At 48.7% G+C, this 263,933-nt stretch overlaps 15 protein-coding genes, 1 non-coding gene and 1 pseudogene across 34 annotated transcripts; 7 read left to right on the top strand and 10 right to left on the bottom strand.

Moving 5' to 3' along the window:
* The first annotated feature begins 10,887 nt into the window (after window positions 1–10,887).
* On the top strand, window positions 10,888–11,518 carry LOC130838087 (centrosomal protein of 78 kDa-like; annotated as a pseudogene).
* Window positions 11,519–52,751: 41,233 nt separating this feature from the next.
* On the top strand, window positions 52,752–54,742 carry EID2 (EP300 interacting inhibitor of differentiation 2). Its single transcript, XM_057712699.1, has one exon. It carries the CDS (start codon window positions 52,752–52,754, stop codon window positions 53,358–53,360), a length of 609 nt encoding a protein of 202 aa, XP_057568682.1. The 3' UTR covers window positions 53,361–54,742.
* Window positions 54,743–66,506: 11,764 nt separating this feature from the next.
* On the bottom strand, window positions 66,507–73,348 carry SELENOV (selenoprotein V). Its single transcript, XM_057713673.1, has 6 exons — window positions 72,438–73,348; window positions 70,962–70,986; window positions 70,813–70,866; window positions 70,626–70,700; window positions 70,425–70,523; window positions 66,507–68,604 (listed from the first exon to the last, which is right to left on the bottom strand). The coding sequence occupies exons 1-5, from the start codon at window positions 73,304–73,306 to the stop codon at window positions 70,446–70,448; spliced, it is 1,101 nt and encodes a 366-aa protein (XP_057569656.1). The 5' UTR covers window positions 73,307–73,348; the 3' UTR covers window positions 66,507–68,604; window positions 70,425–70,445.
* Window positions 73,349–77,212: 3,864 nt separating this feature from the next.
* Window positions 77,213–85,123, bottom strand: DLL3 (delta like canonical Notch ligand 3). The gene is given in 9 exon segments (XM_057713672.1): window positions 77,213–77,512; window positions 77,514–77,619; window positions 77,868–78,447; window positions 80,003–80,225; window positions 81,279–81,496; window positions 82,400–82,642; window positions 83,354–83,411; window positions 84,267–84,548; window positions 84,676–85,123. Coding segments are annotated over 9 exon segments (1,830 nt in total). The 5' UTR covers window positions 84,745–85,123; the 3' UTR covers window positions 77,213–77,461.
* A 4,463-nt stretch (window positions 85,124–89,586) lies between these two features.
* TIMM50 (translocase of inner mitochondrial membrane 50) lies at window positions 89,587–96,640 on the bottom strand. The gene is made up of 11 exons (XM_057713119.1): window positions 96,487–96,640; window positions 95,434–95,590; window positions 94,880–94,911; window positions 94,647–94,668; window positions 93,130–93,188; window positions 92,917–93,036; window positions 92,371–92,475; window positions 92,163–92,261; window positions 91,036–91,192; window positions 90,567–90,673; window positions 89,587–89,796 (listed from the first exon to the last, which is right to left on the bottom strand). Exons 1-11 carry the CDS (start codon window positions 96,592–96,594, stop codon window positions 89,695–89,697), a joined length of 1,068 nt encoding a protein of 355 aa, XP_057569102.1. The 5' UTR covers window positions 96,595–96,640; the 3' UTR covers window positions 89,587–89,694.
* Window positions 96,641–97,817: 1,177 nt separating this feature from the next.
* Window positions 97,818–124,283, bottom strand: SUPT5H (SPT5 homolog, DSIF elongation factor subunit). Of its 9 annotated transcripts, XR_009049699.1 has the most exons (31): window positions 124,214–124,276; window positions 123,877–123,957; window positions 117,578–117,743; window positions 114,286–114,351; window positions 113,717–113,731; window positions 113,134–113,203; window positions 112,950–113,018; window positions 112,775–112,840; window positions 112,456–112,486; window positions 111,661–111,729; window positions 109,291–109,542; window positions 108,021–108,110; window positions 107,807–107,877; window positions 105,994–106,099; window positions 105,667–105,760; window positions 105,442–105,578; window positions 104,855–105,010; window positions 104,609–104,755; window positions 103,600–103,746; window positions 103,388–103,513; window positions 102,388–102,472; window positions 101,949–102,068; window positions 101,762–101,864; window positions 101,551–101,678; window positions 101,354–101,459; window positions 100,723–100,881; window positions 100,470–100,638; window positions 100,151–100,354; window positions 99,099–99,219; window positions 98,330–98,425; window positions 98,220–98,238 (listed from the first exon to the last, which is right to left on the bottom strand). XR_009049699.1 is itself a non-coding variant. In XM_057712099.1 (30 exons), exons 2-30 carry the CDS (start codon window positions 123,949–123,951, stop codon window positions 98,095–98,097), a joined length of 3,267 nt encoding a protein of 1,088 aa, XP_057568082.1. In that variant the 5' UTR covers window positions 123,952–123,954; window positions 124,214–124,283; the 3' UTR covers window positions 97,818–98,094. The 9 variants fall into 9 exon arrangements, 8 of the variants coding, with proteins under 8 accessions (XP_057568082.1, XP_057568081.1, XP_057568087.1 ...); XM_057712099.1 differs by lacking the exon at window positions 99,099–99,219 and having other exon boundaries at window positions 97,818–98,238; window positions 123,877–123,954; window positions 124,214–124,283; XM_057712098.1 differs by lacking the exon at window positions 99,099–99,219 and having other exon boundaries at window positions 97,818–98,238.
* Window positions 124,284–126,212: 1,929 nt separating this feature from the next.
* Window positions 126,213–127,446, bottom strand: LOC130839401 (uncharacterized). Its single transcript, XM_057713680.1, has 3 exons — window positions 127,318–127,446; window positions 127,144–127,188; window positions 126,213–126,467 (listed from the first exon to the last, which is right to left on the bottom strand). The coding sequence occupies exons 1-3, from the start codon at window positions 127,426–127,428 to the stop codon at window positions 126,213–126,215; spliced, it is 411 nt and encodes a 136-aa protein (XP_057569663.1). The 5' UTR covers window positions 127,429–127,446.
* Window positions 127,447–129,711: 2,265 nt separating this feature from the next.
* Window positions 129,712–132,339, top strand: RPS16 (ribosomal protein S16). 2 transcript variants are annotated; one of them, XM_057713596.1, is made up of 5 exons: window positions 129,740–129,850; window positions 129,987–130,088; window positions 131,746–131,842; window positions 131,956–132,003; window positions 132,139–132,339. In XM_057713596.1, the coding sequence occupies exons 1-5, from the start codon at window positions 129,803–129,805 to the stop codon at window positions 132,282–132,284; spliced, it is 441 nt and encodes a 146-aa protein (XP_057569579.1). In that variant the 5' UTR covers window positions 129,740–129,802; the 3' UTR covers window positions 132,285–132,339. The 2 variants fall into 2 exon arrangements, with proteins under 2 accessions (XP_057569578.1, XP_057569579.1); XM_057713595.1 differs by having other exon boundaries at window positions 129,712–129,850; window positions 131,746–132,003.
* A 2,005-nt stretch (window positions 132,340–134,344) lies between these two features.
* Window positions 134,345–146,648, bottom strand: PLEKHG2 (pleckstrin homology and RhoGEF domain containing G2). 3 transcript variants are annotated; one of them, XM_057712947.1, is made up of 19 exons: window positions 145,854–146,648; window positions 145,063–145,201; window positions 143,964–144,235; window positions 143,785–143,885; window positions 142,773–142,839; window positions 142,609–142,655; window positions 142,205–142,355; window positions 141,753–141,890; window positions 141,342–141,542; window positions 140,801–140,893; window positions 140,623–140,709; window positions 140,219–140,252; window positions 140,028–140,129; window positions 139,883–139,930; window positions 139,768–139,806; window positions 139,585–139,601; window positions 139,226–139,402; window positions 138,194–139,118; window positions 134,345–138,111 (listed from the first exon to the last, which is right to left on the bottom strand). In XM_057712947.1, exons 2-19 carry the CDS (start codon window positions 145,163–145,165, stop codon window positions 136,541–136,543), a joined length of 4,173 nt encoding a protein of 1,390 aa, XP_057568930.1. In that variant the 5' UTR covers window positions 145,166–145,201; window positions 145,854–146,648; the 3' UTR covers window positions 134,345–136,540. The 3 variants fall into 3 exon arrangements, with proteins under 3 accessions (XP_057568930.1, XP_057568928.1, XP_057568931.1); XM_057712945.1 differs by having other exon boundaries at window positions 145,063–145,186; XM_057712948.1 differs by having other exon boundaries at window positions 143,964–144,232; window positions 145,063–145,186.
* A 411-nt stretch (window positions 146,649–147,059) lies between these two features.
* On the top strand, window positions 147,060–147,152 carry TRNAI-UAU (transfer RNA isoleucine (anticodon UAU)). Its single transcript is given in 2 exon segments — window positions 147,060–147,097; window positions 147,117–147,152. It is a non-coding gene; the product is annotated as a tRNA-Ile (tRNA).
* A 2,990-nt stretch (window positions 147,153–150,142) lies between these two features.
* On the bottom strand, window positions 150,143–156,157 carry ZFP36 (ZFP36 ring finger protein). Its single transcript, XM_057713236.1, has 2 exons — window positions 152,624–156,157; window positions 150,143–151,787 (listed from the first exon to the last, which is right to left on the bottom strand). The coding sequence occupies exons 1-2, from the start codon at window positions 152,645–152,647 to the stop codon at window positions 150,834–150,836; spliced, it is 978 nt and encodes a 325-aa protein (XP_057569219.1). The 5' UTR covers window positions 152,648–156,157; the 3' UTR covers window positions 150,143–150,833.
* Window positions 156,158–159,190: 3,033 nt separating this feature from the next.
* On the bottom strand, window positions 159,191–162,621 carry MED29 (mediator complex subunit 29). The gene is made up of 4 exons (XM_057713237.1): window positions 162,263–162,621; window positions 161,661–161,719; window positions 161,302–161,386; window positions 159,191–159,504 (listed from the first exon to the last, which is right to left on the bottom strand). The coding sequence occupies exons 1-4, from the start codon at window positions 162,476–162,478 to the stop codon at window positions 159,262–159,264; spliced, it is 603 nt and encodes a 200-aa protein (XP_057569220.1). The 5' UTR covers window positions 162,479–162,621; the 3' UTR covers window positions 159,191–159,261.
* Window positions 162,622–162,950: 329 nt separating this feature from the next.
* PAF1 (PAF1 homolog, Paf1/RNA polymerase II complex component) lies at window positions 162,951–167,551 on the top strand. Of its 2 annotated transcripts, XM_057713235.1 has the most exons (14): window positions 162,951–163,089; window positions 163,645–163,674; window positions 163,773–163,865; window positions 164,187–164,308; window positions 164,402–164,468; window positions 164,556–164,657; window positions 164,740–164,845; window positions 164,939–165,007; window positions 165,092–165,195; window positions 165,286–165,402; window positions 165,502–165,630; window positions 166,640–166,745; window positions 166,841–166,931; window positions 167,007–167,551. In XM_057713235.1, the coding sequence occupies exons 1-14, from the start codon at window positions 163,043–163,045 to the stop codon at window positions 167,402–167,404; spliced, it is 1,581 nt and encodes a 526-aa protein (XP_057569218.1). In that variant the 5' UTR covers window positions 162,951–163,042; the 3' UTR covers window positions 167,405–167,551. The 2 variants fall into 2 exon arrangements, with proteins under 2 accessions (XP_057569218.1, XP_057569217.1); XM_057713234.1 differs by having other exon boundaries at window positions 164,740–165,007.
* A 79-nt stretch (window positions 167,552–167,630) lies between these two features.
* On the bottom strand, window positions 167,631–205,373 carry SAMD4B (sterile alpha motif domain containing 4B). 5 transcript variants are annotated; one of them, XM_057713228.1, is made up of 15 exons: window positions 205,293–205,373; window positions 200,351–200,536; window positions 194,390–194,450; window positions 191,587–191,986; window positions 181,762–182,232; window positions 176,570–176,809; window positions 175,881–175,990; window positions 175,650–175,736; window positions 174,539–174,881; window positions 173,735–173,820; window positions 173,096–173,214; window positions 172,335–172,533; window positions 172,021–172,144; window positions 170,173–170,256; window positions 167,631–169,965 (listed from the first exon to the last, which is right to left on the bottom strand). In XM_057713228.1, exons 4-15 carry the CDS (start codon window positions 191,780–191,782, stop codon window positions 169,937–169,939), a joined length of 2,088 nt encoding a protein of 695 aa, XP_057569211.1. In that variant the 5' UTR covers window positions 191,783–191,986; window positions 194,390–194,450; window positions 200,351–200,536; window positions 205,293–205,373; the 3' UTR covers window positions 167,631–169,936. The 5 variants fall into 5 exon arrangements, with proteins under 5 accessions (XP_057569211.1, XP_057569216.1, XP_057569214.1 ...); XM_057713233.1 differs by having other exon boundaries at window positions 167,631–169,756; XM_057713231.1 differs by lacking the exon at window positions 205,293–205,373 and adding an exon at window positions 201,580–204,921.
* A 6,030-nt stretch (window positions 205,374–211,403) lies between these two features.
* GMFG (glia maturation factor gamma) lies at window positions 211,404–215,886 on the top strand. The gene is made up of 7 exons (XM_057712648.1): window positions 211,404–211,471; window positions 211,852–211,948; window positions 212,065–212,114; window positions 212,572–212,621; window positions 214,941–215,023; window positions 215,503–215,576; window positions 215,759–215,886. Exons 1-7 carry the CDS (start codon window positions 211,469–211,471, stop codon window positions 215,828–215,830), a joined length of 429 nt encoding a protein of 142 aa, XP_057568631.1. The 5' UTR covers window positions 211,404–211,468; the 3' UTR covers window positions 215,831–215,886.
* Window positions 215,887–221,404: 5,518 nt separating this feature from the next.
* On the top strand, window positions 221,405–233,710 carry LRFN1 (leucine rich repeat and fibronectin type III domain containing 1). 3 transcript variants are annotated; one of them, XM_057713591.1, is made up of 6 exons: window positions 221,405–221,522; window positions 223,978–224,010; window positions 224,596–224,723; window positions 226,248–226,302; window positions 226,702–228,144; window positions 231,978–233,710. In XM_057713591.1, the coding sequence occupies exons 5-6, from the start codon at window positions 226,739–226,741 to the stop codon at window positions 232,882–232,884; spliced, it is 2,313 nt and encodes a 770-aa protein (XP_057569574.1). In that variant the 5' UTR covers window positions 221,405–221,522; window positions 223,978–224,010; window positions 224,596–224,723; window positions 226,248–226,302; window positions 226,702–226,738; the 3' UTR covers window positions 232,885–233,710. The 3 variants fall into 3 exon arrangements, with proteins under 3 accessions (XP_057569574.1, XP_057569572.1, XP_057569573.1); XM_057713589.1 differs by lacking the exon at window positions 224,596–224,723; XM_057713590.1 differs by lacking the exon at window positions 224,596–224,723 and having other exon boundaries at window positions 223,978–224,110.
* Window positions 233,711–239,202: 5,492 nt separating this feature from the next.
* Window positions 239,203–242,973, bottom strand: LOC130838086 (interferon lambda-3-like). Its single transcript, XM_057710859.1, has 4 exons — window positions 242,946–242,973; window positions 239,584–239,720; window positions 239,395–239,478; window positions 239,203–239,304 (listed from the first exon to the last, which is right to left on the bottom strand). Exons 1-4 carry the CDS (start codon window positions 242,971–242,973, stop codon window positions 239,203–239,205), a joined length of 351 nt encoding a protein of 116 aa, XP_057566842.1.
* Window positions 242,974–263,933: the final 20,960 nt, after the last annotated feature.

Here is a 263,933-nt window from a genome sequence, read left to right as displayed (position 1 = left end):
CCACAGTAGGTTACTATTTTGTATCAGAATCACTATCTTTCTGATAACAGAATTAGCAAGGGAGCTGGAGCCTGTAGTTTTCAGAAGTGATCTTCATGGTTCTCAGGTGACCTATTGAAGCACAGAGGAGACCTCCACGTTACAAAGAATTTTCTATGCCTGTTGATGATTATTTCATTTTACATGTTTTCAGAAGCTTTATTGTAGCGATTTCAGTGTTACTTGAGGGTTATCACAGGCCCAGACTGTGAGTAGGGTGGCTGCATTTCATAGCAGTCGCAAGGACCACTAACAAGGGGAGTGTTTGGGGGGGGGATGAATTGGGAGACTGGGATTGATACATATACACTACTGTGTATCGTATAAAGAGGATAACTGTTGAGAACCTGCTGTGTGGTGCGGGCAGCTCTGTGCTGGCCTAGATGGGAGGGAAGTCTGAAGAGTGGACATACGTATACGTGTGACTGATTCACTTTGCTCTACACCAAGAGACTAACACAACACTGTAAAGCATCTGTACTCCAATAAAAAAAATTAAAATATATATATATATATAATACATAAGCAAAATATATGATGTATTAGAAGGGGTAAGTGTCTTGAAAAAGATTTTGGTAATGGAACAGAGCAGTCCACAGAGGACTTAATATCAAACGAGCTGGTTAAGGTAGTCCTCATTAAGGAGATGGGATTTGAGCAAAGTCTTGGAGAAGGTCAAGAAAAGAGCCATGGGGGAAGTTCCTTGAGGAAGAACTTCCAGTCAGAGAGATCAGCTACCAATATGGACTACAATGTGAGAGGAGAACCTGAAGTTCTGAAGAACAGCAAGGTTGACAGCGTGACTGGAGTAAAGGGGGAGAGAGGTAGGACTTGAACTCAGGGTAAGCAAAAGTAGATCACAGGCTATTGTAGGATTCTTGCTGAAGTGAGATGGGAGCCTGAGGCAGAGAACGGATCTTTTCTCATTTATGTTTTAAAAGAATCTCCTCTGCTGCTGTGTGGAAAATAGATTGTAGGTGGACCTGGACAAAATAAGAAAGACTATTCCTAAGGCTATTAGAGTAATCCTGGAGAGCAATGATGGGGACTTGAATGAGGCTTGTGGAAGTGGAATTGGTAGAATTGTGGAGTTCAGTAGAGGCCCCCACCCACAGCAGTGAAACCTGCAAGCCTTACAACACTGGGCGTGGCACAGGCACCCAGGCATCCAGGCTCCCCATTCATCCTCCTTCCTCCCCTCACAGTGATAGAGGCTGTGAGTTCACCACCCCGGAAGAGCTCACCATTCCAGTGTCCCAGGCTGTGAAACCAATGACACTGGCATCTGCAAGGCACCATGGACCCTGGAGGTCCAAGAAGTGATAATCAGGGCATGGAGCCTCACATCTGACACGGGCAGTGGAAGGTGGAAAGTGCTGACTCTCCAGTATAACCAGAGGTATCGCAGGCAAGCGAAAACAAAAACTTATGCTATAGCACCACCTACTGGAAAAGCCTCTAATTTCTAACTTGCTGAATTGATAGAATCTAGAGGAAGAGTGTTTGCTACTTCAAAGGCACAGGCAGAAGAACAATTCATCAAGTACCATGAAGAACCATGATAACACTGTACCACAAAAAGAAAATGACAATTCTCCAAAAACCAAAGTCAGAGAATACTGAAATCTAATTGATAGAGAATTTAATACCTATCCTTCTCAAACTCTTCTAAATTATAAAGAGGAGGGAATGCTTCCCTAACTCACTTTTTTTTTCCTTTGGCCAATATTACCCTGATACCAAAACCAAACAAAGACAACACACACCAAAAAAATTCAGGCACTTGTTTCTTATGAACATAGATGTAAAGATCCTCAACAAGGGAATTCCCTGGTGGTCCGGTGGTTAGGGCTCGGTGCTTTCACTGCCAGGGCCTGGGTTTGATCCCTGGTCAGGGAACTAAGATCCCACAAGCCATGTGGTATGGCCAAAAAAAAAAATCCTCAACAAAATATTAGCAAGCCGAATAGAACATGTTACAGGATTATACACCATGGTCAACCAGGCTGTACTCCAAGGATGCAAGGATGGTTCAACATCCAGATATCAATAAATGTGATACATCACATTTAAAAAAAAGGATAAAAACCATGTGATCATCTCAATAGATGCAGAAAAGTATTTACCAAGACTCAACATCCATTAATAAAAACTCTCAATAAACTGGGTATAGAAGAAATGTACCTCAAAATAGGAACAGCCATATATAACAAACCCACAGCAAACATCACACTCAAGGGTAGAAAACTGAATGCTATCCCCATAAACTCAGGAACAAGACAAAGATGTCCACTCTGCCACTCCTATTCAACATAATATTGGAAGTCTTAGCCAGAGCAATTAGGCAAGAAAAAGAAAAAAAGATCTCCAAATTGGAAAGGAAAAAGAAAACTGACACTATTTTTGGATGTCATGATTTTACATATAGAAAACCCTAACAACCCCACCAAAAATTATTATAAATTATAAATGAAAACAATAAAGTTGCAGGGTATAAAATCAACAGACAAAAATATGTTGCATTTTTATATGCTAAAAATGAGCTAGCAGAAAGAGAAATTAAAAAAGCAATTGCAATTGCAATAAAATAAAAAAAAAAAAGCAATTGCATTTGCAATCACAACAAAAAGAATAAAATACACAGGAAAAAATTTAACCAAGGAGGTGAAAGACCTATACACTGAAAATGATGCAATGTTGAAAGAAACTGAACAAGACACAAATAAATGGAAACAAAGCCCACCTGTGTTCGTGGATTGGAAGAAATAACATTGTTAAAATGTCCATATTACCTATACAATCTACATACTCAATGCAATCCTTATCAAAACCTCAAAGACATTTTTCACAAATAGAACAAAAAATTCTAAAATTTATATGGATCCACAGAAGATCTCAATAGCCAAAGCAATCCTGAGAAAAAGGAAAAAAGCGAAGGTCATACTCTCTGGTCTCAAACTATATAAAAACTATGGTATTGGCAGAAAAACATGGTAATCAAAACTGCATGGTATTGGCAAAAAAACAGATATATAATCAATGGAACAGAATTGACAGCCCAGAAAAAAATCCACACACATATGGATAATTAATTTATGACAAAGGAGCACAGAACATACAATGGAGAAAGGACAGTCTCTTCGATAAATGTTGGAAAAACTAGACATGCACAAAGAAACCGTTATCCCACACCATACACAAAAATCAACTCAAAATTGATTAAAGACTTGAATCTAAGCCCGGAAACCATAAAACTAGAAGAAAACATAGGCAGTACGCTCAGTGACATCAGTGTTAGCAATATCTTTCTAAACATGTCACATGATGTGAGGGAAGCAAAAGCCAAAGGGAAAAATAAACAAATGGAACTACATCAAACTAAAAAGCTTCTGCACAGTTAAGGAAGCCATCAACAAAATGAAAAGATAACCTACCAAATGGGAGAACATATTTGCAAATGATATATCTGATAAGGGGTTAATACCCAAAGTATATAAAGAACTCATACAACTCAACAACAACAAGAAAACAAACAACCCAATTAAAAAGCAAACAGAAACTGAATAGACATTTTTCCAAAGCAGACATCCAGATGGCCAATGGGCACACAAAAAGATGTTTAACATCACAAATTATTAGGGAAATGTAAATCAAAACCACGATGAGATATCACCTCATGCCTGTCAGAATGGGAATTAACAAAAAGGCAAGAAATAACAAGTGTTGGCAAGGATATGTAGAAAAGGGAACCCTCATAAAACCATTGCTGGGAGTGTAAAATGGTACAGTCACTATGGAAAAAATTGAGAATAGAACATATGATCCAGCTATCCCACTTTAGGGGAGAATATTCTTTGTCTTACAAAGAATACAAAAACACTAATTCAAAAAGACATGTAGCCCTATGTTCGTCAAAGCATTATGTACAATAGTAAGAATAAGTGCCCATCACTGGATGAATGGATAAAGATGTGGTAGATATATACAATGAAATACTACTCTGCCATAAAAAAGATGAAATTTTGCCGTTTGCAACAACATGGATGGACCTTGAGGGTATTATGCTAAGTGAAATAAGTCAGATCAAGAAAGACAAATACCATATGATTTCACTCATATGTGGAATACAGAAAGCAAACAACAACAAAATACATAAACAAACCTAACAAAAACAAACACACAGATACAGAAAACAGAACAGTGGTTTCCAGAAGGGAAGGGATGAAGGGGAGGGCACAATGGGTAAAGCGGACCAATTGTGTGGCGGACAGAAATAAAATTTTGGGTAGTGAACATGAAGTAGGGTATACAGAAGTAGAAACATACTGCTGCATACATGAAACCGATACAATGTTATAAACCAATGTTACCTCAATAAAGTATTTTAAAATGAGAAGTCAAGACTGACTACTACTAGGATTTTGGTCTTATTACAGGACTACTGAAGAAGTCATACACTGAGATGGGCAAAACTGTGTGTGGCACGATCTGGGAGGAAGAAGAGCAGGAATTCTGCTTTGGGCATTTTGAGGTTGAGATGCCTATTGCACATCCAAGTGTAGCGAGTTTAATGCTTGAATTTGGAAGAGCGGTCTGGCTGGAGATATAAAATTTGAAATTCTAACACACAGATGGCATTTAAAACTGTGAGAGGTTGAGATCACCAAGGAAGTGAGTGCAGCTTAAAAAACAAAACAAAACAGAAAAGAATCAGCACTGGGTTGTTCAGATCAAGAACCCAAAAGAAAAAGAGGGGGAAAAAAAAGAAAAGAAAAAGAGGGAGCAGTCAAGGACACTGAGAAGCAACAACCCAAGAGATAAGAAAAAAACCAAGAGATTTCAATAGCATTATGCTGAGTGAAAAAAACTTAAAAGGTCACATGATGCATAATTGCATTTATATAACATCCTCAAAAATTTAAAGTTATAGAGAGAGAAAACACATTGGTCATGGGTTATAGATGGTAGTCGGGTAGAAGTGCTAGATATTGCTATAAAGGAATAGCATGAGGTCTATCTTCTTGGTGTTGGAATAATTTTGTATCTTGAATGTGGTGCTGGTTACATATACCTACATTTCTCATAAAGTGACATAGAACTGGGCTTCCCTGATAGCACAGTGGTTAAGAATCCACCTGAGAATGCATGGGACAACTAAGCCCCTGGGCCACAACTACTGAGCCTGTGCTCTAGAGCCCATGAGCCACAACTAATGAGCCCATGTGCTGCAACTACTAAAGCCCGTGCACCTAGAGCCCGTGCTCTGCAATAAGAGAAGCTACTGCAATGAGAAGTCCTGGCACCCCAATGAAGAGTACCCCCTGCTCTCCACAACTAGAGAAAGCCCATGCACAGCAACGAAGACCCAACGCAGCCAACAAATTAAATATATAAATAAATAGTAAATAAATATTTTTAAAAATAATTTTAAAAATAAATAAAATAAATAAATAAAAAGCAAAATGTTTAAATAAAAATGACATAGAACTACATACATACATTTTACCAATGTAAAATCCCTGGCTTTGACATTGGACTGCAATTATGTAAGATGTAACCAATTGGGAGAAACTACGTGATGGATACAAGGGACCTCACTATACAACCTCTGCAACTTTTTGAGAATTCATAATTCTTTCCAATAAAAGTTATTCTTTGGAAAGAAAAAAAAACTCTTGGGACTTCCCTGGTGGCACAGTGGTTAAGAATCCGCCTGCCAACAAGCATTCCATTTTCCCGCCACAAGGGAATGGATTTGTGCCTCAGTAGAAGAAAATACAGGGTGCTAATGGGCATGTAGAAGCAAGCACCTGATCCAGACAGGCTGAGGCAGGGTGGACTTCTTGAGGAAGGGAAACTGTTTATTACCTCTGTTCCACTTCTCTAAATGGAATGCCAATTGGTACTGCATTTTATTCTTCTGTTATTTCTGGGACTGGTATAGCTTCCTCATATAAATCTCAGTTATAATGGATCTCCCATTTGTCTGAAGAATGATTGACATAACACATCAGTGTAATGTCATCAGATAAGCCCTTACATTTACAACAGCCCAGCGAGCTTCTGTTTACCTTTTTCTCACCCTATTACTCTAAGCGAAATTATGACTTCCATGAGAGCTTAAAAGCAAATCTGTCTTGGGGCTTCCCTGGTGGCGCAGTAGTTAAGAGTCCACCTGCCACTGCAGGGGACATGGGTTCAATCCCTGCTCCAGGAAGATCCCACATGCTGCAGAGTAACTAGGCCCATGCACCACAACTATTGAGCCTGCACTTTAGAGCCCGTGAGCCACAACTATTGAGCCCATGTGCCGCAACTACTGAAGCCCACGTGCCTAGAGCCTGTGCTCTGCAACAAGAGAAGCCACTGCAATGAGAAGCCTGTGCACCACAGCAAAGTGTAGCCCCCACTCGCCATAACTAGAGAAAGCCCGTGTGCAGCAACAAAGACCCAACACAGCCAATCAATCAATCAATCAATCAAAACCGCCTGCCAATGCAAGGGACATGGTTCAATCCCTGGTCCAGAAAGATCCCACATGCCACAGAGCAACTAAGCCTGGGTGCCACAACTACTGAGGCTGCACTCTAGAGCCCACGAGCCACAAGTACTGAAGCCCGTACACCTAGAGTCCGTGCTCCGCAACAAGAGAAACCACCACAATGAGAAGCCCGCACACCGCCAGGAAGAGTAGCTCCCGCTCCCCACAACTAGAGAAAGCCCACACACCAACAAAGACCCATTGCAGCCAAAACTAAATAAATAAATAAATAATTTTTTAAAAAGAAAGAAAAAGAAATACAACTGTCCTTATTTGCAGATGACATGATGGTCTATGTAGAAAATTCCAAGGAATATACTCCCCACAAAATGGTAGAACTAATAAGTAGGTTCAACAATGTCACAGAATACAAGATTAACACACAGATCAAAAATCATATCTCCCCTGCCTGCTCCCAAACCTGAAGGGGAAGCTGAGACAAAGCGAGAGAGTAGCACAGACATATATATACTACCAACTGTAAAACAGATAGTCAGTGGGAAGTTGTTGTATAACAAAGGGAGTCCAACTCGAGGATGGAAGATGCCTTAGAGGACTGGGGCGGGGAGGGTGGGGGGGACTCGAGGTGGGGGGAGTCAAGGAAGGGAGGGAATACAGGGATATGTGTATAAAAACAGTTGATTGGGGCTTCCTAGGTGGCGCAGTGGTTAAGAATCCGCCTGCCAATGCAGAGGTCACGGGTTCGATCCCAGCTCCAGGAAGATCCCACATGCCACGGAGCAACTAAGCCCGTGTGCCAAAAAAAAAAAAAAAAAAAAAAAAAACAGTTGATTGAACTTGGTGTACCCCCAATAAATAAATAAATAAATAAATAAATAAATAAATAAATAAAAATCATATCTCCCAAAACAAGCAATTAACAATTGGAAAATGAAATTTAAAAGATGATATACCATTTACAATCACATCAGAAAATGAAACAGATGTAAATCTAACAAAACATATACAGATTACATATGCTAAAAATTACAAAATGCTGATGAAATAAATCAAAGACCTTAACAAAGTTTGAGACATATCCATGTTAACTGATTGAAAACCACAATGTAACAAATTCTAATTCTCCCCAAAGTAATCTATCAGTTAATATAATTTCTTTCAACATACCAAGTATCAAAATATTGCTACTTTGTAGAGATAGACAAACATTATTATGTATATATAATATCTTAATATAATTAACATATCCTAATATAATGGTAGGATATTATATATGTATATATATCAAATAGCTAAAATTTTTTTTGAAAATAAAAGAAGAAAATTTAAGAAATCACACTACCTGATTTTAAGACTTACAAAGCTACAGTAATCAATACAGTGTGGTACTGGAGGAAGGCCACAATTAACAATGGAACAGAACAGAGATTTGATAAATAAACCTACATAAGTCCACCCAATTGATTTTGACAAGTGTGCAAAAGCAATTTATGGAGGAACAATTCTCCATTTCCTCTCAATAAATGATATTGGAATAGTTTAACTTCCACAAGATAAAAAAGAATGAGTGTCAAACCTCATTCGGTAAATGAAAATTTACTCAAGATGATTCAGTGATCTCAAAATAAGTTTACATTTTTAGTAGAAAATATTTTAAAAATTCTTTATGACCTAGGGTTAGGTGAAGAGTTCTTAGACATGACAACAAAAGCCCAATCCAACAAAGAAAAAAAATTGATAAACTGAACTTTATCAAAATTTAAACTTGTATGCAAATATCTGTCTTCCATTAAGAGGATGAAAAGACAAGACATAGAATGGGAAAAAATATTTCCAATTCATATACTGACAAAGGACTAGAACCCGGAATACATGAAAAACTTTCTAAACTCAACAGTACAAAAACAAATAATTCCATTAAAAAATGGGCAACAATTTGTCAAATGTTTATAGCAGCTTCACTTGCCATATTCCCAACTGCAAACAACTTTAATGTCTTTCAGTGGGCAAATGAAGAACGGGGGTGCATCTATACAGTGGAATACTACTAAGCCATGAAAAGGAATGAACTCATGACACTTGAAAAACTGCAATGAATCTCAAGGGTATTGTAATGAGTGAGAAATATCAATCTCAACAGGTTACTTACTGTATGATTCAACTCTTGACAGCACAAAAATCTAGTGATGGAGATCAGTCAGTGCTTATCAAGGTTCTGGGTTGGGGTGAGAGTCCAACTATAAAGGGGTAGCACAAGGGAGTTTCTTGTGTTAATGAAACAGTTGTGTCTCCTGATTGTGGTGGTGGTTACATGAATCTACACGTGACAAAATGTCATGGTATCACACACACACACAGTGAATACATGCAAAAACTACTTAAATTCTAATAAAGCCTGTGTTTAACAGTATTATACCAGTGTCATTTCCTGCTTTTGATCATGTACTATGGTTATGCAAGCTGTTATCACTGGAAAAATGCTTAATCAGGTGTACATGGGAACTCTTCATGCTATGTTTCATAACTTCACGTGCATTTAATTTTTTTTTAAATAAAGAGCGTAAACATAAGGTACTTAGTCTCATAGCCATGCCCCCACCCTCTTTTCCTTAAGCCAACTAGAGATGTTCTTCTCCATGTGGAACAACTGACTAGAGACACAGAGCGGGCAATCAAGAGCTGTTTACTTCCTCTTTCTCTAAGATGAGGCACTAGATCAGCTCTTGATTAGCAGCTTTTCTGTCTGCAAGACTCTGTCACACAGGGACTTCCCTGGTGGCACAGTGGTTATGACTCTGAGCTCCCAATGTAGTAGGGCCCGGTTCAATCCCCGGTCAGGGAACTAGATCCCACACATGTGCCACAACTAAGAGAGTGCATGTCACAACTAAGGAGCCAGCAACCTGCAACTAAGGAGCCCATGTGCCTCAACTAAGGAGCCTGCCTGCCGCAACTAAGCAGCCTGCCTGCCACTACTAAGACCCAGCACAACCAAATAAATAAGTAAAATAAATATTAAAATCTGTTATCATCAAGACTTCAAAAAACACAAAAAAGATTCTGTCACATGCTTAGAAATCTGCCTTCTAAGCAGGAAGCCAAAATACACAAAACAGTGGCACCAGGGGCAGACAGAGCTGGAAGACATTGCTGGCATTTTTTTAAAGATGCCCTTGTACCCTGTAAATTAACATTTTAAACTAACATATGAAGCATAATCCGTGATCTCGTCACCAAATGCTCCCCCCTTTCATGGTTAATTACCTCCATGTTCTTAGCCAATAAGTCTGCCATTTGTCTTACTTTCTGCATTTACTCACCCCCAATTCAAATTCAGCAAATAACCCTTTAATCTTAAGTACAAATTTGCCCTACTTCTACAATTCTCTCCTAACTTCCCACAGACTTTTTTTGCCTCACATGAGGTAAACCACGATTTACATTTTGATTCTTCAAAACTATGCAATAAGAAGCCTGTGCTAAACATCACTCCTGCCAACCTTAAATGAAGATGCCCAGTAAACATAGGATGGTAGTCACCTCTTATTCTAGAAGATGAGGCAGTTGCCAGCACTGTGGATACTACCAGGTTGGCCAAAATGTTCGCTCGGGTTTTTCTGTAACATCATATGGAGTGTTTGCAGTTTCCTCATCATGAGTGAGGTTAAGCGTAGATGCAGAGTCAATACAATTATTAATTCTGCAAAGTGGCCAATTTTTCTCTTGCACTATCTTTTTATGACCTCAAAGTATATATTTGTGTATTAGACATATTAATTACTTTTTATAATATTGTTTAAGCTTTCCTCCTGGCTTGGCATTACAATAAAGTTGGCACAGCTACTAAACCCTGTTTGCAGTAAGTCCTAACATACCTCAGCATGTGTTCGCCAGAATTTTCACTTCCTCATGCTGATTAAATTTTAAACATGAGATATCTTTCTATTTACTTTTCCTTACATTGTATAATGATAAAGAGATTCTGAAGAAATAGTTGAGACTTACTTAACTGATAGAAATCACTGCTGATTTCTGAGAAATGCTACATGCCTTTTATTTCAGAATGAAGAGAAAATCATTTAAACAAAGAGTTACAGAGTCCTTCCTCCTCAGAAGTCAAAGAGGTTTATGATTCCTTGGAAAGGGTTCAGGAAGAGCCAAAAATCAGTTTGAAACAAGCACCACGGCAGGAAAAGCTGGAGGAGTGCCTAAAGCAGTGAAAGGAGGAAAGAGTAATAAGGCTTAAGGCTGATAAACGAGTCCGTGACCTGCAACATGAAAATGCCCAGTTAAGAAATATAAATTTCTCTTTGTCTGAAGCCCTTCATGCACAGCCATTGACAAGCATGACCCTGGATGATGAAGGTGTTTTGGTCAGCACTGCGAATTCTTTTCAGAAGTTGCATGCTTTCTTGGATCTCCTTAAAGATGCTGGGCTTGGTCAGCTGGCCACAATGGCTGGTTTAGATCAGTCAGATTTTCACTTACTAGGTCGTCCCAGATGAATTCTACTCTTAGTAGTCCACCTAAAGAAGAAAAGAAGGCACTAGAAGAAGAAAAACCTGAATCAAAGAGAGTGTCCTAGCACAAATGTAAAATATCCAAGTTTCTATTTGTATGCGGTCAGCTTACAATGAAGGAACATTAATGAAGTTTCCGAAAATTACAGGTGATGCTAGAATTCCTTTGCCTCTTGACTCCTTCCATGTCCCAGTCTCTACTCAGGAGGCCTTAGAAACTTCCAAAGACAACCTGGGGGTCCCAGTCACAGGGCAATGGCAGGAGTCTTTTGAAGATTTCATTACTAGAACAGGTTCTCCTTCAGCAGATGTAACTTCTGGAACTGGAAGTCAAAGAAGAGAGAGGAATTCTCAAGAAATAGCAGGGGAAATGACCAAAACAGATGAATATACCAAAAAACACTCTGCTAAGAAACAACTGGGAAGGACCTGCACTCCCGTTCTGACGCACCCTTAAAGCGGAAAAGCAAAGGAATCGGGCAAAATAGTTCTTGGTTTAATGAACCAATTAAAAGTGAGTCTTCAAAAAAACATTTCTGTGAAGAGACCAGAAAAGTGACTGTTTCATCAAAGACAAGTAAAAGTAAACTCGATCTACTAGAACCCTCTGAAAGTGATACTCTTGGATCTGATTTTGAATTTCAAGAAAGCATGCATACTCTATCACAGCTGACATAGGTCTAAATCTTTTAAAATTATGTTTTTGCCTTCAAACTTTAATAAATCACTTACATTTTAAAAATTAAAATAAATAAAAATAAAATAACTATGAAGCATCTACTATGAGCAAGGCCATTTCGAGGACATGGGAATGCAACACTAATGTATCACATACAATCTCTACCTTCATTGAGCTGTCAGGTGATGCGTGGTGGTCAACTAATGTAGAATTTTGAGGTAAAGCCAAGAGGACTTGTGGACAAAGCACATATTTGGCGTGACAGAGAGATGAGCAGGTATAACTCAGGTCTGGTCTGAGCTGCTGCGACAGGGACAGAGATGGAACCGTGGACGGGTTCTAAGATGTAGGTATGAGGGAAAGTGTAATAATGTCTACATTGTTTACACTGACAAACATCTTTAATGTTTGGTCCTTGATAGGCTCCCCTGTCCCCTCCCTGCTTAATCCCTGCTACCTTGGGGACCATATAACAAAGCCTGCGTGTACACCAGCGGAATTTCAAGCAGAGGCACTCCTGGGCCTTGATGGAACCCACACCCTGGATCCACCTCCTAATCAATAAAGCCAAAGCCTCCTGCCCCACTCTGCTCTGACTTCATTTCCCACCATCCAAGCCTTATCCTGGGGGAATCCCTTTACTATTTACTGTACAGGTAAGAAACTGTATTTCATGTTTATTGGTGCCTGTATGTAAATCATCTCAGCATCCATAGATGTGTGTGTGTGTGTGTGTGTGTGTGTGTGTGTGTGTGTGTGTGTCTGTACTGGGAGTAACTTTGAGGGGTGACCAGCATCCAGCAGGGGACACTAGGCCCCCAAATTAAACAGGAAGGATTATTTTAGAAGGCGTATAATCCTCTCTCCTCATTCATTTGGGCGTTTAATGGTTAAGTTATGCCAAGAAATAATGCCAATCTGCTCCTATGACCCATAGCTTTCTACGGACCCCAAGTTCACTCAGATGACCTCCAAAGGCAAGGTCTTTATGATGGAACTCCAGCCTTCCTTGATGACATCCAATGCCACCTTCCAAGCTCTTTTTTCCCCTGGTGGGGATCCCGGCACCTCATTATATCCCTGCACATGTACAACTCCATGGCCTTTTCTTATGGAAGAGGGAAGCGGGGAACTTAGCACGTGTGTGTGTATATATGTATGTGTATATATGTGTGTGTGTGTTTCGGTGAAGTACAGTGGTTACCATCCAAAAGTTTTCTCTTACTAGGCTGCCTTTCCTTGTCTTTGGATAGAAAGAGAAGATTTTTCTTGAGGCTTTTTTTTTTCCTATGTGCATCTGTTGAAGTTTCTAGATTGCCAGCTACTCTAGTACCCAGTCTGGGACAAATGAAGACAAAAAGAAAACTGAGGGATCATGAGGGAACACCATGATGTTTTGGGGGTCTCGGGGTCCCTAGCTGCTCTGCCTTTTTCTCTCCACTGTCCTGACTTTTCTTACATTTATTTTACATATAGCCTCCAGGATTCTTAGCCGTACTTACTTAGTGGATGCAGTAGGAACAAGTATGTCTACTCCAACTTCCTGAGCCTAAGTGCTACAATTTTAGGTCAAACCCACGTTGACCTAATTTTCGATAGTACCTTGCTCCATGAGTGGTTCTACGGATCTATTAAGAGACAGATTTGAGCTTCCCTGGAAAGTGTCATTGATCTGCTCTTAACATGACTCCTAGAATCTGTGATGGCCAGTTTTCCATTGCTGTATTGCACGGAGGGGCAGACCTGGGCTTAAACAATATGAAACTTTCCTTACTTCTCATACCGACATTCAGTTTTGACTCTGACACACTTAGCTTAACCCTTGGAAGGCAATATAACTGAGAGATTTTCAGGAAAGTGAGATATTGACTATAGGTTCATTAAATCTGTGAGGGAGGCAGCATACCATAAGCATTAGTACCACAGGCTGTGGAGGCCGGCGATGAGGTCCTTGACTCCACTCCCCAGTGGCTGTGTGACCTTGATCATGTTACTAACACCTCTGCTGTCTTCTCAACTATGTAAAAGTCTCTGTGATGTTTCTTCGGTATGAGATAAAAAAAACTCACACAATAAAGCATTTGAAACAATCCCTGTCACAAAGTATTATACAAGTATGTTCTATGTCAGTGCTAAATACGTGTATATATGAGGGTGAGTCAAAAATTATTCAACTCGAGGATGGAAGATGCCTTAGAGGACTGGGACGGGGAGGGTGGGGGGGACTCGAGGGAGGGTGGGGGGGGAGTCAAGGGAGGGAGGGAATACGGGGATATGTGTATAAAAACAGATGACTGAACTTGGTGTACCCCCAAAAAATAATAAATAAATAAAATTAATAAAACCAAAAAAAAAATTATCCGCACTCTGGCTGTAGAATTTATAGAAGTTTTTGTAACAGGGAAGGGCTAAATCGGACTCCATGTTGGATCTGTTTCTTTGACTTTAACCTTTGCTTTTCGCTGCTTCTGTTATTATAATCATACATGGTGGCCTGTCTCAAGGAACACCGCTCCTCTGCATGAATGCTAAACTAAAGTGTCTCTGTTCATCTCACAGGCAGACAATCTGCCCTGCCCACCTGTGTGAATGGCTGCAGAAAAGAAGAAATTAACATATCCCCTCACCGAGGCTGGGCATCCCCAGAGATGTTTTCCAAGCCTGACGGCCCTTTCATTTTACTTCCTCACAGCCTCTCCCTCTCTGTTTCTATAAAAGAAACTTGCATCCAGATCCCAGATAAGATGGATTTTTTGGAGACACTAGTCTGCCATCTTCTCGACCTGCTGGCATTCTGAATAAAGTTGTATTCCTTGCCTCAACACCTCGTCTCCAATTCATTGACCTGTCGTGTGCCTAGCAGAGTGACCTTGGCCTCGGTAACATTTTAATATAACTGTCGAGCTCCAAGCGTGCGTTGGAAAAGAAGTTCCAGACACAAAGTAGTGTAGGAAAGAGCAAATTTATTGAGAACAGAGAACAGAGATAGTTGGAAAAGTGCTGGGAAAGCAGTGGGCCGACTTCCTGGCAGACCAGGGAGACCAGACACTCTGGTGGGCTCCCAGCCACCTTTTATAACCCCAAAACAAGGAAAATTCCTGCTAAGAAAATGGCACTAATCGATTGGTCAAACATGAAAGGTGTCGTTAGATGACAGGCTAGGGTCCTATATGGTGAATACCTTCCTTAATATGGGGTCGGCTGACCCAAGTCATGAGTCAAAGCTTGCTACAGGGGTCGAGGTAATTCCTAAATTTGGTTGCGATGGGGGTCGGGTTAACTCTGGAATCTTGTCTTGTGACTTTGGTATAGGGCTGCACAATAACCAGAGCGTGGACAATTTTTGACCCACCGTCATACATTATTATTGCCTTAGTTCAGATCCCAAGGAGAACAAAGTTTCTAAGTTTTCTTCCTCATGATGCTCATTTAAATCCCTAAGGTACTTATGCAACAACACTGGTAAAAATACAGAGTGAAATGGAAACCATTTCTATGATACAGTTCCTTTTTGGAATTAAGTCATTTTGATCTTAAACTACCATTTTTTTTTCTTTTTCTTTTTCTTTTTTTTAATTTTTGGCTGTGTTGGGTGTTAGTTGCTGTGAATGGGCTTTCTCTAGTTGTGGCAAGCAGGGGCTACTCTTCCTTGCTGTGTGCGGGCTTCTCACCGTGGTGGCTTAGCTTGTGGCAGAGCACAGGCACTAGAGCGCTCCGGCTTCAGCAGTTGCAACGCAGGGGCTCTAGAGCACAGGCTCAGTAGTTGTGGCACACGGGCTTAGCTGCTCTGCAGCATGTGGGATCTTCCTGCACCAGGGATTGAACCCGTGTCCCCTGCACTGGCAGGCAGATCCTTAACCACTGCTCCACCAGGGAAGTCCCTGCCCATTATACTTAGATGTATTGGCCCAGGCAAAGCTATGTGGTAGTTCTGATAGATGGCGCAGCTCTTCCTGAAGCTCACCTGGGAAGAACGGTCCCAGGGAGTCACAGCCACTGCCTCCTCATCCCTCTCAAGTGAGTCATGAGCATTCCGTGTAGGATTCAATTTCACGCATCCAGCTTCTGGAGCTGACTTACCAGCAGGTACCCTCGATTAAATTCAGCAGTAGCTTGCGAGCTAATGAAAAAGAACACGATGCTCTCCATACATTTTTAGGTGAACAGGAAATTCAGGCTTCCCCTTCCGTAGCCCTTCAAATACTGAAAATCAGTTTGCAGGGGGTTTTTCTTTTTCTCATGCCAGTGATTATGCCAGTGTCTGAAAGAGTGATATTTCAAGTGGAAACTGAGAAATACAGACCTGCTTCCCCTCATCTCAATTACCCCTCTACTCTTTTCCTACTTCCCTATTTGTCTTCTTCCTCCCAACTTCTGGGAGTCTGTTCAAACTGTACTGAAGAAGGAAAACACCAAAATGCTTAACACTATCTCTGTAGTTTAAAAGTTGGCATTCTCTGTCTCTTCAAGTGGTTCTGTAACAGGAAAGAGCCAGTTCTGAGTCCATGTTGGATCTGTTTCTTTAACCTTTGCTTTTCGTGGCTTTTGTTATTATAATCACTGTCTGAGGCTGTACGCGTACATGATGGTCTGCCACAGGGAAGCCTGCCCCTCTGCCTGACTGTTAAACTACACTGCCTTTGTTCAACTCACAGAGAGGCATTCCGACCCTGCCCACCTGCGAAGGGATGCTGAAAAGAAGAAATTAACACACCCCCTCCTAGTTTGCCTCTCTGTTCTATAAAAGAAGCTGGCATCCAGACCCCATATGGTGGTTTTTGAGGACCCTAGTCCACATCTTCTCAGTCTGCAGGCTTTCCAAATAAAGTCGCTATTTCTTGCCTCAACACCTCACCTCCTGATTTACTGGCCTGTCCTGTGGCAAGCAGAGCGAGCTTGGACTCGCTAACAGTTCTCAAACATTATTTGTCTGTATAGGTTAGGAAGAAAGATATGTTTTCACTATTTCAAATCTCTTCCGTCTCTCAAACTGGCGATGCCTTTGGATTTAGCAATGAAATCATCTACTGTACTGCGTCCCAGCTTCAGCGGATGACTGTAAGAAGGGAAAGTGAGGATTCTCCCTGCCCGACGTACTAAACAGACTTTAGTAGTTCAGAGCATTTGGATATCTTAGAATCTCCCCAAATATTTCTATTGTAACTATAATGTTCCCATTCTTTCTGATTCAACATTCTAACATTTACACAAGTGGCTGCACAAGTTGTGAGTTCAATTTGCTCTGTAATCCAGCCACGCACAAGACAAAACATTGTGTTTTCATTTCTGTTCTCATGGCCCGTCATGTACAAGAAATGAAGGGTTCATTCAGGGACACCAAAGAAATTTTCTTGCCACTTTCATTTTCTCTAGTGGGAGGATGGCTCTGTGTCCCACCAACACTCAAGAAGTGAGACATTTACCACATATGTAGAGAGAATTCTGAAGTTTGCAGCCAGAAAAACAAATGAACATGAAGATTCATGCTCACAGACTTCAGTGATTGTTTGAATAGCAAAAAAAAAAAAGTGCCAAACTCATCTATTTAGTTTACCCTCACTTCCAATTAAGAGGTCTCCTTCAGAGTGCTCTGGAAAACAATCTTATAGTCTCTGCTTGAATTTTCAAATGATGGGGAACTTTCCATACCACCAGGTAATATGTTCTAATCCTCTGTAATTCTCACTCAAAAAATGTTATGATTTCAAAAAAAAATACTTGTTCTTTTTGATATTGCTTTGAGCTGATAATTAAAATTCCTGAGATTATCATTTCCTGTCTTCAAATTCATTAATTTTTTGTCTTTCAATCTCCATCACTACACTAAAGAAAAGGCCAGGCTCAAGGTAAATACTTAGCAAAATCAAGAGGATGATAGAAAGAGTAAAACAAGCTCACTTAAATATTCCAGGCTGCCCGTGATCCATAATCCACTACGTAAACCCTGTGGCCATGTGCAAACTACACTATAGCTCCATTAATCATCTGAAAGTGGGAAATGAGTTGTTGCCATGAAAGAGTACATTATACAATAGGCACTAAAACAGAGCATTTGCAGCAACATGAATGGATCTGGAGATTATCATACTAAGTGAAGCAAATCAGACAGAGAAAGACAAATACCATATGATCTCACTTACATGTGGAATCTAAAATATGACACAAATGAACTTATTTATGAAACAGAAACAGGCTCACAGACACAGAAAATAAACTTTTGGTTACCAAAGGGGAAAGAAGGGGGCTGGGGGGGGAGCATAAATAACGAGTTTGGGATTTAGCAGATGCACACTACTATATACAAAATAAACAGGGACGTCTCTGGTGGTCCAGTGGGTAAGACTCCATGCTTCCAATGCAGGAGGCCCAGCTTCAATCTCTGGTCAGGGAACTAGATCCTGCAACTAAGAGTGTGCATGCTGAAACTAATAAATCCACAAGCCACAACTAAGAAGCCCACATGCTGCAACTATGAGCCCTCATGCAGCAACTAAAGACTTTCACATCACAACAAAAGGATCCCGCATGCTGTAACTAAGACCTGGCACAGCCAAATTTTAAAAAAACAAAAAAAACCCAACTAAACTAAACGCAACAAAGGGTGAAAATACTTACAACATAAATGATATATGAAAGTTTAGCTCCTTAATCTATAAAGAGCTCTTTAAAATCAGTAAGACATATACCAAAAACCCAACGGAAAAATTAACAAAGAGCATGGGAAAAACAAAAAGACATTTCATAGAAAAGGAAACATAAATGGCTTTTAAACATTCAGAAACATATTCAACAACACTAAGAATGGAAGCAATGCAAGTTCAAACCATATTGAAATGGGTAGTAAACTTGAGTCAGGCCCTTCTGAGCCCTCTTCTTGACTAGGTCCTGAACTTGGGCTCTGTCCTTGGCCCACTTGGTCAACCTTCAGCAAGAATTCTGCTGGGTCAAGTTAGCCAAAATCTCCCACCTTCAATATCAGAATAAATTTCTCATTCCCCACCCTTAATATCTAACCACACTTGATAACTGACCAAATACTTCATCCCCCACCCTTGTTATCTTATCACCCTGGCCTGCCTCCAGCAACAATCCTGTCAAGTTTGTTTAGCTAGAATTCCCTTACCCCTGATGTTTCCTGTTCCTTGGCTATTAATCGCCACTTCTCCCTCTGTTATTCAGAGATAAGGCTCAATCTCTCCCCTACTGCAATACCCCACTGCAAAGTCCCTCTTGAATGAAGCCTTCCTTGCTATCCTTCACAAGCGTCATGAAAAAGTATTCCTTAGCAGTGAGATGAACAGGACAGACACTTACTGATGATGCTCACACACTCTCAGCTTAGAGATTAACCACAATGCATCCAGTTCCAGAGAGTCAATAAGAGAAGGAGACTCCCAGGGGCAGTTAGGCCTTACGATCCTATGCCTCAGACAATCTGCAGCAAAATGGAGGCTCAGAGATACCCAGAGACAGGGCATGAATGACACAGAAGGGCAGTGGGATTCAAGGATGCTGCATGTGACAAAGAGGATCAGAGCAAAGGTGGAGCATGCATCCCACTGCAGTAGGGGCACACTCTTCTAATTACTCCACACAGAAAGGAATCATTTAGAAATTCATCCGTCCTGAAGAGGGCACCTTGCTAAAATTCACACAGAGGCACCATATGTAGCAGTACCTTACTGACCCTGCTGTTGGCCTCAGCCCAGGGTCTGGAATGTCTAAGCAGGTGGCAGAGATTTTACAGACAAGGAGGAAAGGGAGCCTAGTTGGGGGCTCATCTTATTATATAGCTCAGTGTGAAAAGAAAAGAAGGAAACACTGCTGGATTCTCGACAATAGTCTTATGAATTGCCTTGTGTGGGAGACCATATTCCAAACAATTCTGTGAGGAAAGACGGTGGTTTTGACAACAAACAAGAGGGCACTGACTGACTGCAGTCCCTCCTGCTACACTCCACTGACTGAGCACATATTCAGTGCAGGACCAGCACTAGGAATTAACATGCATCATCTCTAGGTTTTACAGAGTTGGTTTTCCCCTATTTTCATTTTACCCTTTCCTTCCTCAACACACGTGCATGCACACACACACACACACAAGCTGCCTCTGTAGGAGCTCTGCGAGCATTGTAAGTGTTGCCTGATTCCTCAAAATGCCTTCCAAAACATGCTGTACAATGCACAATGAAGAATGATATCCAATTTGCAGGTCATCACTGACATGGCAAATGATTTACCTTTTTATTTTTTGCCTATATGGTAAGTGAAATCATCATCAACCTTGATAGTGTTTGCACTTATCCTTCCTAGTGAGTTAGTATGTGATTCCAGTTACTGGACATTTTTATTCCTTCTGTGACTTGGCCAATTCATACATTATTCACAATCTTCTCCTAAGTGGTCCGTTTATTTTGTGGTGCTCTTTGTATGTCACAGATATGATAACTGATGTTTGAATTATGCGTTGAAATTTTCCCCCTAATTTATCATTAGAAAAAATGGATAGCGCGGCTACTAAACTCTATTACATTCATAATGACAGCCTGCCTACACCCAGCATGTGCTCTCCAGAACTTCAGTTCCTCATTGTACTGACTGAACTGAACTTCAGAACAAAACTGAAAAATCTGGGTTTGCTTCATTTCTCTTCTAGTCATAAAAAATCATGAAAATATTCTGAAGAAACACATAGTCCAGACATATAGCTACTCAAAACACTGCTGATTTCTGAGAAATGTTTGCTTGCATTCCAGAGAGAACTCATAGAAAAAGACATTTATGCTTTAAATAAAGAGTTGTTGAGCATCTACTAAAAGCAAGGCACTCAGTAGTAAACAAAATAGAGGAAATGTCTGCCTTCAATAAACTGGCAGGTGATTAGAAGTGGTCAAGTCACCGGTTGTTTTACAAACACAGAATGGAAGGCAGGCGGGAAGGGAAGGGAGAGAGAAAAGAAAGACAGAGAGAGAGAGAGAGACAGAGACAGAGAGAAAAGAAAAGAAAAAAAGAAAAGGAAGGAAAAGGAAGGAGGGAGTGAGGGAAGGAGGGAAGGGAGGGAAGGAGGGAGGGGGAGGGGAGGAAGGAAGGAAGAGAGGCTCTGTCTCAAATGATTCGTTTCTCCATGCTATAACAAAACACTTTCAGAAGGAAACTGAAAAATGCTTATGTTTAAACTTTGGATAGCTCAGAAAATTTTAATTCTAAAGCTTCTTTTCCTCAAAGGAACTATGTGGATATTTTTTCATGTATCTTTACAGAGCCAAAATCAGGTTACTAAAAGACAAGAAGTTATGATAAAGACTATACTCTACGTATTTTTACAACTTACTTTTATTTTGTAAACTCCTTATACTAATTTTTTTTAATTTATTTATTATTTTTGGGGGGGTACACCAAGTTCAATCATCTGTTTTTATACACATATCCCCATATTCCCTCCCTCCCTCGACTCCCCCCCCACCCTCCCTCGAGTCCCCCCCATCCTCCCCCTCCCAGTCCTCTAAGGCATCTTCCATCCTCGAGTTGAAAACCCTTTGTTATATAACAACTTTCCACTGGCTATCTATTTTACAGTTGGTAGTATACATATGTCTGTGCTACTCTCTCGCTTCGTCTCAGCTTCCCCTTCACCCCCTGCCCCCTCCCAAACCTCGAGTTCTCCAGTCCATTCTCTGCATCTGTGTCCTTATTCTTGTCACTGAGTTCATCAGTACAATTTTTAGATTCCGTATATGTGAGTTAGTGTACAATATTTGTCTTTCTCTTTCTGACTTACTTCACTCTGTATGACAGACTCTAGGTCTATCCACCTCATAACATATAGCTCCATCTCATCCCTTTTTATAGCTGAGTAATATTCCATTGTATATATATGCCACATCTTCTTTATCCATTCATTTGATCCAGTAATCCCACTACTGGGCATATACCCAAAGAAAACCATAATCCCAAAAGAAACATGTACCATAATGTTTATTGCAGCACTATTTACAATAGCCAGGACATGGAAGCAACCTAAATGCCCTTATACTAATTTGAAATCTTAATATTTGAAAACTTTCTGATCTAACTCGTTTTAGTGACGCTAAAAGTGTGTAATTCCCTATTCAGGAAAAGCATCCTAGGAACATGTTTGGAAATTAGTCATTTTTGGAAGACGGCTATTCTAAATCTACAGATCCTGGACTTCAGCTGCAACGTCTCCAGCCTCCAACCAACCTAGCTCACTTCAGACTGGACCCCACAATCTGAACTGCCTCTGGCCAATCTATCCAGTTAACTGTCCTGAATTCAGTGGTTTTTGTATACTGATGAACTCCCTCAGTTTGTCTCAAGTCTGAAATCAAGGGGAGATTTTGTCAGCAACCAAGGGCTTCTGTTCAGTCCTGAATGGTGGGTTTTTCCTCCAATTCCAGGCCTTGTCCCTATACTTGTGCTCCTACGTGTTCCTAAGTGTATAGTTATACCACCCCCTAGATTGTCTAGTTGTTGGATATATTGTGCAGTGTTAAATATATCGCCCTTAAAACTGTCTGTCCTTTTATCTTTATTTCAAAAATCTGAACATATGCCTAGTATATACTTGAGCTCATTGTTGGTAAAATTTAAATGTCAGTAAAATAGTATATCCTCCCCCCAAAAAAAGTTTCATTAATTGGGTGTGCTCTAATTTATTGACTAGTCCCCTATTATGAAACAGTAACTTAAGTTTTACTACTACCATAATTGTTCACTTCAACTGTCCCATCTTGATGTATATTGGAAACTGACCAAGAAGGTGAAACAAAAGATCTGTAACTATTTTTCCAGAGGGTATTTTAACTTATATTTGGTTGCATTTTCTTAGTCATTCTGAAGGCAAGAATCTTTACATCTTGCTAAACCCCCCACCCCCAATTTTTCTTCACTTTGCTCTGGCAAGAAGAGCGAGTCAAAAGAAAAATCTTATGGCTTTTCAAGACACAGTGTGATTTGCTGTGGGAGAAGCCTGAAGTGATTGCACCTGTGAAGCTGTCCCTGCTATGACTACAGAGTGGAAAAGCAGGAAGAAACCTTCTCCACCCCTGCCACTCATGACTTCTTCATGGGAGTCTGAAAGGAGAATGCCACATTTCACACAGTACAAACAAAACATTAATTGCCCAAACCAAGAAAAAACTTTCTTATACTCACCTGAAGACCACATTTAAAGCTATTGTCTCTCTCAGTTCTCAGAATTTGCACAGACACCAGATGGGGCAACAATTTGCAGAGTAAGACGGAAGAATAGCCCCTTTACAATGTCGTCTTTACATCATAGTCTTATGTTGCTTCCATAAACGTATTACCCCATCTAAACAAATAATTGAATACAACACAGAAAAGCAAATGCCTTATATTTATCACATAATCACCAACACTTCTTGAGGATTTTCAGGGGGTGAGAGTCATTGAAAATAACCTCACAGAGGATGCCCAGGGACTGCTACTATGCAGAGACTCTGAGTGGCAGGAAGCAACCCCATTTGCTGCCCCCAACTGGCTGAGAGACCTCTGCTCTCAATCTCTGCAGAGCCACAGAGAGAATCCTCATTTGATTAATGACAGTTTAATATGCAGGTGATGGAAACACTACTTCATGTCAATAATGACCAATATCCCGTCTTTAAATTTCTAATTTAGGTTTTGAAGATGATTCCTCTCACCCTTAAAGGAGAACTTGAAGAAGGGATCCTACATTATGGCTGAAGTCCAATTACCTGAACTTGTCTCTGTCCTCAGACAGGCCTGGAATCAGGAAGCACACAAATCAAGGAGTAGAACTCAAGGATCTCATATTTCTCCTGGAACTGAAAGAAGAATCAGGGTCTCTGGGGTTTAGATGCACATGGACTGAGAAAAAAAAGAAGTGTGGCTATAGTCCAGGTGTGTGAGAGAACGGAGTTTGAGCAGCTCTCACCTGGCAAAGTTGGTCCCAGGGGACCTAGTATGGCGTGGCGATGACACAAAGACTTTCTCTACCTCTGTCTCAGGTCTGCTGAGGATCAACGTCTATGCTTTCACAGACCCTTCAGAAGAGAGGACTTACCCTCAGTGAAACCAAGCCACCCTAAAACCAAGTTCCCCTGCTAAGTTTACAATTAACCTCTCTATTCAAAACTTGAATAGAGTTCCTGTTCAACCCCTCAGGATTGAGGAGTATCAAAGAAAAGGAGGGGGTTGAAACCAAGCAGGACCCCACAGGGCCCTCCCAGGTACAAAAGCCCCTCCGTGTCCACTGTTGCTTGTTGGTAGAAAAGGGCTTTAGTCTCCTAGGCCTTCCCTGAGTTCCACAGAGCAGACAAAGCAGTTACTAATTAGGGAAGTGAGGGACTGCAGAGACAAAGGAGGAGCAGTTGAGCAAGAAAAGTAATGATGCCTAAAACAACAGGTCAGTGATAAAACAGAGTCCTAGTTCCTCCTCGTGATACACATAACAACCTGTTGCATATCTTTGAGTTGTTCTGCAGAAACTAAGACCCTGACTCAGGTGGAGGGTGGTGACTACATGCTGACCACAAGCATGTAGACCCCAGACTGCTTGGAACAGAAGGTTGATGATTAAGAGTCCTGAAACATCACCCTGTTACCTCACCACCAACCAATCAGAACAAAATCATGCTTCCTGCAGCCTTCACCCCAAATGTTGCCTTTAAAAACCCTTCCTTGAAAGTCCTAGAGCGGTGGGGGTTCGAGTCTTTTGAGCATGAGCTGCCCACTCTCCTTGCTGGGCACCTGCAGTAAATGCTATACTTTCCTCCACCACAACCTGGTGTCAATAAGTTGGCTTTGCTTCCCGGCAGGTGGACCGATCCCAGTTCACTTCAGTAACAATTTTGCTGATGATCATGCATGGAGAGCCCTCCCGAGGGGGCATCTTGGTCACGGCACATTGGCCCCTGGCCAGTGGCTGCCTGGGCACTTTTGTCTCAGGAACAGCCCTGAGTGGTTGCCACCAAACAGGTACCACTGGCCCACAGTGTTATTTTACTTTTTTTGAGAGAAAGAAGGCTCTGGCCTTGGTCTGTAACATGTCTCTGGTAAGTGGCGGAACCTCATGTGTGACAACACCAAGGCATTCTTCCCTACTGGATGGCCTTAATTGGAATTTTCCCTTTGAGGGGGGATGCATAAGACTTGGTCATGCAAGACTCCAATTCAGGACCTGGAATTCAGGAATATCTCCAACTCATTGTCCATTCCCCAAACTGAGATAGGACTATGTCCTGTTTTAGCACTGAGGAACCAGAGCAGTCACTGCCCTGTCCCCCCAAAGATTTGGAGATGGTTAAGACAGGAGGAGGGGGGACTTCCTTGGTTGCAGAGTGGTTAAGAATCCACTTGCCAATGCAGGGGACACGGATTCGATCCCTGATCCAGGAAGATCCCACATGCTGTACAGCAACTAAGCCCGTGTGCCACAACTACTGAACCTGCACTCTAGAGCCCACGAGCCACAACAAGTGAGTGCACATGCTACAACTGCTGAAGCCTGTGCACCTAGAGCCCGTGTTCTGCAACAAGAGAAGCCACCGCTCGCCACAAATAGAGAAAAGCCTGAGTGCAACAACGAAGATCCAATGCGGCCACAAAAAAAAAAAAAAAAAAAGAGTAGGGATTAAACCTGTGTTCTCATAAAACTGAATTCTCCTGCTGAGTTTATGATTAGCCTCTCTACCTAAAATTTTATTCCATTTCTTGTCCCACCCCTCTTCTCCTCAGGATTGAAGAATATCAAAGAAAAGGGGGAAATGAAACCAAGCAGAACCCTGCAGGGCCATCCTGGGGAGAGAAGTCCCTCCGTGTCCCTCATTTCTTATTTGTAGAAAAAGGCTTAAGTATCCTAGGCCTTCAAGAAGTTCCAAAGAGCAGACTCAAGCTGTTGCTAATTAGGGAAGGGAGAGAATGCAGAAACAAAGGAGGAGCAGCTGAGCAAGAAAAGTACTGATGGCTAAAACAACAGGTCAGCGATAAAACAAGAGTCCTAGGTCCTCTTCAAGTGGTATACTTAACAATCTGACGCATATTTTTGAGTTGTTTTGCAGAAACTAAGGTCCCCACCCACCCAGGTGGAGGATGGTGACTACTTGCTGACCACAAGCAAGTAGACCCCAAACTGGTTGGAACCAGAAGTTTGATGATTCCCCTTTCCTTCACCACCACCAATAAGAAAAAAATCATGCACCCTGCACCCCAAATGTTGTCTTTTAAAACCCTTCCCTAGAAGCCATCAGGGAGTTCATGTCTGTTGAGCACGAGCTGCCCATTCTTTGTGCTTGCTATCTGCAGTAAACTCTATACTTCAGCACAACCCAGTATCAGAAAGTTGGCTTTGCTGCAAGGCAGGCAAGTGGACCCAAATTCTGTTGTGTAACACTAGGATCACCAGTTCTTAGAAAAATGCACAACTTTAGCATGGATTCTGCCTGTGGGGTAAAGACTTGGTAAGAGGCATGCAGGCTGGATTGTAGACCCACTCACCTCCTCACTGCATCACCTCAATTCCTACATCTCCCCTGCTACGCCTTTCTCCCTGGGCATTTCTCTCACTGAATTTCCTGTTGTATCACAAACACACCCTGCTTGAGGACAGATCCACAGGCATAGCTGCGATTTAGTCTATTTCTGACACCCCACCCCCTCTCACGCTGTTGGGAAACTTTGAGGCTTAGAAACAAGAACAAAGGCAGAGGGCGGGGCTGCCAGGAATCATTTATATTCTGCTACTCCAAGAGATTCACACACACAACTGCACACAGTTTGCAAGAGCTGCCCTGAGGAAGACACAACGATGTTAGAGCAACAGGTGAGTTGAAAAGACAGTCTTCAATGATCCCAGGTCACATAAAGGGAGAAGGAAAATGTAGGAGATTGTGTAAGATGAAAATATGTGCGTTTCTACTTGGAATGTTTTATTGGGAGCCTTGAGTGTGTGGAAGAGAGAGACCCTGGGGATATACGATATGGAATCCCTGTGGGGAATCATGTGTTGAGCCTGGACCAGTGTGATCCTATATCAGCATTTGATAGTATCTGACTGACAGTGAACTTTATTGAGACACTGTGACTGTGTGTGGGAGGTGGACCACTGACTGGGATGAGGGAGTGTGTGTATGAGTGCAAGGAGGTAAGGCTGTGCATTTGTCTTCACGGTTCTGTGTGTGTGTGTGTGTACAGCACACCCGTGCATGTTACAGTGAGTAAGAATGTAGGGAGGTTTATGGGACATGGTGATTTGCATATCTTTGTGTGACTATATGTGTGAATGTGTGTGTGTGAGAATTTGTGACTGCGTGTTGACCTGTGAATGTGTGTGTGGATTTGTCTGCATGTGAGCGTTCTCCCCTACACAGCAGTGACTGTTTAAATGACGGTGGGTCTTTCCACGTGTATCAGTGTGGATCCTGGTTGGCAGAACTGGTGACCTTGTGGACTGTGAGTTACCCAGAACTCATCTCTGAGCATTCATGAGAGAAGAATGAGTGATTCCTTAGATGCCTCTTCTCAAGAAGAGTGGGAGAAGGTGACTCAGCCTGTAGGATGCTGCATCTCCAGTCTGGGTGCACACACACTCCACCTCAGGTCTCTTCTCCAAGTCAGCCTTTCCCACTGCCTCACAGAAGGAGAATGAGCAGATCCTGGCCCCCAGGGGAAAGCTGTTGGGGCACTTGGTTTCAGAGAATCAAATCACCTGAAGCTGCAAGGAACAAATTCAGCCTCATTACAGACAGTTTACAGGAGATAGCAGTCAACAACTTGTAGATTCTCCCAATTACTTTCCTGTCCCACACACTTTGTACAAGTACGGACTGTGTCCTCAATAGTGTTGTACACATTCTTGAAAGGACACACGTTCCCCTTGCTAATCTTCATGCATATACATTCCACTCACAGGGGTTTCCTTTTCCATTATTATGTCCCTCTCTCTTTAAACAAATGTTTTTCACTGGAGTGGATTTTTAATATTTTTATATTTTTTACATCCTCAAGTCTTGTTTTCAAAGTTTCAGGTGGTAGAAAATAATCCAAGTGTGGAATTCCTGAAAGAGTCCTCCCCCTTCTGACAGGTCACCCCTCTATGGACACTGTATATGCCAGTAATGAGGCTAAAGGTGTTACATATATTAGCTCATGTATTCCTGAGAACACCCTAGGAAGTAGGAATTTCTGATACTCCTCCTTGTACTGAGGAAACTGAGGCAGGCAGAGTTCAAGTAATGGGTCTAAGATCTCACTGCTAGTAAGGGGCAGATTCAGGATTTGAATGCAGGCAGCCTGGCTCTGGAGCTCTTCCTCTTAACTGTGACCCTCACACGTCTTCAAGGACACATGGACCTGCCTGTGGTGAGGTGGGGAGATGGGGGTCCTCAGAGTTTATCCTTTGATGTGTAACCTGATGCACCCCTGGGAACCACTGTAGGAGGGGAGTCCACACCTGGCCTTGCCCCTCATCCACTCTCATCTCCCCATGGCAGGTCCTGTACATACAGCATGTGTCCTTGTCTGTCAGTTCTTCAGTGACAATCAGAGGGAAACCTGCCATCTCTTTCAGGTGGGTACTCTATAGCCCATGGGTGGGGAGGTGAAGAAGTGAGAATATTAGAGTATGTGGGGGAGGGGGGGTCACTTCATGTATGAGTGTTAAAACATGTAAATAGCATAATAGTAGCACAATGCAGGTGCATGTCCTGGAGACCCCTGTAGTACCAGGCATTAAGCCTGCAGTTGCAGAGCTGCTGGCAGGTCTTGGGGTCTGGGAGAAGGAGGTCAGGGCTCAGGCTCCTTATCAAGGGGCATACAACTTCCAGGGGATAAACAACCAGTAGGCCCAGGCCAGTTACTGCTGCTCAATTTGAGTCTTGGGACAAGAAACACGGCATCCTGCCACCCTGGGCAGGATGAGCTGAAGCAGCCCCACAGGAACAAGGGTTACAGTACCCTCCAGGAAGGTCTTCGTTCTACCAGGGAGGAATTGGGAAAGGATGTGTATGTGTGTGTCAAATATGGGTTCCCCCACAAGGGGGAGGCCTGTTCAACATGCTATGTGCTTGCCCATCAGCAAGAACCCAGAAATGCAGGTGGATTTCCACACTGGGACTGATGAGAACTCAGATACTGCCTTCCATTTCTGAGTGTACTTTGGCATATCTGTGAAGATAAACAGCCGTCAGAAAGAGAGCTCGGACTATGAGATGGCATCCTGTGAAATGCCCTTTGCGGATGGCCAACCATTTGAAATGCACATCTTGGTGCTGCAAAATGAGTACCAAGTGCGCCCAGGAACCATCCATTCCATGGCCTCTACAGGCTCTCAGAGGAGGACACAGCTCTCCCTGGCCTTGCCCCAAGTGTCCTTCAGGGTCCATCTCCCATAACTCTCCTGCGCCTTTCATCACAAAGCACCCTGTGCTTGTGCTGCCATCCTCCGGTCTTTCCCCAAATCTAACCAGGGTCGAGATCAGTTTACATGCCATTTCCCTCAAGGTGGAGAACTTGCTCTGACTTCACCCATAGTTATCATTTCTATCTACGCTGAAATTATTTGAATTTTTATGTCACTAAAGAGTTAAAATATGCATATGAGTAATTATAATCCATCCAATATAAGTCTTTCCCTCTTAAACCAGGACAATTGTTACTTGTTTCTTTACACTCCTTCCAGAGGTAATATATTGCTTATACAAGTACATCTATCTACCTATCCATTTTACATATCTATATATATACCTTTATACTTTCGTTTCTTTTTAAAGAAATGGTGCTATAAGTTTTTCTATGTATCATACCATGAGGACGACAGTTTATTTGTGATCTAAGAATATCTCTTAGAGAAACAGTTCAATCCATGGCGCTCATCATTTAATGTTTGAATAACATTCCAATAGAAGAATTGCCAAAAGTGATTTAACTTGACCCTTATGAATGCACATTTAGGTTGTTTCCAATGTTTTGCTCTCATGAGTGGTGCTGCGTTAAGGTTTCTCTTCCACACTTGTGTCATTATCGACCTTCCAGTACTCACACTGGAGGAAGAACTGGTTCGAAAAGCATGTGGATTTTAAACATGACAAACTAACCCCCCAAAAATGACTGTTTCTGGAGAGCCTCACCAATAAAGAATATGTTCAAATATTCTGACCTATTTAAAAAAATATATTTTTAAAACTGAGGTAGAGCATCTTTTCTTATGTCTATAAGTTGTTAAATTACCACCCTTTTTTTAGCCATCTGTAGTATTCTACCTCTCTAAGACCTCCTGAGTTTCATTCTTCACCATCACTCCAAATCTAAGCTACTCACAGAAAACACTGGTGATTAAATAGCAGCAAAGTTGTGCAGAACTGAAATGTACGCATTCAATGAACACTTATTTACCACTTAGCCTGTGATACTCTGTGCAAGAGACAGGGACTCGAGATTGACGAGACACAGTTCTTGGCCATGAGAAGTTTCTAAGCTAGAGGAAAGGCCAAGTAAATATAAACCATGCAACAGAGAGTGGCAGAACCTCCCTGGAGGAATAGAGAAATACAGAAAATAGATTGAACAAGTCTCCAAAACAGTCCCGAAAGTTAGTCTATAAAAAGAAGTATATCTACTGGGTTTTGATGTTTTAATCGGGGTTTTCTGAGTGGATGGTGTGTGTACTAGGACAGAAGTAGAAAGGAAGACTGAAAGTTTGTTGGGTGGCATACCATGTTCCTGACACATTTTCCCTTCCAGGTAATGGTAAATGGCCAACAATATTACAGCCTTGCCCATTGAGTGCCACCACAATCTGTGAAGTTCCTGCAGGTGTGGAGAGATGTCTCCCTGTCCTCAGTGTGTGTCTGCTAGAGAGGGATGTAACCAGACTCCTCATTGTCAAGGAGATTCCTCCATCTAAGTGACCATATGACTCCCAGAGTTCACTAACAGAATGGTGCCTCCTCACCCTTCCCCAAAACTTGGTCATTAAAACGTCTGAAAACTTAATAGGGTTTGGTTCTTGCTTTGGGGAAAAAAGAGTAAGTGGTCATCACCAAGAGGGGTGTGAGGGTACTATGGAAAAGATCAATCAATCTAAGAGGATAGCTATTTCTCTGACACAAGGAGTAGGGGACAGGGTCACTAAAATGTCTGCAAAGACATTACTAACGATATCCCTATATAGTACCTACTATATGCCAAACACTGTGAACCAAATCCTTCCCTCATTTCAGAAACTAAACCAAGATGTGAGGCATCTGTCTATACTCACAAAGCTATAATTGGTGATTTGGGGAAGTAACTTTGTAACCTGAGGCAAACCAGGTGAAATTCACAGAAACTACTAGAACTGATACACAAATTCAGCAAGGTAGCAGGATACAAGATTAACATACAGAAATCAGGTGCATTTCTTTACACTAACAATGAAATATCTGAAAGGGAATGTAAAAAAATGATCCCTTTTAAAATCACACACATACACAAAATACTTAGGAATAAACCTGACCAAGGAGCTGAAAGACTCATATGCTGATAACTGTAAAACTTAATAAAGGAAATCATCCTTTCCTTAGGGAGTTTTCTACTTGCCACTTTCATAGTTTTTCTGAGAGTCACAGTTATGAATAATTCTGATTCACTTTTTCTTCTTATGTGGTTCTGTTTATTTAAAGGAAGAGACATATACTTTGATAGAAAATTTACAAAGGAGAAAGTTGAAAAAAAAAAAAAGAAAATCGAAGATGAGTCAAAGAAATGGAAAGATATCCCATGCTCTCATATTGGAATAATTAATATTGTTAAAATGGCCATACTACCCAGAGCAATCCACAGATTTAATGTGATCCCTATCAAATTACCAATGATACTTTTCATAGAACTAGAGCAAGTACTCCTAAAATTTAAATGGAACCATAGAAGATCCAGAATTGCCACAGCAATCTTGAGGAAAAAGAACAAAGCAGGGGCTTCCCTGGTGGTGCAGTGGTTAAGAATCCACCTGCCAGAGAGAAACGATGGCGGCGAAGTAGAGGGACATGGAATGCATCCCTCTCCACAGATGCATTGGGAAGGCACCAAAAGACGCAATAATTCCCACAGAGAACCAACTGAACACCAGCAGACGACCTCAGACACCAAAAAGGACCACAAGGATCCCAACATAACTGGTAAGGAGGCATCTATGACGGCTCAAAGAAGGTGAAGCAGCTGAGCTGTGGCAGACGGGAGGGAGTGAGAAACACACAGAGGGTCCGCACCACAGCTCAGCATTCCCAGACTGAGAGATCGATTCATAGCTGAACAGAGGGTCCAGGAGCATGGGAACCTGAGAGCTGGTTCAGCGTGAGAAAAATTGTTGCCAGTAAGGAGACGGACCGAGAGGACAGGAGGGAAGAGGTCTGCAGCAAGGAGTGCCTACCCTTGAGAGCTGCCCAGCCATGATGGCAGCTGGATGCTGCTGGCTCACGGGCAGGGGGGAGGAGCCACAGGAATAGCCTCTTTCTCTCTTTGCATGCCTGCAACGGGCAGTGGAGGGACCCCTGTGGGCCACCTAAGGCACTCAGGGATGACAAGGACCCTCAGGCCCTCGGGCGGGGCTAGCTTAAGAGCCCCGGCAGGCGGCCAAGAGCAGACTTGGAGCACTGGCAGCAGGGAGGTTGCCAAGAACAAAAGAGCCCGGAGAGAGGCCCAACTCTGAGACATTCTGTTTACATCTGAGCCACCGGCATCCCTCTGCAACAGGCATCTCCAAGCCCAAATGAAATGACAGAGCGCCACTGCTCACTCACTCCCAGGGGAAGGAGCCACTATTGTACCCTCTCCCTCCCCACACACGAACGCTTACAGCTTCCTTTATTTTATCTTAACATACTTATAAGAAACACTATCAATCTGCTCAGACTCCTTGCTCTGTTCTCCAGATGACACACCGCCTTGGTATTTAATATTAGGTTTCTGTCTTTATCTAAGTTCTCAGCACAACTGTCTAATTTCATTCTGAGAATCTCCATTCTGTCTGGTGGTACTCTAGCTCTTTTTTATATTTGATCCTAGCTTTCAATATCTCCCTGGATTTGTGTTTGTATGTGTAAGGTGTTAACTGTTTGTTTGTTTGTTTGTTTTTGCTTTTGTTTCTGTTTTGCTCTGTTTTGGTTTTCAATTTCTGTTGGTTTTCTCTTTGAATATCTGATAGCATACTAGGGTTCTTCTGTCAGGTCTTTCTAGTGCCTTATGTCCTAATGGATTCAGTAATTGTGTGTCTTATACATGTATGTGGTTCCTAGACTTAGTATTTGTTTGACCCAACACTCAGCCATTAGTCTGGGGCTTGGACAGTCTTCTATAAACACCTCTGTCACCCGGACAAGCAACCCCAGAAGTTTGGACTACTATGAGGAAACAAAGAAACACCATGCAGGCAAAGGAGGTGGAAAAAAACCAAAAGACCAAATAAATGAAGAGGAAACAGGAAAAATGCCGGAAAAAGAATTCAGAGTAATGATAGTAAAAATGATACAAAATCTCGATAAAAAAATACAGAAAGTACAAGAAACAGTTCATAAGAACTCAGAAGAACTAAAGAACAAACAAACAGCAATGGACAACAAAATAACTGAAATTAAAAATACTCTAGATGGTATAAACAGCAGAATAACTGAGGCAGAAGAACGAATAAGTGAGTTGGAAGATAGAATGGGGGAAATAACTGCCACAGAGCAGGAAAAAGAATAAAACGACTGGAAGACAGTCTCAGACACCTCAGTGATAACACTAAGTGTACCAATATTTGAATCATAGGCATCCCAGAAGAAGAAGAAAACAAGAAAGGGTCTGAAGAAAATATTTAAAGAGGTTATAGTGGAAAACTTCCCCAACATGGGAAAGGAAATAATTAATCAACTCCAAGAAGCAGAGAGTCCCATATAGAATAAATCCAAGGAGAAATACACCAAGGCACATATTAATCAAACTAACGACAAACAAACACAAAGAAAAAATATTAAAAGCAGCAAGAGAAAAGCAAAAAATAACATATAAGGGAAAACCCATAAGGATAACAGCTGACCTTTCTACAGAAACTCTGCAGGCCAGAAGGGAATGGCGGGATATACTGAAAGTCCTGAAAGAGAAAAACCTACAGCCAAGAATACTCTACGCAGCAAGAATTTCATTCAGATTCGATGAAGAAATCAAAAGCTTTACAGACAAGCAAAAGTTAAGAGAATTCAGCACCACCAAACCAGCCTTACAACAATTGCTAAAGGAATTTCTCTAAGTAGGAAACTCAAGAAAAGGAAAACATCTACAAATACAAACCCCAAACAGTTAACAAAATGGTAAAGGGAAAACAAATGTCAATAATCACCTTAAATGTAAATGGATTAAATGCTCCAACCAAAAGACACAGAATGGCTGAATGGATAAGAAAACAAGACCCTTCTATATGCTGCCACAAGAAACCCACTTCAGACCAAGAGATACATATAGACTGAAAGCAAAGGAATGGAAAAAGATATTCCATGCAAATGGAAGTCAAAAGAAAGCTGGAGTAGCAATACTCATATCAGAAAAATTAGACTTTAAAGTAAAGAATATTACAAGACACAAGGAAGGACACTACATAATGATCAAGGGATCCATCCAAGAAGAACATATCACAATGGTAAATATCTATGCCCCCAACATAGGAGCACCTCAATACATAAGGCAAATGCTAACAGCCGTAAAAGGGGAAATCGACAGTAACACAATAATAGTGGGAGACTTGAACACCCCACTTACACCAATGGACAGATCATCCAAACAGAAAACAAATAACGACACATAAGCTGTAAATGACACATTAGACCATCTAGACTTACTTGATATTTATAGGACATTCCATACAAAAATGACAGAATACACTTTCTTCTCAAGTGCACACGGAACATTCTCCAGGATAGATCACATCTTGGGTCACAAATCAAACCTCAGTAAATTCAAGAAAACTGAAATCGTATCAAGCATATTCTCTGACCACAAAACCATGAGACTAGATATCAATTACAGGAAAAAAACTGCAAAAAATACAAACACATGGAGGCTAAACAATTCACTCTTAAACAACCAAGAAATCATTAAAGAGGAAATCAAACAGGAAATCAAAAAATATCTAGAAACAAACGACAATGAAAATACAACAACCCAAAACCTATGGGACACAGCTAAAGCAGTTCTAAGAGGGAAGATTATAGCAATATAGTCCTACCTTAAGAAACAAGAAAAATATCGAATAAACAACCTAACCTTACACCTAAAACAATTAGAAAAAGAAGAAAAAAGAAACCCCAAAGTGAGCAGAAGGAAAGGAATCATAAAGATCAGAGCAGAAATAAATGAAAAAGAAAGGAAGGAAGCAATAGCAAAAATTAATAAAACTAAAAGCTGGTTCTTTAAGAAGATAAACAAAATTGATAAACCATTAGCCAGACTCATCAAGAAAAAAAGGGAGAAGATGCAAATCAACAGAATTAGAAATGAAAAAGGGGAAGTAACAACGGACACCACAGAAATACAAAAGATCCTGAGAGACTACTACAAGCAACTATATGCCAATAAATTGGATAACCTGGAAGAAATGGATACATTCTTAGAAAAATACAATCTTCCAAGAATAAACCAGGAAGAAACAGAAACCATGAACAGACCAATCACAAGGGCGGAAATTGAGGCAGTGATTAAAAATCTCCCAAGAAACAAAAGCCCAGGGCCAGATGGCTTCACAGGCAAATTCTATCAAACATTTAGAGAAGAGCTAACACCTATCCTTCTCAAACTCTTCCAAAATATAGCAGAAGGAGGAACACTCCCATACTCATTCTATGAGGCCACCATCACCCTGATACCAAAACCAGGCAAAGATGTCACAAGAAAAGAAAATTACAGACCAATATCACTGATGAATATAGATGCAAAAATCCTCAACAAAATACTAGCTAACAGAATCCAACGGCACATTAAAAAAATCATACACCATGATCAAGTGGGGTTTACCCCTGGGATGCAAGGTTTCTTCAACATACACAAATCAATCAACATGATACATCATATCAACAACTTGAAGGATAAAAACCATATGATCATCTCAGTAGATGCAGAAAAAGCTTTTGACAAAATTCAACATCCATTTATGATAAAAGCTCTCCAGAAAATGGGCACAGAAGGAAATTACCTCAACATAATAAAAGCCATATATGAGAAACCAAAAGCGAACATCATGCTAAATGGTGAAAAACTGAAAGAATTCCCTCTAAGAACAGGAACAAGACAAGGGTGTCCACTCTCCCCACTACTATTCAACATAGTTTTGGAAGTTTTAGCCATAGCAATCAGAAAAGAAAATGAAATAAAATGAATCCAAACTGGATGACAAGATATTATACATAGAAAACCCTAAAGACTCTGCCAGAAAACTGCTAGCACTAATTGATGAGTTTAGTAAAGTAGCAGGATACAAAATTAATGCACAGAAATCTCTTGCGTTCCTATACACTAACAACAGAAGAGCAGAAAGAGAAATTAAGGAAACTCTCCCATTTACCATTGCAACAAAAAGAATAAAATACCTAGGAATAAACCTGCCTAAGGAGGCAAAAGATCTGTATGCAGAAAACTTTAAGACACTGATGAAAGAAATCAAAGATGACACAAACAGATGGAGGGACATACCATGTTCCTGGGTTGGAAGAATCAACATCGTGAAAATGACTGTAGTACCCAAAGCAATTTACAGATTCAATGCAATCCCTATCAAATTATCAATGGCATTTTTCACAGAACTAGAGCAAGAAATCTTATGACTTGTATGGAAACGCAAAAGACCCCGAATAGCCAAAGCAATCTTGAGAAGGAAAAATGGAGTTGGTGGAATCAGGCTTCCTGACTTCAAACTATACTACAAGGCCATAGTGATCAAGACAGTATGGTACTGGCACAAAAATAGAAAGGAAGATCAATGGAACAGAACAGAGAACTCAGAGGTAAGCCCAAATGCATATGGGCACCTTATCTTTGACAAAGGAGGCACGAGTATACAATGGAAAAAAGACAGCCTCTTCAATAAGTGGTGCTGGGAAAACTGGATTGCAACATGTAAAAGAATGAAATTAGAACACTTCCTAACACTATACACAAAAATAAACTCCAAATGGATTAAAGACCTACATGTAAGGCCAGACACTATAAAACTCCTAGAGGAAAAGATAGGAAGAACACTCTATGACACCCATCAAAGCAAGATCCTTTTTGACCCACCTCCTAGAATCATGGAAATAAAATCAAGAATAAACAAATGGGATCTCATGAAACTTAAAAGGTTGTGCACAGCAAAAGAAACCATAAACAAGACAAGAAGGCAACCCTCAGAATGGGAAAAAACAGTTGCCAATGAAACAACGGACAAAGGATTAACCTCCAAAATATACAAGCAGCTCATGCAGCTTAATACCAAAAAAGCAAATAACCCAATCCACAAATGGGCGGAAGACCTAAATAGACATTTCTCCAAAGAAGACATACAGATGGCCAACAAACACATGAAAAGATGCTCAACATCACTAATCATCAGAGAAATGCAAGTCAAAGCCACAATGAGGTATCACCTCACACCAATCAGAATGGCCATCATCACAAAGTCTGGAAACAACAAATGTTGGAGAGGGTGTGGAGAAAAGGGAACTCTCCTGCACTGTTGGTGGGACTGTAAGTTGGTACAGCCACTATGGAAAACAATTTGGAGGTTCCTTAAAAAACTACAAATAGAACTACCATATGATCCAGTAATCCCACTCCTGGGCATATACCCAAAGAAAACCATAATCCCAAAAGAAACTTGTACCATAATGTTTATTGCAGCACTCTTTACAATAGCCAGGACATGGAAGCAACCTAAATGCCCATCAACAAATGAATGGATACAGAAGATGTGGCATATATATACAATGGAATATTACTCAGCTATAAAAAGGGATGAGATGGAGCTATATGTAATGAGGTGGATAGAACTACAATCTGTCATACATAGTGAAGTAAGTCAGAAAGAGAAGGACAAATATTGTATGCTAACTCACATATACGGAATCTAAAAATGGTACTGATGAACTCAGTGACAAGAACAAGGAAGCAGATACAGAGAATGGACTGGAGAACTCGAGGTATGGGAGGGGGCGGGGGGTGAAGGGGAAACTGAGAAGAAGCGAGAGAGTAGCACAGACATATATATACTACCAACTGTAAAATAGTCAGTGGGAAGTTGTTGTATAACAAAGGGAGTCCAACTCGAGGATGGAAGATGCCTTAGAGGACTGGGGCAGGGAGGGTGGGGGGACTCGAGGGGGGGGCGTCAAGGAAGGGAGGGAATATGGGGATATGTGTATAAAAACAGTTGATTGAACCTGGTGTACCCCCCCAAAAAAAATAATAATAATAATAAAAAAAAAACCCACAGTACCACCAAGGGGGTGGGCAGACCACCGAAGCCACCCCTCCCGCCCAACCCCTCAAACCACCCTTACCCTCATCCCCATGTAAGGAACCAGCTCACCAGCCCCTCTGAGAGCAAGCAAGGGAGACTGTTACTTGTTTTCGCTCCCTCCTGCTGCAGCAGGAGCTCCAGTAAAAGCCTTGCCTGAATTTACCGGGCTTCTTACCAATTTCCATTGATTAAGGAGGCCAAGAACCCTGGTCGGAAACACCTGTGAATCTCCCTACCTGTTCCTCTCCACTGCCTCTACTGCTCACTTCCCCAAGTAACCTCCAGTTTGAATTTTCCCCATTCATTGTTTTTAGTTACAGTTTTACATCTAAAAACAATTAGAAAAAAAAACTAGAAAACTTACATAATGTAACAGAAAACCTGAATAAATGGATACACACGTACTTCACATTAACGCAGAAGAATCCATTTTAAAGACGCCAGTTCTTCCCTGAATTAATCTACTAAATCATGAATTTCTAAGCAAAATCCCAATAGGATTTTAAGAAAATTCTCAAACTCATTCAAACATTCACATACAGTGTAAAAGTACAAGGAGGGAGGAGTCAACCTCATCCGATGTCAATAAATCACATATTAAAGTGATATAATTATTGTAAGACAATTTGTATTCGTGAAAATAAGCAAATAAATTAATAGGAAAGAATAGCCATGGGACTTCCCGGGGTGGTCCAGTGGTTAAGACTCCCCACTTCCACTGCAGGGGGCGCAGGGGGCCCCGGTTCCATTCCCGGTCAGAGAATTAGGAGCCCTCAAGGCACACAGGGTAGCCCGCCCACCCCCCCAAAAAAAACAGAAAGGAAAGAACAGACGTTCCAGAAACAGACGCAAGCAGACAGGGTGCATTACAAGGGAGTCTGGAAGAACGTTGTCCTAGGAGTTAGAAGCAGTCTGGGCTGAAAGTTGAGGGAGTTACAGCAGTCGGGTAGGCAGAGGAGCCTTCCAGAGACTCAGACTTAAGACTAAGGGGAAGGAGTGCGGGGTGGGCAGAAAGAAATGGAAGGGAGGGAGGCTGGGAGAAGGAGGAAGATGAAAGAGCGGGACAAGGAGAGAGGTAAAGCGAGAGAGAAAGTGGGGAATGGAAGAAGGAGGCAGCAGGGGAAGAAAGGGACGAGGGAAAGGGAAAGGGGGAAGGGGAGGAAGGGAGTGGAAAGAGAGAAGCGGGAAAGAGAAAAGCGGGTGGGGAACGCAAAGAGGGGAAGAGTTTATGACGTAACTGCAGCCGTGGGAGGGCACGTTCACGTTTCCGGGAACAAAACTTGCACAGCTTTGTAAAATAAAATAGGGAACCCGATGCCGATGGTGTGGGCTTGTCTTCCCAAGAATTCCTTGACTAAAACTTAAGTATGAAGCAGCCCTTGTCATTCGTTTGGGACTAAAAGCAGCTGCAACCTGACGGAAACTCAGCATCAACAATCTTCTCACAGGCAAAGTCTCCACGCAAGCAGGCGAGTTAAACACGCCCGCGCCCGCGCACACGCTTACGTGCACGCACGCGCACAGGATACGCACGCACTGTTGCGTCCGTGCACTGTTGCGTCCGTCCACTGTTTCTGAGACGCGGGCCTCCGGAACCCTGCGGGCCGAGAAGCGCAAACTACCTTCAGGCGAAACGGGTCCCGCCGACGGGCGTGGCTAATGGTGACGGCGACGTCCCGCAGGCGGAGGTCGGCGGCGGGAGGCGGGAGCCTGTGCGGTGGGGCTTACGGAGCCCGGGGAAGGCCGGATGACAGACGAGGACGGAGGAGGCCCGGTGGCTGGGTCACAGGGGGACGGGGGTCCCCGAGAGCCGCCCCGTCAGAGGAACGGTCCTGGCCCGGCTGAATTCCCACGACCCGAACGCGAGCCCGAGGGCTTCGGGCCTGACTTGGGGCCGGCGTAGCCTCTGTTTGGGGAAGAGGGGCCCAGCGCCCAGGGCAGCCGCGTAAGTGGGTTTGACGAACCCAACTGGGTGTTTACGGATGTGTGTAGAGCAAGGGTAATAGCCTACGATGCCAGATGGCAAACGCGTTATCCCAGCGTCTGTCTGGATTATTCTACATTTATCGAAGATCTCTTTGCATCTATGGCTCTCGGGCGCCTAGCTGCAGGACTCGGCTGCCATAGGCTGAAAGATGGAATCACACGCGATGAGCTGTACATCAGAAGAGGAGGAAGCTACCTTCGGAGAACCCTGCCATTCTCTTTTGGATTCATTTAATACAGTCGTTTGCAAGTCCTACAACTAAAACATTTGTATTGGGGCGGGTGTTGTGGGGTGAAGTGGAGTATAAATAAGGGAAAAGAAACCAATTCTTACACAGTTAAAAAAAAAAGGGAAGAGTATCATCAGGAAACAACAGAAAACGAGTAAATCTTGGATCTTTTGAAGTCTGTTTTTGGAAGAATCCTGCTTGATGCACATTCTTTAACCCGAGGTGTGGAAAGTATCTTTTATGTTTGCCTCACTACAAAGGTTGGTTTCACAAGAATAAAGCTTGATCAACAACTTGCCAATAGCAAAGCCCATGGATCTTAAGCAAGTTGGGAAAAGAAATAACTACAAGACCCAAGTTTCTAAACGTAACACTTGGAAAATTAGGAAGGCAAGACTATTGAGGAACTTTTGAAATTTCAGAATTTGTAATTCCTTTGTGTCATAATCAACAAAGACTGGAAGATTAACTTTGTCTTAAAGACAGGTAAAATCAAAATAGATCAAAGCCTATACTGGATATCTTATGTGTTAAAGTGTTTCCAAGAACATCAGAAATATGAAAAGGACATATTTAACTTTTAAATTTTTATTTTAATTTTGGAATAAGTAATACCTTCACAAGGCTCACAAGAGAAAAGGTATAAAAGATGCACTGAAAAATCTTCCTTACCTATTCCCATCCACCCAGTTCCCCCTACAACCCCACAGGTAATCACAGTTATTAGTTATTTCTGTGTTCTTCCAAAGTGTCTTCATAGACCAAAAGACACATAGAAATATAGGTTTTTTCCCCCTCTTTTCCACAAAAGATGTATATCCTAGTTCATGGCTGAGTTTTTAACTTACCATTGTAACTTAGAACCCTTTCTGAGTCCACATATAGAAATCTTCCTAATTATTTTCTACACAGGTGCACTGGTGCATTCTAAGGGTATGTCACAGTATGTATAACCACTTACTTATTGATAAACATTTGGGTTTTCCATTTCTTTCCTGTTAAACAGTATTACAGCAAATGACTTTGTATATATGAGACGTGTGCAAGAAAACCCACAGGATGAATTCTAGTGGATGAAAGGATATATGTATTTGGAATTTAAATAGATAAGGCCAAATTTTTACCATCATTGTTTTACTGATTTGTATTTTCATCCACAGAGGATGTGTGTGCCTATTGCCCCTCATCTTAGCCAGTACAGTGTATTCTCAAATTTCTGGAATGGTGATAATCTGACAGGTAAAATATCTCAGTTCAATCTTGGTCACATATCCTTTAAAATGTCTAATAGCCATGGCAGAAGTTAGCCAACTGCAAAGTTAGAGGGAACAGGCTACACAAAACCACCCTCACTTCTGATACCAGTTACAAGTTCAGGGGTCCCCAAGACCACTCTTCTGTTCAGCAATTTACTAGAAAGACTCTCAGAATTCACTGAAAGCGCTTATACTCACAGTTACAATTTAGTACAGGGAAAGGATACAAATCAAAATCAGCCAGGGGAAGAAGGATATAAGGCAGGGCCCTAGAGGGTACCAAATGTGGAACTTCCAGTTGTCTTCTCCCCAATGAGGCAGGATGGTGTTACTCTCCCAGCATCACTATATGATACTATACACAGAGTTCACCAAACCTTGGTGTCCAGAGCCTTAATTAGGGTTCCATGGCTCACTGCCCACATGGCTTTTATTAGATCCATTCCTCTGATGAATCCCCAGAATTTCATAGTGTTGCATGATCTCGAAAGTGAATCAATCTGATCAGGATGTATTATTCTTTTATTGCTGTATTGATACCATTCATGAATATTCTATGTAGGTTTTTCCATCAATATGCATAAGCGAGATTGCTATATACTGCTATTGTGTCGTCTTTCTCAGCTTTAAAATTGTTATACTCACTTTATACAAAGAATTTAGAAGTTCCATTAAGTATTTTGTGTGTATGCTCTAAAACAGGTAAAATGGGTTGTGGAGTTAAATTATGTGATTGGTCCCGACAGAGGAATAGACCTCCCACCCTGTAACATCAGGCTTGGCCACCTGACTTAATTTGGGCAGTGACATGCGAGCAGCAGTGATCAGTATCACTTCTGATCAGAAGCTTGGAGAGCACTGTGCAGTTAGTTCCATCATTTATCTTTTCCATCTGGCCACAGAATGGGATGTCCCAAGTAGGCAAGGCTTCTTCAGGCTGTATCTTGAATTGAGGAAGATACGTGGAATGGAGCCACAGCCAACCCAGAGCAGATGTGTAATGGAAGTAAAAACTAAAGTCTTGTCACAAACCATTGAGATTTTGGTGATGTTTATTACCACAGCAAAAGCTTGATGGAGACCAAGGCATCTCTTGGGAACTTAGATTTCCCTTTGGATCCATTTGGAAAAAGAGCTCTGCTTCAGAAGAAAATATCCTCTTGCTGATTTAGAATGTAGGGGTTCTGAATTGTTTATCCTGATTTACTCATTACATGCCTGGCTCACAGCCTTAGAGTAGCAGCAGGCTTTGCTAAACTAGGAGAATTATCAGGTAGTGTGTGCATCTCCTTAATATTAAACATATTCTAACCATTTCTCATGCACGTTCCATTTGAGCTTCACCATTTCCTGCTCTGACTGCACAGATGGACCTCTAAAGGTTATAGAGGTGCCCTGAATTTCCTTGGATTTCAGAAGCCAGCCTGGAGTCTTTCTTCACCTGGTTATTGAGGGAGGGACCCCAGGGAGGCCACATATAATGGGGAAGAGTTTCTACCACCTGATGAGAGGGTCAGGCCAAAAAAGAAGAGGTGCTTGCTGCCAAACAAACAATAAAAAATTTTGAGACCTTTCATTCCTCTGACTTGTCAACAGCTTAGTCACCCAGTCAGTCACTAGGATTTGTTTGCTCAGGTGTGAATACTAAGACTCAGAGTGGAGGTGGGGCTGTGTTCCCAAGGTCCACCTGACTACAGATCCTGAACTTTTCCCACTACATCACGCTGTCCTCTCAGGGTAGAGTTGGCCTCTCAAGAGGGCAGAGGGAGCAGCCCTAAGGGTCAAGTCAGGGGGACAAAGTAGAGCAGAGTGACTAAGAGCATGGCCCTGGGGGCAGACTGCCTGGGCTCAAATCCTGATGTTGACATTAGCAAAAGTGTGACTCCAGCCATGTTTATTTTCTTTTCTTTTTCTTTTTTTTTTTTTTTTGCTGCACCACACTGCTCATGGTATCTTAGTTCCCCACCAGGGATTGAACCTCGGCCCTTGACAGCAAGAGCACGGAGTCCTAACCACTGGACTGCCAGGGAATTCTCACTGGCCATTTTTCTGGACCCTTCTGTGCCTAACAAGTTTGTCCTAAAGGGGCTCTCTTTTTTTTTTTTCCTTCTCCTGTCCTTATCAATGATGCCGTGTTCGATGGGGCGGAACATGCAAGCTATTGAGTTTTGTGAGGGAAGAACAAAAGAATCTGGAGTTCCTATACTCACACGAGTTAGCTGGACGCATGCCAACAGGTAAATGAGTAAAGTTCTCGTGATGATGACAATTTGACTGTATCAGCTCACCTCTGAGTTGTAGGCTCAGTTGATTTTGGAGAAATGTCCATCCCTAGCCCTGCACACTTGCCTGTGCATGGGAAGAGCTTCCATGAAGAAGGCAGTGGACAGCCAGCTCTAGATGGGAACGACTTGCCATAGCACATCTAACAAAACAGAGAGAAAGGTGTTCCTTCATCCCCTTGGCTAATACAGAACGGTTAAGTGGTTCTCATTTCCTCCCACCACGTCCTGCAAGAAAGAACGACACATGCTCTCGTTTCTCCTGGAATGAGTAGGTCTCAGGGCACTGATTCGATGGAAAAGGGAAACATCTCCAAGGGGAAAAAAAACAGTTTTGAAATGAGATTGCCCTGAGTTTTTAAAATACATTTAATATGTTTATAGTACTAGTAAGCCTCAGTAAAAATATTTGACAAAGCACAGTAAGGAAAAAAGTTCAATCAGAATCACACCACTCAGAGGCCATCACTGTTACTATTTTGCTTTGTTCATTTTATTTTTGAGAACAAATTTATTTCAATAAAATTGGTATCATCTGCTGTATTATCTTGAAGTTTTAATGTTTCACAAAACTTTACAGCACTATATCATGTTCTTAGGTATTTTCTACAACGTGAATGGTAATTGCTGCACAGAGCCCATCATTTAGATGAAATATAACTGATTTATCTAAGGTCCTCTTTTGGGTGTTTTTGTTGAACAGCTCCAAAGAGGGGATGTAGAGCTGGGCCATGCCCACCCCTCTGACTCCACCTCTTCCACACTCTCTCTGACTCCTTCTGCTCCGGTCACCCTGACCTTGATCTTCCTCAGACCTGCCAACTCAGTCTCACTTCATGGCCTTTGCACTCCGTGTGCCCTCTCTGTGAAATGCTCATATCCACATTCTGTCATGGAGGATGAAGGAAAAGCTGGGTGTTAAGATGACCCTCAAGTTTCTGGTTCACAGGAGCAAGTGTGGCCTTGGTCCACACGTGGTCCTTAGCCTGATCAGCCTCACTCCCAGCAGCAGTAGCTTCAGATCATTTAGAGCCAAAGAAATCTTTCTTAGACTAAGGATGGAAAAAATGAAATACTTGTGTCACAATCCAGCACTGCAGCATGGTTCCTAAGAAAACCTTCAGTGATGGAGAGGAGAGGCTCTGAGGACAGGGCGCGGGGAGGGGGGGTGGCTTGAAGAATTCCCATCATGTGCTCCCTTAAAAAGGCCTCTCCTCAGCACTCCAAGACACAGAGAAGGGATCTTATTCAGACAATGCCTGCCCACCTGGTGAGGGGGGAGCTAGGGCTGGGACCCTCTTCCTACCCCTCCCCTTTCTCTGGGACCATTAACCACAACTCCAAGGAGAAGAGAGAAGATGAGTGTGTGTCCCATTGTGTGCCTCATATTGTCTTGGGACTGACCTGGGTGTAAGCTGATAGTCATTACCTCTGCCTCAGTCAGAGGGAGGTGGGTTGCCTTCCCCATCCTCTCAGCCTGTGCCAAAGCAGTTGCCCTTCTCCCTGTGTTCCCGGTGGCAGCACTCCAGCCTTCAGGAGAAAAGCAGGCAGCCTTACTCCCAGCACCAACTTCAGCTGCACCTACACACCTGCGGGGGGACTGAAGGTGGAGAGCTGGCACCCCATTGACGGGCCAGATTAATAGTAATTACTACCCAGTATTTACATAGAGCTTAATATATTCCACCCAGTGTTACAAACACGTGACATAAATTAACTGACCCCTCACAACAACGCTATGAGGTGGGCACTATCATGTCAATCTCATACCTGAGGAAACTGAGTCACAGAGCTCTTAAGTCACTTGTAGATGGTTACACAAATGAGCCACACCACCTCCCCAGAATATTCCCCGTGGAAAGGAGGAGTTGTGCCGCAGCAGAAAGACTGCATTTTCCAGTTAAGAGAGAAGCGTGGGCAAGAGAAAAGATCTTGAGGGCCGATGAAGTGGCACATTCAGAGTTCTCTTTCCGCTCCCTCCACACCCTGGTGAATCACTCCCGTGACTCTCCAGGTGCCCCGTCATCACTTTGTGTCCCCACTCTGAGCTGAGTTCCATGAGTCCTCGAACAGGGAGGGGCAAGAGAGGAGGGAACGTCAACAGCCTGACCTTGAGTGATGGGCAGTCATTTGAGCAGGTCTCCCTGAGCCTGGAGTCATCACATAGCCTAGGAGACGTGGGGGATAGGGAGGCAGTTAGAAGAGAAGTGGGTGAGCTGTATCAGTCCACAGGGCTGCCATAGCCACCAGAGACTGGGTGGCTTACACAACAGAAGTTTATTTTCTCTCAGCTCTGTAGTCTGGAGTCCAAGATCAAACAGCCACCAGCGGGGCGCAGTCATTAAGAATCCACCTGCCAATTCAGGGGACATGTGTTCGAGCCCTGATCCAGGAAGATCCCACATGCTGTACAGCAACTAAGCCTGTATGCCACAACTACTGAGCCTGCGGTCTAGAGCCCTCCAGGCACAACCAATGAAGTCCGTGCACCTAGCACCTGTGCTGCGCAATGAGAAGCCACGGTAATAAGAAGCCTGTGCACTGCAATGAAGAGTAGGCCCTGCTCTCCACAACTACAGAAACCCTGTGCACAGCAACGAAGACCCAAAGCAGGCAGTAAATAAAAAGTTTTTTAAATGAAATAAAATAATAAAATTTTAAAAAGGTGCCAGCATTGTTGGTTTCTGGTGAGACCTCTCTCTTTGGCTTGCAGATGGCCACCTTCCCTCTGTGTCCTCCCGTAGTCTTTGTGTGCCCGCATCCCTGGTATCTGTTCCTCTAAGAAGGACAATGGTCTTTTTGGATTAGGGCCCCACCTTCATGATCTCATTTAACCTTAATTACCTCCTTAAAGGCCCTATCTCCAAATATGGTAGCATTTGAGAATTAGGACTTCAACATATCAACTTGTGGGCAAAACACTTCAGTCCATGACATGAGCTAAACATGGGTAGTACAGGACCTGGCACTTAGTAAGTGCTCAAAATCTGGGACCAATGGCAATGATAGCTGATGAGATTCTCGTGAAGGGAATCAGCACCAGGAACCATAGTAATGGGGTTACTGGACCTCCTCATCGGCCGAGCAGTTGTGCGTGGTCCATGAACCATATAGTTAACCACTGGGTTGAGGAGTGTGGAGGCCGCATCTCAGCAAGTGTGCAGCCTGCACCTGGAGAAAGCATCACCCCCAGGCCCACCCCGCCCCAGCCAAAGTGGATGAAGCTCTTGATGACTTGGGGTTTAGAAAAGGAGAAAAAGATAGGTCCATTTGCTTGGACTCAAATCTGAATGACCCCAAAGGTCAAGTTTCTGACCATTTCAGCTGTGGTTTCTGAGTGTTTCTATAAGTACATAGTATATCCTTAGGACAGAGAAGGGACTAAGTAACACACACGCACACACACCCTTTGTCATTACATGTAGCAACAGTAGCCATCCACAGGGAGGTGGGATGTCAGCAAAAGCATTCAGAAGAGAGTCTCAGTCTCTGCTATGGGAGCTGTCTCCATGGCTTTAGCACGGAGACTCCCAGGAAAAATCTGTACTTTCTGTGAAGGGAGTGTTCAAAGGTTTGCTATATGCAGGAAGCTCCAGCACAGAAGCTAGACATAGGGCTTGTTTAAGAAGGAAAATGCTGGGCATTCCCTGGTGGTCTAGTGGTTAGGACTCTGCCTTTCCATTGCAGGGGGCACAGGTTCAATCCCTGGTCAGTGAACTAAGGTCCTGCAAATTGCAGGTGGCCAAAAACAAAAAAACAAGGAGGAAAATGCTTCTTCTTTGGTTTCTTATTACCAGGGCTAGGGGCTAGAGGTTCCAGGGGCTCAACCTGAGTTATTTATGATGTGGTTACTGTAGTGAATATTGTATCTCATTATAGGCAGTATTCATGAATGTTTGTAAAGGAAAGGGTTTGTGTAGTGACCTTTCCAAAGCATCAGTTGTAGGCTGGGGCTGTCTGAGCCGCTGGTGCTGCACCGAGGTGCTTCAAAGCCTTATTAAGGATGTTTGGGGGCTTGGAACACGGGTTCGATCCCTGGTCCAAGAAGATCCCACATGCCACAAAGCAACTAAGCCCGTGCACCACAACTACTGAGCCTGCGCTGTAGAGCTCGTGAGTCACACCTACTGAAGCTCGCCTAGAGCCCGTGCTCTGCAACAAGAGAAGCCTCTGCAATATGAAGCCCACATACTGAAATGAAGAGTAGCCTCCTCTGGCTACAACTAGAGAAAGTCCGTGAGCAGCAACAAAGACCTAATGCAGCTAATAATAATAATAATAATACCTTAAAATAAAACAAGAAAATGCTGTATTATATGCTAAAAGTTGCTAAGAGAAAAGAACTCAAATTTTTTCACTACTAAAAACAAAAAGTTAATTATGTTAGATGATGAAAGTGTTAACTAACCCTACTGCAATTATTTCAAAATCTATACAGGTATCAAACCATTGCATTGTACAAGTTAAACTTACACAATGTTACATGTCAATCTTATCTCAATAAAGCCGGGATGGGGGGACATAACTTTCCTCTAGACTTCTTGCTATTTTCAGATCAGGCTGCTGCAGGACCATGCCCACAAGCTCCCTAGAAACCCTTTTGTCTAGCTGGGAAGCTCATCTACACATTGCCTCACATGTTTGAACTTTTAACAAAAGGTCATAAAGCCACACCTTTAATCTGATTTATACTCACAGGCTGTTTTTCACATTGACAATCTTTTGTGACTGGAGAGACTGGATGTGAGAAGACCCTTTCTTTCCCAACCTAGCAAGTCACAGTCCCTCTATGTTTCCTCCACGTTCTTCTGGAAAATCAGCCAATTTCTCCTATAGGTCAACCTTTTTTGTTACACCTTATCATACTCATTGGTGAGTAATCAGCATTATCCCTGGGTATCTCCTTAGGCAAATACTTTCTGTTTCTGTTTCTAGTTCTATTTCTGAGTAATCACAGGGGACAGTTTGCCAATTATGTCACTACGTCATAACATGAGTCATCATTTTTTCTGTTCCAATAACAATTTCCTCACTGTTTTCCCTACGTATTTTAGCTTTTCTTAGGGCACTACCCAACTCCTGATACCAATTTCTGGAGCAGTTATCTATTGCTACAATAATGTTGCATGACAAATCACATCAAGTATTTATTTAGTCTATGAGCCTAAAAGTCAACTGCTAGCTCAGCTGGGGACTGACTGACTTTTTCCCCCCCGAGCCAACCAGGGGTTGAACCCTCACCCCAGCAATGAAAGCACCGGGTCCTACCCACAAGACAGCCAGGGAATTCCCAGGGCTGACTGATCTTGAATGCCTTGTCTGAAGACCACTTTCTTCAGTCGCAAATTGTCTTCCACCAATCAGCAAGCTGCTCCAGCGTTGTTCTCATGGTGGAGACAAGAGTCCAAGAGAGAACGGAAGCATGAAATGCCTCTTGAGGCCCAGTCTCAAAACTGATACATTATCATTTCTGCTACATCCTATTGGTCAAAGCAAGACATAAGGCCAGCTCAGATTCAAGGGATGGAGGAAAAGAAGCTACCTCTTGATGGGAAGAGCTGCAAACTCATATTACAAAGGGTGTAGAAACAGAGAGGATGGAGAATTGGAATGAATCTAGCACAGTAACAATCTTGGGAAAAGAGACAAGGCTTGTAACATCATGTTTAGCCCTCACCGCAGCATTAAATATTTCAGGAGAGAGAAGCAAAGCTGGAAAATCCCCTTAGAGAAAGAAACATCTGTATCTACCATTAAGCCAGCTCAAGCCCATCGAGAGAGCAGATGTAAAGCCTAGGATACTCAGGAATAATAAAGAGGCAAGAATGACATCACGATTCCCCCAATTCTCTTAAGCCAGGTGCAGATTCTGAGTTGTGGTTTCATCCCATAGCCATAAAAGTACTGATTTAGGTCAATATGGGTAGCATCCTTTAAAGGACATCTTCGTTCACAGTAAGGACAAATTTCCCACCAGTGCTATTTATTACAGGCTTTGGCAGCCTTTGGGAGAAGCAGATCCTGTCCCTTTCCTTACAAAACTCTTCACCTCCTCTTATTTTTTTAATCTTTATTGTAATTGCTTTACAATGTTGTGTTAGTTTCTGCTGTACAACAAAGTGAATCAGCTATATGTATACATATATCCCCATATCCCCTCCCTCTGGAGCCTCCCTCCCACCATCCCCATCCCACCCTTCTAGGTTGTCACAAAGCATTGAGCTGATCTCCCTGTGCTATGCAGCAGCTTCCCACTAGCTATCTGTTTTACCTTTGGTAGTGCATATATGTCAGTGCTACTCTCTCACTACATCCCAGCCTCCCCTTCCCCACACTCCATGTCCTCAAGTCTGTTCTCTACATCTGTCTCTCTGTTCCTGCCCTGCCACTAGATTCATCAATACCATTTTTCTAGATTCCATATTCATCTCCTCTTTTAAAATGTTAAGTGTATGACCATGGGTTTAAATTCTCTATGTTTTCCCGTAAAAATATACCAGCGTGGAGCCCCTGATATCAGCTCCCTTAATTGTTGAGTCTGCAGCATGACTGAAACTGTCCTCCGATGATTCTGAAATGCTGGCAGTGAGTCAGAGACAAAGATGCTGCAGCCGCTACACAGGAACAGTCTTGGGAGCAATAGCTAACCTGGAAGCTGTCTCAAATTTTTCCTTTCGTCTCCCCACATGAGCACTTCTGTTTAATACACCATAATTTTGTTTGGAGTTATACCTGTTCCCGGATAATGGGAGGGTCAAAAGGCAGGATGATATCTGCCTCCAGAGGATTACACCAAATTACTACAACTTCTAGTTCCCCCTCTCTTAATGTATGTTATTATATAAGCCTAGGAATTCTATTAAATATTTGTGATTTTCCAGGCAGCCTCAGGGTGGCAGCAATGGACCTTTGGTCTCCAAACTAGCCTGGGTGCTGCCTTAAAGGAGCCACACAGTGATTGCAAAGATGCTGGGGGGAAGCTGTGTTTGAAGCAGCAGGAAGGCTGGATGTTGTGTTTTATACATGTGGTACTTGGACCAGGAAAACAAAAATGCAACCTCACGATCCGTACATGACCTACTGCCTAGCTCCTCCTGACAGGGCAGAGAACAATGAGTCACTGGAGTTATTTGCTGATGCCCATGAATCATGGCATCACGATGGGGGTCATCACCAGCAAAATCAAGGGTGGAATTTCCTTATATGATATTTCTCACGTTAATTAGAATAAGTAAAAAGTGACTAGAGAGTCAGTATTTAAGATGAATGTTGTAATATTATGGGACACATACAAATAATGGTAATGAATATGTAGCTATCAAGAAAATGAACTATAACCACAATGAAAAACATAGGTGAATTTCATAAAAATAATGTGCAAAAGAAACCAGACAAGAGTATGTAAAATTCAAAAAAGCAAGCAAAATTAAACTATAGTATCAGGAATGTACCCCTAGGTAGTAAAACAGAAAGAAAAGCAAAGAGGACTTCCTCTGTGGTGCCGTGGTTAAGAATCCGCCTGCCAATGCAGGGGACACCGGTTGGATCCCTGGTCGTGGAGGAGCCCACATGCAGCAGAGCAACTAAGGCCACACACCACAACTACTGAGCCCATAAGCAGCAACTACTGAAGCCCAAGCGCCTAGAGCCTGTGCTCCACAACAAGAGAAGTCACCACAATGAGAAGCCAGTGCATAGCAATGAAGAGTATCCCCCGCGCTCGCTGCAACTAGGGAAAAAAAAAAAAAGTCTACGCAGAGCGGGGAACACACAAGGCAGCAAAAAATAAATAAATAAATGGCAAGGAAATTTTTAGCATACATATCAGTATAGTAGTTACCTCTGGGTAGAAAGGAGACTATAGTGATAAGAAGGGGGGAAGGAGTCTGGGATGATAGAAATATGCAATTCCTTGACCGGAGTCGTGGTTACATGGACGTTCACTTTGTGATAAATCAGTCAGCTGTATATTTATATTTTGTGTATATTTCCTGCATGTTACAGTGTACAAAAACGATTTAGAGAAAAATAAATGCCCAGGGGAATTCCTTCACGGTCCAGTGGCTGGGACTCCCCGCTTGCACTGCAGGGGGCACGGTGCCATCCCTAGTCCGGGAACTAGGATCCCGCATGCTGGGGGGGGAGCCACCAAATAAACAGATAAATAAATGTCCAAGAATAGCCAAAGCCATTTTTTAAATAACAAAGGAATGTTATTATAAAGCTTTAGTAGTTAAGAAAATTTTAAGAAAATAGACAAAGGAATAAATGGAAAAGAATAAAGGACCACATCCTACCCCCAAAATAACCCATGAATCTAGATTATCTTAGTATATAATAGAGGTGGCATTATAATCACTGGAGAACAAGAAACTTAGGGAGAGGCGTCCTAGGATGTCATCTTGGGAAAGCCAACCGGAAGCGACCTTGTGAGACTTTGCTTGTACACTTTCAGCTGGTGGAAATGCAACACACGGCTCGGCTCCGCCCTCAGACAATCTGGGGAAAGTTTCAGGTGTGCCGGCACTTCCCGCCGCTAGGTGGCACCTGGAAGCTCGCAGGCGCGCGGGGAGGACGCATGCGCCGTGCTCTTACGTTGAGCTGCGGCCTCTGCTCCTGCACGTGGGTTTCCACACGCAGCGTGGACCCGCGTGCACAGCGCTGACGCACGCGCATTTCCGTGCACACCGCTAATCGCGCGGTACCGGTTTTCCAGGTTTTGTGAGGGCGGCCGAGCTGACCCCGCGGTCCGAGATGTCCGAGCTGCCCGCAGACAGCAGTGTCCCGCCGGCGGGCGCGGCGAATGACCACGGCGACGTCCCGCAGGCGGAGGTAGGCGGCGGGCGGCGGGCGGCGGCCCCGGCGCAGCCTGTGGAGGCCAGCGACCGTGCGACGGCGGCGGCCAGGGAAGGTCCGATGGCGGCACCTCGGGAAGGTCCAGTGGCGGCGGCCAGGGAAGCCCGCATGGCAGCGGTCGCCAGAGTGTTGGCGGAGCCCGCGGAGGGAGAGGGTGCTGAGGCCAGACCCCGGCCCAGGCCCGGGAACGGCCCAGGCCTGGCTGCGGCACCATATCTCCGCCTCCGTCACCAGCTTGGCGTCGTAGGAGTTCACCAGCAGGTCCTGCGCCACCACCTGGAGCACTTCGCGCTTGCTCCTGGCGGAATTCCGGAGCTGGAAGGACGCCACAGGCGGTTTGTGGAAGCCTGCAGAGCTAGGGAGGCGGCGTTTGATGCGGAATATCGGCGGGATCCTCAGAGGATGGATGTTGATGTTTTAACGTTTAGTATAACTCTGACTGCGTCTGCAGTTATCAACCCTCTGATACGAGAACTTGGTTGTGATAAGTGTATCAGTAGAGAATAGTTTCGTGATGAAAGTACTTCAAGAAGAACCTCTGCGTTGGAGACAGCCTTGTCGCAATCCTGTAACTTTATTTTAAAAAGTCAGAGTGTGTGAGAATAGGGAAGGCACAGTTGAGGGGAAAAAAAGAAGCAGCAGCAGCTTATCAAGAAAATGTATCAGAAAAGAAATGGGAAAACAAAAAGATCAAAACCGTTATGACTCCTCTAACGTCCTTCGAGTTAGTGATTGATTCAGATTCTTTTTCCCGCATTGTGGAAATGTCTTTTAAAATTGCTTCACTAAAGTGAAGAATGATTTTATAAAATTGAGACTTGAAGAAAAACTGCCAGTAGAGCCCATGGTGATGAAAGAAATGATCAAATAGCAATAAAATGATAGGAATATGAGTCCCAGTGGAGTTATTGGGACTGGAAGGCCATGGAGAGAACGTGAAATTGTCTTCTTGTGCTTTCTTCATGTCACATTCAACAGCAGTTTTTAGTGTAAGGTTGATTTTGTGTTTTCTGAGGCATTTCAAATGACAGGCAAAGTAAATACTGTATATATTACATGATAAATTATGTATTTAAGAATATCTGAAATTTCTGGATTTTTTCCTTTCAACTTTTGATACTTTTTTGGTAAATAATCTATTTATAAGCCCCCAAAATGTAAAATGTACAATGAAGAGTCTTCCATCCCTGTCCCTCTCCACCCGGTACCTACCACAGTTCCCAGCTGTAACCACCCTACCTCTTTCATAGTATACCCCTTTGTATACACAAGCAAATACAAATCTGGGATGGGCTTTGTTTTTTCATTTCTTCACAAAAGTTGGCAAATTATTGATTTAGCATTGAATTTTCAGTAAGAACTTATCTTAAAGATCCTTCCAAACCACTACATTTCCTCATTCTTTTTTAGAGCTGCATTTTATTCCATTCCGTGGTTATGTTGTAATTTACTTAACCGGGAACGTACTGATGGGCATGAAGGTTTTTCCCCATCATTTTTATTGGCTAAAAAATTGCTTTAATAGTTCATCTTGCCTGCATATCCCATGGCATGGGCACAAATACAGTATTGCTCTGATTCTAAATACACTTTCATATGCTGACAATTCTGAAGTTGGGGTATGTCTTACATTTGGTGTAATACAGCATTTTCATAAAAATAATGGTGCATCTTATAATCAGCTTCTTAGGTTATTTGTTATGTATAATATCTGTAGCACAAATTTCCAGAAGTGGGAATTCTGAGCCCAGTGCACTCATTTGAAAGTTTATAGGTAGTGCTAAGTTGCCTTCCATACATGTTGTACCACTTTACACTCCCACCAGCAACTGCTGAACATGGACGTTTCCCCTGCAGCCTCACCAACAGAATAAGACATCAAATGTCTGGATTTTGCCAGTCTATATAGTTGGAAAATGCTATATGTTTTAATTTGCTTTTCTCTCATTAAGGAGTGAAGTTAAATACCTTTTCTTTTGAGTCATACATATTCTCTTTTCCATGAACTATCTGTTCAAATCTTTTCTCCATTTCTCTCCTGAATAATTTTGTCCTTTATTGATTCTGGTAACTATTAATGAAATAGATGATATATGATAATAGCTTGTAATGTGAGTTATGAATGTTTTTTCCTAGGTTGTCATTTGTCTTTGGTTTTCCTGAAAGCCTTTTGGCACAGAGATTTTTGCTGGTGTTTCCTTTTATCCTTTAAACCTGCAAGATTTGGGGAATTCCCTGGCATTCCAGTGGTTAGGAATCAGTGCTTTCACTGCCAGGGCACGGGTTTGATCCTTGTTGGGAAACTAAGATTTTGAAACTCAAGGTTTTCTCGGTGTGTGTGCATGTGTATGTATGTGTGTGGTTTCACTGTTTATATTTGAATCTTTGATGGCTACCTAGCTGTCCCAACACCAGTTACTAACTGGCCCATCTTTTCCCCGCTAACTTCATTTAAAGATGCCTCTACATCGTATACTAAACTTTTTTTTTAAATTTTCTAATTAGTTTTACATGTAGTAATGCTAAAACCTCTCATTATATTTCATTTTCAGAGTTTTCTGGCTATTGTTGTGTATTTATATTATTACATCAACTTCAAAGTCAGCTTACCTTATTTCAAACGAAGTTCTTTATTAGGATCACATTATATTTAATAAATTGGGGATAACTGCTATCTCTAAGATATCCAAATGATTTTTCCATTTTTTAAAGACTTCCTTTGTATCCTTCAGAAGAGTATTAATGTTTGTCCTTAAATCAATGTTCCTAAAGTGGGTTTTTCACAGGTCTAATAATTTATTCTTAGACATTTTATCTTTTATGTATTTTCTATAGTAAATGAGGATTATCTCTGTTATATTTTCTAAAAGCTTGCCTATGCACTTGAAAATAATTCATTTCCGCATATTTATTTGATAGCCTGTTAACATACTGAATTCTCTTACTGTTTTACAGTAGTTTTTTATTTGAATCTCCTAGATTGGGGAACAAATCATATGCAAATAGTGACAGTATTGCCTCTTTTATAATTTTTATATCTTTGACTTCTTTCTCTTTATTAATTCCTTGACTAGTACCTTCTGTCTAATGTAGAATAACATGAATGATAGTGAAGCATCGTTATCTTGTCCTGATTTTGTAGAAATTCTTCACATATCCATCTCTTACTATTTGTACCTCTGTGTGTTTTATCAAGCATGGTTATAGAATTTTGTCAAAGGCCTTTTTATGATCTGTGAAGGTGTTATTTTTATATCCACCACTGTGATTGCATTCTTGCAATTCTTTTTTTTTCATTAATTTTTTGGCTGCATTGAGTCTTCATTGCTGCGAATGGGCTTTCTCTAGTTGCGGTGAACAGGGGCTACCCTTCATGGCGGTGCACGGGCTTCTCAGTGGGGTGGCTTTTCTTGTTGCAGAGCACGGGCTCTAGGTGCACGGGCTTCAGCAGTTGTGGCGCACAGGCTCAGTAATTGTTGCACATGGGCTTAGTTGCTCTGCGGCATGTAGGATCATCCAGACCAGGGATCGACTGCGGCATGTGGGATCTTCCCAGACCATGTCCCCTGCGTTGGCAGGCAGATTCTTAACCACTAGACCACCAGGGAAGTCCCATTCTTGCAATTCTTGCATTCTTCAAATGATCCTTATTTACAAATGAGGTATAATCCTCTTTTTTTTTTTTGGCCTCACCAAGCAGCTTGCGGGATCTTAGTTCCCTGACCAGGGATTGAAACAGGGCCTGGCAGTGAAAGCACCAAGTCTTAACCACTGGACCTCCAGGGAATTCCCTTGGCCACTTCTTAGATCCCATTTCCATGAGACCTGCATATGCATGAACTAATTTTGTTTCTTTTTCTCCTATTAATCTGTCCTCTGTCAACTTTATGATTAGTCCAGCCATAAGACCTCAGGATGGGTCCAGGGGGAAATTTCCTTCAGTTCCTTCATATGTTTCCAATCACATCCACTCACGCGACAGACTCCTTCACTTTGGTAGACTTAAGTGAAGATCTGGGGGGTCACAGAGATGGAGTTACCCCTTGGAGGACAATCCTCCCCACCTGGCTGGTTCCTTTCAACTTCTCTGTACCTCAACCCTTTCTCCCCCTCTCTCCTCTTCCCCTTTCATCTCAGGAGTAAAATCAAGTCCTCTTCTTGTCTCTCAAAGCATTTTAAGGAGCCTCTTCTCTTGCTCGAACAATTTAAACTGCAGTGACAGCACATCGAGTGGCTTCTTCCTCAGAGTTTGGCCAAACTCCCCAGTCCTCTGTTAGACACCAGAGCTATAAGTTCAGGGGTCCAGAGGCCACTCCCACTTCTGACCAGCTGGCTACAAGTTTGAGGATTCCCATTCTCCATTCAGGTTCAAGAATTTGCTTAAAAAAAGAACTCGGGAAAGCACTATAGTTATGATTACAATCTCATGATAGCAAAGGATACAAATGATAACCTGCTAAAGGGACGAGTAGGGCCAGGTCTAGGCGGGTCCCCAGCATGATGTTTGTGCAGTCCTCAGGGATGCATCATCCTCCGCACCTCGATGTATGAAAACATGCAGAGCATTTACCAACCTGGGACGCTCACGGAGCCCTGAAGTCAGACCGAAATGGCGACGTTCAAACCCTCTAAAACTCACATGAGTGGCCCAAGGGGCCTCGCCATTAACAACAAAGACAGTTCTATTGTAATAAGGACCAGGCAGAGGCGCAGCCATTGGCAGGCAGCCGTTTCTCCCGCCGCCGTTACTGGGCAACCGCTACCCTGCAGTATCAATAGAAGCGGTGCTGCCCACAGCGCACGCTACCGTTACCAGGCAACCATTTCCCGGAAACCACTAACGCCGGCAACCCTTAGAGCAAGGTAGCTAGCAAAGCAGTTAGAGGACCGCTTACACCAATGGGCAGGAGGTTGGTGGTTCTCCCCCCCAGAGAAAATAAGGTAAGAGGCGGGTCATGGTCTTCTCCCTGGTTCCCTCCAGCCTCAGGTCGGTGGGTGAGCAGATCCCCCTCCTCCTCCCCTGCAACAGGCTGGGGGGCTATGTCCTGCAGGGCTCCAGAGCCCTTGCCAAGTCTGCCCACTGGTGGGGCCCAGGCCTTGAGGTCACAGTGAACCTCTCCCCATCCCTGCCTCTGTGACCTAATGGCACTAGCAATCTGCATAGCTCACAGTCCACGGGACCTGTCCCTTGCCATTTGGGCAGCCTGAGGAGCCTGAGGGCCAGTTGGGTCCTAGGAGCCTTACTCCCTCAGCAATGATGGCTGGGCAGGGTCTGAGGACCGGGTCCTGAGGGCCCCGCCAACCAAGATCTGCCTCTTCAGCCAGGCCTGGGAGGACTCAGACTGGATGCTGGACCAATGCCCCCAGGCAGGGTAACCAGCCCCCGCAGGGACCCTCACCTCTTAGCCAGGCCTGGACTTCGGAGGGCGAAAGTTGTGCCTTGGGAGCTTGCCCTTCCTTGTCAGAACAGAGAATAACATTTGTCTGGTGGAGATTTATAGGAACATCCTTACCTAACCATGACCTGACCTCAAGAACAAAGGATCTGGACTTCCTAGGTGGCACAGTGGTTAAGAACACGCCTGCCAATGTAGGGGACACAGGTTTGAACCCTGCTCCAGGAGGATCCCACATGCCACGAAGCAACTAAGCCCGTGTGCCGTAACTATTGAGCCTGTGCTCTAGAGCCCATCAGCCAAAACTGTTGAGCCTGTGTGCTGCAACTACTGAAGCCCTCGAGTCCAGAGCCCGTGCTCTGCAACAAGAGAAGCCACCACAATGAGGAGCCCGTGCACCACAATGAAGAGTAGCCCCCACTCACCGCAACTAGAGAAAGCCCGTGTGCAGCAACGAAGACCCAACGCAGCCAATAAATAAATAATTTATTAAAAAAAAAACAAAGAATCTGACACTGAGAAGTTTGCAACAACTAACCATGCCTCTCCCTCATCTTTCCTATAAAAGGGCTTTCCTGAAAGCTTTCAGGGAGTTTAAGAGTTTTAAGGTATGAAGCCACCCCTCTCCTTGCAGGCCCTGCAATACATCTTTCTCTGCTCCAAACTCCAGTGTTTTGGTATTGTTTGCCCTCACTGTGCATTGGGCACATGGACTTGTGTTCGGCAGCACTATCGCCAGAAATTCCAGAGATTTACGTGTTAACTTCTGGGAATCAGGGACAAAGTCCAGTCAAATTAACATGATGGTTCTTCCAAACTAATGCTGGCCTCTTTTTATGAATTCTGGGGGAAATGAGTCTCTGCCCCTTAATATTGATGTTCCAGTTATCTCTTGCTGTGCAACAAACTACCCTAAAACTTAATGGCTTCAAGCAACAACCATTTTATCACTGCTCACTCTTCTGTAGGCTGACGGGGCTCAGCTCAGCAGTTCAGCTCCATGTGATGTTGACCGGAAGCTCAGTTGGGCTGTACTGTCCAGGACGGGTCACTTACACATCTGTCACCTTGGTGGGGAAAGGCTGGAAGCCTGGGCCTCTCCCTTTATGCAGTTCCAAACCCTCTTCCTCTCCACATTGCTCTCCAACAGTATAGCCAGATTCCTTATGTGGCCACCTTAGGGCTTCCAAAAGTGCAAAGGTGGGAAGCTGCCAGGCCTTCTGAAGGCTCAGGCCCAGAGTTAGCACACTTCTGCCTCATTCTATGGGTTACATAGGCCCAGCCCACTTTGGGGGCGGGGTGGGGCGGGGCAGGGGTGGGGTGGGGGTACTACCCAAGGACCTGAATCCTGAGTGCTGTTGTTCTTCAGGAGCCGTCTTTGGAAACTGGTCACCACAGATGGTAAAACCACCATTGCCGTTGGTTGATCCAGGCACAGATCTTGGTATTTTATATATGGCATCTCATGGAATTCTCACAATGGTGTGAGGTAAAGAATATTAGCATATCCATTTTACAGATGAGAAAACCGAGGCGTGTTACCTGTATCAATCAGGGATCTCCTGAGAAATAGAACCAATAGGAAAGACATGTCTTTCTGTGTGTGTGTGTGTGTGATGTATACTGTATATGTACACATATATATTGTACATGCAGAGAGGGAAAGAGATCTTAAGGAATTGGCTCACAGGATTGTGGAGGCTTGCAAGTCCAAAATTCATAGGGCAAGCCAGCAGCCTGGATGTTTAGGTAAAGTTGATGTTGTGGTCCTCAGTGTGAAGGCTGGAAACTCAGGCAGAATATCTATGTTGCAATCTGAAGAATTCCACTTTTTCAGGAAACTTTAGTTTTTGTTCTTTAGGCCTTCATGTGGGGAATTCCCTGGCGAGCCAGTGGTTAGGACTCAGCGCTTTCACTGTGGAGGGGAACTCTGCCTCTTCTCTTCAATCCACAACCACTAAAACATCCACAGCACAGCAAAGGTACCTGTGTCCAACACACCAGGTGGCCAGAGAATTCCATACATCTGTACACCTAGAGGGTGGTGTACACGGAGGAGGTGGGACAAAGGGAACAGGGAGGTGGTTCCTGCAGTCTCAGCCCTCTTGCCCTGGCAGCTGAGCCCGCAGCCCCAGAGAACCAGTAACAGCAGGGGAGACGGCACACACGACTCCGACCTCCTAGCAGCCGGCTGACCACAGTCACAGGTCACTGGGGGGCGGCAGCAGCAGCAGTGGAGCCTGAGATCCCATCCCTCTAGCTGTTGGGCATCCACAGCTCTAGCCCCTGGCCACCCACCGGCAGCGTTGGAGCCAGCAAACCTTACAACACTGGACATGGCGGAGGTGCCAGGTGCAACACCGCTCCCCCCACAAGCCTCGCCTTACCCTCTGGGGCGGAGTCTGCAAGGGCTGGGGATCTCAAATGTAAGGGAAGGGCCCACCATCTCCGAGCCCCAGGCGGCAACACCAGCAACTGGCAGAAACAAGGCATCCATCATCGCAGAGACACAAGAAGCAATCAGGGGGGCTTGGAGCAACGATACAGGCAGCGGAGTGTGGAAAATGCAGACTCAATACAACCGGAGGCAGCGCAGGTGAGAGAAACCCAAACCTTGTGCTATAGCACCACCTACTGGAGAACAGGAGAAACGCCTCTTGGTGTGTGTGGGTTTTGGGGGGGTTTTGGGGGGTTTTTTGTTTTTTGTTTTGTTTTCTCCCCTTCTCTCTCTCTTCTTTTTGGCCATTTGAGATCTTAGTTCCCCAAACCAGGGACTGAACCGGGGCCTCAGCAGTGAAAGCCCGGAATCCTAACTACTGGACTGCCCTGGAACTCCCTGAAATGCCTCAGTTTCTAACCTGTTAAATCATTAGCGTCACTCAGAAAGGTGTCCCCTACTTCAGATCCGTCGGCAGAGGAGCAACTCAGCGAGCATCATGAAGAACCACAGTAACACTGTGACACAGAAGAAGATGACAATTCTCCAGAAACCAAAGTCGCAGCTATTGAGACCTCACTGATAGAGAATTCAAAATAGCTCTATGAAGAAACTCAAGGAACTACAAGAAAACTCAGAAAGGTGGTTCAGTGAGCTCAAGAATAAAATTAGTGAGCAGAAGAAATACTTTCCCAAAGAGATTGGTAAAGAAGAATCATATTCTGGAGGGAAAAAACTCAATAAACCGGACGAAGACTGCATTAGAAAGCACTGGAAATAGAGCACACTCTATGGAAAAGAGAATTAGCAAGCTTGAAGATAGAAATCTGTGATACAAGTAGAAGAAGAAAGAGAAGTAAGATTTTTTAAATGAAGAAGTTCTACGAGGGCTAGCTGACTGTTTTAGGAAGGGCAACATTAGGGCAGTGGTTATCCCAGAAGGAGACGGGAGGAGAGGGTAGACAATTTATTTAAAGAAATAACAGGAGGGGGGACTTCCCTGGTGGTCCAGCAGTTAATATGCCATGCTTACAATGCAGGGGGCACAGGTTCGATCCCTGGACAGGGAACTAAGATCCCATGTGCCACGCAGTGCTGAAAAAAAAAAAAGAGAGAGAGAGAGAGAGAGAAATAATAGGAGGGAATTCCCTGACAGTCCAGTGATTAGGACTCTACTCTCACCACGGAGGGCCGGGTTCATCCCTGGTCGGGGAACTAAGACCCCACAAGCCCTGCATGGCTTGGCTAGGAAAAGAAAGGACAGGCTTCCAGAGGCCTGAGCACCACACCTTCCTGGAGGCCAGGCCGCAGACTTGATGCCCAGCTGCCGCAGGTCTACACACAGCCTCTTTAGCCTCATAACTCTGATGGGCCTTGACCCCATCGTGTAGATTTGGAAATTAAGGTCTGTCAAGTATGGCAGTGTCAAAATCAAAATATCACAATTGGGCTTTGGAGGGGAAAGCATTGTAACCCTGGGTCTGCTCTGACTCAAAAAAAGAAAGAAAAGAAAAAAAAAAAAAAAACAGGAGAGCGGCCAAAGTCGCAGAGTGGAGGGACCCTGGGCTCCCCTCCTCTTACGAGTGCACCAGGTCATAGCTATTTACCAAATAGCCATGGATGAAAAGGAGCTGGAGCCTACCAGAGATCTTCCTTAACTAAAGACATAGGGAGGGAACCATGGTGAGACGGGTGGGGGGGCAGGCAGACTCATGATACAATCAAATCCCATACCCAGGGTGAGTAACCCACAAACTGGAGGATAGTTGTATCATGGATGTTCTCTCACAGGAGTAAGAGTTCTGGGCCCCACATCGGGCTCCCCAGCCTCAGGGACTGCCACCAGGAAGATGAGCCCCTAGAGCATTTGGCTTTAAAGGCCAGTGGTGCTTTTAAAAGGGAACTTCTAAAGAGTGCACCAGGACCCAGGGCAAAAGCAGTGATTTGGTGGGAGGCTGGCCTAGACCTACCTGCTGCTCTTGGAGAGGCTCCTGCAGAGGTTGGGGGTGGCTGCGGCTTGCGGTGGGGACGTGGACATTAGTAGCAGACATGTTGAGGAGTGTTTGGTCATGTGAGCACCACAGCTGCCACGTTGGCTCTTTGGCACAGGGACCTGGCCCTGCCCAGCCACCTGTGGGCACCGGTTCTGGGATGCCTCCAGCCAGGCAACTAGCTGGGCAGAAGCATGGCCCCACCCATAAGCAGACGGGCTACCTGGGGACTGGAGAGCCCACAGCCACCTCTAGACGCACCCCTAGACACGGCCCAGCTTCACCCACCACTGGACAGGCACTGGCCTCTCCCACCAGGAAGCCTTCTAGACCAGCCTCACCCTGCAGAGGGCAGAAACCAGAAGCAAGAGAACTATGATCTCCCAACACAGGCCAGACCCTACCCTGGAACCAGCAGGGTCCTGGCCCTGCCCACTAGAGCAGGCCAATGAAACTTTGGGACACCCAAGACCCAATATCCAAGTGTGTCAGCAATCTCCCCACCACCAATGATTTGAAATGAGCTCTGGGATCCCTGAGCCCTGCAGCGTGACTCCAGGAACCAGCTGTACCTGCCTGTAGTCCGACACTAACCCCAGGACATGGCTCCACCTGCCAGTGGGTGAGCAACAGCCCCAGAGTCTTCAGGACCCTGCCTCCATCCACCAGTAAGCCAGCACTAGCCCCGGGGCCCCCTAGGATTCTGCAATCAGCCACCTCATGACCAGGCCCCACTAAAGAGCAGCCAGCAGCATCTGTACAAGTTGGGGCATGGCAACCAACCAGACGAGGGGCCAACCAAGTCTACCAGACCACCCACATAGTCAGCCCACCACTGCAGAAGGACCCACAGAGCCCCCTTGGGGTAACCCCTAGAGCAGATAGCTTGAGTGACAAGAGGGGAGTGCACTGCTAGGATGCATGGCACACATCCACGGTCAAGAAATGTAACTAACCTACCACATACACAAAACTACAAACAGTGACTTAGACAAGATGAGATGGCAAAGGACTATGCTCCAGATGGAGGAACAAGTTAAAACCCCAGAAGCAGAACTAAGTAGAGACAGGCAATCTACCTGAGAAGTCAGAGTAATTAGCATAAAGACGATCAGAGAACTCAGGAGAATGGCTGCACAGAGCAAGAAGTCAGAAATTTTGAACAAAGAGCTAGAAAATATAAAGAACCAAACAAAGATGGAGACTATAACTGAAATGAAATATACACTAGAAGGAATCAACAGTAGCCTAAATGATTGAGAAGAATGGATCAGTGAGCTGGAAGACAGCGTAGTGGAAATCAGTGCTGCTGAACAGAGAAAAGAAAAAAGAATGAAAAGATAGTTTAAGAGACCTCTGGGACAACATCAAGTGCACCAATACTTGCATTATAGGGTACCCAGAAGGAGAAGAGATAAAGGGCCTAAGACAACATTTGAAGAAATAATAGTTGAAAAATCTCCTAACCTGGGAAAGGAGACAGCCACCCAAGTCCAGGAAGCACAGAGAGTCCCATATAGAATCAATACAAAGAGGAACACACCAAGACACATTGTAATCAAAATGATAAAATTAGAGAATACTAAAAGCAGCAAGGGAAAAGCAACAAATGACATACAAGGGAATGCCCATAAGGCTATCAGCTGATTTTTCAGCAGAAACTCCTCAAGCCAGAAGGGAGTGGCATGGTATATTTAAAATGATGAAAGGGGAAAACCTGCAACCAAGAATACTCTACCCAGCAAGGCTCTCACTCAGATTTGATGGAGAAATCAAAAGCTTTACAGACAAGCAAAAGCTAAAGGAATTCTGCACCACCAAACCAGCCTTACAACAAATGTTAAAGGAATTTCTCTAAGGGAAAAAGAAAAGGCCACAACTAGAAACAAGAAAACTACAGAATGAAAAGGCTCACCAGTAAAGTCAAACAGATAATAAAGGTAGGAAATCATACACACACAAAGCTAGTAGGGAGGTTAAAAGACAAAAGTGGTATAATCATCTGCATCCACAATAAGCAGTTAAGGGATATCCAAAACAATTAAATGTAAAATATGTTATCAAAAACAGTAATTGTGAGAGGAAGAGAGCACAAACTCGGGATTTTTTAAATGCATCTGAAATTAAGAGATTAGCAACATATATATATATATATATATATATATATATATATATATATATATAGACTGCTATACAGAAACCTTATGGTAGGGCTTCCCTGGTGGTGCAGTGGTTAAGAATCCACCTGCCAATACAGGGGACATGGGTTCGATCCCTGGTCCGGGAAGATCCCACATGCTTCAGAGCAATTAAGCCCGTGAGCCACAACTACTGAGCCCACGTGCTGCAACTACTGAAGTCCATGTGCCTAGAGCCTGTACTCCACAACAAGAGAAGCCACTGCAGTGAGAAGCCCACGCACTGCAATGAAGAGTAGCCCCCACTTGCCACAACTAGAGAAAGCCCGTGCCCAGCAATGAAGACCCAACACAGCCAAAAATAAATAAAAAATAAATCTTAAAAAAAAAAAAACCTAAAACAGTTACCAAAATGGCAATAAGAACATACATATCAATAATTACCTTAGGGACTTCCCTGATGGCATAGTGGTTAAGAATGCCTGCCAATGCAGGGGACACGGGTTCAAGCCCTGGTCCGGGAAGATCCCACATGCCTCGGAGCAACTAAGCCCACGAGCCACAACTACTGAGCCTGTGTGCCACAACTACTGAAGCCCTTGCACCTAGAGCCCATGCTCCACAACACAAGAAGCAATGAGAAGCCTGCGCACTGCAACGAAGAGTAGCCCCCACTTGCCGCAACTAGGGAAAGCCTGTGCGCAGCAACAAAGACCCAACACAGCCAATAAATAAATAACATCTTAACGAAGAAAGAAAATGCTTGCATAATTAGATAAAAATACCTATTAAAAATAATAATTACCTTAAACAGACTAAATGCTCTAAGATTTGCAAAAATGTAAAACAATGCCAATTTTCTCACTAAATTATTTTGCGGGGGAGAAATGGTTATATTTTCATAAAAAAATTATTTATGTTAACATGTAATGAACTCGTTTTAAATAAATTTTTAGAATTTCTCAGTTTTAATTCCTAAGATATGAATAACAGCAGATGAATCCACATAAACAAAAGCTGTTTGGGATGATTGATAACTTTTACAAATGCAAGGTGGGCCTGAGACCAAACAATTTGAAAACTGCTTCTCTAAACTTGGCAATAGCACTCCTATTGCTAGTGACTGATTGGCCTGGGATGGACATTTGACCCCAGTATGGCCAACCAGATTTCAGAGCATATCTGCTAAACCTTCTGGAAAGGATTTTGCTCCTTGAAAATGCAGATTTTGTTTTACAACCAATTCATAAAACATACTTTTAAGTTCTCGATTTTATATATATATATATTTGGACACACCACATGGCTTATGGGATCTTAGTTCCCCGACCAGGGATCAAACCCGGACCCTCAGCAGTGAAAGTGCAGAGTCCTAACCACTGGACCGCCAGGAAATTCCCTTAGTTCTCGATTTTTAATACAGTAAATATCACTAGATACAGCCCACAACAAAAATGCTTAGTTCCTCAATTTTCATTAATATAAAAGACCTGCAGATCAAAAAGTTTAAGAAACTCTGAACTAACCCATGTAGAATACTGTAATGGCACATTGTAAGCACTCCAAAATGTTAGCCTTTATTATAAGGGTGATGATGAATGTAATCTAACGCCATAGCCAAAAACCCTTGGTCAAAACTGTACTCATGTTCCATTGCTGCATAACAAATTTTTGCAAACTTGGGAGCTTAAAACAACATAAATGTATTATATTAAATCTCATAATTACTAAATCTCATAATTTCCATGGTCGGGAATCCAGACATGGGTTAGCTGGGTCTCTGCTCAGGGTCTCACCAGGCTGAAATCACAAGGCTGGCCAGGACTCCAGCCTCACTTGAGGCTTCCAAGCTTATTCCTACTGTGGGCAGAATTCAGTCCCCTGCAGTTGTAGGACTGAGATCCCCACTTTCTTGCTGGCCGTCAGCCAGAGGTCACTCTCAACATCCAGATGTCATCCTCAGGCACCAGCCAAGTGGCCTTCTCACAACTAGACACAACTTCTCACAACTTCTTCAAAGCCAGCAGGAGACTTTCTTCCGACGCGTCTTGTCTCTTTGAAGGGCTTGCCTGATTAGGCCCACTCGGGATAATCTTCCATTTGATTAACTCAAACTCAGGGCAAAATTCTTTTTGCCGTATAATGCGACATAGTCAAGGGAGTGATACATGTCCCATCATATTCACATGTCCCACCCACACTCAAGGGATGGGGATTACACGAAGGTGCGGGTCTTTGAGGGTCACCTTAGAATTCTGCTTACAATAAAAATCTTTATTAAAGTATGTATTACCTTATTATGATTTCTTATATTTACCTTATGACGAAGAAATCTAGAGTCAAACCCTTAGACTCACTCACTCACACACTCCCAGTGCTAGTGTATTTGTTAGGATTTGGGCTTGACAGTGCCCTCATCTGCTGCCTCCTATCCCTACTCAATCTCGATTGAATCATTCCCTGTCTCATGATCCAGATGGCTTTGTGGATGAAGCTAGGCTGCAGAAAACTGTACACATTATCAATGAGGTCAGGAAAAGGTAGCAGACAGCTAGTGAGCTGGAGGGGAGGGGAGGGAGGGGAGGAGGGAGGCTGGGCTGCGGGTGGGTGGGCAGGAGGCAGAGGTCTGTCTTGGAGTCACAACATTAGACTGGCTGGCGTATCTGGGAGAGTTTTTCTTTCCTAATAAAGTGACACCGCAAGCATGTCCTTGCCTTCTACCCTCTTCCGCCTGGAATACAGACATACTGGGTAGAGGCACCACGATGAAACAATATGCATGAGTCCTCAAGCCAATGCATCATCACACATGAATGATGGTGGGAAAGAAATGTAGGAGAACTCTGGGTCTCCTATGGCATTGTCGGACAGCTGGCTGACCCCCAGCCCCCTCCCACCAATTCACGAGCAAAACAATTGTTTTTTCAGTTGTGCGAGCCACTGGCAGTCCAGCTTGCTTTACTCGCAGGCACGAGCACTCCTAACTGAAGTCTACTTCTAATGGAAACCTATGTACTCTGTGCCAGACTTTGGAAATTTCACAATTAAGCAGTAATGATGACACTCATTTTATAGAGGGGGAAACTGAGACTCCGAGAGGTGGTGTCCCTTGTTGGCGGTCACACAGCGACTCCGTGGTAAAGGCCTGACTCCCTCACCTGACACTGGACATTCTGGCGTGTGCCTAGTGACCCCACAGAGCCAGATGTAGGGTAAGAGGCTCATCGCTGTCCACTAAATGCACAAACAGCCCTCTCCCAGGTCATCGAGACCCCTCCCAGCACTGAGATTCTAAGACCTGTGGGTTTAGAAAGTGAACTCCGACATGTAGTGAAGTTTGGGATGTCAAGGGTCTGAGGCTTGCTACAATTCCTATTTCCGTCTCAACCCCTAAATATGCCAATGAGTTGGGAAGTTTTCAAATTCCAAACCAGGGCATGGGAAATGAAGATGCCACAAAAGAAAGAAATTGACCTCGACAGCATGAGGAGTAGAGGCTAGACCATCAGGAGCAAAGCTGCGGAGCAGCAGGACTAGCCTTCTGTTCAGAGCTGGCCTCCCCTCTCCCGCCCGGGGTCCAGGAGATGCTGGGAGCACGGTAACAGGTAGCAGGCAGCTTCCACAGACGTCAGGAGTGAGTGTGGCGACAGCAGACACAGTCAGACCAGAACACAGGGAGGCAGACTCTGTATGTAGTTCCCTCCTCAACCTCGTCCCAGCCCCAGCCACCATCAGAAAAGGACCTGACTTGGCGACATTTCAGCCCTTCTCACCATCCTGCTGAAGCTCCTGAGATGGGGAAATAAGAGAGAAAAAATTTTTAAATAATAATAACAACAGCAACTCCAAAAAATAATAATAATAGCCTTTGTAGGGCTTACTATGTGTCAGGCACCATTCCAATGGGTGCTTGGAATGCTTTCCATGCTTTCTATGGGTTACAATGCCAGCCAGAGTCTCCTTGCCATTTTTTTTTTTTTTTTGGCCATGCCACGTGACAGGTGGGATCTTAGTTTCCCAACCAGGGATCAAACCTGCACCCCCTGCATTAGGAGCGCAGAGCCTTAAGCACTTCACCGCCAGGGAAGTCCCTCCTTGCCATTTTTCAAACACACCAGACACACTCCTACCACAGGGCTTTTGCACCTTCTGCTCCTTCTGCCCACAATACTTACCCCACACCCACCCCCCGACATCCACATGGTTCAATCCCTTATATTCTTCAAGTGTTTAAATATCACCTTCCCAATGAGGTCTTCCCTGACCAGAGTTGCAAAAAACTCCCGACGGCCCCCAACCCCCTTCCCTACTTTATTTTTCTTCTCATCACGTATCTCCTTCTAAAATGCCTTCTATTCACCTAGGGTCTTGTTCATTGTCTGCCTCCCTGGCTAGTCAGCTCCACTAGGGCAAGGGTTTGTGTCTCTTTGGTTCACTGCCTTCATCTCTAAGGCCTAGAATAGTACCTGGTAGGTACTCAGCAAATAAATGAATAAAATGAAATCCTAGGAGGTTAAAGGCACATGATCCAGACAGGGCAATGAGAGCACTACATTTCCTTGGGCCTCAGTGATTTGTTCAGGGATGGACATGTGACTTAATCGATGCCACTAGGAATCTTGCGCAGGATTTATGGTGTATTTATGATGAGTATATCAAAACTCATCAAAAAAAAAAACCTCATCAACTTGTATGCTTTAAACATGTATTGTTTCTTACACATCACTTACACCTCAATAAAGTTGAAAACAATTGTAAAAAATAGATATGCAATAGACAAAGTATTAAATCAGTAGCAGCTTGCAAATGTCTATGTAGTAAGTGGTTTGTTTTTTGTTATTGTTTGTTTTTGTTTTTGTTTTTGCTGCACCACGTGGCATGCGGAATCTTGGTTCCCTGACCAGGGATCAAACCCTGTGCCCCCTGCAGTGGAAGCATGGTGTCCTAACCACTGGACCCCCAGGGAATTCCCTATAGTATGTGGTTCTAAAAATCCAGTATTGGTGGGAAATAAATTATTGTGTCTGTGCTTTAATACCTTAAGAAAATGTTAGCAACAGAACTTTCTGCAATGAAAGATTCCATGTTCTAGATCTGTGCTATCCAATACAGCAGCCACATGTGGCTGTGAGCATTTGAAATGTGGCTAGTGTGACTAATAACTGAGTTTTTAATGTACTTAATTTCAATTAACTCCATTATAAGTTGAAAAGTCGCATGCTGTTATTGGACAGCACAGGTTTATAACCAAAAGCTAAAACAAAAACAAAAAAAAATAAAAAATAATAATTAAAAAAAAACCCAAACCTAACTAAAGCTCTTTTGAAAAAAATGTATAGTTGTCATACAGTGAGCCCTGCTCTGAACTGTGCACTATTACCTTATAAGAGGCATCTTATGGAATCATCTCAACAACCCCATTTTACAGATGAGGAAACTGAGGCTCAGAAAAGGCTGTAGATGACTTATCCTGATTATAACAGTGAGGACTGGCTGAGCTAGGATTTAGGCTAGAATGTCTTTCACTCCAAGACAGGGCTCTGCCTCCTGCCCAGCCACCCACCCACAGCCCAGCCTCCACCCCTCCCACCTCACCTCCCTCACCTCACCTCCAGCTCACCAGTTGCCTGCTACCTTTTCTTGATCTCCTCATTGATAAGGTTTACAATTTTCTGCAGCTTGGTCTCATCCACAAAGCCGTCACCTTTCTGGGTACAGAAGGGAAAGAGGACAGACATGTATTTCTCCCACCCCCTGGGACCCCAGCTCCACCCTCCCCCTCCCTGTCCAGGACCCTTGCTCAGAATCACCTTCTTTGAATGGATCAGTTTCCCATCCACAAACACTTCAAACTCCCCTGTAGCCTGGGCAGATATGTCCTCCTCCTGGGGAGGGAATATTAGAGGTTTGGGGAGGTTAAGAACTCCCTTCCAAGCCTCTTGGGGGTCTTGGAGTCCTGACTGCCCCCCTACTCTCCCAGGGCACCAGCACACTCACAAAGAGTAGACAGTTTGGAAATTGCTGCTCCAGACTCTTTTTCAGTAGGATGTACTGTGGGAAGGAGATGGGATCATGTTGTCACGGGATCACAGTGGCAGACTTCATGCCCCCCACCTCCCCCTACCTCTAAAGTCAAAACTACTCACCCGAAGACCATAGCTTCAGAGGCCACTGGAGGCCAAGGGCGGAGAGAAGGGAGGCAGAGAGGGAGGAAGGGAAGACACTGCATCAGTATCTCAAGTCCAGAAGGACACTGTGAACAGCTAAGTCAGATCCCATCCATCCCCTGCTCAGAAGATTCCCATAGTGCCCTCTCACTCAGGGCAAAAAACCACAGTCCTCCCCATGGTCCACAAGCCCCCACAGGATCTGCCCCCATCACCTCTTTGTTCCATCTCCTCCCACTGACCCCCTGGTTCCAGCCACAGAGACCTCCTAGCTCTTCTTCCAACACTCCAGGCATGACTTGCCTCAGGGCCTTTGCACTGGCTGTTCCCTCTGCAGAATGCTCTTTCCATGGTGTCTAAATGGCTCTTTCTCTCCCCTTTCAGGTCTTTGCTCATGTATCACCTCCTCAGTGAGGCCTTCCTGATTACTCCAGCTAAAATTGTGACACACACACACACACACACACCCCACTGCCAAGATGCCTTTTGTCCACAGCACTGATCACTTCCTAAGATACTAGATAATTTGCCATGTGTTGTACTTATTGCTCTCCACACCAGAATGTCAGTGCCACAGGCATCTCTGTCTCATTCACTGCTGTGTCTGTGATGCTGAGAACAGGGTCGGCACACGCATGGTTGGTGCTGAATAAATGGTTGTTGAATGAATAAAATAATGAATGAATCCACAGAATCAGAGAAAGAGATAGAAAAGAGCAGATGGGTAGAGAAAGAGAGAGGGGGGAGATGGGGGAAGAGAGACAGAGAGAAGGAGAAAGAGATACACCACAAGGGAAAAGGAAAAGAGTCAGTGAGTTGGAGAGGGAGCTGGAGAGCTGGAGTGAAAGACCAAAGCAAGAGACACACAGGGACCAGAGACACACCAGGATATTGGAGGGGAGGACAAAGCCCCTCCCCAGGCCACATTCAGCCCTGGGTCTCAGGGAGGTCAAGGGAGGTCACCGCTGTTTACTGTTGTCATTGACACAGAGCTTCAGCTCTGGGGCCACACATACGGACCAAAGCCAGACTCCTTTGGCCTTTGCACTGGCTGTCCCCCCTCTCCCTTGCTACCCACCCTGTTCCCCCTACTCCTACCCCACCCTCTCCACCCCACTTAGTATGCTCATCAATGAGATGTAGCAGCCTAAGACCCACCTCCTGAGAAAGGCTGTCCTTGAACACTCAGTCTTCTGAAGCTCTCTCCCTCCTTGCCCTCCCTCAGGGTGCTCTGCTCCCTCTCCCCCTGCCGGGACCAACCCCCCCCCCCCCCCCACCGCCAAGCCCGGCTCTGCTCAGCCCTGTATCCCCAGAAGGCCTAGCCCCAGTACCTGCAGGAGAGTGAACGAATGAACTCAGAGCTCTCTAGTCCCAAAGAGACTGGCAGGTAGAGCCTACCCCTGCAGCCCTTCCCCCACTGGGAGGAAGCAGGTGTGGGCGGGGACAGCCCCTCACCAGTAAACAACTCGAATCATGATCTTGTTGTCCACTTGGATGTTCTCGCTGGTGGAGGCGAATGCGTTGGTAGAAATCGGTAACGCGACAGCTAACGAGGGGATGGCCCCCAGGAGGGGCGTCCCCGGGATGTGTCCAGGAGAGAAATCTGTCAGCTTGGTGGCAGATAGGTCTGCCTCCGGAGTGGACCCGAGGGGGGGGCCCAGTAAATCGGTGGCCAGTGGAGTAAGGGCAGGAAGGGGCTCTTGGATGGGACCAAATCCATTGGCGACCGATGGGGATGGGACGTGCTTCACCCTCAGGGTTGGCGCAGGACCCTTATCAGGTGACAACGGGAGCTTGGGTTCAGGTGACAGCGGGAGCTTGGGTTCAGGTTCCGGGGGCGGACCCGAAGGTAGGGCCGAGTTCGGGAGGGATTCCAAGGCAGAAACCAGGACCCGAGATGGGGTCGGGGCTGGGATCCGGGCGGGGGTCGGGACCCGGACCGAAGTCGGGGACCGGACCGGTGTTGGGGTCCGGACCGGTGTAGGGGCCCGGACCGGTGACGGGATCCGGACAGGAGTTGGGGTCCGGACAGGAATTGGGGTTCGGATGGGAGTTGGCGTCCGGACCCGAGTCGGGGTCTGGATCGGGTCCAAGGCCGGGACCAGAGCCGGAGTCCGAACCTGGATGGAGGTCCTGGGCGGGGTGGAACCCCGGGCCGGAGTCGAACCCCCGGCCGGAGTCGAGGCCCGGGCCGGAGTCGAGGCCCGGACCGGGGAAGGGGCTGGGGCCCGTGCCTGGTTGTTCATGGGGGATAGGGGCGCTCCCCAGGTAGCCCGGGTTGGGATCCCGCCCGACCCTCCTGCCTTCCGTGGGGAGAGCCTCATCCGCGCCGGGTTCTAAAATGGGAGGCGACCACAATGGGGCGCTGTTACACGGGGTTCCATTCAGCGCTCAGGTTCTATTGCCCTGAGCCGGGGACGGGGCGGGGACCTCTGAAGCTCCCCTGATAATTCCCATCTCCCGAAATCTTTACCTCCAAATTGCCAGTGTCCTTAACATTCAGGCGTTCACTATATGTTTAATGAGTGCCTGTTAAGTGCACAGTCCTGTGCTGGGTGATTCTGGGGACACAGAAGTCTGGAAAGCCCAGGTCCAATGATCAGGCTCCCTGTCCAGCAGGGGAGATATACCCTTTATCAAACAATGACAGCCCAGTGAGGTCAGGGCCAGGGTGGAGGAGGCACAGGCAGAGGGGTTAGAGATATGGTGAGGAAGCACAGGGAGTTGTGGGATCCCCAAAGAGGTGCTAGAACCAGTGTGGGGCAATCAGAGAGGGCTTCCTAGAAGAGGTGACAACTGAGAGGCCTGGAAAAAATAACAACAACAGCAGATTTTACATTCACATGACGCTAAGTGCTACACACATGCTTGTAGCTGGTAAGTGGCAGAACCAGGATTCAAACGGCAGCCATCAGACCCCAGGGTCCTGACAAAGAACCCTGTGTCAAGGGCTCTGTCACACTGTGAGTTCCCCAGGGTGGGAACTTGTCTGGTTCACCGCGGAATCCGCAGCTCCTAGAACAAGGCCTGGCACACAGTAGGCACTCAATAAATATTTGTCTTTTTATTTTGAAACAGTTTTAACCCTGGTGAGAAGTTAGGAAAATAGTACAGAGAATTCCTGTGTAAAACCTTCACCCAGTTTTTCCCAGTAACATCTTATGTAACCACAGTACATTGTCAAAACCAATTGGTCCAATGCTGTTAGGTCAGGTACAGACCTATTCAAATTCACAGAAGGGTTTCAAGCAGAAGCCCACTGTGCTTCCCAACCCCTGAGAGCCCCTCCTGGGATAAACCTTGGTGCTGGGTCCCAAAAAACAGGAGGATCAAGAAAGACATTGAATTTTCTGTGTGATGCTAGGCAAGCCTCTACCCCTCTCTGGGCTTGTGAAATAAACTTGAAATGGGCTCTCCTCTTATAGCATAATATTGAGAACTAATATTTACTGACCATCTATTGTATGCCAGCCTCTGTTATAAAATGCTTTGTACTTATTAACTCATTTAACACTCACAAGCTTCTGAAGCAGATTTTATTACTAGTCTCATTTTACAAATAAGGAAATTAAGGCACAGAGATGTAAAGTGACTTGTCTGAATATGTGCCAGAACCAAGGTCTGAACCAAAGCAGTCTGATTTCTGTGCATTTGTAGGCTTTTTTTTGTTTTGTCTTTGCTTTTGCTTTTTTGGAGTGATCATTTAGGTTACTTTATTTACTATTGCCATTGTGCTAAATGCAGTAAGTGTACACCTGAAAGACTTAAAGTTCTGCCAAAGGAGAAAAAAAAATGACAACTTTCTCCTTGATGTCGAATACCTCCCACCTTAGTCCTCTGGGGTTCTGCTTCCTTTCACTTTTAAAAGTGAAGAATTTGGACCAGAATAACGTTCTCTTCCCTACAAACTCTGATCATCTGAGATGGTCTTCCTTGCCCCAGAAGCTGCTACCTTAGGCTGAGTCTGCAGCAGCCTGGGAGGCAAAGCGATAGAACAGAGCCTGCACTTTAAAGGGTCTGCTGACTTGGGTGTGGGACTCTTCCCTTAAAGTGGTGAATCAGAGAACTTCAGTCATCACGCTTGGACAATCCAGCCATTACTGTTCCTGTGATGACTCACGGACGTGTACAGCGATGGTGCCAAGACTCTGAGACAGGTGAGGCATCCTTGACACCAGAAGTACCTCAAAGGGGGAGTGCATGGGATTCAGCTGCCTGCCTTCAGCTTGTATGCCGTCATTGGTCAAAAACACATGATGACACCCAAGTGGGGAAATTGGGGAGGGTTGGGGGGGAACGAATTGGGAGATTGGGATACCAAATTGTACACTCTAAATGTATGCAGTTTATTGTATGTTAAAAAAAAATGATGAGTGTAACACATCTTCCCATCTTTGCTTTTACATTGAGTTCTGCTCTCTCAGCAGGTGACATAATTTGTTCAAGGCAGCAAAGACTCAGTCTCTGAATATAGCATTGTCTTTGAAAGAACAATGGGCTGGTGTTGATGTCTGCCTTTTTTTTTTTTAAGATTTATTATTTTTTTATTTTTGGCTGTGTTGGGTCTGTGTTGCTGCGCGTGGGCTTTCTCTAGTTGTGGTGAGTGCAGGCTACTTTTCGTTGCAGTGCACGGGCTTCTCCTGTTGTGGAGCACGGAGCTCTAGGTGTGCAGGCTTCAGTAGTTGTGGCCCACAGGCTCTAGAGCGCAGGCTCAGTAGTTGTGGCACACAGCTTAGTTGCTCCATGGTATGTGGGATCTTCCTGGACCATGGCTCAAACCCTCGATCCCTGCATTGGCAGGCAGATTCTTAACCACGGCACCACCAGGGAAGTCCTGATGTCTGCCTTTCATCTCAATTTAAATATAATTTGATAGTACCCCCCAAAAATAAAAAAAATAAAAAAAATAAAAATAAATATAATTTGATAGTAGGCTTCTGTTTCAATGTCCATATTCCTTAATGGTTCAGTTAATCTTCATGGCACAGAAATTCAATATAATGAAAGCTGAAAGGAGAATTTGTATGTATAGGTATTTATTCAATATATGGTATTTGCCTGTTGATGGAATTAAAAGATTATGTGGTAAATCAACTATACTCCAATAAAAATGCAAAAAAAAAGAATATGTGGATCCCTTCGCTGATGTCCTAATAGAAGGACTCCATTTGCTCATTTGTTGCTATATTCCATTTGTTACTTTTCCCTCTCTTCTCTTGTGTTCAGTTCCTATGATTTTGCTCATTTCCAGAAGCACTTGGGCACTGTCCCAGCCAGTCCCCACTTGAAAATATGCATAAGGAGGACTGACAAAAATTGGCTGGTGTAGGCTTTCTATATTTTCAATGGGAGAAGTAGTATTAGATGTGTGATAAACTGTTTTAGGATAGTCCCCCAATTTTGGAAGGTTCCCCCTCTCTGCTAGATCTTACTTAGATTGTCCCATCAGGAAGGAGCTGCAGAAGTTACCCCACTCTCTGAGCCTTCCTCTCTAAAATAGGTTCTTTCTGCTCTCACTGACTGGTTCTGTTCCTTTGCCTGCTAGGTACAGTACTTATATCTAGTAACGAACACTGATTTTTGGTACAGAAAGGGACACTCCTTTGCCCACACAGTTCCTGTGATTTGGACAGGCTGACCTTAATCCCTGCCAAGCACTAGACAAATGGCCAAGACTGGCCAATCAAAATAAGCCATACTGCCTGGTCACTAGCTCAAGCAAGGCCATGTGACAAGCCAGGGCCAGTGAAAGCCCATCTACATATGAGGTCATCCTAGAGACAACTGGAGAAAAGCACTGAGCCCCTGCATCCAGCCCTGCTGAAGCTACACCTGCCACAGGATTTTCATTTTTATAAACTAATAAATTCTCTTGTTTATTTAAACCACTTTGAGTTGTTTCTGACTCCTGCAATAGAGTCCTACCATTCATCTCAAGAGACAAAAATCTCTCCCCTCAGCCCCAACAACACATACAAAGCACTCAACTTGATGAGTCACAGCTGATCAGACTAAGAGCCTTTATAGGTGTCTCTGGAGAGACGGGGAAAGAAAAAGAGATGAGATATAAATAACCATTATGTACAACTTCCAATGGTAAAATTCTCCCCATCACCCCTTCCAGCTTGAACTCCAAAGTGTCTGAAGCAGAGAATACAAAAATATCCAGGTTCTGTCCCCAGGTGCTGACAGAGAAAGGGCAGGTCAGGCCTAGAAACAGAGTAAGTAGAAAGCATTAGAAAGGGCTACCCCTCCACCTCCCCTCCCTCTTCTCAGTGAGTGGAAATCAGTGGAGAAGCTCTGGCTGAGGCTCTGCACTGTGACCTGTGAGGCCCAAAGGTCATCCAAAGAGAAGATGCTAAGTAGCTCGAAACGATAGCAAAAGGGATGCAAGGTGGAACTAAATTAAGTCAAAAGTGAAAAATGGGCAAAGGACCTTCCAGAGACTCTACCCTGCTCACTTCACAGATAAAGGAGAGCTACGGGAAAAGCAAGGGCTGCCTCTGCCCAGCGTGCCCAATGTGCGCAGAGTGGGGAGACGTGGGTAACTACCTCCCGAGCATAGATGGAAGGAGCAGATACGATGTAAACCGAACGAGAGTCTCCATCTTCAGGGCGATTCCAATCTGAGGACAGGCTGAGGGAGGAAAACAGTAAGATCCAGACCCTTTAAATCCTTATATCTTGTTTTCCCACCCACCACGGCGAGGAACCCAAAGCCAACTAGGGGAATTGTGAAACGACCCAACCAGGAAAAGGTTGCAGCGGGATAAGAGAAAGGGACCAATCAGGAAGGCCCATCAAGGAATCAGACCAACTGCGTTAAGGAGATTGACGCAAGCAGCCTAGAGGCACAAGGCTTACGTCTGCGGTCAAGGCCCCCACCTCTGCCCATCTCCGGAACCTTCCTGCGTCCTCATGTTGTTGAGTGCATCAGGGAGCGCGTGGACCGATGGCTCCGGGGTCCCCGCCAGCAAGCGAGACCCAGTATCCCGGCCAGGGCCACGGCGTCGAACGTGGACCAGCAAGAGCGCAGCGCCGGCCAGGCCCGCGGCCACCAGCAGTCCCAAAGCCGGCAGCAAAAGGAAGCGCTGCGGGTCCCCGTGCTTCAGGCCTTGCGGAGCCACGGGCAGCGCGCCAGCGCCGTCGGGGTGGACCGGGAACTCGCACCGCGCGCCCATGTAGCCGGGCGCGCAGGCGCAGACGAGGCCGGAGAAGTGCGCGTAGCAGCGGCCGCCGTGGGCGCAGGGGCGCGCGGCGCACGGGTCGGCGCGCTCACGGCAATCGCGGCCGCCGAAGCCCAGCGCGCAGGAGCAGCGGCGCGCGCCGCCGCCCTCCAGGCAGGTGCCGCCGTTGGCGCAGGCGCGGCTGGCGCAGTCATCCAGGTCGTGCTCGCAGCGCGGCCCCGCGAAGCCGGCGCGGCAGCGGCAGCGCAGGGCGTGGCCCAGGTCCAGGCAGAGGCCGCCTGTGGGGAACCGGGCGTCAGGGGCGCGGCCCCGAGGAGGGGAAGGCCCCCAAGCCCGCCCGCGCTGCTGCTTCTCAGCCCGGTGACTGCCGTCCTCAGCTTTGCTCTGCGTCGCCTCTACCGTCTAACTCTAGGGCCAATCTCAGGGAGTTTGCCTGGAAAGCCGGCCCGCCTCTTCTTCCCCTGGTGAAGTCTTGGATTAACTCGGCCTCACGCCTCTTTGGTTCTCTGTGTCCCTGTCTCTTTTTGTCTCGGCTTTAACCGTACTGAAATAGTTAACAGTTCACGGAACGACAGGCTGGAACCTCCTGGCCTTTGCCCATACCTTCTCCCTTTTCCCGTCCTCCTTTTCTCCCATTCTTTTCACCTGTTCTCTTCTCGAGCTCATCCTCCAGGTCTGTGCTCAGGTGTCCCCTCCTCCAGAAAACCATCTGATTCTTCCTCCATCCCAGCCCTGCGCTCCCCCATCACAGCCCTGGCCACTGTGGGCTCCGTCTGAGGACGACTCTGTCTTCCCCTCTGGACTGGTACCCCTGTGTACCACTGCTGTGTCCCCAGTACCGCTCAGCCCAGACTGAACACTCAATAAGTGTTTTGGAGAGAATTAGTAATGTAACAAGAGTGCTCTAAGCCCTTCACATTCATGGTCTCCTTTAATATTTTAATATTTATGTCAAATCAGATCTCTCCACTGTTCAGAACACTCCTGTGACTCCACCTCACTCAGGGTAACACCAGAATCCTCCCCATTACCCATGAAGCCCTAAAGAATCTGTCCTGGTCACCTCCCTGACCTCATCTCACCACTCTCCCCTCACTCGCTCTGCTCCAACTACACTGGCTTCCCCGAGATCCTCAGCACACCAGGCACGTTCCTACCTCAGGGTCTTTGCAATTGCTCATCCCTCTGCCTGGAACATACTCTCCCCTCAGATCACTACATGGCTCCCTCCTACCTGCAGGATGGTCTTTCCTACCTACTCTAGCTAAAATGTCAACCTGCCACCCCATACACACTACTCCCCATCCCCCTTCTGGCTTTATTTTTCTTCTTTCTTTGTCTGTTGTTTTGTTTTGTTTTTGGCGGTGCCTCACAGCTTGCGGGATCTTAGTTCCCTGACCAGGAATCGAACCCATGCCCCCTGCAGTGGAGGCAGGGAGTCTTAACCACTGGACCACCAGGGAAGTCCCTCTTCTTAGTTTTTATCACCATCTAACCTCCGATATTTACTCATTGGTCTTCTTTATTGTCTCTGCTCCATCAGCTCTGTGAGGGTGCAGGTTTTCATCTCATTCCCTACTGTATCCCCAGAACAGGGCCTGACACATTAGATGCTCAACAAATATTTATGAGCTAAGAACATCACCTTGCCCGTTTTACAGAAGAGCAAACTGAGGCCAGGCAGGGGGGAGAATCACTTCTGCCAGCCACAAGAGGCAAAGCCAGGATCCCCACCCCGGACTGTGTGAGCCAAGCCCTGCTCTTGCCCACTGACCATGCAGGGACTCCCCCCTTCTCCCCCCACCCCTCACCCCTCTGTCCTCCCCACCTCACCATTCCGGCATGGCTGCAGGCTGCACCTGTCCACCCTCTTCTCACAATTGGAGCCTTGGAAACCGGGCGGGCAGTGGCAGATGTAGGCAGAGTCGGGGTCCGCGCCGCCCACACACAAGCCACCGTTGAAGCAAGGTCCATCCGCACATGTCACCCCGCTCACCTCACACCGCAACCCGTAGAACCCACGGGGACAGGTGCATTCGAAGGACCCCGGGGTCTCCTGGGCATGTGGGCAAGAGAACTTCGGATCAGCGTCTCCTTGGGATGAAATCCCATCCCCCTCCTCAGCCTTTTTTTTTTTTTTTGGCCGCGCCCCGCGGGATCTTAGTGCCCCACCAGGGATCGAATCCGTGCCTCCTGCAGTGGACGTGCGGAGTCTAACCCACCCGACCACCAGGTAGATCCGCCCCCTCCTCAGTTTTGCCTACTGGGGAACTGCTCCTTATCCAGTCCCACCTCCCAGGGTGTAGGGGCCTCACCAGGGAAGTCCCCAAGGCCAAGACAACCCCTCTGTTCCATGATTCCGGGTCTGCCCATCCAGCCCCACAGAGGGGAGGCTCTGCAGGCGCAGAGAGACCCCATTCCCACCTTTGCACCTTTGCTGCCACATGCTGCCCACCCTGTCTGCCCTGCCCGAGGCTGTCTGCGTAGCACAGGCCTAATTCCAGGTCCTAGCTCTAAGCCCACCTCCTCCATGCAGCCTTCCCTAGATCTCCCCTTCTCAACCCCTCCCCCTAACTTGAACGCTGAGTGCTTCTCACTGTCCTGTGATGGCAGTGTCCAGGTGACCCACACCAGGCTCTACTTCATCCCAGGCTTACTCCCATCACCACACCTGTGCTTCCCCCAGGCCACTGGTCTAGCTTCTCCAGTCACCTCCTGTCCGCCAAATCGGACTTCAGAAGCCCCAGCCCAGGCCCATTTTCAGGAAGCCTTCTCTGATGCCCGCCCATCCCTAATCTTCAACCCACTTGGCCCCAACACCCCTACCTTGAGCTCTGAGTTGTTCTCCACCCCATAGGTGGGGCAGTCTGTGGTCCCACATGATCCCTCACCATTCACACATCCACACCTTTAGGTGCCACCCACTGGGTCTGCTCTCCTCATCACCTCATCCTACTTCAAGGCCCCAGATACAGGCTGGACACTTCCAGGAAGCTCTCCCTGATAGCTACCCCCGGTCCCCCTCAGGCTGTTGTCTCATGGAGCCCCAGATAGGGGACTCCCTGGGTAAAGTACTGCCCAGGATGAGGTGGAGGGGGGTGATACTGACACTGCAGCTGCCCCCGTTGGCACACGGGTTCCCGTCACAGGGCCCAGGCCCGGGTACGAGGCATCCAGTGGTGGCAGAGGATGGGCCCCTGGGGCTGAGGCAGCTGCTGGAGGAGACGGGGATTGTGCAGAGGGGCCCAGTCCAGCCCTCCAGGCATCGACATTCATCAGGCTGCTCACAGAAGCCATGCTCTGGACTGCAGCCTGCTCGACATGCCACTATGGGGGAAGGAGAGGCAGAGGGAAGAGGAATATTGATGAAGGGCAGAGTCGGGAGGAAAGGAAATCAGAGAAATTTCTAAGCATTTTCCGTGCATCACTTGTTTCATCTTTGTGACTGACAACCCGATGGGCTAGATGGTATTGCAACTCCCAGTTTAAAGACAGGAAAACTGAGGTCCCAAGAGGCAGGGTGATTCGCCCAGCTAGGAAGTGGCACAGTGAGGATTTGAACCCAGACCAATGAGTTCCAGAGTCTCTGCTCCTGGAAGGAGAATGCAGTGGGGACTCCCAGGTCTGAGGCTGGAGAGAGGAGAATGAAGGAAGAGGGCTGAGGACTGAGGCGGGACCCCTGGCCTTTCAGGGGAAATGGGAGGGCCTGGGATTAGGGCAGGACTGGGAGGATCTAGATAAGCCTGGGAGTCCTAGGGGCTTCAGTGGGGCTCAGACATTGGGTTGGGGAATCCCAAGCTTTAGAATGCAGTGGGGTCTGGAGTGTAATCACAGGGAGGGAGGATGGTGGAACCCCTGGAGGGGATGGGAGGGGCTTCCAAAGCTCCTTAGTGGGGGTAGGGAAGAAAAATTAGAAGAGTTTTGGGGTCTGAGCATCTGGAAACGGGTGTGGATACGGGGATACAAGGATGGGAAACAGGTGTGGGATTCTTATTAGGGGAGTGAAGAGTGCTGGGAAGAGGAAGGGGGCTGGAGTGCGCAGGCAGGGCTGGAGAGACGTTTAGGGTCCTCGGTTTCCCTGAAAGTGGTAGCTGGATCGTGGGAGCGGGCTGAAGACCACGAGTGAAGCTGGGGAGGGGTTCTCGGGTCCCCAGTTCCCTGAAGAGGGCAACTAGGTTGTGAAAGGAGCCGGGCGTGACGGGACGGGATGGGGTTAAACACAGGACTCACGCGGTGCCTCGCACTCGTCCTCAGCCGGCGCGCAGGGGTGCAGTTCCGGGCCACACCGCGAGGGGGCTCCGCGCGAGCGGCAGAGGCGCGAGCACGCGGCCCCGACGGCCGGCGGCTCGCAGCGCGCGCGGTACGAGAAGCGCAGCTCCCAGGCGCCTGCGCGCTGTACGTCCCGGGCCCACGGGCCCCCGGCGACCAGGCGACGCCGGCCGGCCACGCGCGCCAGCAGGCTCCAGGCGGGCCCTGCGGGGAGAAGGGAGATGTGCTGGGGTGCGGCCGCCTCAGTCTCGGGATGGAGATGGAGCGCGCCGGCTCGTATTCTCCCTGCCCATCTTAACGAGGCCAAAACGCCCCTTTTGAGTACTGAGAATGGCAGTTGCTTAGCGAGGCTGCAAACTCCCCTAATGCGCCCTGGGATCTTTGATGATGCAATCCCTATCACCATCATGATGATAACAGTTCTCCCATAGAAGCCGAAATGCCCCTGTATTTTGCCCCATAATCTTTGTATATTAGTTATGAGACCCCTAACACCCTGGGACATATGATATCCCTATATAGCCAAGGGGCAATGGCAGGTCTTTGAAGTGAGGTCAAAACACCCCCAAATGGTGCCTCGGGAGGGCCTTATATAGCACCAAAGTCCCCCTCGAATTAAGGTTAAGATCATCCCATATCCCTCCCTGAAACCTCTCTGGCGAAACTGCAACATCGCAAAGGGCTCCCGAGGCCCTCTGTATGGACAAGGTGACAGAACTTTGCATACAAGAACCAGAAAGTAACTCATATTGTACCCTGGGTTCTCAAAATCAGATGGTGACAGAGCAAAACTGTGAAATGCTAAATCCTGCTCTGCTGGCTTCATTTCCAAGATAGTAAGAGAGCTTCTTCCCCTCTTCCCCTACCCCCAGCCCCCACACTCTACACCGAAGTCCCAGAACTGAAGACCCTCACCTCCAATCTGTTCTCCTAACTCCTCTCTCCAGGTTTCAATGATGAGAGAGAAGGTGCCCTGGTTGGGTGGAGGAAGGTGAGGAGGAAAGAATGAACACAATGGTCAGGGCAGGTATTGGATGAAGGACAGACTTTAGGGGTAAAGAGTAATGACCATTCCAGGGACCAGACAGGCAAGGGACAATTCCCAGAGGGACAGGCCCAGGGAAGAAATGACTGTTTTGGCTTTCTTTATTGAGTGCTTACTATGTGGTAAGCACTATTCTCAAGATACCTGGTTGAATCCCTCAAAAGGGACCACTGTAATGTACCATGATGATCCCATTTTACAGATGAGGAAACTGAGGCTGGAAAAGGGAAAGTCACTTGCCCAAAAGGATGTGTCTAGAATTCAAAAACAAGTCTGTTCACCTTTATGCTTTGGGGGTTGTGGGATGGGAAATAGGATTTTGGAGGTGAAAAAGTCATGGATACAAGCCCCTACTGGAAGGTCTGAGAAGAGATAAGGTGAGAGGATATTGGGGATCCTCAAGACAGAGTGTGGAAGGGTTCCTAAGTGCAAGGGAATTTGGTGATAAAGATGAGGATACCAGTGTTTAGTGATCCCCAAGGAACAGGGGGAGGGTTCTGTGAATTGAGGATTTCTAGAAGGTGAGTTTGGAGTTCTGGGAATTCGGGGTTCCAGGTGAGCAAGGCTGGGATTTGGGATCCCTAGAGGGCAAGGTGGAGTCAGAAAATTTGGATTTATGGATAGGGTTTATGGGTCTGAGAATGTAGGATTCCAGATGATAGAATTACTGGGAATTTGGAGTCCCTGGTGGGCAGGGGTGGGGTCTTGGAAGGTGGAGGGCAGATGGCAGTCGAGGGTTGGGCAAGGCCCTCAGCACGAGAGTGCCCAGGGTTACGGTCTCACCGGCCAGGCGTCCCGGAAGGGCACGCGCATGAGGCCGTCGGGCAGCGGCAGGTCAGGCGCTGGTGCTCCGGGCTGCGCAGCGTAGACCGGTCCGCGCGCACTCAGCGCCGCGCCCAGGGTGCACGGAGACTCGGCGGCCTCCTCGGAGATCCCTGGCCTCAGGCAGACCCTGAAGAAGAGACGGCAGGGGCCCGCAGCCTTGCAGGGGGACCGCGGGGCGCCCGGGCCTGGTCCCGGCCCGAAAGAGTGGATCTGCAGCTCGAAGACGCCGGCCGGCCCTGCCTGGGGCGGAAAGGGGTACAGGGTGAGGGGACCGCGGGGACCCAGGCGTCTCATCTTCCCCGCGTCCACTCCCCAAGAGCCCCGGGTCGCACTCCTTCCCATCCACCCTTTCCACTCCGGCTCTGACCTGGGGAAGGAAAAAAAGCGCCAGGATCACCGTCGGGGAGAGGAGCTGGGGCATCTGCGCGGCGACCATGGCCTTCCGGAGGTCTTGGGAGCCGCAGCTGCTGGCTCAGGAGCCTTATATCTGAGAGGACAGCTCCGCCCCTTCGGGCAGCCGCGGGCTCCAGGGGACCCTAGGGGAGGAGGTCGCAGGGGAAGGAAAGCGTGCTGGAGAAACCGTGAGATGGTGTCGTGGCCACAGGCAATGTAGTGAGTGATCTTATATGCGATTGTGGGCACAATTTGTGCGGCTGACGATAAGGTGGGGTTGGGGGATTAAGCTTGTGTGTGAGCTTGGATATGATTTTAAGACTCTGTGAGTGTGTGTGTGGCGTGGGCAAGAGCTACTGGAGAGTGTACATGACTGTGATTGTCTAGGTGAGATTGTGTGGCTCCACGTGTGCCTGAAATTGTATATGGTTAAGCCTCTTTGTGAGGTTGTAAATAATTCTAAGACTCTGTGTGTGTGTGTGTGTGTGTGTGTGTGTGTGTGTGTGTGTGTGTACATGCATGCATACACCTGCATGGGAGGATGGAGATGTACATGATTTCAATGATTTCCTGGTTGTGTGACTTTTTGAGATTGTGTGGCTGTGTAGGTGCTTCTCTGTGCAGGCATATGAATGTGTGTGCGCTCCTGGACCACTGTGTGTAGTCGTGGGGAACCTGTAACTTTCTGGTCTGTGCAGGTGCCTCCAGGTGGTTGTGTGTGTTTGTGTGTGTGGTAAGGTCTGTGCAAGGCTGTGAATGACTGAGGGTTTGTGTGTAAAGGAGACTGGGTGTGGGAGGTCCATGAATGTAGCCCTGTGTGGATATGATGAAGATCCAGTGTTCTTTGTGGACGTGTGTGTGCGCGCGCGCACGCATGCATGCATGCTCAAGTGTGTCCTCCTCCCCAAAACAAAGCCACCCTCCCAAACCCCGCATCACGGAGGCACCAGACGCCAGGGCGAGGGGCACCCGCCTCAGAGGGGGCTCCCAGCTGTATGTAAATGCCGCCATCTGCCGGGCGGCTGCACCCCTCCCCCTTTGGGCCGCAGCTGGGCTGCCCGTTTGGCCTCCGGAAGGTGTGAGGAGCAAATGGGCAGGAAATTCTGTCCTCACGGATCAGGGGCCCGCTTCCTCACTCCAGGATGAATGAGGGAGGGGGCACCCCGCGCCCTCCAGAAGCCCCTTAGTATTCCAGGACCACCGCAAGGAAGGCCAGTTAGAGCAGATGTTCCAGCCCTCTGGTCACAATCATTTACTCTGTGCCAGGTGCTGAGCAAAGCCCTTTAGATTTAGTAAACTTTTTCCCCCCAGAATAAAAAAAATTTGACACTTAGAAGCTAATACTTATGGGGGAAATACAGGTTCAATTATATACATGCATATTTTTCTTTTGGAGAAGGTACTCAATAAAGCACAGCCCAGTAGAGCCAGGCATACAGTAAGTGCTCAGTCATTTTTAATGAATGAAAGAACTCAATCTAAACAGTTTTCTCGTAATCCTGAGGATGGGAGTCATGGAAGGATTTTGAGCAGGGGAGGGCCATGGTCAATTGTGCAGAACATCACAGGTTCCTTTGCACAGGTTTTCCTTCTACTTGATATATTCTTTCCACTTCCTTCTTTATTTAATTCGGTTCTTTCTATTCAGACTTCACCTCCTGTAGGAGGCCTTCCCTAACACTCCCCAAGGGGGTCAGGCACCTCTCCTGAGTTCCCACAGCCCCTGGGGACACTGCTATCCCAGTCCCAACCACTCTGGCCTATGAAGTCTTTCTAAGCACAAATGTGACCAGGTCCCTCTCCTACAGACTCTTCCATGGCTCCCCAGTGCCTTCCAGCTTCTGAGATTCTAAGGTTGACATGTAAAGCCCTCCCTCCACATCCGCCTACTCAAACAGGTTCTGTGGCCCCAAAGCATAGAGCCAGACTTTGTGGACCAGTTATTGGGATGCAAATTAGGCCCTGAACTGGGGTAGGCGGAGTGAGCCTCCCATCATAGGAAATATTCAAATGGAATTTGGACACCCATTAGAAGCTGTGAGAGAAGACAAATTCCTGCCATGGATAACTGGGAAGGTAACAGATTCCAGGTGTGAGATATCGCAAAACTTTTAAAGATCATAAAAAGAGCCAGCCTTTATTGAGGGTTTCTGCCAGGCATGAGTGTTTCATGTGAATTCTCGTCTGTATTCTTTTTGGCTATTTAGGACTTTTTTTATGTGCCCACCTGAGAATCCACAGAAGGCTATGCTGAGGTGACATTTGAGCAAAGACCTGAAGAAGGGGAGGGAGTAAGCTGTACGGATCCTGGAGAAAAAAAAAAAAAACATTCCTTGCAGAGGAAAAGCAAGTGCAAAGGCCCTGGGGTGACCATGGCTGGCACACCCAGATATCCCCAGGGGTTGCCTCATTTCATTCTTGTCTCTGCTCAAATACACCCTCCCAAGAGGGCTTCCCTGACTGTTCCATTCAATCTAAAACAGCACTCCAGTCCCCAAACCACTCTATCTCCTTACCATGCTTTTCTTTATGCATTTGTTTTACCCTGAGAAATATCTGACCATTTTCTGTCTCCTCCATGAGAACATCAGCTCCTTGAGGGCAGAGCTTTTTCTCTAGTTTGTTCACAAATACACCCTCATGCTTAAAATGAGGCCTGGCAGTCACTACTTAGGAAGTATTTGTTGAGTAAGCAAATGAGAGGTACTATTATTAACCTCTAATGTATGAGCAAACTGAGATGCTTAAGATCTTGCCCAGGGTCACTGGGCTTGCGAGTGGCATGCAACCTGGGATTTGGGTCCCTGCAAATATATGCCTTAACACTGGCCCAATCCTGCCCACTGGATGATGCCCTGATGCAGCCCTAGCACTGAGCATGATATAAACATCCTAGTCCACGTCCCGTAAGCAGACTGTCTTGGAGGTCACCTGGCACAAGTCAAACCCTCTCCTCCTCTCCAGCTTTGAGCAGGTATGACCTGACAGCACCATCCCTGAAACAGCATAGAGGTGGGAAGAGGCCCGGGGAAACCCACTGGACACTGAAACACATGCCACCCAGAGTGCTAGCTTTAACCCCCAGGGCCACAGGCTAGTGGACATACTTCCTTTCATGCCCCGTGGGTGGACAGATCTGAGTCACATTTCAAAAGGCTCCTCTGAAGGTTCAGTGGGTCACCTCCTGTGGTAGGCAAGCACTCACTTGTGGTGGCTCCATCCACAAACCACTCTTCCCAGGATCACGTTCCCCAAATACATTGCTTTCAGATAGGAGTTTCCCAACCCTGAAAGCTACATGCAAAGAAAGCACAGGCCCCTCAATCCTGCAGATGCCCTCAAACTAGGGAGTCTGAGGTTATCCGGAAGCTCTTTCCTGGATTACAAATGGTATACCTCAAGGTGGGGGTGGGCGTTGTAAATTTTAATTATTTGTGGACAACTGTGGGCCTTTAAAAAAAAAATTTACAGTTCAGAAGTTCAATCTGGCCCACAGTTTCAAGTGCATTTTAATTATTTTACCAGGGAAGGGCTTTTAAAGATGTTTAACTGGTACTAGCACTAAATGCTGGCTGGAACAGGGCGGGCTGGGCCAGCCAGGGGGGCTGCCAAAATGGTACCAGATATTTCAGTCTGTGAGGGACCAACATGGCCTGGTAACAATAAGCCCCACTGAATATACATACAGCCTGAGCATGAAGTGTCCCATTTACTCCTCAGTCTACTAAGACAGGCATCACCATTGCCCCCATTTTAGAGATGAAGAGAGAGAGGCAGAGAGGTGCATCCAAGGTTTATACAGCTACCGTCTGAGGGCCTCCATGGAGGGCCTCACTCAGCCTTCAAGCCTAGCCTATAAGGTAGGTACTATCATTTCACAGATGTGGAAACAGAGGCATGAGAGGGGAAATAACTTGCTCATTTGCTTGTGATCACACAAGTCGGGAAGTAGTAGAGCTTGGATTTGAACTTGGATTTGGGAATTACTGAAGAGTCTGGAGGGACCTCCCTGGCTGTCCAGTGGTTAAGACTCTGCGCTTCCACTGCAAGGGTGTGGGTTTGATCCCTGTTCAGGGAACTAAGATCCTACATGCTATGCTGCACAGCCAAAAAACCCCAAAACAAAAGTCTGGAACTCACACTCAAATAATACCCAAATGTGCTGTCCAGTGCAGGAGCCAGGAGTCACGTGTGGCTATTTAAATTAAAATGAAACAAAATTAAAAATCTCATCCCTCTGTTTCCCTTGCCACATCTCAAGTACTCAATGGCCCCGTGAGGGCACTGGCTGCTGTATTGGACAGTGCAGATACACAACACAGGGTAAACGTTGTGGAAAGTTCCATTGCAGAATGTTGCTTGTCTGTTTCAGCTAGGAGCCAACATTTTAAAATTGGGAGATTTAATACAATATAAACACTCCCCTTCCTGACTTCAACTGAAAAATCAGAATATCAAGCAACTCTAGGCCCACCTTCCCACAGGGCCACAGCCAGTAGAGCCGAGCAGCAGCTGCCCCCTTGAGTTGGGGCGGTCTCTGGTCCACCAGAGCCCCATGGGCCCATACGTCACATCTTTATATGGCAGCCTGCGGCTACCTGTCTTTCAACCCCACAGTGCCGTCCTCTCTTCTCTTTTCCACAGGGAATCTGGGGTCAAAGACGGAGATGCACTTTTGCAGATCATGCGGCACACGGGAAGACACGGGCAGGGCAGGGCCCTACCCAGGTTTTCAGATTCCCAGGCCAGAGTTCAAAACCAACCCTGATCCACCAGAGTGCCCACTCTGTGCTCGGCAGCTGATCAGCCACTGTGGGATGACGCCCCTAGGGTCCTGCACTGCGCCCTCATGCCCCCATCTGGAGACTCCCCGGACACAGGAGTGTGGCGTCTGGGATGAACTTTATTGGACGTGTGGTTGCCCAAGCTGTGGTCTGGGAGCACTGGGCCTAGGGCCCAGAACCCAGGTACTGAGTTTGAGGAGGCCCAGAGGTCAGGGCTGTTTGGAGCGAGGCCACAAGCGGCTGGTGAGAGAGCCAAAGAAGAGGTTCTGCTTGCTGGATTTGGAGAGCTCGGCCAGGCGTTGCTGCTCCTCCTGGAGTTGGGGGGCAGATGGAGAGGAAGAGTCAGCCCAGGGATCACCTTCCTTAAACCTCTGCCCAGCCCAGACACACGATAAGCCCAGACCCTAAGGACTCAGATCAGACACTGGCAAAAGCCAGCTTTGAGCCACAAAAGCTCCGACTCAAATCCCAGGGGGCCCGTCCCCTGAACCCTGGGAACCTATCCCAGGCCCTACACTGGACCACATCATCTTGCTCCCTAAGCCCCCAGTTGCCCACTCTTGAGCCCTAAGACACCTGTCTGGATGCTAAGGGATCCCAGGCTCAAATCTCCAGGGATTCCTCCTTTGGGTACTCAGGAGCTCCAGCCAGGAACACAACCCCAACCTGGGCCTAGACTCCTGGGAATCTCTTTCTCAGACTCAATCCATATTCTTATCCCCACTTACAAAACAGAGGATCACACCAAAGTCATCAGAACTCCTTGCCCAGATCCTTGGGCCAAGTGTCCAAGGATTCCTCTTCCCAGACCTGATCCAAACCCCCAGCCCACAAGATACCATCACAGTCTTCGGACCTATCTCAAATGCTTGGTGTTTCCTGCCTCCTGTCTTCAGAGCAGGCTGCAGGATCAATTCACCCCTCATTACAAGGGCTCTCTGGGACGGGTGGTGTGCAAGAGAAGGCAGTTGCTCAAGGTCACACAGCCAGAGTGGAGACAGGCTGCTCCAGGGCTCCTTGTTCAGGAGCCCGGGGAACTGACGTCATGCCCACTACCCACACTGGAGATCTGAGCACTCACCTGCTCTAGCCGGCTTTGCCGCTGTTTGAAAGCCTCCAGCGGGTCTTCCTCCAGGGCGTAGTGCTCCAGCACGGTTCGGACATCCTCCACACCATTCAGAGCAATGGCTGTAGGCACAGCAGGTAGGGGTCAGCCAGGCTGAAGGCCAGAGGCAGGGCCCGCAAGGGTAAAAGTCAGATGGGGGTGTGTGTGTGTGTGTATGTTGCGGGGGAGGGGGTCGGAGCTACGCAGAACACTTCTCAGCAGTCTAAAAGGACTCCCTTGGACATTCCCGGGCATCCCCTCAACATTCCAGAGGAGCTTCCCAACATTCTAAGGAGCTTCTAAAGACTGCAAGATGCTCATGGATGTCCTGCATTGCAAGTCCCCAGTTTTACATTAAAAACAAGCCAGAATCAAGCATCTATCATTCCTCTTAAGCGTCAATGGCTCCAGGGTCAGAGGCCAGGAGGTCAGGGGTCAGCCTCACTCTTGAGGAAGGCAGACAGGTCCAATAAGACCCGGTCATCAGAGTTGCCATCCCAGGGCCGCAGGGCGACACCGTTGTAGGGCTGTAGGCTGAAGGCTTCCTTCTTGCAGTCCACGACTACTACTCGGGCTGGGTCCCGATTCAGACACGAAATGTCCTGGAAGTAGGTGATAGGTCAGGTCAAGGTCTGTGCCCCTTCCCTTCCCGCTAGGAACCCACCGAGGGAGACGGGGGTGGACAGACAGACCACACATGCACTTGTTATCACACACTGGGATCATGATGACAGGGCCTCTCAAAGACCAGGCTGGGATGAGAACATCAAACCTAGCAGCGAGTGGGGGAGCTAGTCACACAGACTCCTGAACCCAGGGCCTGGTGCACAGGCAGGCTGATTCGGAGGTTCCCTGGGGAGGGAGGTGAGCACTTGTGTATTTAATCACTGCCCCAGGTGAATATGACAAGTTGCAGGTTTGTGGACCTCTCACAGATAAAGGTACAGACAGATCCACAGCAACACACAAGGAGTCACACAAAGACAGTAGTCCAGACAGACCCTTCAAAACCCTCATTCACAGCCCATGTCCTTCTGAACCTTGAAAAACTACAAAGACCCCCAGACCCACCAAGACACTGTCAGAAACCCAACAGACACCGAGATCCATGGATACCTGGACAATGACCCACAAAGAGACCCATTCACAGCCCCAGAGACTCCTCAATCCCTGGATATATCACTGGTCACAGCGATAGACCTCAAGTCAAACAAATCCCAACACAGTCTCATATAAACTATTACAATTACACAGTCCCAGAGATACTCAGCTTCAGACACAGAGACAAAAATCCACTTCCAAACCTCATGTCCCTACCCTGTACTCCCAACTGTTTTCTTTGGAGAGACCCCATTTACCCCTGCTCCGACTCCCAGATTCTGGGACAGAGAAAAGGTTGTAGAGGCCCAGCCCAGGCTGGTGTCCTGCCAGAATCAGACCTGGGGCAGAACAGAAGCAGCCAGTTGCTTTTCAACCAGAAACAGGCTGAGGCTGGGGTCAGAGCTAGGTCCTCTTTCCCTTGAGAAGTGCCTCCCCCAACCCCAGAGCCCCACCATGGCCCCCACATGGCACCTTCACATGGTGCCCATCCATGTATCTCGTGGCGTCCCGGAACAGGCGGTAGGAGATGAAGCCGTGGGGGTCCACGCTGTCAATGAGTGGAAAGGCAGTCTGGGGGGTGGGGGTGGGGGGGAGAACAAGGTCAGGCTAAGCCCCGGCCCTGCAGTTCTCCCTCGCCTCCTGCCATGTGGACCATCCCGCCCTTGCCCTGGGGCCTCACCATGCCAGTCTCCGACGTAAAGATGACTATTTCATACAAAGGGGCGAGCTGTTGGAATAAGGTCTCGATGCCTGGACGCTTCTTAAACCTCCAACCAGTGGCCAGCTGGAAACACAGTGAGAACAGTTAAATACTGAGACCCAGAGGCCTCTGGAGCCCCAGGAGGACGAAGACACAGTCTGGGGGATTCCCGGAACCAGACTGCTCTCCCCTCCCCCTCGTCTCTGCGGCTCTCGGAGGGGTTCAGGAGCACATGGCTGTGACTGAGGCTCTAGGAGTCTAGAGGATCTGGGTCCCACAGCAACAGCTGACACCCCTATAGTACTTACTGTATGCCAACGTACACTTACAACCCACATGCTGGGGAGTAGCACAGTTGAGGAAAGCGAGGCAGTGAGGGGTGATACCTCTTCCCAAAGATCACGGAGCAGAACTGGGGCTGAACCCCAGCCTGGCTCCAGAGTCTACGCTCTTAACCACATCATCACAAGCTGGCCACCCAGGCCTATCTGGTGTCCCCAACCCGCTGCCTTCCCCAGGACACACCGACCACTCAGGGTGCAAGAGGACACCAGTGAGCTCCAAGACCAGTGTGTACGGTGGTTGGTAGTACGGCTCCCGCAGAGGGTCTGGGAGAAGGCAGGGGCTGGTGGGCTCAATGATCATCTGTGAAAAGGGGACAAAATGGGGGCAACTCAGACAAGGAGGTAGGAGGCTGGGGGTGGAGGGGTAGGGACTGGGCCCAGGGCTCCTGCTCACCTGTCTATAATCTTTGAAATATTTGTATGTCCGGCGCAACTGCTGTACCAGAATTGGATCTAGGAGAACACCAGGGCACAAAGGGATTCCAAGATAAGCTGCTGCTCAACCTCCCGGACAAACCACGGGTTTATTTACCTACCAGATACAAACAGGTCTACATACCCACCCGGTTTGAAACAGCTCATTTCCAAGTACAAAGGTAAAAGGCAATGACATAACTGCCAGGTAGGAACAAATGTTTTATTCACCTGTCAAGTTTTAATCTGAATACTTATATCCACATACCACCCCAGGTATAAAATTTAGGATGTTTATACATCTGCCCATTTAAGTCCCACATACACATAAATAAATCTGCTGCCGCTATGCTGACAGTAGCCCATTTTGAACCTCTAGGTTTGCAGATGTGCCTGCTTTAAGCAAGTATGTGGAATCTAGTTAAGCCAGGATACATACATACACACATCTGTATACTCTAAACTAGTGGTTCTCAACTAGAAGCAGTTTTGTTCCTCACTTCCCAGGAAACGTGGCAATGTCTGGAGACATTTTTGACGGTCACAATAGTGGCATCTCGTGGACAGAGGCCCAGGATGCTGCTGAACATCTTACAGTGCACAGAACACTCCCTACAACAGAGGATAACAGGATCTAAAGCGTCAACACGGCAGAGGGCGACAAATCCTGGTTTAAACGAATACACAAAATCCAGTCTAAAACAGAAATCTTACATGACTACCTATTTCAATACAATATTTGTAGTGCAGTTAAACTACTACCTGTGGGCCTGCCTTTTTGAAACCAAAATATCAAAACACCACGTAAGCTAGTATAAACACGTACACTTTAAACCTACAGGTTTACCCGCCCAACTTAAATCAGTGTACTGACTTGTTTAAACTAGTATGATTCTACATCTGCCCACTTAAAACAGCGTACTTACCTACCTGCCTAGTTTAAAACAATCAATGTACTAACACGCCAGTTTGCAAATACCCCCAGCACAAACAAGTGGCTTTCTGGACCTACCAATTTTACATTTCTCTTGGGAAAGACCACGTGTGACAGAATTGACAACTACTCTCGACTATCCAGTTTGTCAGAAACTTCCTAAAAGTTGGTTAATTAGAAAGGGGGAGGAAGGAAGCAGGCATTGTTTTGGAAATGAGCTGGATGGGGTAGGGGCCTGGTGGGAAAAAAAGAGGCTGTTATAAAGGATGGGGTGAGGGGCTGCAGATGCTCTGATCTAAGGCACAGGAAGCCATGTGTCTGGCGATAGAAAGCCCAGTGCTCTGCAAGCACTCCCGCCCACCCAGGATTCCCCTCCCCCACCTGCCCCTGACCATCTGCTTCAGGCTGAGGGGCCAGGGAAGGGGACTGGAGTTTTGTATGCCCCTCCCCCCAAGCCATCCAGCTGCTGACTCCCCCACTTCTCAATGGAAGGGGGGACACCAAATAGGGAGGGCACAGTAGGAAGGGTCAGGGAACCCCAGAATCTGTGCATGTATACTCACCATTGTCGAATTCATCAGGAATCTAGGAGGCAGAGAGAAAAATGGAGGGTTTGGGATGGCAGAGGCAGAACTCCATCACACCCAGAAAAGGAATCTCCAGAACCCTGGGAGTAGGCAAAGGTCCCTGAGAGGGAGGGGTTCACCCCAGACCAGAAATGAGCCTGAATAGGCCAAATGCGAGGAGACCCACAGGATGGACCCATGGTAATGCCTCTGGTCTCTCTCCCGCTCACCTTGGCACCATTTTCATCCACAGAGTTGTTTCCTGCAAGGGAGATAGTGAGGAATGAGTGGACTGAGGCCTGGCCTCCTGGGTTTTAAGGAAGGAAGAGGGCAGGGGGCCTAGCCTCCTGGGTCTGAGGGAAGGGGGCTAGAGGCATGGTGTCCTGAGAGAGAGGAGGGGCTGACAGCCAGGATACCTGGGCCTCGGAGACAAGAAGGGCTGGGCCAGGGTCTCCTGGGTCTCTGAAGACTGAAGGGACTAGGGGGAGGGCTGGAGTTTTGGGTCCTGAGGAAAGAGGTAGCTTGGGGGGCTGGTTCCAGCCTATCCTCCCTCCTCTTCCAACTGACTCCCTATAGCTTAGTGGAGGAACCAACTAGAAAGAGTAGAACCTTGAGTAGAGGAGTAGTAGGGAGACGTCCCTCCTTTCCAAGTTCTGGCTGGCTGCCCTATTGAGGGAGGAGCCAGGGAAGGAAGACGGGTGAAGTCCTTAGGGGAAATAGGGGGAGGTTACCCAGTAAATAGAGGGCCAACAGAACAAAGCTGGTGGACAGGGATGTCCCTCACCGAAGATACAGATGACGCTCACAGTCCCACCAGCCCCGAGCAGCCCAGCAAGCCACAATGCAATTTTTTTGGCATAGCTGGGACCCTCCGAGCTCCTCTGCTGCTGAGACCCCTGGGCCTGGGCCTTAGTGCCTGCTCGGCTCCCAATCTCTGCAACCTGCAATTGAGAGGGGGTGGGTTGGCCAAGAGAGAAGAGAAAGAAGGTCAGGCTGATGCTGGCACCCTGGTCTGAGAAGAATCAAGGTTGGGAGCCAGTAAACAGACACCCACGTGGCCTCCAGGCGTTGCATCCCTGGAGGGGCAGGCAAGAGACTGGATCTCTCAGAAGGATCAAGAACTAAACTGTCTGGGGCCAGGATCCCAGGGGTCCAAGAGTTGACAAGCTGGGTGCCCAGGATCCTAGAGGCAAAAGATTGGAGGGCCTGGAGCCGGGAAAAGCAGGGCAGGGAGATATGAACAGGGAGCCTGGCTGAACACTGGGATTCCTGGAACAACGCAATAAAGGGCACGCAAGGGGATAGGATGGGGAGTTAAGTCCTTTGGACGCCAGAGGCTCACCGTAGCGGGGTTTGGAAGGGGAAGGAATGGGAGCGGGGCCAGAGGAGCAATTGCTTGCTGGGGCTTGGGGACGTAGGGCACGGAAATAATGGAACTGGAGATGAGAATGACGGGGTCTCTGTCAAGATGCAGATAGGTCGAATCAGAAGCCCCAACATCTACCTCACCACCACCACCACCGCGGGGAAAATACCCGCAAGGCCAAGCTAAGCCTCTAGCCTCCCGGGCCCCTCCCCCTCCCCCGGCGCCCACGTGGGGTCGAGGAAGTGGGATCCAGGGGAGGTGGGGTCCAGAGGACGCACTTGAGCCCCCAAGCATCAAGCCCGGCGAAGAAAGCGCTGCCTTCCCCGGGAAGCAGAGAAGAGACCCGAAATGCGGGCGGAGTTCCATCCAGCACCCTGAGGTGCTGCGTCCCAGAACCTCCGGGCGGCGGCGGTCCGCCCAGAACTCCGGGAAGGAGCCCCAGCAGCCGGGGGCCACCCGGATCCCGCTCACCTGGTCCGGGGCCCGAGGGGGCGGCGTCGCAAGCCTAGCGCACAACCCCCGCGCGCCTTGCCGGAGCCCGCTCCGCAGTCGCAGGATCAGCGCCGCCGAGGCCGCCATCTTGCGCTGACGCCACGCGGCCCCGCCCCGCACGCTCCCCTCCCCGCCCCGGCCCGGGGCCGCGGCCAATGGTGCTGCAGGGGTGGGGCTGGTGGACGGGAGCCCGAGAGAGGCAAAGGGTTGCGGGCGCCCTGCCGCCGGCGCTCCTCCCGCTGAGACCGGGAGTCACCCGGCGCCACGCCCGCCCCCCGAGGACGTTCTACCGCCCTTGCCACAGGACTGGGCGGGACACCCACTGCTCTGAGGTCAGGCTGCAGCCCTAAGGGACCCAATGGTTCCTAACACTTAAAAGCCACCTGCGCACACCTTCTTCCTCACGTGCGGCCGGGAGACCTCATTCGTCTTCCCTCCTGTTCTCTGAGCCCCTTTTCGCCCCTCCTTCCGAGGGCTTCTTAAAATGGGTCTGGAAAGCCAGCTAGTTTCGTGGAGGCTCAGCCAAAGGAACCCCTGCCGGTATCTGCGGGCTCGGGGTACTGAGAGGAAATCCATGAATTAGAGGCTACAGGACCATGATGAATCTTTCTCCAATTATTTTGAGAGGCAAACAAGTCTGATACTGTTTATGTAAGCTTTATAAACATGCAAATCACCACACAACACTTAGGGATAAATACTAAGGTAGTAAATATACGAAGTTATGCAAAAGACACAGGATTCAGGGTTGTGGTTACTTCTGGAGGGGAATGGACTGGGTGTGCTGCTGAAGCGGGTCAGTCCCATCTGGTACACATATGGTTCCTAAGCTGGGTGGTGAGGACATGGGTGCTCCTGACAGATCTTTTAAACATCTCAACTATAATAGTTTATATTACATACGTAAAAAGACACGTGAATATCACACAAGGAAAGTGAAGGAGGGCCAGGTACTAAGCCCCATTCTCTATACTGCTCCCCATCCCCACGCCCAAGGCCTTAGACAAGCTACAGCAATTCTGGTGTCACTGCTACGCCGGCTCAAGAGAAAAGACCATCAAATGCTGCAGCCTGCACCATAGGAGGAATTTAGGTTTCCTGAGGGATACTGACTGATTTTTACTTAACATAACTCAAGCATGAGTAAGATGTAACTTTGTCAATCACATGGCAGGCTCTGTTCCAATAATCTCTTTCCAATGTCTTCTTATATTTACATTCAACAGCCCTCTGGGTTAAGGAGCATCATTTTCTAGATGGGGAAACTGAGGCTTTCATAGGACTGTTATTTGCCTAAGAGCACACGGAACTTCTGACCAAACAACTTTTTATTGAAAGACCATAACACAAAAGAAAGCTGGGGAAGGTGGAGTACAAGAAGGTGGGGACCCTCCCCCAGACTCTACTCTGATTCCCATGAATATCAGGGAGGGAGATAGGAACCCAGAAGGAAAATAAAAGAAATCCTGATCAACCAGGCTAGCCCTGCTCCAGGCCCCGGATCCTGTGTCAGAGCCAAGGGTCAGGGAAGGAAGGAGGGATGCTCTCCAACTGCCAGACTATCTGCCAAAGTCCACCCTGCCTGCCTCAGGCCTCCAGGAGCTTCCCCAGGAAGCGGAGGTTGAGGATCTTGAGCTGTTCGTCAAGGTCCATGCGGACAATGCCATCCTCGCCATCGATGCTCAGCAGGACACCAGTGGCTTCCCGATCCTCACCCAGGATCACCTTCACCTGGTTGGGGGGTGGGGGGGAGGGAACAACACATGGGGTCAGGGTCCATGGCAGCAGCCCAATGCCCCCACAGCCCTTTGCCCTCTCCTACCTTGTTGTTCTTGGTGGGGGTGATGGGCTCCAGGTGCTCACTGGAGATGCTGACAACCTTTTCACTGTCCTTCAGGTACACGGAGCACATGCCTCCCTGGGGGTGGGGACAGCCTAGTCAGCCTGGCCTGCTCCCAACACAGGACAGATACCCACCCTGAAGACATAGGATCAGGGCTCATTCTAAGAAGTCAGTTTCCCAAGGTGACACAGGGACAGGAAAGGTGAAGGCTGGGCCTGGTTCCAAGGTCTGGGTTCTGTAGTGTACGGGGGCAGGGCGATCAGATCAGCAAGGCGAGCACCAGCACGAAGCTAACTTAGGCCAAAAGGGAGACTGCACGCTCTTGACTTATCGTACCCCAAACTGGCCTCAGTGTCTTCCCCATACTTGCTCCTCCTCCTGGGCCCCAGTCTCAAGGATGGCTCCACAGTCTCCAGCCCCAGGCAGAGCTCTGGACGTCATCTTAGCAACTTCACCAACAATCTCCAGCTCTGAGGCCTGTCCATTCAGCCTCCTGAGGGTCTCAGCCACCTCCCTCCTTCCTCTCCTCCCCACAGCCCTGTAGTGCAGCCTGACCTCCCTGTGGGCTCCCAGCCCCTGATCCAGTCTTACCACACCTGATCCATCTATGACAGAGCAACATAGTGAATTAATTCCAAACCACAGATCTGACCCCACCACTCCCCTACTTAGAACCCTCCTCCACCCAGCAGTGCCCTCAGGCTGGCATGTGACCTGCTCCAGCCACTCCTCTGGCCTCATCACTCACCTTCCCCCTTGAGTCTTTATGTTCTAGCCACAATGAAGAGACTTCAACTCCCCAGATGTGCCAGGTTTTCCCTTATCTCCAGGCCTTTGCACATGTCCTCTGTCTGGAACACACTCAAGCCCTTCCCCAGCCATTTCTGTTGGCTTACTCCTATTCATTCTTCAGGTCTCGGCACAGATGTCACCTTCTCCCAGAAGCCCTCCCTGATCCCTTCCAAAGTTGGGTAAGGTGCCTCCCCTGCGTTCACATAGCTCTCCTTGCCCTCCAGGCTTCCCATATCCCAGCTCTGGCCACTCGAGCTGTCACTGTCTGGGGACATGTCTGTCTCCCCCATTGGATGTGAAATCTGTGAGGACAGCGCCTGGAGCTGTCTTCATCTCTGGTGTTTGTTTAATTAATTCAATTAATATTTACTGAAGGGCCAACAAGGGGTCGGTCCCTCATTTAGGAATGGTGGGCTACTTGGGAAGAAAATATACACTTGGTAATCAAAGAATCACATGAGGGTAAACCTTAAGCTTTTAAGAAGCAGGTGAATAACATGAAAAAGAATTACATGGACCCATAAGAGACAGACCTGAGATAGCCCAGGTGCTTCTCTGAAGCATGAGTAGAAGTTAACTAGACAAAGAATGACATGAAGAGAGTTCTAGACAGAGAAAATTAATGAGCAAAGGCCCTGAGGCTGGAGAGCATTCAGTGACTGTGAAGAATGGAAGGGCCGGCAGAGCGGGAGCAGGGAGTGCCCGGGGGTGTGGGTGCCTGGCGTGAAGCTGAAGCCTGGCAGAGAGGAGCGCTCAGTCCATGAGTAAACATACTCCTGGGTGCCAGTCACTGTCCCAGGCTGTTGGGGGCCCAGCCATCAGCACAAAGGCAGAAATCCCTGCCTTGCAGAGCTTACATGCCAAACCTTTCCACATCTATTTTTCCAGCTATAAACAGGTACTTCAGGATGTGGATAGACAGAAAGAAAACAAAACACAATAACCAGAGAGACTGGGGACCCCAAAGAAGAGGATGCCTGCCCATCCACCAGCCTGGGCCCCACTTACCGTGACACTGCGGATGACACCTGTCTGCCCCACCACTTGCGTATCCAGGTATGTGTCCCGCACCTTCACCTGGATGTCAGTGGTTACCCAGTCGCTGGAGTTCTGCTCAATGCCTGAGCCCGGCGTGTGCGGGTTGTAGCCACCAGGGGAGGGAGCTCCGGGTGTCATCGGACTATAGCCAACAGGGCTCGGGCTGGGGCTGGCCTGTAGGCAAAAGGGGATGGCGTCGCTGGGAACGGGTCATTTGGCCTGGTTGTCCCCACAGGCCCGAGGCCCATCCTAGCCCACCCCCCTCAAGGGTGTGCAAGCTGACCAGTACCTGGTAGGCCATGGGCGAGGGTGTGGGGTGGTAGCTGGCTGGGGAGTGGGTGTTCTGGTAGCCTGCTGGGCTTGGCGCCACCTGGTGGTAGCTCTGGGGGCTGGGGCTGGGCTGGTAGGAGCCTTGCGGGGAGGGGGCCGCATAAGGGGAGAACTGGTCTGTGTTGTACCTGCAGAGACAAGGAGAGAAGGAGGTGGCGGCAGTGAGGAGGGTTTGGGCAGTGGTTGATAAGGGCTAGCCCCAGTGGACTCACATGGCCGGCGTCCCTGGCGTCTGTGGGTTGTACTGTGGGTTGACCTGTGGGGACGAGGGGTCTGGGTAGCCAGGTGTCTGGGGATTGGGGGTGCCCCCGTAGGCCTGCGGGGACGGGGTAGGCTCATCATCGAACGCATACTCATACTCCTCCTCAGCCCTGTTGGGGAGAGAAGTCTGTTGAGAATGACTGTGGTGATCGCAAAACACATAGCAAACGCTTCCAGAACAGCACTGAACACCGGGCAACACCAAGGCCACGTCATCCTCACAAAGAGCCCTATCCAGAGGCCTTCATTTCATGGGTGAGGAGACTTGGGAAACACAGATGAGGCTGCCCATCCAAGGTCACCCAGCCAGTCACATGACCAAGGTCCTGTGACAATCTGTCTCCAAGCCCAGGTCTTAACCACAGCACGCTATTACGATGGGAGCTGGAGAGACTACTTTGCCGCCAGCCCCAGCCTTGCCTACCCCTTCATGTGACGAGCCTGGGGCTGGGAGCAGAGAACTCAGGGTGGACCACACAGACTCGTCCATCCCACAGAAACACAGCAGAAGCACTGACACACGGGCACACACACCCAGTGGCTGAGGGAACCCTGACCCCACCCCTAGCTCCTGGCCCTCACCGTGATGGTGTGTTAGGGTTGTTGGGGTCCCAAGCCCCACTCTGGGCAGGAGTGCGGCTGCCGTCATGCAGGGGCGTCTGAGAGCCATAATGCGGGGTGCGGCTGCCTGGAACGGGAGAGATGTGTGTGCATCAGTTCTATCCTATCTCCAGATCCCCCTACCTTGCCTCTCATCCCCGTCCCCTGGGGGTGCTCACCATCCTGGAGCGGCGTCTGAGAGCCATACATGGGCGTGCGGGAGCCAGAACCGTACATGGGCGTCTGGGAGCCATACATGGGTGTCCGCCCATAGGTCGAGGTCATGCCACCCGGGCGCCGTGAGCCCCTGTAGACACAGAGAACAAGTGGGGTGAGTAGGGCCCTCGCACCGCCCAACAAGCTCCCTCCCGGCCCTGCCCTGGCCCGTACACCGTGGTGAGGCGCTGACGGTCCACTGAGATGGTCTGGCAGGTGGAGTGCAGCTCCACGCGGGCTGTGGACTCTGTGGCGTCTTTCACCACGCCAATGTAGCCTGGTGGGGAGGCAGGAGGTCAGGCCGGGTGGGCACTCCTTCACCATGCCCCTCCCCAGGCCTCCACATGGCCTCGAGGGTCACCTTTGTAAGGTCCCTGGGAGATGCGCACAGTCTGGCCAATAAGCTCGTTGTCTCTCCGCCCCCGGCCCCTGCTCATGCCGCCACTGCCACCACCCGGGCTGCCAAAGCCACCGCGCTGACCTGTGGAGGAAGAATGTTACCAGTCCCTGGGGCCACCCCCTCTCGTGCTATGCCCACAGCCAGGGTGCCTTCCAGCCCCCTCTTCACCTGACTCCCCCTCCACCCTGGGGCTAGGAGCCTCCTCTGGGGGCCCCCACCAGAGCCCCGAGCTTTCCCATCACAGCCCTGACCACCCTGGGCCGCCACTGTGCGGTGGGGTTGGATCTCCCCTGGGCTGTGAGCCCCATCATGGGCGGGCCGGCCCAGAGCAGACATTCGTGGGCTGAACAACCTCCCTTTTCCACCCCCCAGACACATGCCCACCCCCAATCCCCCTCACCTCCAGCGCTGGGGTGCATGGGGCTGCTGATTCGGGGGCTCATAGGGGCAAAGCCACCTACTGTGAAGTTGGTCACGTCTCGCGGCTAGGGAAAGGGCAAGAAGTGAACGGCAGGCAGGGCCTGGGTGACGGGCTCCCAGCCCCTGCACCACACTGCCTGCTGCCATCTGGGAACAGTTCCTGCTTGAACCTGCCCAGCAGCCATCCCTCCCTGCTTCTGGTCACAAGGCCTCAACTTCCCTTTGGGAAAACTGCCACCCCTGTGCCACTGTGGGCCTGTCAATCAAGAGGCCCAGGCCTCCCTTGGGCAAGGAGTGGGACTAAAATGTGGTAGTCAAGAATTTAAACCCCTTGTGACACAGAAACTGCAGGTCATGGGAATTCAGCATTCCATCTGCAGGGCACTGAGAAAACCATCTCCTGGTCCCAGCTCCCCAGCTCCCAGGTCTGATTTCCTTTCTGACACCTGGTTCTCTACAACTTCCCTACAGATCCCACCCCAGGAACTTTGCTGTCCCCTGAGACATTCACACGGCTCTCCAACTCTTCTTCGGGTCTCTGCTCAAACGCCACCTGCTCAAGGATGTCTTTCCTTACACTCCTCTATCTAAAACAGCAGGTCCCTTCATTCTCTATCTCCTTATTCTGTTTTATTTTTCTTCATGCTGTTTGCCATCAGCCCAGGTTGTACTATGCATGTATTTATTTCTGTTTGTCTGCAGAGTAGGCACTAGAAGAGCAGAGTTTTTTTGTCTTGTTCACTGCCATACCTCTAGTGTCAAGGACCTAACAGGTACACAATAAAACTGAATGAACATATAATTTGGTAAACAGCTCAGAATCCCAATAACCCTTTTTTTCCACACTTTGCCAAGGACCTGACACTGACACCTGCCCTCCTAATCTTCCACAAGCCCATTCTTGTCACTCCTGGGGCCAGGGAAGGCCAGAGAGCTGAGCCAGGTAGCCAACAGAGAGGGTGCCACCATGCCTGCCTCACCTTCGATCCCCCTGCCAGCACCAGGTGGCGGGTCTTGCACACAAACATGCCCCCGTTCTCCACCAGTTTCTTGCAATGCAGGAAGGCGAAGCTGCGGAAGAGATGGCGAATCTCGCCCTCCCGGCCCTGGATGGGGAAGGACAGTCACTTGTGTGGCCATGCCCCACCCCAATTCTTTCAGATGCGACAGAAGGGCAGGAGCTTATACTCACTGAGTGGGGGCCGTCAATGACCTTGACGATGTCTTTCACATGTATGTTGTTCTGTTCTGAGTCCAGGGCCACGGCGAAGCGGTTGTCCTTCTTCCGGGTCACAGCCTGGTGCCTGACAGTCACCACCTTCCCGTACATGTTCAGCACCTGTGAAAGGAGGAGAGGGGATACTGAGGGGATGGGTGGAAAGGGGTGACGTGGAGCAGGGCTTCCCTACAGTGGGATGATTCTTCCTGTAGGAGACTGTCCCAAGCTCTGCAGGACGTCTAGACTCCCTAACTCTGGGGCAGGCAATGTTGGGGAACCACCGCCTAGGCACTGGGTCAACCAAAAATGTTCCCAATCATTCCAAAACACCCTCTGGGAGGAGACTCCATTCCAACTGAGCATCAGGGACCTGAGAGATGATGAGAGGAATAGATATTAACATAATAATGGCTAATGTCCACCCATCACTCTGTGCCAGACCCATGCTAAATTCTTCACACGAGCTTTCACTGAGGCCTCAAAATTTCCCTGAGAAACTGGATGCTGTTGCAATTCCCATCTTACATAGGGGAAATCTCAGGCCCAGAGAGGGCGATTTACTAGCCGAGTCACACAGCACGGAGCAACAGAGCTGAGATGTGAGTCCAGAATCCAGGCTCCGAAGCATTTACGCTCCATGGCTCCCACGTCCACGGTGAAGGGTAGGAAGGCATCAGCAGCACCCAGCCCTTGAGCAAGCACCAGATGCCTTGGTGTGTATCTGATCTCAGGGATTCAGTCACAGCTAACCAAGTATATGCTGCTGTGATCTCCTTTTTACAGGGTGCAATGCTGAGGCACAGAGAGGGTGAATGACACGCACTTGCCCGATACCACATAGCTGGCTGTGGGTGGCAAAGCCAGGTCTGCAACCCAGAGCAGTCTGGGTTCTTAGCCAGCATGCTCTAATCCTCCCAGGATGAGAAGCTGGAGGGAGAGGAAGCCCCTAAAGTAAGCCTGCTTCTGTGTGCAGCACACACACCTGGAAGGTCTCCCGCTCCAGTCGCACGATGACACCTACAGTCTGGGGGTCCAGCTGCACCAGCTCCCCCCATTCATGCTGGCCCCCGACATCCACACCTGATGCCGTCTCTGAGCAAAGCTGCAGGTCCCGGGGAAGCACCTTCAGCTGCGGGAGATGGGAAAGGGTGAACCAAGGTCCACGTGGCTCTTCGGCCTCGGTCTCCTCCTGGCGCATCCACCCCACTCCCAGACGCCCGCCAGCTACCTCATGCATGGTGAGGTCGGAGAAGAGGATGACGAAGTTCTCCTCCACCCGCACAATGAGGCCTGTGTCGCCCTCGAACCGGCCAGCAATCACCTTCACATGGTCCCCCATCTTGAAGTACTTCCGAAGTTCCTGGGCTGGAAATTCCAGCATGTCCTGGGGATCGGGTGTGAGGACAAGTAAGTCAGGGGTAGGCACCACAACCCATCTGCCTGCCCATCTTCCAATTCCACTCGTATTCTCAGAAAGCCCCTGGCCAGAACCCACTCCAGGCTCGCACCCCCCACCACAGACTACCTCAGGTCACCTGGACCACCCTCAGCCTGCCCCACAGACTCAGGTTATCAGCCTGGACAACCCTTACCCTGCACAGAGAGACAGCCTGTCTGCAAGACATAAGACACCAGACTAGACACCTCCTCAGACCCACGTGGAGACAGCCTCACCCCAGACACACTATGCTGGCCCTAGACGAGCCTCAGACACACCCATCCCTAAGCAAACTAAAACCAGTGACCTCAAGATTACTCCATGGTTTCATCACGCCCTCGACCCACCACGTTATGTACAAGCAGTGTGGTGCCCACCTTGAGGTCCTCGTGCTTGGGCATGATGGTGATCTTGTTGCCGTCCACACTGAGGATCTTGCCCTGCAGGTTGATGAGCTCGCCCTCACACACCTCCACGTTGTCCCCAGGTTGGAAGTTGTGCTCCCGCTCCTTCCCTGCAGGGGCAGGCATAGGGCCAACTCGGGGGCTGCTCACCGTGGACTGCCCCCTCCTTGGCCTGGGTTACTGATTGGGACCAAATACCTGTGCTTTCAGTCACCACCTCAAGGTCGATGCCCTCTGGCTGGTCCTCAAATTTCTCCAGCTCAGAGAGTGTGGGCTTCACGCCCTCCGTGATCTGAGCCCCAAGAGACAAGAGGAAGAGAAGGACGTGGATGGAAGTCGGTGTCACAGCCCAGCTGAGTGGGCTGAAGAGATGGTGAGATTATTCCCCTGGGGCACTCCTAACTTGAGGTTTATCCAGGACAGGCTCAGATAAGCCACTGCTCTGGGGCCTGGACTGCAGGAGGGAGAAAGCTTGGCCTCCCCGCTCCCCACTGCCATCAGCATGACCCTCTCTGGGATCCTCACCACAGCAGACATGGCAAAGCTCTTGAACAGAAAGCCCTTCCGGCTGTAACGGTTCCCCTCGAAGATGAGGAAGTCACCATCAGAGGCAACATCACCCCCAAGGGACCTGGATTTTGTGGGGGAGAGAACATTGGAAGGGGAGGTTAAGAGGAGAATCTTGCTGTACCTCAGTCTCCTCTACTGGCAAAAGGGGAAAAGAACATAGGATGCCTGAGCCACCTCATCCCAGTACATACCCTCTTGGCGGGAGTGACCTCTCACAAAGCCCACGAAGGCCCCGCCTCGACAGAAGGGCCCAGAGCCCCCACCCCCCTGCACTCTGCTGCCCCTTCCCTGCTTTGTTTTTCACTACAGCATGTTATCACCCTCTGATGGGCTACCGTTTGATCCATCTCCCAAACTAGAATGGCAGCTCCAGAAGGGCAGGGATTTAGCATCTTTTCTTCATTATTTCCTCTATAATAGTGCCTGGCTCACAGCAGGCACTCTGTGAGTACCAGTTAGACAAAGTATCAGACACTGCTAACAGTAAACACTCACAGACACATGTGACCTCACTGACTCTTCCCAAAGCTCATGACATCAGTAATATGACCCTCGTTTTCCAGGGAAATGAGAGAATGAGGCTCAGGGAGGGCACATCACATGGTCAAAGTGGCCGAGCCTATGAGTCTGAGAGTCTAAATGCAAGAGGTGCAACTCCCAGGCCTGTGCTTAACCCTACTGGCCCGCGTGTGGGGCAGGGGACCCTTAGTTCCCACCCCATGCTTCTAGAGTGGGGAGGGAAAGAATGCCCACTCTCAAAAAGGGAGTGGGGGAGCAGGTTGAACTCCTCCTGCCGATCACTCAGTCATCTTCTCATTCACACGGTGCATTTGGAAAGAGGGGAGAGTGCTCAGCTGGGCATGTCTGGGCACGGCGTCAGACCAGCCACTGGGGGGCAGGGAAGGGTCGCTCTGGTTTGTGCTCAGTAAGGGGATGTCCAGTCGGGTGGAGACCAATGGTGTAAATGAGTCCAATTCAGGCATGTGAAGTATTCATCTGGCCTGGCCTGGAGGTATTAGCTCAGCCTGGCAGATCAAAAGGCTCATTCTACAGTCCAGCCTTTATCAGAATGAAAAACTGGCTGCTCACAATGTGTTTCCAGAACAGGACCAGAGGGAAAATGTCACTGGCTCTTGTTACTCCATCTCCTCCTCTCCTGCCCTCCCTGTTGGAGCCCCTGGCAGCCCTGGAATGCTGGAAACCCTGGGCTGCTCCAATGCTGCATCCAGTGGGGAGAGAGAGGGAGACACCCTGAGTGGAAGGGGCTCTGTACCCCCAACTGAGGTGTCCAGGCATCAGGAGATCAGGGTAAGACACTTTATAAAGCCTGATGTGTTGACAGATCTCATTTCAATATGTGATACCATATTCTGGGTACACGTGCATATTATTTTTTTATTTTTTTGGCCACGCTGTGCAGCATGCGGGATCTCAGCTCCCCGACCAGGGATCGAACCTGTGCCCCCTGCACTGGGAGCACAGAGTCTTAACCACTGGACTTCAGGGAAGTCCCTACACAAGCATAGTAATTCATCTGAGTCTAACTACAATCCTAGGAAGCAAGGGTTACTATTATTGATCTTTGTGGCAAAGGAAAGTGAAGCACAAGGATGTTAAATAACTTGGCTGAGGCTAAAGTGCCAAGCTAACCACTCGCAAACTAAACCATGGATGGCTCTGGGAGCCCAGCCCCGTGGGGGAACCTGCAAAGGCACATCCTGCACCACAGCTCTGGGCACCCAGCCCAGCCCAGCCCAAGGACACTCACCTGATCTTTTCTGCATCAAACAGCCTCTGTGGAGGCCGCTTAAACTTCTTCCTTTTGGCAAACCAGTCTTTCTGTGGAGGAAACGGGGCACGGGCGGGAAGGGTGAGGGATGAGGGCTTGGCCACCAGCAGGGATCAAGCATCCCTCTCCTCCCCGCACCCTCCCCCCACCATCACCACCCCCCCCCCAACCCGGCAGCATGTCCCCACAGTACCAAGCTCATGCGGGCCTTGATGCGGTCGTAGTCGATGCGTGGGATCATCTTCAGGGAGATGGTGTTTTGGCTGGGCTCCACGTAATCCACCTGAGAAGGCCAGACAGGTGGTCAGCAGGCGCCCGGCCCTCCCTCCCCAACCCCGGACACAGGAAGGGCAAGGAGATGCCAGGAAGGGCAAGGGACAGAGGGTGATGGGGAAGAAATGAAACCACTGACAACTTCCCCAAATTCACTCTCCAGCCTGTCTCTCCTCCATTCTGAAACTGAGTATCCACTGCCAGCTTGACATCTCCATCTGGGGGTCTTAAAGGTCTCTCACGTTCAGCGTAACTGCAACTAACCTCCTGACTGCCCCCAAACTGCTCCTCTCCCTTGTCCCCCTCCATTCTTCTTTCTGATCAGGCACACACCGTGGGAGGCATTCTTCACTCCTTTCTTTCTCTTACACTCACATCCAACCTGGTAGCAAACCTGTCAGCTCTGCCTTAAAAAATTCTGACCTCTCCCCGCTCCTCTACTACTGCAACCTTGGCACTGTCCCACCATCACCCGCCACCTAGACTGTAGCAGCAGTCTCCTCACTGGTTTCCCTGCTGCTGTGGCCCCATCCAGTCTACTGTAGGGCTTCTCAGCCGGGTAATCCTTTGTTGTGGGGGGGCTCTCCTGTGCCTTGACAGATGTTAGCAGCATCCCTGGCTTCTATCCACTAGATGTTAGAGTCAACTCCCTCCCCAGGTAAAACAACCAGAAATGTCTCCATTCATTGTGAAATGTCCCCTGGGGGTACCCCTGCTTGAGAACCAGTGGTCTAGTCTCCATGCAGTCAGCAGAGTAATCCTATTAAAATCCAAGCCACACTGTATCCCTCAGAACCCTCTCATCTTACTCCAGTAAAAGCCAAAGCTCTAGGATGGGCCACAGGGCCCATTCCCTCCCTGCACTCATCTCCTGCCACTTTCACCCTCCCTCCCTCTGCTTAAGCCAGTGACGGTTCTGGCTCCGGGCTCCCTTCTCCCACACCTCTTCCCCCAGAACTCCACATGGCTCACTCCTTCACCACCTTCAGATCTTTACTTAACACGCATCAAACATGCACAGAAGGTGGTCATCCATTTCCTGTGTGCTCCCAACAAAGTCTAGACTCTGCTTCACCTGACCCAAGTTGGGTTCTGCTCTCTGCACTAGTCAAGGGGCTGGAAAGGACAAAGAAAAAGGCCAGACAGCCCTGGCCTCCTCGGCCGCCCCACACCAGCCCAGCCCCGGGCACCTGAGCGATGTCGTCCTTATAGATGCCCCGCTTGAGGCGGACCCAGGATTTTGGTTTCAGGTTGGCCACCTCCTTCACCACTTTGAGCACGTCTGTCATTTCCTTGATGGGCACCATCTGCTGGTTCCAGTAGCCAAGCCGCAAGTTGCCCACGCCCTCAATGGCCTGCTTCACGTGGGTCTGCTTGTAGGCCTCCACGTAGATGTAGCCTTTCACATGCTCTGGTGCCACAACCGACTTAATCTGCAGGGGCTGGAGGGCCGAACCGGTAAAAAGAGACAGTGAGACACGACTGCTAGTACCCAAGAACGACTGCCACCTCAGCAGTCTCTCCTCTAGGAATTTATCCCACAGAAACATGTTTGTGCAACGACCCCAACACAAGGATGTTCACTGCAGAGTCATTTATCACAGAAAACAAGACTGGAAATTTTTAAATGCCCCCAAAGAGGAACTTGTTAAATTACGGAATAACCATACAGGCATAACTCATTTTACTGTGCTTTGGCTTCACAGAACTTTGTAGCTATTGTGTGTTTTTTAACAAATTGAAGGTTTGTGACAGCCCTGCATGGAGCAAGTCTATCGGTGCCATTTTCCCTACAGCATTATTTTTTAATTAAGGTATGTACACTGTGTTTTTTTAAGGCATAATGCTATCACACACTTAACAGAACACAGCATAGTGTAAACATAACTGTTCCACGCAGTGGGGAACAAAAAATTCATGTGACTTGCTTTACTGTGATATTCACTTTATTGTGGGGGCCTGGAACCAACATCTCCAGGGTCTGCCTGTACCATGAAATACAACGTAGTACTTAAAAAAAACAATGAGATGGATCTATATATAGTGACACAGAAAGATATCCAACATTATGTTCTGTAGAAAAAGCACCTAGAACCAAAGAGAGCTGGAGTGGCTATACTAACAGCAGAATAGACTTCAAGACAAAAAATATTACCAGAGACAAAGGACATTTAATAATGATAAAAAGGTCAATCCATCCAGAAGATACAAGGATTATAAATATATATGAACCTAACGACAGAGCTCAAAATACATGAAGCAAAACCCAACAGTAATGAAGAGAATTATATTTCAATTTTTTAAAAAGCAACTAGCTTGTTTTAGTATTGGTTGTGATAATTAAAAATGGAAACAATCTTAGGTTTACTGGGCATGGAAAGATGATTATGGTATTGACGAAAGGCTCTCTGCAGAATGATACGTATATAATACCATTTTATTTTTTTTAAATACCTATTTTTCAACATGCAGAGAAGACAGTCTGGAAAGACACACAAACCAACAGTAATTACTTCTGAAAAATGGGAGAGATTTTGGCTTTTATAATATACACATACCACTTTGGTCCTATCTCAAATGGGGTCACTAGAATCTTGCCCAGGGCACAGGGTAGAAGTCTGAACACATTTAAAACCATGATTTGCAAATCCTGCAACTATCTACTTGGTCCCACTGACACACACCCACTGCTTTGGCAGGTGAAAGCAATGCACTCAGCCTAACACAAATCCTATTCAGTGAGAGTTACCAGCCAGCACGCCCTGGTTCCAAAACTAACAATTTCACCTACGACAACAATTACAGTTACAGGCTACTAAGAGTTGGACATATTCAAAGATACTTAATCCTAATGATGCTGAGGGGCACGCAAGGGGCGCAGAGAGGGGAAGCAGCTAGATCGAGGTCACACAGCGAGGAAGCAGCAGGGGCAGGATTCAAAACCCAGGAGTCTAAAGAAAGATCTGTGCCCTTAATGCAGCATCCACTGCCTTGCATGCAGGCGGCACTACTTCATGTTCTGTGTGCTGTGTATGTGAGCAAGCCCATAAGGGACAGGGACCAGCTCTGGTATGGTCCCCGCTGCATCCTCAGCATCTCTCAATGCCGACACCAGCCCAGAGGAGGGACTCAGTGGCTTCTGATAACTGAGTGAAAGAAAGAAGGAAGGAATTCTCCTCCCGAAAGGCCTGTTCTGTGATGCACTTAGCCACAGTGCCCTATGCTAGGACTCCCACCCAAACAGTAAGAGGGTGACAGCTGCCCACAAGGGTTTGTGAACAGTCAGAACTTGCTCTCAGGCAGAAAAGGCTCCGGGAGCTAGATGGCTGACTTCCAGAAGGGTGCAGGCCTGGGGAATCCTCCCAGAAATGCAGAGAGAATGAAAACAGTACCTCTATCAGGCATGAAGAACACTGTGATCCAGAAAGTGGTCATTCTCCAGCTGGAGCAGCTCACCTACCAGGCCGTGCTGCTCAGCACAATGGGTACCTGGTACCCCTGTCGCTGTACTGTCACTTTACCTGTCTCTCAGCCCCAAGCTGCCTGCCTACCCAACTTACCGTGTCTGTGAACTGGTAGGCAATGAACTTGCGCATCAGGGAAATGGCTGTAGCCCGTTCCTCCCCAATCTGGAAGAAGAAAGGCAGACTTAAGAGAAATGACAAGATGAAGGACAGGACATAGAAAACAGGGCAGGAGACAGCAGCAAGAAAGACAGAGGCAGGGGAGAGCAAGATAAGGATAGAGGATTAAGATGTACAAACTATGTAATAAAATAAAATAAAGCTATAGGATATATTGTACAGCACAGGGGACATAGCCAATATTTTCTAATAACTATAAATGGAGTATCTTTAAATTTTGTGAATCATTATGTTATACACCTGAAACTTACATAATATTGTAAGCCAACTATACCTCAATAAAAAAAAAAAAAGAAAGAAAGACAGAATCATCAAGCAGAAAAGATAAAGTAAGAGAGCCGGAATTCCCTGGCAGTCCCGTGGTTACGATTTGGCGCCCTCACTGCCAGGGGCCTGGGTTCGATCCATGGTGGGGGAGCTAAGATCCCTAAGCCTCGTGGCATGGCCAAAAAAAAAAGATAAAGTAGGAGAGAGAGAGATGGCGAGATTACAGAGCAAGAGGCCTGGACAGCAAGAAAAACAGCAGGGAGACACTAAGTGAGGAGCAGGCAGGGGAGGAGGAGGGTAGGGGGAGAGAGGATACAGAGGCAGACAGAAGGAAGAGACTGAACAGATCAAGGAGACCCAGGAAAGACTGAAGGAGAGTTCTCCCCAACAAGGCCGCCTCTCTCATCCCCTGCCTCCCCCAAGCCATGAGGCCAAAGCACACACCTTACATTTGACAGTCCACAGATTGGGATCCCTGACAGGAAAGTAAAAGGAAGCCCTTTAGTGAAATTGTCTTCTCACCGTGAAACATATGAATCACTACACCCATCCTTCCTCCTCTCCCTCCACACCCTTTCCCTTCACCATCCTTCCATCCATAAACAGAAGGAAGAAGAGAGAAAAGTACCAACTTGCCCCTCCCCTCTTTCCCCACCATCTGTCTGTGTGACGCTGTGACCTGATTTATTTCAGGGAGTGAGCCGTGTGGACACGTCATCCCAGTAAAGATTCCTACCTCAGCCCTCCTGTCCCACCCCCTTACTTGACTCCTGGGAGCAGCTGCTGCTGGGTGATGTCATCCGAGAGCTCATCAGATCCTCCATACACCCTGGAGAGAGAAGGGCAGCCAGGAAGGAAGAGGTCTGTCAGACCCCTGACCCTTCTCAGAAAACGACCACCTGCTCCTAGCCCCTCATCGGCCCAGCCCACGCACTTACGTCTCTCCCACAGATGACTTGGCATATTTCTTCATGTAATACTCGCCCAGTTCTTCTTCTCGCTGGTCCCTGCGTGTGAGGGGGAAAGTAAACAAGAATTGAAGGTTGAGGAGAGGAAAGTAGGCTGACCTGCCCCCCAAACTCCCCATGGAAGCCAGTCTCACCCTTTCCCCTCCCTGCTTACCTCCAGAGGTTTTGCAGGCGGCGAGCCCCAGAACGGTCTTCATCCAAGACAACATTGTCGATATTGGAGGCTGCAAAAAAATGAGCAGATGGGGTGAGTAAGGGGAGATGAACAGCAGGGGCCTGGAGAAAGCAGTGGGGGCCAAGGGGGTCAGAGTTGGGTCCTGGGGCAGGAGAAAATCTCACTGAGGAAACTGCCAACCCTCATTCTCCTATTCTGGCCAACTCAGCACCCTGCGTCTCAGCATCCTCCTTGGGGATGGGGCCCAGCAGCTGAGGACATCCAGCTGTTCCTCATCTCATCACCACTGTCTAAGCACATCCTGAACTCTGTCCCACCCCATCCATCCCTTCACCCCTACAAACCCACAACACGCACACTCACACATACACGCACACAAAAACACATCCCAGGCCAACTGCTGGAGACCTGGCCCCAGAACCCCCTGCCTCTGGATCCTACATGAGTCAGAGCCCCCAGGGCCGGACAGGGGTCTGGGGTGAGGGAGGGTGCCACGGGCAGGGAAGAGGAGATGTTAGGATATGGGAGGAGGGTCGGGGAATCACACTTTTCAGATTCTTACCTTCAATCTCTTCTACTTGGAGGAAGAGGAGGTGGTGGTGGTAGTGGTGGTGGTGGTGGTGGTGGTGGTGGTGGTGGGCGAGGGCAGACAAAGCATGAGCCAAATTATAGCAGCGAAATCAACCAATGGGTTGGGGGAAGGGGAAGGGAGGGACACAAGAAGGTTGAAAATCAAAAGTAAAGGCCAGGCACTGGGTGGTTGGGGGAGAAGCCGAAATGTATGAGGCGCACAGAACGGAAAATAACAGGGAAGGGGTGGCACTGGCCCAGGAAGTGGGGGGTATCTTGGGATACAGCCTGTCCCACCCCCACAACCCCCAGAAGGGATTCACTGGAGCCCTAAGATCCCCGAGTCCTCTCCCCACAGCCCCCACCCCCACCCCCCCAACTCATGGGCCTAAAAGGAAAAGGGTACGGAGCTGGTCTCTCTGGCAACAACAGAAAGAAGCAAGGTGAGGAGGGTGTGGGTTGGGGTGGTGCAGGGATGGGGGTGGGGGATGGGCTCTCAAGACCCTCTCGGCCACACACCACCCCCACCAGTGATCTTGGAGAGGTGGGGCCCCCACACACCTTTCTCTAGGATGTCCTCTGCTCCATCCTCCCACTGGTCCTCGTCCTCATACTCATCGTCCACATCTGAAACAGGAACACCAGGTAGTTGGGGAGCATCCAGGGAAAAGGTGACCTCATGACAACAGCTCCTGGGAAACATTTCCTCTGGGCAACAGGCACTACAAACCCCCAACTTACAGATCACGACACTGAGGCTCTCACAGGTGAGGCTCTCACAGGTGAGGCTCTCACCCAAGGCCTTAGAACTGCTGCAAGCAGCAGGGTCAGGTCTCATGTGCAGATCCATATGACTCTAAAAGTCATCCCTCCCCCTACCAACCACAGATCTATTTTAATAATAATGAGATTAAAATAAGCAAGCAGAAAAGTTCCCTCCCAACTATCAAGGGAAAATTGGTATATAGGTTTTTGTATGTTTGTTTAAGATAGGGTTCATGGTTTGTTGGTTTTATTATTATTCTCTCACCTTTGTAACAGTCAACACTTACTGAGAGCTTACTGTGTGCCCTGCTCCCCTCCGCGTACTTGCCAGATTCCTCACTGAACTGTCCTGGCAACCCTGAGGGAGGTACCACCATTGTTCTAATTTTACAGTAAGGGCTCCGAGACCCAGAGAGGTCACCTAACTTGCCCAAAGACTCTCAGCTGGTACCTGAGAAGGAGTCTGGCTCCAGGGTCCGTGCACTTAACCTCTCCACTGCATTACATATACTCTTTTGTATGTTTCGAATATTACACTAAAACCTAAAACAACACACAGTGAAAAAATCCAGAAGAGGTAAGTGTACAGTGAGTCTCCCTTCCATTTCTGACCCCTTTCAGTTCCCATTCCCAGATGTAACTCTGTGACCAGCTTCTAGTCTAGACGTAATCTGGCCATATATAAAAAATGCACATAAACCCCCACCACTATTTTCCCGCCACACAAAATTTTTTTTTAATATTTATTTATTTTGGCTGCCCCAAGTCTTAGCTGCGGCATGTGGGCTCTGAGTTGAGGCATGCATGTGGGATAAGGTTCCCTGACCGGGGATGGAACTCGGGCCCCCTGCATTGGAAGCGCGGAGTCTTACCCACTGGGCCACCAGGGAAGTCCTCCCTCTACACAATTTTTAACACACTGTTCTGTCTCACCCTCTTTTTAGAGCTTGGAACTCTTCCATAGCAGCACATGCCTCACATGCTACCTGATTATCTGCCCTACAGTTCATTATACCAGGCCCTCATCATCGATGGACATTTAGGTCATCAAACATTTGCAACTGCAAACAGGACTGCAGCAAGTGTCTTTGTTCTTATATCTTTCTGTACCTGTGGGGTGAATTCCTAAGAGGGACTTGTGGATCTAGGGTCCCTGCATGGTAACTGTTAACAGGCACTACCACATAGCCTTGCCACAGGCAGTGCCCAACAACACTCCCACCACCACCAAGTGGGTGTCCCTAGTGGTCAACATCTTTGTCAGATGGCATGTTCTCCATTCTCTTGATCTGAGCCCATCTGTTGTCTAAGACCTTTTCTCTAAGCGAGGACTCCCTCCCTCTCAGCCTTTGAGAAAAGGGCCGAAGCTCTCTGAGAACCAGGAGCACCCAGAGCATCTCCTGCCCCTCTGTTCCTCAGTTTCCTCTCAGGTAAGAGGGTCCCAAGAAAATGAAGGATGGTGTTCCAAGTCATTCCACTTTACCTGGGTGTGGGAAACAAGCACTCTCATGTATGGATGGTGGGAGTATCAAGTAATATGACCTTTTCAGGAGCTGGTATTTGGCCAAAGATATCAAAAAGCTTTAAAAACATACGCATCCCCTTTGTCCGGCAATTTGACGTACAGGGATTTGCCTCACAGAAAATCTGCGAGGTCTGTGTTAGATGAAAAAACTACATCTTCACTTTCATTGATCTCTACGTGAAATTTAATGTTGACATCAATTCTTATGAAAGATGGCAACAAACCACAGTAGTGTTAGCCATGAAATCCAATATTTTCATAGCACAGTACAGCTAGAGATATCTCAAAATATTACTCAGAATCATTGCTACTTCAAAATTAGATTCTTAACAGATCTTCCACTAAATCCTGTTATTTCAGTGTGCTAAAAAAGAAGCACATACATCACAATGTTCTTTCAATATTTAGATACTATATTTCAATATAATTGTTTTGGAATCCTATGTATTTTTTTTTATGCCTCTCAGGACATGATTCCTAGAAGGGTCAGGGAATCACACTTTCAGAGGTTTCACCAGACTCCAAAAGGGGTCATAGTACAAAAAGATTAAGAACCCTTGTTCTAGGTAGTAACTTGCATATGTGCGTCTAAATATTATATGAAGATGCTCATGGCAGTGCTGCTTATACTACTGAAAATCACAAACAACTTCAACGTCCAACAAGAGACTGGTTCAATAAAGCACATCACAGAATGGAACACTATGCAGCCACTGGAAAAAATAGACTATTTAATGAGGATGGTGATGATGAGGGCAGCTACGATGTACTGAGTTCCTGCCAAATGATCAGAAAACTTTCCTTACATGAACTCATTTAACCTGAGCTATCCATGTTATATCCATGTCCACAATCTTGGAACAGAAAGGCGGTTACAAAACAGTAGATACATTGTGGGTCTATGTAACATAAATAAATAATAACCCTATTTTCTGAGGGCCTACTGCAGGCGGGGCATTACACTTTGGGATGCCATCAACTTGATGTGCTTTACGTGCACGGTCCCCCAAATCCCTAAAATATCCCTGCTGAAGTAGGCAGAACTGCCTGCCCCCCTTTTACAGAGGGGAAAAGACGCTCAGAGGGGCAGCAACTTGCCCAGGGACACGTGGAGAAAAGAGCAGAGCGAAGAAGAAGGGATCTGGGTCTGTCAGCCTCCACTACCCTGTCCAACTGCCTACTTATAGGTCATCTGAGGTTTTCCTGACTAGCACAAATTATTGTCAGTTTTTTAAAGGAGAACAATGGCATTGTAATTGTTGTTTTAAAAGGATCTACCTTATGGGAATATATATAGAAATATTTTGGGGTAAAATTATGTATCTGGGATTTGCTTCAACATCATCCAGTAGTGGGTGGGAGTGAGGAGGAATAAGCAAAACAAGTGTGGCACTGAGCTGTTCACTACTGACACTAGGTAAGGGCACACAGGGGCTCTGTAAACTACCCTACAATCACATGTTTGACATTTACCAAAAGAAAATGTTCAAAAAGTACACTGGAGGATAGAACTGAAGGTGGAAGTCCAGCCTCTGCTCAGCACTCGCCAGCCGTGTCACATACCAGCCTCATCCAGAATGAAGCCACCATGGCGGGGTTTCTTGGGGGGCCGGTCATCATCTTCCTCCTCCTCTTCCTCATCATATTCCTCCTCCTCTTCCTCCTCCTCTTCTTCCTCAGGTTCTTCTTCCTTTTCACTGCCTGCCGCACTCCGCCGCTCCTCCTCTACCTGCAGGGCCAGGTAGGGTTGGGGCACCAGGGTTCTGAACCCCCCAAATCCAGACACCACGCTCTCCACTCCTAAATCTGACCTCAGCTCTGCCTGGACGATCACAGCCCCCTGTGGTCTGCATACATGCCTTTCCACCCTGGCCAGGCTGCTCCGGTAGCCATCCTATCTCAGTGACAGCACCACCATCACCCAACCAATATCTGGCAGCCGACCTGGGCTCCCCTCTCCACTAGACCTCCTTGCCAGCCTCCATGAAGCCTTTAAATGTTATCGCTCCACTAGATTTGGTCCTTGGCTCTTGGCTCTCTCCATACTACAAGTCCCCTGGGCCATCTCATTCACTCCCTTGACTGTGGTAGACATCTCTGTGACAATGACTCCCATATCTGTTTCCAGTCTACACTGTTTTGCCAAGGTCATTGACTGCCTCTCACAGTTAATTCTATGGACATTCTTTGGTCCTTACCTAAAGACCTCTCACACCACTGACCACACTCTACCTGGCGAAATGCTCTCCCCTCGGTGTCTGCCACACCACACTCTCCTAGCTTTTCTCCAACCTCTCTACCTGCTCCTCTGCAGTCTCCCCTTACTGTGCTCACCCCTCAAATGCTGGCTTCAATCACCACGGTTCAACCAAGGGCCCACTTTCCTTTTCCCTCCATGCACTCTCTGCCTGGCCACTTTACCTTCCACAATCTCACTTACTGTCTCTGTAGATGATGCCCCATCTGTCTCCAGTCCCCTACTTTTCTCCAGAACTGGAGACCCTCATGTGCCAGCAGCCTCCTGGATACCTTCCCCAGATATCCTCTGAGCCCTTCACATCCACCATGTCCCAACTGGCCTCAGTGTCTTCCCCTAGACCTGTGCCAGCCTCCTCTAGCTCCCATTAGGCACCAAATTCTTGACCTTTCTGCTTTTTGAACATCATCTCTTTAATCCGTCCCTTCTTTCCCATCTCTACAGCCCCTAGCCTAGTCCAGAACACTGCCCTCTAAATCTAAATCCTTGCCCCAGCCTCCTTTCTTGTCTCTTGGCCTCTAATCCCTCTTTTCATACAAATCACAAAAGGAAATGACCCATACAAAACAGTGTTCCCCAAACTTCCACCTTCTCTCATTAACTTCCTGACTTCTTGCCATGTCCACATCAGTACAACCCATTTATCTGATACCTTCTTTAAATTCACTAAAATTTTTAAGAGGCAAACTTTTTTGTGATCTGAAATATTTCATAAGTTAAAACTCTTTAAAAGTTAGCTTTTTAAAAAAATTTTATTTATTTATTTATTATTTTTTGGGGGGGGTACATCAAGTTCAATCATCTGTTTTTATACACATATCCCCGTATTCCCATAGCTGTGGCTCACGGGCTTAGTTGCTCCGTGGCATGTGGGATCTTCCTGGAGCAGGAATCAAACCCACGTCCCCTGCATTGGCAGGCAGATTCTTAACCACTGCGCCACCTAGGAAGCCCAAAAGTTAGCTTCTTATAAACAGAAAGTTACCCTAAATACAAAAGCAAAACAATGAAAACAATGTTACTAAGTCCCAACATGATACTGTTGCCTGCTGCAGGCTAAGCCTAAAGCCTGTTCTCCCTGCCAAACACTGAGACTAGCAAATTTCAGAAAGGCGTTCAAGACACAGTAGCACTAAAGTGAAATTTTCTGCATGACCCAATTAAAAAACAGGGTGTGCCACTAAAAAGGAAATAACTTTCTCACTGAATGATTCACTGTGGCTTCTGGTCTTATTCTTATTCTACCTAAAAGCACTTCTCATTACGCTTCACCTGGAAAGCAGCTTACAATCTTGGGAAACTGTGATCTAAAACACGAATCCGGGGGGCCTTTCCTGGAGGTCCAGTGGTTAAGACTCCACACTCCTACTGCAGGGGGTACGGGTTTGATCCCTGGTCAAGGAACTCAGATCCCACATACTGCACCACAAGGCAAGCAAAACAACAACACCACCACCAAAAAGCGCAGCCAAAACAAAACAAACACAAATCTGATCATTTCGTCCCCTGCCTAAAATACAGCCACGGCTCCCCACTGCCCTCAGTTAAAGAACCAGCTCCCTAGCAACCTGGTCTAGAAGTGCACACTGTGCCCTCTGCCTCTGCCTCTCATCCTGCTTCGCCAGGCTCCGCCTCCTAAATGCTAGGTCCTAGCCACACTGAACCACTTATAGCAGGTCCCAGGCCTGTTAGCAATCGGGCCACACAGCAGGAGGTGAGTGCTGGCAAGCGAGGCTTCATCTGCCACTCCCCATCACTCACATTACCGCTTGAACCATCCCCCACCCCTACCCTAATCGTCCGTGAAAAAACTGTCTTCCATGAAACTGGTCCCTGGTGCCAAAAAGGTTGGGGACCGCTGACTTACAGCATGCTCTCGTAGCACTGTCCATCATCCACGCTGGTCCTCAGCATAAAAAGCCATTCTGCTCTGCCTCTCATTCATACTTCAATCAAAATACCCTCTCTTCCAGGAAGTGATGCTTGCCCTCTCCCCACCAGGGAAAGTCAGGCATACTCTCTGGGCTCACAACCCTCTGGGCTTCCTCCATCACAGCCCGGACCACTGTCATTTAGCTTCCTGAGTGAACGGCCCATGCTAGCTCAGGCACTGTTGGGTCCCCAACACCAGCCAGCCTGCGGCTGGGAACAGAGAAGGACTTTAAAAAAATACAGTTGGGGACTTTCTAGGTGGTGCAGTGGTCAAGAATATGCCTGCCAATGAAGGGGACACGGGTTCGATCCCTGCTCCAGGAAGATCCCATGGAGCAACTAAGCACGTGCCCCACAACTATTGAGCCTGTGCTCTAGAGCCCATGAGCCACAACCACTGAGCCCATGTGCCACAACTACTGAAGCCCATGTGCCTAAAGCCCATGCTCCTCAACAAGAGAGGCCACCACAATAAAGAGCCCGTGCATCACAATGAAGAGTAGCCCCCACTCGCTGCAACTAGAGAAAGCCCGTGTGCAGCATCGAAGACACAATGCAGCCAATAAATAAATAAATAAACGGATAAAAAATAACTAGGGTAATACAGGCTTTTAAGCAGATAAAAATAAAAAATATAAATAAAACTTATTAAAAAAAAAAAAAAAAGAATCTGCCTGCCAATGCAGGCAACACGGGTTCAGTCCCTGGTCTGGGAAGATCTCACATGCCTCGGAGCAACTAAGCCTGTGCACCACAACTACTGAGGCTGTGCTCTACAGTCTGTGAGCCACAACTACTGAGCCCACATGCCTAGAGCCTGTGCTCTGCAACAAGAAAAGCCAACGCACTGAGAAGCCTGTGCACCACATCGAAGAGTAGCCCCCACTCACCACAACTAGAAAAAGTGCGAGCGCAGCAACAAAGACCCAATGCAGCCAAAAATAAATAAACAAATATTAAAACAAAACAAAAAAACAGCCACTCAGGCTAAAATAATGAACCAGATGATTCCCCCAACAGTGGTTCATTATTTGCCACCCCCACCTGTCTATCCACAGGACCCAGTCCTTTAAGGACCATGCCAACATTTGGCTGTCTCAAAAGCCCAGCCAGACCTATCTCTGGAGGTGAGGGCAGCCCTCACACTGCCCTCCTGCTTCACTTGGTGAGAGCAAGCAAGCCAGCAGGTGAGTTAAAAGCCCAACAGGCACAAGGATTGTGCACAATCAAAGGCCTGCAGAGGGCAAGCAGGAAACATAAATAAGTGGGGCAGCTCAAAGGAAACCTATGGCACTCTCCACCTCCCTGATGTTTTCCAGAACACAGGCTTATGAAATCTTCTCTTTTCTTAAATCTGCATGATGACAGATGGCAATTAATACACCCTGGAAACTGGAGAAAACTCCCAATTTTAAAGGGCGGGGGCTGCTACTTCTTGGGCAAAGGGCTGCTGTGGGTCTCACTCAGGTTGCTGGCTCCTTCCATTTTTCCAGAAAAGCAAGAAAACTTGACTTTTACATGAAATTTTTACAAGTTGGCAACTAACTTAAACAATAAATTAACGTTTCTATAATCACAGTGTCATCTCTCTGTTAGTCTGTAATTGTTGCCTACTGCATGTAAACTCTGTGAAAGCAGAAATTGGCCTTGCTCCACTCTCTCCAACACCTAGGATGTATCTGGAACATAGCAGTAGATGCTCAAGCATTTATCTTTTCAACAAATGAGTAAATCAGAAATAAATAAAAGAGGCTAACAGTTAACAAAAGAGGGACTTCCCTGGTGGCGCAGTGGTTAAGAATCCACCTGCCAATGCAGGGAACACGGGTTCGATCCCTGAGCCGGGAAGATCCCACATGCCATGAAGCAACTGAGCCCGTGCATCACAATTACTGAGCCTGTGCTCTAGAGCCCACGAGCCACAACTACAGAGTCCGTGTGCCAACAGCCCGTGCTCCACAAGAGAAGTCACCGCAATGAGAAGCCCGCACACCACACCGAAGAGTAGCCCCCACTCTCTGCAACTAGAGAAAGCCTGCATGCAGCAACAAAGACCCAAAGCAGCCAAAAATGAATAAGTAAATAATCTTAAAAAAAAAAAAGAAAAGCTAATATAAGAATATTTGAGGGACTTCCCTGGTGGCGCATTGGTTAAGAATCCGCCTGCCAATGCAGGCGACAGGGGTTCAATCCCTGCTCCAGGAAGATCCCACATGCCACGGAACAACTAGGCCCGTGCACCACAACTACTGAGCTCTCGCTCTAGAGCCCGTGAGCCACAACTACCGAGCCCACATCATGCAACTACTGAAGCCTGCAAACCCATGCACTGCAACGAAGATAAGCCCTTGCTTGCCACAACTAGAGAAAGCCTGAAAGCAGTAACGAAGACCCAATGCAGCCAAAAAATAAACAAATAAATAAAGTTCTCTTAAAAAAAAAAAAAAAAGAATATTTGAAATCAGATACATCCCAGGAAATGTTTGTCATTTGGTTCTTGAAACAGTGACATTCAACAGACCCAAAGCTAAAGTGATCCTTTCAAAATATTAGATCACAGGCCTCCCTTGCTCAAAACCTTCTCATGGGGACTTCCCTGGTGGCGCAGTGGTTAAGAAGTCACCTGCCAACGCAGGGGACATGGTTTGAGCCCTGGTCCGGGAGGATCCCACATGTCCATGCGCCACAACTACTGAGCCTGAGCTCTAGAGCCCGACAGTCACAACTACTGAGTCTGTGTGCCAACAGCCCGTGATCCACAAGAGAAGCCACCGCAATGAGAAGCCCGCACACCACAACGAAGAGTAGCCCCCACTCTCTGCAACTAGAGAAAGCCCGTGCAGAAACGAAGACCCCACGCAGCCAATAAATAAATAAATTTGTAAAAACAAACAAACAAACAAAACCTTCTCATGGCTTCATTTCACTCAGTTAAGGACAAATTCCTCACCACAGCCGTCAAGATCCCACATGATGTGGCTCCTGTTACTTCTATGTTGCACTCACTCTGATCCGCCAAACTGGACTCCCTGTTACTTTCTGAACACCACAGACATGCTCCCAACTTGGAACTTGCTGTTCCTCTTTACTGGAACACTCTTCTTCCATGACATGACTCATTCCTTCACCTCCAACAAGTCTTTTTTCAAATGTCACCCTCTGAGACCCACCATGATCACCCTATTTACAGTGCAACCAGGACTCCCTATTCACCTTCTCTATCCTTTTCTCCAGAGTACCTGCTAGCTTACTAAATGATTTACTTATCAGTTATGTTTGCTTACCTTCACTAGAGCAAAGAAAGATTTTAAAAATTTGTTTTGTTTACTGGTGTAGCCCAAGGTTAAAGAATATCCAGCATGTACTAGACACTAAAAGTATGTTTCTGGAATGACTGAGCACACCTAAAAATAAAAACTAATAGTGAGTTCTTAGTACATGCCAAGTCCTTCAAATACATCACTTGTTATCTCACTGTAACTGGAACATCCCCGGCCTCCAGCACCTGTGCCGCTGCTTGACTTGGGCTTGCCTACTTCTCTATCTCTCCCGACAACCTGAAAACTCCCAGAGAACAGAGCTCCTTCTAATCCCTTCTAAGCTCCCACATGGGCCGTTCTGTCCTGGTCCTGTCCCCAGGCGCAATGCTTCCCCCAGCGTCCCAGCCACAGACCTCGGCCTCCTCGCCGTCACTGCTGCGCTCGCTGTCCTCCTCCTCGGAGAAGTTGCTGTCTTCGCTGTCCGACATCTTCTGCTAGCAGGAGAATACGGCGGCCTCAGCGCGTCCCCCAGTTCCCAGCCCCACCCCGAGCCTCAGTTTCCACTCAGGTTCCCGGGGAGAAGAAAAACCCCTAAGCGCACTTCCGGCAGCCTCCTCTGGCAACCGCGAACCCGAAAAGGGACCCCCCCCCACAAGCCACCCGCTATACCTCCCGAGTCCCCAAGTCCGGGCTCTACACCTCCCTGGCTCCCGGAGACCCCAGGGCCTGCCACACCTGCCTCCAACCCACCCCCGCACGGCTCCGGCGCCACCTTTGCCTCCGGTACCAGCAGCTGTTCACACGACGCTTGTCTGGGACTGACGTGCCATCTCGCGAGAACCTACCGCTTGGCCCCGCCTAACGCGAGATTTCCGGGGCTGGTCCCCGGCTACGCACTTCCAGGCCGCCATCTTGAGAGTGGCAGAGTTGTCAAAGTAGAGCGTGGAGCTGTCATCTTGGGAGTGTCGAATGGGAGTGTTATAACCCTCTAGGACCGGACTTTTCTAGCCAGAAATAAGTGCTTGAATTTAGTCCAGGTTTCTAACGTGGTGTGCCAAGCCGTGACGAGGCAGGGAATTAGTAAATAAAAACAAATTTGCAAATAAATCAGACTTTATCTCACAGCCCCTCTGCAACATTCCTAGGAGGTAGGAATGTTTCACAGACTAGGTAACCGAAGCTCAGAAAAATAAACTATGTAACTGGAAAGTGGCAGACCCAAGACTCCTCCCCAAGTTTAGGTAACCCTAAAACCCTTGTTTTCCTTTGCAATCTCCCTAAATTGACTGAAATGTGAATTTACGTATTAGTAATTTCTCAGAGAGATGGCAAAGAGAGCCCGGTATGAGGTAGAGATATGAAAAATTAACCTGATGGAGGGGGAAAAAATCAGAAACTTTTAGAACACAGTGACAAAATTTCTCATATGAGCATTGAGACATACGGATTCAATTTACAGAAATTTAATATACACCTAGTTAGTTACAGGGGAATGAATTGCTGTAGGGCTGGCAGCAGGTTCATTAGACGTAGTCCGTGGAGTGATTATACAACACAGGTGCACCTCTGCGTAAGCATACAGTCTCCCATCCAACCCCAAACTGAACCCAGGACAGATTGGGGAGGGGCTGGACACTCGGTAGAAATGTTGCCCCTTCTATAAGCTTGGTTCCTTTAAACAACAGTTCTTTAAAATAGGATTCCACATAAAAATGCCTATTGACACTTCCGCAGGAAGACATTTACTCCAGGAAATAAAGGGAACTGTCATTTTCTCCCTGTGGAAAGCCCTTCCTTGGTGTATCAGTGGTTCTCAACTCTCAACCTGGCAGCACTCAGAAGAGTTGAGAAGAGAAATGCACAATAGCCCCAAACTGGAAACAACCCAATGTCCATCACAAGGAGAATGGATAAACAAGTTGCAGTACATACATGCAATGGAATAATAACAAGCTATTGATACACACATGAATGAATCTCAAAAACATTAGCTGAGTGAAAGAAGCCAGACACTAGGATATGTACATTATTTCTCCACTCATATGAAATTCTAGGGCAGACAAAACAAATCTATACAAACAAAAAGCAGATTAATGGGTATCTAGGACTAGAGATGGAGACTGGGTAGAAGCATAAAGCAATGCTTCAGGGTGATGGAAATGTGATGGTATACACACATCTGTCAGAACTGGTTGAAATGTACACTTAAAATGGGTGCCTTTTACTGTAAGTTATAGCTCAATAAACTAGACTTTAAAAATACAGATGTTCGGGATTCACCAGAGACCAATTGTCAAATTCTCTAGGCTGGGGCCTGGCCGTCAGTGTTACTTAAAAGTTCTCCAGGTGGTAATTATCTGCAGCCAGGAATGTGAGTCACAAGATTCTTCCTGTCCTCAAGGGTTGGGGATGAGGTTGGAGGACAGGTGTGCAATGCTTGGTCCCTTCCTGGGAGAGGAGAGATGAGAGAGTATCTGAAACAGAGGGAGAGCAACAGGGGCAAGTGGGGGCAATTTATCCAACCCCCGCCCCAGTAGGTCAGAGACTTCAGGCTTCAGATATTTTTCTCCTTCTCTCCCCTTCCCCTCGCTCCTGGGGCTCCAGCTGAGGTTCTCTGGCCTAGAAGGAGAAGGCTTAGGATCTGGGAACTGGGCCTGGAGACCAAGTTTCCTCTCCCTTTCTCCACCCAGTTTCTCTGGGAGTACCAGGGAGTCTGTGTCCTCCCCAGGGAATCTGTGTCCTCCCAAGTTCATGCTGAGGGCAGGTGCTGAGCACAAGCCCCCTGTAAAAATTCCAAGAGTTTGGCCAGAAAAAGATGGACAGGTCTCTGAGGGTGTCCTTCACAGGGTGGACAAGTGCCCTGGCCAGTCATCCACAGCCGGGATCCCAGGGCATCCAGTAGGCGCTGTAGCCGGAACACAGAAGTCCCCACAGATGCGCCCTCCTCAAACCCAATCACTGACAGCTCCAGCCGGAAGCAGCCTAGAGTCTCAGCAGGACACACCTGTGGGGACAGAGTGATCTGGTGTCTCTGGGCAAGAGCTGGTCCCAAGTCCTCACCCCCACAGTTTCTGACTTGTGGCCTGGGACAAGCCCCTTCACCTCTCTGAGCCTCACTTTCCTCATCTATAAAATGGAGCTTTGAGTAATACCTTCTGCCTTCACTAGAAGTGCACCTAAGTCAGAAAAAGACACTCCTTCCTTAGAAAGCGCTTCTAAGTGCTGATTTTATTAGAACAAGATACTTTACTGCCATCTGCTGGAAACTGACAAACATATCCAGGATAAGACTACTGTCCTTGTAGATGTGGGATACTAGCGCAGTGTACAACCTGCACATCCATACATGATGGCCCTGTTTACTTCATAGGGTCTGTGTGAAGAGTAATTAAGCTAATATACTTAAAGCATTTAGACCAGTGCCTGGCACAGAGTAAGCACTATTTAAGAATAGCTGCAGTCCTCCTCCTCCTCCTTTGTTGGGATTATGCAGCAGACACTGTGCTAAGTGTTGGAAATAGCAGTGAATAAAGTGTATTTGTCAAGGCTGGGGGTGGGTCAGGAATTGGACAGCCAGAATACCAGCCTGCCTGCCTCCTGGCCCTAACATGTGAGTGTTCTGAGCCTAGTGGATTCTCCCTAAACTTGCAGCTTCAGTAAGGAGCTTACGAGATACTCACCAAAAGATCGTCTGGGGTGTAGAGAGTGCCATCATTTTTGTTTCCCTATAAGTGTGGGGTAGGAAGGAAAATCAGATCTTGGAGGGGGAGAGACTGACTCTTCCTTAAACAAGCCTCCCACCCCACTGCCTAACTAGCCTGCCCCTGTCTGCTGGCTCGTCCCTCCCTTCTCACCAGCATCTCCATGATGGCAATGAGGAAGTAGAAAGGCTCCCTCGGGCAGAGGGGTGGTCCTAGGCCTCCCAAGGGCAGCACCAGCAGGAGGATGATCCAGAGAGGCCACATGGGCACCCTGCCCACCCCCAGACTTTCTCTGGTTCCAGTCTGGGGTTCTGGAAACAAGAGGTACAGAGAGAGGAAAAAAGTTGGAAAACTGGAATGGGTGAGGGGAATTGCTCCTTCCCCGCCCTTCCAGCTTCACTCAATTCACAGATACCCAGGAAGTGTACTCCAAGAGGCTGAGGGAGATGGTGACCCTAGAGTAGGAAGGGACTCGGTCAGAGGACTCCCAGACCCCCTCCTTTCTCCCCACCCAAGATACCAGAGCAAGGCTATGAAGATCACCCTGGAGAGACTGGAAGCTTCCCCTGCCCCCCACCCCCCAACAGATCCATAAGGCAGTACAGAGTGTGTGAGAGTGTGTGCATTGTGGCCTGTCTGTCTTCTCATTGGAAAACACCAGTGTTAGGCTTTATCCGTCTTCAGGTGTATATTTGGGAGTCTCTGCTCTCCTTTCTACTTCTATTTCTGTCACAAGTGTCTTAGAATCTTCCTGCCTGCCTGTACCTGACCGTCTTCTTTCTCTGAGGGTTGGCCTCTCTGCCACTGGATCTCCGTCACTTGTGTCTTCTGGCTCCATCTCTGACTGACCGGTGTTTCTCTTCTTTTTCCTCTCCTCCATTGGTCCCGTCTCTGCCTTCTCCTTCACGTGTGTCTCTCTCTTGTGCTGTGTATTTGTCCGTGTGTCTCTCCAGGTGAGCCTCTGGGTCCTTCCTTCCTCTCTCCCTGGCCCTTCGCCCCTCTCCTTCTCTCACCCTTTAGGAGCTGGACTCTGAGCTGCAGGAGCCTCCCTCTGGCCCCAGACCCGCCCACCAATCTCCACACTGTCTCCACCCTCCAGGCACCTGTGAGCCACCACACCCCTTTGAACCTTCCACCCCAGACCCAGTGCTGCCAGAGAAACTGAGGCAACCGTGGGCTCCCTGCAGCCTGAGAGAAAACTCTTGGCTGGGAAGGGAACATCTTAAGTGGTGGAGAGCCAGGGGCTACCCAATCCTGAGGTTCCTCTCATGGAGTTGGGGGGACTGGAGATAGAGAATTCTGTGGGGTAGGGGCCTAGAGAGGGGGGTGTTTGGGGTGGACTCTGGAGAAAGAGGGTTCTGAGATAGAGACTCTGAAGAGTAGAATTTTGGAGGGAGGGTCTCCAAGGAGTGGGGGATTCTAGTGGGGAGGCAGATTTCAGGGGAGACAATTGCTGGGGAGAAGAGGATCTGAAGGGAAACAAATTCTCAAGAAAGGTAGATTTTGACCGAGGGGGCTCTGCAAATGATGAAGATTTTGTGAAAACGGGTTCTAGGGGGGCAGTTCTGGGAAAAGTGGATTGGGGGAGAGGGAGATTCTGAAGGAGGGGGATTCTAAGGGTTGTGGGTTCTGAGGAGAGGAAGATTCTGGGGAGAATTATGGCAGGGTTGGGGGAGAGGGCCCTAAGTGAAGGGAGATTCAGGGAAAGAGAGAGTCTAGGGTGAGGGTTCTGAGGAGGGGGATTTGGGAGTTTGCCTCTTAGAGAAGAATTCTGGCAGGAGACTGAAAGGAAGGAAGTTCTGGTGAAAGCTAGATTCTGGGGGTGGGGGGCGCTCTAAGAGGAAAAGGATTCTAGGGAGGACTGTCTAAGGAGGTGGGTTCTAGGAGGTAGGGGGAATCTGAATCCTGCCAGATTTCTTTTGCGGGGAATTCTAGAGAGGAGGAAGATTGCCAGCGATGAAGTAGTAAGACCACCTTCAGGGAGGGTGAGAATCGGTTGTGGATGGGAGGGGCGGGAGATTATTAAAAAGCCCAAAGGCAATACATGGAATCCAAAAACAACAGATATATACACTACCAAATATAAAATAGATGGCTAGTGGGAAGCTGCTGCATAGCACAAGGAGATCAACTTGATGATGGATGACCTACAAGGGTGGGATAGGGAGTGGATATGGGGTTACATGTATAGATATAGCTGATTCACTTTGTTGTATAGTGGAAGCTGGCAGAACATTGTAAAACAATTATATTCCAATAAAGATCTGAAGGGGGGGTAAGAATTGAATAAACTGAAAAAAAAAAAAGTCAAAAAAAACACCCCAAATGCAAATGAGAACCGTCGGTGACCAACGAGGACCGAGGATGTGAATTACGGCGTGTCCTCACCCTTCTGGTCGGTCCCCGCCACCCTTCAGGCCCTGCCCCTTCCGCTCCCAGGTCCCGCTCTCCCAATCTCGCGACCCACCTTCCCGCTGCCAATCTAAAGTCCCGCCCACGAGCCGTAAAGCTCCCTCCCGTCGCGAAGCTGAACACAACACGCCTGCGCAGACCCTGAAAAGCGGCCGGGGTGGCCCCGCGCTTTCCTTTTCCGGTTGCGGCGCCGCGCGGTGAGGAGCTCCTGTCTACGGCCGCAGCCATGCCGTCCAAGGGTCCTCTGCAGTCGGTGCAGGTCTTCGGACGCAAGGTGAGCCGCGCCCCTGATGGTATGGGTGAGGGGAGGCGTGGGTCGGGGAGAGGCTTGCGGGCAGGGGAGTCTGGGGTGGACGTGGGAGCTGGGGCTCAGCGCTCACGTGGCTCCGCTGTCTTCTTGCTTTCCACAGAAGACGGCCACGGCCGTGGCGCACTGCAAACGAGGTAACGGCCTCATCAAGGTGAACGGGCGACCCCTGGAGATGATCGAACCGCGCACGTTGCAGTACAAGGTGCCGGGATTAAGGACGGGCGTTTGGGTTAAGTGGAGGGTTCTGGAGATGGAGATGTTGGAGTAAGTGGGTTCCTGGAATTCATCGATCTTGGAAGCTGAAGTGTCTGGTGTCAACAGTGGGATGTTTAGAAGCTGAGCAGGGGACAGAAAAATGGAGTATCTGGCGATGGATGGAGTCGGATGTAGGAGGTTCAGAAGATGTTTTAAAAGCTTGAATTGAGAGTGAACGTGGATGTTGAAGATTAAGCAGGTGCTTAACTGGGTTATTTAGAAGCTGACTCAGTTGGGGACCGGATGACATGGGGATTATCAAAGTTTGCGTGACCTAATTTCTTGCAGTAAGTTAATGGGGTACATGAGTATGCTTACACATTAACGTTTCCATTTTTAGAGTAGTATGCACTTTCGGAGGATGGGAATCAATGTTTTGTTACTCAAGAACCTTGCGATTAAAGTAGGGTTTGAACATTGTAGGTACTCAATAAATTTTAGAACAACAGAATTTGAGTTTGTTGTGCTTGGCTGTGAAAGGAGTGCCTCCCCTCCCTGTTTCAGCCTCAGTTTTGTTTTTTTCTCTCCCTTTTTTTTCTGAATAAAGTTTTATTGGAAGGCCTCATTTTTTTTGGTTCAGAATGGAAAGAGATCCGAGTTTGATTTCTGCTTGTTCTAGCTACGTAATCTGAGGCAATAACTTCCTTTCTTTATTAAATGGGAATAATTTCTACTTTGAAGAGGTGTTGTGAGGGTTAATTGGATTCTCCATGTGAGGTTGTTGGCATGTGTGAGAATGAATTTGTTAAGTCTGTTTTAACAGTGAAGAATAACACCTATGTTGCAGGGTTAGTTATAACTTGATAACGTAGCCCCTGAGATTCCTTTGTATAGCAGATAATTGAGTGTTATAGCGTGTAATTGAGTATTGTGGCTTATTCTTATTGTCAGTTTAGCTGAAGGCTTTGTGTGTGCAGCGTGTGTTGAGTGCTGGAGACAAAGCAGTGACCCTGATGGCTCCAGGGCCTGCCCTCACAGAGCTCCCAATCCAGTGGGGGAGACAGACTAGATCTCACACCAGACACTGCTCCAAAGTAGTCAGGGCTGGGGTAGAGGAGCCCAGAGAAGGTTTATGGCTCAAACCTGGGTGGAAGGGTCAGAGCAGGGGAGACTTGTGAGCTGAGGCCTAAAGTAGGTAAAACAAAGTAGGGTTGTAGTATAGTTGTAATTTTTCTGGAAATTTGTGAGGTTCAAAGGGAGGGCAGAGAGCTCAGGTGGGGAAAGCACCTGATATAACCCAGGAGTGGCTTCTCACTGTTGGGGCAGCCTTGGTGGCTGCAAAGGTTTTCCATTCCGTTTGGCTAAAGTGCCAGCGTTCTAAGAATCAGTCTTAAAAGATAGGTAATTTGATGTCCAGAGAGAAACACAGAGGGAACCCTACCCAGGTTTCAGATTGCCTTCAACAATCTCTTTTGTCTTGGAAACCTCTGTGTTCTGCTGGCTGTGTAGAGGGCCTTGAGTAACAGCCCAGCCCTCTTCTGCTAGTACTTTGAGGCCATTGGTGGCAGAAGCTACTTGGAGAGAGCTGTGGAGGAATGTTCAGTGAGATTGCTTGGCTGCCCAGGTTGTGATCTAAAATCTTGTCATGTTTCCTGTTGCTCTAGCTACTGGAACCTGTTCTGCTTCTGGGCAAGGAGCGATTTGCTGGTGTGGACATCCGCGTCCGAGTGAAGGGTGGTGGTCATGTAGCCCAAATATACGGTGAGTCCTGGGAACTGTGCACATGGGTGGAAGGTGGATCTGAGAGCAAGGCCCTACCCTTCGGTGTACATATAGCTGATACACTTTTCTGTGTGTGTGTTTCTTTCTCACAGCAATCCGCCAGTCCATCTCCAAAGCCTTGGTGGCCTATTACCAGAAATGTGAGTGAGAGGTCTTTCCCATCTGGTGGGTAGGGGCAGGGGCAGGTCAAGGTCCAGCACTCTGGCATTTAGACACAGAGAATAGGAGGACACTTCCTGGCATAACTAAATCTTCACCCATCCTTTCATCCCCAGACGTGGATGAGGCTTCCAAGAAGGAGATCAAAGACATCCTCATCCAGTATGACCGGACCCTGCTGGTAGCTGATCCCCGTCGCTGCGAATCCAAAAAGTTTGGAGGTCCTGGTGCGCGTGCTCGCTACCAGAAATCCTACCGATAAGCCTATCATAAAAATCAGGGTTTACCTTCAAAATAAAAATGTGGGATTTAAGGTTTCAAGGACTATGCTGTGGTCTTCTGTGGTGGGTCTTTGCCAAAAAGGAATGTAAGAAACGCCCCTAGAAGCCTTTCTAGAAGATACCACTGGGGTTAGGAGATGGGTAGGAGAGGCAGGTGGGAGCAGACCTGGTCTCAGTCTCTCTGCACCCCCAGCAGAGTCCAGTGTGTGGGCACAGCTGGGTTGGGTGTTTTTCTAGGTCCTTGGTTGTGTGGGGTATCCTTGTGAGTTTCTTTTTTCCAGTCCTTTTGCTGTTGTTTTAATGACATGTCAGAGAAGAGCAGGGGAAATGGGTAAGGTCAATGATCTTTAATACAAAGTGAGGAGAAACTGCCTGGGTGGAGTCTTAAGTCAGCAGAGAGGGCCATCCATGCCTGTGTTGGGAAAGGAATTTTTCTTAATGCCAACCTGTAGTGTAGGTAGGATTGAGATTGGGGCAGGGGGCTGTAACCTCCATTGCGGATGGTTGCATGATTCCCCCTGACTGGCTTCGTCCTTCGGAATGTCAACAGTAACTCCTGGGAAAGTCTTCTACCCCCAAGGCCTCCTTAAAGCCGGTCCCAGTTATGCTCAATGTGACTGTTGTTACGAGCCTGGAAACATATAGGTCTGAGGACTTGTTCATCTGTTGTGTCTGCCATGTGATGGTAAGAGCTGAAGGTGGGCTCTCAGTTGCCACCACTGGACTCGCAGAGATGATAGAGCATTTCCATCATGGAAAGTTATGTGGGATGGTGCTGCTGGTATATGTATAGGGAAGTAACGTGTTGTTTGTGAATTAAGTTGCCTTCAGTTTCTTTCCCCATTTTTTTTTTTTTTAAATAATATTTCTTTGGTTGCACTGGGTCTTAGTTGTAGCAGGTGGGCTCCTTAGTTGCAGCATGAATGTGGGATCTATTTCCCTGACCAGGGATCGAACCTGGGCCCCCTGCATTGGGAGTGCAGTCTTATCCAGTGCGCCACTGGGGAAGTCCCTCTTTCCCCATTTTTAAAGGAAGCTAGTGAGCATCATTGGGGTGGGAAGGGCATCTGTGCTTCCATACCAGCCTTTGCAGCCAACCTGGATACTTCAGTAATCTGTCCCCAAGTGGGCTTCCTCACTACTCCCCCGTGCTGAGAGTACTGGCAAGAACATCATTATACAATTGATCAAGGGATAGTTTTACAAATTTTCTTTATAAAAGAAGGAACTTGGGATTTACTGACCTAGTCGCCCTTTTTGTCTATCTGCCCTACCAAAACTGTAGCCATATGTGGCCGTCAAGCTGGGCCGCACTGATGAGAACATTGCCACTGATGGGAAAACTGGGGTGGCACTGAGGTATAGAGAATACATACAACAAAGTGCTGCTTACAGATGGAGAGTCGGGTTGATTGAGCTCGAACTAGGTGCCAGGCTAAGTGCTGTTGGACTTGACAGCATCCCTGTGAGGCTGGTGACAGGCAGATGTCTTCGTGTTGGCTGCTGAGAAAGCCTAGTAGCAAAATAACCACCTCACCAAGTTTTGCATTGGAGCTGCAGTTAACTCGGGTTAGCTGGGTTTGGCTGGCATTAACCTAAACATCCCAAGGAGGGCAGCAGTGTCCCAAAGAAGGCAGTGGGCAGCTGCCCTTACTTTCCCTTTTCAAGCCTGTCTGAATTGCAGCTCTAAAGATAGCTTACAAAAGGCAGGCTGTAGTAGACCTAAGAAAGGTATTCCTGAGGAGGCGTTGGAACTGGGGCCATGAAGCAAGGGTAGGAGTTGGGCAGGCGGGAGGAATGGAATTCCTGGGGGCAGGGACTAGGAGGGGCCAAGGAAGCCCTAGTGCCCAGGGTTTTCCCACGGGGTCCAGAGACCCCCTTATGAGACTCCTGGCTCCCTCCCAGAGGCACAGCTGGGACACATCTGGAGTGGCTGAGGGGCTTGCCTCTCCTTCATCCCTCCAAGCCTTGGGGTAGACAGCCTCCTCCCTCCCTGCTGCCTCCTCAAATACCGGGAATTCCGGCGCTGCTGGGAGCCCAGGCCAGGCTGGGAACTTGCCTTCAGCTGGGAATGTGCAGCTGGGGGCGGAAGAGGGGAGGGCCAGCCTCAGTCCTGACCTTTGGGAGGCTGCAGTGGAACAGGTCCAGGCCAAGTAGCCCGACTCAGCCCAGGCCTTGGTTTGTGGGCATGGTAACCACTCAATAAATAACTGAATAGAAGCCAGCAGCTAACACTGAGCCAGGCTTTGTTCAGTTTACTCAGCTATGACCGATTACCTAGGGCCTTTGGAGCACCAGGCTGCACGCCTCTTGCGGGCAAGGAATTGTACCCTGTTGTGCCCTGGTAGCAAGAACAGCGCCTGACGCAGACACTCAAGGCAAAGAGTGCTGACTTGGGCTTGGCTGTAGGGATGAGTCCCAGCTCTGCTCCTTCCCACTCATGTGACTGGGCAAGTCCCTTATCCTCTCTGTGCCTTAGTTTCCTCATCTCTAAAGTAGGGATTAAAAATCATCTGCCTTTTAGGGATGTTGTAAGGACTCAACATCCCTAAGACATGAACATGAATGAGTGAATAAAGTGACTAATGCCTGTGGTATGCAGTTAGTACTCAGTAACAGCATTTTTTTGCTGTTGTTAACCTATTGTTAAAACCAGATTCTTAGGCTCCTGCCTTGGAGGTTCTGATTCCATGGGTTGGGACGAGATCTTGGGACATCTGATTTGTGCCTCGTCGAGTCAGGCTTAAACACATGTTGGAAGTAAGGATACGTTCACTGAATCTTTACAATGATCCTACGAGGCAGATAACTGCTGTCCTTAGTGTACAGATGAGGAAACCCAGGCTCAGAGGGAAGTTACACACCAAGTGCTAGAAAAGCTGGGACTTCATCTCAGCCATGATGCTGTGGTGTCTCAGAGAATTCCAGGGAAGACTAAGATGATGCCATAAAGCACAAGAGGTTAAGCATTCAATGAATGAAGCTAATATTATGAAAGAAACTGCTTAAATTGTGCTTCTCACTGGGCATACCACTGCTGGGAGGACAGAACGGTCTTAATATAAAAGCCTTTGTCTCTAAGACCTGAATTACTTTGGGGGGTGGGGGCACATTGAGGCACTGCAGAGGTCCCCAACTAGAGAGAGGAGGTAAAGAGATCTGATACAAGAATTGATGTGGGGGTGGGGTGGGTAATAAGAACTGGAATACTTAGGAGGGTAGAGAGTGGTTCCCAAGAGAAATAAGACAGATGTGGGACACTTTTACCAGAATCCCAAGCTTGATCGATTTTGGCATTAGCGTGGAACTATCTGAAATTTTGTAGTACCAAGACCCAGAAGAATCCAATTAAGGAGGGATGGATGGAAAGAGATTAAAATCATTGGATGGATGGTGGTAGAGATGGTTAAATGGATGGTTGCCCTGATGGATTAGGAGATGGTTGAGTGATGAGATGTATAAATGAATGGACAGAGATGGGAATATGGAGGGACAAATGGATGAAGGGAGAGGGTTAGAGAAGATGGACAGATGGGATGATGGATGAGTGGATCGATGGAGGAACGGGTGCTAGATGGGGGCTGGGGTGGGATGATGGATGAATAGGGCAGAGATAGTTGAATAAAGCGAGACATATGGGTGGGATGATGGATTGGAAGACGGAAGACAGAGAGGGAGATGATGGAGAGACAGCTGGGTGGATAGACCTGGCTAAGCAGATGAGATCAGTGGATGATGGTGGGACACATGAACTGGATAAACTGCCGAGGGAATGAATTTTGAGGCAGCTGCTTAGGGAAAAGCTTCTTAACTTGGCTTTCCAGGATAGGCATCAAGCAGTTCATAAACCCTCTGAAATCATACACCAAACTGTAATGGGTCCAGTTTTCAGTAATTCTCAAAGGAGTCTGAGATTCCCCAGATTTTCAGAACTGATTCGTGCTGTATCAGACCTTCCCGTTCATTGCTGTCTTGTCATCCCCACTGCCTCCAGAATGGGAAAAGATACATAATTTCATAACATTAATCAACAAAATATTAATAACATCTCCTTCCCCATCCCTGTTGGGTTCATCCAGGTAAGTACTAAAGACCATCCACTGAAGATTCCAGGTGTTGGAAAGCTGTGGCAATTTTTAGATCTGTGTTCAGTGTCTGGACTTCTGGGTGAATTTTGAGGGTCTGTGCCATCTGGTTGAATGAAGTCTTTGCTTTTCAGGAAGCCCGACATCCTGGCTCACGTGTGGAAAGGGGCATCAGGAGTCCCCTGGGCTCTGCGAAGGCCCACAGCTTCCTGGGAGGTTGCCAAGAGAGCAGGGTGGTTCAACCTGACCTGGGCCTTGGCTGGCCGTAGCCGCCCACCACCCCCAACGTGGATGTTGACCGTGGTGGCATAGCTGAGCCTCCTGGCCGGGGGCGGTGGGGGTTGGGGCTGGGGCGGTGGTGAAGGTGCGCGTGACGTGGGGGCAGAGGAGGACCAAGGGCCCCGGGAGGCTGGGGAAGCCTCTCCTCCAGGCCCTTGCCGCCGAGCCAGGCTCTGGCTGATATATGAGGCTGCCAGGTATCTCGAGAGGGCAGCTGCGTTGGGGCCCAGGAGCTGCCGGGTTGGGGGTGGGGGACTGTGGGGTGGGGTCAAGTCTGAAGACTCTGACCTGGCAACATGAGAGACTGAGTGGCCTCCTTGTTTGGACAAAACCACAGTGGTCTGGACCGGGGTGGGTAACAGGCCCTGAATGTCCTGAGGGCCTCCTTGCTCAGGCAAAGTTGTGGCAGCTGGAACATAGTCGTTTGTGAGGCTGTTTTGCTCCAACAGAGGTGTCAGTTTCTGAACCTGGAGGTCTGTGAGGCTTTGCTCCTGAAGCAAAGGCACAGCAGCTGGACCCTGGATGTCTGGGAGGCCTCCCTGCTGGGGCGGAGGTGGGAGGGTTTGGACCCGGGTGTCCATGAGGCCTTGTGGCTGGGGCAAAGGTGTGGCACCTGGAAGCTGAAAGTCTGGGAGGTCTTGGGGCAAGGACAACAGAGTGCTGGCTGGGACCTGACGGTCTGGGTAGCTTCCATGTGCCGGCAGAGGTGAGGGACCTGGAACCTGAAAGTCTGGGAGGTCACTTTGCAAGGGCTGTGGGGTGTCGGCTGGGATCCGAGGTTCTAGGCTGCTTCCGTGTATAAGCAAAGGACCGACAGCTTGACCACAGGCAGTGGCTGGGAACTGAACATCCCTGAAACCTCCTTGCTTAGTAAATGGGGTGTTGGTTGGGCTCTGGCTGTCCAGGTGGCCTTCTCGCTTTGGCATAGGAGTGGTGGCTAAAACCACGACATCAGAGCAATTTCCCTGCTTAGGCAAAGCTGGGGTGGTTGGAACTTGGATGTCCACCTGGCATCCTTGCTCAGGAAAAGAGGTGGTAGATAGAACCTGTATATCCACTTGGCCGCTATGCTCAGGCGAAGGAGTGGCAGCTAGAACTTGGGCTTCCAGGAGGCCTTCTTGATCCGGCGAAGCTGTAATAGCTGGAACCTGGCCATTTTGGGGGCCTTCCTGCTTGGGCAAAGATATGGTGGCTGGGATCTGGATATTAAAGAGGCCTCCTTGCTCAGGCAGGGGGGTAGCAGCTGGAACCTGGATGTCGAGATGGTCTTGCTCAGGTAGACTTGAAACATTTAGATCCTGGTCGTCCAGGCAGCCTCCCTGCTTAGTCAAAGCTGTGGCAGCTTGAACCCGGGCAGCAGGGCTTAGGGGGACAGATTCCTGGGCACAGGTCAGCGGGAAGGCCAGCTCACATACCAGCACGTGTCCAAAGGCGGGCCGGGGCCCTGTATGCAAAGAAAGGTGGATCGAGTTAGGATGGATGCCCCCACATGGGCTACCTCTGCCAGCCACATACCTGGACCTCACCTGGCTCGGCCTGCTCATGGGGCAGGCAGGGCAACAGCTGCGGCTGGGCCAGAGCCCGTGGCCGGCGGCGGGGGGCGTTGGCCGACACCCGGGTCTCAGCTCGCTGCATCTGCTGGATCCGCTCGCTGTAAAGCCGGGCCAACTCTCGCACTCGGGACGCTGACCTCTCCGAAGTTGGAGCTCCTGCCTTCCCACTTCTGTTGCTTCCACTCAGATCCGAATCTTCCAGGATCAGCAGTGGCTCTGGGAAACCTGGCCGGGCCAGCTGCCCCTGCTCCAGTGCCTGCCAGGCGCTCCGGATTTCTGAGCAAGAGCGGAACTCCAGCTCATCAGAGAATTCCTGATCTCGGGTGACATCCTGAGGCTGGAAATCTGGGTATGATACTCCTTCATCCTCCTCTTGCCCTGCCCTGCTTTCTGAGGAGGGCTCTCCCAGTTTTCCAGAACTGCTTCCAGGGTAGAGTTCTCTCCTGGTGGCTAGAGCCTCATCCGGCTCCTGCAGAGGTCCCTGGAGCCAGGAGTCACAGGCGAGGGCGGGAGTGCTGGAAAGACTAGGAATGTCGGGGACACTAGGTATGGCTGGAAGGCAGGGCATTTCAAAAACACTGGAAATGTCAGAGAGACTGGGAAGGCGGGGCATTTGGGGAATTTCAGAAAGGCTGGGAATTTCAGGGAGGTTGGGTACGTCAGGATTTTTGGAAAGGCTGGGAATGTCGGGAATTTCAGCCACACTGGAACTTTCGAGCCCCTCTAGGACATGGAGTGGGGAAGGCCCCCGTTCATCCACATCCAGCTCTTCCTCCTCCTCCTCTTCTGAAGAGTCCCGGTTGGGCAGGGCTTGGAACGTGAGGGTGTCACTGTCACCTGGCACCTGGGAGTCTCCGGGGAACTTGGGAATGTCGTGGGGGGATGGCTGTAGTGGGCACTGAGGAAGAAGCCAAAGGTGTCAGAGCGGGCTGGCCCCTCTGACCCCCAGGCTGTGCCTGCCAGGCCCAGAGCCCCAAAGACACTGTGAGGGGACACCTGGCTCACCCCCGGATCCCGGAGGCCCCTTTGGTTCAGCAGCTCCAGGATTTCTTCAGTGATTGAGGTCCCAGAGGGGTCCAGCGTAGGGGGTCCAGGGTCCTCCAGGTCCTCAGGGGGTTCAGAAGCTGGAACTGGTGGCTGAGGCTCTAAGGGCGGGTAGAGCTCCCCCTCACTGCCAGCATGCTGTGAGGAAGGAAAGGAAGCAGGGCAGGAGCCCAGGGCTCCCATCCCCCTCCTCCCTCAGACGGAGGAATCCAGTCCCCAGCCCCCTTCTTCTTCAGACCCAAGACTTTGGAACTCAAGCTCCCTCCTCCATCAGACCCAGGAGTCCAGGTCCCCAAATCCTGCCCCAGGATATTTCTCACCTTGATTCTAGGCTTAGCTGGGGATGAAGAGATGAGAAAGAGAAAAGAGTGAGACGTAGGAACAAGTGTTATTCCTTGTCATCGATGCGCTGCCCCTATCACCCCTCCCTCACAAACCCTAGGTGTCCCAGGGAACAGACAGATAGACAGGGACAGACCAGGCTCAGCTGGGTGGTCACTTACCATTCTGTGGAAACATGACATAAGGGTCCTTCAGAGGCTCTAGGGGGAGGACACAGTGATGTCAGGGGCCAGCTCCCACCTGATACCTAGTTCACTTTTAGGTGAAGGTACTCACCAGACTGTCTGCGGCCACGGCGGGTAGTGGTGGGTCCTGGAGATGGAGCTGGGGAGAGGCAGATCAGAGTACTCTTAGGAGCCCAGCTCCAGGCTCCTGGGGGAGGAGTGGAGGGAGGGGGTGCTCAGGGTTCCATCTCCTTTACCTGTGTTCCTTCGTCCAGGAGTGAAACTTCTAGCATCTCGAGGTCGGGGAGACCCCAGTGGGGGTGTCAGGGGCTCTGGGATAGGCTTACTTTTAGGAGCACCTGAGGAGAGATTTGGGGCTAATAATCTACTTTTTCTTAGAAGTGATTCCTCTAGTGCCACATCCTCCCAACCCAAGGCCCCAACTCACAGTGCAGGCTGTTTTCAAGGAGAACTTGTTTTGCCTGAAAGAGACAAGGATGAGGGTTGAGGGGGCTGGTCCCTGAGCACCCCAGTCACAGTGCCATTAAAGGGTGCTGCTATGTGTCAGGTGCCTTACACGACTGATGAGGACTAATCCTCACCACAGCTTTATGAGGTTGATGCTATTAAGCCTCCAGGTGAGGAAACTGACGCTGGAGAGGTTAAGTTACTTGCCCAAAGCCACAAAACAGGATGTGGTGGAGCTGGGATTGAAACACAGGCAACCTAACTCCACAATTGAACTATCACGTTCTAAGAGAGCTCCCCCTGCACTCAGGGTTTTTTGGTATTATTTTTTGGGGGGGCATCCTCCAGTACCCTGAGGAACCCCAGCGGTGGTAAGAGCTGTACCTTGGCAGGGATGGAGGCTGGGTGGTTCTCAAAGAAGAGGCGCTGGAGACAGTGAATCCACAGCCTCTTCTCTTCTTGGTTCTTGGCCTGGGGGTGGGGTGGGGGTGGAATGGGGAGCCAGGTGTGAGGTCTAGGGACTGGGGGAACCCCTGCCCACCCAGCCCCACCCTGTGCTCACCTGGAGCAGGTGCCTGTGCTTGGGAATGGTCAGATCGGACACCTTGAACCCTAGAGGGTCTCGAGGGTTCTCACTCACACTCAGGTTGCAGCACTGGATGAGGGGCAGGGAGGGGAGGCAAGCTCAGAGGCCTCAGACTCATCCACGTGCCCTGCGTGTGTATCTGGGCCCCTACCTCCTAGAAAGATGTCCCCTTTCCCCCTGTAAACCCTCCCCACCAGGCTGGGCTCAGCTCTCACTCACCAGGCCTCCCACCCTCATCTGGATCAAGAAGATACGCCTGCCCGTGAAGATGCTTGCATAGGGGGTAAATCCAGGTCCTCCCCGTGCAGGCCCACACCACCTCTGTGTGCCACTGGCCACACCCCTCCTTATTAAACCCTGCCCCCCTCCTTGGACTCAAGAAAACGTGGCTCTTTTAAGCTGGGTTGCCCCTCCTTGCGGATCCTGTCCTCAGCCACGCCTTTAGGTCTACAAGTATGTGGGTACAGAAGACACCTGGCAAGTAACATTCTGGCCCTGCCCCCATCTTTGAACTCACGAAGATGTGGCCCTTGTACGTGTATTCTGGTCCCCGGCGCTTGGCCACGAGCAGCATCCGTGAGAATAGAAAGAGCAGCCGTTCACCTCCTCGAAGTCGGGGGCCGCCCCCTCCACCACCTCGGAATGCACCCTCCAGCACCAACTCGCCGAAAGCACTGAGCTCCGGACCAGTCCAACCGCCCAGCCGCCGCTGCACCTCCTGCCGGGACCCCGCCAGGTGCAGCGGGCACAGGAACACACCAGTGGGTAGTGCACACACACCAACACAGGGGGGTGAGCAACCAGATGTGCTGTCCCAGCCCGCCCTCCACGGCACAGACCGACCCCCCGCCAAGGCCCTCGCGCCCACTCCCCCCCCCCCCCCCCCCCCCCCCCGCCACAGCTGGTCCAGCCCTCTCCCGGGGGCCACCTGGAGGCGCGCAGCATGCTCCTGCTTGCGTTTCATGTCATTGATGTACCAGGCGACCGCCGTCATGGACACGATAGCCTCCTCCACCACCTCACGGCCCCCCGCGTCTGGGCCCTCCACCCAGTGCTTGCCTAGCTCCTGGAGGGCAGCCACCAGGCACCCAGGGAGGGGAAGAGGCACAGAGGGAAAAAGAATGACAATGATGAGAGAGAAATAAAGGCAGAGGCAGAGAAGGAGGGACAAACAGGCAAAGACAGGAAGTGAAGTCAGCTGGCGCCAGCCTCCACTGCCAGCAGGACCCTGCCCCAAGCGCCAGCCCCATTTCCAGGGACCGGGTGCCTCCCCAGGTCTGACCCCACTCGTCCAGGGTCCACTCTCCAGATGCACCACCAGGTGGCCAATGGACAGGACCTTGCCCCTCCCCAAGCAGCCCCCCAGGGGCCACAGCTGACCTGCAGCAGCAGATGGTACTTGAGGATGCGCTGAACAGGCTTCAGCAGGAAGCTCTGCAGGGGCAGTGAGTGGTGGAGCTGGGCCTGGCGCTCCTGCAGCCACAGGGCTGCTGGTGGAGACAATGACAGCTCCCGGAGCAGGGCGAGGGAGCTGGGGGCACAGCGCAGGTCAGGGGGACTTGCAGCTACAGTGGACAAGCTGGCAGGGGTCAGGAAGTGGCCAGGGTTTGGGAACCCTCAGGGGCTGGCTGTGGTCGGGGGTGGGGGGGGCGGTTAGGGAGATGGTGGACACTGTCACGGTCTGGCAGGGCTTGGAGCTGGGTGGGCTGGGGTGGAGGGAGCTTGGCTGACACATTAGCTCGTGGGCACAGCCTGGGGCCCAGCAGGGGCTCCACAGCCCTCACCTCGGGTAGTTCATGCAGTACAACGTGTAGATGTCAAAATCCTCGCTCTGCGGGCAACAGGGGAGTCAGGGAGACCTCAGTTCCTGACTCCCCATGACCCCCCTCAAGCCTAGCCTAGGTCTCCTCCCCCCTTACCCAGGCCCCAGCCCAGGCCCTCGCCTCACCCTCTGCACGAAGCACTCGGCAATGCCCCCAGCACTGCTGCTGCCCTCCAGGTCCTCCAGGAGCTCACTGTGTGGGGGGAGAGGAAGGGTGAGGGACTGTCCTGCCCCCACAGGGCCCCCATGGGAGGACTCCAGGAGGCTGGGGCCTTGGTGGCTGCCAGGATCTCTCAGGGGACGTCATGTCCACACAAAGGGTCCTCTGATCACAACATGGGAGACTGAATCCTGCTCAGACTTTGTCCTCGGTCAGCATTACGTTCCTCGGCCTGAGATCCTGTCACAGCTGGCATGAGCCTGGGAGGTCTCATGGTACAACCCAGGGAGAGGGGTCTCAGGATCCTCAGAGCTGTGATGATCTTAAGATCCTACTGTGACCCTGAGATCTCGTCGTGACTCGCAAACCTCCTGCAGTAACTTTAAGTGTAATTAGGGAACTCCCTGGCGGTCCAGTGGTTAGGACTCCACATTTTTACCACCAGGTCCAGTTTCAATCCCTGGTCGGGGAATTAAGATCCCACAAGCTGAGCAGGGCGGCCAAAAAGCAAAAGAAAAAAAATATATGTGTAATTAAGCATCATCGAGACACTCAGGTGTCACGCTCTGTGGACTCCAGCATCCTCCTCACTGAATGGCCCACCATTCTGGTTTGTCTGGGACTGAGGGGTTTCCCAGGAGCAGCCGATCACACAAATGCTCACACTGTCAAAATCCTCAGGTCCCACACAAGGCTTGGATTTACTGTGACCCGAGACCTGACACAGTGCTAGCCCCATCTGGCTGCCTAGACCCATCCCGACATTTGGACCTCATCTGGGCCCTCACGCTCCCATCCACCTCATCCCTCCACCACTCTGGGTCCCCACCCCCCCCATCGTGATCCCTGCCCAATGTCATGACACCCCATGTTCCAGCCTGGATAGGGCACTGTGGGGTGTCAAGGTCTGGGTTAGAACACAGCCTGCATTCCCGGCCCCCTGAGCCAGCGCCACTGCCCACCCCACCCGTTCCTGACCTGCTGAACTCGTAGATGTCCTCGATGTTGGCAAACAGCGTGCCCACCTGCTCCGCGCTCAGCCCCAGGACCCCGCCGTCCAGCAACGGGCCCAGGTAATCCTGTGGGGATGACTGGGGTTACAGGAGTGGAGGGGCTGGCCTGGGTCCCCACTGCACTTGGGTGCCCACCTGCCTCACCTCCACGATGCTGCGGAGGTCCCGGACATAGGCCCGCTCTGTCTCCACGATCTCACGGGCCACACGCTCCAGTCTCGAGGGTTTTGCCGAACCCGGGGTCCCCACGGGCGACAGATGGAGGCGGATGGGGGGCCCTGGAAGGGGCTCCGGCCTGGAGGCTGAGCAGGCTGGGGTGGGCCCCGGAGCCGGGTCCCCCTCGGAGCCCACTGTGCTCAAGGATGTGGAGCTCCCAGAACCTCGCAGGGAGGCCATAGCAGGGGTTGCAGGGGCTGCTAGGGGGTGTGGAACAGGTGATCAGGGGGTCTCCCCACCTAAGTAAGTGTGCTCAGCCCCCACGCTCACCCACCCCTGGCCAACATCTCTCCCATGGGCTCCCCTCTCCCCTCCCTGTGCTGCCTGCGTCCAGCCCTGTCCTCTCCCATCGGGGTCCTCTCTGGACCGCGGGCCTCCATTCCTTGAATCCACCTCCACGTGTCATCCTGGGAGAACTTTATTAATTGGCCTAATTGTCACTCCCACGAGTATAACCCCATCCCTGCCCTCAGGGTAAAGTCCGAACTCCTCAGACCCACAGGGCCCCTGTGCAAGGTGGCCATTAGAGAACTTTCCAGTCTGTTCTCTTCCCAAGACACACCACTTCTTACACCTTGGACTCCAGTCACACTCAGCTTCTTTCAGTTACTCAAACAGGAAGCCTCCTCTCACCTCTGTGCCCCCGCACACACCATTCCTTCCTCTGTGCAGAATGCTCTTCCTTGCCTCTCTCAACTCATTCCCCATCTTCCAATTCTCAGTTTAAAGGTCCTCTCCTCCAGGAAGCCTCCCTTAACCTTCCAGACTGGGTTCCCACAGCCCCCCTGGCCTTTCCTCATCCCAGCCCAGACCACTCTGCACTGGGCTTCCCCTCTGGACGGTCACAGTCTGAGGATGGGTCTGTCTCCCCAACCAGATCTGGAGCTCTGTGCAGGCAGGGCCGAGGCTGTCTTGGTCAGCTTGTGTGGCCAGTACTGCCCAGCACTGGGCCACCCCCAGAGCACTGCAGTATCCTGAATGAAAGAATGAATGTCCAGTAGGCTCCACCCCTCCCTCACAGGCTCACCTGTCCGAGTCTCACACACAGCCGCACAGTCACAGGCTTCACCTCTGCGGCCGAGGCTAGGGCTGGGTTTGGACAGGCCCAGTCCACGGGCTCCTTCGGGCATGGCTGAGTGGCTCAGCGGCTTCTGCAGAAAGACCCGCTTCTTGGATATCAGGACCCCATGGGCCTCCCTGCCCCCCACACTCACAGGCTGGGGGCTGAGAATTAGGTGTGTGGTCTAAATCCAGGGAGGGAGTCCGGGGAGGAACTAATGGGGGAGACAGCGGCAAAGTGCTAGAATGAGAGGAGCAAGGAGAGAGAACACTGAGAAAAAGATGGAAAGGGTCAGACAAAGAAGAGTAACGCGGGCAAAAGAGTCGCCCAAGCTATGAGTCTGGTGTGTCTGGGGCTGGAGGCTCAGGGATCCTGGGAACGTTTGGGCTCTGGCTGGAGCCGAGGGCGAGGGGCAGGGCTGGGAAAAAGCCGTGGGCGGGAGGCCGCGGGGTCCCAGGGGAGGGCGGAGGAGGCTGGGGGACCGGATGCCAGGGTCCTGCAGGCGGCTCCCTCCCCCGCGGAGGGCTGCGAGTTGCGGCGCTGGCCCTGAGTCCTCGACCCCCTCCAGCCAGTCTTTCCGTGATCCGCTCACTGTCCCCACCGCCGCAGCTCCCCTGCAGCGCCTCCCCACACCCCTCTAGCCCCCAACTCCCGCCGGCGCCCCCGCTCGCCCCCCGCCGGCACGCCCCCTCATTGTTCGGAGGCAGCGGCGCCGCCCCCTCCCCCAGCCCGTCGGGGCCCCTTGCCTCCCCCCTCACCTCCCGGGGAGTCTCCAGCCCCGAACCGAGGCAGCCGGCTTCCTATTCGACCCTAGCACGGTCCCCGGGGGTGGGGGTGGGGGGCGCAAAGCCTGGACTCCTGGGTCTCTCCAAGTCAGGGGCGTGAACTTCAGGCTCTCAGGCTCCGGGAACCAGAATCCGGGGTCTCTTGGAGAATGGGGTGCAGTGGTCCAAACTTCTTTGGTCCTCTAAATGGAAGATGCTGGGAGCCTCGATTCTTGAGTCTCAGATAGGGGTGCTGGGAACCCAAATTCCTGAGTCTTCTAGATGGGGCCGTGGGGCGGGGGTTGCGGGGGGCGGATTCCTGAGTTCCCCTAACTCTAAGAGCAGAGATTAAACCACCTCCAGGCGGGAGCGCAGGGAGTCCCAAATTCCAGGGTCTCCCTGAAGTAGTGGGCACTTCAGCCCCAAACGGGCTGGATGGGGCGCTAGAAGTCCGTATCCCAAGTTCCTCCAACCCCGGGAATCTTGGGCTCAGCTTTCTGGAAAACTCTGGAGGGAATCTCCGGTCTGGGATCCTAAGTTCTTCGAAACCGGGTGCAGGAAGCTCGGCCTCCAGGGTCGCGCGGGGCTAATGTCCCGGACTCCCGGCTCCTCCAGGAGGGGGCGCTGGGCACCTGGATCTCTGGGGTCCTCTAGCCTGGACGCTGGGGCCTGGGCTTCGGGGTCTCTCAGGAAGCGGTGCAGAGTTTCGGGCGGCTGTGGACCCCTCAAGCTCTGGGATGGGTGGCACTGGGCTCTAGCGGCGGCGGCGGCGGCACATCTGTAGCTGAAGAGTCCGGTCCCAGCAGTGGGGCGGGGGGGGGGGGGGGGGCGGTCGCCTGGGGTTTCCCCTCCCCCCAGCCGCCCAGGCTCATATCCTGTTCCCGCCCGCAGGGGGGGAGGGGCCGCCTTCCGGCCGGCCAGCAAACGAAGGGTTAAGACCCCGCCTCTCTGGATTCTGAATATTCATGAGAAGGCGAGTTCCTGGCTGGCTACACCCCCACATTCCAAAAGCCTCGCGGACTTTTCCCTTTTACAGCAAGAGGCTTCCAGGCGTGAGAATCCGGAACTGGTAGCGCACTTTATTCTATTGGCCAATCCAAAGATTCCTATTTGTATATGCAAAGATGAGGCGGGGCTAGCCAGCAAAGTCACGTGGCTAGGAAGGACTGAAGGACCCCGCGGCGCAAGGATGCGGCCGAAGCTCCAGTGGCGCAATCGGTTAGCGCGCGGTACTTATATGACAGTGCGGGCGGAGCGATGCCGAGGTTGTGAGTTCGATCCTCACCTGGAGCACTTTTAGTTTACTCATCAATTTTATACATTTATACATTTTATTAATCAACCCGAACATCTACATCACTTAGAAGAATAAACATTTCCTTCTTCGGAATTTTTCAGGTAGAAAGAAGCCTGGGACTCTGGCGACGACCGGTTAGGGAGTGTTTTCCGCTGTGAGGAGGTGCCCTTTTCCTCTTGGTCACCAGGGGGTGGTATTGCCCCTTAGATGCCTGGGAATTTGAGTCTGCAAATCTCAGTTTAAGACTTGTTAGCTGTGTCAGGCTGTGGGTCCTTAGCAAACTGCATATGTGACGCTGTCTCCTTCTCCATCTTTTTGTGTCTTGGATTTTCCCCACCAGTTTTATTGAGATTATGATAACGTAATAACATTGTATTAGTCCAAGGTGTACAAAATAATTTTAGATACCTATAAATCGTGAAATAATTACAATGTTTAACATCAGCTACCTCACATAGTTACTATTCTTTGTGTGTGTTGTTTTCTCTCTCTCCCAACTTCTGAATCGACTTTTTTTTTTTTTTTTTTTAACAAATTCTGAAGCTTGTGGCCACTGTGTGACTGATTTCTGTTTAGGGTTTAGGTGTGAGTGATGCAGCAGTGAACAAGACAAAATCCCTGCCCCTGAGGATTTGACATTATAGTGGGGGAGGAAGATTGCTATAAACATAAGATCTAAGTACATTTTATATGCTAGGCGGTGATAAGCATCATGGAAAAAGTAGAGCAAGGCCGGGAGGATGGGGGTTGCAATAATACCAGTCAGAGTCCTGAAGAATGGGAGTGAGCTCTTGGGATATTACGTGGGGGTATCTAGGCAGAAGGAACAGCCAGTGCAAAGGCCTCGTGGCTGAAGTATGGCAAATATACTGGTGGAAGACAGCCTGACTAGAGCAAGAGTGACCAAAGATGAGAGCCAGGTTATGTAGGCTGATGAGGACTTAGGACTTTGGCTTTTATGTGATCTGACTCAGGTGTCATGACAGCTTCCCTTTGGTTGTCTAGTGGGGGAGTGGGGAAGAGACTGAGCGAGGGTAGAGGCCTGAGCCAGGAGACCAGGAAGGGGCTGCTATGATGGTTCAGGTGGGAGATGATGCCAGATAGGACCAGGGTGGGAGCCAGAGGAGGAGGCAGGAGAGTGGATTATAACATCTCTCTAGAAGGTGAATCAGAGAGGATTGCTGTTGGATTGGGGTGTGGGTTTGAGAAAAAAGTCAAGAGGACTGACTCTCAGGTGTTTGGTGGTAGGTGCCATTTTCTCAAATGAGGGTTTGTTAGTTCGTTTCCAAGGGGCAGAGAACCTGTTTTTGCAAAGGGAAGGACGAGATGTGTTACTTGTTCTTTCAGTGTCTGTAAATGTCTGCGTGGCTTGCTCTTCCTCTCCAACGTCCTTGGGTTTCTGTCTCTCTTTCCCAACCCTCTTCTCCAAGTATGGGGACCTGAGCCCTTTCCCAAAACGGGTCGCGGTGGGGGGGGGGGGGTTCGTGGAAGAGGAGATCAAAGGTCAGGATCTGCCGCCAGTGGGTAAGAGGAGAGGGCCAAGGAGGACTGAGAGGTCAAGGAGGCCTGAGGAGGGGAGGGGAAGAAGAAAACACTCGCAGGAGGGAATGGGGTGAGGAGAAATGGGGTGAGGAGGAAGGTGGAACCCAGAGGACGGGACGAAGAGTGCGGGCAGGGAGGAAATGGGTGGAGAGGGAAGGAAAGGGGGCGAGAAGGGGGAGGAGGAGAGGAGGAGGGGAACTGTAAGGAAAGACAGGAGGGGATAGAGGACGGGGGATGGGGGGCAGGAAGGGAAGGTTATTAAAAAGGGAAAGGGGAGAGGAGTGCTGGGGCGGGGAAGAGCTGGAGAAGGAGGGGGAAGAAGGGGAGGTGAAGGGCGGCTTAGGAGGGTCTGGGGAGGAGGAACTGGGAGGGAAGAGAAGAGGTGAGGGAGGGAAAGGAGAGGGAAGCCGTGGGGGGGGGAGGAGAAAGAGGGGTAAAGAAAGGAAGAGGGGTCGAAGGGGGAGAAGGCCGCGGCGGAAGGGGGCGGGGCGCAGGCACGGGGGCGGGGCGCAGGCACTGACGCGGGGCGGCTTCCGGGCGCGGGGCGCCGGGCTCCTCCGCCAGGGTGGTTCTTGCCGCCTCTTGCCTTGTATGGTCCGAGGACGCGGCGCTCCCGGGGCCCCGCCCCGACGCGGCCGAGATCCACACACCCTGGCCTCGCGACCGCGATCCCCACCCCGCCTGGGGCGCGAGACCGCGAGTTTCCAAGGCTCAGAAATGTGGAGATCTCGCAATCCCTAACTTCTCGAGTCCCGACAGGCCAAGATTCTGGAATCCCGAGGTCCTAGGGGCCCGGAAAGTTCTGCGATTCCTAAACGTCTGGGACACCAAGGGTCCCGAAGTCTCCAGAAGACCAAGTTTGAGATGACACAATGTTGAGGTTCTAGAATCCTGAATGCTTTCAAGCTGCCTCCCCCGAGATGCCGAAAGTCTGAGTCCCCCACACTCTCCCGTGTTGGAAGGCCGGGCGGCCGGACCCCAGGACGCCCCAGCTTCCGGGACGACCCTTCCCCCGCCCGCCGCGCAGGCCGCCTTCGCCTGCGCTGGGCTCGCGCCCCGGCACATTCCGTCCTCCCGGCTCCTCCCTGCCCTCCTCCCTCGGCCCCATGGGGACGGAAACATCCCGTCCCCGCCCGCGCCCGGCCGAGAGCTGGGTCAAGGAGCCCGGCGGGACGAGAGCGCCAGCGCCCCCCACGCCCGGGGAACTGGCTCTCCTGGTTCCTACCCGGTGATCTCACCTGGCCCCACCCTCAGGTGAACGGCCTGGCCATGTGACGTCACTTCCCGACAGGTAATGCCGCAGGTGGCTTTGGCTCCGGGAAGGTTTTTTAGGGGGAAGGTTTTTAGCAGCTATCGGCTGATTCTAACCGGCTTCTAAAAAAGGCCATACCGTCCTCCCCTCGCATCTCACTACCTCTAGACCGCAGAAGAGGCAGGATTCCAGTTTACACACAGATTTCTTTTATTCAAAAATTCCAAAAAACACAAAAATAAATTTTAACAATATATATTACTTAATATATTATTATAGTATACTTATAACAATAATTATTCCATCGTTTCCAATATTACAAAAGAGGAAGAAAAATACAACGGAAGCGGACGACCCAATATATATAAATACTATAAAATCTATCAGAATAAATAAAGTCGTCATAAATAAAGGGCCCAAAGGCAGGGGGTGGGAGAGCAGGGGCTTGGCAACGGCTTTGGCTACTTGCTTTTAGAGGGAAATTTGAGCACCAGGATTCCCGTTCAGGGGAGGCTCCAGTCACCATCAGACACTGGACCCTCAGGATCTAGGAAAAATTGGAAGGGGGCAGTGGGGGCTTATTATTCACAGCATTGGGCAGGGGAGAGGTGGGAGGAAGCGGCCTCACTGCCTCCCTCAAATTTGCTACATTTTTTTAAGACCCCAGAAAACACTCCTTCCCGCAACACCATGAACAGCTTACACACTGGGGACCTGCCCCAGCGTAGGGTCAGGGGAATGAGTTAATGCACTTTGGAAGGTGGGGGGAGCTAATTAAGAGTCCTTCGGTTCCCCCACAGCCCCGGGACCCCTTGTGGAACCTACAGCACAAGAGAAATGGCCCCTCTTAAAATCCAGCTGATCTGTACTAGGCAGGCACTTGTCACTCTGAAACAGAGATACGATTGAAGATGGGAAGTCTCCTGGGAGGTGCAGGTGGTTGGGGTGGCCCAAAAACCCCGGCCTCAAAGACAGGTGAGTCAGATCCCCCCAGGCTGCTGCCGCTGCTGGCATATTCGTCAGGATCAGATCCCAGGGAGTGTGCAGAGGGGCTCCGAGGCAGGCCACCCAAGGGCCCCCAGATGCTGCTGGGGGTGGCCCTTCGGCAGGAAGGGCAACAGGCTGGGGTGGGGTCCCTTCGGGCCACAGGGGTCCCTGGGGCAGCAGAGAAGGCAGAGGGTGAAAGTGGAAGGTCCCCAGGCGGTGGTGGTGGGGAGCTGGAGGGTGAGAAGGAGCATGAGGACAGGGAAGGGCCTGTCAGGCCTGCTGGTGGCGGCGAGGTTCGGCGGCCCGAGGGCAGGCCTGAGAAGCTGATGCTCTGGCGCAGCACATGGGGGTGGCCTGGGGCAGCCAGGTCCTCGCTGGGGTTGTGGATGAAGTGGCAGCGCGAGCCGTAGGGGCAGCGGCCCTGGAGGTAGAACTTGTGGCACAGTTCCGTCTTGTACTTGGGGTGGCGACTGGCCTGGCGCAGCTCACCCAGGCCGTGGGCAAACTGGCACTTGGCCCCATAGCGGCAGCGCCCGCTTTCTGAGAAGGTCCGACAGAGCTCAGTCTTGTAGCGGGATGAGGTGGTGGGGGTTGCAGGAGGTGAGGTGGGTGAGGGCGACAGCTCAGGGCCTGGGCGGGGAGCCAGGGGCGCGAAGCCTGGGGGTGGGGGCACCCAGCCGCAGCTGCGACCCTCCACCAGGCTGGTGGAGCGGCCAGGCAGGCGGGCAGCAACCCCAGCCGGGCTGGAGTCGGGTGAGCTGAGGCTCCAGAGTCCCGAGGAGGTCCAGCCCGTGCTGGACTCAGTCTCTCCTTGGATGGATGACAGATCAGGGCTCAGCGACAGGAGGCTCTGTGGGAACAGGGATCGGTCAAGACACGGAAAATTCAAGGTGACGCCCCGCCCCAGCTTCAGGACACCCAAGCGCTTGCCAGTCTGGTTTGTGGGCTCCCGGCCTGAGCCCCACCCGCCCGCAGGAAAAAAAAAAAACAAAAAACATGGGTTCCGGATCGCAAGGATCCCGATTTGGAGGTTCTGAGTTTATTCGTGACTGAAGCTTATCCCGAGGGACCCAGGAATGCCGACTCCCCCGGCTGGATCAGAGGGGCTCTAGAGTCAGGACACACCGCTGTCCTCCAATTTTAAGCCTCTGGGCCTCTCGGGATCTGACCCCGCTCCTCGGGTTCTCCAGTTTCACAAGTGAAGGAGCGGGCAAAGTTAACCCAGGAGTCCGAACATCTTCGGTTTTAGAGTCCCCAGAGTCCTCTGCGTCAGGGAGTGGAGAGACAAAAGTCGGCTCACCCTCGCCCTGAGACTCTAGCCCAAGAAACGCCTCCGCGCAAAACCGCGCCCTCAGCAACTACTAGGGGTAAGCCAGGTGTGGGGCCATTTCCGCCTCCAGACAGCCCCAGTCTGAGAAAACTTCTCCAGCTTTCCATCTCCGAGGTCCCCCCCATCCGTGCTTGGGCCGAGACCAGAAAGTCACGGGCTCCGTTTTCACCTCCAGGGGATCACACTGGTCTGAGACGGGAGGAAGGGACCCCGGGCCGAAGTGTGAAGCGCTAAGGAGCTCCAGTTTGAGAAGGGAGCCAGAGGTCCCGGGAGGGAGTTTGTGGAGCTAGAGAGCCCTGGTTTGAGAAGGGAGTCAGGCATTGCGGATCTCGGGGTGCCGATCACTGGGGACTCACCTCGTAGATGGCAGCGAGATCCATGGTGGCACAGATGGCCGAAGGCTGAGGTACCGGCCGAAAGTGGGAGCGCTGAAGTCCGGCTGCGGCGCAGTGGAAGAGCCGCCGCTTTTATTAAGCCAGAAGGGGGCGGGGCCATGAGGAGTTGGCCACGGCGGGCGGGGCCAGGAGGGGCGCTTCCCGGACGCGCGCCCCCAGCGCGCCCGCCTGGCCCGGGTCGGGACCCCTTCCGCCCGGCCCCCAGCTCGGATTCATCTGAGGGGGGCCTGCGGGCGGTCGCGACCCAGCGGGGAGTGCGTGGGGTGGGGGGCGTCGGCCCAGTTTTCAAGGCTGGAGACTAAAGCGCCGAGAAGGGAACTGGGACGGAGGTGGGGGCAGGGCTCCTGGGGGAATTGACAAGGGCAGAGGCTGAGAGGGCGTGCGCTCCAGAGACTGACCGACAGGGGCGGGAGGAGGCGCACGGAGAGCGAGAGACAGAAATGGAGAGACCAAAGAGAAAAACACACGGACACACACACACACACACACACACACACACACACGGAGCCACGCACACAGGGAGACATGCACAGAGCGGGGAGAGAGGGTAAGGAGAGAAGAGGAGGTGGGGAGGCAGAGATTGAAAAGACGAGATATAGACAGTCCCAGAAAGACAAATTAAGAGCGAGAAGCGGGAGGCAGGAAGAGTCACATATAGAAACACAGAAAAAGGGAGAAACATCCACAGACAGAAATCCGCAGGAGCAAAACAGAGAGGAGACCCACGGGCTTGGTGGAGAATTCTTTTCTAAGACCTGCCGGCCTGGCACGGTCTCGCTCTCAAACAGTCCAGATCCGGAAGCCTGGACCGCCCTCCCCGACCCCACTCACGGGGCTTGGAGTGGGGTGGGGTCCCGGACACCTGGCGAGGCTGGTGTCCCATTTCTTTCCCATTTCTCAAGCTTCTGTATCTTACCCTCACACAGATAATGGCACTTCTGATCGCTTCCTCTGGGCTAGGCACTGTTGCATGAAAGTGCTTTACATACATTAACTCAAGGTATTGTTATGCCCATTTTACACACGAGGAAACTCTGGCATCGAGAGGCCAAGTTGTTCTGTTAGTAAATGGCAGCAGCCTAATACCAGGGCCTTAAATTATGTAAGAGTTTGCGCTCAGAGAAAACTCAAGATTGGAAAGGGGGAGATCTTTTATTATGGTGGAGGGTTTCCTTGATGGAAAGCTGTCTCGAGTCGAAGAAATGGGTTATCCCCAACTGATGGTCGGATGGGTCTCTTATAAAGGATGTGCCTTGAGAGAACTCTTAATCTGCAGGAATCACTCCCCTTAATGGCAAGTCTTTTATTGTCAAGGAGTTGCCCTGAGTGACACTCTCTTAAGATATGGAGAAGAAACTAATTTTTAAAGGGGGTCTCCATGAGCGGGTTGCCCTGAGTGAAAATATGGGGGTAGAAATAAACTGTTGCCATGGAGTGCAGTTATAATGGTGGAAAGTTCATTCTTGCAGGTTGCGACTGCAAACTGCGGGCTTGTATTGAGGTGGGGAGATTGTGCTAAGCACGCCGACTTTTTCGTCCGACAGAGCACGGGGGAATCCCTGGTGCGGCGCTTTCTGGGGCCGAGGGGCCTTCCCGGCCTGTCTCGTGAGCTGGGCGGCTGCGGGCGCTTCTGGCACGGTTGCAGCCTCGCTCTCGCCTATGACTCACTCGCAAGGGGCGGGAGAGGGGGGCTTCCTGGAAGCCGTGACGATGAGGCTAGGCCCGGACGCCCGGGTTCCTCTCTGTAACCAGGGCTTCTGTCGCCTGTAAACAGAGGCTCGAGGACTACGGGAAAAGGGGAAAAGGGGAGGTGCCTGGCACCCGCCGCGGTTAGGCTCCAAATCCCTGTGCGGCTAGTAGGACTAACGCGGCGGGAAAACGAGAGATGGGAGGCACCCTGGGGTCCCCGGTGTCCGGCTCGGCTCTGGCTGCGATCCGAGAGGAGGGATACTAGTTTCGATTCCCTGGAGACGGAGCATTTCCCATCCCTGAGTCAGGCTGACCCCCCTCCCCTCTCCCATCTGCTGAGTCATCGGCCCGAGAGCCAGGACGCTTGGGATTGGGCGACTCTCCAAGAGGCTGGCGGGGGCTTTGCGCCATGAAGGACCGACCAAGCCTCGAAACACCGACGGGGGTGGGGGTCCTAAGAGCCCGGGCCTCCGCCCCTCCTTGCTCAAATGTAGGGGTCCGGGTTTCCAAGGCGCCTCCTCGCTCAGACCCGGGAGATCCGGCCCCCGGCCCCTTCCTTCACTCAGGAGTCCAGGCCCTCGGCCACCCTCTCTCGCAAACGCAGGAGTCCGAGCCCCCAGCCCCCTCTCTCCCTCCGATTTAGGAGTCTGGCTCCCATCCCCCACTCCACCCCGTCCAGGCCTCAGGCGTCCCAGCCCAGGAGGAAGTTCAGGGCAGGACTCCGCCCCGCTCCCCACGTAGTCAGCGGGAAAATCCGTGGCCCCGGCGAAGGCCGGGAATCCCCTCTGGAATGACGGTGGGGAAGGGGATGGCCGGGGTCCCCCGCGGGGCGCAGGGGGCAGGTCCTGGGCTGGCAGACGGAGGGGGAAAGGGGCGGAAACCAGAGAGGCTAAAAATACGGCGAGCGCTTCCGGCCTAGGGGGAGGGGAACGGAGGGCAGAGTTTCCAGAAAAACAAGCGAGGACGGGAAACGCGGGGGTGTGAGAGCCGGCGCGAGTGCGCGGGCGAGCTGGGGACCGTGTACGCGCGGCACGTGTACCTGGGCCTTGTGCGCCCCCGGCGTGATTGACTGGGCGGGAGCGGGTGCGGTCGAAGTGGGGGGGTGACCGTGTGCGCGGCTGCGCCGGCGCAGCAGCGTGTGTACCACGATCTGTGGACCGCGTGTGCGCTATAGGTGCGGGGCGGGGGGGCTCCCCTGGCGCAACTGGGTGTGCAGTTCGGCAATTACGTGTGGGACACAGTGCTCCCACCTTCCTGTGTCAAAGCTGCGTCCTTAGAACCCGCCTGACACGGCCGTGAGAATAAATGTGGGAAACTGCCTATGCCTGTGTGACTGACAATACTCAGTCTACTCTCGCCATCTCTGGGGGAGGCAGTGCGTACTCAACTGTAACTCTTTCAAGTGGCATCCGTGAGAACGTGTGACTTACATACCTACCTGCACATCTGTGCGTAGCTCTGAACCACCTTGGGATCCGGAGTGACGGATTCTAACTCCTTGAGGGAGGCTGGTGAGGGTGACTGTGTCCTCGGGTGTGATGAGGTTCTGTGAGCGCAGCTTGGGAGCTGAGGGTGTGTGTGTGCATCTGTGTGACTGTAGGCGGCTGTGGCTGTGTGCAAGGCCCCTATCGCAGACTGTGTGGTTATCAGGTGTGTGAATAGTGTTCCTGTGTCTGTGTCCTTGGCGTGTGGCTGAAAACACCAGGAGGCCAGTGTCTGGAGGCAGTTCCTCTGTGGCTCAGTCACAAGGCGGTGAAACTGAACTTTGGTTCCTGACGTGTACATGCGCACATGATGGGGAGGGCAGCTGGCCCACCCCCCCCACCCGCTGTTCGCGCCGGCCTCGGTGGTGGTGGGCAGAGCAGAGGAAAACACGCACGCACACTTGAACCTGAGAAGCCTTATCAAAATCCAGCCTGGGCTGCTTTTGATAATGTTACACTGAGGGCAGGGCTGAGTCAGCCTGTGATGGGCAAAGTCTGAGATGGGGTAGGAGATAGTGGGTTAAGTGGTGGTTAGAGGGTTGTTTGCATAGTCACATAGATTGTTCCTTGAGTCTTGTTTGTGGGACTGTCCCTGGGACGGAGACTGCACGGACACCGTGATTGTAGGATGGTGGGTTATGCTATTCTCTGCTGGGGAAGAGGGCTGTCGTGTGTGCCTGTGTTTTGCCATGGTCTGTTTTGCCCTGTGTGGCTGTGCATCTCATGTACGTGCTTCCCTGGAGTGGGTGGTTGTGCACGAGGCTGTACAATCTCCTTTTGGATCTAATAATCCAGTAAGAATCTTCACTAAGGTCCTCTCCTGTCCCTGCCTCTTCACTGTGCTCCAGGCTTCCATGTTATTCCACCAGCACACTGGCACATTTTTCCCTCAGGCAGGGCCTCTACACTTGCTGTTCCCTCTCGTGGAATGTCCATAACTTACTCCCTCTCCTTCAAGTTCACTCCAATACCACCTCCTCAGTGAGGCCTTCATGACCTGGATCAAGGATTTTAAAAGGTTTAAAAATAACCTTGTCATCTACTTAACAAGTAATAAATACATGTAACATCTATTTACAGATCATATTAATACACATGAACCACTACCCAAACTCTCAAGCTTTCATGTTTTCCAATAAAGTAACATAATTCTCCATATACAAATCTTACATTGTGTTAGATTTATCCCTAACTACTTTTCTTTTCTTTCATTCTCTACTTCTGATCTCACTTCTTTGCTTTATTTTCCTTCTTGGAACTTCTCACTACCTGACATATTGTGTTTTACTTTATCACACCTGTCATTAGAATATCAGCTCCAACAAGGCAGGGATATTTGGTTCACACTGTACAGGGCCTGGCCCAAAACAGACACTCAGCAAATGTGTGTTAAATGAACTCTGTTTCCTGGTGCACAATTTCCATCCTGTGTGGCTGTTGAACTGTGCATCCATCCAACTGCCCACCAGGTGTCTCTGCCATCTCCCCGGGTGTGGTTTTAAGCACAGCTGGGCCCCCTGTCAGGGCTGTGGGGATGTCACGCCCCCATCTGTGTGTGATGTTATTGTGTTGATGCCACTTCACAGGGCCAGTTGTACCTCATTCTGAGTGTGTGGGCCTGTGGACTGACACATCTCTACCAGTACATGGTGTCTGACCCCTGGCTGGAAGCCAGTGGGCTCTTCTGGGGAAAGAGTGCTGTATGTAGATAATTGCATCATGTTAGGTGGAAAAATGACTTTGTTCTTATATTTACTTGGAAATTAAGTATGGTTGAGGAGATGTGTATGGGTGCCAAATTGACAAGGACAAGGTTCTGATGGTCAGTTTTGTGTGTCAACTTGGCTAGGCTATAGTCTGCAGGTATTTAATCAAACACTAATCTAGATGATGTTGTGAAGGTATTTTGTAGATGTGATTAAAGTCTATAATAAGTAGACTTTGAGTACATTATCCTAGAAGATCTGGGGAGTCACACGGGGTGGGGGCTGATTCAGTCAGATAAATGGGCAGAGCTGTGGCTTCCTTTAGAAGAAATTCTACCTGTGGACCTCAGCTTCAGCAACTGTCCAAGAGTTCTGCTGCCCTGCCTAGAGCTTGCCTTATGTGCCTGACACTTCAAGGAAGGTCAGGGAGAAAGGGAAGGAACTTCTGGGATGTTTGTGTACACACACACACACACACACACACACACACACACACCCCTGGCCATTTCCCAGGATTCCAACATGGGGACTTGGGCTCTGGGTGAATCGCAGGTCTCCATGGTCCCGGGTTTTCCTCACAGATGTGGGGCCCAGGACAGGAGGCCTCTGGGCAGTGCCATGGGAAGCAAGGTACAGGTTTTGGGTGGGGCAGTCCCCCAACCAGGCTGAGTCACTTGAGCTGTTCACACCCTACCAGCTGGGCCTGGGCTGGTAGCTCCGCCCTACACTTGCCCAGGCCTGAAGGCCACTGCCGAGCTCCCTGCAGCTCACTCTCGGGGAGTGGGGAGCCTGGTGGGGCACTCCCTTCCTGAAGCCCCCTCCCCAAGGTCTGCTTCCCGGAGCTGGAGCTGGGGCCCAGGCGCCTGGGTTCTTCCCCAGGACTGATGATTCACCCCTGCTAGGGCCTTTTCACTTCTCCTTTGGGGCTAAAAATACAGGGACCCAGGCATCCAGCTGGGCCAGGCTTCACTGCGGATTGCACAATGCCCCTCACGTGGGTGCTGCTGACGCAGGCCCTGGGTACTGGGGGGGGGGGGCTGGGCTGCTCCCCCATTGGGCGTGCTGAGGTCAGGGCCTAGACCCCTCCACTTCCCCTTTCCTGGGTCAAGCAGACTGCAGGCTGAGCTGACATGGGAGGTGCTGGAGGTGCTGGGGGTCCCTGGGTGTGGCCATGGCCCCTGGAAATGAAGTTTCTTCTAGCCCCAGGTAACCCAGGGGTTCTGGCTTCCATTCCGGCCCCCTGCATAGACACAGAGTCCCAGTTAGGAGCTGGGGGCAGAAGACAGCAAAGGGGTACTGGCAGAGAGATAGACACAGGGAGCCAGGGACAAAAAGATCAAATGACACAAGACCCTCAGAGGAACAGTTAGGAAAAGGAGCAGACACAGAAACCTCCCCAAAACTGTAACAGAATCAAGGAAGGACTGAGGGAGAGGGGCCCAGTGAGGGCTCCACAACCAGGCCAGGTTGGGGGAGAGCCCCTGGAAGAGGTCACCAACAGGCACAACCCAAAGTCCACCCTCAGCCAGGGAGGAGAGCAGGCAGCCGGCAGAGGCAAGGCCCCGCCCTTCACGCTCCCTGTGGCCTCTGCTGCCCCCTGCTGGCACCGGCCGCAGAGCTCAGTCAGGAAGAAATCTCAGAGACAAAGCTGCTTTGAGGCTGCTCTTCATTCCCTCCGTCCCCTTCCCCCACAGCCAGCCCCACTCCCAGCCCTGCCAGCTCACAGGGTGCCCCCAGGGCCCGTAGGTGGTGCAGGCGTCTTGCCTGTGACCTTGTTGGCGCAGTCCAGCAGGGCAGTGTGAATGTCCTTGGCACAGGCAATCTGGGCTTTGATGACCGCCAGGTATTGTGGGTAGGGTAGGCTGTCAGGCTGGACGGCATCAGGCTTGGTGGCTGTGGGCACTAGTGTCGGAGAGTGCTTGGCACTGTCGCAACTCTGTGCCAGGCACTCATGTGCCAGGCGCTGTGGACAGGCAGGCAAGGTGCGGCGTCAGCCTCACTCTAGGTACTGCCAACCCCATCCTAGGGGCCAGCCTGGGGTAGCCCTTTTCTGCCTCTGGAATTCTGGGGTCTTGGGGTCGGAGCCTGGCCCTGCCACTCACTTGCTGGGTGACCTCAGGCACGCGACTGCTTCTCTCTGAGCCTGTTTCCTCCTTTGGAAAATGGGTTTAATGACTACTTCTACTACCTCATAAGGTGAGAATGGTGAGAGCAGTGTGAGAGACACAGACACAGGTCCTGGCAAGTTACTTAAGTGTTAGCTGATGAATGTCGACTACTGTTATTGTGACTGTCCTAACCCTAGGCTTGGCATTGGCACTAGCTTCTCTGGCAGCACCTGCTCCTCCTGGTTTTCCTCCTACTTCTCTGGTTGGTCCTTCTAGGTGCTTCTTAATCTACGTAAGCCTTAAATGTGGCAATTTCTGGATCCTGTCTCCCCTTCATGCTCAGGCCCTCTAGGGGCTGTCGCACCCACATACACCACTGTTCTGACCTCTGCACTGATGACGCCACTTGTGTGCGCCCAGCCTCCTCTAAAATTCCAGAGCTCCCATAGTCTGCCCCCCAAACCACTCCCCTTCCTGGGTCCCTGTCTCAGGGATGGCCTTACCATTCCAACTAGAACCCCCGGCCTCATCCTGGAGACACCTCCTACAGCCCATCAGTCTCAATGGCCCTGTGTACAAAGCCTTCTGAGTATCTCTCCCATCTGCCCTTCCCCATTTCCTCAGGACCCTGCCCTGGTGGAACCTAGCTGTCTTGAATCCTACCATGGGCTCCCAGCCTGTGCTCTCAGCCCCTTGAACCCATCTCTCATTTGGCAGCCAGAGGCATATTCCTAAAAAAGCAAATGGGTCCATGTCCTTCCCTGCTTGAAACCCTGCATGGCTCCCCAGCACCCTCCAGGCTATATTCAAAATCTAACAAGCTCCAATGCCTACCATACCTCAGCCAGACTGAATTTCGTGACATTCCTAAAGGGAACTTAAAGCAGAAGCTGTTCCTTCTGGTTGGAACACCTTTCTACCACTATGAGACTCCTCAAGCTTTTTCTTCAAAATCCAGTTCAAAATAATGATGACAGTAACAATACTACAGGAAACATTTGCCATGTGTCCAGTACCATGTTAAGTGCTTTATATGCAAGATCTTGCTGAGTCCTTCACAAAAATCCATTTTCCAAAGGAGGAACCCAAGGCTCAGAAGTAGAGATTGATGTTCCATCTGATTCTGGAGGCTGTGCTCTGAGCCATTTGCCCTCCTCTCAACTCCTGTCCTCCTTCCATTTTTGTTCCAGCCTCAGCTCAGATGTGCTCTCCACTAGTAGTCCACCCTGAGCCACTTCCTCCCTAGACTCACCCTAGGCAGGGTTAGGTGCCTTCTCTGGACTTCCACAGCCCCCTGAGCTTCCCTCATTTTAATCCTGCCCCCTCTGCCTGTGCTCCCCAATCCCAGCCCTGAGCCTTCTGCCTCTGCTTCCCCATTCATAGCTCTCAATGGCCTGAGCTTCTCCTGTCAGAGCATTGACTACTCTGAGCTGCCATTGTTTGAGGATACTTTTGTCACCCCACTGAACTGGAAGCTCTGTGAGGGCAAGGATTGGGCAATATTGTGTTCCTAGCATCCGCTGCAGCAACAGCACAGGTCTGGGCCACAGGAGGTGCTCAGTGAGCATGTATTGATTGACTGAATGAAGGTTCCTGAAGCACCAGGAACTGAGGCAGGATGGTGGTCACCCGGTGGCTAGGAGGCCCCTTACCAGGCAGAGCTCTAGCTGGTCACAGAGTGCATAGAACTCCTCCAGACACTTGTCAAAGCGCTGTATGGGTCCATCGCTGCTCTTTCTACAGTCCAGGAGAAGAAGGTGGGGAATGGATTTCCAATCTCTGAGACTAAGTGACTGATGGAACCAAGTATCCATCAGAAAACCAGGTATAGGCCCAGGAGACCCAAGGCAGGGCCTAGGGGACAGTTAATAGTAGAAAGGGGCAAAAAGGGTAAGGTCAAGCGCTAGGGAACCAGGCTTGAAAATAAGAGGGGGGTGGGTGCCATGCAAGGGGGGTAAATTTCTAAGACTAGGATGGAGATAGGACATCCCGGAGAAAGGGGAGTACTCACTGTCCGTTATCAATGTTAGTGTTCTGAATCAAGTTCTGGGCTGCAACCTTCATCAAGGTCTAGTTTAAAGAAAAAAAACAAAAAAAAAGTTCTGGAGATGGAGAAACAGAAGAGGACACTTTTGGTAGATCTACACTCTTCCTTAAGACACACCCAATCTCTGGCCTCCTCTTCACCTGGCACTTCCCCTCCTGTCACTCCAGCTTCCATTCCTCTATAGCAATAACCACCTGTATTTTCCCAGAGGCCTGCTCTCACCTGGGATTCTCACCAATAACCTCCCGAACATACCTTAGAGTCCTCTCTCACCCGCCAGTCACGGTCAGTCTCTGTACAGGCCAGTCCTTTCCTCAGGGTTTAGCGACCAGAGCTAGGTTTCTCCTTTAAATTCCCTCCCACTCGAATTCCGGTCAATCTCAAGTTCAAGATTCGCCCTGATTCCACCTCACACTGTCAATCCACAAAGCTTCGCTCTGGCCTCACGAAAAAGCCCAAGTCTCATTCCTCTTCCCTGCCTAACGCTCCTTTTGCTCTCTCCCAGACTAAACAGTCCCACCGCCCAACCCCGTGATGTCAGAGAGCCAAATCTCCCGACCAATCACCTGCAGACTTTCCTTCAGCTGCGGGATGAGCATCTTATAGCGCTGCACAGGATCGAAGTCCTGTTGCTGTTGCTGCAAAAGCCCACTCTGGGCAGGTCCCACAAGCTGTGCTGGTGGTTGTGGCTGCTGCTGGGGACCCGAGCCACCGGCTGAACCCGGACCCGACACACTAGCAGCAGAAGAAGCCGCTGAAGCCTGCTGCTGGGCTGCAGCCATCTTTCTCGCTTCGCGCGCCGGAAGTGCGTCACAAGTGCGTCTTCCGGGTTTCTTTTTAGCGTCTTCGTCTCTAGGCCCGGTTTGCTGGTTAGCTCCGCCCCCAGGCAATTTAACCAATGGGAGAAAAGAACCCCCCTCCAACTCTTGACTCTCAAATCCGACGTCTAGACCGAGATACAGATCCACCAATCATAAGAGGCTCTTCCTGCTTGACTCCGCCCTTTGCCCAATCCACTCTCCAATCCAGGTGTGAATCCAATCAGACTCTATTTCCCAGAAGGCCTCGCGGCTTGAGGCGACCTGCGGGCCTCAGAGTCTTGGCGGCAGTTGGTGGAGCCTGTGCTGTGAGTCAGTTCCTAGCGTTGTTTGCGCGTTTACCTCAGTACTCTGTAGTACTCCAGTCTTACTGGAACTCTTCTCACCAGCCCAGCTCACTCCGACCCTATCTTTGAGGAGAGCGGTGCCAAGACGAGCCCTGCCTCGGAGTGGGCGTCCGCCGAAATCGGCACGCCTTTTACCGTGGCTCTGTAAGCGTCTCGTCAAGATTGCCTTCGCCTCGTCGCCATGGCGCCCACTATCCAGACCCAGGCCCAGCGCGAGGATGGCCACAGGTAGACACTACGCCGCCTGGCTGTACCGCTTTTCTTTAGGTCTGGGTAGGCATCAGCGAGGTGGGAGGGTCGGGCGCAGTTGTCAGCTTGCAACCTCACCAGCCCTCTAGGTCTGCCCGAGAGGTCGCGGAGCGCTCATCCGCTCACCGGGGCGGGTCCCGGACGGGGTGCTGCCCCGCTCCTTCCTTGCTGTGAAGTTCTGGAGTTAAGCTCTTGGGGACTTTACCCAGAAGGGATTGAGTTTGTATTCTTCCAGTCAAGCATTTGGAGATCCTTTCCCCCCAGACAACTGAGTATGTGACTCTTTATTAAAGCACTTGAAGACCTCTTCAAAAGGGATTGAGCACTTGGCTTCATTCATTAAAGCATTTAGGGACATTGTCTCTGAAAGGAATACTTGACTCTCGCCATTAAAGCACTTGGGGCACTCCTACCAAGAGGAATTAGCGTTTGTCACTCTATTCTTCCCTTTTAAGAGCTTGGAAGAGGCTTCTTCGCTCTCCTGCCCATCCCGTTCTTTCCATCTTTTGTCAGTGTCTCTCTTTTACCCACCAGGCCCAATTCTCACCGGACTCTGCCTGAGAGGTGAGCTCCATTGTGTTTTCCCAGGACAGGTGGGTCAGTGGGGACTGGGAACAGAGGTGGGCCAGCAGGGGCCGGGTTTTGAGCCACTGTGTTCCTAGGTCTGGAGTGGTTTGCCGAGTCAAGTACTGCAATAGCCTCCCTGACATCCCCTTCGACCCCAAGTTCATCACCTATCCCTTCGACCAGAACAGGTGAGACTGAGAATGGGGGTTAGGGAAACACCTCACTTAGAATATAAATTCCTTGAGGGCAAGGGCTGCTTCTCTTGTTGACTGTTCAGGGCACAGGACAGTAGCTATCGCAAAATAGTAGGTGCCCCATAAATATTTGTTAAGTAAAGAAGCAGGCAGTATCCAAGTCTCTTCCCACTGCAGAACTGCTAGCTTTCTGACTCCAACATGGGGGACATTTCGTTCTGAGTTCCTCCCTGGAGCAGATTAGCCCCTTGGAAGCAGGGATGTGAGGGATAAGGCTGAAATCAGGAAACATAATGGGCATGTTTCCCCACCCAGGTTTGTCCAGTACAAGGCAACTTCCTTGGAAAAACAGCACAAACATGATCTCCTGACTGAGCCAGACCTGGGAGTTACCATTGACCTCATCAACCCTGATACCTACCGCATCGACCCCAATGGTGTGTTGAGAGACAGGGAGGGCCTGCTATAGGCCAGTGAGGACCAGCTCTGGGCCTCCCTCATAGTCCTCCTCTCACCTTGCTCTCTTCTAGTACTCCTAGATCCAGCTGATGAGAAGCTTTTGGAGGAGGAGATTCAGGCCCCAACCAGCTCCAAGAGGTGAGGGGGTGCTGAGTGGGGACTCAGGACTGGCTCTGATGGGAGGAAGGCAGTGGGGTCTTGAGGTACATGATTCTCCCACCCTAGATCCCAGCAGCATGCGAAGGTGGTGCCATGGATGCGGAAGACAGAGTACATCTCCACTGAGTTCAATCGCTATGGCATTTCCAATGAGAAGCCTGAGGTCAAGTAAGTTGTGGTGGGCAGGGAGGGAAGGCAGAGATTTCAGGTGTGTCCAGTGACCTCTAAAGGCCTGTCTCTTTCTCCCTAGGATTGGGGTTTCTGTGAAGCAGCAATTCACTGAGGAAGAAATATACAAAGACAGGGATAGCCAGATCACAGCTATTGAGAAGACTTTCGAGGATGCCCAGAAATCTGTAACTGAGGGACTGGGATGGGAGGGAAGGCAGACAAAGGTGTGGCTCCAGAACACTTTGTATTTCTTCTCACCTTGTTTTTGCCTCTGCCAGATCTCCCAGCATTACAGCAAGCCCCGAGTGACACCAGTGGAGGTCATGCCTGTCTTTCCAGATTTTAAGGTCAGATCCAGGACAGGAGGCAGAGAGGGATAGCCTGCCATCTCTGCCTGTCCCAGTCTAACCCCAGTGCCCTTCATTCTCCAGATGTGGATCAACCCTTGCGCTCAGGTAATCTTTGATTCAGACCCCGCCCCCAAGGACACAAGTGGTGCAGCTGCACTGGAGATGATGTCTCAGGCCATGATCAGGTAAGTGGCCCTACTGTCCACCTTGGCCTGCTTCTTATTGCCCCTTTCTCCTTACTCAGTCTTAATCACTCCTCCTTTTCCCCCAACCAGGGGCATGATGGATGAAGAAGGGAACCAATTTGTGGCCTATTTCCTGCCTGTAGAAGAAACACTGAAGAAACGAAAACGGGACCAGGAAGAGGAGATGGATTATGCACCAGATGACGTGTACGTGGGTTGGGGTTAGGTTTTGGGTATTGAGAAGTGTGTCTCCTTTTCTCCCTTCTAGGGAAGAAATGGGGCTGACCCTGTCCCCTTCATCCTCAGGTATGACTACAAGATTGCTCGGGAGTACAACTGGAATGTGAAGAACAAGGCTAGCAAGGGCTATGAGGAAAACTACTTCTTCATCTTCCGAGAGGGTGATGGGGTTTACTACAATGAATTGGAGACCAGGTACTCAGCACAGTCCTACCTCACTCAGAGTAGCCTGGGCCTTGTACTTCAGAATCAGGACCCTGGAGTATGCAAGAGCCACCTTGGAGATCATTTGTACCTAAAGATTTGCCATGTGCATTTGTAAGAGCAGAAGCCTGTTCATGCATACAGGCTGGACCTAGTTCTAACACAAGGACCCAGAAAGAAAATCTTTACCTAACACTGGACATATGTAGAGCTTTCGTGTAGGGTAGGACCACCAAGTTTCCTGATATTAATAAGAGACTTCGTGTAAAAGTAAACATAGCCAAAGTATGGAGTAATACGTAAAATTAGCATGAATATTTTAAATGAAACACTAGATACCCCAGTTCAAAAAACATGACCCCCCAAACTTCCCCGATGGTTACAAGTTTACTGCTGTGCTGGGACCTTCTGTGTAAAGGTTGGGAAAGTGTGACCTTGAGTTTTTTTTTCAAAGCAGAGATCACAAATTCTGATCCCATTAAGCCAGGCAAAAAATGTAAAAGGCACAGTGGGCTGTTGGGGTCTGGGAGACCTGGAGCTCTTGGCAATTTCCAAGGAGCACTGTGACCCTGAACAGCAACCCACTGCTCCTATGCTGGGGGGGGGGGGGGGGGGGGGCGGGGCGTGGGGGAGGGCACAACGAAGGCCCAGTGGGGTCACAGAATCTTATTTTCCAAAAGCCAGAAAATCCAGATTTTGTTTTTATGAGGGTATGTAATACACATTAAAGTCTATTTCTTTATATATTTATGTGTATATGTACACGGCATACATATACACATATATGAAGTACAGGGCAACCAAACACATGTTGGGAGCTATCATCCCACCTCTCCCCTACCCCCAAGTCTAGTCTCCCTTATTCAGTCTGTGTTTATTCTGCTCTGTTCTGGGCTAAGCACAGATGAGTAAGGATGGGTAAGAACCATATTAGACCAGATTCCCCACAGGGGTTTTTAACTGAATCTCACGTACCCTTCCCCCAACTCCACCACTGCAGGGTCCGCTTGAGTAAGCGCCGAGCCAAGGCTGGAGTTCAGTCGGGTACCAATGCCCTGCTCGTGGTCAAACACCGGGACATGAATGAGAAAGAATTAGAAGCCCAGGTAACAAGCACCACTGCTCCAGGGCACATGGGGAGGGTGGTAGTTGGTGAGGAGTGGGACAGGAACCAGATTCCCCTCAACCCTGCTGTTTCCAGGAGGCACGGAAGGCCCAGCTGGAGAACCACGAACCCGAGGAGGAGGAGGAGGAAGAAATGGAGATGGAAGAGAAAGAAGCTGGGGGCTCAGGTAAAACTGCACAGGCCAAACTCCGGGAGCCCTGGGAGGGTGGGGAATTGGGTCTCACTTCTTGCTCCCTTGCAGATGAGGAACGAGAGAAGGGCAGCAGCAGTGAGAAGGAAGGCAGCGAGGATGAACACTCAGGCAGCGAGAGTGAACGGGAGGAGGGTGACAGGGACGAGGCAAGTGACAAGAGTGGCAGCGGTGAGGATGAAAGCAGTGAGGATGAGGCCCGGGCCGCCAGGGACAAAGAGGAGATCTTTGGCAGTGATGCTGATTCAGAGGACGACGCTGACTCTGATGATGAAGACAGAGGACGGGCCCGTGGCAGTGACAATGATTCAGACAGTGGCAGCGATGGGGGTGGCCAGCGGAGCCGGAGCGCCAGTCCCTTCCCCAGTGGCAGCGAGCATTCTGCTCAGGAAGATGGCAGTGAAGCCGCAGCTTCTGATTCCAGTGAAGCGGAAAGTGACAGCGACTGAGTCCCAGAGCCTTCAGGGCTGGCGCAGGTAGTTATTTCGCGCAGGAAGGCACTTTTTGAGTGGTCTCTTTATGAGCCTTTTGCTTTGTTTCCCTCTCCTCCTCCAAACTTTGCTGTTAATAAAGCCAGCTTCTCTTTACTTCCCGTCCCAGGCACCATAGTCTCATTCTCCTACCCTCCCCACCCCCCCACAGGTGCTTAAGGCACAGAAAGAAGCAAAGGCCACAAAGGCAGGGTCACTAGGTTTTTCATAAAATGTAGCATAACAAAGGTCAGAATCCTTTTTGGTGGTTTTTTTTTTTTTTTTTTTTTTCCAAAATAAGCCCAGACCATTAAACAAGTGAAACTCCAACAAATAAGTCTTCTCCAACAGCGAGAAAAACTGTACAGTTACTCAAAGCTGATTCTGCCAGTGGGGCTGGGAATAGAAGGGAGGGTGAAATCATGGTGGAGGAGCAGGGGCTGGGGAGGGGTGGGAGTGGGTCAGGGTCCTGCCTATCAGAGTGGGGCCGCCTGCGTCCTGCACACTCTGCTGACAGGTGGGGGAGGGGGGGCAGCTCTTGCCTCCCACTATGTGTGGGGGTGTCCCTCACCACCTCCCAGTGCCAGGCAGACCCAGCTCACCCTGATGGGTAGTGAACAAGACAGGACTGGCTGGGAGGAGGTGAGGGTCTCTAAGAGGGACACCCTGCTGATTCCAAAACGAGGTGGCCCCTGTCCATCCCACTTCCCCGGGCTAGGAGGAGGATTGGAGAAGCCCTGGGAGTTGGAGGGGAATGAGCAAAGGCACAGAAACATGGAGGGGCCGGGGTGGGGGACTTGCATAGGTTGATGAGTGTGCAAGAGGTACATAAATAAACCTGACACCCCACCCAGCCCGGCACTGGGAGAGGAGGTGGGGACCTAGAACAGGTCCCCAGGGCCACCCCACCCCCTGGCTTCCTCCCCCTCCCTGGGCTCAGAGTTGAGGGAGGTCCAGACCAGGAGGGCAGAGGGAAGAAGATCTGGGGAATGGGTGAGTGCAGGGAGGGCGGTGGTTTTAAAATTTTTTTTTTTTGGTTTTTTGTTTTTTCCCAACATTTTGTATCTTTAATAACATACACAATGGTTACCAGCCATATTCATAACAAAAGTTATTCATAAAATGTATCTAAAAATAACATTTTTTCCTTTTCGGTGTGAAAAGCTTGAGAATGTCCCAGTGAGGGGGAGTGAGTTGAGGGGGACAGGGGGTTGGAATAGGGGACCCTGGCTTCCCCACAGCCTGAACCCCCAAAACCCCCTCCCCTCCACCTAAGCCCCAACACAATCCCTCAGTAGGAACAGGGACCAGAGGGTCTGTATGTCTGGGGCTGGGACGAATCTCTGGGTTATGATATAGTGTTCCACTTAAGTGAGGTCATGACAGAATGGGGGTGGGGGTGGGGTAAGGGTGAAAAAAAAGGGGATGGGGTAGGGAAAGAAACCAAAAACCATCCCCTTTCCCTTATTCCTTACCCCCAAGTCTTTCAGCAACCAGACCTGGGAGTGGAGAAGGATTTGTGTTGGTGGGGGAAGGAGACATTAAGGCAACAGACTTCCTGACCTCACTGGCTGCCCTGGCTCCCGGCCTTCAACCTCTGCATCTGGGGAACCAGGGCTGGGGGGAAGTGGGGAAGGGCTAGGGGGTCTGGAGGAGGGGGCTCTGCCCTCTCCCCTCGTAAAATTCAGGCTCCCCCTGCCACTTGGCTCAGAGAGAGGCCTGGGGATTCTAAAAATGAGAGGGAATGATCAGAGAGAAAAACCGTTAAGAACTATATAAATATGTATCTTAAATAGGCCTAAGAAATTAATTGCAGAGAACCTCTGATAAACAGGGCAAAAGGAGGTGAGTGAGAGGAGGGTGGCTCCTGTCCTTGGGGAAGGGGAATGATGGGAATGGGGAAGGAGAAGAAAGGGGTAAGGAGGTATGGGAGCCAGGGAGAGAAGGGCGGGGGGAGAGAGGGAAAGAGAGGGAGGAGGGGAGAGAGAGAAAGAGAGAGAGAGGAAAGACAGACACGTTCCTCTCCTCACCCGCCTTTATCTCCTCAGCTCCTCTCAAATAACATTCAGGAGATTATCTACCCCACTCATCTCTCCCCAAATGTCAGATGGTTCTGAGCAGGCCCCACAAGACAGTGGGTCAATGAGTCTCTGGGGGAGACTGTTTCCTTGGGAGGGGCAGGTGGCCAGCAGTCTGGAGGAGGCAGGGGTGGGACGGGGCCAGGTGGGGGATGAAGGAAGGAAGGTGGGCAGGCAGGCTGGCCAGTCCCTGCCCTCTTTATCCTGGCTGCCCCCTACCTCCCTGGGCCTCAGCAGAGATCCCTCGACGGGCCTGGGAGTGAGCAAGGCATGTGCCAATGTTAAACAAAAGTTAAAAGGGTGAGAGAGTAGAAAAATATTAGAATGTATAGCTGAGCCAGCCCACCCTCTCGCTGTCGCGGAGAAGCCCGTTGGGGGTTGGCCCCCCCCCGCCGCCCGGGGAGCCTATGGGTGCGCTGGGCTGTGGGTCCCGTCAGATGGTGGAGGTTTTGTCTGTCCCATCTGTGGTAAGAAAGGGAGGAAGGGAGGAAGATCAGGAGCCGGCGGGAGGCCCAAAAGACGCTCAGGTAGCCTGTCATCCCAGTCAGGCCCTCCCTGGAGTCCGGCCTCCCCTGGGGACCCCTCAGGATGACTCTGAGTTGCTCAGTTCAGAGGTGGAGACGCTGCTGGGTAGGTGGGAGCTGGGTCAGGGAAAGAGGAAATGCTCACCACCCAAGGCGTGTTCTGTCATGCTCAGACACAGAGACTCCAGAGTGGGATTGATCTCCAGGTCAGGCCCAGGGACCGGGCAATCTGGGTGGGAGAGAGAATGGAAGCAGTAAAGACTGGACTAGGGTGAAGGGTAGAGTCATGAAGACAAAGGCTGGCATGAGGGAGAGGCTGAGGGGGACGAGAGGGAAAGGGAGGGAGGGAAAGGAGAGTGAAGAGACAGAGCATGTAAGACATGTACACACTTGAATGAAAGGTATGAGATGGGCAGAGATGAAGGACAGAGACAGGCCTGGGAGTGTCACTAAGCAGGCTGAGGTGACAATGTCAAGGGCAGAGGCTTGGCAACAGAGAAAGCCTGACCTATAGATGGAGGAAGTAATGTAAAGCTGGGAGATCTGCTTGGAGGCCACACACAGGCCATGACTATTCTGGACACTCACTGCACATTCCCTTGGGCACAGTGAGGGCATCTGCCCTGAGCACTGGGCAGCCCTGTGTGCCCTGCCTGATGACTGGCTCTGTACTTGGTGCACAAGCTTAATTAGAACCCTTCTCATCCCACCTGGGCTTGCTCCTCTGGGCAGGATGCTGTTGGAGAAGGCCCAGCAGGTGGGGCAAATCTGGACAGCAGTCTTGGGTCTGGTCTTCCCATAGTCTCTCAAAGGGCCTCCTGTTCTGGTGCCTGGGAAAGAGCCCACCAGGTCCCTGGGGAGACCTAACACCACCCACTGCATAAAACCCTTCCTGGGCTCCTCGCTGCTTCTAGAGGAACTCTTGAGCTTTTTTACCTGGGTTCAGAAGACCCTGCTGTTTCACCCACCAGCCTCACCTCTCATGAGTTCCCCTCTGAACCCAGGAGCCACGTCTCTGGGTTCATCTGATTGTATCTCCTTAATAAAAAAAAATTTTGACCTCTCTGAGACAGATTCATGACTAATAAGATGGGAATAATATCAGTGCCTTCACATGTGCAGTCGGGAGGATTTGATTCAACAGTGCAGGAAAGCTGCTGACACACAGTCTAGCATACAGCACACTGGTGAAAGGAACTGTTCTCATTTTTTACTCCTGTAATTCATCCATCTAGTCATTTAATATCATTTACAGATGCCTACCATGTGCCAAGCCCTGTGTTAGGATGAACAAGACAAATGGGGTCTCCTGCCTCCCACAGATGGCAATCCACAAAATCTCATAAAAGAATCCCTATTGATTTGGCTATTTGTGACATGAGGAGTTTAGGGTCACAGGCAAATCTAAGCTCTCTCTAGAGGCAGCCCTTTCCACACCAGCCATATCTGCTTCTGCAGCCTCAGTGCCTGCTGCTGGGCACTGGCACAGGGAGTCACACTCCTGACTCTTTGAGCAAGGCAGGGCTAGCGCTTCTCTAAGCTCCCTTTTGCCCGCTTTGCCCTCTCTAGGCTTTGCCCTTTCCCATCTCTAGGCTGATCTGTGAGCAGAGGGGAAGACAGCCCTTCCACCCTTTAGTGTAGAACCTGTTCCAAGAGCTGAAGTCTACTGGTTCCTGGCTGGTCGGCTGGTTTCTGAAAGAATGCCAGTGGACTGATAGGCAGCACTTCCTTCTATAGAAATCTGGCTGCTCTGTCTCATCCCCTCCACCCCTTCCAAACTGAGTATGAACACTAAGATTATGACAGGGATGGAGAGAGGTAGAGATGGGGGGGCGGGGGGCAGGGGCAGTAAGGAGTAAGAGAAGATGGGGGGAAGGGGGAGAGAGAGAGAGAGAGAGACAGAATACATGCAAGGGATAGTGTGTACAAGACCCAGAAAAGAAAGGCCAGCTAAGGGTGTTGTTGAGGCAGAGTCTTAAAGGTGGCACCTTACCTGGAGGGAACATGAGAATGGCCTGGGGCGATGAGTGGACCGGGAGCGAGTGTGTGCGCTGCACAGAGCTGCGGCTCTGGCTGGGCATGCTGTTGCTGCCTCCAGGGTTGGCGAACCACAGGTTCTGCATGGGGCATGGGAAGAGAGAGAGCAGGGGTGAGTGGGCAAGAGGCCCAGGCCCAGGAGTGGTAGAGTTGGCAGAGGAGTCCCCTCCCCTCCTAAGCTGGGCCCAGACGCAAAAATACAGACACATATCTCAGGCACCACCACCCCAACCCCTGAAGTGCCAGGTCCTTTGCTTCCAGCCGGCTCACCTGTCGGCCCTGGCCTCCGAGGCTGGGGCTGGTGAGGGCATGTCGAGGGGAGATGCCCCCAATGCCGGAGGGGCTCAGAAGGCCCATCCTGCCAGGCGGAAGGGCCCTGGGAGGCATTGGGAACTGCCGCTGGGTCCGCCGGGCCACCCCCATCCCCACAGAGCCAGCTATGGGGAGTGAGTTGGAGCCGAACGCCCAGCTGTGAGAGAGCAGAAGGCAGGGTGTTAGTTTAGGTGGATGGGGACCATCTGTTCACATCTCCCCCTGCCACAAACCCCATGCGTAGGACAGAACACAGATCTGCTCTGAGCAGGGATTTCCTGTCCAAGTCCCTGCACCGTACATTGTCTCCTCCTGCCCCAAGGGTACTCCAAGGATGGAGACAGGGAGTGTAAGGTTTCCTCAAGTCCACTCAAAGCAGTTCTCCTAACTTCAATTCTCAAGTGCGATGTTTTCTGGGGGTGAGAAGGGACTTCAGAGCCCTCTGCACACAGATGAGGAGAACAAGGGACAGACAAGGAGCCAGCTATTGGAACATGTGCTGGTTTTGCCAGTTCAGCACTTGATTCTAATGGGAAATCAGGGACCACCTGATTTTCTTATGGGACAGTCCTCACGGGGTGACTTATGTAAGGCCACCCAGTTACTGAATGAGTACAACTGAATTCCCAGCCCAGAATGCAAACACCCCTCTAAGCACTGTCTGTCGACCAACAAGGGCCTAGGGAGAGAAGGTCCCTGTGCCCTGGCAGCCCGCCTACCCTTTCTGCTGCCGGTAGTTCTGCATCTCTAGTGCAGCTTTGCGCGGGAAGGTCCGAAGGAGCTTCAGCACTTGCTGTTTCCAGGACAGCAGCCGTTTCTTCTGCGTCTCCGTGAAAGCCTAGAATTTGGGGGGGGGGGGGGGGGGGTGAAAGGAGTGTGTGCGCTTCTTTCAGATCTGCCTTCCATCCATTCACTCAAATATTTATCAACTGCCTGTCCTGTGCTGGGCAATGCTGGGACACAGAGGTGACCTGTGCTCATGGAGCTTACAGTTTAGTTGGGGAGAAGATACACATGCAATCATAACTGTGATAAATGCTGTGAGGAAGAAGCACAGGAGGCACAAGAAGCCTGATGTTATGAGGGAGCAGGCAAGGCATCCCTGAGATACAGACATTATCAACTGAGAGCTGGGGGGCCAACAGACAGGAGGGGGAATTACTCCCCAGAGGATTATGTCCTAAGGCTCTGATAATGAGCGCTCAGGGCATCCACTGGACCCAACACTGGGAAGGATGAGGACTAGAGAGGTGGGCAGGTACCCGTCAGGCAGGGCCCTGTTGGCCACATACGGCATGTTGGTCCTGAGAGTGATGGGGCAGCCTCTCCTTTCTTGGGAGCCCTAGAGAAGGCCTCACCTCATGAGTCAGGCACTTTTCGATGAGCTGGAGGTAACTGGTGATGTTCTCCTCGTCTGGTCGGGACACCAGCAGCTGGGTGCACACTTGCAGACATGGGAAAGGGTGGGAGGTTAGCCCCCAGCTTGCCCTCTGCCATGTTCCAGGCTTCCCTGGCCCCAGCTGGGGTGGCACAGCGGATGGGTCAGGAAACTCACGCTGGATGAGTGCTAGCTATGTGCCAAGCATTGCACCTGGCTTATCATGAGGATAAAGTGCCCACCATGGTGCCTGGCATGAGGCAGACATGAAGTCAACAATACCTCTTCTCCTTTTAAGTCTTGCAATAGTCTCATCAATGTAGGCATTTTTAGCCAGAGGAGCCTGAGGCTCAGAAAGATTGAGTCACTTGTCCCAGGTCACACAGCTAAAAGAACTCAGACCCAAGTGTAAAGCTGCCTGTGCCATGCTGCCTTAGGAAAAGGCAAGGCCGTTAGGAGCTTCACCATACCCATCCCATGGACTTCAGTCCCCTCTGAAAGAACCAATGGATTCGCCTTATCTGTTCACTCTTTACACAATGTCCCATCTTCTGCTCAGGCTGGAGATGCTTTGGGGGCAAGGGCAGTCTCCCACCATCAGCCTGGATACACCTAGGGGCAGGGGCCTTGTTATCCTCAGTCTTAGCCACTCTCTGTAGTGCTCTAGTCCCCAGGGTGCTTTGAAAAGTTCTGCTCCCATCATTTAGGTTGGATTTGACCCTTGATGCCTGGGTTCACCTGGTACCCTGCCCCAGAACTTCCTGCTGAGCCCTGGGTGTCTCACCTTTGCCCATCACCCGTGTAAACTGGCTGGGGATGTCTCCGTCAGCGACGGGAGCTGGGACTGGCTCACTGCCATCAGTGGGAGCTGGAGCTGGTGGAGGGGGGTAGCTCTCTGCAGCTGGAGGGTCCTTGGCCTCACTGCCCTTGTCTGTGCCAGGGTGAGCCAGGGGAGGCTCAGCACCTGGAAGTGGTGGCTCTCCCCGGCCCCCATCCTTGGCAGTAGAGGTGGTGGCGGTGGCAGCGGCCACAGTGGCCTGGAGGACACTGTAGGCCTTGATGGGGGTGATGATGATCTGCTGAAGCTCCTGCAGAGCGTTTCGCAGATTCCCGCCTTCCAGCACATCCTGAGTGGGGAAGACACAGCCTGGGTCACACGCCAACCCTTAGAGCTATGTTGAATGACTACACATGTGGGGTCAAACATCCCTTGCAGAGAGCTGGCTGGACCCTGGGTTCCAGCACACAGAGAAGGCAGGTAAGAACACTGACAGAGCATACACACACGTGCGTATGCGCACGCACGTGCGTGCGCGCACACACACACACACTCTTGTACACACACATTCCCTCTTCCCCCCCTTTAAGGTGGAGTCCTGTGGAGCTCAGGAGAAGGTGGAGCCTCAGGGTCCCACCAGGGATAGAACCAGATTCAGACCCAGAGATCTGGACTAAGACACTGAAGGGGGCAAAAACCAGAAGGCAACTGGCAGGGAAGGGGAAAAAGGGATGCAAATCAAGGCAGATACATAAGGAGAGTGAGCGGATAAGAAACAACCAACTGGAAAGAGAGATCATGCACCACAGGGGAGACACTCTGCTCTATGAGAAAGAGCTGTTCGAAATGGAAAAGTGAAATGGAAGAGAAGGGCTGAGTCAACAGACAGATTCTGGAGACAAAGACCAGGACAGACCGGGAAGAGAGCCTCTTAGCTTAGCCGCAGCAAGTGAGCCCTGTGATCTGACTTGCACTTGGTCCCTAGAGCCTGGTTCCCTTGGGCTGGGGACTCTGCAGCAGGGGGGCCAACATGGGCAGCAAGGCTGACCCAGAGTCTTCAGCCACCAGCACCACCGGGCAGCCAGTTGGCCTTGGACATGCAGTACCAGGTCCTCACCTTCTCCAGGGATTTGAGGACACTCTGCCTCTCGCGCAGCTTCTGGATGCTCAGGGCTATCTTGTGGCGGGCACCTTTGGTGACATTCTGTGGTAGAGCAGAAGGGGATAGGAAGCTGGAAATGGAAGGCTGAGGTACTTGAGGTGCCCCAACAAGGCCCAAATAGACAGAGGAGGCTCGGGGTCCAAGGGTAATGTCCCAACCCTGCCCTGATGGTCCCCTCAGCTTCACCTGAGACTCCAAGTGCTGCTCAGTCAGTGTCATCATCTCCTCATAGCTCATCTGTGAGAAGAGGGCTGCGTACTTGTGCAAGCGGAGGCTCTTGAGCCATGAGGGCACATCTGTGGAAAAGAAGGGAGGGAATAAGGTTAGGAATCTGGCCCTGGTGACAGTTGTGGGGAAGGACCAGGCATAAATCATAGGTAGCCTTAAAAGCTGTAGAAAACTAGAAGGGGGTAGGGAGAAGCCAAGGGCCCATAAACAACTACTTCTTCTGCCCATCCAGATCCTTCTAGGTGGCCTTCCCTGGTCAGGACACCCGATCCTTCTGAGATGCTGGGTTGGATGTATACTGGGATGACCTCTGATATCTTTAAAAGTATTCCTGGAACCTCTATTGTATCAGTTACCTCCGTGTCCTGCCTTTCTTGTCAGACTGGGGTCCCTGAGGGCAGGGGCTTTTCCCCAATCAGACTGGGACCTGTGGGGGTCCCTCTGCTCAGTCTTGAGCCCTAAGGGCAAGGACTGTCCGCTCTCCTCAGACCTGTCCCCTTCTCGGGGGTGGTGGGTAGCGGGTAGAGGAAGATTTGGGTGTGGAGGGACAGGACAGGTGGGGTGGCAGCTACAAGCTCTCTTCTGTCCTTTTAAGTTCTGCGGAAGCCTCTTGCGGAGGGTCCTGCTGCTACTCTTCCCAACTGTACCTTTCATGCCACTGCCGTCCTCCTGGAAAGTGTTCCGGCTGGAGCCCTGCTCCTCCGTCTGCTCGCTGCCAGAGGAGGCCACGCTGCTCTGGGGCGAGAGGGGTGCGTGGTCGGGCGTGGCGAAAGCAGCCCGGGCCCCAAGCTCCTCTGGACTCGGCCACTCACCAGGGGCCTGGGGGCTCGTGGGGATGAGCGACATGGAGCGCTTCAGCGGACTGGGGTGGATTTGGCAGGGGAGACCTGGCCAGAGTGGGAGAGAGGCAAGAGGTCAGGCTTGGGGATTTGACCACAGGAGACAATGTCCCCCTGGTCAGGGCCATGGATGGCAGCTCAGCCCTGGAATCCAACAAGGGGAAGGGAGCCTGGGTTCTGAGGGGAACCACCTCCCAGCTACTGCTGGCTCCCTCATTCTTCTATACCCTAACCCATCAGCAAGCTCTCAGCCACTTCTCTGAACTGCTCCACTTCCTCTGCTAGCACCATGGGCCAAGTCACTGGCGTCCCTAGCTGGAATTACTGTCACAACCTCCGCATTGGTTTCTTGCCTTCATCCTTGCCCCCTACAGCCTATTCAACTCACAATAGCCACACTGACCCTTCTTAAAATGCAAATCTGACCCAGTCAGTCCCTGATTAAATCCTACCTGTAGCATCCCTTTACACTGAGAATAAAATTCAAACTCTTCCCCCTACACCTCCAAGGCCCTGCAGGACCTGGGCCCTGATCATCTCTAGCTTCTCCTCTCCCATAACTCACCTCTTTGATTCAAGCCTTTCTAGCCTTTGACGCACCCCTGCCCCAATCTGTTCTTGGAACACTCAAGCTTGTTCCAGCCTCAGGACTGCTTCTTTTTTTTTCTCGGTTGCGCTGGGTCTTTGTTGCTGAATGGACTTTCTCTAGTTGCAGGTGCGGGTTTCTCATTGTGATGGCTTCTCTTGTTGTGGAGCACGGGCTCCAGGCGTATGAGCTTCAGTACTTGTGGCACGTGGGCCCTAGAGCACGCAGGCTTCAGTAGTTGCAGCATGTGGGCTCAGTAGTTGTGGCCCACGGGCTCCAGGGAGCATGGGCTTCAGTAGTTGTAGCTCGCAGGTTCTAGAGCTCAGGCTCAGTAGTTGTGGCGCATGGGCTTAGTTGCTCCGCGACGTGGGATCTTCCCAGACCAGGGATCGAACCCGTGACCCCTGCACTGGCAGGTGGATTCTCAACCACTGTACCATCAGAGAAGTCCAAGCCTCAGTACTCCCGTGCTGGCTCCTTCTTCTTGTTCTCCTGATCTTAGCAGTTGGCTCCCCCAGGTCTCATCTCAAACAAGCATCACCTCTCCTGAAGCTTTCTTTGAACCCTCAATCAGAAGTAGCCGCCCCCACCAACCCCCTATCATACCACTCTGTCTTATCTTTCTTACAGCACCTATCACAGCTTGAAATGACCTTATCTAGTTATTTGTTCACTTGCTTATTCACCGTATGCCCCTGCTACAAGACGTGTGACAGCAGGGCCCTGCCCTGTCTTAAACATCACTGTGTCTTCAGTAATTACAGTGTAGCCTTGATTAATGGAGGTTCTTCACAACTACTTGTAAAGTAAGTGAATGAAGTACATAAACTGCTTCCTTAACATCTCTGTTACTGGGCTTCACCACCTCCAGAAGATTTTTCTTGTACTAAGCCCAAATCAGGGTGAATCCAGGCCCTCATCAACAGGATATTTTGCATCCTCCATCCACCCCATTCCGGAATACGAAAAGGGATCCAACTTGCTTTTTAACCATTCTAAGGACAGGGCAGGTTCCCATGAGCTTCCAGACCTTTACACATACTATTCCCTCCCCCTAGCTCACCCCTCGTCCACTCTTATCTGCCAGCCGCTTTGGCCTTCACTCCTGGCTCAAGTATTCCCTCTTCTGTGACTCCTTCCTCTCCATTCCCTGGGCCCCTGTGCTGCTACCTGAAGTCCAGCAGTCACCGCCCCCTTCACCAGTCTGCCTCACACTGGACTCTGGGCTTGTGTAGGATGGCAGCAAGCCTGCCCAATCATTTCTGCATCCCCAGGCCAGGGTAAGATATACAGGAATGTTCAAAGTTTCACTAAGTCCAAAAGGAGGGCACTCATCATCCTAAGGGTACTAAGGGGGCCTCTGAGCTTGACACAGGAAATCTAGAAGTATATCACGTCAAAAAAGATAAGGAAACAAAGCCAAAAAGCCTCACCCTGGGTAGGTGAGAACATCAAGGCCCAGGGAACAGAAGTCCTTTGCCCCAGTTCCCACAGAGAGTTGAGAGGCAGAGACAGAAGAACCCCAGCCTTGTTTCTGATGGGAAGGCTGGGATTCCTGCCAGTGCTATCCTGACATACAGCCTGAGAAGGACAACCACCCTGGTACAGGCCCCCAAAGCACCTTCCCTCATCTGTGACAGTTATCTATGCTCCTAGCCAGGAAGTCACCTGAGGGAGAGGGCAGGGCATTGACCCTACCCACTAAGGCTAGCCTCCACCCCAACCTGTGACTTCTGGGGTGCTCTGCATCAGGCTCCTCCCAAGCCTCTGGTCTCCTAGAAGACATCATCTTCTGGGGGTACTGGGGAACCCTTAACACAGGCCTTTCTTATTCCTGTCTTGGTGTCCCTGGCCTCCTCCTCCCTCCCAAGCCAAGAAGGGGGCAGGAGAGGCTGAAAGGGCATGAAATTATCCTGACTGGAATAACTGTGCAGCTCCTGAGGAGCTCTGCTTGGCCCCACACTGGGATGGAGGCTAGCCTCAGCATGCGAACTATAAAAACAAGAATGCCAGCCAGAGATCCAGGGCCTCACACTCTCCAAGAAACCCTGGTCTGTCCTTGGCAGCACCCCAAACCCACCCTGCCTGCCCTTACAGGCCAATCCTTGCTCCCTACTCAAAAATATTTTAATAGCTTCCTGTTTCCTGCACCTCTTGAAATTGAAAAGCTTCATCCTACCCTTCAAGGCCCCCACTGAATGTGGCCCTAACATACTGAGATCTGAGAGTCAAGACAGACCTGCGTTCAAATTCTGGCTCTGCTATCTATTAACTTCACGATCCTGGGCAAGTCGCTTCACCATCCCCCTCTGTCTCCACCTCCACGTGAAGTCTTTGGCACAGGGGCAGGCACATAGTAAACGTGAATATATGCTACTGCTATTACTCATTTAAATCCTTGCACCTCTCCATCCTTGCCAGGCCTGTCTGCATACTGTCCCCTCCAATTTGACACCCCTATACCTTCAATTCGTGCTGTGCCCTCTACCTGGAATGCCCAATTCCTCTTCTGGTTCAAATCCTCTATTCAACATTGTTCCAGCTTGGTCTTTTAAAGCTGCTGTCCCCATCATGGGGAGGAAGGAATGTATGGGGGAATGTACATGCATGGGTGACCCCTTCCCTTGATAAGCATCTTTGGGAGGGTCACTTTTAGATGGGGGTAGTGTAGCACAGTAATAAAGAATATGAGCTGTGGAGCCAGACTGCCTGGATTTAAATTCTGGCTACACCACCTTGGGCAACTTTTCTGTGACTCGGCCAATGAATTTATAAGTATAAAGTTCTCAGAACAGCTCTTGGAAAAGACTAAATGCTGAATATATTTTAGCCAGAATTATCGTTAGTAATATACCCTCCCAATCTGGACCCAGAAAATGTCATGCTCTGAGACTAGAAAACAAGGTCCAAGACACCTTGGGTTGCTAGAGCTCCTGGAAATGCCCTTCTATCCCTCTACCCTGATTCTTGCCAGCATCTGGGAGGGAGGCAGGTGACCAGGACATCCATATTCAACTGGGGAAGAAAGAGGCTCAGGGGTATCTGATACATACGAGGTGCACACAGCTGGGTACCAAAGACCCAGGGATCACCCCACCCACTGGTACAGGTAACATTTCACTAACATCCTCTCCTGGCCTGCTTTAACCAGTGCCTACAAAAGGGAGCCGGCCACCTTAAGGTTACATCTTGGAAACTTCTTGCCTTGCATCAGGTCATGTCATCTCATCAATCCTTGGAAACATCACTCTTCCTTATCCTGTTCATTTCAACTAACATTTCAAAAACTCACGGGAATACCAGCTCCTCTTGCTCATCCCAGCCTCTGGGGCTGCTTACTAACAGAGACCTTTTGAGACCACTTAGTTGGGGGATTGCATAGTGGTCAGAGGCAAGCTCTAGTATCAGACTGCCTGGGTCTAAACTTTGGCCAGTTCCACCACTTGCTGTGACCTTGAATACAAGACTTCACCTCTTTGAATCTCTCAGTGCCTTTGGCTGTAGAATGGGGCTAATAATATTATTGTGATAAGGATTAAAAGAGATGGTGTCTGAATAGTGCTTATGAAAGAGTACCTAGCACAGTCAATGCTCAACAATGTTACCTTACAGCATGAGTTATATCTTACATGCAAAGGCTTACAAACATACATTTCTCAGAAATTAGTCTGTAAGCTGGAGCCAGATACAAAAATCCAGAATGTCTGGGCTGGAAGGGACCTCAAATTATGGTCAATAACTCAATGCCTTCAGAGGTCAGGGAGTTATCACACATGTCCAAAGTGGGACAGTAGGGGCAGAGGCCAACCGGGACACATGTGAAGGGTCTAAAGGTGGTGACCAATATTCACTCCATCTTATGGTTGCCACCAGGAATACAGGCCTTGAGTTGCCAAATCTTTTGACTTTTCAAGAGAAGCTGAAATCCGGATTTTTTTTTTTTAAGAATTTTTTTTGATGTGGACCGTTTTTAAGGTCTTTACTGAATGTTACAGTACTGCTTCTGTTTCATGTTTTGGTTTTTTGGCCACAAGGCATGTGGGGTCTTAGCTCCCAGACCAGGGATCGAACCCACACCCCCTGCATTGGAAGGCGAAGTCTCACAACCACTGGACTGCCAGGGAAGTCCCTGAAATCCAGATTTTTAGGGGAAATCTCCTGAATCCTTATATCGCCAAATTTATTTAAACATAACAAAACACAATCAAAGTTTTGTTGAGTTTGGGCTCAATAAAACATATCAGCAGGTCAGAAATGGCTCTGGAAATGCCAGTTCACAACCTCTGCACTGCCTCATAAAGCTGAGGCCCGGAGAGGTTCTGTGACTTGCCCAGGGACACAGAGCGAGTGAAGAGGCAGCCCAGTGCGACCCTTTTCAACTAGGCACGGCCTCCCGGGATTCCCACCTTCTCACCTGTGTTTGCGTTGCTCCCAATACTGTTGATGGCTGGCGGCACTGAGCTGGGTGGGTGGAAGGGCACGTGTCCATTTTCCCGGGGTGGCTTGTCTTGCCAGCCTGGCCCTGCCTCCCCAGGGCCCAGCTCTGCAGGACCACCCCACTCATCTGAGCCCTGACGCGAGTGGTAGGTGGGCTCAGGCCGGGTGCGGAAGCCGCTAGCTAGCCGCTCTTCCAAGTGGCTCAGCCAGAGGGCCAGCGCATTGCGGTCCTCCAGCGTGGTGGCCGGGTGGATGAGGGCATAAGAGAGCAGCTGGCGGCTCTCCTCAATGAAGGCATTGCTCTCAATCGAGTAGGCCAGCACTTTCTGCAGCAGCCTCATGTACTCCGACTTGGCCTCCGTGTTGCCCGGCTGAAGCAGGGGTAGGTGGGACAGCAGGAGGGACACCACCTTCTCTTTGGACTCCTGCTGCCACTGGCTGACGATGGCTGCAAAGGGGATAAGAGGGAATGTCAGGGGAGCCAGGGTGGGGAACTCCAATAAAACCAAAAGAGGCGCCTATAACCTGACCCCTCAGCTCCAATCTCATTTCCCTTCTCCTTTCATGACTCTGACCTTGTCCCTCATATAGGTGATAGCTAACACACTCAGCCTGCTTCCAGAGTAATTTTTTTTTCTGGTTCCATCACTCCCACTCTCAGAAACCTGCTATGGCTCCTAATCAGCCAAACTTGCTACTCTGGAATCTGAGCCCCTCCTGCTGCACCCAGGCCTGATCTTCTTGCTGTATCCTTACTCTTTATCTTCATGGCCTCTACCCTCTTTCCTTTGACTATCAAAACAGCCTCCTTCCTGACTTGGAGGACAATGGAATGTAGTGGTTAAAAGCCTGGGCTCAGGAATCCCCTGGTGGTCCAGTGGTTAGGACTCCGCCCTTCCAACTGCAGGGGGCAAGGGTCTGGGAACTAAGATTCAACATGCCTCATGGCTCGACCATCTGGAATCAGATGGTCTGGACTCCCCAACTTACTAGATGGACCTTGGAAAAGTCACTTGAACCTCACAGAGCACTGATTTCCAGTGAAAAATTCTGAAGATAATTATAGTACCCAATTCACAGTGTTACTCTGAGATTCAATGAGTTAATAAAGCATGGAAAGTGGCCTGGCATATAGAACATATTTAATAAATGCTAACTGTTGCTTTTTAAACTGGACTCAGTCTCTAGATTCTTCCCTTCCAATTCAACTCATACACCCAGATGGACTGATCTTCCTAAAGCACACCAGGATATTATGCTCCTGACCAGGAGCTTATAATGGCAACCAGCACCAATACACTGAAATTCAAGAGCTCCTAGCCCAACATCACCTTCATTTCTAGGGCACTCCCCCACCTCCTATTCCTCCAGATAAAGACTCAGTTTAGGATACCCCATCTTCTCTGGGGCTCTCTCCACGCCATATTTATCCAAGCTTCCACACTCAGGCTGAGATGCAAGGCTTTAGCCTGAAACAGTCTCCTTCCTCCTATCCAAATTCTAAGCCTTTTAGGGATTGCGTAAACCTGCCCTTCTCCAGGAGGCCTTCCCTGGCTATTCCACGCCCTGGTGATCTGGTGATGTCTCCTTCCCATCCCATCAACTGAGGGCCTGCCTGTCCTGTGAAGGTAAGTGAGGCTTCCTCTCCTCTCTCTACCCAGAAGTTAGCTCCCTGAGAATAAGGAAGGTCCCAAGCTAGGCACATAAAGGAGGCCTCGGGAAGGAACTGTTACAGGACAGACTGTCCTCCTTGAAAACCTTGTTACCACTTCCCCAACTAGCTCAACGGAGTAGAGGATGGCGGGTAACGCTGACAGAGGAAGGGAAAGGGACAAAGAATACCAATACTTGAGAAAAGAGACAATGATGAAGGCCTGGGACCAACTCTGCCCTCACTCTTGGGCAACTGAGCTCATATCTGTAGCCACGGTGATGATTTTCAAACACATAACAAGGGAGTTCTGAGAGCTGAGTTACTGGGCTATTGGTGAGGTCTTGGAAGGGGACAAAAGGAGCTGGTTCTAACCGAACAGAGCTATGACCCCAGAGGGGTGATGAAAAACAACAGGCAGTGAAGTGGCTTATGTCCCTCCTCTCCTACTTACTGATGTAAATGAGATGCCTTCACTGAGCTCTACTTTCTCTATCTGTAAAGTGGGGCTCAGAATCATTTCTACCTGGCATGGTTGCTATGAATTGAGACCACAGCACAAAGTAGGGCACAAAGTAAGTCCTCAGTAAATGTCAGCTGTCATTTCTAACACCATGGTTATTATATCTTACAGGGGCTCCTTCCTTGAATACCCACAGAGATTCTCAAGGCATAAGTCAACTCCTGGACCAGGAAACAGCGGGGCTGGGCATGGACATGTATATAAGGAGAGCCTCAGAATTCTAGCCATCTGGATTTCAAGTGAGCCCCGATCTGGATCCCTCTGCCTCTTGATGGTGTCTCAAGCCAATTTCCTTAAGGCTTAATATTCCAAGGACCTCTTGTCTCCTCTGCCCACACTACAGACCGGACACCAGGCCACTGGGAGCCTTGCATAAAAACCTGAGAAATACTTTTTTCATGCTCATTTCTTTCTCTTAATGACCTGTTTGGAAATCTGTGGCTTGGGAATTCACATAAACTAATTCTTACATTTGTAGCTCTAAGAAAAGGAAACACGTACAACTCTCAACTCCATATAAGTGCACATTTTCTTGCCTGGGCCTCTTTGACCCAAGCTTCCTGGAGAACCCCTGTTAAAGTGCTCAAGGGTTCATCCATTTATTCAGTCATCAATTCATGTTATGCCCACAGTACTGGCCAAAATAGAACTAACAGTAATACTACACAATAATAGTAACAATGGATAATATTTATTGGCCATTTACTCTGCACCAGACACATGCTAAGAACATGATCGTCCTTCATCCTTGCCTCAACTCTGTTTTAGCACCCCCATCTTGCAGATGAGAAAATAGATTTAGGAAGGTGATGTCTAGGGTGACAGAGCCAAGATCTGAACCCAGGTCTCTCTGCCTCGAGAACTGGGAGGAACTTTTACCCATAACCCTCTACTATGTCTCCAATGCTGCGTAACTTCTTCTTCCCCGTCCCTGGCTTTCCAGATCCCTTTCAGGACCTGCCACACAAGGCTAGGAAATCTCATCCCCTCCATCCATCTTCTGAACTAGCTCCCCATGACCGAGAAGCTATCTCTTAGGTCATCTCTGTATCTAAAGATCTTTCCAAGATGGGACAAGCCTTCCTGACTTCATGGAGTCTTCACACCTTTTGAGCTTTCCCACCCCCCTCTGGCACTGGATCACATGGGAAGGAACTCCCTGGTATTCCATTTCCCTGACTTAGTCCCTGAGTTTTTAGTTTTTGATGAGAAGGAAGAAGAAATACAGTGACTGAGGATTAGGGACAGAAAGTTAAGGACCTGCATCCCAGCTGTGTGGTACAATTGCCTGGGCAATATGCTTCCTCCTCTGTAAAAGAGGGATTACAGGGCTGCTGAGAGGATTTAGGGAGACAATGCATGTAAAGCACCTGACAGTGTCTGCCCGTAGTGAGCATAACTATGAGACTCACGATTGCTGATTCTCTCCCTTCTCCAGCAGAGTGGGCCTACCTCTTTAGCCCTACCCTGATGCTCTCAATTGCTGTTGTTTAGGCCTTGCAGGGTAGCCAGAGGCATCTGGGACAGAGAGAAGCCTTGTCTAGTCCCTCCCCCACCCCAGAGTACTGCCAGGACTCCAGGGCTAAGGGACACAGCTTCTCCTCTGGTACTGCCAGGGGACACGACAGAAGAGCCCCAAGGGTTGGGCTCAATGAAGGACCTTGTTCTACTGCAGTGAAAGGGGAAAGTGGTTTTGGAAGAATGAAGGCTGACCCTAGGGAAATGTGTGTTCATGTGTCTGTGTGGTGGTGAGCTGGGAAGGGTGGGCCTCCCATGACTGGAAAGCATCACTGAGCACTGGAACTGGTCCAAGGAATTTGCACAGCCTCAGGCCCCTTGGGGTGAGCCTAGCAAGGGCTGCAGATGACGGGTGGGGATGGAACTTCTAGTTTCCTGCCCAGATCAGAAAAATCTGGCCCACAGTTGAGGCACAACAGAGGCCCAATGAATACCTGCACAATTGAACCCAGATGGTCCGCTGGAAGGTAGTGGTGTCTATGTGCATACAGCGTAGCCGTCTAGGATCCCTTGACCTCAGGTCACTCTGTTTCATGTCCTAGCAGAGTATACTGAGTAAAGAGTACAAGTTCAACAGGCAAACTTGCCTGGATTCGAAATCTAGCTCTGTCTCTAAGACGTAGAGGTCAACATAACTGTGGGCTAGTCCTTCAACTTCTCTGAGCCTTGATTTCCTCTTCTGTACAGTGGGGGTAGTTAAAAGCCCTTACATCACAGGATTGCTGTGAAGATTCAATGAGACAATTGTGCAAAACACTGATCTGTGTTAAGTGCTCCATGCATTTCAACTATTATTGTCGTTGCTGCTGGTTGAAGATCTAGAGCCCACACTGTTTCGGGGCTAGAGGGAGCAATTCACAAAGGAGGGCACATCTGGGTCTCCCCCTTAAGATTCCCGACAGGGGTGGGGAATTTCATGCAGTTATTTACCAAAAACAGACACATCTCTGGTTCCCCTGAGCTAGAGGCACAACAAGCAATGATGAAATTCTGGAGGTAGGCGGATGGGGGAGGGGACGGGGGAATGCCGTGATGTCAATGACTGCTGCTCACCAAGCTTCAAACCTGGACTCCAGAGAGGATTAGGGAGACTGCATGTGAGTGTGCTCCTTGCCCAGGTGACCAGAGCTAAGTAGGTCGTGACCCTGGGTGCTGGCAAATCACAGGAGCCAAATATATCTTGGAGACTGCCATAAGAGCAAATCCATTTTTACACACTGGGCTGTTGCAACAATTGTGGCAAGCCTGAGGCACCAGTCAGAGGGGCTGGGTTTTGGCTCCAAACATGCCCCTCCATGCTTTACCCCATCTCACACAAACACAGGGGAGGGCAAGGGGGCTCACATTTTTGTTTGATGAACTGTGTTAATAGAGCTTGAACAGGGAGGGTGGCGGCATCAGAATTGAGCTTGGGTGACTCACTCAGCCACAGCTCCCTCTTGACCTCAGTTTCCCCACCCAGATTCGATGAGCCAGAGAGGGAAGGGCTTAAACCTGCTGGATATGGGGACTCTGACTCACAGGACAGGAGGAGGGAAGAAATGCAAGAAGTGAGGCCCAAGAAGCTACAGGACCAGGGAGGAAAGGAGAGTTCAGCTTCTCTGGCCCCACCTTTCTGCTCCAAGTCAGTATGGCAAGGGGGGCAGGTGGTAGGATTACTGTTATAGCTTCAAGTAGGCAGGGAAGACAGCACTGAGAGAAGGAACAGGGATAATGACAAGGGGAAACTTGGGGCTTCTCCTTCCCTGTTCCAGAGACCCTTGGGGTGTTGCTTTGCAGTTCCCAGGTTTTATCTCAGACTCTGCTTCCATGAAACCAATGCTGGCTACCTGGGCTGAGGGACTTCCCTACATCCTCCTAGCTGCTTGAGAGGAAGGGACAGCTCAGACCAGAGCCTCTTTCATGCCCCGTCCCCCACTCTCCACTCCCAGTAGGTCATGTGACAGTACCCTTACCACCTTCCTGGGCCCACCCAGAATCAGTATCAGCATCAAGACCAGTGGTTCTCCACCAGATGCACACAAGGGCCAAAAAGGGAGCTTAAAAAACACCAAACTCTCTGGAGATAGGACCAAGGCCTCAGGTTCTTTTTATAAAGTGATTCTGACATGAAGCCAGCATTGGGACCCACTCACCAAGACTGAGCCCTCTGCACTCCCTGGCCGTTTCTGAGAAGGAGATGGGTGGGTGGGCAGCTCTGACCCAGACCCAACCCTGTACCCAGGGTTTCCCTGGAAGAACTGAAGGAAGTAGCAGGGTTGGGTGGGTGGGAGGGAAATGGAGTATAAACTCAGAAAAAGGCAGAGGATCTGCCTCACTGTTCAGCCCTCCTGGCCTGAAGGGATCTGAAAAGCTGAGGAAGAGCTTCAGACCCTGTAACAGGCAACCCTTATCCAGGAATTGGTAGACCAACTGTACTCAAGATTTGGTTTCTGGGGTAAGTGTGCATCTTGGTGGGAAGGAGGGACAGGTTCTCTGAGGGGCCCATCCCATAAAATACTAAGAACTACTGATGTACTTGGAGAGTATCTAGAACAATCCCCTCACTGTCTAGATGTGAATCCTCAGGCCCAAGATGGATGGGGCTGGCCCAGGTCACAAGAGGTGTTAGTGGCAGAGCTTGATCTAGAACTCTTGGGTATCCTAATTCCTATTCTCATATCCCATGACAAATGAATCATCAGTAGAGCATCATGTCTCAAACTGCCTGGTCAGCAGAACCTGGGTACCCATTACCAGGCCTATGCTCTCAGGATTCTGATTTAGTGGGTCTGGGCTGGGGGACCAGAAATCTGGATTTTAGGTCACATTCTCCCCCATCAGGTGATTCTGATGATGATGCAAATTTGGGAAACACAATGGGATGGGAAAGCCATTATGAACAGAGGATGAGGAGCTCCTCCTACAAGGGAGGCCTCCAAGCCCAGGAAGCAGCTCCTTCCTTCACAAATAAGGCAGGCCAGCTGCTCTAGTTGAGGTTGGCAGACAGGAGACACAGTCTTGGAGCTCCCATGTCTATTAGGAAGAGGCACTCAAGGACCCACAGGATTTACCTGTGCCATCACTTCTCTCTCCAGTCATGCTTTGCTCTAATCCTGGCAGGCTTCCTGCTGGCTTTGGAACACACCATGGCCCTCTCTCTCTTCCCTCATTCTAAGTTTTTCCTAATTCTCCACCCACCTAAGTACCAACTTGTTCTCTTCTCACCACCTGACATGGGGCTGTGGCTAAAGACCTTGATTCATATATTAATTCACTAGTCAAGTCATTCCACGGCAGTTCTCAAGGACAAGCATTAACCACAACATCTGAAAGTAAACTGTCTGAGATGGGTCTCAGGTTCTTGGTATAAAGTGTACCATGCCTTTCAAGGGCAATGTGGTAATAACAAATATTTTAAACTTACATAACTTCAAACTAGCAGTCCCACAGAAGTCTAGGAATTTATCCTAGAGATGCTTAAAGGGTACTCATTAGAGCACTGCTTATAAGAGTAAGAACAAACACACCATGCAGTAGAGGCTACTGATCAAGAGGAAGAACTTTTAATGTCAAATTCCAGCTCCACCTCTGACCAGTACAACCCAGGGCAAGCCACTAATCTCTGTAGACCTCAGTCTTGTTTGTAAATGGGGGAGTTATAAGACTTTCCTTACAGAGCTGTTGTGAGGGTTATGAGTAATAAAAATAAAGCACTGCTTGATACACAGGTCTGGCTCTCTGTTACCTTACTATTCTTACTATCCAGCAGCCATTAACAACAATGAGGTATATACGTGTGTGCTGAATATGGAATGATCTTCAAGTTACATTGTTAAGTGAGAAAAGCAAATTGGTTAATCTGTGTGATGTTCTGCTCTATGTGCTAAAACAATCAAAACCATGAAAAAGCTGGAAGGAGAACTTGTATGTGCTCATATATGCAGAGAACATCTCACAAAACATACACAAATTGGGAATGTGGAAGTCCGGAAGGGAGACCTCACTTTTTACCTTTCATATGGTTTGATTTTACTACAAATTTTGAAAACAAAAGCAAAAACTAAAAATGCTCTAATAAATAAATAGCAGTAAGCACCAGTGTGATTCTGACATATAGCCAGGATTGGTACCCAGTGCTCATCCAATTTCCTACTGAGGATGGGGTGGTGGGGATGTGTGACCAAGCTGTTTAAGACACTGGCTTGCCCCAAAGGAGTCCCCACTATGGGAGCACAGCCATACCCTTGCCCTGGTGCTAGAGCAGAGGGGAACCCTCCCTGGTTGGGAGGATGGGAGAATTGTAAAATGGCTGAGGTCTGAGCCTGCTGCAGCCAAGCTGGGTTCCTGCTGCTCAGTGTCTGCGAGACAAGGACTTAAGCTAACTCCCAGCCTAAGAAACTGTCTTCCCCTACAACTATGGCACTTCTGTGATTTGTACACAAAAACACAGTAAAATAAAGGTGACTGCTGCTAGGATGGGTAGGCATAAGAGGAGGGAAGCAGCTGTGGGGGTCCCCAAATCCCAATCCTAGCAGCCCATGCTGATTTCCCCATCTACAAACTGGAGACAACAACACTACCTATCTCATGAGGTTGTTGTGCGGACTAAACAAGTTACTGACAATAAAAATAACAACTGACATTTATTGAGGGACTTCCCTGGTAGCACAGTGGTTAAGAATCCTCCTGCCAATGCAGGGGACACGGATTCGATCCCTGGTCCAGAAAGATCCCACATGCCTCGGAGCAACTAAGCCCATGTGCCACAACTACTGGGCCTGTGCTCTGAAGTCCGCAAGTCACCACTACTGAGCCCGCGTGCCACAACTACCGAAGCCCATGCGCCTACAGCCCATGCTCCGCAATAAGAGAAGCCACAGCAATGAGAAGCCTGTGCACTGCAACAAAGAGTAGCCCCCGCTCACCGCAACTAGAGAAAGCCTGTGCACGGCAATAAAGACCCAATGCAGCCAATAAATAAATAAGTAAATAAGTAAATAAATAATAAATTTATTAAACAAAACAAAACATTTACTGAGTGTTTACTACGTGCCAGGTACTGTCCTCAGGCCTCATAACTAACCTAGAAGGTAAGCACAGTTATTACTGATTTTATTGATTTTAAAGATGAGGAAACAAAGGCCCAGAAAGGTGAAATTACTTGATTATACAGCAAGTGACAGAACTGGGATTTAAACCTAGACAATCTGACTCTAGGGCCACCAAAGAACACAGCTTTCAAAGTGACTATACAAGTAAAGCCAGTACTTGGCTTGTTGCAGGGACTCAATGTGAACTGTTATCATGAGGAAGAAGGTGGGAAAGGTTTGGACACACTTTACATGAGGTCCCAAGGTCCCCTCCCCAGCTAGCTTTCAGGTGCACATACTCCCCCTTTTCTTTGGCCTCCAACTCTCCCACCCATCACCGAGGTCAACAACTCTCCATCCAGCCTTGTGGAGACCCAGAAGGTCAGAATAGCTTCAGCAGTGCCCCTTGAGATGGTTCTCTGGACTGACTCCTAGCTACGCCTGGGGTCTGAGGAAGAAGTTCTAGAGAAGCCTAGCTCACCCATCCCAATGTCAACCTCGCGGGACAAAGAGCACTTCTCCACTGAGTGTTCAGTAAACTGATACGGACTACATCTAAATTCAAAACTCTCTTGAAGCTGTTTATGCAACCTACCATCCAGGGGGTAAAGAAGAGTATAAGATGACTCGTGAATTTTGGAAGAGTTTTAAAATTCCCTGCTAGCTCTGCTGTCCTGGAGCTTGAGAAATAAATTAATGCTCACCTTCCATCCCCCTTTCACAAGTAATGACTTTAGTCTGTTCCTTTCAGCCACCCAGACAAGCCATCCTACATGATCCTTCCTCTGTTATGGGTAGTTTCTAGTTTGCACTGCACTCCCCCAGGAGTCCCCCATTCGATGTCTGAGGATTTCTGGCAGCAAAGCCCCAGAAGAGCCATGATGACTTGGGAGGCCAGAGACTCCTAACCTACCAACAAGCCTAGAACCCACATTTCTTAGCACCACCATTGGGCAGGCCTCCTCAGCCACCTGACATCTGTTCCTGTTCCAGGTCTCCCTCCTGCTGTGCTCCCCATCTCTGGGGGTGGAGACTCACCAGCACTGTTGGCCTCTGACTCCAGCAGGTGAATGTCATTGCAGTCCGCCAGTGAGTGCTCCAGGCAGAGCTGCAGGAAGCGGGCCTGGGTACGGGTGACCCGCTTCAGAAGTGACAGGAGGGCCACTGTTTGTTCACACTCATTCCAGCCCTTGAACCAGCCAGCGAGGATGCCCACCTGGTCTCGGAACATCATGGTGCCGGGCCTGGGGCCAGGGTGGGGGGGACGGCGGTGGCGAGGGCCAGCGCCGTCACATGGTCTCGGCTCCGGGCTCCTGTTACCTCTCCCCTGAGGGCCAGGGCTTGAGGACGTTCCCTGGCGTGGTGGCAATGGGTGGTGCGGGGAAGACACCTGCTCACATCGGGGGAGGTCTTGGTCCAGCCACGCCTCTCCAGGCCCCTGGAAAAGGAAGCAAGGGGGTCAGATAGAATGAAGGGGATGGAACTGGCCTAGTGAGTGTGGGTTGAGGGGGTAAGGAGGCCTCATGCCTTCCTCTTTCAGGGTACCTACTCTACTGGGCTCCTGGGAGAAAGATGAAGCCAACGCCAGATACTGAACCAACTCTCCCTCCAATCTCCAGATCCAGACAAAAGGCTTGATTGGGACTCAGAGACCCAGACAAAGAAGAAGATGCTGCCCCTCAGGTCTGGCTGTCACAGGGCCAAAGGAAGTGGATTTAAAGCAAACAGTAAGTTGGCAAGATTTTCTAGATGGGAAACAGGAGACACTGCACACTACGGCAAAAGATCTGAATTAATGGAGACCAGGCCCCAGGTGACATGACTAAGCAGACATGTGAAGCTGAGCACATGCCCTTACCTTGTTAGGCTCTGGTCACCTCCTCCAGAGGGCTGGGCAGAGTGACTACTCGCCTGCTAAAAGGACCCTGTGGACTCTTTGTACTATTTCAAGCTAAGATCCACAAAGCTAGGATATGGGTGGGTCTCAGGTATGTGGATAGCTAATTGATCAGTAACCGGGAGTCTAAGGGTAGGCGCAGAGGCCCTTTTCAAAGATTCCAACACGCTGGGAGTGGATCTCATTTGTTCCAACCCAGCTCTTCCATTCTGATCTCTAAGATCCCATCTATCCCTGCTCTGAAGTGAATCTCTCCCAGCCCTCTTCCTCATTCCTTTGAAGGCTACTCCTGACCCAAGTCCTCTGGGCTAGTATGCCCCTTTGGCTCCCAGAGATGGCAGCTTGTCAGCCAGACTCCTAAGAGCCAAGAGGATACCAACCTGAGAAGGGGACACAATAAATGTTAAAAACTCCCAAGCAAGGAAGTGTCCAACTTCCTTTGGTAGGCAGGAACTACACAGGAGCTGTGTCAACTGGGCAGACAACAGGCCTATTCTTCAGTTGACTGGTTTCTGGACACTACTCTTAAGCCTTTTTCTAAGTGTCTCCTGCTCCAGGTCTCCACATTTCCTCTCTGCCTCTCTTGTAACCAGTGCTCTTGGCTCCATCCCCAAACCACATTTGGCTCCATCCCCCTCTGGCTGCCAAGAGGACTGAGAACTTCATACAAAGACCCATTGAACCTGCTGGGCTAGGTCTTAGGGAGCTACTGCCATCTCCCTGAATGCCCATGCTCCTGCTGTGGAGGGCTGTGAGGTGCACCTGACAATGGCTGTGACTCACCTCAACAGATCCTCAGTGGGGAACCTGAAAAGAGCAAACTGGCCTGGCTGTCAATCCCTTTGGATACAAGAAACAAGACAAAGTGTGGGGGGAAGTGAAATCTTGCTCCCAGTTAAACAAGCCTTCCAGAAATCTTTTTAAAAGACAAATCAGGGGCTTCCTGGGTGGTGCAGTGGTTGGGAATCCGACTGCCAATGCAGAGGACATGGGTTCGATCCCTGATCCAGGAGGATCCCACGTGCCGTGGAGCAACTAAGCCCGTGCACAAAAAAAAAAAGTTAAAAAAAAAAAAGTTTAAAAAAAAAAAGACAAATCAAATGTTGCCTCCCTGGCTTAAAATCCTCCAATGACTTCCCATTACATTTAAATAAAATGCCTACAGGGCTCCCTGCAACACTCTGGTGGCCTCTCCAGCCTCACTGTGTTACCAAGTTCTTGATCATTTGCACCTATTCATGGCTTCCCCCAGACCAACATATGGCTGGCTTCTACTTGTCACTCAGATCTCAGCTCAGTGTCACTTCTTCAGAGAGATCTTACCTAAGGAGTTTCCTCTCTGTCACTCTATTATATTAATGCTGTTTCATTTATTCTATATAATTTGGCACCCTCAGATATCATCTTATGTTTGTTGTTTCTCTCTTCCCAACAAATGCAAGCTATATAGTTGCCCAGTGCCCAGAACAGTGACTAGCACTTAGAAGGTACTCAATATATACTTATTGAATGAATAAATGCAGGTGAGCATGGAAGCCCCAACTGGGACTTCTACAGCCCTTGGGGAGAGGATGATAGAAAGAATGGTCTAAAGGATGGTAAAGGGATTTGGAAACCTTGCCTAAGAGAAAAATTCAAAGGCACTGGGGAAATCTCCCCTGGGGAAGAGAAGACTCAGGAGGAATGGCATAACTGACTTCAAACACCTGAAGGGGTAGCACCCAGAAGAAGAATTAGATTTGTTTATTTACTCTAGAGGAGAACCAGGGTAGGTGGCTCTAAGTGAGAGGACATGAGATATGGGAAATGTTGAAAGTCAAGAAAATTCAGTTCTAGTCTTGTCCCAGCTGCTGTGTCACTTTAATCTTTGAGCTAGTCTGCTTCCCTTCTCTAGAATGTGAGATAAGGAGCTAGACTGGATCAGACATGACAAATGGGTTTTACCTCACAGGCTAACTCCAATCGATCGGTAGTGGCTGCCTGGAACACTGTAGTGAGAAGGATCCTGAAGAAATGAAGCAATAGGAATATCCATCAATGGGAAATGATTAATAAATCAAAGCATACCTCATACAAGGGGATATTATGCAGTAATTAAAAATATACTTGATTCTCATAGCAGCACACAAACAATATATTTATATCTATGTATATAGTGTTTGATCTTTAACTGCCAACCTGCAGGGATATCCATACGTACACAGTATTATGTACAACGATGCCATTTTTGTAAAATGGAAAAAAAAAAGAGCCATAGACAAAACCCCTTATATATCTTATATGTGAATATCTATGTATGTATGCATGTATACAGAGAAATGTGTAGAATGATACATCCTATGCTGTTCACATTGGTTACCTTGGAGAAAAGGATGAACTATTAGCATTCTCTTTATGTAACTTTGTACTATTTCACTAGTTGCAAGCGAACACATTACTTCTCTAATTTTTAAAGATAAATTTAATTTAAAAAAATTAAGGCTAGTGGGGAAAGTGGGGGGGGGGTTGGGGCGGGATGAATTGGGAGATTGCGATTGCCATATATACATTACTAATAAGAAAAAAATATCAAATTGTACACTTTAAATATATGCAGTTTATTGTATGTCAACTGTATCTCAATAAAAGTTCTAAAAAAAAATTAAGGCTGCATTCTACTTTCTGGCTCAGTGAGAAAGAGTACTGTGATTGATTATCAATGTCTGCCCTGGATACAGGATGGATGAGTGGTAGTTCATGTGTCTGAAAAAATCACTTTCCCTTCCCAGCTCCAGCATTTTGTGGCTTTCAGGCCTAAGGAGACAGCAGCTGCTTCAACATAAGGAAGAATTTTAAAATAATGTATCTGTCCAAGACTGGAACTGGCTGCCATGTGAGGAGGTAATAAGCTCCCTGGCTGCTGGAAGTGGTCAAGCAGAGGCTGGATGAACATCCCTTGGGAGTGGGAGGGATTCCTTCACCGGGTGGCAACTCATAAGATAGAAGGACATGTTACTATTTCAGAGGGAACATCTGTGATGGGAGGTTTGCTATGCCAACAGCATTTACAGCAAAAAGATGACCAAATCCACAAACAGACCAAAGCTGTGCACACTCTTTCCTATAAACACTTTTACTGGGTTGTTATTTTTCCCAAGCAACAGCACTGTGCCCCCCAAATAAACTGTTGACTGAACATTAATCCAGTTTCTTCCCCCAAGTCAAATGCTAGGAGCAAAGCTTTGAGACACAGCAGGATCTCAAACATGATGCTTACAAGGCCAGGTTTTGAATGGAGCAGGCTGGTGAGGACTATGGTGAGCTGGAAAGCACACACCCTGTCTAAAGGGAGAAGTTACTATTTAGCTCTAATCAACTGCTAACATGTAGGAATTTGGGTCCAGTATTGTTGGATCTTAGATTTTTTTTTTTTTTTTAAAGAGGAGCCAGAAATTTGGATTTTTAAATAAAATTATATTTTTAAATGCTGGAAACTAATTCATATTAAAACAGCAACAATGAACCACTATAAAGAACAAAGCCTGTGGCCTGCAATCCTCAGGCCAGATAGACACAAACTAGGATAAGACCAAAAGTCCAATAACTATCCCTTCCAAGGGCCTAGAGAAGGTCCCACATCTTCAAGCTACCCCACTGCTCAGGAAACATGGTTGGTAGAGAGGATCTAGTGCCAAAGGATAGCTTGGACAGTCCTCAGGAAACACTGGGGCTTTAGGTAACAAACAGTCACTTTTAAGAACATACTATTAGGACTTCCCTGGTCGCGCAGTGGTTAAGAATCCACCTGCCAATGCGGGGGGGACACGGGTTCGAGCCCTGAGCCAGGAAGATCCCACATGCAGTGGAGCAACTAAGCCTGTGCGCCACAACTACTAAGCCTGTGCTCTAGAGCCCTCGAGCCACAACTACTGAGCCCACGTGCCTAGAGCCCATGCTCCACAAGAGAAGCACCACAATGAGAAGCCCATGCACCACAACAAAAAGTAGCCCCCGCTCACTGAAACTAGAGAAAGCCCGTGTACAGCAATGAAGACCCAACACAGCCCATAAATAAATTTAAAAAAAGAAAAAAAAGAATATACTATTAGGGGAGGACCAAAGTAGGAGTTTGGGATTAGCAGACACAAACTACTATATATAAAATAAATAAAACAACAAGCTCCTACTGTATAGCACAGGGAACTATATTCAATATCTTGTAAGAAATCTTAATGGAAAAGTATATGAAAAAGAAAACACACATACACGACTGATTCGCTTTGCTGTACACCAGAAACTAACACAACATTGTAAATCAACTATACTTCAATAAAAATAAATACATAAATAAAAATCATCCCTAAAGGAAGTGTTCCTATATTTTGGACAGGAGAAGGATGCTGGGTGTTTGGTCTGGATAGTGACTGGAGAGGAGGACTGGATGGCTTTCTTCCATCAAAGGACCAGAGGCCCTCAGCTACCTCCTCTCCTGGGTACTTGGCAACAGTAAGAAAGGAAGACCTGGCTTGGTGAAATTGGCCAGGGAAGAGGCATTAGCCCTGACTATCTGAAGGCATCTTACTGTGACAGCAAATTACTATGATGGATTTTGGTGGATTTGTCTGCTCAACATCCAAGCCCATCTTCTGGTACCAGGCCCCTAAATTCCCTTTGGAGAATTAACTGTCTTTCTTGGATCCAGGAGTAGACATGGAGTAAGCCTGGCCAAGGAAAGTCCTCCCTCAACTTTTGCTGGAAATATTGGGGAAAATAAGTTCTTGCTTAGGGTTGCTCAGATTATACAACATCTCCTGATATTCCTGGCTGGCACTTCTGCTACCTCACAGAGAGGGCCAACCTCAGCTAATACAGATGAAAGCAGAGTCAAAGAGGGGAGAAAAAGAGAAACCTGTTCACATCACTTGAAGACCTGTCTCCAGTTAGCCTGAAGCCTACCACCCCACCTCCCCATCCCAGATTCTCCAGTTACAGGGACCAATAGATGCCTTTTGGGCCGAGGCCAGTTTGAGTTGGGTTTCTACCACTTAAAGTTTCAAATTTAAGACTTGACTGCTCTTATGCAAGAGAATTCACCACTGCTCTGGTATCTTTATCCTTATGTGACCAAAAATGACTCCCTGCCTTTGAGAAAAGACACTAGAGGGGATCCCCTATGGTAAAGTCTCTCAGATAGTCCAACAATATGGTTGTCATATTTGGTCTCTAAGAGACCAAGGAACCTTCTTAAGAAGCATCTTCCAACCCTGAAGGGTGGGAAATGGAGTCAAAAATTGGATATTGGTTCCAGGAAAAACTGTCCACTGGGCTCTTTCCTTAGCCCCAAACAGTGAAAAGCAGCCCACACGCAAGAGGCACCTCTAGAGGTCAGCTCTCCTCATTCAGAAGCAGCACTGTGGAGTCCGTCAGACCTGGCTGAACCAGAGCTCTCCTACTGATACTAACTTGCTGTGTTGACCTTTGGCAGGTAACTCAGTTTCTTCCTCAGTGAAGCTTGTTGTAAGAATGAAATGAAACAATGTATATAAAAATACCTAGCATGATGCTTCAGGTCTTCACACATCATTTACTGTATCATGTGCCAGGGCTTATGCTAACAGCTTTCCACAGATGAGCTCATCTGATCTCAAAAACTACAAATATAAATATATACATATGTATATATTATCCTCATTTTACAGATGAAGACACTGAGGCACAGAGAAGGTTAAGTCACTCATCCAAGACTGCACACAGCTAAACTGAGATTTTCAAGGCCAAGCAGTCTGGCTTTAGAGCTCTTGCTTGTTCCTGCAAATAAAATGCTACAGCATCCTGTAAGTTCCCTTCCCCTGCCTAGAAAACTGGACTAAAGCATACACCTTTTAACAACATCTCTGGACAAATAAGGGTATGTGTGTGTGTGTGTCCTATTAGCCTTCCCACCTATCCCTTGCCCTTCTAGAGCATCTACATAGGCCTTGTAGGAAATTGTTCATTTCATGAATAAGGTAATAGGCTAGTTACCTAAGGTTAATTCACTATCCCAACTTGAGAAGAACAGGAGAATGTCAGAAGCCAAGGGAGCCCAACTTCTCTCTTGTGAAAACCAACCATTATTTTCAGAAACTCCTGAAATATGTATATAAAATATGTATATTATTGCCTTAACAAAAAATAAGGCTTTTGTATGAATGGTCCTGAAAAGGGAAGGAGAGGAGGGGAGAAGCCAGGTAGGGCCTCCTGGAAGATAACACAGCCTGGGGAGCTCTGGGAAACCTGCATAACTTGGGGCCAGTGATTTTACATTGCTGTGCCTGTTTTCTCATTTGTAAAATGGGTTTAATAACAGTACCTACTTTCACAGAGCTGTGAGGCTTAAATACACTCACACAGTTGTTAGCTAGTATCATTATCCTGGATTCCTCTTTCTCTAATCCCACCATCAACTCCTGTTTTCTCAATATGGAACATGTATCTGTATATCTCCATTTTTACGACCATCACCATATTCAAGTTAACATCCTTTCTCATCTGGACAAATGTATTGTCTCCTACTTCCATTCTCGCCCCTGTTTTCCTTGCAGAAACCAGTGAACTTTCTTTACAAGCAAAGAAACAAAAAAACAAAAATCATGTCACTGTCTTGCTTTACAAATCCTCTAATAGCTTCCCAATTCTCTTAAGTGAAAATGTAAACTCCTTACCATTGCCCAGAAGGCCCCACATGATCTGGCCTCTGATAACCACCCCAAGCCTCTGCCCCTTCTGCCTCACTTACGCTTCAGCCACACTGATCTGTTTGCTGTTCCTTGAACACATCTCAGGGGTTTTGCACTGACTGACCCCTCTACCTGAAATGTTCTGCTCCAGATCATCACATGGCAGGTTCCCTCTCATCAATGAGATCTGGGTTCATGTATGCCCCAGTCTTCCTCATCTCCCCAGTAGGAAGGAGTCTTTGGTCTGATATCGTCGTCAAAAAGTGTTTTTTCAAAGGTTGCAGCTCTTTCGGAAACACCTAGACTATAAGATCCATGAGGGAAAGGAAGACTATGGCTACATTATTCACTGCTACATTTTCAATTCTTAGACTAACACCTGGTACATAACAGACTCTCAGTAAGAATGTGTGAAAAATTTCCCCACCTTGCAGCAGTCCTTTCTCCACGTGTAACAATGCTTAGATTAGAATGCCCAACTATTAGATTTTCCCACAATTGGTGCCTTCCCATCTTTCAGGTTATCAGACTCAATTGTCACCTCCTCAAAGAGGCCAATTCTGACCACCCAGTGGCCAACCCCCCCGCCCCTTCAGTGTTTTAATTCCTTCATAGCACATATCACTATCTGATTTCTTTTGTTTGTTTATATATCTTCTCTCCATCAGAATATAGGATCCAAGAGCTCTAAGACCTTGACTGTTTCATTCACTGCTATATCTCCAGTACCTAGAAAAGTGCCGTCATAAACTGTTTAATTGCTGGAGACATTTGAGATGTGCATACTCTATATACTGCTGTTCTGTTACCTGCCCTCAACCAGACTCTATTCAACAAACTTACCCTAAAACAAAACTTTACTCACATTAATCTACTTAACCCTCTTCTAAACTTCTGAGCCCTGGAAACCCAAAGCTGAGGTAGGGAACTGAACACCAGTACTCCTGGATTCCACTACCCCAAGGCTACAACCAAACCAGGCGAGTCACTTCACTCTTGTTTCTCCCAGTGAGATCCTTAAGGAAAGTCTGGTGGGATCAGACCAGCCATAAACTCTCTCTGGATCCAAATGACCATAGTGAAGAGAATGACTGGGGCTGGGGAACAGTGAAGAGGGGGACTACCATCAATACTCAGAAAGATCATGGGTGGAATGACAGTCCTATCAGGTTTAGCAAGCAAGAGAGTCTCTAAGGGCACTGCTCACCTAAATGTGTCTCAAAGGATCTTCCGTCACCATTTCACACTTATTCAGAGAAGAAACTGTTTTCAAACTGGGGCTTTCAGGAGAGAGTTCTCTTTCCACTGAGGCTGCTAAGGACGTAGGGTGTATGCCTGGGGTTGCTGAGGGCCATCTTTGTTGTCACAAAGCAGAAACCAGTTGAGGATGAAGCTAAGTCAGTGGAGAAATGGGGAGAGATTACTGGGAAGATTGTTTGAACTTCTGAATGCAGGCAGGTCTGGAGCCATCCTAGTTCTGGACTTTTCAGTAACATGAGCCAATTAATTCTTTTTTAAATTAAATCAGTTTGAGCTAAGGTACTGTCACATATCTTTAAAGTCTTGGCTGATACAGGCTTTTTTTCTTTTCTCTGGCTAAAACTGAGCACTTATATACAGGGCATTGTTCTAAGTAATTTATATATATTAACTTATTTAATCCTTATAATAATTATGAAGTAAGATATCATTATTTCCTTCATTTTTTAACTCTGGAAACTAAGCACCAGAGAAGTTAAATAACTTGTCCTAGGTCACAAAAAAAGCAAACAATGATGTGGGATGCAAATCCTGTCTGGCCCCAGATTCTGCATAGTTAATTACTACACTACAATGCCCCACTGCACGCAACCCTATCTGAACAGAAAATCCAACTTTCTGACTCCAGACATTATCATCCTGGGACGGACAGAGCCCAGAGACCTTCTATTTGTGTCACCTGTCCTCAATTTCATCCTCTGTAAAATGAGGATAATCATAGTTTACCTACCTCATAGAGTTCCTGTGAATATGAGATGAGACAATACATGTGAAGCACTTAAACAGTGACTGGCACATAATAATTACTCAATAAACAGTGGTCATTAGCATTATTACTCTGTGGGTCACTAAAGTGCAACTGGCAAATACAATGCAGATGGAAGAGACCTGTTTTCTGTCACCTCTGTCCTTTAGGTGAGGAGAAGAGATGCCATGGGTTAGAGATGAAGTCTTTCTTGTCTTTGACCCACTGCATAAGCTGCTTCCTCTGCCCGGAAGGCCACTCATCCTTGTCCCACCTCTTGTGGAACAGCACCCAGACCAAATACCACCTCTTCTATGAGGTCTTTCCAGATACAGGGTACCTTCCCTCACTGCCAAATTTTCACATTCTGCCCTGTGTACCTGCCCAACCTCTCTACTGTGAGTTCCCTGAAGGCAGGCCCCAGTATTTACCTTGTGATGTGTTTATTCTTCTCAAACTTAGAGAGAAACAAAAATCCTTGGAGAAAGCTGAAAGTCCCGAGGAGGCCCCACACCTATAAAGGCTGAAGGGGGTGGTGAGAAGCCAACTAGGATGGGGTGAGGCAGATCCCCAGGAATAAGACATGGGGTACCTCAAAATCAGGAGACAGCACAAAGAAAAGTTCCGGATGAGAGAAGGTGGGGTAGACAACCTCTCTTAGGAGGAGAGGCAAAAGGAGCAGGGTAGAGAGAATAAAGGAGGTAAGAGGAGAGGAGGGGGTGGGGAAGGTGTGTTGAACCTGAATAGGGAATGAGATCTAAGGAACTTTGAGATCTCTGACCAAATGCAGGAAGCTGCCCATTAACCAATGACTCCCAATAACTCACAGAGGGAAGATCCCACCTTGTGGGATTCAGAGAAGAATAAGTTACATCCCGGTACTTTCCAAAGTCCCAGTCCAGTGAGGGTGAGTGGACAAGTACATAAAAAACTACAAGGGAGAAGATGAGCGGCACTCTAAGAAGTGCAATGGAAGGCTCTGGGCAGTAAGACACAGAGAATGAAAAGACTGGGAAGTGCCTTAAGGGGAGGGTGCCTATGTGAAGAAGGATAGATGAGGAATAGATAAGGAGAAGAGATGGACCTGTGTTCAAGGAGGGAGCAACCTGAAGCAGAAGCACCGAAGGACAGGGGATAGTACGGAGGGGTGGAGGAGAAGCCAAAAAGAGACAATGCTGAGGAGGATCTGAAAGGGAACCACTCAAAGGCAGAATCTGAAGTAATCGCTCAGATGGTGGGGTAACCTTGTGGAGAAGCCAGACACCTTTCAAGGAGGGTAAGGAATCTTCTGGAGGGTGGGTACTACACAACGGGGACTCTCAAGAAAAGGGGGGTGGGAAGTAGGGCACAGAGGCATACCCTAAGACATCTTTCGAGGAGCTTTTTGTGGAGAAAGGGAATTCCTCTTAGAGGGCAGTGGTTCTCAAATTTGAGCATGCATCAGAATCACCAAGAAGGTTCCTAAAATCAGACAGCTGGGCCCTACTCCCAGATTTTCTGATTCAGTAGGTCTCAGTAGGGACCTAAGAATTTGCATTTCTAACAAGCTCTCAGGTGATGCTGATGCTGCTGGTCCAGGGACAACACTCTGAGAACCACTACTACAGGGGGAGGGATTCTTTTGTGAGAAGGCCCTCAAAGTGAAAAGAGGAAGGAGAAGGCTTCTGAGAGGAAAACTGAGGGAGTCCTCAAGAAGAGTCTAGGGAGGGTGGGAATACCAGTGGTTAGGACTCTGTGCTCTCACTGCCAAAGGCCTGGGTTCAATTACTGGTGGGGGAACTAAAATCCCATAAGCCTCACAGCATGGCCAAAAATAAATAAATAAAGACCTTTTAAAACAAAAGAAGAGTCTAAGGAGGGTGTTAAGGGTCTCTCTATCTCTCTGAAGGAAGATATAAAGGGAGGAGGGGTCTATGAAGATAGAACCTAAGAAAAATGGTCTGAAAGAAAGATCTGAGGGCTGAGGATTTCAAGAGGTGAGGGTATCTCTTGAGGATCTGTTTAATACAAGGGGACATAGAGGCTCTTGAGAGGGGGAGTCCATAGGACGCTGAGGGTCTATGGTGGGATAATGAGGGAAGGAGGCTCAGATCTGAGAAGGATCTCTAAGTTGATTTCAGAGGAAAGAGAATGGTGGAGATGAGGATGTAAATGGGGGTTCTAAAAGGAGTGTATCTGATAGGGCTCTGAGTAAGGACTCTTAGGGATGTCCGAGGGGGAATCTGAGAGAGTGTTCTAAGGAAGTCTCTCATAAAGTGCTGGGGCTGTTGATGCACAGCAACTTTGGAGAAAATGTTCTAAAGGGCGTCTGTGGAGGTGTGGTCTTCTGTGAGAGATCTTAGATTTACTGGAGCTGGATGACAGGTCTTTTTAGGAACAACTCTCGAGAGAGATCTCTGAATAAAGTTCTCAACAGGCAATATGGGGAAGGTGGGTCTTCTGGGGGAATGTGGGAATGTCAGAATAGAGAGTTTTTCAGAAAGAATTCTGGGACTTTCTAAGAAAAGGAGCTCAGAGTTATTTTGAGGGGAGACTGGGTGGTGATGAGGGTCTTCTGCAGAGGGTTCTAGAGGATTTGAGGGAAGCTGTGAGGGTGAGTTCAGGGAGGGAATTACCTAGGAAAAGTCTCTTAGGTAGGAGGTCTCTAAGTGGTGATTCAAGGGGTGTTGGAAGGGTCTCTGGGAGGGATTTCAAGGGTATATCTCAGAGGGCTCGAGAGAGTTGCTGGGGTCTCTGTGAAGACATGAGGAAGTCTTGAAAAACTGCATCTCAGACGGGTCTTCACAAGAGAGGGTCTTAGGGTTTACAGGGGTTGTGAGGAGAAAAGTTCATTTGAAAGTAGGTCTAGAAGGTGGGATTTTGAAAGGGGGATTCTAAGGGGGAATTCTAAAAAATATCACAGAGAAACTATGAGGAAACCTTTTGCAATCCCAAGGAAGCAATTTTTGGAGCATTTTGTGTGGGTTACCATGAAAGCTTTGGGATACATAAAAGAGGTTCTGCAAGAGGCTTGTGGAATGTGGTAGAACAGTTCTCCACAGATTTCAGGGAATCTCTGGAAGAGATTTTTGGGATAAGCGAGGAGGGTCTCAGGGGAAGATTTCTGGGGTATGTAAGGGTGATCTCTAGGGCATTTCAAAAGGGTGGTGAGATTTGAGGAACACGAGAAGGTCTTTGGGAGAGATTTTTGGGACCTGTGGAAGGGTCCAAAGGGATGACTTTCAGGACGTGTGAAGGGGGAGCATATATGGGAGATGGATTGGGGGTTGGGTGGGGGCTCCAGGTGAGTTCTGAGAATCTGAGGCCATTTCAGAGAATCTCTGAGGAAGATCTGCAGGGGACATCAGGGGCATTCTGGAGGATTCCAGGGGGAGGGGCTCTGAGACTGGGGGCTATAAGTGGAAAATCTCCAAGGCAATTTCTGGAATGGGGGTAGGTGGGAGGGAAAATTCTTGGGATACGTGAGAAGGAAGTCTAGGGGAGATTGTTGGGATGTGTGAAGTACGTCGCTGGGGGAGATTTCTGGAATGTACGGGGTCTGGAGGGTATTTCGGGGAATCTCTGATCTAAAGGAGATTTTTAAGGCTTACGAGGGAGGCTCCTGGAGAAGATATCTGACACATATCGTTGGAATATGAGGAGTGGCCCCGGGGGAATATTTCTGGACGCAGGAGGAGGATGGGGGATCTGGGGCCAGAGGGGGGGTTCTCTGAGGAAGATTTCTGAGGCGTAGGACGGGGTGTGGAGCAGACGTGGAAATATCAGCGGTGGTCTCCGGGGAAGCCTTTCGCACCGCGGGAGGGGACGGAGGGCTCGGGGCGGATTCGGGGGGTCTGTGGGCGTGCCCTCCACGGAGGTGTCTGAGGTGGACCTGGGGGATCACGAGATGGGCCGCTGCCCGGGCCCCCCGGCCACCCCGAGGGGCGAGGGTTTCGGAGAAGCGGCCTGTGAGGGCGACTCGGGGGACGGGTGTGGGGGATTCCCTCGAGGGTCGGGACCCCAGAGGCCCGCGCTCCGCGCCCGCCGTGGCCCGGGGTCCCTGAGGGGGCGGGGCCGCCCGCGCGGCCTGGGGCGCCCTGAGGTGAGCCCCGCGCGCCCCGAGCTGCCGCCGCCCCGCCGCCGCCCGGCGCTGCCCGCCACTCACCGCCTCGGCCTCCGTCGCCGCCGCCGCCGCCGCCGCCGCCGCCGCCCGGGCCTCCTCAGGCCACCACCGCCGTCGCCCCCTCTCCGGCCCGCGAGCTCCCCTCCCTCCTCCCGCACCGACCGCCGCCGCCGCCGCCGTAGCGCTGCGTCACCGCGCCGTGCGTCACCGCCCCGGCCACGCCCCGAGAGGACCGCCGCGCGCCGGCATTAGCTGACTCCGCGGTGACGAACGGCGCGCCCGCCAACGGGCGGCGAGGGCAGCCCGAAGGGCGGGAGGTGTGCACGGAGAAAGGCGGGGTCCCAGCGGAGAAGGGGGCCGCGGGGGTTGAACTAAGCCCACGAGGCCCGCCCTCCGCTCAGTGGCATTGGTCGGTTGCGCGGCTGACGGGCAGTCGGCCGGTGGGCGGGGGGAAAGGGCGGGGCGCGCGCGGCGTTGCCATGGGCAACGGGCCCGGCGGAGCCCTGGATTGGTCCTCCCGGCCCGCAGGGGGCAGTCTCGCGCGCGTCTACCTCAGCGGCCGCGAGCTAAGTCACAATTCCTGATTCTGGTGTTCAAGGCCTGGCTGTCCGCCCGCCTGCACCACCCAGCTCCAGGCTTGCGCCCGGCCACGCCCTGGCCGTCCGGGTTGCAAGTAGGCGCTCTGGCTCCTGGAGTCTCAGTTTTCCCACCGCAATTCTCTCTGAGCCTGTTGCTTCTTGTCTCAAATGGGAATAGGATTGAAAGAGACGATGCATATAAAGTGCTGGGCGCAAAGCAGGCCGTCAATAAATGGGAGTTGTTGCTCTGACTGTTGTATTCATTCTACACGCTGTCCTGGATGCCGTGAACTAAGCTGGCGGGGGGGGGGGGGGGGCTCACTCAGAAGGCTCCCAGGTGACAGAGGCGTGGTTGTTAGAGGAACCCAAAGAAAGGCAGTCGGAGTGGAAGGTAGAGTTCAAGGCAAGGAGTGATGGGAAATGAGCCACGGCCAGAAGTTTGGCCACTTGAGAGAGTTGGACTTGTCCGGAGGGCACTGAGGAGCCATGGAAGGGCTTCAAGCCAAAGAGTCAGTGGGGGTTTGGGAAGATGTCTCTGGCTTCTATATGGAGAATGGATTGGAGGAAATAGAACTGGAGCCAAGACTCCAGGGAGGCAGCTGGGGTAGGAGAGGGGCGTTTGCACCAGGGTGGGACTGTGGGAAGGGGAGGAGGAGTGGGTGGGAGGGATGGATGCCCAGGAGGCCCTGGGACTGGGTGGCCACAGAGGGGTAGGGAGGGAGAAGTCCAAGACGAGGCCCTTTGGCTAGAAGATTGGAGAGATTGCGGGCTTCCATGAGAAGGAGACCCAGAGGAGAAGCAGGTTAGGAAGATGCTGAGACCAGTGTGGGCCACCCAGCATCAGGGTTTAGGCGGCTCCACAACCCCTGTGTCGGGGGCTTAAGAGAGAAATTGGGGCTGGAAACCAAGATTTGAGGATGATCAAAGATGGTAGTTGAAGCTGTGCGAGTTAGTGACCTAGCTTGCGGAGGGTATGAAGGCTGAATGGAGACAAGAACCAGGCAGAACCCTGAGAAGTGGAGACACGTAAGGTTCGAGCAAAGGAATCGACACTTTCAATGAAGATTGAGAGAGGAGGAAGAAAACCAGGAAAACATGGCATCTCAGATGCTGTGAGGAAAGGCCATTTTATTTTATTTTATGAAGAACTTTTATTGAGATACAGTTAACATACAATAAACTGCATATTTTTAGAGTGTACTATTTGGTATCCCAATCTCCCAATTCATTTCCCCCCAACCCTACCTGCTAGGAAAGGCCATTTTAAAACAGAGTGGGGCGATATTACAAACCCCAAGCATTACCCCTTCCCTTTGAGCAACAACTTTCACACCATATAGCATGGTTGTGCTCCAAGGATGCTGGTTCATTTATTCATTCGATAATATTTCTTGAGTACCTGATATGTGCCAGGTACTACTCAAAGTGCTCAAAATTCAGCAATGAAGGAGGCAGGCAAAAATCCCTGTCTTCTCCAAGCTGACCTCCTAGCTGGGGGACAGAAACGAACAATAAATACTCACAATGTAACTTGGTAGTAAGTTCTATGGAGAAAAACAAAGTGAGCTAAGGGGGTGGAGAGATGGGGCAGCACTATTTTAGATGGGGAAAGGCATCTTTGATCAGGTGACAATTGAATAGACATCTGAAAGAGTGAAGGGGTGAACCATGAAGGAAGGAGGATTCCAGAAAGAGGAGCCAGCAAGTGCAAAGGCCATGTGGCAGGATCATTCACAGAACCAAAAAGGCTATTTGTGGCTGGAGAGGAGTGAGCAAAGAGGAGAGTATTGAAAGACAAGGTCCAAGAGGTAGTGGAGGAGGGGTGGTGGCAGATGATTTAGAGTTTTTAAGGCCACTACAAGGACTTTTGCTTTCACCCAAATAATACGATAATACAGGAGCCATGAGAGGGTTTTGAGAGGGCAGGTATGTCATCTGGCTTGTTTTTGTTTTGTTTTGTTTTTTGCCATGCCTCGTGGCATGCGGGATCTTAGTTCCCCTGACCAGGGATCCAACCTGTGCCTGCTGCAGTGGAAGCACAGAGTCCTAACCACTGGACCGCCAGGGAATTCCTGGCTTGGGTTTTATTAGGATGTCTCTGACAATCCTATGAAGAGTAGAGTGTGGGGACGGGGGCAGGAGCAGGGGAACAGTGAGGAGGCTGCTGTGAGATTTCAGGCAGAAGTTGAAAGTGGCAGGACCAGCATATGGGCTGTGGAGAAGGAGAAGTGGACCAGTTCTGGTTATATTTTGAGGTTCAGAGCTGACAAGTTCTGAGGTACATTGTCAGAGGAAAGAGACGGCTTAAGGGTGACTCTAAGACATCCAGGTGGAGATGTCACACTGGCAGTTGGATATAAGAGCCGAGAGTTCAGGGAGAAGCCCATGCTAGAGAAATAATTAGGGTATCCCCTTTGAAAACTAAGGTACTGATGCTATCAGGAACACGGGAAGGTGGATGAAAAGAGAAGGGGACTGAGGACTGAGCCCTGGGACACCTGACTGTTAAAATGAGGCTGACATATGATCGTACGATTCCACTCCTGGCGGATCCCACTCCTATGATCCAGAGAACTATAATTTGAAAAAATATATGCACTTCAATGTTCCTTGCAGCACTATTTACAATAGCCAAGACATGGAAATAACCTAAATGTCCTTCGACAGATGAATGGATGGACCTGGAGGTTATCATACTAAGTGAAATAGTAACTCAGAAAGAGAAAGACAAACACCATATTGTATTGCTTATATGTGGAATCTAAAATATGACACAAACTTATCTACAAAACAGAAACAGACACAAAGACATAGAGAACAGACCTGTGGTTGGAGGGGAGGGAAGAATTGGGAGTTTGGAATTAGCAGATGCAAGCTACTATATATAGAATGGGTAAATAGCAAAGTCCTCCTGTATAGCACAGGGAACTATATTCAATATCCTGTGATCAACCATAATGGAAAAGAATATGAGGGAATTCCCTGGCATCCAGTGGTTACGACTTCATGCTTTCATTGCTGAGGGTGTGGATTCAATCCCTGATCAGGGAACTAAGATCCTGCAAGCTGCGTGGTGTGGCCAAAAAAAAAAAAAGAAAGAAAAAAAAAAAAGAAAAACAAAGAATGCATATGTATATATAACTGAATCACTTTGCTATACAGTAGAAAATTAACACAACATTGTAAATCAACTCTACTTCAATAAAATACATTTTTTTAAAAAACTAGGCTGAGCAGGATCAGCCAGAAGAGCCAGAGGAAAAGCAAGCCAGGGTGGTGTCCCAGAAGCCAAAGGAAGAAAGTGTTGTGGGCACGGGGAGTGATGGATGGTATCAGATGCAGCCAACAGGTTGTGATAGATGAAGACTGAGAACTGACCATTAGGTCTAGCAACACAGAGGTCCTTGGTGGCTCTCTGACAAGGGTATGTCATTGGAGAGAGACAGGAGTGAGTCTGCTCGGAGAGAGTTGAAGAGCAATTTGGGAGGAAAAATTGCAGGCAGCGAGTGTGCACAATTCTTTCAAGAAGTCTTGCTGAAAAGGGAAGGAAATGAATGGGCAGTGGCTGGAAGGGAGATAAGGTTTTTAGTTTTTAAGATGGAAGACATAACGTGGCATGTAGGCTGACGGGAAAGATCCAGTGGAGATGAGGACATTGATGATGCAGGGAGAAGGAGAGTAGCTACAGCAATGCCCTTGAGGAGATGAGAGAGGGTGGGATCTGCCCACTGCTGTGGAGGGAAGTCTGCACAGTAGGCCACACATTGTAGGGCTGGGTCCTGTGAAAATTCTCTATTGTTTGCTTATATTTTCTCACAGAAATACACAGGGGTTTCTCATAAATTACTTCCCTTTTATTTCTCCTTTATATGACAGCTAGGACAGTATATTGATTTTGGGGTGGGTTTATGTGTATAAATAGGTTGCATTACCTAGGAATTTCGTTTCAGGATGGGGACGGGGAGGGGGCAATACAAAAAGCTCTTAATAAAAAAGGAGGTACTGGTCTGATAGGATTGAACACCATTGTTGTAGGGCCCATTATAAGGCCCATGAGGTTGAATAATTGAAGGAGAAAATTCACCATTACCTGGGAGCTGTGGAGTCTCCTCTCTCTCTCTGCCATTTCCCCATCAACCTAATAGGTGGCAGTTGACCAGCAAACATCTTTAAGCTCCCCTTTTCAGCTCTGGAATTAAAATATTCAAGATGGCAGGGGAGGGAGTGGGGGGAATCCAATCCAGGAAGCCTTCCTGGAGGAGGAGCTAAAGAGCTCATCATTCCATCATCAAAAAATCTACAAACAGTAAATACTGGAGAGGGTGTGGAGAAAAGGGAACCCTCCTACACACTGTTGGTGGGAATGTAAATTTGTACAACCATTATGGAGAACAGTATAGAAGTTTCCTTAAAAAACTAAATATAGGACTACCATATGATCCAGCAATCCCAGTCCTGGGCATAGATCCAGAGAAAACCATAATTTGAAAAGATACATACACCCCAATGTTCATTGCAGCACTGTTACAATAGCCAAGACATGGAAGCAACCTAAATATCCATTGACAGAGGAGAGGATAAAGAAGATGTGGTACATATATGCAACGGAATATTACTCAGCCATAAAAAAGAACAAAATAATGCCATTTGCGTCAACATGGACGGACCAAGAGATTATCATACTGAGTGAAGTAAGTCAGACAGAGAAAGACAAATATCATATGATATCGCTTATAGGTGGACTCTAAAAAAATGGTACAAACGAACCTATTTACAAAACAGAAATAGAGTCACAGATGTAGAGAACAAACTAATGGTTGGGGGGGGAAGAGGGGTAGGGATAAATTGGGAGATTGAGATTGACATATATACACTACTATATATAAAATAGATAACTAGGGACTTCCCTGATAGTCAAGTGGTTAAAACTTCACCTTCCAATGCAGGGGGTGCAGGTTCCATCCCTGCTTAGGAGGCTAGGATCCCACATGCTTCGGGGCCAAAAAACCAAAACATGAAACAGAAGCAATATTGTAACAAATTCAATAAAGACTTTAAAAATGGTCCACATGAAAAAAATCTTCAAAAAAATTTTAAAATAACTAAAAAATAACTAATAAGGATCTCCTGCATAGCACAGGGAACTCTACTCAATACTCTGTAATGGCCTATGTGGGAAAAGAATCTAAAAAAGAGTGTGTGTATATATATATATATATATATATATGTATAACTGATTCACTTTGCTGTACACGTGAAACTAACACAACATTGTAAATCTATACTCCAATAAAAATAAAAAAAGACAAAAAAAGAGCTCATCATTATCTACTATGTATTGAGTGTGTCCACCATGCTGGGAGATATGTGAAACTATTTTATCCTTATAACAGTCTTGGATCAGAGGGGTGAAGTTACTTAGCTAGGGCCACACAGCAAAGCCTGAGAGGTCCCAGCAGATGAGGGGAAGGAAGGAGGGGGAGGAGCCATCTGTGACAGTTGTCCCAGAATGGGCATAAACAGGATGTGGTGTTGGATGAAACCTTTCCTCTACCCCACACCCCGCCCCCTTTAGCCCTGGTCCCCACCCCTAGAAGACAACGGAACCCAGAAAAGAAGAGGCCTGTGGACAGAAAAGTCATGGTCGGAGCCAGGGTCATATGGGAAGGGCTAGGGGCTGGAGTGGGGCTGGGGCTGGGAGGACGCTGGGGTGAAGGGCAGGCTGTGGAAAGGAGGTCGAGGCTGGGGAAGAGAAACTGCAGTTCCGGGTTTAGTTCCAGGCAAGCAGATCCCTGGGCCACCCTGGGCGTTGCCCGAGGGCACCTGCCTAGAGGCCTGAGTCCAACCTCTGCTTTGCAAGGGGCAGCATCTGCCCTGAGGAAGAGGTGCCTTTTCCTAATGTTCACAAAGGCAATAGATGGGCTATTGGGCCCTCCTCTTCATTAGTAGATGGAGAAACTGAGATTTGGGGAAGGGCAGGGCTGAGGCCAGGTGACTCAGCTCTTACCGGGCTTCTCTGGCAGTCTGATTCCCTGGTGGTGTGTGAGGTGGACCCAGAGCTAAAGGAGAAGCTGAGGAAATTCCGCTTCCGAAAAGAGACGGACAATGCAGCCATAATAAGTGAGTGTTATCTCCCCTCCTGGAAGGACAGGGGGCAGGGACAAGCGTGGTGGGCTGGGCTAGTGCCACTGATGGGTGGGAGGGGTGTCTAATTCCTGGGTGCCCTCCCTCCTCAGTGAAGGTGGACAAAGACCGGCAGATGGTGGTGCTGGAGGAAGAATTTCAGGTGAGGCGCTGGAGGGATGGGACCTCCAAGAAGTGCAGGGTGGGACTGGGAGACCCAAGGGACTGTGGCTGGTGCCAAGAGCCTAGCATTTGAGGCCAGGGAGACCTGGAGGTCAAGTCCCAGCTTAGCTGTTGTCCTAGGGGAGAGACTTCACCTGTATGGGTCTCTGTTTCCTCATCTGTGAAATGGCAATAACAGTCCCTACCTCTTAGGATTATCTGTGGATTCAATGATTTAATCCTAGTAGTGGGTTTAGAAGAAAAGTGTCTTAACACCTCTGGGCTTCAGTTTGCTCCCCTGTAAAATGGGGATAATAATAGGACCTACCCCTCTGGGTTTTGGGAGGAGTCAGTGAATTAATCCGTGTTTGTTTCTTGGGCCAGTGCCTTGGCACACAGTAAGTATTCGTTTAATGGCAGTCTTTTTTTTTTCTCTCCTCCCCCACCTACACCCACAGAACATTTCTCCAGAGGAACTAAAAATGGAGTTGCCAGAGAGACAGCCCAGGTATCCTGGGGGAAGGTCAGGGCATGGGGAGGGGGGTGATGATGGGGATAAAGACTGAGGGACTGCTTGGGTTCCAGTCCTATTCATGGGCTCGGGATCTATGTCTTTGAAGTCAAGAGTTCCTATCCTAGGACTTTTGGTTTGTATACAAAAATTTTATTGCAGAATTTTGCACTAATAGTCATATGTGATGTTAGACTTTGCTTTTTTTGTGCAAACTTTGTCAGGTTTTGGTCTCAACATTGCACTTGCTTCATGTTTTTAAAAAATGTTAAGATTTCCTTATTTTTCAATGCTTGGGAACACGTTGAGTAGCAAAGGATTTATTTGACCTTTAATGACTGGGGAGAATCCTGTGTGAAGCCAGAGGAGCCTGGTGCTTTTTGTGCATGGAGGAGCTTTTTGACGCTTCTATGAAAACTGGCCTCTTTAGATTTTTCATCTCAACTGGGGTGAATTTTGGGTGCCCTAGGACTCGGAGCCTCAATCCCACACTCTAGACCTCAGCCAGGACCAGCATCCCAGGCATCTGATAAGTGCAGTCACACAGGACCCCGTACCCAGAAGGGAGCCTTGAACGCAGGGCTTGATGCTCTAAGGCCGCCTGCTGTCTTGAAATTCTTTATACTTTGATCTTTGAATCTGTTTTTTGTGTGAAATCTGATGGGACAATGGAGCATGTGCTGGGGGCTTGGAGCCTCCTTCAGCTCAGACCTCCAGCCCTGGATGGGTTCTCGGTACTCACTCCCTACGCCGCCCAGTGATGCCTGCTGCCCTCTGCCCCAGGCAGGGCGCCTGATTACAGAATCATGACAAGCTTCAGGGGGCCTGATTACCTGCATGACAAGTTCCAGGGTATGCCTGTGAGCATTTCCACTCCCTCTGTGAGTGTCCCCATGCCCGAGACAGCGTGACTTTAAATAGGAAACTTTAAAAGACCAAGATCAGTCTGGAGAGAGACTGCAGAAGAAAGGAAAACAGCCTTTTGCTGTGTTTATAACAAGGGGCCCTGCATTTTCATTTTGGTCTGGGCTTGGGAAATTATGTAGCTGGCCCTAGTCTAAGTCCCTGATTCTAGACCGCTGGACAGTAAAACATAGTGGTTGAGCACTTATAGTCTATCAGCCAACTTCCTGGGTTCAAATCTATCCACATAACATTGGGCAAGTGACTTCACCTCTCTGGGCCTCGATTTTCCCATCTGTAGTATGGTGATAATAATAGTACCTACATCCTAGGGTTGCTGTGAATCAAATAAGCACTTACTATTTTTTTTGTTTTTTTTGGCTGTGACACTTGGCATGTGGGATCTTCCATGACTCCTGCAGTGGAAGATCGGGGTCTTAACCACTGGACCATCGGGGAAGTCCCTAAGCCATTTTTTCTTAAAAAAATTTTTGTATATAGAGATACATTTGACATATTATATTACTTTCAGGTGTACAACATAATGATTTGACATTTGTATGCACTGTATTACAAAATGTTCACCATGATAATCTAGTTAACATCTGTCACCATACATAGTTCTAAAAAAATTTTTTTTCTTATGATGAGGACTTTTAATATTTACTCTTTTAGCAACTATCAAATGTACAATACAGCATTGTTAACTACACTTACCATTGCTGTACATCACATCTCTAGGACTTATTTAAAATAAATAACTAGAAATGAAATAAAATAACTGGAAGTTTGTACTTTTTGACTCCCTTCACCCATTTCGCCCACCCCCACCTTTGGCAATCGCTAATCTGTATTTATGAACTTGGTGGTTTGTTTCTTTGTTTTTATTTTTTAAATTACACTATAAGTGAGATCATGACATTTATCTTTCTGTCTGACTTATTTCACTTAGTGTAATGCCGTCAAGATCCATCCATATTGCAAACAGCAAGATTTTGTTCTTTTTTATGGCTGAATAGTATTCCATTGTGTGTGTGTGTGTGTGTGTGTGTGTACACCACATCTTCTTTCCATTCATCCATCAATGGACACTTAGGTTTTTTCCATATCTTGGCTATTATAAATAATGCTGCAATAAACATGGGGGTATATATATCTCTCCAAATTATTATTTTCACTTTCTTTGATGAATACCTAGCAATGGAATTGCTAGATCATATGGTAGTTCTATTTAGCATTTACTATTATTATTTTTTAAATCACTTATTATTTTTCAGTAGTACCCTGGGTCTCAGTTGTTAACCCTATGTTCTGAAACTCAGGCAAGATTTCAAGGTTGTGGGCTCAGGTAATGGGCACTGGGTCTGGGCTCCAGGCCAAGTCTTGAGTTTGAATTCCCTTTTGTTGCTGTAGGTTCGTGGTTTACAGCTACAAGTACGTGCACGCTGATGGCCGAGTGTCCTACCCCTTGTGTTTCATCTTCTCCAGCCCCGTGGGTGAGATACAGCTCTACTCATCCTGAGAGGGAGGTCTTAGATTCTGTGTAGGGGGTGTGTAATTGTCTGAGTGCAAGTGTGTGTGCGTGCGTGTGACTGGTGATTGTGTGTGTAACTGTGTGCATGTGTGTAGGGGCCTGTGTGACAGTGTGGTGTGTGTGGTGTGTGAGTGCTGAGAGGGCAGTGGGGTGGAGGTGGGGGCGTAGAGCCCCCATCCTCCTTAGTCCTGAGGCGTATAAGCAAACTCACCTCTTCCTTTTATCTAGAAACCCCTATCTGGCCCCTAAACCATCTCCAGGCACCCTAGAATAACTTCAAGCTCCAAACAAACCTGAAGGCTCTGACTATAGCCTCCAGGGACCTCCTTAGAACAGTTCCTGGGACTCTTGGAAAACTCCAGGGCCGGCAGGACATTACTAGGCCTTAGAGAACACTCTGGCATCCCCCAGTTATGCTTCCTTCTCCTATTTTCTGCACAGGCTGCAAGCCTGAACAACAGATGATGTATGCAGGGAGCAAAAACAGGCTGGTGCAGACAGCAGAGCTCACAAAGGTCTGGGCCTGGGGCTGAGGCTCCTGAGTGTGAGGGAGGAGGGGGCTGGAGGCCAGGACTCCTGGTCTCAGGGAGGAGGGGGCTGGGGATCTGGGTTCCTGGGTCTGAAGGAGGAGGGGGCCAGAGTCCTCACTCTTTCAGTTCCTGAGTGGATTATAATACTGAGTCCTCTCTCTGCCCAGGTGTTTGAAATCCGCACCACTGATGACCTCACCGAGGCTTGGCTCCAAGAGAAGTTGTCTTTCTTTCGTTGACCCTTAGGACGTGAACATCTGAGATCTTAAAGAAATTAAAATGGAAGAACTCTGAGACCTTCAGTTCTGGCTCAGTTTCTGTTCCGCATTGTGGGCACTCGGTGGCAGTGCTGCAGTACCAGCCTTTGGCCAGTAGAGGGCAGGCAGATCCAGTGGACGCCTGCTGAGTCCTGGGAGTAAAAGTACCTGTTCCTCTGAAAGAAAGCTAGGGGTCTGTAGGGTTTCCTAGGGAGAAATGAGGGGGCCTGGTCTCCTAGAGGAATTGGGGGGAATAGCTGAATCTGTGGAGGGGCCACTCCCAAGGGGAACAAGAACACCTGGGTCCCTAAGAGTAAAGGAGGCAGTGTGCCTTTCTCCCCACTTCTCACCTTCCCATGCTAGCAGGCAGTAGCTTGAACTTATGCTAATTTTCTCAGTGAGCCCCCAGGCAGGAAGATTTTAAAAGCAGAAAAGTTGTTGAAGTTGTTACAAAAGTCAAATATAATAGCTTCAGGGGCTGGGGAGTTGCTGGCGGTGGGTGATTTGTGCGGTTGGGTAGGCCTGAGGGCCCAGATCTGGGAAAGATGAAGAGGATCCAGGGCTCTCAGTGGACCATTGAGGAGTAATGAGGTTGAGGAGGTAGGAAAGGGATACTGCCTGCGCCTGTCTGGAGATTCTTCTCTCTTTCTGTCATGTCTGGGCATTTGACCCTCTCAAGCGTTCTGTTTTGGAGGGACATTTATTGCGCACCCACAGTGTACCAGGCTCTGAGGATTCTGAGATGGGCAGTTCTTCACAGAGTTCAATCATTCTGGCTCTCTCTGCCTCTCCTCCAGGTCTCTGATTGTTTCCCTCTCTGTCCGTAGATTCAGGGACCTGGGAACTCCCTCCCCCCACCCCCTTCCAGGTTCCCAGGTGAGAGGTGGCTGTTTCCATGGTAATAATGACAGGGTGACCTTGGGCCCTGGCTGCCCCTCCCCCAGCCCTGTCGTTCCTGGGGGAGGGTGCACAAGCCCAGCTCCAACCCTTCCCTCCCAGCCTTAACACCCCATGCCCTCATCACCCCACTCTTGCCGCCTTGTCTCTGATCAGGACAAGCCCTTTGCATGAGGGATTCAGGATACAATCATGCTACACTGGGCCATAGAGAGATCCCCACTGCCCTCAATTTTTTGCGGGGGAGGGTTGGATTGAGCACCTCTCCTCTCTTTCGCCCACGCTGGTACCCCCACCCCATTTCTCTGCTAGGGATGTCTCTACACGTCCCTCTGCACAACGTCAGTCCCTGGTGGCTAGAGATGAGGGAATAGGAGGGGTCATTCAACGAAGAGGTTAAGCAACTCCTGGTCTGCAGGGATCAGAGAGGCAAAAAGACTTGTCCAAGGTCATGAACTTACAGGATCAAATGCATAATAATAGCTAAGTCTTTGACTGAGGGCTTCCTATGTGCCAGGTACTTCTATAAGCACTTTACAGGTATTAACTAATTTTATTCCTACAATAACCTGTGAAAAAGGGACCATTATTATCTCCGATTTACAAATGAAGAAACTGAGGCACATAAGTCAAAAATAGTTGCCCAAAGCCACACAACTAGTGTACAATTAGAACTTTAACCCAAAGCGCTCCTGTGGTTAGTGGCCACTCCCTCTCTTAGGCAAGGGATTCAGGGAACTCCCTCCTGCTGCTCTACCTCCTGCGTCTCCCCCTACTACCCCCCACACCATAACTGAACTTCTGTCTGCCTCCAGGTTCATGATTGCAAACGATCCAATCAGAAAGAGGCATGTACAAGAACTTGCCCAATCAGGAGCAGGGAGTTTGGAAAGCAGGGACCAATCAGAGAGGGTGACTCTGAAGTGCAGTCCAATGCAGAGTAGGTTTGACTAGAGAGCTTTGGAGGGACCAATCAGGAAGTCAGAACAGAATACCGCTGTACAATGAAAAGTGGGCACAATGGGGCGTGGCTCCTGGTTTGGGGCCACGCCTTTGAGGGGTGGTACAAACTGGAAACCACCCCTTCTCTTTCCACCAACCTCCCCTCTAGGTTCCCAAAGATCCAGGTTCCCTAGGCTTTCCCTGGGGCACTTCTCCCTGCTAACCTTGAATGTGAGCAGGGCTTATGTGGAACAGGTGAAGACTGGACTTTAGGTCGGAGCTGAGAATGGGATACCCAAACTAGGCCTGAAAGGCCAGTGCCTAGAGTGAAAGCTTGAGGCTTTTGGAGTGGAGCCTAAGGTGGAGGGCTGGGGCTAGGGCGGAGGAGTGGGGCTTCGGTGCGGGCGGGGCCCAGACTGAAGAAATATGAATATTTCAAATTTTAGGATGGTGTCTAAGGTAAAGGGGTGGGGCTTGGGCTGTGAGGATGGGACCTAGGCTTGAGGGGCGTTTATTTGTTTAGGTCTGATGGCGCAGGAATTTTGCCGTGGATGGGGCCTTAGAGACAGAGGATGGAGCCTGTGCTTGAAGGGCAGGGCCTAAATTGTAGCAGAATTAGATTGGATCTCTCTTAGCTGGTCTGGGTCAGGAGTTAGGGCCCCAGGGAAATAATCACACTAGCTGCTTTCAGCCGTGGTCCTCTTTTTCAGGCCAACTCACATTCCCTGACCTCATGGGGCATTCTCCTGCTTCTGGGGTATATTCCTCCCCTTCCAGTGACCCCAGGGTGGGAGATCCTGTTTATTTCTGTGTGTGGGCTCTGCAGTGAGTCTGCAGCGGATCTAGCTCCCGGGCCCTCTCCTAAGAGAATTTCAGGAACATATGTTTACTGAGTACCTACTGGGTGCCAATGACTATTCTGGACACTGGAGAAAACTGGTGCGGATGCCATTTCCCTTGGGTGGCTTACATTTCAATGACTAGACAAGCAATAAATAAATAAGTAAACAGTAAATAGATAAACAAACAAGCAAACAAGAGTATTACCAAGAGTGATAGGGCTATGAAGGAAATAAAATGAGGTGATGGAATGTCAGAAATGGTGGGACCCGTCTGAGTTTTTTTCGTTGCCTCTTTAGTCTCTAGAAGAGTCCTCTGGTTTTTTCCCGGCCAACATTTATCATGAAAAATTTCAAACATGCAGCAAAGTTGAAATAATTTTACAGTGAACACCCATATATCCACCACCTAGATTCTACCATTAACTTCTTTTTTTTTTTGCCACGCCATGCGGCATGTGGGATTGTAGTTCCCCTACCAGGGATTGAACCCGTACCCCCACCCCCTGCATTGGAAGTGCAGAGTACTAAGCACTGGATCGCCAGGGAAGTCCCTACCATTAATGTTTTGACTGTACTTGCTTTATCACATAGCCATCCATCTATCCATCCATTAATCCATTTTTATTTTTAAAGTAATTTCAAAGTAATCTGCAGATATCAGGACAGTTGGCGGTGGGGACGTAAATTGATCATGGGAAAGGAAGGCCTCTCTGAAGAGATTACATTCAATTTAAGAACTGAATGAAAAGAAGGAAACAGCCATGGAAGGTGACAACAGTGCAAAGGCCAAGGGGCTGGAATGAGGCGCTATGTTGGAAGAAAAGCAAATTCATTATTGAGGCTGGAAGACAAGAGTGCTCAGGGATGAGGTCAAGAGGTAGGCAGGGGCCAGAGCTCACAGGGCCAGATATGCTCTGTAAGTGAGGCTCTCTGCCTGGACTCAGGCTCTTTGTTCCTCCACCTCTGCGTACCTCTGTCTCTTATTATTATCTTCTCACCCTCCCCTTTTCCACTCCCATCCATCCCAGGCCTGCCATCACTCTCTTTCCCCTTTGCCTCCACCTTGTTCTGCCATTTACTATCTGTGTGACCTTAGGCAAGTGACTAAACCTCTCTGTGGCTCAATTTTCCTCATCTGTAAAATGGGGCTAGTAATGTGGCCTCCTCATCTGGCTGCTGTGAAGAGTGAATGAAGTTGTATATGTGAAGCCCTTAGATCCATTCCTGGCACATAGTAGTGTTGGACACGTGTCCACTTTTGCTGTTGTTATTATTCTTCCTCATCTGTCCTCCTAGCTATAGTCCCCCATGTCCCAGCAGGGAGTACCAGGGTGAGGTGGGGATGGTGCCTGGGTGGCTGTGGTGATGCTGGTGGTGATGGTGAAATCTAGAGACTATGAAGTGGGGTGGGGTTGTGAGTGTCCCCAGGGGTATCTAATGCTTGTGAGTGTCTCGGTAAAGGGAGGTTCACTAGAGGGAAGCTCTGCGGAGATGTCCATGATCTGGGAGGGGGCTGGGGGTGGGCAGGGCAGATTCCATGTGATGACGTGGCTAGGAAGTATTTAGGGAAGGGGTTTAGGAGAAGATCTTAGAATACATATGGGATCCAAAATGGGGGGGATTTGGGCCACCAGGACCCTGGGGGATTGCAATAAGACAGATTTTGAGGGAAAGACTTGCTGGGTTTAGAGGCCAGTGAATATCTCAAAGACAGGAGGAGAGTGGCCTGAGATACTCAGTGCGAGAGGGGCTGGGGCTCAGCTATTCAGTAGGAGTTGGGAAAAGGGGTCTGAACAAGGAAGGAACGAGGAATTTTGGGCTCCACAGAAGTCACAAGGTGGGGGAAGGGCCTGCAGGGTTCAAGAGAGAATAGGAACAGGGAGGAGGCAGGGTCCTCAGGAGGGCAGTACTGATGGGGAGGATGATCAAGAATCTGGGGCAAATTGGACATTTTGGAAACCAAGGGGTGCCTTGGAGGTGAGGATGGTCTGAGACTTAATGAGGGTAATCGTGAAAGTTTAGGGTCTCCCATGGGGTTAAGAGACATATTTGGGCCCCCCTAGAAGTTTAGACATGGTCTGGAGTTCCTAACGGGGGCCAGGGAATGGTTTGAGGTTGAGAGGGTAGAAGGACAGAGGGTCTCCAGGAAGGAGTGGGATATGCTCTGTGGTCCTGAGTGGCTGTAGAACATGGTTTGGGTCCCCAAAGGGAGTAAGGCATGATCTGGGATCTCCCTAGATGTTGACATATGGTCTGAATCCTCTCTGGATGTCGGGGTGTGATCTCAGGTCCCTGAGGGATGGGATGTGGTCTGGGGTCCACCTGAATGTTGGGGTGTGACTTAGGGTCCCTGCTGGGAGTGCTGTGGATCCCCTTGGATGCTGGGATGTGGTCTGGGGTCCCCCTAGATTTGGGGGTACAGACTAGGGTCCCTGATGTGTGTGGGGCAGAGTCTGAGGTCACCAAGGAGAGTAGGACATGATTTGTGGTCCTGGGTGGCTGAGGAACATGGTCTGGGTTCTCAAAGGAGGTAAGGCATGATCTGGAGTCCCCCTGAGTATTGGGCCATGATCTGAGGTCTCCACTGGGGCTTCTAGGGTCCCCGTGCCAGTCGGGGCGTGGTCTGGTGGTCTCTGGGGAAGCCGGCTGGGCTGGAGGTGGGGCTGGGGAGGGGTTGGGGGCGGGCCGGCGGCTCTGCAGTGGAGAGGGGTCTGCGGCTGGCCCCCGGGCGGGGGTCGGGGGCGCGTGGCCGCCCCGCCCGGCCCGGCCCCCCCGGTCGGCGCCCCCTCCCCCCTTGCGGCGGCGGCGGCGGCGGCGGGACTCGGGCGGCGGGCGGCGCGGAGGGCGGAGCTCGGCGGCGGCTCGGGAGGGAGGGCGGGAGGCGGGAGGGAGGCGGCCCCGCGGCACCGCGCCCCCTCCCCCGGCCCTCCCCCCACCATGGCGCGGAGCGAGGCGGCGGCGGCGGGGCCGGGCCCGGGGCCCCCCCGGGCTGGGTGAGCGCGGCCCGCAGCGGCCGGGGAGGCGGCGGGCGGGGGCGCCGGTGTGAGCGCGGGTGTGAGCGTGCGAGCGTGTGAGTGTGTGTCCGCGGCGCTGCGGCGGGCCCGGCGTGCGCTCGCGCGGCCCTGTGTGTGCCCGGCGCCGGCGTGTGCGGCGCCCTGCTTGTGTGGCCATCCGGGTGTGTGTCGGGTGTCGAGCCGAGGTGCTGTGTCCGGCCGTGCGTGTGTCCCCCCCGGGTGGCTGCCCCTCCGGCTGTGTGTCTGGGGGGCTGTCGCGCGCCCATCGGAGGGGCTGTGTGCAGGTGTGTGTGCGTGGGTTGTGTGCCCAGGTGTGGGTCCCCCCCCGCAGCGAGTGGGTTCGCGCGGCTAGCTGCGTTGGGTGTTTGTGTCCGGGTTGGATGTCCATCCCAGGGTCTGTGTAGCCGGGTCTGCCTGCTCGGGTGTCCATTTGTGTGTGTGTGTGTGTGTGTGTGTGTGTCTGCGGGTTGTATGTCTCCGAGGGTGTGTGTCTGTGCGTCCATGTCAGGTTCCCGGCGGGGGGCTGGGGCTCAGGGCCAGGCCTCTGTGTGGGTTTGGGGGAGGGGAGTTTGCCGCTCCCTCGGTCCATGTCAACTGGGAGGGAGGGGTCCTCGGCGGTCCTTGGGGGAGACGGCCATGTCTTCCCCTTCCCGGTGGCTGGGTGGGGGGGGATGGGCAGCCGGTAGGTGGACAGATGGAGGGATGAGAGGCCGAGGGATGGACAGATGGGCCCTAGGGGAGGGACGCACACTCGGCCCTTTCCCACCCATCCCACCCCAGTCTCCCACCCGCCAGATCTCTGCAGATGGGGCTGGAGTTGCCTGCATCCAGATGGCCAGGCTGAGGGACCTTTGGGCTGCTGGTGGGAGGATTGCCTTGGACCGATGCTCTAGGACTCAGGCCCCCAACCCTCTGAGATTCGACCTGCTGAACTCTGACCTGACTGGGGAGGGGGGTGTGCTGGGAGGGAGGGATGTTAGGATTTCTTTGGCCTGGGAAGTAGGTGGGGCTGGGGTGCCTCAGGGCTGGAGGGATGTGTGTCCATGACTATGTGAGTGTCTCTGCCTATCTGTTGACTGTGTCACTGTGGTTCAATATTTTGTGTGTATTTGTAAGCGTGTAAATCCCTCACAGGGCAGTTGTGTGAGCGTGTGTCTGTTATGAGTGAACATCTCGGAGTGTCTGTGCAAAGGTGGATCTTTTTGGATCTGTGTGCTTGTTTGAGTGTGTATCAGCCTTGTAAGTGTCTGTGCACATTGTGGTTGTGTGTGTGTGTATGAGGTGTGTACCCACTAGTGTGTGCATTTGTGCATCTGTTGGTGGGGGAATGTACCGGCTTTGTGACCATGCATCATGGGGATATGTGGAGTTGCAGGAGTGTGTCTGGGCATTTAAGAGCAGGCACCTGTGTATCTTTGTATGCCTGAGCATCTGTTATATGTGTGTTTTCCTGCGTGTTGGTAAGCGTGCAAGGGTAGATCTGTTATAGGTCCCTGCACCTGGGGACACGTGGGTATCACTGTTGTGTGTGTGCATCTGTGTGTGAGTGTGCAAGGGAAAAGGCAGTGCTGTGTGTGTGGTTGTGTGTAGGTGTGTCAGCCTTGAGGGTATGTGTCTATACTGTGAGTCCATTTGTGCGTTCGTGCTGGTCTCTGGGGAGTGGGGTTGTGTATGTTCAAATATATATGTGCAGGGTGATATGTGCATGTGTGCCTGTGTCCTTGACACAAGGCTGACCCCACTTATGGGCCCAGTGAATGGGGGCCTATGTAGCATGACCTGGGGTATGCTGGGATCTATGGACGCAAGTGTGTCCACATCCTGGACCAAGAGACTTTAGAGGGCAGGGGGCACACAGATCATGCTGCTGTGTCCATGGAAACCCAGATGGAGAGTCATGGGTTGTGGGCCTGTGTGGGTTTTGGCATGTCCATACATGTTGGTGTAACATTGGTGTGATGGTGAAGATGGGAACCTCTGGTCCGCCCCCAGCTCCTGGTACTGTTCAGGTCTTTAAAGCTGGGGGACTGGGATGTGGATTCTGGAAGGAGGAGGCTGGCAGCCTAGAATCCTGGGTTTGAAGGAGAAGAGGGCTGGGGGGCCAGAGTCCTGAGTCTTGAGAAAGGAGGGAACTGAGACCTGGACTCTTGAGTCTGAGGGAGGGGCAGGATGGGATTCTTAGCTTCTTGAGCCCCCAGAGGACAAAGGACAAAAGTCCTAGACTTATGGATTTTAGAGGGTGTACAGTATGAGGCCTAGACTCCTTGGTTTCCAGAGATGACTTCCTGGGTCCACCTGAGACTATGCAGAATCTGCAGCAGCAGGGCTGAGAGAGGGATCACACCAGGGACTTCCTTGGCTAAGATGATCTCTGAGGCAGGTCTCCAGAGAGGAAGCAGAAGAATGGTAACAGTGTGGTTTTGTTCCTTTGCAGGTACTGGCCCAGGCCCTGACTCCCTGAAGAGAGGTGAGTGGGGTCCCTCAGGCTGGGGAGAGAGATGTGGAGTGACTGGGCTTGTTCTGAGCCAGCCAGAGGCCTGGAGCACTGCCTTGTATGGATTTCAGTGGTGGGTATGGCAGTGTCCTGAGGGGCCGGGTCCTCCCTAGGCTGGGGGGTGGTGACAAGGTCAGGAACATCGTGTTTGGGTAAGGGCTCAGGAGAACCATGGCATGGGTGGTAGGTGGGGGTCTCAGGCCCGGAGACAACCCCTTTCAGGATGAGTAGAGTGGTCAGAAAAGGGAAGTTTCCTCATATCAGTAAAGGATGCAAGAGAGTTTCCTGACGTGAAGTGACCCTGCATTTGGAGAGTGGCATGGATATGGTTTACTGTTTTGTGTGTGTATGTGCACGTATGTGGGAAAAGCTCCTGATAGTCGGACCTGCTGGTGGCTGAGAAAGAGCCAGAGGAAATGATAATTTAACACTAATAGCAGCTAACATTTATATAGTGTTTACTCTGTCAGCAATTACTCTAGGCATGTTACGGTGTGTTATCTCATTTAATCTTCACAACAATCCTATGAGGTAGATGCTGTCATCCCCATTTTACAGATGAACACACTGAGGCACAAAGAAAGGAAGTCACCCGAATAAAGTCACACAGCAGGAAACTGGGGTGTGAACCTGGGCAAGTCAGGGCCAGATCCTGTCCAGCAATGCTGTGCTGCCACTCGATAAATGTTCGTCATCTTCGTTGTTATTATTACTGTTTCAACTTGAGTCTGACCCTAGCTGTGGGACTTCCCATTTCATAGACTGTGGTTCTGAGCCCTAGAAACCCTACAGCCAAGCAGGTGCAGAGCTGGGCCTCCTACCTCGGGAGTGCCACTTCCCAGACCAGAGTTTTCTGTCTGATGTAGAGCAGTGTCCCAGAGGGAGTGCAAAATAAATTAGTGGGGGGCCTCAGAGATGGTGGGATGCCCTGACTTTGCCTCTTTTTTCTCTTCAACCCTATCACTGTCTCCCTCCGTCTCTCTCTTACTCCCTGGCTTTGTCTGTCTCTGTAACACTCTTATCCCGTCTCTCCCTCTCTCCATCTCTATGTCTCAGTCTCTCTTTTGCGTGTGTGTCTCCTCCACTGAGTTTTTCTATCTCTCTTTGCTTCAGTTTTACTCCCTGTCTCTTCAGCTTTCTTTTGGATTCTTTCTCTTCTTGTCTGTATGTCTCTCTGTCTCTGTCTGAATCTGTCTCTCTGTGTCTGTCAGTCCATCTCTCCCTCCCCCTTGTCTCTCTCTGTCTCTTCTCTCTCTCTAACTCTCTTGGTCCCTTCTCTGTGTCCACAGTTCCCCTCCCATGAGCCGAAGGATCAGGGCCCCATCAGGCCACAGCCCTAGACTACAGATTCCTAGGAGGTGGGCCAGCAGGGACTGGGGCGTGGGGTGGGGTTAAAACAGTTTCAGGGACGCCCCCTTCCCATTCTTTCGTCTTCACCCCCCACCCACCCCGTGTTGTGATGGGAGCTGACATGTCGTGGGCTGCAGCTGCCGCAGGGGGAATCCCCGCCGGAAGGTTTTGCCTGGAGCAGGGGCACAGCCTGATTGTGTGTGTGCGTGTGTGTGTGTGTGTGTGTGTGTGTGTGTAGGGATATATGGGGCCTTGTGTTGTGCCCATTAACGTCAACACAAAAGTCTGCCCCCTGCTTGGGAGCTCAGCAGAGCCCAGGATGAAACCAGGCTCAAAGAAAGACTTCCCAAGACTGAGCAGGGAGACTGATGTGTTTTTTTCAGCCCCTCCCATCTTCAGACCCCCTCTGCCACTACCAAAGTTGTGGGGGGAGAGGGGTGTTACCCTTAACATTTATTGAATATTTACTGTGTGCCAGGGTCCATGCTCAGTGACCCCTATGAATGAGGTCACTGAACTCTTGCAACAACCCAGTGAAGATAGTACAATTATCAGACCATTTTACAAATCAGGAAATTATGGCCTAGTTAGGGAAAATCATTGGTTTGGGGTCACAGAGCTAGCAAGTTGGGGGAGCTGGACTTGAACCTGAGTCTATTTGATTTCAAAGCCCTTGCTCTTAGTACTAGTGCACATGTCTATGCCTGGCACGTACTGGACACTCGATGATTATAATAATAATTATCCACTTCCGTGTATTGAACGCATTTTATGTGCCAGGCACTGTTCTGAGTATACCATGCTCATTAATCCATTTAATCCTCACAGAGGTAAGGCCTGTTTTTATCTCTGTTTTACAGATGAAGAAACCGAGATTCAGAGAGGTTCAGACACTTGCCCAAGGTCACACAGCTAGTAAGTGTCCAAGCTGGAATTTGAACCCAGGGAGTATGGCTGTGACTTTAAACCCTAGTCAGCAGTGATTGTTCAAAATAGTTCGTCGGTACTGGAAGACCTGGGCTGGGCCGGATGTCATCCCTCTGGTTGGGAGATTATGAGAGGTCTGGGAGCTCCTAGAAGAGGGGCAGAGGTGGGGGTAGGACCCTCAGTGCTGGGCAGTGGTAATTCACCAGGCGGCCTGGAAATATTGTTATCTTAACAAGTGCATGACAGCTGATGATTAGTCTTGTCCTGTCCTGCAGGACCCAGTTGTCAGGAAGGGAGGGATCTGGGTAGGACTCCTAGCAGGACATCCCAGGGGGGCCAGGCGGTGGTCAAGGCCTACACTCGGGTGACAGGTCTCCTTCCTCGCAGACCTCACCTCCCACTCCTCCCACCTTCCCCCTGCACCATGGCTCCGGGCCCCTTCTCCTCCGCGCTCCTCTCGCTGCCGCCGGCTATCCTGCCCTTTCTGCTGCTCCTCTGGGCAGGGGCATCTCGAGGCCAGCCCTGCCCCGGCCGCTGCATCTGCCAGAACGTGGCGCCCACGCTGACCATGCTGTGCGCCAAGACCGGCTTGCTCTTTGTGCCACCGGCCATCGACCGGCGCGTGGTGGAGCTGCGGCTCACCGACAACTTCATCGCGGCTGTTCGCCGCCGAGACTTCGCGAACATGACCAGCCTGGTGCACCTCACCCTCTCCCGGAACACCATCGGCCAGGTGGCAGCGGGGGCCTTTGCAGACCTCCGCGCCCTCCGCGCCCTGCACCTCGACAGCAACCGCCTGGCGGAAGTCCGGGGTGACCAGCTGCGCGGCTTGGGCAACCTCCGCCATCTGATCCTCGGCAACAACCAGATCCGCCGGGTGGAGTCGGCCGCCTTCGACGCCTTCCTGTCCACCGTGGAGGACCTGGATCTGTCCTACAACAACCTGGAGGCCCTGCCGTGGGAGGCCGTAGGCCAGATGGTAAACCTGAACACCCTCACGCTGGACCACAACCTCATCGACCACATCGCGGAAGGTACCTTCGTGCAGCTTCACAAACTGGTTCGCCTGGACATGACCTCCAACCGCCTGCATAAACTGCCCCCTGATGGGCTCTTCCTGAGGTCCCAAGGCCCCGGGCCAAAGCCACCCACGCCGCTTACGGTCAGCTTCGGCGGCAACCCCTTGCACTGCAACTGCGAGCTGCTCTGGCTGCGGCGGCTGACGAGAGAGGACGACCTGGAGACATGCGCCACCCCTGAGCACCTCACTGACCGCTACTTCTGGTCCATTCCCGAGGAGGAGTTCCTGTGTGAACCTCCGCTGATCACTCGGCAGGCGGGCGGCCGGGCCCTGGTGGTGGAGGGCCAGGCGGTCAGCCTGCGCTGCCGGGCCGTGGGTGACCCTGAGCCCGTGGTGCACTGGGTGGCACCCGACGGGCGGTTGCTGGGGAACTCAAGCCGGACCCGGGTCCGGGGGGATGGGACGCTGGATGTAACCATCACCACCTTGCGGGACAGCGGCACCTTCACTTGCATCGCCTCCAACGCCGCCGGGGAAGCCACGGCACCAGTGGAGGTGTGCGTGGTGCCTCTGCCTCTGATGGCGCCCCCACCAGCCGCCCCGCCACCTCTCACCGAGCCTGGCTCCTCGGACATCGCCACGCCCGGCCGACCTGGTGCCAATGAATCGGCGGCCGAGCGCCGGCTGGTGGCAGCTGAGCTCACCTCCAGCTCCGTGCTCATCCGCTGGCCAGCCCAGAGGCCCGTGCCTGGCATCCGCATGTACCAGGTCCAGTACAACAGCTCCGCAGACGACTCCCTTGTCTACAGGTGGGTGCAGCAGTCCCAGGACCTCCTTTCCTCCCCAGGGGCCCTTCCTCCCATCTGCAGGCTACTAGGCCTTCTTGCTCAGCTGGGGTTCTAGATGGGAAGGCAGAGTGGTCTCTCACTCTCATATGCCTTATTTCCTTCTCTCTCTCTTTCTGTCTCACTGTCTTTGTTTTTCACGCATTCTTCGTTGAGCACCCACATGAGCCAGGCCTGGGCGCTGGAGTGACAACCGTGAATGCCCCCGGCATGATCCCTCTCTCGTGGGGCTCATGGTCTGCATCACTGCTCGCCAAAGGTGTTTGTCTACCTTGTCAGTTAAAGATTCTAGAGCATGAAATATACTCACACATATAAATTTACAGTTACACTTATATTTAGAAACTATATACCAGTGCTGCTGTATCAACACACTGGGTACATTATAGAAACAGAAAAGCATGAGAAAAAGATATAAATAGAAGTTATTTCCACCATCCATTGGGTTAAAAGCCATTGCCCTGGTGAGGACAGACCCATATGGGTAGACAGGCATCTGTAGACAGACGTTAAAGACTTACTTTCCCCCATCACCTGTTTTTCTCTTGTTCTCACTCTGTCTCTGTTTGTCTGTCTGTATCTTCTCTCCCTCCTGCCCTCAGGAGGCACTAAGCCCCTGCTCTGTGCTAGGCCCTGAGCTGGGTGCAGGGGACACAGGGAGACCAAGAGACCAGTCCCTGCCCTCAGAGAGCTCGCAGCCCAGAGGGAGGAGGCAGATGGTGCATGATGAATTAACAGCCTTGGCCTTGCCTTGTCTCTCCAGCGGAGTAGTTTCTGAGTGTGGCTCACAGCCGCAGACCTGGCACACAGTGGGTGTTTGATAAGTGGTTGTGGGCTCTGTGGACATCTCTCTTTCATCCTGGCTCTGCCTCCCTTGTGCACACTGTAGAGTGCCTGCTGAATGCTTAATCCTGTGTTTGACTTCACTTGGGGGCGCCAGAGGAGGTGGAGCCATTTCCCCATCTGTGGGCAGCCCCAGATCTTGGGGGTGCTCAGATCTGCCCTCGAGAAGCCTGCCCCTTGGCCTCCATCTTCACCTCACCCAGTGTTCTCTTGGCCACGGTCCTGGCACACAGTAGGCGCTTTCCCATTGTTGGTTGAATGAATGGATGCCTGCCTTTTCTCTTGCCTCTGTCATCCTCATTTTCTTCTCTTTTTAAATCTGGTTACCAAACACTGAATAAATGCCTACTGCATGCCAGCTTCCAGGCTGGGCCCTGGGCTTACTGAGATGGATCAAACACTGGCCCCGTCTTACAAATATTAGGGCAAACAAATGAACAAAACAAAAACTTTTATAAGGTACTACCAAGGATGCTACTCCATTCGACCTTCCAAACTCCACTGTGAGGCAGCCATGATCCCCCCTCCCATTTTATAGATAGGGAAACTGAGGCTCAGTGGGGTGATGTCACTTGCTCAAGGTCACACAGAAAGAGGCAGAGCCAGGATTCCAGCTCTTACTCTTCTAACTCCTAATTCTGCCCTTTTTACATCGAACACACCCACTATCTGCCAGGCAGGGATTTGGGGAGATGGATAATACATTTCTGTAAACAGCTGTTGGTTTCTGTGATTCTCCACCTCTCTCTTTCCCTTTTTCCTTCTCTCTTTAACCCATGGTCACTACATGGTGGTGTGGAGGGAGGTTCACAGGCCCCAGACCCTGCGTGTATGCAGATGTTGATGGCCCTCTGTCTCCAGTTGGGCAACAGACCTTGGGAATCGTCCCTTCCCTGTAGGGCCACAGTTCCAATCCTTCGTCCCCCATTGCAAGCGCCTGTGCTACAGCACTGCAGGGGTTAACTTCCTCACTGCTGCCATGGGCGGAGTGACAACCAACGAGAAGCCTGCTCTGCTGCTTGCTTGGGTCTTACAGCCAATTAGAGACACACGGGCTCAAGCTTTCTTAAGGAGCCAGCCTGTCCTTGAAAAGGGGGGAGTCCCTAGCAACTGGTTATTTTGGGGGAAGGAGCAAAAGGAATCCGAGGCTCTTTGAGAGGGAAGATGAGAGGCAGAGGAAGACTTACAGCCATGGGCCCAAGGTTGGATGGAGCGGGGGACCAGTGGTCTGTGAAATGGAAGGCAAGGGGAGAGTCGGAGAGGTGGTGGGCCTTTATGAGGGGTTGGGGCCCTTACCTGAAGTCTTTTGGTGGGAGGATGGCTCTTGGTGGTGGCAGAACCTTCTGGAGGTAGAGGAACTGAGGTGGGTTTCGGGACCAGAAGGTGGCCTGACTGGAGGGAAGGTGATGCTTCTGAGAGGTAAGAGGCCTGCGGAGATGGGGACATGGCCTTCAGAGGAGGTGGCGTCCCTGCAGCATGGTCCCCACGCAGATGAAGAGGTGGTTCTTGTCTCTGGTGACCCACTAAGAGCTTTGTGGGAGAGGAGAGCTTTCGAGATTGAGTGCGTGTAAGTCTACGTGGATGTGGCAGTCCCAGGTTAGCGGAGGCTGGACGTGGCAACAGAAGAGAGGCAAGGCCTAGTGGGAATGGTCTTATAGATGGGGAGGAGCGCAATTGGCAGGAGAGTGTGAGCCACAGCAGGGGTTACTGGCCAGCGCTGGGTGGGATGCAAGCTGTTAATGAAATTATTAAGTGCCAGGCTTTGGGTATGTTAACTCAGCATACTTCACACCATCTCTACTCTATGGTGAAGGAATTCTTAATACCCCCATTTGGGTATTAAGACACAGAGACACAGAGAGGTTAAGAAACTTGCCTGAAGTTTCAGGAGCTAGGAGAGAGCAGAAGAAAACTCAGACTCTGGCATCGTGGCTCTCAGACTTTGTCAGCTTAACCATTTCTCTACACTGCCGCTCATTGGAAGGCAGGGGCCCATAGCAAGAAAGGAGCCTGCTTTCTTGGCTACATTTGCCCCAATCATGCATGAAACTTACCTGGGGGCATGATTTAGTGACTTCGGCAATATAGGGCAGGGCGTGCACACAGAGTGGTTGCCTTTGATATCTGGACATGGTGCAGGACATGCAAAGAGTGGACATGGTCCTAGGCACAGTAGGGAAACTATCTCCAGTGGACCGTTATGGGGTGTGGCATGGAAGGCACCTGTCAATCAGAAGGGAAGGGGCCTTTAACCCTGGCCCCTTAGTGGGCTGGAATATGTAGTTGAGGGGCTTGGAAATTGTCCTAGAATATAGATGCAGCTAGGAGATGTGTATACCCAAGGGTGGGATATGCAGATGAGGGGGAGTGGTCTGTATCGTGGTTTCCCTGAAAGGGCAGGAATATGTAGAAGAGAGGAACTAGAAGAGCATCCATTGTCCCAGTAGGAGTAAGACTGGGGGTGTGGGGTGACCTCATTGTCCTCTTGAGTGAGGGTGGGACATGCAGGTAAGGGGGCGTGGCCTGTAGCATCATCCCCTTAAAGGGGGGCGGGGATATGTAGATAAGGGTGCTTGAATGGCACTTGTCCTAGTGGGAATGAGACACTGCTAGGGAGCATGCCCCTCGAGAGCAGGGCCTAAAAGCTGTAGCATTCCTCCCTGGCAGGGGCCAGGATATGTAGATGGGGGAAGATGAATGGCTGAAATTATCCTAGTAGGTAATGAGACACGGACAGGAGGTGGGTCTGAGTGGGGCATGTAGATAAGGGGCGTGGCCTGTATCAAAGGTCCTGAGAGGGTCGGAATTTGCTGCTTGAATGGCTGCTGTTGTCCCAGTAGAGGGTGAGACATTGGTAGGGATGCATGGTTTGGTCCCCAAGGGTGGGACATGCAACTGAAGCAGCGTGGTTCAGAGTGGAGCTAACCCCGCGCCGATCCCGCCCCCTCCCGCAGGATGATCCCGTCCACCAGCCAGACCTTCCTGGTGAATGATCTGGCAGCAGGCCGCGCCTACGACCTGTGTGTGCTGGCCGTCTACGACGATGGGGCCACAGCGCTGCCCGCCACCCGAGTGGTGGGCTGCGTGCAGTTTACCACAGCTGGGGATCCCGCGCCTTGCCGCCCCCTGAGGGCCCATTTCTTGGGCGGCACCATGATCATCGCCATCGGGGGTGTCATTGTCGCCTCTGTCCTTGTTTTCATCGTTCTGCTCATGATCCGCTACAAGGTCTACGGCGATGGGGACGGCCGCCGGGTCAAGGGCACCTCCAGGTCGCCTCCGCGGGTCAGCCACGTGTGCTCTCAGACCAACGGCGCAGGCGCAACGCCGGCCCCGCCCCCGCCGGCGCAAGATCGCTACGAGGCGCTGCGCGAGGTGGCAACTCCCGCTGCTGCGGCCGTGGCCGTCGAGGCGAAGGCCACCGCGGCCGACACGGCTTCCGCGGAACCGGAGGCGGTCCTTGGACGCTCCCTGGGCGGCTCAGCCACCTCGCTGTGCCTGCTGCCGTCCGAGGAAACCTCCGGGGAGGAGTCTCGGGCCGCGGCGGGCCCTCGGAGGAGCCGTTCCGGGGCCCTGGGACCGCCGGCTTCGGCGCCCCCCACTTTAGCGCTGGTTCCTGGGGGAGCCCCGGCCCGGCCGAGGCCGCAGCAGCGCTATTCGTTCGACGGGGACTACGGGGCGCTCTTCCAGAGCCACAGTTACCCGCGCCGCGCCCGGCGGACAAAGCGCCACAGGTCCACGCCGCACCTGGACGGGGCTGGAGGGGGCGCGGCCGGGGAGGACGGAGACCTGGGGCTGGGCTCCGCCAGGGCGCGCCTGGCCTTTACCAGCACCGAGTGGATGCTGGAGAGTACCGTGTGAGCGGCGGGCGGGCGCCGGGACGCCTGGGTGCGGTGAACAAAGGCCCAGCCGCCCGGACGCCGGGGCAGGACTCGTGGGAGAAAGCACCGAGCCGAGACGTCGGACCGGAGGGGAGACGCGCCCTTCTCCTCCCTGGAGGGGGCGGGCAGCCTGGGCTGCGGCTCGAGGCCATGCCCCGGCACTCAAGGGGCTTTGAGGGAGGGCCGCCGGGCTCCCCTCCCCCACGGACTCTAAGCCCCCCTCCTGTCCCTCCCCCCGCGCGCTCGCGGACCTCGCTGGAGCCGGTGCCTTACACAGCGAAGCGCGGGGAGGGGCAGGGCCCCCCCGACACTGCAGCACTGAGACACGAGCCCCCTCCTCCCGCCCGGGACCCGGGGCAGGGGCGAGGGGCCCATTTCTTGTATCTGGCTGGACTAGATCCTATTCTGTCCCGCGGCGGCCTCCAAAGCCCCCACCCCCACCCCATTCAATTCCCTGGTCCCATCGGGTCTGGCTTGGGGGTCTCCCTTTCTCGGTTCCCTTCGTTTGTCTCTGTCCCGCCCTCTGTCGTCTCTGTCTTGTGTCCTTCCTTATTTGTTCCTCTTTTCTCTGTCCTGTCGTCTCTTCTGCCTCTGCCCTCCCGTATTGCGTCCAGCCTCCTTGTCTCTCCAGATTATATCTCCCCAGTAGACATTCTCCCGGGCAGGTCCCACTGGAAGGACCAGACTCTCCCCTATTCCTTCCTCTTACCCTCAAATAAATCCCCACGTGAACAAAACCAAATTCCCCTCCCTACCGGAGCCGGGAGCCTCCGCCGCAGGAGAATTAAACTTTTTTCTGTGTCTGAGGCCGCTCTGCTGACCTCTGTGTGTGTTCTTGTGTCTTGGGGGGGTTGAGGGGGAGGGTGACCTAGACTACAGCATAAGGACTCTTAAGTGACACTGAAGGTAGGATGGCTAACTGGGACCAGGAAGATTTGCAGACAGTTTCCTACCCTCTGAGAGACTTAGAGGTGGGGAATAATTAAAAAAAAAAGAAAAGAGAAAACACACAAACAACAGCTAAGGTTTAGTGAGTGCTTACTATATGCCAAGCACTTAAATTGTTTAATCCTCACAGCAACCCTAGGACATGAGTACCATTATCCCATTTTATAGATGAGGAAATTGAGGTTCAGAAGTAAAGTAACTTGCCCTAGGTCACATAACCAGAAGATGGCAAAATTTGGGATTTAAAAAGGCAGGCAGGCTTCTAAGTCTTTAGTGCTGAGCAACTAGGGAATGTTCATTCTACACATAGGCATTGTGCTAAGCACAACTCATTTCTCTAAGTTCAGCTCATCTCTCTAAGGTCGGACAGCTGTTCAAGGTAGGTACATTTGGCTCCATTTTTACAGACAGAACTACACCAGGGAGAAGTGAAGTCACTTGCTCAAGGCTCCCCTGGTGAAGAAATAGGAGAACTGGCAATTTGACCTCAGTATCTGTTCCTCACCACTACAAAATGTAGCCTCTTATGTCTATGGAGGCTGGGGAATGGCCCTAAGGACCTTAGTTAGCTGAGCATGGGTATCCAAAGCCAGCCTGGTTGGGCGGAGACTAGGGAAAGGGCTCCTTTGTCACGCTGTCTGGAATCTGAGGGCTCTTAGGTGGAGAAGGGGTCTGCTGAGGGCACAGAGCTTGTTGCGGGGAGGGGAGTTGCTCAGGTGAGGGTGTGGGCTGTGCCTGGAGAAGGGAAGTTGTTTTGGGGGGTGAGCCCTGAAGTGAAAACTCTTTCCTGATTCTGGGGAAGAAGGAGGAAGGCTCCATGCCAGCCAGGGGCCTCCTGAGGCCTGGGAAGGAGGAGAGAAAGACAGAAATAGAAACAGAGCAGGAGGGAGGGGGGTGGATCTGGGCAGACAAGGTGGGAGGCAGCAAGGACAGAGGCACCAGAGAATCACAGGCCAGCATCACCCAGTGGCCTAGCCACACTTCTCTATCTCAGTCATCACGACTGCTGGGTACTAAGGGCTTCCCACACACCAGGCACTGTGCTCACAAACCCTCCCTGATACATGAGTAGAGAGCGTGCAGCTCAGTCCCTGGCACATAGCACTCACCAAGTGGACTTAGTAAGAATGATCACGTCTATACTTTGCAATAGATGTGGGCAGTGTGTGCACCTTCTTTCTTTCTTGATTGATTGATTGATAGGTAAGAAGTGGATTTATTTAGAGAGAAACACACTCCACAGAGTGTGGGCCATCTCAGAAGGCGAGAGGCCTTGTGCACCCTCGTTTTTAGATAAGGAAACTGAAGTTCAGAGGGGTAAGGAGCTTGTCCAAGATCATGCAGGCAGTAAACGGCAGAGTCATGATTGAAAAGCTTACTGCCTCCAAATCCTACACACCTAACCATCTGAATATATATATATATATGTATTTTTTTTTATTTATAAATTTACTTATTTTTATTGGCTGCATTGGGTCTTCCTTGCTGCACATGGGTTTTCTCTAGTTGCGGCAAGCGGGGGCTGCTCTTTGCTGTGGTGAGCAGGCTTCTCATTGCAGTGGCTTCTCTTGTTGTGGGGCACAGGCTCTAGGCTCACAGGCTTCATAATTGTGGCACGTGGGCTCAGTAGTTGTGGCTCATGGGCTCTAGAGTGCAGGCTCAGTAGTTGTGGTGCATAGGCTTAGTTGCTGCGTGGCATATGGGATCTTTCCAGGCCATGGATTGAACTTGTGTCCCCTGAATTGGCAGGTGGATTCTCAACCACTGCGCCACCAGGGAAGTCCCATCTGACTATATTGTCTCTGATCCACCTGATAAAGCTTTATTGAGCATATGCTACGTACCTGGCCCTGTGCAGGGGAAACAGCAGTAAACAAAATAGACAAAACAAGAAACCCCTGCCCTATGGAGCTTATATTCTAAAGGCAGGAAACAGTAATCGAGCAAGAAAATATGAGTGTCTGGTGGTGAATATGTGTCACATTGAGAATGAAAACAGAATGATGGGACAGAATGACTGAGATGCCTCCTTTAGATTGTAGGGTCAAAGAAGGTGATGTTGGAGCTAAAGAAATCCATTGTGGGAAGAGCAAGGGAGGAGCATTCCTGGCAACGAGAATAGCATGTGCAAAGGCCCTGAGGCAGGAGTGTGCTTGGTGTGTTGGAGGTAGTGTGTCCAGACCGGAGTAAAGGGAAGAGTGAGAGGACAGCAAGTGGGAGAGCCAAGCAGGGAGCAGGTTCTGCAGAGCCTTGTGGGCTGTGGTCAAGAGTCAAGATTTTATTCTCAGAGCTGTGGGAAGCCAATGGAGTGTTTTCAGCTGGGGCAGTATATGGCCTGATTTCCATGGAAAATCCAGCTTTGAGCAGGGTGTGCCTATCTTCAAAACAAAATTAGGAGCTGCTATCTCAGAACTTGGCATCCACCCATTGACCTATTTGGGGCCCACATAGTCCCTGGTTCAGCCCTTTGGACGATAGCCATCATCTTCCTTCCCCTGTAACTTCAGGTCTTTCATTTAACAGAGAAGTATTTATCAATGCCAATGACATGCTTGGTTTGTTTGTATTTATTTATTTTCCAAAATTGAGAGCTTTAAACTCAAGGAACACGTACATTAGGTGAGAGAGGGCATGATATCATTCGAGGGGAGTGTTGGAGCCTCTGCTCTGTGCCCTGGCCCTGTGATGGGCACTGGAGACATAGCAGTGACCAAGACAGCTCTAGCCCCTGCCCTCTTGGAGCTCAGGCAGATAGATGGCAATAGGGCTGCAATGGGAGAAACATAAAGCTTATCGGAGCCTAGAAGAGCCGCCTGACCCTGCCTGGAGGTTCAGGAAAGTATATTAGTCAGAGTCTTGGTAGCAAGTGACAGGAAGTCAGCTTTACTGGATTAGGTGTAAAAAGTGCACATTTGTTGCCTCATGTAGCTAGTAAGGAGACAACAGAGGGTAAAGCTACAAGGAACTTGACCTTAGAGACCGGAACCAAGACTCAACTCCATCGTAACACTCTTCCCATTCATTTCTCTTCTCCGCTTGTCTAAGCTCAGATTTACCCCCTTCAACTGCATGTAGTAGGGAAAATGGCCATTTATTTACAGACACAGACTCAATCCTTCTAGCACCATAGCCCAGAGGTAAAATGGAAAAATCTCTTCCAGTCCTAAATGAAAAAAAGTATCCCAGGGAAGGGCTCTGATTGGCCTGACTGGGGTCACATGCCACCCCTGCATTGATTGTGGTATCCAAGGGAATGGAATGCTTTGACTGGCCAGATTGGGGTCACATGTCCGGATCATGTGGCCTGGGAAGAGGAAGGGGCTGCTAAAAATACTAGGTTGAACCATATGAAATTGCCAGTTTTGTAGGTTAGAAATGGCAGAACATTGGCAATTTCATATGGTTGAACCTAAATAGTTGCTGGAAAAGTAGGCTAGGAAAACTTATTGGGCATATAAAAACAATAGAAACTCCAGTGCTCCACTCAGAAGGAATTTTGGAGGAGGAAGTGATATTACTGAGACATAGGAATGAGTGGAGATTAGTCAGATGAAGACATGGTGGTGGTGGGAGAGTAGTGGGGACATGTCCTACGCAGAGGGAACAGCTTATGCAAAGGCTGTCATGAGGGAGGCAAGGGAAGACTTGTGACTTTACTCTGGGGATGGAGTGCTCTGATTGGGCACACCTGAGTCACGTGCCCAACCAATGAGGGTGTGGGAAAGGGGGGTCATGCCCCAAAGGAAAATTGAGAAGCTTTACCAGGAGAAATGGATGCTGGGCAGGCAAACCCAAAATACACCCAGTTCATAATTTATGTGTTAGGCCTTGGCATCTCCAAGCAGATGTTTGCAACCCTATTTTAGTTACAGCACTCATATTGTAAAGGGTTATATGCTTGAACTCAGAACATGTTCTACATGATTCAAATTTTTATTATCAAATACTAATTGGTCACTTTCTCCGGGTTCTGTGCTGGGCATACACAGATGGATTTTTGAGGATACATTTGGTGCAAGAAACAAAACGCAATTAACTTGAATCAAGACATTTGGTTCTCATTTAATATGTCTGGAGTTGGCAGTTTGGAGGTTTAATGCAACAGTTTATCAATATCACCAATGACCCATTTTCCTACCCTTTTGTTCCACCTTCCTAGTTTCATATTCTAGGCTTGCTGCCTCATGGTCACAAAATTACCACCACAGTTCCAGGTCTCTCATCCTCATACCAATGAACCAAGCAAGAAGAAAGGGAACAAATGGAAAAATTTTCTTTGTGTTAGGGAAGAAATAAAATCCTAAAATAATAAAAATGACAGCAATAAGCACATATATGGGGCTTAACCTGTGCCAAGAATTGTTTTCAATTCTTTACATAAATTAACTCATTTAAGAAGCCCTTCAGTCTCATGGCCACTCCAAACTGCAGAGGCAAGTGATCCACACTGAGCCTTGTCCAATTTCGTGACCCATGGAATCTGAGAGCATAACAAGATAGTTGTTGTTCTACTCCATTAAGTTTGGGGTGTTTGTGATGACTTGGAGGACATTGTTTGTATGAAAGCTAGAGCCATGGCTGCCATCTTGAGACCATGAGGTAGCCAGAATAAGAATCAGTCAGCAGAAATGGAAAGAACATGGTTTCCCAATGACATTATTGAATGAATGAATGAATCAGTCCTAGAACTGCCCTACCAACTCATTTTTTATTGTGACATAATAAATTCAGTTCTGTTCTACCCATTTGAGTTGGGTTTCTGACACATTATAGGATAAAGCATCCTAATTGATATAGACTTCCATCTGTCCTATTACACATGGAAAAGAGAAATAAACAGTTCACACAGAGAGAGACATATAAACATGTGCACAAATACACACACACTTGCACACATGTGGGTATGAATATGCTGTTATGCATCTTCAGTTAGACTCAAGTTCTGGCAGATACTCACTTGGATGCATAGACACACACAGTCACAGAAGTCAGGCACACACAAATACATGCTACCTGTCATGAATTTGCCTGTACCACACAGATATCCATACTCAGTCACAGACCCACAGTCACACACACACACACACACACACACACACACACACACACACACACACTCAAGGATTCATTTATCACAGAAGACTCCAATTCCTTACTGTTTATTTCTGTATATTACATAAAAGTAGAAAAAGAAACATTTCTTTTAGGTCTGAGTCAGGGCTGCAGTTCCATAAATAAGGGTGAGAAGAAATAACTTAAGGCAGGTCTGGAAATTAGTACATAAATAAGGTCTGGGGTCCCAGATGGGCTGCGGGTAGGTCCCAGATGGGCTGCGGGTAGGTCCCAGTTTTCAGTTGCACAGGTCTCCTCTGGCAACACAATTCAGGTCCAAAGTGGGGAGATGGAAGAGGTTGAATGTGACAGAGGCCTCCTTGAGGCTGTCTTGAGACTCCTGTGGGAGAGATGAGAAACTGGTTTCCCATTGCCCGGGAATCAGCCTTACCTAGGGCATAGGCATCCATCCTCTTCCTCGGTCACTCACCTTCTTCAGGGCCTCCTGGAACCAGTGAAGCCAGTGCTGGAAGCAGCCCTGGAGCTTGGAGCCTGCTGTGGGCTGAGCCTGGACCTGAAGACAAAGGAGGGTAGTGTGTGAGACAGAGTTTTGGACAGATGGGTGAGATCCCATCTGCCCAGAACCCACAGACATGGCCCAGGTGCCCCGAGCACTCACACAGGCCTGGAGCTTGGAGTGGATGTGGTGCAGCGTGTGAAGGGGCTGGTCCAGGATGTGGTCCAGGGATGAGTTAGCCACAGTCCCCAGGATCTTCAGTGTCAGGGCCACCTCAGCCTCCAAGGCTATGGGCCATTCTTACGTGTGAGGAGAGGCGAGAGAGAACAGGTGAAGTGGAAAGGTGAGGAAGGATAGACAAGCAGGCCCAGTTAAGTGGGGACAGGTAGGGAGTACAGAGAAAGAGAGCAGGTGATGTGAGACACATGATGGGGATAGGTGATGGGGCAGGTGAGAGGGAGACAGGAGAGGGGGAACACATGGGGAAGGAGGTAGATGAAGGGGATACAGGTGAGGCAGAACGACAAGGGAAGAGACAGGTGAGGGACAGGTGAAAAAGTGAAGTGGGGACAAATGAAAAGTGACTCATGGGGGGCGGTCACAGAGGTTTGGAGAGACAGAGATGGCGACAGGAGAGAGAGAACAGGTTGGGGAGGCAGGTGAGAGCAGGACAGTTGGGTGCATAGGTGGGAAGTGTGGATGAAAAAGGAGCATACGCTGGGAAAAGATCAATGGAGGAAGATGATGGGGGACGGAGGTGAGAGTCAGTGGCGAGGAGGGCAGGTGAGAGGGGAAGAGGGAATCAGTGTTGAGAGTAGATGCTGACAGGCAGGGCAAGGGGGACAAGTGGGGGACAGACCCGAGAAAGGAGAAAAGAGAGAAAAGAGAAGGAACAAGGTAAGACTGCAGGTGAGAGGGACAGGTGGGGGAGATAGGGAAGTGGGGACAGGCAGAGAGATGATAAAAAGGAAACCAGGGGAGGGCCAGGGTCAAGGGAGCAGTTGAGGAGGGACAGATGAGGAGAGACCAGAGAGAGGAAAGGACACGTGAGATAAAGGAGATGAGGGGCCACCTGCAGAGCCGGAGGAGCGGGGGGCCAAGTGAGGGCAGGTGGGCCTGATTCTTCCAACTCACCTGCAGCTGCGTCAGTTCTGGGTCCTGGAGAAGGGGAGAGAGCTGCAGTTTCAGTCCTTCTGCAAGAGCCACATTTCTTAGAGAGCAAGGGCAAGTTCAACCCACAGCGGGTTGGACAGAGGCTAGCAGCAAGGATGCAGGTTTAGCAGGTGGGCTTGAGTTTAATCCACAGCAGAGACGACAGAGATTAGTCATAACTGAAAAGCTAGAGTCTAGTCCATAGCAGGAGGATAGAGGTTAGGTCAACGGTACCAGGATAGCAGCTTGTCTACAATAGAAGGGGTAGAGGTTAGACCACGACAACAAAGACTTACCAAGGCATCCTTGGCATTTTCTTTTTTTTGGCCATGCCCTGAGGCTTGTGGGACCATAGTTCCCTGACCAGGAATTGAACCCAGCCCTGGCAGTGAGAGTGTGGTGCTCTAACCACAGGACTGCCAGGGAATTCCATCCTTGGCTTCCTTGAAGGCCAGCAGCTCACTTGGCAGCAGAGATTTGAACGTGCCAATGTCGCAGCCCTTCCTGGTTGTGGTGGGCACAGGACATGCTCTGGCCAAGCCCAGCTCCGTGGTCAACAGAACTAGCATCCACGCCGCAGCCGTAGCCAAATCGCAAACTGCTTCCCCAGCCGCGTGGCTCTGCTTTTTAGCCAGGCTACGTGAGCAATCCTGGCTGACGTTTGTAAAGCGAAAAGGCAGATGGCTTTGACTTAAAAGGCGTGAGTGGGTGGGGCCAGCTGCTGAGCCAGGTGAGTTGACGGGTGTGGGTGGGGCCAGGTGAGCTCAGAGCTACGCCCAGAAGGAAAGAGAAACTGAAATTCTAGGAGGGCGCCCGAGAAATTCCTGAACCTACTTTAGGAATCCCTGGGATGTTTGTTGGGGAGACCCTGATTGAGGCTGAGGCAGGGAGGGAGATGAGAAGCTGTCACAGCAGGGCAGGGGCTGGGGCGGGGGGGGTGTGTGGGCGAGGCTGGCGCAGCAGCAAAGGAGCTTCCTCCACGGGTATATTCCACGAACTCATTAAGCGTGTTCCACCAACACATTCATTTTATGCTCCGAACATTCCCGTAGGTAGTTATTTTTATGATCACTCCCATTTCACCGGTGAGGAAACTAGGGCACAGGAGGGCAAAGTGACAACCTAAGGTCCCACAGATGTTTAATGGCAGAGCTGGGATTTGAATGGAGTCCCGTGCAATTACTCCCTGTTCTGTGTACAGCTGAAGCAGGAGGTGGGAACCTCTGGGACTCACAGCAGCCCAGCTTTCCTTTTTCTCCCTCTGGGTAGCAAGAGAGGGTAAGGAGCTCCTCGTTTGTGGGGCAAGAGCACTTGCTGGGGACTGGAGGGGCTGCCTGGAAAGAAGGCAGTGAGGAGGACTTCCAGAAGGCAGGCAGCGTCTGGTTGCTTTGCCATCATCACCGCCTGCGGTGATAATCATTGTGTAGTGAGGAGGGAATTGATCTGATGTACAGGCACTTCATATTTTTCATTCCTTTATTATTTTTTTCTTGGCCCTTAGGTGCAGAAAGATATTAATCATACTCTTCAGATCACAATATAGAAATAACAATTGGCCCATGAAAGACCCTCTAAGGTTTTATCCCCAGCCTCATGCCCAATCCCCATCCCACCCCTCCCCTTCACAGACACCCACTTTAATGCACTTGGTATATAACTGCAAAGATATATCGTTATACTTTGTGATTTTTGTGTTTGTATATGTTTCCAATTTACAATGGGATTGGGCTATAAATCTTGTTCTGTCTTCCCCCTCTTTTTTTTTAATTGTTTTATTTTTATAAATTTATTTATTTATTTATTGTATTTATTTATTGGCTGTGTTGGGTCTTCATTGCTGCACACGGGCTTTCTCTAGTTGCTGCGAGCAGGGGCTACTTTTCATTGTGGTGCACAGGCTCCTCATTGTAGTGGCTTCTCTTGTTGCGGAGCACGGGCCCTAGATGCGTGGGCTTCAATAGTTGCAGCACATGTGCTCAATAGTTGTGGCGCACGGGCTTAGTTGCTCCATGGCATGTGGAATCTTCCAAGGGCTGGGCTCAAACCCGTGTCCCCTGCATTGGCAGGCGGATTCTTAACCACTGAGCCACCTAGGAAGTCCCCCCTCTTTTTCTTAACAATATGTTTCTGAGATCTCTCCATATAGTGGTGTACATCGAGCTCTCTGTTTCTAACTGCTGCATTGTATTTCATGGTGTGCCCACAACACTCTTTCACTTATTTATTCCCCCAGCGATGAACACTTAGGTTGCCTCCGGCTCCCCATCACCATAAGGCTCACACACATCCTCTCTATGGGAGGTTTTCTAGGATGCACTGTAGCCCGGAGCTGGTGCCCCCACTATATTCCTTCAGCTCATTTTCTGGCTCACCGGTACATCTGGTGGGCAGTTCCCACATGCGTTGACAGCTTCCCACCTCATGTGCCCGTATCTTTCTGCTTCTCCATCTGAGGTCTTTCTCCTGTCGGCAAGCAGAACAGACTGGAAGTGCCAGGATTAATTCCCCAGGGGCAATCTTCAACTAGTAAGGGTCAGGAGCCTGTTATTAAATGGTTTTGCTTCCCTTTTCCTCAGTGAGTCAATTCTGAGGTGTGTTCTACATGATTCCTCAACTTCTTAGAGGGTCCTGGGTACCAATGAGTTCTAGTTGTTCACGGTGGTCACCCTTTAGGAGCTGGGCCTAGCGTGAGGAACCAAGGTGTCTAGGGTGCAAAATTTCAGGAGGTGCCCACCCTCAGGTTCAGGTAAGCTCCCTAGGTGCCTCACTTGCCTGACTTACCTGTTGCCTCAGGTCCACACTCTGCACTATTTATTGGCTTTTTCCCTCTTTCTTTAAATTAAAAAAAAAAAAATTTTTTTTTTTGGCCATGCCGCACAGCTTCTGGGATCTCAGGCTCCCGACCAGGGATCAAACCCCGGGACCATGGCAATGGCAGTGTCAAATCCCAACCCCTAGACCCCCAGGGAACCCTCGGCTTTTTTCTTTTTCAGTCCCAATTTTCCCACTCACTTGTATTTCCTGGTAAACTAGCTATACCCTTGGCTCAGGGCATACCTTTGGGAGATCCCAAACTAAATCCTGATCCCTATTCAGGAGTAAGAGTTCTGAGTTACAAGGCACACCTGTGCTTATATTGTCTAGCTAGCATTGTTCAATAGAACTTTCTGCAATGATGGATGTGTTCTATATCCTGTATTGGAAGTGTAGTGTCCAATACAGGAGTTACTAGCCGCATGTGGCTGTTGAGTGCTTAAAATCTGGCTAGTGCAACAGAAGAACTGAATTTTCAGTTTCTTTTTGTTTTCCTTAATTTAAATCTAATTGCTATATGTGGCTGGTGGCTACCATAATAGGCAGTGGAGTTCTAAATACTCATCTTGTTCTCCCAAATAGTTGCACCTGCTTCATTCCCTTTGGAGATGCTCGAGAGATCCTGTATCCCTGCAATAGAGTGGTCTCCTCAACACCTGGCTCTGACTTGGAGGATGAGATCCTAGACTTTGACTATGAGCCTGATGCAAAATAGATGAGACTTTCGAGGCTGAGGAAAGAGATGAGTGAATTTTGCTTGTGCAAAGAATGTAAATATTTTATGGCCGGAAAGCATATTGTAGTAGTTTCAAAACATGTCTTCAAAATTTTTGACCCTTTCCCCACTGGGAAGTGGGTCTGTCCCCTTCCCTTCAATCATTCCTGACAATCCGGGTTGACCCTTCTGGGCTGTACCCTGCAGGTCTGCAAGCCCTGTACTTGCCCAGCCTCAAGACCAGAAAAAGAGCCCAGAGTCCGTGACAGAGACTTCAGTGGTTTAATGGATAGGGGGATCTTACATTCTGAAACAAGATCTTGGAGTGACACCCCACTGTGTGTGGCAGATGGCAGCAGGACATGGTGGCAGCAGTCTTCACTATGGGGGCAGAGGAGGGGAAGAGGGGGGTTACCAGTTAGAGGGGGGAATTGATGTCAGATTAACTTACCAGTTACCAGGGAAACCAGCAGAGGAGCATGCCCCCTCACTGTCCCTTGGATAAGCTGTCTTGCTGGAGAGATTCTGATCTAAAGATTAGAACAATTACTAGCTGGGGCTGGGGGCAAGTATGTAGGCATTTACTGATTAAGCCCTATGATTTAGAGGGAGGGTCAGTCATGGGAGTAGGGTGTAGGTGAAGCAGTGACTGGTCAAGCAGGGGATGTACAGAGAGCAAGAGAACAGCCATCTTGGGTGGTCTGATCATAGAGCCATAGTGGCTCATGTGTAACCATAGGTACTGCATGACTCTGGGTCTAAGTCAGAAAAGACTAGGCAGCTTCTATGTGGTTCTCTTGAGACTCTCACTCTGGGGAAGGCCAGCTGCCATGTGAGAAGGATGAATACCCTGAGACCACCACGCTTCCACTCTCACTCAGCATCAACTGCCAGCCATGTGAATGAGCTATATGGGACATCAGCCCAATTCTCAGAACCCCCAAACTATGGTTTGGGCTCTATCACCTCTAATCGCCACCCCACCAAGGACCCTACACAGCCATTTTTACTGTACTGCTCCCAGGCTTCTGTGGCCCAAAAAACAAAATAATTATATATGCATACATACATTCATACACATACAATCTCCCCTTTTATATACACATTTGTGTGTATATGTGTGTGTGTGTATATATATACACACACATATATATATATACACACATATATACGTATCTGGTTACAATTTCTATATAACAAATTATCCAGAACTCCAGAAATTGTGATTTGGCTACCATACAAGGTGACCAGCAATGGGAATGTATAAACAGAGCTCTGATTATTGCCCTGACAGTAACATTTTTAGAAAGGATTTGGAGCCTTATATTATAATACTCCAAATATCCAGGATACAAAAGAAAATAATTCATTATACTCGATATCTCAAGAATCAGGAAAATCTTAAACAGAATTGGAAAAGCTGATAAGTAGATACCAACATCAAGATGATGTAGATATTAGAATTATCTGACAATAATTTAAAAGTAGCTATTGTAAAAATGCTTCAAGGAGCAATCATGAACACTTGAAACAAATTAAAAAATAGAAAGTCTCAGCAAAGAAATAGAAGACATAAAGAACTGAATGGAAATTTTTGAACTGAAAAATATAGTACTTGAAATAAAACTCGCTGGAAGGGGTAAATAGAAGAATGAAGGTGAGAGAGAGAAGAATCAGTGATCTTGATAATAGACTGAAGTCCAAACAAAAGAGAAGTACTGTAGATTTTTAAAAATTAAAAGGGAGCCTCAGGGACCTTTGGGACAATTAAAAAATGGTCTAACATTCACATCGTTGAAGATCCAGAAGAAAAACAGAAAGAAACTGGGTCTAAAAAGAATTTTTGAGGAAAGAATGGCTGAAACGATTCCATACTTAGCAAGCTATGTAAACATACAAATTCAAGAAGCTGAACAACCCTTAAACAGGATAAATACAAAGAAATCCATATCTAGGACCATCATAGTAACACTTCTGAAAACTAAGGACAAAAAAAGAATATTGAAAGGAACCAGAAAGAAAAGATGCATTACATTTTATAGGGGGACAATAATTTGATTGACAGTGAATTGCTCTTCAGAAACCATGGAGGCCAAGAGAAAGTGACCCATTTTTCAAATGCTGTAATAAAAGAACTGTCAACCCAGATTTCTTTATCCAGTGAAAATATTCTTTAAGAAGGAATATGAAATAAAGACAACTTTAAATGTAGAAAACTGAGAATCTGTCACTAGCAGATCTTTATTAAAAGAATTGCTCAAGTCCTGTAAACAAACCTAGAACATCAGGAATGAAGAGACTGATGGAATGAGTAAATATGTAGGTAAATATAACAGACTATCCCCCCTCAAGTTTTAAAAATCATGTTAGATGTTTGAAAGCAAATTATACTACTGTCTGATGTTACCCCAAATGTATTTAAAAAGACACCCTGGGACTTTCCTGGTGTCACATGGTTAAGAATCTGCCTGCCAATGCAGGGGACATGGGTTTGATCCCTGGTCTAAGCCTATGTGCCACAACTACTGAGCCCACGTGCTACAGCTATTGAAGTCTGCGTGCCTAGAGCTTGTGCTCTGCAACGAGAAGCCACTGCAATAAGAAGCCCATGCCCTGCAATGAAGAAGAGCAGCCCCCACTCACCACAACTAGAGAAAGCCTGTGCGCAGCAATGAAGACCCAATGCAGCCAAAAATATAAATAAATAAATAAATAAATAAATAAATAAATAAATAAAAAAGAAAAAATGTTAAAAAAAAAAAAAGACATCTAAGGGGGAATTCCCTGGTGGTCTAGTGGTTAGGACTCTGAACTTTCACTGCTGAGAGTACAGGTTCAATCCCTGGTCAGGGAAATAAAATCCCACAAGCCACTCAGCATGGCAAAAACAAAACAAAATATAACAAAACAAAACACCAAACAAACACCTAAGATGTTTATGTACTTATAAAGCAGAGAGTGTAAAGAGACCTAAATAGTGACAAAGTTCCTACATTTCATTTGAAGTGGTAAAATGTGAACAGTATTATGCTGTGATAAGTTATATGTATGTTGAAAGGCTAGAGTAACCACTAAAACAAAAAACAGCAAACAAACAAACAAAAAACCTATACAAAGAGACACTCAAAAACACTATAGATAAAGCAAAATGGAACACTAAGAAACGGTCAGTTAATCCATAGGAAGGCAGGAAAAAAGAAACAGAAGAATTAAAAACAAAAGAAACAACAAAAAAAGATGGCAGACAAGTGTTAACATATCAATAATTACATTAAATGTAATTGGTCCACATGTAGACTGAAATTGGCAGAGTACATTTTTTTTCTTTTTTTTAAAGAACTTTTATTGAGGTACAGTTAACATACAATAATTTGCATATATTTAGAGTGTACAATTTGGTATCCCAATCTCCCAATTCATTCCTCCCCCAACCCTCCCCGTGTTCCCCACTTGGTGTCCATATGTTTGTTCTCTACATCTGTGTCTCTATTTCTGCCTTGCCAACCAGTCGATCTGTACCATTTTTCTATAGTCTGCATATATGTGTTAATATACTATATTTGTTTTTCTCTTTCTGACTCACTTAACTCTGTATGATAGTCTCTAGGTCCAATCCATGTCTCTACAAATGTCCCAGTTCCATTGCTTTTTACAGCTGAGTAATATTCCATTGTATATATGTACCACATCTTCTTTATCCATTCATCTGTTGATGGATATTTAGGTTGCTTCCATGTCCTGGCTATTGTAAACAGTGCTGCAATGAACATTGGGGTGCATGTGTCTTTTTGGATTATGGTGTTCTCTGGGTATATGCCCAGTAGTGGGATTGCTGGGTCATATGGTAGTTCTATTTTTAGTTTTGCAAGGAACCTCCATACTGTTTTCCATAGTGGCTGTATCAATTTACATTCCCAGCAGCAATGCAAGAGCGTTCCTATTTCTCCACACCCTCTCCAGCATTTACTGTTTGTCAATTTTCTGATGATGCCCATTCTAACCGGTGTGAAGTGATACCTCATTGTAGTTTTGATTTGCATTTCTCTAATAATTAGTGATGTTGAGCAGCTTTTCATGTGCCTCTTGGCCATCTGTATGTCTTCTTTGGAGAAATGCCTATTTAGGTCTTCTGCTCATTTTTTGGTTGGGTTGTTTTCTTGATCGCATTGTTTGTTTTCTTGATATTGAGCTGGATGAACTGTTTATATATTTTGGAGATTAATCCTTTGTCTGTTGATTCGTTTGCAAATATTTTCTCGCATTCTGAGGGTTGTATTTTCATCTTGCTCATAGTTTCCTTTGCTGTGCAGAAGCTTTGAAGTTTCATTAGGTCCCACTTATTTATTTTTGTTTTTATTTCCATTACTCTAGGGGGTGGATCAAAAAAGATCTTGCTGTGATTTATGTTGAAGAGTGTTCTTCCTATGTTTTCCTCTAGGAGTTTTATAGTGTCTGGCCTTACATGTAGGTCTTTAATCCATGTGGAGTTTATTTTTGTGTATGGTGTTAGGAAGCGTTCTAATTTCATTCTTTTCCATGTAGCTGTCCAGTTTTCCCAGCACCACTTATTGAAGAGACTGCCTTTTCTCCATTGTATATCCTTGCCTCCTTTGTCATAGATTAGTTGACCATAGTTTACCTCTGGGCTTTCTATCCTGTTCCATTGATCTATATGTTTGTTTTTGTGCCAGTACCATACTGTCTTGATCACTGTGGCCTTGTAGTATAGTTTGAAGTCAGGAAGCCTGATTCCACCAACTCTGTCTTTCCTTCTAAAAATTGCTTTGGCTACTCGGGGTCTTTTGTGTTTCCATACAAATTGTAAAATTTCTTGTTCTAGTTCTGTGAAAAATGCCATTGGTCATTTGATAGGGATTACATTGACTCTGTAGATGGCTTTGGGTAGTATAGTCATTTTCACAGTGTTGATTCTTCCAATCCAAGAATATGGTATATCTCTCCATCTGTTTGTGTCTTCTTTGATTTCTTTCATTAGTGTCTTATAGTTTTCTGAGAACAGGTCTTTTACCTCCTTGGTTAGGTTTATTCCTAGGTATTTTATTCTTTTTGTTGCAATGGTGAATGGGATTGTTTCCTTAATGTCTCTTTCTGATCTTTCATTGTTAGTGTATAGAAATGCAAGAGATTTCTGTGTGTTAATTTTGTATCCTGCAACATTACCAAATTCATTGATTAGCTCAGGTAGTTTTCTGGTGGCATCTTTTGGATTTTCTATGTATAGTATCATGTCATCTGCAAATAGTGACAGTTTGACTTCTTCTTCTCCAGTTTGGATTCCTTTTATTTCTTTTTCTTCTCTGATTGCTGTGGCAAGGACTTCCAAAACTATGTTGAATAGTAGTGGCGAGAGAGGACATCCTTGCCTTGTTTCTGATCTTAGAGGGAATGCTTCCAGTTTTTCACTGTTGAGAAGGATGTTTGCTCTGGGTTTGCCATATATGGCCTTTATTATGTTGAGGTAGGTTCCCTCTATGCCCACCTTCTGGAGAGTTTTTATCATAAATGGGTGTTGAATTTTGTCAAAAGCTTTTTCTGCATCTATTGATATGATCATATGGTTTTTATCCTTCAATTTGTTAATATGGTGCATCACATTGATTGATTTGCATATATTGAAGAATCCTTGCATTCCCAGGATAAACCCCACTTGATCATGGTGTATGATCCTTTTAATGTGTTGTTAGATTCTGTTGGCTAGTATTTTGTTGAGGATTTTTACCTCTAAATTCATCAGTGATATTGGTCAGTAATTTTCTTTTTTTGTAGTATCTTTGCCTGGTTTTGGTATCAGGGTGATGGTGGCCTCATAAAATGAGTTTGGGAGTGTTCCTTCTTCTGAAATTTTTTAGAAGAGCTTGAGAAGGATGGGTGTTAGCTCTTCTCTAAATGTTTGATAAAATTCACCTGTGAATCCACCCAGTCCTGGACTTTTGTTTGTTGGGAGATTTTTAATCACAGTTTCAATTTCATTACTTGTGATTGGTCTGTTCATATTTTCTATGTCTTCTTGATTCAGTCTTAGAAGGTTATACCTTTCTAAGAATCTGCCCTTTTCATCCAGGTTGTCCATTTTATTGGCATATAGTTGCTTGTAGTAATCCCTTATGGTGCTTTTTATTTCTTTTTTTTTTTTTGAATAAAGAAAATGGGCTTTTATTTCTATTCATTAGCTTAATTGTCTACCCTGCACCAATATCACACTTTTATAATTACTATAGCTTTATAATAAGTCTTGATATTTGATATAGCAAGTCTTCCCACATTTGTCAATTCTTCAAGAGTGTTGTGGTTATTTTCAGCTAGTTACATTTTACTATAAATTTTTAAATTTAATTTAATTTATTTATTTATTATTTTTTTGGGGTACACCAAGTTCAATCATCTGTTTTTATACATATATCCCCGTATTCCCTCCCTCCCTCGATTCCCCCACCCACCCTCCCTCGACTCCCCCCCACCCTCCCCGTCCCAGTCCTCTAAGGCATCTTCCATCCTCGAGTTGAACTCCCTTTGTTATACAACAACTTCCCACTGGCTATCTATTTTACAGTTGGTAGTATATATATGTCTGTGCTACTCTCTCGCTTCATCTCAGCTTCCCCTTCACCCCCCGCCCCCCCCAAACCTTGAGTTCTCCAGTCCATTCTCTGCATCTGCGTCCTTGTTCTTGTCACTGAGTTCATCAGTACCATTTTTAGATTCTGTATATGTGAGTTAGCATACAATATTTGTCTTTCTCTTTCTGACTTACTTCACTCTGTATGACAGACTCTAGGTCTATCCACCTCATGACATATAGCTCCATCTCATCCCTTTTTATAGCTGAGTAATATTCTATTGTATATATATGCCACATCTTCTTTACCCATTCATTTGTTGATGGGCATTTAGGTTGCTTCCATGTCCTGGCTATTGTAAATAGTGCTGCCATAAACATTATGGTACATGTTTCTTTTGGGATTATGGTTTTCTCTGGGTATATGCCCAGTAGTGGGATTCCTGGATCATAGGGTAGTTCTATTTGTAGTTTTTTACAGAACCTCCAAACTGTTTTCCATAGTGGCTGTACCAACTTACATTCCCACCAACGGTGCAGGAGACTTCCCTTTTCTCCACACCCTCTCCAACATTTGTTCTTTCCAGATTTTGTGATGATGGCCATTCTGATTGGTGTGAGGTGATACCTCATTGTGGCTTTGACTTGCATTTCTCTGATGATTAGTGATGTTGAGCATCTTTTCATGTGTTTGTTGGCCATCTGCATGTCTTCTTTGGAGAAATAACTATTTAGGTCTTCAGCCCATTTGTGGATTGGGTTATTTGCTTTTTTGGTATTAAGCTTCATGAGCTGCTTGTATATTTTGGAGGTTAATCCTTTGTCCGTTGTTTCATAGGCAACTATTTTTTTCCCTTTCTGAGGGTGGCCTTCTAGTCTTGTTTATGGTTTCTTTCGCTGTGCAAAAGCTTTTAAGTTTCATGAGGTCCCATTTGTTTATTCTTGATTTTATTTCCATGATTCTAGGAGGTGCGTCAAAAAGGATTTTGCTTTGATGGATGTCATAGAGTGTTCTGCCTATGTTTTCCTCTAGGAATTTTATAGTGTCTGGCCTTACATGTAGGTCTTTAATCCATTTTGCGTTTATTTTTGTGTATGGTGTTAGGAAGTGTTCTAATTTCATTCTTTTACATGTTGCTGTCCAATTTTCCCAGCACCACTTATTGGAGAGGCTGTCGTTTTTCCATTGTATATTCATGCTTCCTTTGTCAAAGATAAGGTGTCCATATGTGTTTGGGCTTACTTCTGAGTTCTCTATTCTATTCCATTGATTTTCCTTTCTATTTTTGTGCCAGTACCACACTGTCTTGATCACTATGGCCTTGTAGTATAGTTTGAAGTCAGGAAGCCTGATTCCACCAACTCCATTTTTCCTTCTCAAGATTGCTTTGGCTATTCGGGGTCTTTTGTGTTTCCATACAAATCATAAGATTTCTTGCTCTAGTTCTGTGAAAAATGCCACTGGTAATTTGATCATGATTGCATTGAATCTGTAAATTGCTTTGGGTAGTACAGTCATTTTCGCTATGTTGATTCTTCCAATCCAGGAACATGGTATGTCCCTCCATCTGTTTGTGTCGTCTTTGTTTTCTTTCATCAATGTCTTAAAGTTTTTGGTGCTTTTTATTTCTGTGGTGTCCATTGTAACTTCTCCTGTTTCATTTCTAATTTTATTGATTTGAGTCCTCTCCCTCTTTTTCTTGATGAGTCTTGCTAGAGGTTTATCAATTTTATTTATCTTCTCAAAGAATCAGCTTTTAGTTTTATTGATTTTTGCTATTGTGTTCTTTGCCTTTATTTCATTTATTTCTGCTCTGATCTTTATGATTTCTCTCCGTTTACTAAGTTTGGGTTTTTTTGCTCTTCTTTCTCTAGTTTCTTCAGGTGTAAGGTGAGATTGTTTATTTGGGATTTTTCTTGTTTCTTGAGGTAGGATTGTATCACTATAAACTTCCCTCTTAGAACTGCCTTTGCTGCATCCCATAGGTTTTGGATCATTGTGTTTTCATTGTCATTTGTCTCTAGGTATTTTTGGATTTCCTCTTTGATTTCTTCAGTGATCTGTTGGTTATTTAGTAGCATATTGTTTCGCCTCCATGTGTTTGTGTTTTTTACAGTTTTTTTCCTGTAATTGATTTCTAATCTCATAGCGTTGTGGTCAGAAAAGGTGCTTGATATGATTTCAATTTTCTTGAACTTACCAAGACTTGATTTATGATCCAAAATGTGATCTATCCTGGGGAATGTTCCATGTGCACGTGAGAAGAATGTGTAATCTGCTGTTTTTGGATGTAATGTCCTATAGATATCTATTAAATCCAGCTGATTTATTGTGTCATTTAAAACTTGTGTTTCCTTATCAATTTTCTGTGTGGATGATCTGTCTATTGATGTAAGTGGGGTGTTAAAGTCCCCCACTATGATTGTGTTACTGTCGATTTCCTCTTTCATAGTTGTTAGCATTTGCCTTATGTATTGAGGTGCTCCTATATTGGGTGCACATATATTTATAATTGTTATCTCTTCTTCTTGGATTGATCCCTTCATCTTTATGTAATGTCCTTTCTTGTCTCTTGTAACATTTTTTATTTTAAAGTCTATTTTATCTGATATGACTATTGCTACTCTAGCTTTCTTTTGATTTCCATTTGCATGGAATATCTTTTTCCATCCCCTCACTTTCAGTCTGTATGTGTCCCTAGGTCTGAAGTGGGTCTCTTGTAGACAGTATATATATGGCTCTTGTTTTTGTATCTGTTCAGCCAGTCTGTGTCTTTTGATTGGTGCATTTAGTCCATTTACATTCAAGGTAATTATCGATATGTATGTTCCTGTTACCATTTTCTTAGTTGTTTTTGTTTTTGTAGGTCCTTTTCTTCTTTTATGTTTCCCACTTAGAGAAGTTCCTTTAGCATTTGTTGGAGGGCTGGTTTGGTGGTGCTGAATTCTCTTAGCTCTTGCTTGTTTGTAAAGCTTTTGATTTCTCCATCAAATCTGGATGAGATCCTTGCTGGGTAGAGTATTCTTGTTTGTAGGTTCTTCCCTTTCATCACTTTAAATATATTGTGCCACTCCCTTCTGGTTTGCAGTTTCTGCTGAGAAATCAGCTGTTAACTTAATGGGAGTTCCCTTGTATGTTTTTTGTCATTTTTCCTTTGATGCTTTTAATAATTTTCTCTGTCTTTAATTTTTTGTCAGCTTGACTACTATATGTCTTGGTGTGTTTCTCCTTGGGTTTATCCTGCCTGGGACTCTCTGTGCTTCCTGCACTTGGGTGGCTATTTCCTTTCCCATGTTAGGGAAGTTTTCAACTATAATCTCTTCCAATATTTTCTTGGGTTCTTTCTCTTTCTCCTCTCCTTCTGGGACCCCTGTAATATGAATGTTGGTGCTTTTTTTTTCTTTTTTTTTCTTTTTTTTTATTTTGTTGGTGCATTTAATGTTGCCCCAGAGGTCTCTTAGGCTGTCCTCGGTTCTTTTCATTCTTTTTTCTTTATTCTTTTCCACATCAGTAATTTTCACCATTCTGTCTTCCAGGTCACTTATTTGCCCTTCTGCCTCAGTTAATCTGCTATTGGTTCCTTCTAGTGTATTTTTCATTTCATTTATTGTGTTGCATATCTCTGTTTGTTTGTTTTTTAATTCTTCCAGGTCTTTGGTAAACTTTTCTTGCAACTTTTCAATCTTTGCATCCAGTCTTTTCTTAAAGTCCTGGATCATCTTCATCATCATTATTCTGAATTCTTTTTCTGGAAGGGTGCCTATCTCCTCTTCATTTAGTTGTTTTTCTGGCATTTTATCTTGGGCAGAGTATATTTTTAAAAAATCATATGCTATCTAGGAAATTCATTTAAAATATAATGATATAGGTAGGTTAAAAGGAAATGGATGGAAAAAGACATAACAATCAAGAGAAAGCTGGAGTGCCAATACAAATACTAGATAAAGTAGGCTTTAGGAAATTATTAGAAGCAGAGAAGGACATTACATAATGATAATAGGGTCAATGTACTAAGGAGACAAAACAATCTTAAAAGTGTATGCACCAAATAACAGAGCTTCAAAATACATCAAACAAAACCCAACAGAATAGAAAGGAGAAATAGAGAAATGCACAATTACAATTGGGTACTTCAATATCTCTCTCTCAGAATGACTAGACAGAAAAATCAGCAAGGATATAGTAGACTAAACAATACTATCAACTGATAGGATCTAATTGACATTTGTAAAACATGCCACCCAACAACGGTAGAATATGCATTCTTTTAAAGGGCATATGGAACATTAAACAAGATAGACCATCTCCCAGGTTAAACAACCAATCTCAACAAATTTAGAAGAATTAAAATAATGTAGGGACTTCCCTGGTGGTGCAGTGGTTAAGAATCCTCCTGCCAATGCAGGGGACACAGGTTCAATCTGGTCAGGGAAGATCCCACATGCCACAGAGCAACTAAGCCTGTGCACCACAACTACTGAAGCCTGCATGCTCTAGGGCCCATACTCCACAACAAGAGAAAGCACTGCACTGAGAAGCCCACACACCACAACAAAGAGTAGCCTGTGCTCGCCACAACTAGAGAAAGCCTGTGCACAGCAATGAAGACCCAATGCAGCCAGAAAAGAAAAATAAAAAGTAGAATATATTCTCTAGCTATAATGGAATCAATTCAAACTAAAATCAGTACAAAAAGCAGGACATTTTTCAAACACTTGGAAATGAAACAATGCACTCCTGAATAATCCATAGGTCAAAGAAGAACTCTCAAGGCAAATAAAAAATACACTGAACTGAGTGAAAATGAAAATATACCATATAAAAATTTGTGAGATACAGCTAATGCAGTGTGTAGAGGGAAATTTGTAGCACTAAAAGTTTATATTGAAAAACATTATCTCAAATCAACAGTCTAGCATCCTTGAGAAACTAGAGAAAGAAGAGAAAAATAAACCCAAGCAAACAGAAGGAAATTAATAAGAAAGATAAGAACACAAATTAATAAAATAACCAGAAAAACAATAAGGACAATCAATAAAACAAAAAGCTGTTTCTTTGAAAATATCGTAAAATTGATAAAATTTTAGCAAGACCGAAGAATAAAAAAAAAGAGAAGACACAAATGACCACTATCATGAATGAAAGAGAAGATATCACTACAGACCACACAGACATTAAGATGGAAATGAGGGAATACTACAAGCAATTCTATGCATATACATTCAACAACTTACACAAAATGGACAAATTCCTCAAAACCCATAAACTACCAAAGCTTACCTAAGATGAAATAGGCAATATAAAAAACCTTATTAAGTACTGAAGAAATTTAATCTGTAATTTAAAAGATTCCAAGAAAGAAATCACCAGGCCCAGATGGTTTAACTGCAGAATTCTAGCAAATATTAATTTAAGGAAAAATTAACACCAATTCTTCACAACCTCTTCCAGAAGATTAAAGCAGAGGCAATGCTTTCCAATTCATTTTATGAGACCAGTATTGCATTTCATTCCAGAGCCAGATAAAGACAACAAAAGTAGAGAGAAAAAAGAAAAAAAGAAAAGGGAACTGAAGATCAGTATTCCTCATGAACATAGACCCCCAAAACCCCTAAAACTGTAGCAAATCTTATCCAGCAATAAAAATTACATATAAAAAGTCAGTACATACCCAGAAGAATTGAAAACAGGAACTCAAAAAGACACTCATATGCCTATGTTCATAGCAGCATTATTCAAGAGTCAAAGGTGGAAACGAGCCAAGTGTCCACAAGCAGATGAATGGATAAGCAAACTGTGGTATATACATATAATGGAATGTTATTCAGCCATTAAAAGGAATGAAATTCTGATACATGCTACAATATGGATGAACCTTGAAAACATTATGCTAAGTGAAATAAGACAGACATAAAAGGACAAATATTGTGTAGTTCTACTTATAGGGAATATCTAGGACAGGCAAGTTCATAGATACAGAAAATAGTTTAGCAGTTACCCAAGACTGGAAGCATGGGAGAAAGAGGAGTTATAACTTAATGTGTACAGAGTTTCTGTTTGGGGTGTCAAAAAAGTTTTGGAAACAGATAGTGGTGATGGTTTCCACTATTGTGAATTTACTTAATGCCATTGAATTGTACACTTTAAATGGTTTAAATGGTGGGAATTCCCTGGCGGTCAAGTGGTTAGGACTCTGTGCTTCCACTGCAGGGGCCTGGGTTAGATCCCTGGTTGGGGAACTCGGATTGCACAAGCTGCACGGCACAGCCAAACAAAAAACAAAACAAAACAAAACACAACACAACACAAAAACAAAATCCCCAAACCCCAAAACGAAACCAAAAACCAAAAACAAACAAATAAAAAGATAAAAAATTGGCTAAAGTGGCAAATTTTACTACATGTATATATATTTTTTTACCACAATTAAGGGGGGATGAGTAACCTTACTGGAAGAATGGAAGTCCAAAGCAAATAAAGATGTTTTATATTAAAAAAACATACACAATGACCAAGCAGAGATTTATTCCATGAATGCAGTTTCAATATTTGAAAATCTGTCAGTGGAATCCACCATATTAACAGACTTAAGGAAAAAAAATCATGCGATCATAAAAGCTTTTGCACAGCAAAGGAAAACACTGACGAAATGAAAAGACAACCTACTGAATGGGAGAAAATATTTGCAAATGATATGACCTATAAGGGATTAATATCCAACATATATAAACAGTTCATAAACTCAACATAAAAAAAATAAAAAACAATCCAATTAAAAAACGGGCAGAAGAACTGAATAGATATTTTTCCTAAGAGGAGTTGCAGATAACCAGTAGGTACATGAAAAGGTGCTCAACAAATTGCTAATCATCAGGGAAATGCAAATCAAAACCATAATGAGATATCATCTCACACCTGTCAGAATGGCTATCATCAAAAAGACCACAAATAACAAGTGTTGGCAAGGATGTGGAGAAAAGGGAATCCTTTTATACTGTTGGTGGGAGTGTAAATTGGTGCAGCCACTGTGGAAAACAGTATGGAGGTTTCTCAAAAAACTAAAAATAGAACTATCATATGACCAGGCAATCTGACTCCTGGGTATGTATCCAAAAAAAAACCAAAACACTAATTCGAAAAGATACATGCACCCCAATGTTCATAGCAGGCTTAATTATAATTGCCAAGATATAGAAGCAACCTGAGCATCCACCAGCAGACGAATGGATGATGAAGATGTGATACACACACACACACACACACACAGACACACACACAGTGGAATACTACTCAGTCATAAAAAATTATGAAAATTTGCCATTTGAAGCGACATGGATGGACTTGGAGGGCATTATGCTAAGTGAAATAAGTCAGACAGAAAGATAAATACTGATGATATCACTTATATGTGGAATCTAAAAAAATACAACAAAATAGTGAATATAACAAAAAAAAGAAGCAGATTCACAGATATAGAGAACAAACTAGGGGTTACCAGTGGTGGAGCAAGGGGCAACACTGGAGTGGGGGTGTGGGGGGTACAAGCTATTGGGTGTAAGACAGGCTTAAGGATATATTGTAGAACACGAGGAATATAGCTGATATTTTATAATAACTGTAAACAGAAAGTAACTTTTAAAAATTGTACAAAACCTTAAAACATTTAAAAAAATCATGTGATCATATCAATCAATGCAGAAAGGCATTTGACAAAGTCTAACATCCATTCCTGATTAAAAAGTCTCAGCAACCAAGGAATAGAAGGAAACTTTTTTGACTTGATTAAAAAGAAGCAGTGAAAACCCGTCATGTAATCTCATAATGGTGAAATACTGAATGATTTTCATGCTAAAATTAGGAAGAAGGTAAGGATGCCCACTGTCACCATTCTTGTTATTTCTATTGCGGTAAAGTACATATAATATAAAATTTACCATCTTAACGATTTTGAAGTGTATAGTTCAGTAGCATTAAATACATTCACATTGTTGGGCTATCATCACTGCCATTCATCCACAGAACTCTTTTCACCTTGCAAAACTGAAACCCTGTGCCCAATAAACAATAATTCCCCATTCTCCCTTACTCCTTACCCCTGGCAACCACCATTATACTTTCTACCTCTATGAATTTGACTACTCTGGGGCACCTCACATAAATGGAATCATACAGTGTATGTCCTTCTGTGACTGTCTTGTTTCACTAGCGTAATGTCCTCAAGGTTCATCCATGTTGATATGTGTCAGAATTTCCTTCAATTTTAAGGCTGAATAATACTTCATTGTATGTATACATCACTTCTTTTTTTTTTATCCAGTCATCTGGCAATGGACACTGGTTGCTTTCATCTTTTGGCTACTGTATATAAGGCTATTATGAACATGGGTTTACAAATATCTGTTTGAATTCCTGCTTTCAATTCTTTTGGGCATATACCTAGAATTGGAATTGTTGGATGATATGGCATTTTAAATTTTTTTAGTGGGTGGCACCATCTTACATTCCCACCAACAGTGAATAAGGGTTCCAATTTCTCCACATCCTTACCACCACTTGTTATTATTATTATTTTTTTGGGACAGCCATCCTAATGAGTGTGAAGTCTTACCACTCTTATTTAACATAGTGCTGGAGATCTTAGGCAGTACAATAAAGTGAAAGAAAGAAAGAAAGAAAGAAAGAAAGAAAGAAAGAAAGAAAGAAAGAAAGAAAGAAAGAAAGAAAGAAAAGAAAGGGAAAGAAAGAAAGAAAGAAAAAGAAAGAAAGGGAAAGAAAGAAAGAAGGAAAGGAAGAAAGGGAAAAAGGAGGGAGGGAAGGAAGGAAGGGAGAAAAGAGAAAGGAAAAGAAAGAAAGGAAGATTGGAAGGGAAGAAATAAAACTCTGTTTGTAGATGATATGAATGTGTATGTATAGAGCCAACAGGAAAATACAAAAATTCCTAGAAGTAATAAGCAAGTTTAGCAAGGATAAGGTACAAGGTAAACACACAAAATCAATTATGTTTCTTTATACCAGCAGCAAACAGTTGTAAATAAAAATTAAAAATACAATACCTCCGCATGCTACACCTATTGAAGCCCGCACACCTAGAGCCCATGCTCCATAAGAGAAGCCACCACAATGAGAAGCCCGTGCACAACAACGAAGAGTAGCCCCAACTCACCACAACTACAGAAAGCCCACAGACAGCAATGAAGATCCAACACAGCCAGAAAAAAAGAAATACATCTTACAATTGCTAAAAAAAAAAACCCACTTAGATACAAATCAACAAAATATAAACAGAATCTGTATGTTAAAAGTTACAAAATTCTGATGAAATGTTACCGAGTCCAAGCTCATATGGCTTGCTGCACAACAGGCCAATAAATCGAGATATGAATTGTTGGGGCAAGGAGTTGTGACTTTATTCAGAAAGCCAGCAGACCAAGAAGATGGTGGATGATGGACTAGTGTCCCAGAGAACCATCTTACCAGAGTTAGAATTAAGGCTCCTTTCACACTAAAATGTTTGGTTGTTGCAAACTTCTTGGCGGGGATGGGGGGGAATCCTTTGTCCTTGCAGCTATTCACTGTAGGTCTGGTCACAATGTTCCTATAAACCTCCAACAAGACAAATGTTATTCTCTATCCTGCAACTTTTTTTTTATCTCTATATGAATGGAAAAGTGTTATACCTCTAAAGGTCAGAACCTTGAGAATGGGCTATTGTGTATATTTCAGGCTATAGGTGACACTCTCACAAAGGTGCAGAGCCAGGATTACTAAGCAGAGGCAACAGAGCACAAAGTGTTGGAACTAAAGGAATAGATCTGATATGTAACCAGGTTTGTTCTTCTCTTTTGTACAGAAAGACATCAAAGGAGAAATAAATAAAGGTAGAGATATACGGTGTTAATGAACTGGAATGCTCAATGTAGTAAAGATGTCAATTCTCCCCAAACTGATTTATAACTCAATATAAATCCTATCAAAGTGCCAACAAGGTTTTTTTTAGTATATATATATATACAAGCTTATCTTAAAATTTATATTTATATGGGTTATTACATTTAAATTTACATGGGAAAGAAAAAGAACTAGAACAGCTAAAACAATATTGAAAAAGAAAAAAAATGTTAGAGGAATCACACTATCTGATCTCAAGACTTATTAGGTAGTGACAGTAATTGACAGTGTGGTACGGGGGAAGCACAGACGTTAATCAATGGAACAGAGTAGAAAACCCAAAAAATGGGGTCACATAAGTATGCCCAAATAAATTTCGACAAAAACTGAAAAACAATTCAATAAAGGAAGGATAGTCTTTTTAACGAATGGTGTTGGAACAACCGGACATTAGTAGGCAAAAATATGAAACTTCACACCTTATACAAAAATTAACTCAAAACAGGTCATAGATCTTCATGTAAAATGTAAAACTGTAAACTTTTAGAAGATAATATAGCAGAACATCTTCATGACCCAGGGTTAGGCTGAGTTCTTAGACTTAACACCAAAAGCACAATCCTTTAAAAACACAAAAAGGATCAATTGGACTTTATCAAAATTAAAAACTTTTACTCTGTGAAAGGCTCTGTTAAAAGGACAAGAAAATAAGTAGCTGACTGGAAGAAAATACTTGCAAACTACACATCTGACAAGGACTAGTGTCTAGAATATATTTTAAAAACCTCAAAAGTCATTAATTCTAAAAAGTCAAAAAAATCCAATTAGAAAGCGGGCAGGGGTCTTCCCTGGTGGTGCAGTGGTTGGAAATCCGCCTGCCAATGCGGGGGACGCGGGTTTGAGCCCTGGGCCGGGAGGATCCCACATGCTGCGGATCAACTAAGCCCGTGTGCCACAACTACTGAGACCATGTGCCACAACTACTGAAGCCCGTGCACCTAGAGCCCGTGCTCTGCAACGAGAAGCCACTGCAATTAGAAGCCCACGTACCACAACAAAGAGTAGCCCCTGCTCACCGCAGCTAGAGAAAGCCCACGTGCAGCAACGAAGACTCAATGCAGCCAATAAATAAATAAATAAATTTACAAAAAAAAAAGTGGGCAGAAAACATGGACATTTCATTGAACAGTATATTCAGGTGGCAAATGAACATGAGATGTCAGCGTCACTTGCCATTAGGAAAATGCAAATTAAAATTATGCAAATTAAAATCATGATGAAATGATGTCATCATTCACTACCCACCTACCAGACTGGCTAAATAATAATAATACTACTGATAGGACCAAATGCTGCTGAGCATTAGAAGAAACTGGAACTCTCATAAATGGCTGATGGGAATGTAAAATGGCACGGCCAATCTAGAAAACAGTTGGAGATTTCTTAAAAAGTAAAGCATACCCTTACACTGTATGACTCACCAGCCATGCTCCTGGGCGTTTATGCCACTCCCAGACTGCAACCCCAGGGAACCTCCATCTCCTAAGCAGCCGTTTCTTCACGCTCCTCCCCACCTCTTGCCTGTGCCTGCTGCACAGGTCTGAATGGCTCCCCGGCCCCTACATCCCTTCCCTGCCCTGAGGTCCCCAGCCCTGCCCAACCCTGCCCTGAAGGCCTTCGGGAGACCTTGGGTGGGAAACAGGAAGCCCCTGCTAGCAAAAGGATACAAAAGAGGGAACAAGCAGAGAATAAGTAAAAGGGGACAGATGAAAAAGGCAGAGGTGGAAGCTTAAAGCTGAAGGGGGAGATCTCTGAGGCGTGAATGAGATGGGACAGGTAGGCAAGGCAGGTGAGTGGAGCCACGACTGGATAAGAGCAGCTGAGAAGGTTGAGTGAAAGGGGCTGGGAGTTGGGACAGGGACAGAGTTGAGGGGAATTTAGGGAGGGAGAAAGGTGAGGGGAGACTCGTTAGAGAGGCTGGGGTGGAGAACCGGCGAAAGGGCCAGGTGAGGCGGCCAGGTGAGGCAGGAGCGTTAGGACGCCCATTGGACTCTCCTCCTCCTCTCTGACTTGCTCCTTGCCTGTGCCTGCCACCTGCATCGCTCAAGTGTGTCTCCTCGCCTCTCGCTCTTCAGCCTGACTTTATGGGTCTCCTTCTCACTGATCACCTGTCCCCCTTCACCTGACCCCACTGTCCTGCTCAGCTTTGCCCCTCACATGTACCCATCTCCTCGCTTGCTGTGGCAGGTCCCAGCTTTCAGGGCTCGTGGAGGGGCAGGAGCCATGCCCACCAAGTCCCTAAGGATTCTCTCATCTAGTCTCTCATCATATGTTAATGAGCTCCCACTGTGAGCCCTGGATGCTCAAGTGTTTACTGCTTTGGTCCCTCAGCGGGGAGAGGGCCTGAGGACAGCGGCAGGGCGGGAGGGGGTCTCAGCCTACAGCATGAGGGATGGGGGGACAGACCTCAATAGTAACAGCTACTACTGTTATCTCCCAACGAGGGAGAGTCCGAGTCCACAGAGGGCCTGAGCGAGGTGTGCCAGGAGTGGGAGCACTGGAGGTGAACCTTCAGCAGGACAAGTAGGAAATCACAAACCATGAATCCTTACCCTACACTAGGCACTGTTCTAAATATGTCACTTGTGTTATCCACCTAAATCCTCAGGACAGTCTTAGGACCTAAGTCAGACATATTATTTATATTTCCATTTTCCAGATGAGGAAACTGAGGCACAGAGAAGTAAAGTAACCTGTCCTAGGTCACACAGCTTATAGGTGGTGGAGTCAGATTCAACCCCAGGTCTGCCTGACTCAGGAGCTTCTTAGCACTCATGGGAGAGACTCACAAAGGTGGCAGCCTCTGCTCTCTTGGATGCCTGGTGACTAGAACCTCATAACACAGCAGTCTGTCCTAGGTGTGTGTCCCCAAAGGTGCCACTTGGACAAGGGCTGGACCTGTGGTCCTACCTGTTGGATCGATAGGCTGAAGGGATAAGGACATGGCAGGGAGAGGGGAGTCACAGCTGGGCCATGGATTGGGCAGATGGATAGATGGATGGATGGATGGATGGACGGACAGACGGATGTATGGGTGTTGATCAGGGAAGGAAGTTGGCCTCACCTAGCCTCTGACTTCTGGCTGTGGAAAGGGTTGGTACTTCTTCTCTGTTGGTATTTCTCCTGGAGTCTCTGTGTCCCCTGTTGGGTGAGTCTGGGTTCGGCTTTTGACTTCTTGGGTCTCAGTCCCTGGTGCTTTGCCGCTGTCTGTTTTCTGGCTCTGGCCTCTATCTTGGCGTCTGCATCTCCATTTCAGTCTGTTTTCATATTTTATCAACATCTCCATGGCTCCTGAGGCCCCAGGG

The sequence above is a fragment of the Hippopotamus amphibius genome, chromosome 16, assembly GCF_030028045.1.
Source record: "Hippopotamus amphibius kiboko isolate mHipAmp2 chromosome 16, mHipAmp2.hap2, whole genome shotgun sequence".
Lineage (NCBI taxonomy): Eukaryota > Metazoa > Chordata > Mammalia > Artiodactyla > Hippopotamidae > Hippopotamus > Hippopotamus amphibius.
The sequence above is the reverse complement of the archived record's forward strand: the minus strand, read 5'-3'. Positions and strand labels throughout refer to the sequence as shown.

What these genes read in the sequence shown, in the direction of transcription:
- SUPT5H (XM_057712099.1), bottom strand. Translation starts at nt 123,951, where the DNA reads ATGTCGGACAGCGAAGACAGCAACTTCTCCGAGGAGGAGGACAGCGAG. An exon ending in CAGCTGCTCCCAGGAGTCAA is followed by an intron (nt 112,487 to 112,774) that starts GTAAGGGGGTGG and finishes CTTTCCTGTCAG; the next exon opens with GGATCCCAATCTGTGGACTG. An exon ending in TGGAGCGGGAGACCTTCCAG is followed by an intron (nt 103,747 to 104,608) that starts GTGTGTGTGCTG and finishes CTCCTTTCACAG; the next exon opens with GTGCTGAACATGTACGGGAA.
- LRFN1 (XM_057713589.1), top strand. Translation starts at nt 226,739, where the DNA reads ATGGCTCCGGGCCCCTTCTCCTCCGCGCTCCTCTCGCTGCCGCCGGCT. An exon ending in GACGACTCCCTTGTCTACAG is followed by an intron (nt 228,145 to 231,977) that starts GTGGGTGCAGCA and finishes CCCCTCCCGCAG; the next exon opens with GATGATCCCGTCCACCAGCC.
- SAMD4B (XM_057713228.1), bottom strand. Translation starts at nt 191,782, where the DNA reads ATGATGTTCCGAGACCAGGTGGGCATCCTCGCTGGCTGGTTCAAGGGC. An exon ending in AACTACCGGCAGCAGAAAGG is followed by an intron (nt 172,534 to 173,095) that starts GTAGGCGGGCTG and finishes GCTCTCTCACAG; the next exon opens with CTGGGCGTTCGGCTCCAACT. An exon ending in GACAGAACACGCCTTGGGTG is followed by an intron (nt 169,966 to 170,172) that starts GTGAGCATTTCC and finishes TTCTTACCACAG; the next exon opens with ATGGGACAGACAAAACCTCC.
- TIMM50 (XM_057713119.1), bottom strand. Translation starts at nt 96,594, where the DNA reads ATGGCGGCCTCGGCGGCGCTGATCCTGCGACTGCGGAGCGGGCTCCGG. An exon ending in TGGATGAAAATGGTGCCAAG is followed by an intron (nt 94,669 to 94,879) that starts GTGAGCGGGAGA and finishes TCTGCCTCCTAG; the next exon opens with ATTCCTGATGAATTCGACAA. An exon ending in TCCTGATGAATTCGACAATG is followed by an intron (nt 93,189 to 94,646) that starts GTGAGTATACAT and finishes GTGTTCTCCTAG; the next exon opens with ATCCAATTCTGGTACAGCAG.
- ZFP36 (XM_057713236.1), bottom strand. Translation starts at nt 152,647, where the DNA reads ATGGATCTCGCTGCCATCTACGAG. An exon ending in ATCTCGCTGCCATCTACGAG is followed by an intron (nt 151,788 to 152,623) that starts GTGAGTCCCCAG and finishes CTGTTCCCACAG; the next exon opens with AGCCTCCTGTCGCTGAGCCC.
- GMFG (XM_057712648.1), top strand. An exon ending in GGACAATGCAGCCATAATAA is followed by an intron (nt 211,949 to 212,064) that starts GTGAGTGTTATC and finishes CTCCCTCCTCAG; the next exon opens with TGAAGGTGGACAAAGACCGG. An exon ending in TTGCCAGAGAGACAGCCCAG is followed by an intron (nt 212,622 to 214,940) that starts GTATCCTGGGGG and finishes TTGTTGCTGTAG; the next exon opens with GTTCGTGGTTTACAGCTACA.
- PLEKHG2 (XM_057712947.1), bottom strand. Translation starts at nt 145,165, where the DNA reads ATGCCCGAAGGAGCCCGTGGACTGGGCCTGTCCAAACCCAGCCCTAGC. An exon ending in CCTTGAAAACAGCCTGCACT is followed by an intron (nt 140,130 to 140,218) that starts GTGAGTTGGGGC and finishes ATCTCTCCTCAG; the next exon opens with GTGCTCCTAAAAGTAAGCCT. An exon ending in CCGTGGCCGCAGACAGTCTG is followed by an intron (nt 139,807 to 139,882) that starts GTGAGTACCTTC and finishes TCCTCCCCCTAG; the next exon opens with AGCCTCTGAAGGACCCTTAT.
- RPS16 (XM_057713595.1), top strand. Translation starts at nt 129,803, where the DNA reads ATGCCGTCCAAGGGTCCTCTGCAGTCGGTGCAGGTCTTCGGACGCAAG. An exon ending in TGCAGGTCTTCGGACGCAAG is followed by an intron (nt 129,851 to 129,986) that starts GTGAGCCGCGCC and finishes TGCTTTCCACAG; the next exon opens with AAGACGGCCACGGCCGTGGC. An exon ending in GGTGGCCTATTACCAGAAAT is followed by an intron (nt 132,004 to 132,138) that starts GTGAGTGAGAGG and finishes TTTCATCCCCAG; the next exon opens with ACGTGGATGAGGCTTCCAAG.
- LOC130839401 (XM_057713680.1), bottom strand. Translation starts at nt 127,428, where the DNA reads ATGTGGCCTCTCTGGATCATCCTCCTGCTGGTGCTGCCCTTGGGAGGC. An exon ending in TTGCCATCATGGAGATGCTG is followed by an intron (nt 127,189 to 127,317) that starts GTGAGAAGGGAG and finishes CCACACTTATAG; the next exon opens with GGAAACAAAAATGATGGCAC. An exon ending in ACACCCCAGACGATCTTTTG is followed by an intron (nt 126,468 to 127,143) that starts GTGAGTATCTCG and finishes CTGTCCCCACAG; the next exon opens with GTGTGTCCTGCTGAGACTCT.
- MED29 (XM_057713237.1), bottom strand. Translation starts at nt 162,478, where the DNA reads ATGGCTGCAGCCCAGCAGCAGGCTTCAGCGGCTTCTTCTGCTGCTAGT. An exon ending in ACTAACATTGATAACGGACA is followed by an intron (nt 161,387 to 161,660) that starts GTGAGTACTCCC and finishes CCTGGACTGTAG; the next exon opens with AAAGAGCAGCGATGGACCCA. An exon ending in ACCAGCTAGAGCTCTGCCTG is followed by an intron (nt 159,505 to 161,301) that starts GTAAGGGGCCTC and finishes GCCTGTCCACAG; the next exon opens with CGCCTGGCACATGAGTGCCT.
- PAF1 (XM_057713234.1), top strand. Translation starts at nt 163,043, where the DNA reads ATGGCGCCCACTATCCAGACCCAGGCCCAGCGCGAGGATGGCCACAG. An exon ending in CAGCGCGAGGATGGCCACAG is followed by an intron (nt 163,090 to 163,644) that starts GTAGACACTACG and finishes TTTACCCACCAG; the next exon opens with GCCCAATTCTCACCGGACTC. An exon ending in CACCGGACTCTGCCTGAGAG is followed by an intron (nt 163,675 to 163,772) that starts GTGAGCTCCATT and finishes CTGTGTTCCTAG; the next exon opens with GTCTGGAGTGGTTTGCCGAG.
- LOC130838086 (XM_057710859.1), bottom strand. Translation starts at nt 242,973, where the DNA reads ATGTGGGAACTGCCCACCAGATGTACCG. An exon ending in ACTGCCCACCAGATGTACCG is followed by an intron (nt 239,721 to 242,945) that starts GTGAGCCAGAAA and finishes CTCACACGTAAG; the next exon opens with AATGGCCCATAGCCTTGGAG. An exon ending in TCCAGGAGGCCCTGAAGAAG is followed by an intron (nt 239,305 to 239,394) that starts GTGAGTGACCGA and finishes TCTCTCCCACAG; the next exon opens with GAGTCTCAAGACAGCCTCAA.
- EID2 (XM_057712699.1), top strand. Translation starts at nt 52,752, where the DNA reads ATGTCCGAGCTGCCCGCAGACAGCAGTGTCCCGCCGGCGGGCGCGGCG.